Below are 288,358 nucleotides of genomic sequence, written 5' to 3' on the forward strand. Positions count from 1 at the left end.
TTAACTTGGATAGGAAAAACTCTGTATGCAGAAAAATGAACTGTAAATCAATTAATGATGGAGATGAAAAACAAAAAAATGATATTGAAGCAAAGGTGAGAAAAATCTAAGCACGAAATTAAAAGGGAAGAAGTGACTATTTACTTTGAATCTTTGGAGGCAGGAGGTAGCAGACAGGGAAGCCTCTGTTTAAGAGGGCATTAAGGTCAGGTTAAAGAATAGTGATATGTTGATTGAGGTCATTACATTTAGATCACTTAGACAAACAATAAGATAGCTTTTAAAGCAAAATCAGATATGCCTAAATTGGATTTAAATAATAAATTTAGACCTAGTTTTATAGTATAAGACTAAAACAAATAAAGAAATTCTGTGGTTATGAAAGATTTGCCTCCAATTCAAGATTGTCCTTAACCAAACTATTATTTTATAGGCACCAGGGCCAAAGCATATACATATATATGTATTTTACACCTCCCAACTGGTTGGTACAATGAAGGAAAGCTAGCAGCAGAAAATGAAAAAACTGAACCTAGGCTCTATAGGAGTCACTGTACTTGGAAAAGGAGAGCAGGGATGTCTGCTGTAGGCACAGACCATAGGCATGAATGGCTCAGAAGCTGGTGGAACTAGTTGTAGTCTGGGCCATGCACTAATAATCAAGGTAGGTACTATGAAACTCAATCCTCCCACCTTCTCTACTGAAAGATGATATATTACCTATGACTACAGCATACAAACCTTAACCTCCCTAGATTGAAGCAACTCCAATGTGAATACAATTAACAGGGAACTGACGGTAGGGTATGCTGAGCAATGCAATTCAAATGCCAAATGTGGAGAACAAAGATCGTCCTGAAAATTCTGCTAAAATAGTATTTTGCTTAGATCACATGAATCTTATTATAGTGGACCAGGTATTTAACAAAATATAAAGATATCTATTACTTTTTGCAAAGAGCCCAGGACCCACAGGACTACCTCTGGTATCATCAAGGCTCAAATATATCATGTTCTGTGCCTGTATTTCACAAGTTAGGCAGCTAATTAGAGACCTAAAATACAAAACACATGCACAAAAAGCTCATCATCTCTGTCTCCTATATAGAATTTGTTTCACTATGAGGATGCCAGATCAATTTAAAACTTTTGTTGTTTCCTTCCTTCATAAGTCAAATGTCATCAGGTGAAATCTGACACCAAGGAAAGTACAATGTTGACAAAGATAGTAAAATATTGATGCTAGTATCATATTTTTTGATGACTATAAATTTTATACACTTGGGAGCAATATTTTGATAAATTATATATTAAAAAATTTTAAAGCACTATCAGATTTGATAAGCTAGATCAACAAAAAATGTTTAAGCTGCCACGTATTTTTTTCCAGGCACTGAACAGTTTATTGTTCCAAGTCTGTCTGGGAGCCATTGCTTTGGGGTATTCTATACGATTTCAAAGAACCTTCAGAAGCTCACACATGCCTTTGGGCATGCAGAACCAGGAGGCAGCACATCTAAACCACAAATGGAGAATATACTCTGTCTACGTGTGTAAATTAAACCCCATAAAATAACATGGGCATTATAAAATTTGTGTTAAAACTGGTAACAGCTTTACTGATTTACTGACAATGAAAATATATAGCACTTTTTTCTGTCAGAGCATTTATCAACACTTGGCAACCCTGCACTAACTTGACATATAAGATGATCAAAATGGATTATGTAATCTTTCCCATTCATTTCTATTGATTTTAGTTATGATAAAATTCATCAGTGTGCCTGGGAACGCTTAGGCTGAAAGGCTCTGGTAGATTAAAATAAATAAATAAATAAGGAAAGAAAAGGAAAAAAGAATTCAACTGAGCTGTAATAGGATGAATGTAATTGTAGAACAGGATTGCACAAATATAGAAGTCATGCCCTAAAGGCTACAGCAACAAATTAATACAAATAATTCTGGCAGTCTTATAAAATTACATCTATCTCTGTAGATATTTCACTTTTGTGTCATCAAAAATACAGTTTGTAAAAATATTTTCAAACTTTTTTTAAACTTCAACAGTAATCAAAGTTATCTGTCTGACTGCAAGTAACATCAAAATGCTAGCAAATAGACCATTTTAATCAGTTTTATTGATTCATGCTTCCAGTTCTTATTCAGTTAAAAACAAGGCACATTAAATACATCCTCTTATTGCTCTATAAATGCATGCAGCTCATTCTGTATATCAAAAGTAATAAATAATGGCCATAAAACACCAAGACAGTTATAAAAATGACAACCCAGCCTCAAACATAGTATTTAACAGTCCAATCTAGAACAATAACCCAACACAATACATAAAAGTGCCACATATGAAAACATGCAGTGTGTATATCCACTCTAGTACTGAGCTTACACTTGCTATTCTTTAAAAACACAGTAGGGCTTTTTCACTCCTTCAAAAAGGTTGACATGATGCAAACACTGCAAGTTATAGCATCAATGACTTTAATATTACATTCATATGCCAAAAATCTTTACAGATATATAAGAAAGAGAAAAATAACATCAATGATGACTCTTACAGTATATTTAGTAAAAGTGAGAATGAGTTTTTTGTTGTACAAAAGAGGAAGCTACATATTTTGAAACAGACAAAGCAACGCCAGAAACTGAAGCAGAATAGAGGGCATGCATTTAATAGCAGAAATCCTAAAGTTACACTCAGTATAAATTGATTGAAAGCAAGAATATTGCAAACAGCATGATGGATATGAGGCAGACAACCTTGGCTTAACAAATAATCCAGCATTATCATTATTGTTATGACTGTGGTGGGGGCTATTTAAAGGAGTATCCAACTCTCCAACACAGATGGGGGTTCCTTCACCTGAATCCCCTCAAAGGCTCTTGAAATAAATCACTTGATAATAAAAGGCAATCCCTGCATACCCACCCCGACCCCAACAGAATCAACTGATGTCAAGTTTATATGCAAAGGGAAAAAATTTCTTTTGTGCTTGGAATGAATTTTGAAGAAGCTTATTCCCATTTCTTGTCTCCCTTTCTTAAATCAGGTAAAGAAGCTGTACAGGTTTCATTAAGAACTTATACAAAATGCTGGGGTGCTTTATTCACAGTAACGGCTTGAAATCAGTTCATTTCCAAATTGAGTCTCTGGGATTGGTGAAGGACTCTATGTTTTAGAAATTAGCAGATTTAAAGTAAAAGCAGATATGTTCAAAAGAAGAAAAGTGTGCTTTTCTTTGTCCTTAAAGGAACTTCATTCATAGCAAAGCATGCACAAACGAGGCCTGTTTAACAAACACAGATCTGCCCGGACCCTACTGTAACAGAATCAGGGAGGGCACAAGTCATCATTATCTTGATCTAACTAGAAAGAGAAAGAGAAAAACAGAGAGAGAGAGCACAAATGTACCATATTGTGTATATCATCTGGGATATTTTAAAGGACAATTTATCTACCTATTCAGTGTCACTGGGTTCTAAACAATGAAACTTGTTATCTGGATAGCAAAAAACACCAAGTTGTAAAGCCACAAGCTTCAATTACTTTAAAAAAATGAAAAAGCCAGTGTAAAAATTCACACTTTGAAAGAAAGAAGTTCACAGTGATACCTGGGAGCATCACTTGCTCTGTTTTAGGATTTCCCTTAGGAAGTGGCAAGCGTCTAAAACCTCATTTAAAAACAAAATGAGCTAAGATGCTGTCTTTCTCTGCAGTTTCTGTTTGTTTCAGAGGTGGTGGGTGAGTGTGTAGGTGAGTGAACCTCCAGTGTTTACATTGTCACATACAGGCTCAGAATCCACTTGAATAAGGCGTAAAGATACTCTGCAGTATTGACATAAATAAAAATAACGGCAAAAAGTGTTTTATGTGCCAGTTTAAAAAACTAAGACTTCAAGTCTCTGCAATAAAAACCTGCTGTGAAATAAAGTGTTACATCCCCTATTAGATACAGAACCTGATGTTAAAAAAACAACAACAAAATAAGTAGTTAACTTTACAAGAGGAAGTACGATTAATAAATATTCAGATAACTAGTTAAAATGCCACCAAAATGTAGCAAAAGCATCCCAAACTGCATTACTTGTTAAATTCAATACACACTGACTTTTGCTTTGGACTGTGTGTGTGTCGGGATGGGGGTTGGTGATTATTTTTCCATTTTTGTTTTTGGTTTACTGAGAATATTTCCATGGAGTACAGAAGGGGAAAGACTTTAAGCAACTATGATGACCTTGGAAACTGGTTTTGTGCCTTATTTAACATGTAATTATAATTAAAGTTAACTAAAGTCTATTCTATCCTCCTTTACTATGGTTGCAAGTACCCCCCCAAAATATGGTAAGCTAGATTTGACAATACCACATGCTTCAAAATTTAGGCTTGGGAATTGAATCTTTTATCTTATGTGGATATATAAAAACACATTTTTAACTCTTAAATGTATTACTACTGTAATAATTAGATAAATTTGGTCTCATCTTGTTACATCCAAATTGCCATTTAAATGCTGGTTTTAAAGGAATAAGAGCAAGGATCTTCCTGGCAACTATAATAGTCAAGAAAACCAGCAGTGACTGAAGAAAAAAATGAACTGCTGAGATGAAACTATCACTGTAACTCCCAGCAAATGTCAATGCTATCCTTGTCTTATACCTGTGATTCTGGAAGCTTTCAGTTTCTCTTTGAGAGTTGCTCCAGTAACCAGATCTAAACTTCTCCTTCCCTCTCCAGTTAGCCAGTCATGCTCTAGATATAAAAATGTGGAATATTGTTTGCATGAGGAAGGTAGACAAGTTGGAGGAAGATGGGGCTGAGAAATCTCCAGAAACACTATCATTTCAATAGGTAACTCTTTTTAATAACACATGCTATCTGTATGCATGTCACAAAATTTCTCCAGCTTTTTTCAATTTTTGCCAAAATATTCTGTTTTTAGAACTCATTTAGAATAAAGGAATAAACAAAAAGAGAATGTGTCACATCTAACAGGTCACAAAATAGATGCAAAACTAATGTGCATTGAAAATGAGAAAAAGAATAAAATACACTTAAAAGCTAGACTGAATGGCAAATACAAATAAAGTACAGCAAATAAAGCTGGCAAATACACCAACACCCTAAAGTTTTGGAATGTTTTCTAGTGTTAAAAAAGGCAGCTATCCACATTCATTATTTTAGAGTGGTTTCAGTCATCTCTGGTTGTTACATGGTGATTTGTTGTTTCTATGTTTGTTGGCTGTGGATTTACTGCCCAGACTCACAATCCTCCACAACTACGGTCCACTGGAATTGGAACTCTTCTGTCGAGGTTCTCTTCTGCAGTTTTCATTAGTATAGCAAGCCGGCTTCCAGATACCCTTCCTTTTTGAATAGCACTCATCAGCTTAAAGAGAAAATATGCAACAGATTCAGAACGCAGGCCAACTTACTCTCTTCTTCATGGCATTATAATCGTTAGAATTGCAGCAGACAGAGGTAATTAAGTGCTCCATCAAAGACCTTAACAAGTACTACAGCTCAGACAAGAAGAGTCTAATTTTTAAACGTTTCCAAAAGAGGGGAAGAGGCAGGTATTTCACCACTGCTGCAAAAACTACATCCATCTAGTAAATCAGCTTGCCTCTAAAAGCAAATCTTAATGCGTCATTTTTTGTCCTTTAATGTGCTCAAGGCACTTTTTTTTTTTTTAAGCAACTTCAAATATTGGATCTTTAATTCCATTTAAAATCTTAAAAAGGAATCTCAGGGATTGAACAAAGACAAACCATGACCTATATTTATCTACCCTTTTTTTTAATGTTACTGTACTTGACAACTTCAATTCCCCTAAATCCAAATTCCTTAAAGACTTTTTAACATAATTTACATTTAATTCCTTGAAAATGGACCCAGAGACCTACCTTAAGAATTAAAAGCACTCTACAGCCCAGATTTTAGCTAATTCATTTTTATCCAATGGATAAAATCAGAATTAGTCTTGAAATTACATGCAGGCAGCGGGCATAGGCCTTTAATCTGGAAGGCACTTTGCAATTATGAGCATAGGGATTTTTTTCCTTTTCAAGTTTGATGTGGTTTCAACTATTTGCTTTTCTTGATCTCACTTCCCTAATCTTTTTATTTGTTTTAAAAAGAAAAGATTTAGCTATTCATCATATATATATATATATACACACATGCACACACATCATATATATATATACACACACATTTTATATATATATATATGTATATATATATATATATATATATATATGTGATGTATCTATGTATGTATGTAAATTCTCAAAATATTTTTAGGGTTATAGCTTTTAGCCTATAGAGACACATTGCTTAAAAAGAGCTCTGAATGAGTCAGAGACATCTGCCAAGGGGCTGGATCAGAATTTCATGACCTTATTAAAAGCTGTTTCACAAGCTATTGCTTATTAGAGATGGACTCCTACATGCAAAAGTGTCATTAAAACCCAGACTTAGAAATAAAGTCATATAACCATGAGATATCTATAGTGATCCTTCCGTGAAGATTATTCAAAAACCGTATCGACATTCAAAAAATATATTTAATGGGATAAACATGGGCTCTTAGTCTGCAGAAGAGCAAAATATTAAAAAAAAAACTAAAAAAACCCTCCAAATATACTTTGCATCTGAGGAATGATGTAATATAAGGAATGCTGACATCTAAAGATGGAACAATTTATTGTTTATTGCTTTGTCTCTGATTCCAGGAAGACCTGCAAAGTTTATCAGAGCTAACACAACTGACAAAGCTAGAGGTTTTTTAAGCCATAGACAGTATATGATGTGCCAACTTCTAAAAACTCAAAGTTTTCTTTAAACACTACATGTATCTAGAAACCATATTACAAGAAAAAAATAACATTTGGATGTGAATATATTTCATGAGGAATATGGTCAGCATTTTAAAGTTGAAAATTACACTGTGTATTTGTTCTTAGTAGAAGCATGAATAGTCCCTTTCATTTGGAATTGGACAAAAAATACTCAATTATTTAAAAAAAAACTCTACAAGGAAACCTGCAGATAGTTTAAATTATCTCCTGCTTTTAACTCAACTGCATTCAAGAAAATTACTTAAAATCTAAACCACATAGCATATTCATAAAATCAGATTCTTATTGTTTCTAAAGCGCCATGTCTTTCAACCTTAAATTCTGCTGTTTATTTACAACACATGAAATGAAGCACAGGCCATTTCTTTGAAGAAAAGTTTTCTAACATTGTGAGGGCAACAATAAAATATTCTCCAGAAAAACTACACAAAAAATGCATTAAATGGTGTTTTAATTCCCAAGCATAAATTTTAAATTCAATTTAAAATGTGTATTTAGTTAAACAGTAAGCTAAAGAACCAAACATTCTTTTTTGTAATGCTGGACACAACCTGTGAAAATTTTCTGCATTTAGATTCAACAATGCTCTTATCTGCAGCTCATCTCCAGAGAGACAATTACCATTTCCTTTGCCTTGATCTTGTTTGTTTAACTTGACACAGTGAAGAAAGGGCTGACATTGACCAAAATCCCCAGCATTAATTTATTTCATGTTCAGCATTCATCATTGCCATGGTGCAAGCAAGACTTGGCATTCATTTGAAATACCTGCCCAAGAAGCACTACAGAAAAAAACCTAGCTGCTTGGAAACCCAATACATTCTTCATATGATCAGAGTCATATGGACAGCTAGAAATAATGTATGGGTTTGTTGAAATTTCTTTCAAGAAACAATATGTAGCATCCAGTTTGAAGTTAAAGTAACAAAATTTATTTCCTGCATGATCACAAAGATTAAACAACAGAGCCTTGAATAAATTAACAATTGGAAATGGAAATACTTATATGGTCTTGACCCCAAAGTACAAGTTTCCTTCCTTATGTTTTTCTAGTTCTTTATAATGCCAGAATCTAATCACTAAATTCTCAAATGCATATGATTCATTAGTGAATAGAACCATACATTTTAAAAATTTTCTACATAAAAGATTAGAAATCTTGTGTTGCCTCTTATGAAGTAGAGGAAAAGAAAAAGAAAAGTAAGTAAAGAAAAAGGTCCAGCCTTGATATGCCATGGCATATGTCTTTAAAAAGCATGCTTCATATTCAACCCTTTATGATAAATAACTTGGATTTAATCTAAATTGCCCAACATAATGGAATGCTTCTTATACAAAAAAAGGAAAAGAATATGCACCACAGTAGAGCCTTACACTTGAGGGCAGATATATCAACCTCTGCTGGCTTCGAGCTTTCTTCTTCTTCGGAATAATCTGACAATTGTTTTAAATATCCATTCTTGAACATGCATTTATGATCATGACAAACAAAAGATAAAAGCACACCACAACTCACCTGCAAAAATTCATTGAGTTCAACCTGTCCATTTTTATTCAAATCAACTTCATTTAGAATTTCATGGAGTGTATTTTCATCCATTTGGACATTGATACTCTAAGTAAAAGAAAAGCATAGAATAATACAGTTTCATTAAAAATTATGCATATGCTTTGGCTGGGCAAGGAGGTTCACAACTGTAATCCCAGCACTTTGGGAGGCCAAGGCAGGCAGATTAGTTGAGGTCAGGAGTTCGAGACCAGCCTTGCCAACATGGAGAAACCCCATCTCTGCAAAAAATATTTTAAAAATTAGCCGGGCATGGTGGTGCGCACTTGTAGTCCCAGCTACTCTGGAGACTGAGGCAGGAGAATCGCTTGAATCCGGGAGGTGGAGGTTGCAGTGAGCCGAGATCGCGCAACACTGCACTCCAGCCTGGGCAACAGAGTGAGACTCTGTCTCAAAAAAAAAAGAAAAAATTATGCATATGCTTTTACTAATGTTACTAATCTTTTAAAAATTATAACAAAAATATGACTTGTAGAAAACCCTAGATGAGAAAAACATCTAATATCTTTATATTCTTCTAGTATCAGAGGCTGACATCGAACCAAAGAAAATTACCTCTAATACACGCTGAACATCAACAATGGTAATAAAGCCTTTCTGGTCTGCATCGAACTTATGAAATCTCTTCTTATACCTGGAACACAAGATTAAATAATGGAAAAATATACTTACATAGGCCAAAAAAAGAGAGAAAGATAGACACTTATTATAAGTACCTGTCAATGTCTGAAGGCAGTAGGCTAATTTCAGAGCGATCTGTTAACTGTTCTGATCGAGATTTATAGCCCATTTCATAATATAGAAACTTCCTGGCTGTTTCAAGTTGTTCCTAAAACAGAGATACACACAAAGTTCATATATGGAAATAATTATTGATTTTTTTCCTCCTTTTTTTACTGTTGATCTTCATAAACTGAAGTTGATCCTTACTTATCTAACCAGCACAATTTTTTTATTTCTTCCAGTTTCATTGAAGTAAAATTTATATTGAATAAAATGTACCTACTACCATGATTAAGATCTACAGCATCTCTATCACCCTAAAACTTTCCTCATGTCCATTTGCAGCTGATCCCTTCCCATGATCTCTAGCCACAGGCAAACACTGACTGGCTTCTTGTCACCAGAGTTTGCCTTTTCTGGAATTTCTTATAAAAGGTTTCATATAGTATGTAGTCTTTTGTGTTTGACTGCTTTCACATAGGATAATAATTCTGAGATTCATTCATGTTGCTGCATGTTTCAGTATTTTGTTTCTTTTTACTGCTGAGTATTCTTACACAGAAACTGACCGACAAAATCTACAGGATCAAATTCTTGTAGTTGGTGACAAAAAAAAAAAGTAATTAAAGGTGAAGATATCTTGGATTTGAACAACTTGGATTTGTCACTATAATGTGACATGAAGTGCGAAGGTATATCTCATGAGATTAGCTGTGCTGAGATTTTGCCACTGAGATTCTGATACTTAGGTGAAGTTACAGAGTCATGAGAAGAAATAAGCTATCCTCAAGTTACTCTTCCTGTTTTCAATGTCCTCAGTGTCAATACTAGCTGTTGCTGCAAATATTGTCTTTCTTAGTTTTCATCATGTCATTCTCCCATCTAAAAACTTCTGAAATGACTTTATTGTAGCATATATTGTTCACAAATCTCTTTCCTCATATATATATTGTGCTACACACACACACACACACACACATATACACACATATACTTCTCAACTGTACTGATGTGAGTTGGCCATGTGACTTACTTTGGACTGTGGAACACGAATAGGTATGATATATGCTACTTTTGAGTAAAAGCTTTCATGGTAACTTTATAGTTTTGCTTAGCCTCTCTTACTCCTATGCCATAAGAAGGGCACATCTCAGATGAGATCTGAAGCCAGTCTAGAATGTGGAGAAGAGCCACAGCAGCTAACATGCAGCCTTCATGTAATGTGAGGGAAAAAGAAATGCTTGCTGCAATGAACCACTGAGATTTTGAAACTGACCGTTATTGAGTATAACCTAGAACAAGTCTTAAATTCCCCAACTTCCCATCAAAGGATCTTGTGAACTCAATGGTTCCCAAATTCTGGTCTGAAGAACAGTGCCAGTGTGAAGTGAAATGAAGAAAATGAAGCAATGACACATACACTTGCATGAAATGTGTTTATATGTGTTTGGTTATGTTGGTGATAAGACCCCTTATTGATTTTTCTTGAGAAGACAAACTTTTTATTTCCGAGACAGTGTCTTGCTCAGTCGTCCAGACTGGAGTGTAGTAGCACAATCATGGCTCACTGCAGCTTCTACCTTGCAGGCTCAATCCTCCCACTTCAGCCTCCCAAGTGGCTGGGATTACAGGCACATGCCACCATGCCTGGCTAATTTATTATTATTATTATTACTTGTAGAGATGAGGGTTTCCCTATGTTGCCTAGGATGGTCTCGAACTACTGGGCTCCAGTGATTGATTCTCCCACCTCAGCTTTCCAAAGTGCTGGGATTACAGGCATGAAGCACTGTGCCCAGCCATCAGTTGTTTTTTCTGACATGATTCCTTTCCTGCTTTCCTTTTCTTAGGAAATAGATACTAGAAACATTCTTCCTTCATGTTCTTAAATAACAAAATAAAAAATTATCAACATGAAATAATTCTCTCAGCTTAAAAAAATAAATTTAAAATGTGTGTGTTTGTGTGTGTGTATGTGTGCATGTGTATCTCATATACAAAACTTGTCTGTGAAGTCTCCATCTCCAATGGCATTTTTCACTGGCAGATTTTTTCACAAGAAAACCCACCAGTGGTCATAAATAAAATTATTTTGCTGTTCCACCACTTTTACCCGCCATTTTCTACACAACTTGTTCAAAATCCATCTCCTTGGAAATGCCACCTCTGATGCTTCCCTGCAACAACAATTTCTTTCTCGATTTATGGCCCTTCATTGCATGTGTAATTTATCTATACTCCATCAAGCAAGGAATTATGGAATTTCAAAGCTGGAAGATATTTTTTCATAAACGGTACTCAATGTACTTCCTTTACCCCACATTCCCTTTATAACATTCCAAAAATGGAAGAACAAAGCCTTTGTCTAAACAACTCTAGCATTGGGGAGGTAACTTAATACTGCTGAAAGTTGCTTCCAATTATTAGAAGGTTTTACAGTGAGATTAAATCCACCTCCTTGAAATTCTTCCAGTTTTGGGGGGATTAACAAATCTTTCCTACAGTAGAACAAACCTAATGTTTTTTTTTTTTGTATCACAGCTTAATAAGTATTTAAAGATAGTATCATGTGCTTTCCTCCTTAGAGTTTTCTTTTAGTCTAGAACTACTATATAAAACATTATTTCAAATCCCTATACCATGTTGTATAATTTCTTCCAGACCACAACCGGTTTGTCATATAATACAATTATCAGAACAAAATACAACACTGCAACAGAGATCTGGCAAGTACCTAGAAGGGAGTAACTATCAGCATCATCAATCTAGATATATGATTTCTATTAATGCAGCTTAAGATTGCAATTGGATTTGGGGCAGCCATGGTCCACTGTTAATGGCTATGCATTCACAGTTAACTAAAACCATATTTCTTTTTCACATGTGCTATTGTTAAGCCTTGTCAAATCTATCTTGAATGGATGGAGTTGTTTTTCTACCTAATGTAAGGTTTGCCATTTATCTCTATTAAATTATATCTAATGAAATTTCACCCATTGTTTCAATCCATCATCAAACATTCACTCTCCCTCTGGTATCTTGTTATTGGTACATCAAAGATGCATGCCATCAACATTGTAATTTAACCATTTGAATCAAGGTAGACTAGGTCAAGATCTAGGACAAGGTGCTTATGACTTACTACCAGAAACCTCTTCTGAAGCCATTGTCATTTAACTGGTTATAAATCTACCAGTTTTACAGATATCATATGGGGCTTTCTAAAATGCTTTATAGAATCAAAATTCCCTAATCTAGCCATCTGCTTGCTCTATCTAAAAAGGAAATGAGGACTGGGTGTGGTGGCTCATGCCTAAGATCCCAGCACTTTGGGAGGCTAAGGCAGGTGGATCGCATGAGCCCAGGAGTTTGAGACCAGCCTGGACGGCATGGCAAAACCCTGTCTCTACAAAAAATATTTAAAAAATTAGCTGGGCATGGTGGTGTGTGCCTGTAGTCCCAGCTACTTGGGAGGCTGAGGTGGGAGAATCGCCTGAGCCTGGGAATTTGAGGCTGTAGTGAGCCATGATCACATTGCTGCACTCCAGCCTGGGCAACATAGCAAGACCTCGTCTCAAAAAAAAAAAAAAAAAAAAAAGAAAAGAAAATCATATATCTAAAATGATTTTGCCTGAGTGATTCCTTACTAGCTTCCGTGATTACTATTTCTTGATAAATGCTGATAAAATAAACTTAAAATGTCACAATCTAGAAAACTACGCAAGATCAATGCCAAGACCATTAGTTTCTAGGTTGCAAACTATATTTTTCTTTCCTCTCATTTTTGAAATTTGGTATTGCATTTGCCCATTCTGTCTTCTGGTCCCATTCCTATTTGCTACAGTATTTTAAAGTTCAACAGTAAGCTGATCCCAAGCAAGAGAATCTTAACTGCAAATTCTCTGAGTACTCTAAAGTATAATTTTTCTGGACTGGCATAAAACTCATTCAGAGTAGCCTCCTATTTCAATATCTATTCATTCTTACCAACATTTATATTTTGCTCTTTTCACACATAAAAACAGGGAGAGAGAAGGAAAAAGACATTGGTAGTAAATTATAAATTGAATAGTTCTCCTTACTCTCCAGCATTCAAGAATATGATGCCTGCCACCTTAAGCAATGATCTAGATTAGGTCTTATTTGCTTTTTTTTTTTCTTCAATTTTTAAACATTATATTTGGTGCCCTGAGTATTTTTTCCCCAACACTCAAACAATACCTGACACTACTCATATACATCCACATTATTCCTGATACTGCTCCTTTCATTGTTGAGCACTTGGCTTCTATCTGTTTTACATTTGGTATTTATCAGCTTGCTTTAATCAGTCACTCAAAGTCTTCACATGCCTCCCATTTTTCCTCCTCATTGGAATCAATTTTGAAAAAAAATGTATTTTTGTGAGACTCTCAGTCTACTTAAATGTCTTCTCTTTATAGTCTCTGAATGAAAAACGGATCTTTTGTCTGAACATGATCAAATCCACCTTATCAAATCCTATGGGGCAGCATTTCACAAAATATGTTCTAAGTACTAGCCCCCTTCCTACCCAGTTCTCCCAAAAAGTGAGAGTTGGGTCTGTCTCCAAGTAAGTTCCTTTTTGGAAACTGAAAACATGCATAACCATTCTAAAGGTTCTAATTGCAATTGCACTAAAGGAAGTGGTTTTACTTGTTTAACTCAGAATTTCTCACACTCTTTTGACCATGTAGTCATTTTTTCACGTATATTAATTTGTACCCTGCAGAACACCATTTGGCAATGTTTTTTTTTTTCTCTAAATGTTCCTGCCAACTCCTCTAACAATCCCCAACTCCCCGAGACATTGCCTTCTTTCCTAATCAGTTCTTCCAAGTTGGTTGGATTTTGGTCTTGAGTAACAGTTTCTCGAAATATTTCTCCAAATTTTGGAAAATATGTATAAATGCCAGAGCTATACATGTGTTATAACAACCCAATTAGATTTTAAGATCTTAGAACTATGAGCTATTTAGTATTCTCCTAAAATATTTGGTGCAACGTTCAGTATACAAGTCACTCATTAAGTATTGACTGGTAAAAACAAGCACAATTCATCTACAGAGAGTTATTTATCACCTTGTTCCTCTTTCACTTTTGCAGGTTAAATAATCCCAATGCTTTTAACCTTTTCTCAGAAGTCCAACTTTCTAACCTTTTAATTCTTTTTCCCCCCTCCTTTGTTCTCTCTAGACTGTCCATAGCTCTCATTAATACTCCTACATATCAGATACTGAGTAATAGCTTTAGGTCTTTATTTATGTTACTTTGTTAAGGGGGATGGGAGAGCATTTCTGAGCACGTAAATCTGTTCATAAAATATGAACTGAAGTTAAATCTAGCTTCCTTAGTAGGGCCAAACACAACCAGTTTACAGAATTTTCTTCCTCCTTCCTACCTCCTACAGCCTGAATTCCTAGCATAAAATATGTTCCTGCATATTCAAATCATTCCAACCACAATTTTTGGAAGAACACATTATCCCCAATCCTTCTATGTGGTAAAAAGGACTGACAGTAGCACAGGAGTAAGTTTCATTCCTGTGTTGCCTCTGTACGGAGCTTTAGCTAATCAAACTAAAGCTCAAGACTTCAACAGCTATAAACCAGTACAGCTAATGCAGACACAGCAAGACAGGATGGAGAAAGCTTATGCTCTAGGATCAGAATACCTGGTTTCAATCCCTGCTCTACAATTGACTGTTAATATAAACTCGAAAAGAGTCCTACTCTGTGAACCTGTTTTCTCAGCCATAAAATGGGGGTAAATTTTATCCCTGTCAGAGGCATGATCAGGATTAAGGAACTCCTAAAATCAAACCCTTTCCTCCCACATTTCCCAGGTGACTCTGATATGTAATCATCTTTGGAAATCTATACCATAATGAGAATACTTTAAAAACAGGCCATGTGACTAATTCTTTCCTTGCACTGTCAGCACGTATCATAGATGCCCAATAATGTTCATTCACTCATGCCATGTGAGAACACAGCAATACAATGTCTGTCTATAAACTAGGACACAGGCCCCCACCAGATCCCAAATCTACTGATGCCTTGATCTTGGACTTCCCAGCCTCCAGAACCATGAGAAATAAGTGTTTGTTGTTTAAGCCACCCAGTCTATGGTATTTCTGTTATAGCAGCCCAAATTAACTAAGATACACGTTCTTACCTTCTAGGTCAAAATTCCCTCTTGCATCTTCTTACACCTCCTCCAATCTCACTAGCTATTATTTTCTCTTTTTCCTGGATTTTTCCTTATATCCTATGGTTCTAAACTTTGGTGTGCTCCAGTGCTTGGCCTTTGGACTGTTTTTGTCACCTGACTACATTAACTCCCTATATAATCTCATCCAGTCTGATGGCTTAAATATCAACTCAAATTTATATCTCTAGCCCAAGCCTTCCCTTTGAATTTCACACAGACATATCCAATGATCTGGATTTGTATTAATAAACTGAACTCTGAAGTTGTTAAAGAAGGGACACCAGTTAAGGGGAGGGAAGCTATTGCGGTAATCCATGTGACAGATACCGGTGACCTGACTCAGGGTGATGGAAGTTGGATGTGTTAAGAAATGGTTGAATTCACTTCAACACAAGTGTTTGTTTAAAAAAATTAAAAATAAAATAATTTTTTTAAATGAAAGGGTTGAATTCAAACAATTATTTAAACATAAATATGGGATGATTTGCTGATGGATTTAGATAGGGTGTAAGAGAATGCATAAAGTATGATACTAATGTTTAGGCTTGAGTAACTGAAGGATAGCTATTTATGACATGGAAAAGTCTATAGGAGTAGTAGTTTTGGGAAGGTAAAAGGAGATCCAAGAGAGGTGGTGTTCCAGAAAGCAAAATATTGTTCAAGAAGGAAGGGGGAATCAATTGTGTCAAATGCTGCTAATTGGCCAAGTAAAACAAGGACTGCAAGTTAACAAATTTATTGAGTAACATGGAGGTTACTGGTGAGATTGACCAGAGCTAACGCAGCAAAGTGATGGCAAAAGTGCCTAAATGAAATGGGTTCAAGAGATCCTGGGGGAAAGGAACAGAACCCAATGAATATAGAAAGTATTTTATGAATATATAAAAATGCTTCATTACCCTCTGCATATCACAAGAGTTTGGATTAATTAAAAAACATAAGGATCTACTTAGCCTAACCCTGTATGTGTGTTTGTGTGCGTGTATATGTATGTATGTATGTGTTGTGCGTGTGTGTGTGTGTATGCATCTGAGCATCACCAGCTTTTAAAATTTGGAATATAAATATAAAATCTCAAATGACACAAATGATAAGCATTTAGTGCTCAGGCAGAAAAACCACATTTCTTACCAAAGGCACACTAGCAGGAGTGTGCATTTCACTGATTATGTTCCAAGAGTGTTTTCAATGAAAACCAGAAAAGTTTCCATACTACAATCATTATTATCTTTCTTTTTCAGGAATTATGACCACAAATTTATGAGCATTTTCTATAAGAGATTTTCCATAAACAACTAAATTTAAATGGAATATCTTTCCATTTTTCTAAGGCCTAACAATATTAAACACACACACAGAAAAACTGGTAAGAAATCTAAGGTTATCATAAAAAATTATGCTAGCTTCTACTAACAAATTAAGCCATTCCACGTTTACAATAGGAATCATGGTTTTAAAGACTTCTATATAATACCTGCTTCTTATAATCATCCCAATTCAGTTCCCTGCCCATCAGTTCAACAATCCTGGGTAGGGCTTCCTCTGCTGCCTGGACATTTAGAAAGGCCAGGCGAGTACGACGTGAAATCATATCCACAGCAGTGCAGGCATACTCCTTAATCCCATATTTCACCTGAGTTTGAATTAAAGAAAAATTATTAGTTGAGACTCTTCTTTAGAAAATGGGAAATAAAGTTTCACTTAAAAAAAAATGTGTGCTTCAGAAAGGTAATATTTTTCTTTATACTCTCTGGTCCTCCAGTAGGCATGAGACAAATAGTGGCATCACACAAGTTTTCCATCTGCCTGCCAAAGGAGGTTTGGAAAATGGAAAAAATTGGACAAGAGTTAATGCCTTTTTCCTGAATAGAACCTGACATAAACATGCAAACTGCATCACTTCTCATTAACCACCCACAGTCATCACTTACCTCTCTATGCTTATACATAATGTGGATTTTAATTTACATAGCTGACTAGGAAAAGGACAAGTGTCAAAAAGTTATGATCTCACCTCTTTAGTCTGTGTAGTTTTTTGTCTTAGAGTAACCAGAATATAGGAACCCTGAATTCAATCAACAAGTAAATGTTCACTGGACATCGATATTTTAAGGCACAGTGAATTACAAATAAATACAAAGCGTGGTCTCTGATTGCACAAAACTGGAAAGCTTGATGGGAAACAAGACCTAAATCTTTGAGAAACTGTCACAACAAGATATATAGGTAGGACATGAGTGGTACAAACTTAAAGAGCTGCAAATGCACAAAAGGGACAACTGTGAATTAACATGTTTAGAGACAGTTTGATGGAGAAAAAAGAAATCTATATTTTATGTTGTTATTATTACCACTATCAATATCACTTCAGAATTAAGATTAAAATTTTATAAATAAAAGGATCTGTATTGGAAAGACACAGTAGTCATGGTTTTAGCTGACATATGTGCATTAAAACTTAGCTACATATAATTTCTAAAGAAGATGACAAATGAACAGATAAATGGTATCCCATGGCAGACATGAAATTCCTATGTGACCATTCACATACCTCTGCTTCAATATATGGAAATTCTGACACAAGACGTACTCCAACAATAGGCCACCTTTTGCCAGTCACACTTGCCATTTTGGCCACCTCAAAGGCCTTATCACCATAGGTGGCGGCAAGATGCTGTGCCACCTAGAGAAACAAAGCTGCGTTAGGCAGGCACTTTGAATATCAATAGCTTCTAGGCACAAAGCAAAAAGCACACATGCTTATCTTGTCAGTTTTCTTACAGCCTGTAATGAATAGCTCTCAGAGAGTATTAGATTTGGATTTTGTGGGAGGAAACCACTTGGGCTTCAAATGCTTAGGCCAGCACTAACTCTCTTACACATGTATCACTGTATCAATGACTGATGAAGCTTCAGCTTCATTTTGCTCCTGATATCACTTCTGAAGAACAGCCTTCTTCATGCCTGAAACAGAATTTGGGATGCCCCATATACTAGAAACAAACCAAATAAACTCCACTTTTTAATAAAATACATTTCATAAAGTGTACATTGTTTGTTGGGCAAGTAAAGCAAACTAAGATCATCTTTTTTTCCTTCCACAGTAGACTGGCAGAAATGTATTCAGCAAAAGGAAATCACAGTCAGGGAGACCTGATTGCTGCCAGTTCTGTTACTGGCAACAGTGAGAGATTAGGTAAAGAGTCAGATGATGTGGCAATGCACACTCACCTCACTTTCAAGTCCATAATCCTGGACAAGCCTAATGTAGAGTGTGGGGCTCCAATCTTTACCCCCTTGAAGGAAAAGCCCAACTGTTCTACTTGGTCCTGCTTTTAAATTATGAGTTTTGATAGCAGCATTTATGGTATCTTCTGCCATAGACCGATAAGTTGTCCACTTTCCACCTACAAAGAAATTGATAGACAATTCATCAGGTTGCCACCCCTTATTTTTCTTATAATTAACCATTTATCAACTTACCAATAACAGAATTTTCCTGTTGTTTGTAACAAACATGGGATTGTGTAAAACTTTACTCAGAATAAAAAAATGCTTGTTCAATCAAGTTAAAAGAGATTCTGGCAGGACAATTTAAGTCAAACTTATATCTAAAGCACATCCAAATTAAAAGACAGAAAGCCAGATGTAGTGGCTCATGCCTGTAATCCCAACACTTTAGGAGGCTGAGGTGGGAGGATCACCTTAGTCCAGGAGTTCAAGACCCTCCTGGGCAACATGGTGAGACCCTGTCCCTATAACAAAAAAAAAAAAGAAAGAAAAGAAAATAACAAGGTAGTATCTCATACCTGCTATAGTAATAAGCCCACTCTCACTGATATCGACAACATGATTTCGGGAGATAGACTGAGTATCTGCAGATTTGGGGTCTGTAACAAGAGGACGGATTCCACTCCATGCTGCCAGGACGTCCCCTCTTCTCACTGGTAGGAATCAATGCCAAGCGTTATGAACATTGCTCAAAAATATTTTGATAAAAATATTAAACAGTTAATAAAAAGAGTTCGGTGACAGGAATACATGTGTGCACTTTAAAAAGGAGAGAAAGCCTAAAGATGAGAACTAAGTTTGTGGACAGGTGCAAGAAAAACTCATAAAGAATTATTCTGTTACAAAGATAATTTCCGTGAAAAAGGAAGAACTTTGGAAATCACTGACATTGATACCACAGGGGAAGCAAAAGAGGCAAATGTTAGCAGCCTTCCAGCTGAAGCAACCTGGAGCAGTTAGAAAAACAAGAAAGAAAAAAAGCAGAAACAATCAAAACCAATCCTAACAATGCATGAATTGTTAAATTTCCTTCTAGAATACATCTTCCTATCTCTTCTCAGGGAAGACAAAGATCCTTAATAAATTAAACAAACCTGTAACAGGATATTATTTTCTCCCCTCACCAATACCACCCTCTTCCTGAGTGTTTACAGCAGGCCTACCACTGTGCGAAACACTTGACATAGACATCTCATTTAATCTCACAAAGCCCTATAGCATTGGTTATTATTATTCTCACCATACAGATCAGAAAGCAGATGAATGCAAACATTTAACAAACCAAGTTGGGCAACAAACCTGGCCAAGGCAAAAATATCTTATATATGGTAAAACAGCATCAGAACCTTCTTCTTTCTGAGTTTAAGGTCCACATTCTTACCTCTTAAATTGTACTGTCTCTCAACTTCTGACAACTTCCATACTCTGCCTTTTTTCTTTTCTCATTCCATTACTTTTAGCACTGACACAGAAACAGGTATACTGGCTTCTCCCAGTAGGTACATTATACTTGAGTTATATTGTATGGAAGTTCTTTCAATACTCAAGATGCCATGAAAATATCTTTACTATCTCTGTCAAAATACAATGCCCAGCTATACCCAGGCTGATTAAGTTTATCATTAGAATTAGACAGCTGTTGAACAGCACTCATTACTAATCTAAAAATGACTGAAGAGAGAAGGTAAGCTATGGTTCTCGTCTATCAGGTACAAGGGCAAGACCCAAGGGCAGAATTTTTGGAATCTGCCCTTCTTCATGTAGATCAGCTTCAGGAATGCCTTAGCTATGGGAGCTGACTATGGGCACCAGACTGAAGGTTGCCTGATGATATAGACTACTGGGAAAATAATGCTTACCTGGTCCTGCTGCATTTATTGTGGTAAATCAGCTAATCCATCGCTGGATAACAGAAACACGAGTATAATTTTGCTTCAACTGTGACTTGGGGTCATGTGTGCCCTCCTTCTTTATCATACTCCCAGCAATTACCCATATTGATAAAAAATTGACTGTATATAGTCTTGAAAACTTCAAGATAATGGGAAAACTGGATCTCCACATGTGAAAGAATGAAGGTGGACCCTTATCTTATATCATATACAAAAATTTACTCATAATGCCTCAAAGACCTAAACATAAGAGCTAAAACTATAAAACTCAGAAGAAAACATATAAGAAGAGGTTTATGACACTAGATTTGTCAATAATTTCTTGGATGTGACATCAAAAACACAGGCAACAAAAGAAAAAAATAGATAAAACAAATTTAATCAATATTAAAAAGACACTAATAACAGAATGAAGAGGTACCTCATAGAATAGAGAAAATATCTGTAAATCATATACTGATAAGAATATATCATATACGCAGAACATATGAGAAATCCTTAAAATGCAACAACAAAAAGCAAACAACTTGAATTAAAAAATGAAAGAAAGATTTCAATAAATATTTCTCCAAAAAAGATATACAAATGCCCAATAAGCACATTAAAAGATAGTAAACATCACTAATGATTCAGGAAATGCAAATGAAAACCACAATGAGATACCACTTCACACCCATTAAAATGGATATTATCAAACAAAAACAAAACGAAACAGAAAATAACAAATCCTGGTGAAGATGTGGAGAAATTGAACTCCCTGTACACTGCTGGTTAGAAGGTAAAATGGTGCAGATACTATCAAAAATGTATGGCGATTCCTCAAAAATTAAACATTTAGAATTACCATAAGATCTAGCAATTGCACTTCTGAGTATATACTCCAAAGAAATGGAGCAGAGAAAAGTTTTACAACCTTGTTCATAGCATTATTAACAATAGCCAAAAGGTGGAAGCAAACCAAGTGTCCATCAACAGATGAATAAACAAAATGTAACATACACTTACAACGAACTATTATCTAGCCTTAAAAAGGAAGAAAATTCTGACACATGCAACATGGATGAACCTTGAAGACATTGTGCTAAATGAATAAGCCAGTCACAAGAGGACAAATATTGTACAATTGCACTTATATGAGGTACTTGGCGTACTCAAACTCATAGGAGCAGAAAGTAGAATGGTAGTTGCCAAGGGGTTGGGAGAGGGGGAATAAGAGTTAGTATTGAATGGTTACAGAATTTCAGTTGAGGAAGACAAAAATGTTCTGGAGATGGAAGGTGGTGATGGTTGCATGACAATGTGAATGTACGTAATGCCACAGAACTGTACACTTAAAAATGGTTAAAATGGTAAATTTTATGTTCTGCATATTTAACCATAATCTAAAAATCAAGATAAAAGGATAAACTGATATTCTTCAAGTCTCAAATTATGAAAGGGTTAAGGAAATATTTTACATAGAATATGGAAGTATCAGGACCTTTATTAACCCATACCATGTCCATGGTTTAGTTCAAATCCATAAATCCCATTCAGGGATCACAGTTTTGTGAGCAGAGGGCAGGGCTGGATTTCAGTTCCCACTCAACCCTTGGTCATGTGCCTTTGTACAGTAAACATCCTGTATATTTATATACAACACCACCTGAAAAGTAGTTAGGTATATATCTAGCAGACTTTTTGTGTAAAAAGTCACAAAGACTCTTTGAAATGATTGGAATAGTTCTTACTGAAGCAAAACAAAATAAAACAAAACCATGCCTTACCAAGTATAAGCAAAACAAGCTATGTTGGATGACAGATAATTTCTCCATCTTGATCTAAAATGAGTAATAGGTTTCTGCTAAAAATAAATTCAACTCAAGTTAATCTGGCATATTTTACTATAGATTCTTAAAGGCTACACTCTTGACATGACATAACTATAATCTGAAAGAATAGATACCCATCACCTCTACAGGATGTTCAATCAAACCCATAATCCAAACACTGTAACTGAAACACTAACATAATTAACTGGCGAGGAAAGCCTAAGCCTTCTCAGTCTTACTCATTGGAGACAATACAGGATCTCAATGCTGGGATTCCATCTCTAGCTGTGCCCCCTCTGATGTGTGCATTCTCTTAAACAGATTTAATCTGGATGGCTTCTGTGGAATGGGGATTAATTCCTGCTTTACACAATTTTACCAGTCATATAAAACCTCAAAACAAGTTGTAAAAAGTGTTTTAATCGTTACCAAAAACCTAACAAGGAAATTACCAGTATTTTCCATTAGAGTTCGCATCACCCTCTGAGATAAAAATAAAACTTAGCAAACCCACTTACAACGTCATTGTGGTCACCCCACAGTCCCTCTAGTGTCTGTGAAATTCCTTAGGTAGCCACACTGATCAGGAATTTGGTTCCAACTCTTGAAGCTCTCTGACTAATTTTAAAGTTATTTGATGGAAAATTAGGCTTTGCAGAGTAAATTTGAGGCATATGCAAATAATCTGTGGCAAATGCCTTACCTTTTCTGTTATAACAGGCAGAAAAGCACATCTATGAAATTGTATTGTCTGAAACAGAAACATTCAAGTTTTTCATTCATCCAGGAATACTGTGTAAAACATTATCTATATTGATACCATTTTTAATACTCACTCCTGGAGTTGATACTCAAAAATAAAAAAGAGTTAAGAAAACATTCCGAGTCACAAAGAGTTCATAATGTGTTAAGAACTTTAATTTACTTTGCTTGACATCTTAGGGTTCAGCTTTTTAGCCTGAGAATTATATCAGTTGAATGTTGGGAATAAATTTATTAAAAATGATACATTTAAGGACGATCAAATTTCCTTATTTAAAATATGAATTAGTCTTTATGGCCTACAGGATTTATACAGTATTAGACCAGAAGGTGGTTGGATCAGGTTACCTACAACAGTTCCCCTCCCAACCTTGAGATGTAATGGTTTTTATGGATGATTCAAAACTCTATTTGCCACTGAAGTATTAAGAGCTTATACCTCCGCACCACTCATTCAGTAATGACTGCTCAGGACCTTGGGTATAATCCATGTCTATGGGGCACAGCACAGCTAAACATGTGAGACATTAATTCCAACTTCTTGAATAAAAGACAGCAACTGACGAAGCTAAAGGTTCCTCTCCATATCACCCGTTTACTCACAGTGGAAATCTTGTACACTGGTAAACCCTAACGAAAGTTTTTTCAAGAAAGATTTAAGGTAGTAGATGCTAGTCTGAATAAAGTATCATTAGGATATCTATAAATTCTGCATGGTGCTGTTGCAGCCATGAAGCAACCACAGGGGAAACAACCTTAGGATGAAACCAGCTTGGAGGATGGTACAGTGAAGATAAATAAGGGTAATGTATCTTAGACCCTGACAAATCATTATTCACCTCTTGAGGCTTGTATCTGGAGTTCTTGTTTTACAAGATAATGAATTTCTTTATTTTACTTAACAAACAAACAAACCCAAATTCAACGATTCTATTAAATTGAGTATGTCTTTCTCCAAGTGTATATTTAAACACCTCTAGATTCTCAAGATCAGCACTGTCCCATGGACTTTACTGCAGAGATGGAGACATTCTGTACATAGCTCCATGATCCAATTCACTAGCCATTAGCAGCATGTGGTTATTAAGTGCTTGAAATGTGGTTCACCTGACTGAGCAACTGAATTTCAAATTTCAGTTAATTGTAACTAATTTAAATTTAAATGACTACAAGTGGCTAATGGCTATCATATAGCACAGAGCAGCTCTACAGTAAAAAGCCTCCAAGCAGTAGATCTCAGACTTGTCTGGTAGATTAAGCTAGTTATTTCTGCTGGCCACCTTGCCAACATCTCCAATGGAGCATCCTTTCACTGAAATTGGACTGTACTTCCTTTGCTCATGAGAATAAAATAAAATCTGCTGTAATAGCTCCTAAACACTTTGTCATTCATGTCAATATGTACCATTTCAACCTTTCCTCCTCTCTTGCTAATTTCATAAATTCAAACAAATGAAACACATTTTCATTCAATTGAGTACTGCCACCCTCAAGTTCTCACCCAGAAACCAGTTCTGCCATACAGGTTACAGTCAAGATTAATAAGTGACCATCACCCACTTTAACTCTCCATGGTATAACATGTGAAGAAAATAACATAACTCATGGCCTCTATGCTTTACAGCTCAATTTTTTTCTAGTTCTCATACTGCCAGGATAGCTTAACAAAATTTCATTATTGCTTCATCTCTTTCTCACCATGCTGAAAGTCTCCAGCAGTGTCAATTATAATATTTTTCAATGCCCCAAATACTGTATCTAGTAAAGGGTCATATATAGTTCTCAGTAAATATTAAGTGGAATATTAAAGCATTCTCTAAACTTTTTATATCAAACTATAAGAGCTGGTATTACCAAAACCAACAAGAACGCTTGGGCCTCTGAGATAATATGCTAGGCTTCATGTAGGTTTCTAGTGACTATATATATTGAACAACTGGATATTTCCTTCCAAATCACATGAATGCTTTAAATAAAACAAGATGAAATTAAAAAAACTACTATTAAATAAAGTTGAGAAAAATCCGTCATTAAAGACCACTTACTAGACTGGCTCACCTAGAGGGCACCCAGTTAATTTTTTAAGTGACAACTATAAAAGTACTTGGCAATATTAAAGTAAAATACTCTTACCATCATGTTAAAGAATCATTTGTATTACATTCCCAAAAAATAACTCATTCAGGTTTTAGTATATGTAATATGTAAAGGGTAAAATATAAATAGAAAAGTTGAACAGACAATTTTCACAGCTAGTTGAAAAAATTAAGTATGATGTGATTATTTCAAACTATAATTCATATTTTTACTCTTATACTTGGTAAGATAAGTGTTTGTTTTAAAAATTAGTAGAAAATAAAGCTCACAGGAAGTGACAATTAAGAGCTAAATGTGCGGTTTAGCTTCACATTAGTTATTTAGGCATACATTTTGGGGTTTTTTTTTTTCATGTTTGCCACTTTCAAAAAATAATCAATAAAAGGCATGTGAAAATATCTAAATGAACACAAGGGAAATAGTGTCAGAAATCAATACTTCTCTACCAGCATGTTTAACCTGCTGAAATGAAGTGTTAATCACAGAAATAAGATACCATATTACATTTATAAACTAATGAAACTAGAAAAAGCAAAGCGTGTGACACTATAATTAAACAGCTGGAAGACATCCAAGCCTGTGTAAGTTGATAACCCTGGTACAATCTCTGGCAATGAAAAGGCAGGTCTGCAGTGAGTTGATATGGCCAGCTCAGTTGTTAATTGAATAACAGGCAATCTATAAACACTACTAATTGCCTATGTGAAAACCTGTGTACAAGTAGAGAAGCTGCCTAAAGAAGGACTCCAGGAAAAACTACATGGAGAAAGCACTCAGCAAATCTTCTGTCTCTCTCAATCCTGTTAAGTCATAGCTTAGTTGTGTCACTGCATCCTTCTGATTAACCTCTACACAGCAGACTTAATGATACATTTTTCAAAAGATCATTTTTCTTCCTAACTCAATACGAAACGCAGAACTATCAATTACCCATTTCAGAAAAGAACAAACAAGTAATCTAGAAAATTCAGCCTGTGAATGGAAAGCTTTCTAAATTGTAAAAGAAGACATGGTCTTATTCCCAACAGGCAAAATGCTTTTCAGAATTGTTCCGACGCATTTTGCAGAAGTGTGGCAGCTGCTGTGAATAGCATGGAGTGTTAAGATTTGACACTTTTTTTTTCTTGAGGATATAGCCATTTGGGGAGGCTCAGAAACTGTTGTTGGAATTTTACTTACCCATTTAATAAATCCTTTTAGAATGATTATTTCAACCCTGGTGAATGTAAAACATTTCAAAACTATTGCTCTAGGATCTAAATCATACTTTATTTTTTAAATCTGTAAAGAAGACTGGCCCAAGGGATTAGTTATGAGACAGGAAACCTCCTCTAGTTTAACATTCTAATTCAAATAAAGTCAGTGCAGAGCAAAGGTCATTGTCATGCTAAAGGTATCTAGCAGCTTCCATGAAATGAATTGATAAGCTTACCACTCCCTAGTGCACATAGTATCCCATCAGGAAACCCAGAACCAACAATCAGAGTACTGCACAATATTTAAAAGCACAAGTATTAGAGCCAGACTTACTTACACTCAAATTATGGCTCCAATACTAACTAGCTATAGGCAAAAAGCTTAGGCTGGGCGCGGTGGCTCACGCCTGTAATCCCAGCACTTTGGGAGGCCAAGGCGGGTGGATCACGAGGTCAGGAGTTCGAGACCAGCCTGACCAACATGGTGAAACACAGTCTGTACTAAAAATACAAAAATTAGCCGGGTGTGGTAGCACGCACATGTAATCCCAGCTACTCAGGAGGCTGAGGCAGGAGAATTGCTTGAACCCAGGAGGCGGAAGTTGCAGTGAGCCGAGATCACACCACTGCACACCAGCCTGAGCTACAGAGTGAGAGTCCGTCTCAAAAAAAGCTTAATGTCACTGGGCCTCAGTTTCTTCAACTAGAAAGTGGGACTTATTAAATAAATCTCGTAAGGTTGTTAAGGAGGAATCAAAGATCTAACAGGTAACATGCTTGCTTAGCAGTGTCTCACATAAGAAGTGCTCAATAATAGGAAAAGTTTTTTAAAATGAGGCATATAACTATAAATATTAAAATATGTTTAACAGTAGCATGTAATTGAATAACTGAATGGTGGCTAAAGCTGAGGTTCTCTTTCACATTTCATCCACCTAGAAGAGAATAGCAGCTTTCACCAAATTTCCTTGAGAAAAAATATGGATTTGACTGGCCTCACTTTAAGATACAGACATACTTCAGCTAATTGATACTCTTTATTAAGACCAGGCATAATTCCTCAAATATGAATACTTCAGTCAACTAGAAATAAGAATGAAAAGAAGCTATAAAGAGTCACTGTTAATTATTTTTTGAAGAGTAAGTTTATAAGTAGAAAAGTTGTGACAGGTGCTGCACACAGGGAAATCAATAAAGTCTAGGAAAGGGCTGTCATTTCTGCTTTTTACCCTGGAGGACTCTTAATCTCAAGATGTCCCCAGATCACCAGGAGAAAGACCTGATTTGCAATGTTTAGATATTAATTTCAAACACTCTTATCAAACATCAGAATTAACGATAACTGTTTGTTAGTTTTCACCTATTCGCTGACTACAAAATGGTATGTTAATTGAAAAGACTTTTATGGACCAACCAGGTATGCCAAGTCTTCCATGTATTTATAGGTAGAACATAAGTGATCCAGTCTCCGTTAAAGCCCCACGCTCACTTCACGGGTAGCGATCCCCACCCACAATATGGGCACGGCAGCCTTCTGGAACCCACACCTGCTTCCAGCACATCCAGCTTCTTAGCAGGATAAGGAGTTACATTTCTCATCCTTGCTGCATTTGAACTTTAAGATTTTGGAAACTGTCAACATTGAGTTCTCTGCTCTTGAATTAATTTTATATCTTGCTCCAACAATCTAAACTTCCTGATCTTCAGGCCCAGATATAAACCCACTTTCAACAAATATTATATACAGATAAATTACAAATGAAGCAAGATTCATTAACAATAATGAATATGTTAAAATATAATCCAATGTTGAAGCTCCTCCTAGAACACAAAATGAAAAAAAAGTACCAAGCTAAAATTGTAATGCAGTTTCAGTATTTAAACATGGATGTTCAACAAGTCAAACTATTTTTCAAATACCATGTATGAGTGTGTATGTGTGTGAGTATAAACCTTAACCACACATGGATTTCAATGATATGTATTTAGTATACTTTATACAATTATTGTAGATATCCAAAGAGACTCTATTAAGAATGAAATTACATCCATTACTTTAGATTAAAAGCAATTAATACTATACAATATGGATTCGTCAATTAAACTAGGAGTCACCTGAACCATTTTTGAAGCAGTTTGTTTTGTTTACAAATGCAGGATCACATAACCAAAAAAAATCCTTTAGGGAAAAAGGATACACAGATGCTAGTGAGTTGCATTCAGACTAACATAGTGCTTTTCCATGTCCTTCACTGACATCAACATTATAAGATTTCTGATATAAATATATGAAGATTATTTTTAATATAGATTTTCAAATGGCTACCATATCAAAAACCATGAATCCATAACTAGCTTATTTTAATTCAAAACAATCATGAGTAGCATACGAATAAGATGATCAAGATTTGCAGCTAAATACAAATAAAGAATCCTTACCCTCAAGGAGCTTCAAGTGAGAATACATCTTGGACTATTACCTATAATATAATGTTGAGATATACAAACGATATGACCAACATCCCACAGGAATACAAAGAATAGGTGGTTTCTCCAGTATAAAAATTTTGCCAAGATGAAGAGTTGGGGAAAAGGGTGTCCCAGAGCAAAGCTTCAAACTAAATTGACATGAAGGTTCAATCTAATAAGACATGAAACCTAATAAGACAACATTAACCCTAATAAGACATGATTAGACCACAGAATGCAGGGATGGGGAGTAGTTGAATATAAACATGCAAAGACAAGTTGTAAAAAGCCTTATGTTTCGGCCAGGCGCGGTGGCTCACTCCTGTAATCCCAGCACTTTGGGAGGCCGAGGCCGGTGGATCATGAGGTCAGGAGTTTGAGACCAACCTGGCCAACATAGTGAAACCCCGTCTCTACTAAAAAAAAAAAAAAAACAAAAAAAAGTTAGCTGGGCATGGTGGCGGGCACCTGTAATCCCACCTACTTGGGAGGCTGAGGCAGGAGAATCACTTGAACCTGGGAGGCAGAGATTGCAGTGAGCTGAGATCATACCATTGCACTCCAGCCTGGGTGACAGAGTGAGACTCCATCTCAAACAAAACAAAACAAAACAAAAAGCTTTATGTTTCATGCAAGAGAATTTAGCATTTTTCCTAAAGTCAATGAGAAGATATCTAAAGCGTATATTTGTGCAGAGAAGTGATGATCAGAATTGTGTTTTAGAAAGAAAGTTCTGGTAGAGGGATTAGACTGGAGAGGGATAGAGACCTGACCTAAGGAGCCCATTGTGGGGCCAATGCAACTGTTCAAGTGAGAAATGGCACAGATGTGAACCAGAGCAATGAAGTGGCTGAGGGACCTGCCTGGTATTCAGAGTGAGCATAGATTGGCATTAGATTGGATACGGAAAGAGACCGGATACCAAAAATAAGCATACCATTTCTAGTTTGAGTGACTAGATGCATGGTGAGACTCAACTGAGAGAAGAAATATAGAAGCACAATGTTGGGGAACTTCTGAGACTGGCCTGAATGAAAAAAAAAAAAAAAAAAAAAAAAAACAACTACACAAATCACCAAGCAAAATACTCTGACAGTCAAGTTGAAATGCCCCAGTAAGAATAGGAAGGAAGTAAACTTTGGCTTTTTCCATTAAAATAAGTAACTTATCCTTCTTTGCTAAACCCACTGATCAACATTATACTTTCCATGTAGTAACAGACCATTAAGCATCTTACAAATACAGTTCCAGCCTCTCGTTTATTTGCTTAATTATTTCCTATTGATATCCTGCATCTGTAAATTAGACCTTCCTAAGCTGCAGAAATTAAACTGTGAAGTACACATTTCATCCTTTTCTGGAAGCACAGGAGTGTTCAGAGCTAGAGGGGCTACTCTGATCTTACCATTAGAAATTATCAGAAAAGGACTGCATAAGTTTCATGTGGGTATAGAAAGTAGAGGAGAAAAGGCAATTTCTCCCCATTATGTTAAAATTTGGCCCTCATAAATGTTCTAAGAGGCATAGGAGGACAAGTGCGAAGATGAGTCAGACTGGAGACATAGCAGTTATCCAGTGAGAGCTGGAATGGCTTGGAAGATATGGACACAGAGAGACAAACTTAAAGGAATGCTTAGTTACCTTCAACATCACAACTCAGGTAATTACGCACTTCATTCAAAATGAAGTTGATATCTTCTTCTGAAGGAATTGGATGGTGTGTAACATCAGTTGGAGTATCAGTAGTGCCAGCGATTGTCATCTTTTGCCAGGGTAAGAAGAAAATAACTCGCCCATCACTGGTCGCTGGGTCAAGAAGTCCCATGCTCTCTGGGCTGAGGTACAAAGAAGGATTATTTATTTCTGAAAATTTCAGAAGTTTAACATTAATCTGCATTCAAAAAACTATTTATTCATTAATTCTCAAATAAGCAAACAAAAAAGATATGAACTATTACTTGCACTTCCCCTACCCTAATCTAGAAACTCCTAAAAGAAAAAAATAACTTAGGTAACAAAACAATGAAACAAATGTGATGATAATAATATTCCATAGCAGAGCTACCCTTTCCTTCCCCACTTCAACAATGCAAGGCTAATTAAGAAAGTGGGCTTCACCAGGCTTGGTGGCTCACACTTGTAATCCCAGCACTTTGGGAGGCCGAGGCGGGCGGATCACGAGGTCAGGAGATCGAGACCACGGTGAAACCCCGTCTCTACTAAAAATACAAAAAAAGATTAGCTGGGCGTGGTGGCGGACACCTGTAGTCCCAGCTACTCGGAGAGGCTGAGGCAGGAGAATGGCATGAACCCAGGAGGTGGAGCTTGCAGTGAGCCGAGATTGCGCCACTGCACTCCAGCCTGGGCGACAGAGTGAGACTCCATCTCAAAAAAAAAAAAAAAAAAAAAGAAAGTGGGCTTCAACTTCCAACTGTTTGAGTTTCATACTCCTTGGACCATTCACATCAGATAATGTCAGCAGGATAAATGTCTATAATTTCCTTTATAATGGTAAATTAAGGATATGTCTTCAACCTTTTTTCAAGAATAGCCAAAGTATTTTCCTGAGACATTTGACATTTCATTGCTCAGTAGAAATTCTCAGGAGTACATAAGAAAGTGAAGGGTCTACCTTTCTAGAAACTAAAATGTAATCACAAAGTTCTTTACTACTTTATGCCTAGATGAACTTGTGCCACTTCACCAAATATGAGATTTCCTACTTTATTTCGAGGTTACAAAAATCTCAAGAAGTGCATCTAGAAGAAAAGAGCTCCATTTTTTACTATTCCCTAAATAACAACGTCCTAGGATAAGGTCAAACAGGAGAGGAACACTTTAGCAATGAAAATCTTTTACATAAAAGACACTAGTAGTGTACTATGCTAAATCAAGGTACAACGCTGCCTCTACTGAAAGACTATATAAAATCTCCCAAAACTATAGTCAAAAATATTTACTGACATTTACTATTCTAAAATCAAATAATAAAACATATTTGAAAGAAGAGGCAACTGTAAACAAACATTAACAAAACCCATCATTTTGTTTTTAAATCACTAAAAGCTGATGTTTTATTTCATTCCTTAGCCATTCAAAGAAATTTGGAGATGCTGTTAAAAGAGTGAGAGGAATCTTAAAGTGTCCTACTCAAGTAGAACACTACAAATCTTCAGATAGCTGCTTCAATTTGACTGGATTCTTGTATCAAGCCAGTGTTACTGGTATTTTCTATAAATATGTTTTTAGCCTCTATTAACATTATTTTTTAAATAGGAAACATAATTCTATTTGGTTTGAACAAATTTCAAGAAACTCCTCTTACACATAAATTTAAAAAGACGTACAGTCAGATTTTTATCTTTATCATCATTCCCTTAACATTTTTTTTAAAATGATTTATCCCAATGTGTAAAAATGAGAGGCTAACAACTGCGTAAAAAATAATAATAATATTTTATATTAAAAAAGAAACATATAGGCAGCTTAACTTATGCACCTCTTTTATTTAAACCACAACGAGTATGAGTCTTTCTCTTCAAAAAACCCTCGGCCTCATGAAACACTTGCCATGTCTACTCAGCCTTAGCAGAAAGAAGTCACTGTTCACTGCCTATCTGAGACACTCCGGAGAGAGTGGGTAGAAGTTCTTCTACTTAACTAATCCAAAAAGCACCCTGGAAGTCTGCAATCATTTAAACCTCAGCTCAGAGTCCCACCTTCACTCAGGGTTACTTGGAGAAAATAATTTTACTTTTACTCTAATATATTGAAAACTACAAATATCAAGTATTTTTGTTCTCTAAATATGATCATTTTTTCTTTGTATTTATCATAAAACTATCTAAAAATCCCAGAACAAACTAGTCACATGTTTGTAAGTATATTTTTTGATCCTGGATTGATATGCCCTTAGATTACATCAGTCACTTTGAGATTAGAAGATTCAGAGTTCATTCTATTTGATAAACAGAACTATATTGAAACAAAAAAAAAATTCCATATTCTAACAATTGATAAACAAATTATATGCTAACATGTTTTATATGACTATATCAAGGACCAGACATCATATGATGTGTCTAAAATAATAAACCTGATAAATTTAATCATAAAATTATAATATTCATCAACCTAAAAAGGAAATACCATTAGAAATGCACAACTACTGAATCTTTTAAAAACTTTCAATGCAATAAATTAGTTTAAAAGGTGAACATGATGGTTACCAACACACATGTAACTGGAACCTGTAGAGAATCAACTGCTTAAGTGAAGACATATGTGACAAACATAAATTTAACAAGCACAGAGGGAAGACAAAGCTATTAACGAATGGTATAAAAATTTAAGAATCCACTTGGAAATATCTTTCATCAGTTCTAAATTACCTAATTCATACTTTCTCTTAGGGAAAAGTTTGTTTTCTCATGAAGGATTAATTTTGTAAGCTCACACTAAAGTTTGAGAATGGATATCAACTATAGCGATAGTATACACAATGCAACAAGGCATAGGTCTTTTTTCAATATATATGATTCATTTGACATCAGGAGGAAAAGCTTGCTACTAATTTATGTGTGTGTCTAGGATTAAATGTAATGAATATTTTTCTCATGCAGACCATCACTTTCCTGAAGTGCCCTTAGTTAAACTGAAATCAATTTATTGTTAGCTACTTAGCAATCAGTGTTAGAGCTAACAGTATGTACACACATTATAGGAAAAAAATTGACCTCTTGTCAGTAGTAAAAAGCATCAGTAGGCTAAACAGAGATGATTATTTTCATGTATTTCAGTCATTTGGTGTATTACCGTTGCTTTTGGAAGACCATCTAGCCATAACTCTCATGGAAATTCCAGATTTGTTCTTAATATACAGAGCAGCTTTAAAAATAATTTCTGTGTTGTGTTTTCCGAAATTAAAACAATTTTTCCTTCCTCCCCTCTTCCCCCAAAAAGCTGCTATCATGGTGTAAGATAATTCCACAACTGGAACATTAGTTAAGGTTACAACAAAATTAACAAATGCTATAAAGATACTTCTGAAAACAGCCCAAGAAGATACACTGCACATATGGTTCCTTACTCTTCCTTTACCAGCCTACACACAATAAATCAATGCTTACTGAACTCACTGCATTTCCAAATGGATCAGGTTCTAACTGAAACATGGTTGGTCTTAAATTATCATTAGCCAGTGTGGGGCAGCCCCAGAAGCTTTGGTTCATCCCTGAAGACCTAGTCAAAACTGTTGAGTGACAGCTGCTAAGTATGATTGACTGATGATACCACAGAGACATTTCAGTTTGGGATCTCCTAATATCACCCAAGAAAATGACTTGATAGGAAGAGGAAAACCAACCCTTTGGGATGCCAGAAGTACAGTTGCCTCAAGGTCAGTCCTGAATGAGGGAATGAACCCTTAATCTAGGTCACAATTCAAAGAGAAGGGGCTCATCTGCAAGACAGCCTGAATGGGAACTAGGCTGCAGACCATTCCTTCAAAGCTTCCAACAGGATGTGTAGTGGTTATAGCTCACAGTGCTAAAAATGGGGATATTAATTTCTCCCAACATAGAATGAGGTCACTTACTGCATCTTAGCCTGAGACAGACCTAGCTGTAACTAACACCTTCATGCCTCAGGAGACCTAAAGCTAATGCTGAATTTTTAGGATTCAGAATTTTTAAAATATTACTTCTGGGTAATATATACCTTTATTTTTAAAAGACACCAAATCTACTCTGTTACTAAGTGTATAAAGCATAATATAGAACAACATATGCAACATGACCACTTTCACACAACATTTTTAACAGAATCCACATTTGTGCTTGTAAAAACATGATTTTACGGAAGGAATTGGAAGAAGAGGTTATTAATTACCAGAGAAGAACTAGGGGAGGGAACAAAAGGTAGGGGGAATAAGAGTCAGGCTTTCAATTTTCATTTTCATATTTCTATTTTTTTCTATGATGACTGAAATTTCTAGTTATGTACTTACATTATTTATTTATTTTTGTCTACAGGGGTTACCTGGGCAGTAAGTTGAAGAATCATGTTTTATTTTCATATTTTAAATTCTCTACATTAAAAAATCTCATAAATGTTACATTAAAGTTTTAATATAAATAAAGCAACAGTCTCAATGTAAGCAAGTTAACATAAAAAATGTAGTAGGATTCATTCAAAAAATATTTACTGGGCACTATTACGTGCCAGACACTGTACCAATAGCTGGGGATACAGCACTCTATAAAACAGAGAAAAAATAATCCAAGAATCATTGTCAAACATTATACCAGTTAGGTATTATCAATATATAAGGGGCTGGGCATAGTGGCTCACGCCTGTAATCCCGGCACTTTGGGAGGCGAGGCGGGCAGATAACTTGAGGCCAGAAGTTTGAGACCAGCCTGGCCAACATGGTGAAACCCTGTCTCTACTAAAAATATGAAAATTAGCTGGGTGTGGTGGCGGGCCAGCTACTCGGGAGGCTGAGGCAGGAGAATCACTTAAACTCGGGAGGCGAAGGTTGCAGTGGGCCAAGATGGCGCCACTGCACTCCAGCCTAGGTGACACAGCAAAACTTCATCTCAAACAACAACAACAACAACAACAAAAAGATAGAAGGAAACAGAAGCTGAAAGAAGTAGCTTGCCCAGGCCACACAGCCCAAGGAAAAGTGATGAACAAACCCCAGAAGTCCTATAGCAAGGTATCACTTTAATTCTGCGTACAATCTCCTCGTCTCTACACTCTGAAAGAGCAGAATGTTTGCCCATTTTAATGACCGGAAAACTAATGTTCACAAAATAAAATGGCTTGTCCCAAATTATTTAATTATTTAATGAAAGAATTAACATAAGGCCCGTGGGGAATAATATGTGTCTTCTGACATCATGGGATGATAGTGAAGAAAACATAAGGCGCACAACACATGAGAATATGTTGAATCTAGTAAAAGCTAAACAAATATAAGACGTATGATGATTACATCTACACTCCATTCTTAGAGATACTTAAAAACAAACAAACAAAAACTCATAAACTAGCTGGCCTTAGATATTTTTAATCGAACACAAAAGCATATACAATTGCATCTGGAACTAATGTTGAAAACTTCTCTATATACAAGAAACATATGGGACATTTACATATATTTATTTTTCTCCTTTTCATTTGAACTAAGCTTCTGGTTAACAGTTTTAAAAACTCAATTAGGTACCACTGCATACATTTCTATTATCTTATGCAGTGGTGCCTTAAGAGGCACCTTGATGTCTCCAGTCCAAAGTAAAAATCCTAAAGACTATTATTTCTCTCACATACGCATTCTGAAAACACAAAGGAAATCTTGGAAGTTGATGGATAAGAAATTCTCTTTAATGATTTTCTCAGAAGTGTATCTGGTACCAATTAGGTACATCTTGGACTCTTCAGGAAGATTTAGTTACCGGACAACCAACAACTAAAAAGGCAGCATGATCTATAGCATAGCAGGATAGCATTCTAGGAGAATAGAAGTATTAAACAAAATATCATAGGTTCAACACATCTACTTAATCAAATATTAAAAGCTGTATATTCCCTTTATGGAAAATTATTAAAACATGGAAAGAAAGAACTCTCACCCATAATCACATTACCTAGAAATAATCACCATTCACATTTAACATATTTCCTTCCAGTCTTTTTCTATATACATTGTGAGAACCTACAGCACATAAAATATCAAGTCCTATACTCTAAATTAACATTGTATCATTAGTGTTTTCCTAGGGCATTAAAATTGTTTATAATTCTTAATGACTATATAATATGCCCTTGTGTGGTTATGCCATAATTTATTTATTACCCTAAGGTGAGGAACTGAAGTAGCTTCTAATATTTCTCAACTACAAACAATGCCATAATGAATACTGTTGCACATAAGTCATTATTTCATATAGAATTACTACTTTGCCTACTAGGTTCACCACATATGGAAATAAAAACAGTACACATGCCCTATACCCTTAGCATGGCCATATGAATTTTTTCTATAAATACCTTAAAATGTACGTTATGGGTAATTATTTTTTAGCCAGAACCACACAAATGTTTCTTTCGTAATTTATTAAAAATTTCAAACATATATAAAAAGAGTTTAATGACGCTCCATGTACCCATCACCCAGCTTAAATGATTTTCATTTAACAGCTATTCTTATTTTATTTCTACTCTTGCCCATTTCTTCATCCTCAATTATCTTTGTTAATTTGATAGGTTAGATATATCTGGTTTTTGCTTGCTACAATATTTTTTAAAAATGTATTTCAAAAGTTATAGACCTAAGAATACTTGGGTAGCCTACATCTTCAGATTCTTCATAAGCAAATTTGGGTATTCTGCAAAATTCATGTCTTATTGTTTTAACTAAAATACATCCTTTACAAAAAATTTTGCAAAATTAATTTTGCTAATGACTTAAGTAAAAGTTTAATTCAAAAATACGAATGCTTAGAATTCAAAAATACGAATGCTTAGTCTCTGAAGGTGACTACACTGAACAAAGAAAAATAGATCCCAAAGGATTAATCCTTAGAAATGAGTATTGCCATAAGTGGCTAAAACTTCCCAAGTCTGGTTTGTATTTTGTGTTTTGGAAGAGTTCCTTTACTTATTTCTCCTGATTCTGAACAGCAAGTTAGACCATCTATTGTTATGCTAGAAGAAGAAATAAACCAGACAATCTCTCCTGACCCTCTTTCTCGGGTGACAACTGCCACATTGGAAGACAATTACCTGTAATAACCAGGCATCACAATATGGACACCAGCACTTGGCTGGCAGATAGCTGCTGCGTCTTTATCATCCATTTTGCGCACAGAGTCCGTGAAAGGTCCCGTGGCATTGATAACACATTTGGCTCTCACGTCAAATTCCTGCCCTGTGAAAGAAAGTGGCATTAATCACACACCCCATTTGTTTCTCTGTTAACAGATGTTGTGTATTACTAATTCATCTATTAACTTAACCTATGGTGAAGTATACTGCATATCACACTAAGTGACCTGAGCAGCTCAAGTTATTGAAGAGCCAAACAAAAGGCTCTCATCTGAGTGAATTTACCAAAAACAAGTCCGAATTGAAGAAAGAAAAGCATTCCACTTTCTCATTATGGATTTTAGTCGATCTTATAAGTGCCCAGCGTCAAAGCACCAAACATGAAAAAGTAGAATGAGTAAATAAGCCGCTTTCTCCTGAAAACTCAAATGTGTGAGCAGCATTGCTGTGAGAAAATGTACATCATAGAGCTTTTGTTCAAGAAATGATATAATTTGGAAACTGCCTATCTATATGACGCTAGAGCCAGGGCAATAATGAAAATCTAAATAAAGTTAAAGATGATTCACTTTAACAACGTGTAACAATGCCTGTGTCACCCAAATGATACTTTGAAACTTGGCACATTTATTTAATTTTATTAATAACATGTTTTTGTAAAGAAAAAGGCATCCATTCATAGCTATGGGAATTTGGTGGGCATTTTATTATTATCATTATCATTATTACAACTATAATACAAAGGGGAAAAATTGCCAAGTCCCACAAGGGAAATTTTCATGTTAAACCAGTCATTGTTGATAATAACTAATATAATTAATATGACCCTGAAGCATGGCTTAAATGAAAGAGAAGTGACAGAAAAATTATAATTCAGTCATTATATAAGCTAGGCAAGATACCAAGAAATACCTCCCTCCCAGAGACCTGGCATACCTGTGAGGACATCCTTGCACCGTGCGCCGCTCACACGCGCTTTCCCTGTCTGGGGGTCTGTCTTCTTGAGCAAGCTCACTACCTCCATGTAATTGGCTGTGGCAGCCCCATACCTGGCAGCAGTCAGAGCAATGGCAAGGTTCATCCGTGCATCGTTATGTTGTCCTGCAGCAGGGAAAGCATCAGGGGAGGGACAGGAGTCACCTCGAGCCACGGACTGGTGGTACAAAAGTGTGTCACAACAGATATGTCACATCTGTCCCTGTCACCCAGGATATACATGATGGCTGGGCAGCTCGACAGGGCACAATTTAAAAATACATGGTCATTCTCAGCCAGGCATCTACCTGCCACTTCGGCAAGTGCATTTCGTGTACCATAAAAATAGTGAAAATATCTCTTTCCTACAGAGCTGACATCAATTATCTGAAAGTTAAGAAATAAGTAATTATTCTCTCAGTGTTGGAACATATGTATATGTCAGGCTTTTCCTAATACAGACAAATCGTAAGCATGAAAGTGAAGCAATTCAAAACTTTAGAATATTTGACACCCCAACTGGTGTTGATGAACCATTTTTATGAGTATTTTTATGTGTATGTGCTCTATCTAATATTCAAAATCGAGAGCTTAATCTTCCATAGAGCATTTCTCAGTATTCTGTAAAAGGATTTTTCTTGGTTTGAATTTTGATCAGGGCTCCTTAAAATGTAACATTTTTTTTAATCACACATAAAAAGTAAGAAATTAAGCAGTGCAAAATTTAATTACAGAACAATTCCTACCTGTATTGTTAAAGATTTATTGCTGAAAAATCCTAGTTAAAGAAAACTAAGGGGGAGGAGAAGGGGGGAAAGATGATTAATCACTTTAAAATACTGGCATCACTAGAGACTTTTTCTATTTATTATTGCCAGTGGAGTTAACGCTGACCAGGAAGAATTACTCTACATTGCAGGGGCCAGGTTCTCTGTGCCCTGAATAATTAATTATCTAGGGCTAGATGTATTGAAGCAGGGTTCAAATTCCCACACATTGGGATCAGTTCTATCAAGATAATACTGATAAAGGGATGAATTTGTAATGGATATTGTTGTTGATTTATGTTGCCAGCATACCAAACATTTAGTATAAATGGTTTATGTAAAGTTTCTTCCTTGTGATTCAGTCTGTGCAGGGCTAGCAGCACTACAGAAGTAATCTGTTCCAGCTAAAAGGGCAAGGTTATAAAGAGAGAATCAATGAATGAAGATTCTGCTGCCCCTCCCCACAAACGTCTTATTCTAAAACCACTGAACTAATATAATCGGCTAAGAACCGTCCCCCCAAAATTAAATGCTCTATCAAGTGGAGAACATGTTAAACATCAACATGCAAAATAAGGAGTTATTTTGTCTAACAATTAATAGAATGAAAGTAGAAGAAAAAAACAACAATGACAATAGCAGTAGTTGAGCTATAAGTGGGAAGGGTAGCAGTTCCACAGTTTCAACTCAGCATGATCCTAAAGTTGCTTAAAATCATAAGTATATTTGAAGTTTAAGCTTAAGAAATCAATTTTTATTAATGTATGGTTGCTTGCTTAAAATTGGAATACATTTTATAAAACAGTCCAAAGAAACCAAATAAAATTTCCATTATAAATCTTCTCCTTAAATTAAGAAAATAACACAGTACCTATCCCACCCAATCTTTCTGGTTAATTTATATATCTAACAAGGAAACACCCTGCCCCACAAAGGCACACACCTGGTAGTACAGGAAATCTAAGTCATGCTTGCTCTCACCATAGGCAAAGAGAAATGCTCACCCATTCAGGTGTGCCTTGAAGCCTCTGGAAAGCCATGTGTAAATGAAATATTTTAAATCCTAAATGAAGTCACTATTTAAAGGAACCAGGCAGAAATTCCATTTATGAAATGATAGTTCCTTTAGAAAATAGTTACACATTCATCTGACTCTAAGGTGACTTTAAAAAGATAAAATTTTCTTTTAATATGTGTTTAAAATATAAAATCTCATTGGAGCAGTATAGGTTATAGTTCTTCAAGCTCTGCTGCTTCCATACTAACAAATGTTCCCTAATTAGCATCTAAATCTGAATACGACTGCAGGTAAGCAAGGATAACTTCAGTTTAAAATGTGAGGTGGAAACAAGTTCCTATGGTCCTTGTTTTTCTATGTCCACTCCCCGGTTCCCAGAGGCAGCTGTCTTGACTCAAATCTGAGATGTCACTTACACAAAAAGGCCATTCATGATATGATCCTCGTCTGCCATGGTTCATACTACCTAGAATTGTGAAATTATTTGTAGCTCCCTGAACATTCATGTCATTTCCCACCATGCCTTTCCACATACTTATTCTTCTGGCCGGATACCATCCTGGAAATTCTGAGAAACTTCTGTTCATCTCTCATGATCGAGTTCAAATGTCTAGTTCTGCATCTCCTGGAGGGATGCAGAAAGTCTCCCTTTATCTGCATCTTTCCAGGGCAAAATTATTCACTGCTTCCTCTGGGTCAACATTTTATCTTGTATATACCTTTTTAAATAGTCTTTATGATACTAGAATCATCCATGTGTCCATCTACTTACAAAAATGGAAATCCTTTGTTATGACTCAGACACTGTGACAAACGCAAGGAATATAACTGAGAAAGATACAGGGTGATCTCTATCTTCATGAAACTTACCTCTCATTGTAATTACTGTACAATTCCCACATCTCAAGAGAAATCAGAAAGGCTTACTTGTTTGTCTTTGTTTTTTTTCTAGTTATTATCAGGTACAGAATACATTTCCAATTACTGTTAAGTTTAGCCTAATCCCATTCGCTGTGTAAAACAAACAGGTATTGAAATTCTTATATCTCTAACTATGGGATGGAATACTTTCTCTTGTTAAAGAAATTTCAGACTTCAGTAAGTTGGTGGCAAGAAATGTGACAGAGACATAAATGTGTAAAATCTGAATTTAACCCCAAACTAGGCCCTAGATTTATGTTGAATAAGTGGGAGGGAAGCAGAAATAGTTATGAGTGATTCCCTCGGGACTTATCCCAGAAGGTATCCCTTGCTTTGCAGGGAAATGCAAGCGCAGGTATTATTAGCTCCCAAAACTTGAGGAGCAAGTAATCTGATGGTACCCCCAAGCCCTGGGCCTCACAACTCCACCCAGCAATCCTCGTCTTCCCAGACATTCAGCTTAATCCATTTACCTCCTTGGATGCAGGGTAAACCTCCTCCTCCCTTACCCACATGAAATCTACCCCTTACCCTGAGATACCCAGATGCTCACAGTGTATGCTTCCTGAGATATAAGTGATATATTTTCATTATTCCTAACTAATTTCCCCAACCCTCTTTCCTGACATTTTGAAAGGTAACTCTATGCCTCCTGTAATTTTTATTCTGGAGAAAAAAGTTTTTGACAACACTGCATGCCATTGGAATGTGATACAATAATCCCAAACCCCCACCTAACTGATCTGCTTATTAAGTTTAGATTTTCAAAGCTGTTTCTTTAGAGCCAGGCAACATTATACTGTTTTTCACTAATCACCGAATAGCTTTACATTGGCACTTACACAAGGACCCAGACGGGAACTGTGAAAATCTGTTTCCGACTCTGTTCTCTTTTGCACTTGAAATCTTGCATATGTGCAGATACTGAGCTTACAACTCATAGGAGAGGAAGCACACAAGAGGTGGAACTATAACTGTTTTCCCTTGTTTAGAGAAACAAAATATAAAATCTACCCACCAAAAAGAATGAAGGTTGATGGTGGTAGAGAAAACTTTGTCTTAATCCTCAATGACCTTGCACAGAGCAGAATAAGAAATATTTTAAGTGAAAAATGCAGAAGCACACACATTTTAGAATGTAACTGTCTAAAAGATAGGCCTCAAATATAAATATTTTGGAGACAGCAATATTGCTTTCCTCAGAGTCAAAGTTTGGCAACTATGTTAACATGCAAAATAGCTCAAAAAAAGAAAAATAATCACTGATGTATAGAGTATGAAGAATGAGTAAATATGAAAAAAAAACAGGTATAAAACTATCTGGGATTTTCTTGTTTCTTCAGGTCTAAAACTCTGATGCATGACAGTCTACATACAAGCTTCCTTTTAATATAGCATACTTTTAAATGGTATGCTTATCACAGACTTATTGATCTGATATCTACCTACCAGTATAGAAACTCTATTTGTTAGAAAAAGTGGTTCTCAATTAGAATAGCATCTGTCCATAACTTCATCAATTAAAAACTGCCACTGTTGAAATGTTGAGAATATTTCCTTCCATGTCCCTGTGCCCTGACCTGAGTCATGTGCAATCACTTTGACTACTTCAAGAAAGGGGAAAAATGATGCTGGTAAGAAACAATACCTCCCTAAAGCTTTAATCCCATTTATAACTAAATTTATACCACATGCTTCATTGTCTCAGACTGAGAGTGTCAGAGTGACCTCTCTGGCAGCTCCCCCTTAGAGGTCTAGCAAAGATAATTCAAAGGCTAACCTACTAAACTCAAGCTGATTTAATATAACCACTATATTCAAAATGTCCCTTTCTGATTGGAAATACTCAGGTAAAGGCAGGGCAAAATAGGGAATACTATACTATAAATACTCAGGTAAAGGCAGGGCAAAATACTCAGGTAAAGGCAGGGCAAAATAGTGTGTGGTGTGTGTGTGTGTGAATGATTGTGTGTAGGCATGCATGTGTGTGTATGCACGTGTGTGTGCACATGAACACGTACTCACATGCACACACATAAGGGGATTATTTTGCTTTAAGGTATGATGTGTAAACTTAAAAAGGAAAACTCAAAATAAGAACCCACTCTTCATGGTGAATTGTGATAACAATGCAATTTTCAAACATAAACCATTTACAAAAGTGATTGTTTGTGTGAGGAGTGACGGGGTCAGGGAGGCATACGAGGCCGTTTAGGGAGAATGTACCTTAAAAGATATTGTGGAGAATGGCTCTGGGCTTAGAATGATTGAGTTGCAACTTTTTGGTTGTGTCATTAACATGGTGGGGGGAATGTGGGTGATACACTGTACTGCTTTGGGCTTCAGTGTCCTATAAAAGGAGATGAGCCGGGTACCTCTGAAAGTATACAATGCATGCAATAGCTAATAGTTAATAATTACCCATCCCTTTCAAGATCTCACTTCAACCTTTTCCCATCTCTGGTTTCTCTGACTTTCCCCCAGCCTATCAAAAAGAGACTGGGCATCAGTAAAGCCCAAAAGATAAGTGTTTCATGAAGGAAATCAGAAATCATATGCTTCCATTAGATCTATAAACTTTGATTTGATTAGCTTGTATGGGCTATATAATATATTGCAAAAAATTGTCCCAATCCTTCACCCCTCCCTGTAGCCATGCCCTTTGCCTTGAGTCCTCACAGTGCCCCACTCTGACTCTTGACTCACCCCTGTGAAATTGTTTTGGCCAACGGAATGTTGGTAAACGTGACAAAAACAGAGGCTCAAAAGAGCACTTGTATGTTTCTGCTTGTGCCCTTGCCCTCCACCAATGTCATTAAAAGGACATGCCCAGGCTAGCCTAATGGTACCAGGAGGAAGATGACAGCAAATGTTGAGTAGCCCCGAGTTAAAGCCATCCTACTTCAGCTGACAGACAGCCAATACCTCCACAGAGGAATGCAAGTTCAATGGAGAACAGAAAATCACCCTGCCCACCCAGACTATATCAGAAGAGCCACCTGATGAGCATTCCAATGCATGTACAATAAACCCTAATTATTTTTAATTTTTATGCTATTCACGTTTGTGGTTATCTGTATGAAGAATTATAGCAATAGATAACATATAGGCAATGTAGCCAATTTTCTACTAAAGTTAATCCCCATTTACAAACAGGTTCTATCTTCAAAACTGTATGTTTGGAACTCAATTCTTTTTTCTATAGAAATACTATAAATAAAAGGTGATTCATTTGTGCCACAAGAGCTACTTAGTGCATAGGGTACCTGAATAAGCGAATAAATAATGATTCCAACAGCCTCAATGCCCACCATTCAAATATGAATGAATTACAGTTCAGAGGCTGATCAAATAAAGGAAATGTGCTCAAGGCTTAAAGAGTCTAAGAACAGTCCCCAACCCCTCAACCTCCATTCAACTATGGTCATGGGATCAAGGGGGACTATTATCTCTCTACCTAGCTACCAAATAGACAATGGAAATAGAATGTCTTCAACCACAAAATCTTTGGTGAAAACATAGGCAAAGGGAGGAGGCTAGTGATAAAGTTAAGGTAGCAAGCAGGGTTTTTGGTATATGACTAAGATGGTAAATGGCAGATTAACGAATATCTTTAACAAATATTTTTGGGGGTATACATTATGAGCCAGGCATGGTCAAGGTACTAGGGAACCACTGATTTAGGGAGAATAAGATTACCCTGGTCTCTGTCCTACGGAACCTCATTCTAATGAGGAAGACAGATAAAATCAAACAGATTAATAAGAACATTGTTATTGCAATAATGGCAATAAAGGGAAAAACAGAGGACAGGGAGAACAAATCCCTAGGGAAGGGGCTATATTTTGGACAGGCAGTTACAGAAAGTGTTCAAGTTAAGCAAGAATTAGAGAAAATTCATAAAGGAGGCAATTAAGTTCTAACAGAAAGACCACTTACATCACTGCTAATTTACATTACATTCAAAGCTTATATAAAATATAAAGAACTAGAAATGTGACTATGGTATTAATACAACCTCAATGTGTTAAGTGCCTAGCAAAGTTGATTTTTTCTTTCATTTATATTTTAAAATATTCACCTATGTTTTATGTATATTTATCAGGAGCTAAGTTTAAAAATCTTCCTGGGTTGATGTACATTTTGGCAGAAAATGTCTTCTAGTATAGACTGATGAAACTCAAAATAAAATCATAATGTTCCAAGTTTATGAATTGGAGTAATTTGCTGTCACCTATCCATACTACAGTTCTGAAGCAGGGACACCTGTTAGCAGTGAGCATGTAATCATTTTTATTATTAAATACAAAGGTACAATTAAATGCAGGCACAGGATGTGACCTGCATCATAATTCTACAGGCCTTTCCCTTCACAATATCCTTTTCATTATCCTGGGCCTTTTGTTCCTTCATGTTTCTTTTGTCTCACCCTAAGTTCTGAAATAAGCTATTTGCAATCTCAATAATTAGCAATCGGGGTGGATCTGTGGTCTTTGGCCCCATATAAACGAAACATTGTGAAGTTCCTTAACATGATATATTTAAGTACATAAAGTTTCTATACCCTTAGGACTTTCCTCTCTTGAGAAAGTTTTAAATGAATCTAATGAAAAGTAAGTTTTCTCCTTTTAAGGCACTTAGAAGCTATAGCCGAACAAAAATGAAACCACATTTAAACTGCAAGCAACAGCATGCTTTGGGTATTCATTAGCTATTTCTGTACAAAAATGTTCTACACATTAGTTTACAATGAAGATTCCTTGTGCCTTTCCCAGGACAATCCATTCTCTCTCGACCACAGCCAAAAAAAAAAAAAAAAAAAAAACACAGCATTTAATACGTTTAAGGAAGAAAAAGGAAAAAGGAGCAATGTGACAAAATTAATTGAAGTGAAGTTGGAAAGTCAGGAAGCAAGACATGCTATAGAGATCTTTCACAGGCTATCCAGTTATACGGCCTAAAAACCCCTGGTAAGCTTCCTTGTTTGTGAAATGCACTAAATTCATTGATAAACCTTCTTGGAATGCCTGGCTTCGAGGGTAAAGTTCTTTCTTTACTGAGAGCAGCAGTCTAAATTGCATGGCATCTTAAGCCCAGGAACCTGTCCTGAGGATGCTTGAGATTAATTATTTTTGTAAATATTTATTGAACACCCACTATGCACCAGGCACTAAGCTAAGTACTACGGTGGGGAACAGAAATTGAAAGAGATCACAATGGCCTAGCTGTCCTGGAGCAGAGATACAAGAGCAAATTTACAAGTCTAATGTGGAGGAGTCACATGCTCCCAAAAGTCTTTTGATTTTTTAGCACACCTCCTTTCTCCTTCCTCTGCAGTTTTCTTAAAATATTACCAAACAGCATTCTACACATACCTTATTTTCTCTCTTAAGTTAAAGGAAGATTTACAAAGCTTCTTTCACAGGTGTATATGTTTAAGTTCAAGTCCCACATCTATGAACTATGAAATCTCATGCTAGTTGCTTAATCTAAGGTTTGATCTCTCAGCTATGGAAAGAGAATAGTAATGAGATTAACACAGAGTTATTGTGAGGAAGAAGTGAGATAGGTAATGATGCTGTAACAAAATAGTTCTCAATAAATATTAGCTTTTATTATTAAAAGGTAAAAAGGAATTGCTGGAAAGCAAAGACTATAACGACAAGATGTGGTTATTGCCTAAAATAACTTTTAAAAACAAAAGCCCTGAAGATTTCCCAGTTCTAAATGGTTTTATTGCTCATCAATCTGGCAAACTTTCCCTGTAACAACTAACCTCTAATCTCTGCACTTCATGAATACTGTTTGTTCTTCTTTTACTCCTTTTCTCTCTCTCCACTTTTTACCACTGAAAAATAAGATTCTTTTTTCTGTATGTCACGAAGCATAGGAAGATGGGGAATGGTTTTTAATCCAGAGGAAAACAGTGTTGACAGGAAAATGGATTGTTTCAAAATATTAGAATTATTAAATCTTACTACAGAGGACTTCATTTTCTCTTACAAACCACAGAGCCTCTGTCACTTTTCAAAAAGGAAATCTATATTAGCTATAAATTTGGCATCCTGAGAAAATTCAGAAAACTCAAGTTCTAACCTCTTAAATAGCCAACAGTGGGTGTGTTTCCATAGCAGATAACTGTCTCATGTTTTGGTGTGGTTTGGTTTTGTCTACTAGCGTCTAAACCCCTCCTCCTATCTTGTAAGCCTTGCAGAAAGGCATTCTACCATCCCATAGGAGAGGAAGAATGGTCCCCTGGGATACAGGCCTTTAACCTGGCTTTGCCAGTCAGATGCTCTCAACACAGACTTCAGTCTAGAGGTAGTGACCCAAAGAACCTCTAATCCAGAGGCAGATGCAATGATAGCAGTACCATTCCATTTCTAGGGGCAGCAGCAATAGAGATGTCAGCAGTGGTGGCACAGCAAGACGTGACGTGATCAGCAATCAAGTCTTCGGTGCACTGGTTGTGGGTCAGGATTTTGCCTGTGGCTGTGGTTGCTACAAATCATATTTAGTCCCTTATTTTTCAAGCTAGGTCTCTGTCTTCCCAGTATTTCTGCCTGCTGCTCAATGTCCTATCAGAGAATTTCTTTTCTCTTTAAGTCAACCAGATTTTTTTATTTTTCCTGTCTGCAACAAAAACCTGAGCAAGCCCTAACCCCTCATCTCAGTATCCTCATTACTTGGGCCACAAGGTGGAACTTGATCTCCCAGGGCCCTCATGTTATAAACTGCAATTTACAAAATTTCAAATAAGCCAACTGAAAACTCAAGAACCGAATTATATAACAAGTCAAAAGAAGCCCTTTGATATAACTAAACAATCTTTCATAATACGACTGGGAAAAGCAAGTGAATCCTTTCACTTTCACAGAACCATCTTTTCAGTCCTCTTTTCCTCATTTGTGTGTGAGTACATGCACATAACTTTTTACAAAATGCTGGAATGGCTCAACCTGCCCCAGGGGTGATTTCGAGTGTGAGCTACATAATAAACACACGGAACCACGTGCCAGGGACCAGCTGGGGAATTCTAACTGGAGGCAGCCTTTTGAGAGAACCTTTATCTGTTTCATGGTAAGTCTTGTACCTTATCAGATTTCTCTCTTTAATCACAAGAAGATTCCACACCTTATCAAATTGTTATCAAATCAGTCTGACCTGAACCCAACATCCTGATTGTCTGAAAGGAATGTGTACTAGGTCATTTACATGAAAAGCAGGCTAACTCTTGGCCCCCATCGGAGAGCACTGATGCTGGAGACTCCGAATGTGTGAGTTCAGGACCCAGCCTGCCACTAACTCAGGTTCTGGGGACGTCCCTGTCCTCATCAGAGTCTGTTTCATCTATAAAGTAGGTCTAACAACAGCCTCTCTACCAATCCCCTACAGCCGCTGAAATAATCAGATTCCAGCATATGTGAAAGCATTTGTAAAGTGTAAAGCATTATAAGAATGAAGCTAATATTGTTAACAGATTGCCTTCTACTACATTTACCTTCCTTCTCCTTTTGTTAAGATAACCTTTTATTTAATACCTCAATCATAAACATTCCTCAGTTATCAGAATAACATCTCTCAGCAACCCAGATTCAATGTTTATTTGGAAACTTTATATGGGGCTTGAGACTCTGAAAGATGAAATGAAAAAGTCAGAATTTAATTATCTTTTTAACTATAAAAGCAAAATATTCAGACTTGCTTGACAAAGATATTTTTAACACATATTGTTTTTTAAGCTATAGTTTAGACCATTTCACTGCCTCTGCTTGAACTCTATAGTTACTAGGCAAAATCCTGATCTTTTTTTTATTTTTTTGAGATGGAGTCTCACTCCGTTGCACAGGCTGGAGTGCAGTGGTGCGATCTTGGCTCACTGCAAGCTCCGCCTCCTGGGTTCACGCCATTCTCCTGCCTCAGCCTCCTGAGTAGCTGGGACTACAGGCGCCCGCCACCATGCCCAGCTAATTTTTTTGTATTTTTAGTAGAGATGGGGTTTCACCATGTTAGCCAGGATGGTCTCGATCTCCTGACTTCGTGATCCACCCACCTCGGCCTCCCAAAGTGCTGGGATTACAGGTGTGAGCCACCGCACTAGGCCAATCTTGATCTTAATTTGATTATTCAAATAGGTTTGCTCTACTGGATTATTTTTTTTTTAACAGCAATCTGAGTCATCTGTTTTACATGAATGTTTCACTTCTCAAAGGAATGAATAAATTAAGGGCAGGAACTTGGTTCTATCCCCCAACATCATCTCCAAGAGTTTATCTCCTGCAAGGACAACAATGTATGGCATGTAGGAAGGTGTTAAACTATTTGTTGTCTAAAGTAATCAATTCATGATTCAATAGGCTGTGAGTTGGGCTAATGCTAATCATTTACCAGAGCCCGATCACCCTAAGGGAAATAATAAAACAGCTATTCTGAACCTTCACAGGCAAGGTCACATGCTGAGGCAGAAGACTGAGGTGCAAATACTGTGAGAATCAACTTAATTTCACTACCTCCTAACAGCTAGTAGAATATCTGATGTCTCCCACATAAAAAGACATGAAAAGAAAGTTTATACACAATATAGTTATCAATAAAGTAATGTCAAATTGCAACCACATACATCAAGTACTATGCTGGATGCTATTGCCATATTTTTTAAGCCAACAAATGTGTCAATATAAAGCATGTAAACATTTAAAACAAAACTTCCCCTCGGGGGTTTGGGGGAACTACCTACAGATATAATCTCTGCCCTTTGTACTTGAAAAAGACTTTTCTAATATTCTAAACAGTTTGATTCTAATCTGTACTCAATAAATGAGAGTTTCAAAATAAGATAATTCAATAAATAGGCTCTAATCTCATTTCTGACAAACTATTATAAAAATTAAATAGTACCATAATACAGCTCTTTCACCAAAACAGTTTCAATGAATGTCGAAAATATTTCCTTTGTCTCTGAAATGCTGGACAATAGTGACATGTAGTAAGACTCAAATGTGAAAAACAAACAACAGAAGAACCACACCCTCATACTTCTAATCATTTCCTATAATTTTAAAATAATAATAAATTTAGAAATTACACAATGTCACACCAAATTGAAAATGTATTACTTAGTTTTACTTTCAACTATACAAGGCTGGGACATACCATGTCTATTACTAACGTTTTTCCTTCTGTTTTATAATGAATCAAATACTATGCTTTTAGTGAGTAGAGTTTCTTGCCCAGACTCCCAGCAATTTTCAAAGTCTTCCTGGAAATGCTCGCCAGTGGTTATTGTCAAAGAAAGATTCTATTAGCTTCCGAGACAGTCAAGGTGCCCTTGCCCTGTTGTAATCACTGACAGCATTCAACCTGCAGGGTCAGCCTCACGCAGTCCCTGAGTCAATCCTGAGTCAATCCTGGCAGCCCCTAGCATTATACAGGGAGCCCCATCCCTCTGGAAACTGTTATCTGCCCATAAACGGTTATCTGTCTTTAAGGAACCCCTACACAAAGGAATCCCTGTGCTCACCAGTGTGCAGTCTCTCCCACCGTAGACATGAAACAGAAGAGTTCCTGCCCCAATATCTGGTTCTCATTCTGTGCTCCTAGTTGAACTAGAACTCTGCTCACATCTGTTTGCTTAGCCAAAGCTCTGACATTCTGCTTAGCTCTTCCCTCAAGTAATGGCCTCTATCTCTCTTTTCAAGGGGATGACCTACTGTCCTCCATAGACCCCCTCCTCTTCCCAAAGAATCCTGAAGATACTGTCATGCATTTGACTCCATGGATCACTTCACTAAGAAAACTATTAGTCTGCTTAGACCTGTGCTCAGATCCCATGCACTGATGAGGAGTGGGATGGCTATTAAGATTGCCTAGTCAGCAGAGACAGGTGGTTTGGACTGCTGCCACTCCTTGGTTTGTAAGCCTGATCAGACAGGCTAGATCTTGAGCCCTACTTGTTGCTGGTTTACTTCTCTGCCTCTACCTTAGGAGAAGCCCTGACCTCAAATATTGAAGAGTATCCACATTTTAAAGTCAAGAAACCTTTTAGCAGATATAGTCAAGGTTAAGTGCTGTCACGTATAGCTGTAAATAGATTCTGTGAATTTCTTACTGCCTATAGAAAACAAGAAAAAGAGTTACTCATCGACTTTCAATCAATATCATAGCTAAGGATACAAATTCAAAGGCAATTTAACTTTTTGAGTTTTGAATTCATCCAGTCACAAACAATTTACATGTCAACAATGTTGAATTCTAATTAAGAACCAAAGCCTAAGAATCAAAGACTCAGACTAAAACAGTCTACTCACCTTAAGGAGAGGGCAAAATTATAATACATTACTCCATTAAAATACAACTTAAAATACAGCATATTAATCTTCAACTTAATACACATCTCAAAACTTCTGAGGAGCACTACACAAAGATGCTTTTGTAAAACAACCTCACAGCACTTTGATGTGACCGTATGTTCATTAAAAGGAAGTATTACTACTTACATACATAAGGTACATAATGAATTCAGTATGTGTCTAGAGTTGGCTAATGCCATTAAAACACATGCCAAAAGCACAGACTATAAATCAAAATGCGATTTGTCAAAGAGCTTAATATGATACAGGTTAAAAATAAATTAATAAGCCACTAATATCCTGATAGGGGATTGGTGAGGAGAGCTATGCCTAAACTGAGACCAGGTTGCAATTGACATGCCTTTGTTCTATCTATAGCTTTGGCTATTCCTCTCTCTCTTCCACCTGGATAAGTACAAAATTAGCATGCACCAGGCATTCTTCACTCCCCGGAGGGTTTATATCTCTAACACCGCTTTAAAGACTGATATTCTTTCCAAAATGCTGACATAAACCAGTTGGGGAATCACAGATTTTTTAAAGCCCACATTACCGAAGCTTTAAAAGATCTAGATTATTCTTAAAACAGAATTTGGGAACACTTGACATTCATTTATTAATTCACTTCCAAATCAAAGACATAACAAAAGACAAGAAAGAGCGGCTACACAAATAAAGAGGTAAGTCACAAAGACAACTAACAAAAAAAAAAAAAAAAAAAAAAAAAAAGAAAGAAAATCTGGGTAGTAGATGCTGGAGTTGTCCAAGAAATTTAAGCAAGCAGATGGATAATGTCCCATGTAATATGCCTTCTCTTTCCCAGGTCTTTCTTTCTCTCTTTCTTTCTCTCTCTCTCTCTCTCTCCACCCCCCTCTCTTTCCCAGGTCTCTCTCTCTCTCTGTCTCTCCCCCCCCCCCCAGGTCTTTTTCTCTTTCTCTCTCTTTCTTTCTCTCTTCTCTCTCTCTCTCTCTCTTTCCCAGGTCTTTTTCTCTTTCTTTCTCTCTCTTTCTCTCTCCTCTCTCACCTAGGATTCCTTCCCATCAGCATAAAATCTCATCCAATGCCCTCCTATTAATCATTCAGTTTTCTGCACCCTGAGTACCTGTATCAAATGCTGTTCGCATTCACTGGATGCCCATTGCCTAGAGAATTCAAACTAAACTCCTCATCCTGGCATACCTTGTCCTCCATGATTCAGGACCTACGCCACACTACACTCAAGCTCTACACAACTGCTTCCTATAATTCCATGGGCCTGCATGCTTTGGCCAGTGTTCCCTGTCAACTTCCTCCCCGACTGACTTTACCTGGCCATACTACCCTTTCTTAAAATTTAGCAAAGCATTACTAAATTTTCCTTAAAGCTTCCTTAAGGAAGCTTTCCTAGATTCTCCCATACACATACCCATATTAAGTATATGCTTGTCACAGAACTGCTCACAGGCAACCATAAATCAATGGTTTCCTTGTCTGTATCCTCTGTTAAAGAGTTTTTTTTAAGAAAAAGCAACTCATGTTATTCTGTTCATCTCCATTACCTATCACATTAGCTGACTTATAGATGGTATTCATATAATTACTGAATAGATACATAAATAAATGTAAATGCTAGTCATGTGAAAAAACAACTGAGAATATTATCTTACTTAGAAAGCTATAAATCTACAGATTCTCTCAACTTACTATACAAAATACTGCTTCCTTTATAGTCATTCCAATCCCAAGACTAATACATTAAATCTAATCTTGAAGAATAGAGTACAGAAATTAAACAAAAGAAAATCTTACAGAGTATTGATACTCATTTTGATATGGACAGGAGAAAAGGAAATACTGGGTAGAAGAAGGTAGTTCCCTGGCAAAGGCCCACCCTCAAGCCTGGAAACCCATGGCCCTAAATGGGAACAGGCATTCCTGTTTTTGCACCCAAACATTTCCTTTTGGCCTGCCACACCCCCGCATCGTGTACCATTATAAACCCCAAACCCCAGGCTCCTCGAGCAGATGAGCAGACAACAGATAAGCAGAAGAGCAAAGAAGCAGAAGAGTGGCACAGCAGAGAAGGAGAGAAGAGAAAGAGCATTTAAACATCAAGAAGAGTTTGGCTGTGGATGGTCACAGAGGAGATCGGCCACAGGACGGCCAAACTCCAGGCGAAGATCATATTCCCACTCCATCCCCTTTCCAGCTCCCCATCCATCTGCTGAGAGCCACCTCCACCTGGAAATAAAACACCCTGCATTTACCATCCCTCAATTTGTCTGTGACCTGATTCTTCCTGGATACCAGACAAGAACCTGGGTACCAAGAGGGCACTGAGCTAGTTAATGCTTTAGCTTTCTGCAGATGGCAGAGCTAAAGGAGCACTGTGACATGCCCACTGGGGCTTCAGGAGTCACAGACACCCACCCCTAGATGCTACCATGGGCTGGAGCCCAAAAGCGCTCACCCTGGCACCTGCACCTGCCCATCTGTGTGCTCCCCCTCCCATAAGGGGTTTGAGCATGGTGGCCGAACAGATGAGCCACACCCATTGCACGTCCTGCGAGGGGGGGTCAGAGAACTCTCCCATTCCAATTTTAAGAGTTTACATACATGCAGCAACAGTATAATGTATGCCTAGACCTACACTGGGCACACCTCAATTCAGAAGTATCACATATCAACATTCAGTCAACTTCTTCCCAATAATCACACACCATGAAATTCAGCACTGTTGACAGGAAGTTTTCTCTTATCTGGGACTTTCTGCAAATTTCTGGAGGGCAGATTTTTAAAAAACTATCTAGAGCTAATAAGATCTAAACCTGAGGCCTTGCTGACAGAATCAGATTCTTTAATGGACTAAAAGGCTGAATGGTGAGACGCAGGCTGGTCAAGAAGCCCTGCAATTTTGGAAGCTGCAGCTTCAGCAACAGAAACACAAGGGAGAATTCAAACACTGCTGTCAAGGTTTTCTCCAACATTTCTCCAGAACTCATAGATCATGAGTTGATGGAGGAGAAAAAGACTGCTCAGCTTTTCATTATTTCTCTTCAACAGATTAGCCAAATACACATATAGAAACCACCGCAATCTAGCTAAGTGCTCTTCAGGGCTACATGCTATGAAATTTCTGAAGGATGCCTGTTTTACTCTGGACAGAAAGAAAACGACAATGAGAGTGGTCACAACCCACTGCACCGAGAGAAACATCCTGCACTCAGTGACTGCTACTTCCTTCAGCCTTAGGAAACTTCCTTTCTTGTGAAGGGTGAGGAACAATTTGAAAGTCTGGAGTAACTTCATTCTCTCCCACCTCCGACTACCCCTCAGGCCTTTAGGCTTTAGGCCTCACCTGCAGACATAGCTCTTCTAGCAAACAGAGACTCCTTTCTGATGCAGCACTACAGCTCTTCCACAATATAAATTAGAAAAACTTTTATGGCAACTAATCCTTATTTGTGATTCTGTCCAATACTAGACAAATCATGATTTCTATATCAAATGTGGGTCACAGAGGAGGAAATTAGGGAATTTACTTTTTCCCAAGCCCTCTATTACCCAATGTCCTTCTAAATTCCTATAAAGCCTTTGTCAGTTATACTCAGAATTTCTGACTTGGTTTCATCCAGTTTCTGGGTGGCAGTGCCCTCCAGTAACTCCTATTGCCACCAATAGAATAATTTCAATAAAAGAGCTGCTAGGATCAGCCCCTCCTGACGGCTCTAAAATTTCAAGTTCAATATTTGTGAAAAATGGTTAAAATGCCATAATTCAAAGCGAATTTACAGGGGTAAGTTGTCTGAAACCTATTGTTCAAAAAGTGCAGATAACAAGGAAAAAGTACCTCCTTAAAATTTAATGGTGGGGGAGCACATGGGGAGAAGAGAAAAAGTCCAATCATAGATAACCACTTGGCACACAGAAGGCCCTCAGTTATACCTAGATGTAACTAAAGGCTTGTTGAACTGAGATACATAATCACAAAAAGGTAGCAGATAAAACTAAATTAAAATTTGGGGGCTGGATGCAGTGGCTTAAACCTATAATCCCAGTACTTCTGGGAGGCCGAGGTGGGAGGACCACTTGAAGCCAGGTGTTCATCACCAGCCTGGGCAACAAAGCAAGACCTTGTCTCTGCAAAGAGTTATTAAAAAATAAAAACTAGCCAGATGTGTTGGTGTACAACTGTAGTCTTAGCTAGTCAGAGGCTGAGGAGATTTGCTTAAACTCAAGAGGTCAAGACTGCAGTGAGCTGTGATCACTCCACTGTACTCCAGCCTAGCAACTGAACGAGACTTTGTCACTTAAAAAAGTAAAAATAAAAATAAAAATAAAATTACATATACCTATATATTATATATTTATTAACATAAATCTATAACCCCCATCTTTGGACTGCCTCCCCAGCCCTTTTGGTGGAGTAGGCAGGGGCCTGAGAAGTGACAAGATGCGATATTAAAGGCCCAAGTGGGCTCCAGGCATTTCTGGAACCTGTGGCCCTCCATTTGTCCTATGGAGGGAGGGAAAGCACCACAGTGGTCCATGCCCAGGCTGAAGGCCCCATTGTGTTGTGGAGGGCCCTCAGATTACCATTCTGGGACTGAGAAGGGTAGTGCCCTTCCTGGTCAGATGGGAACATTGCAGCTGGCCTCCAGGAGTGAGGTCCGTGGTGCAGACTCAGTGGCCTCAGCCCAGATCCAGTTAATGGACCACTCGTGGCCTCCACATGCAGGTGCCACATTACATCTGTGGCCTCAGCCTGGCTCTTAAGAGAAGGCCCTGCTTTGCTACAGACATCTGGTTTTGCAAATGAGAGACCTCGGTTTTTGTTAGAACCATTTTAAAGTAAATGAAAAGAAATTATCTACTGTCAGCGCCAGTGCTGATGTGCAGAAAATACCCTTGCATCTTCTGGAGAGAAGTGCCACAAAGCCTGGGGTTGCTACAGTTGCCACTTACTCTCCTGTCTGTGTTCTCCTGACCTCAAGGGGTGAGAACATCAAAAGCATCAACCAGCAGTAAGGAACACATGTGGAGTTTCAGCAGAAATCCCCCTTCCCAACAATGACCCCAATATGTGGATTTTAAATATATATATTTTTAAAGGGGGCAGGGGTGAATAAATACTATTCATATTTGGGATGGGATGGGGAGAAGAGAAGACCAAGGTAACATTAAACAGCAAATGTAGCAAATTAAAATAATTTAACTTCAGTGAGTGAAGTGTTTAATTGCATCTAGGTATTTAAGTCACTTTAAATATTACTCTAAATTGTATATGTATTTCATTATGTTTGTGTCAGTAATGTTTATGCTTGGTTTTTTAAAAATAGAGTCTTAAGCAAAGCACCGTGGTGCATGTCCACAGTCCCAGCTACTTGGGAGACTGAGGTGGGAGAATCACTTGAGCCCAGGAGTTCATGTCCAGCCCAGTAAACAAAGTGAGGCACTGTCTCTAAAAACATAAAAAGTAAACAAACAGGGTTGTTTGCTACTTTAAAAAATTGACATAATTGAATGGAGAAATATGTTTCTCTCTCTTTGCTCATACTTAAGGATAATGAAAATACCAATTTTAACAAAATCTGTGATGAGAAAAAGAAATATACAAGTAGAAGGCAGAGGAAAAAGGCAAAAATATACATATCAATCTGGCTTTATATAATAGACATGTTTCAATCTTGTTTCATACAATAGACATGTTTCTTACAATAGACATGTTTCTTACAATTAGCATGGACTATTATCTATTTATTTAAATGCTGTTGGAAGAGGCAACTATTGAAAATAATAAATTGGGTTTATTTTATTCTTTTATTAGAATGAGAGTAGTTTATCTGATTTGTAAATCCTGACTATATTCAGATTAGTTTTTTAATGATAATGTATTTTTACCTTCTTTTTCACTAAAATGGTTCTGAGGTAACTATTGAAGTACAATGCTTTGCACACAGGGAATTATTAAAAGAGAGAACGGCCTGTGAGCCACCTCTCAGTTACCTTTCGGACTTCAACCTTCTTAAGGAAAATAAAACACAAATCACCAAATCCATTCTTTGTAGGATTTCTCGGGTTAAAAACTAAGAAAATTTTAAATTCCTGGGAAATATGAAGTTTCTGGCGTACTGATTTACCTGATCTATCCCAGGTAAATCAGTTACATGTTAATCATCTTTGACATAAAAATATTAAGTACAAATTATTTGATATTGCTTTCAATTTGGTAGTTGCTTTCATTATTATATACTTTTATATTTTATTCTCAAATATTATTCGTCTGAATGGATAGCAAATCATATACTAGTAACACTTTCCAGTGAATGCAAGAGTATATATTTGGTTTTGAACAGAAAAGGAGCAATAGTTATTTAACTTGTGTGGGAGGTTAGTTGCATGTGCCTATATGTTTTTTAATGTGCAAAGACGAGTTAAAAAAAATAGGTGTTGTGTGGTCCATGCTTGTGAGTGGATATAGTGATCTACAGAGGGTTTTACTAATATAACTGTGATATGAGTAAGTATTAATAGTAATAATGAAACTAGTTTGAAAATTCACATTCTAAAATAGTAATCTATTTGGCTCCAGAGAATATAATCTGCACCAAGGTGTTAGTTATATTTATAAAAACTATGTACCGAAGACTTTTTTTCACAGTTTTTTTTTTATTACATTTCCAAGGCTTGGTAGTTGAAACTAAAGTGTGGGGCCTTTTAATTGAAGAGATATTTTTATTACTGCCATTCTTTGTGAGGTTAGATGCTTAATACCAGGCTGGCTTTCCATTACACTAAGAAAGCTGCTGTGTGTCATCTGCAGAATAACTCCAAAATTGATTTAATTATTAATTTTTTACTCTCTTTCTTCCTTTTCCCAAACAGATATCTGGGAAGAGACTCCTGATCCTCTTGAAAAAATGCTAGAAAATATGTGAAGAATGGGTACAGCAGTGAGAAACTAGGGACTATGCCAACAGATACGTGAGGCATTATATTGTCCACACAATAAAGTAGCAAGAAAAATTAGTTCCTGAAGAACAATCCTTACAGCTTCCTGAAGACCAATCATTATGGCCTTTTATTTCCCATTTATTTCCCCATATTGCAATGTCAATTATTTCCTTCTCTCCTTGTTTCCAAATGTGACCTATAAGATTTTGTTTCTGAAGGAGAATTACTCTGAGACGAATTCATTAGATAGTTACTGCAAGCTTCAAAATGCAGTATTTTTAAGCACGGCTTACATTTCTTGGGCATGTGTTCTCCGAATATCTTTGAAACAAAAGCAGAAAGTCCCTCAAACTTTTATATCTTAAACTTAAACTACAATTAATTAGCTTTATCTCTAAATTTTAAAAAATGCACCATTAATATAAAGCAGATCAACACAAATTTTACCAAGAAGTATAATTTCACATATTAGTATAAGACAGACTCATCTATTTAAAAGACTATAATTGACAGAAGCACTTAGTCTGACTAAGCATATTAGCATTCAATGCAAGCAAATGTTATGAACCAGATTTTAGCAAATTTGAACAAATCACAGCATATTTTACATAATGATAATAACAGCATTTGAGATTCTCTGATTAATTTTAAGCTGTCTATACAGATCAGACTAGTGGATGTGTCATTGTTTTGTGGTATCCAAAGAAAGGAAATAAGATTTTATTTTCACTTATAAAAAGAAAAATAATTTGAAAGTGTGGTTTATTGATGGCTAAGGCTGTATGAGCAGGTATATTTTGATCTAAGCAGTTAACATGGCTATGAAATGTAATTCCATAAAAGTTGGTCCCTGCTTTTAAATTCACCTTTTAAAATTTTGTGGCCTCTTATACTTATGGAAAGCAATATCTACTCTATCAGGTGAAAAAAGCAAGGCACTACTACCACCTACAAAATGGTAGGGAGAGCAAAAACAAGTGTACATATAATAAACACATATGCATATATACATTAAAAGAATACACCAAAATCCTAAAAAAAATTTTAAGTTAATTTAAAAGGAGAAGGAGGGAATAGGGTAGAACAAGGGAAGAAGCTAGCCTTGTTTGAATTGTCTTTGTTTACATTTTTTACTTTAAAACCCTTTATTTACATAATTTATAAAACAAAAGCACAGTTAAAAAAATAAATTCCTGGCCAGGCGCAGTGGCTCGCACCTGTAATCCCAGCACTTTGGGAGGCCAAGGAGGGCGGATCATGAGGTCAGGAGATAGCAACCATCCTGGCTAACAAGGTGAAACCCCGTCTCTACTAAAAAAATACAAAAAAATTAGCTGGCCGTGGTGGCGGGTGCCTGTAGTCCCAGCTACTCGGGAGGCTGAGGCAGGAGAATGGCGTGAACCCAGGAGGCGGAGCTTGCAGTGAGCCGAGATGGCGCCACTGCACTCCAGCCTGGGTGACTGAGCGAGACTCCATCTCAAAAAAAAAAATAAATAATAAATAAATAAATTCCTAATCATCTAAAGCAAAATGAAATTATCTGTTGTATTAAATGGTGGCATAACCACATTTATAGGAAATAAACATGTCACGTTAAAACACAGTAATTTGTCTGTATGTCCCCATTCAACAACAAAACTGAAAAATAAACTGTTTTGGAAGTCTGATTGATAAGGTTAAATAAAAATCATGTAATAATAAATTTGAAGTGGAACTGTATCTAAAAACTCATCATGTTTTTCTTCTTCACATAATTTTTCCCGTAATTTTTTCTATTGAAAGGCCTAGAAATAATGACCAACCAGTAGCAATGAACCTTCATCGCAAATAGACTATGGTCCCTAGTTACCATTTTCCACACGAGGGAGTCAAGTGTTACTGAAGAAATGGCTGCTTCCAAAACTAGGGCAGGAAAGTTTCAAGATGAAACTGGGGTATCTTGTCACAGCAAACAGCACAGAAATCATCATAGACCACTGACAGGGTATCAAAAGGGCTCAGGGGCCAACTGGAGGAAGTGCCCCGGGCCAGAGATGGGCAATATGAACATCAATAATTCTAATGGATTGACATGTATCTATCGAATACTTCAAATTCACGAGTTTATGTTGACAATCTTCCCCTCAGAAAAGGATCTCATTACATTTGGAGGATACTAAAAAAGCTAACTCATTATTTTTGAAGACAAATAAATGAAAAGAATCAAGCATTTATCCAGACTTTCCTATATTCAATATACCTTAAGGTAGGCAGATAGCTGATACAGGGAAATTATAAGTAATCCAACTAACCCATAAAGAAGGAAAAATAGAATTATAAAAGTAACATTTTATAACCCCTTAACCTAGGCAATAATTATAATTACTAATTTAAAAAAATAAAAAAGAGGTAAACAGATGTGTGATGGAAATTTATATCACCCATAAAGTATTTTTGACAAAACAATTTCATCTAGCCTTTTTGCTGCTAGTCATCAAAGATGTCCCACCTCTCCTCAGTAAACTATGCCTTCTGCTTTTCTTACTTTTGTAATCCCCTCTCCTTTAAGTTTGGCTGCTTTTGTGATTTACTTTAATTAACAGAATGTGGTGAAAATGCCACTGTGTGATTTCTAAGGCTAGGTCAAAAGAAGCCCTCCGTTTCTGCCTTGGTCTCCTGGTGGGCTCATGGGGTAAGCCAGCCACCACATAAGAAGTCTGTACCCTGTGAAAAAGTCCAAGCTAGCCATACAGAGAAGCCATGGTGAAAGAGGTGCCAGACCAAGTCGTGGCCACCCCAGCCTTCCAAGTCCAGGCACCAAACAGGTAAGTAAAGAAGCCTTTAGAAGACTTCAGCCCCAGCTGCCATCTCACTATCACTATATAGAAGGACCCCAAGTGAGAACCACCCAGCTGAGCCCATCCATCCTCAGAACTATGAGAAATAACCAATCATTGTTTTAAGCCACTGAGCTTAGGTGTTCCTTCTTATGCAGCAACAGATTAATGAGACAAGTCTACCAATTTACATCAAAGGGAAACTGTTATATAAAACCACGAGGAAACAAAAAAAGGGACTGGAAACCTATCAGTTAAAAAAGAATGAATCCACACTGGGGGCTCCAAAATGTGGGAGGGTGGAAAGGGGGTGAGAGTTAAAAAACTACCTATTGAGTATAATGTTCACTATTTGGGTGATGGGTTCACTAGAAGCCCCAAAGTCACCATTAAGCAATAATATATCCATGTAACAAATCTGTACATGTACCCCTGAATCTAAAATATAATAACAACAATAAAAAGAATGAATCAACTTATATGTAAGATTTTGTCTATTTTTTATGAGTTGGTTTTTAAAATCAGGAGCCTAATAAAGTTATGAGATTATAAGGGACATGTGAACATAACCAGACATTTGATATTAAGAAATTATTGTTGGCTGGGTATAGTGGCTCATTCCTGGAATCCCAGCACTTCGGGAGGCCAAGGTGGGAGGATCACTTGAGCCCAGGAGTTCAAGACCAGCCTGGGCAACAGAGCAAGACCCCATCTCCATAAAATTATCTATCTATCTATCTATCTATCTATCTATCTATCTATCTATCCATCCATCCATCTATCTTAAAAAGAAATTATTGTTGAACAATTTAGGTGTGGCTGTGCTTGAAAGAGAGTTCTTAACTTTAAAGATACAGACTAAATATCCATGGATAAAACGTTTGTTATAGTGGGGAGTGGGGGAAGGGGGAAATGAGAGTATAGACTGGCCATGAGTTTATAAGTGTTTGGTCATGAGTTTATAAGTGTTAAAATTGAAAGTTAATTTTATTATTCTCATTACTTTTGCATATATTCGAGTTTTCCCTAATAAAATTGGATAGCCTTTGTTGAACTATTTGGCTACTTTTTAAAAGTGTATAACGAACTTAAAAATCAATGGTAGCTGACATACTGTAGGATTCCAACTACATGACATTCTGGGAAAGGCACAACTCTGGAGACAGTGAAAAAATCATTGGTTGCCAGGGGTTAGGTGAGGGGGAAGGATGACTAGACAGAGCACAGAGGATTTTTAGGCCAGTGAAACTATTCAGTATGATATGGCAGTGGTGGATACATATCATTATATATTTATCAAAGCCGACAGAATGTACACCAAGAGTGAAACTTCATGTAGACTATGGACTCTGGGTGATAATGATGTGTCAATGTAGATTCAGTGATTGTAACGAATGCTTCACTGCGGTGAGGGATGTTGATAGTGGAAGAGTCTAAACATGTGTGGGCGCAGTGGGGAAACAGGAAGTCCCTGTACCTTTGTCTCAATTTTGTTGTGAACCTAAAATTTCTCTAAAAAAGTAAAGTCTTTAAGAAGAAAAAAAAAAATCAATGGTAGTTAAAAGAAGCCATGATGCTATAATCTTCATTTTGTAAAGTCCTTTTTTTAGCTAAAAAATAAAATTATATTCACATCCCCATGTATCTAAAATATCAATATAGATTTTTAGCTATGATTCCTCTTCCTTCCTGTAAAACAGAGATCATAATATCCTATCCCAGCATACATACAAAGTTGGCTCAAAGATAATTTCTGAAAAAAAAAAAAAAAAAGTTTAAAAAACCACACTCTGCTACACAAATGTAAAACATTGCTGGTAGTAGGGACCATGTATTTGGCAAAATATATGGCATATATGCACAATGCCTGGCAAATAGTAGAGGTTCCATAAATATTTTTTGGATGAATGAGTAAATCAAGAGAAGAGTAGACAAAGATTTTTGATACAATAGCTTCTGCCTTTGATCCTGAATCTTTTTAAAATGGGTCAACTGAACCACAGAGTGGGGGAGGTAAATAGCTTACTATGAACCCACTAGAACTCTGTTCAAACAACTTACATACATCGTACTACTGGAGAACTTTTAGCACTGTCTTTAAGCTTTACATACAGAGTACAAATATGGATGACTACTATCTTGGCTTGCTATACCTGATCAAATCTACTTTGGTGGATTTTAATTTTAAAAAAAGCAAGTTATAAGAGAATGAAAGCCTGGTATTTAATACATGCCGGGCAAGTGAGCAATAAACAATTGCAAGTTTCCTGGGGGCTATTTTGCTCTGTCTCATCATCAGGAAGCTAAAACATATGCTGGATGTTAGCCTGGGTGGACACAGTGTGTCCTATTTATTCAAGGTTTCCTTTGAAGCCACCATTTATAAGTTTTGTTTCTTAGGGGTACATGTCAAACTTCATTTAGCATTAGTTGGTATCCAGATACACTGAATAGCAAAAAGGCAGCATCTGGGGGCAAAAAAAATATGCTGCTTTATGAGCAGTGATGTCAGTTTCATTTATGTAACTCACAGAAAACAAGGAGAAATACAACAGGAAAGCTGACAGTAGGAAATCAAGATTAAAACTATTCATTTAATTTAGAAGTGTAAAATTGCATATGAACAAGGAGAAATATTAAAAGCAAGTATGTTTTAAATCAATGTCTACGAGGAGGGAATCTTTAGAGGAAGTTCTAATAAAATGCTATGGTTTTTAATTCTTAAACTTTAAAGATTATACTTACCTGGAGCACGTTCATATGTGCAATATTTTTCCCTTTTATGCTAAGAATGTTTAGCAAATTTTTCTATAAGAATCTTCCAATTTTAAACATACAAGGGGATGCTTGTGGAACTGATGCTTCACTTTGGAATATTTTCACAAAAAGTAGAAATTTGGTGGACTATAGAGTATCCACGAAATGGACCCCCCCCCAAAAATAATATGGGAGTAATGTTTTATACTTATAAATTATTTTGCATTTATTATAGTAGTTCATTTAAATATCAAAACAGCCTATGAACTAGGTGTCATAAGCCTAAATTTATAGATGTGTAACACAGAGCTCAAAGTGCAGTTAAGTTTGTAAACCTAAGTCATCTCCTTCCATATTGCTGATTGATTTAAAGACCCTACAATACTTTGAAAAGTAGCTTTCTAGTATGATTGCAATGTTTACAGTTCCAAAACAATTTATCATGCCATTTTCAACATTATTTTTCTAAGATTCATCTGCGTTGTTCAGTTTATAGTTCACGCACTTTCAACGCTGTGTTTTACTCCATTATGTGAACAGACTGTATATTAAATATTCATTTTCCTCTTGATGGATATTTGCATTACTTCCCTTTTTGAAATTATACCCAGTGCTTCTATGAATTTTTTGTAAATATACCCTGGTAGACACATGCAACAGTTCCCCTAAGGCATATACCTACTAATAAAATTACTAGATCACAAGGTACCCCCAACTTTTCTAGGCATGTCCACCTGCTCTACAAAATTTATATCACCTTAGGTAACCATCATATAATACTTTTACAAAGTTTAAAAATAAAACGGAACAGCCGGGCATGGTGGCTCACGCCTGCAATCCCAGCACTATGAGAGGCTGAGGCAGGCAGACTGCCAGAGCTCAGGTGTTCGAAACCACCCTGGGCAACATGGTGAAACCCCATCTCTAATAAAATACAAAAAAATTAGCTGGGCATGGTGGCACGTGCCTGTAGTCCCAGCTACTCAGGAGACCAAGGTAGGAGAATGGCTAGAGCCTGGGAGGCAGACGTTGCAATAAGCCAAGATCGTGCCACTGGACCCTGCTTGAGCAACAGAGTGAGACTCCATCTCAAAATAAATAAATAAATAAATAACAATAAAAATAATTTTACAAATAAATAAATAAAACTGAACAATACATTACTTTAGAAATACATGTACATGTAATAAGATTATTAAAAAGAAAGACCAGGAACCCTAATAATACAATTTAGCATAGCAGTTATTTCTAGGGAAGATGAGAAAATGAAATGGTGAATAGTCACAGTTGGCTTCAATGTCTTGGTAATATCCTAGTGATATGGACAGGAGGCAGGGAAATACTGGGTAGGAGAGGGCAGTTCCCCGGCAATGGCCCCATCCACAAGCCTGGGCCCATGGCCTTAAATGAGAACTTCACATCCCTGTTTTCCCACCCGAATGTTGTTTTTTCAAAAACCACCCTGACCCACAACACCCCCATCCTGTACCTATAAAAACCCCAAATTCCACTGGCAGAGGAGTGGAGTGGCGTGGCAGAAAATGAGAGAAAAGAAGAGGCAGCTGGATGGTTGGAGAGAGGGAGGTTATCTTCCCACTCCATCCCCTTTCCGGCTTCCCATCCCACTGAGGGCCACCTCCACCACTCAATAAAATCTCTGCATTCACCATCCTCCAAGTCTGTATGACCTGATTCTTCCCAGATGCTGGGCAAGAACCTGGGTACCAAGAGGGCAAGGTGTAAAAGACTGTCACCCTGATTCTCCACTGAGCTGCTTAACACTTAGCCATCTTGGATGGCAACTGCTAAAAGAGCATTAATCATAACACACTCCTAGATGCTGCCATGGGGCCGGAGCCCAAAGGCACTCACCTTGGCCCAGGTACCTGTTTGCCTAGGTGCTCCCCCACCCACAAGGGGTTTGAGCACCCGGCCAGGTAATCAAGCCACATCCCTGTTGCAAGTCCCACGAAGGGTCCAGGCAACTCTCCTATCTCACTAGGTTTTAAGGACAGTTGTGGATCCCACAATCTTAATGACTAACTTTACAACTTACATATGTGCTACACATGTTCTTTTATGTGTATCAATATTTACATAATTTTAAACCTTGGTTGTACAATAATAAGGATACAAAAAGGGTTAGGAGCCCTGGAAATTGTCGGCAAATAGAACTTTACATTTTAAAATAAATGCATTATGTTAAGATGAAAATTTTTTTAAAATACACATTTTTAATGCATCATGCCAATACCTCCTCTTATTCAATAGTTCTTTGTTTTTATGTTTTCAGCCACCTCAATTAAATTTCATAGAAATTAAACACTGGGAGATGAAGAAAGGGATTTAGTTATGTTTACTTTTCCAAAGCAATGTGTCCTCTCACTAAACACATCTATCCTGAAAATATTTAAATAGCCAATTATCAAAGAAATAAAATAATGACAAATTACTAGTGGCCCCCCCAAAAAAAATTAAATTGAGTATTCCAAAAGTAAATATCAGTATATATCTCCAATATGTATATTTATTTATAAATTACATAATGTACATACTACTGTTTTTATAATTATAGACATTTGAACCATTTCAAATTTATAAGGACTTTAACTTTAAAAACATATCTAAGTAGAAGTTCTAATGTGTTCTTCCTATACCCTAGTGGATGGTTGTGTGCACCTCATGAGGTTCACACCCTTCACTTTGGAGATTATGGAGATTACCACTCCAATTCACAAGAATTGCATTAAGAAGCAAGTAGCCCAAACTTGCTTAAAGGACTTGCTATTAATATTCTGTTTGTAAATCCACATTGTTCAGTTATCTGTTCAATCTATTTCTATTGTTTTGAAGAAATTAATATCTGTCTGATTTAAAGTAGATAACACCCAATTCATTCAACAACTCTGTTTACATATAGTGTAAATGAGGATTAAAGACACCATTTTAAGATTTTACTTATGTTCCAGGAACTCAATGAAAAAACAAACAACAAAAAGACCAAAAAAATCACTTTTGTGATACTGGTAATTGATTTTTTTAGCTTTCCAAGTAGATAAAATCAACACCTTAAAAGACTTGTCTTTAACCCGGGCTTTGTTTTATTAAAGTGTGCAATTGCGGGTGCATGCCTAGAGGAGTAATAGCTTGCTCTTAACAAAAGAACCTGGATTCCACAATATGCCTTTTGCCAGAGGCATCGTTCCCCAAAGCATACAGCTAACTGCGTCTCCTGCTGTACCTGTAACAATTTAATTGTATAAGTCAGCCTAGTCAAGCATCTCCAGCTTGTGACTGGGAGATATGAAATTCATTGTCATTATTGTCCCTGTCATTTTGGATCATTATATCCTGCTGCAGAATTTTCCTCACTTCAGTGCATTTTTACCTCCAGGAGCCAGGGATTATAGCTGAGGTTGGGGTGGGGGCAGGACCGTGAACTACATTTACCTCAGGGGAGCCAGAGATTAAATTGGCTTTGCTCTCTCACGAGCTGAATTCATCTATTTGTATGCTGTGAGTTTTAGGCTGGAATAAAAATGAATATTCTAGTGAAACCTGGGCTTTAATTCCCCCTTTGAAACATGGATGTAACCAACTTTTATTTACATGAGGAAAAGGCAATGTAATTTCTTATAGTTGCTATTTTCATATGTGCATAAGGAATACTTAGAAACATCATCGGGTATGAAACAACAGACATCTCTGTCAATGTCTTGACTCTCAGAAAGGAAGAATTTAAAGCTGTAATTTTGTTCTTCAGTTTCATTTTATAATGGCTTAATGGAGGTATTTAATGGTTTTTAATATTTAATGATTTTTAATTATAGCTCATTTTCTGTGTACTAGATTGGATGACTGGAGTCTAACTAAAATAGCCACAGAGATTTATTTTGGGAACAAATAGAGGAAAAAAAAATAAGTTCCTGAGAAAACTGGCTACCCCTAACAGCTGGTTCACATAATCTCACAGCCTGTCAAGTCACCCAAGCATGCCATGCCCTAAACACTTTCTTCTGACTTGAGAAAGTTGGCCTGGTCACCATACTCTCTACTTGATAACTCCCTTCTCAGCAGTAATGGCCAGCTGTGAGTCTCTACTAGGCAAGTTAGAAAATACTAGGACATGTCTCAGTCAGAAAACCAGTGAGTTGACTATATGATTACTCTAACAGAATATAAGAAGGAAATACAACTGGAGAAAAAACTGGCATGTCATTTACTATCCCAACTTTCATTTCATATGGATTTCACTGAGAAATTTGAGATTCTCTCTGTCTGCATTTAAAAAGATGACAGTTATTCCTCCATTTATGTGAATTTGTTTTTCAGTGGTTAACAGTAAAATATGGCACAGATCATACTTATGCCATGCACAGAACAATAACTATAATTACTACATCAAAAAGTATGAAGGGCCAGATGAAGTGGTTCATGCCTGTAATCCCAACACTTTGGGAGGCCAAGGCAGGAGGATCACTTGAGGCCAGGAGTTCAAGACCAGCCTGTCTCTACAAAAAATAAAAATTTAAAAAAATATATAAAATGTTGGAGGGAAAAGTGCATGGAACTTATTTATTACCTTTATGAACTTTTGTGGGAGAACAAACTTTGCCTTCATCATATGCAATGGCCATCAGAATTTAATTAGGATGAACTGTGTTTATGAGAAATTAAAATTTTTATCTTTGTACATTTTGTACTTCAGAGGAAACCTCTTACAGCCCTAACATCTCTGCGTCGAAGATACCTTACAGATCTTCTCAGTGCCTGGTCCACATTAATGGCAACATTTACTAGTTTGTCCCACTATATTTTCACACCATTATATTTCACTTTTCATGAGTGCTGAAGTAAGTGTATAAGTTATTACTAATAACAGTTTTTAGTTAGCAAAACTTCTTGCAGCATTGAAAGTTCACTTGATTATCTGGTCACAGTGGCTCACACCTATAATTCCAACACTTCGGAAGTCCAGGGAGGGAGAATCCCTTGAGCTCTGGAGTTCAAGACTAGCCTAGGCAATACGGGGAGACCTTGTCTCTACCAAAAGTAAAAAACAACTAGCCAGGCATAGTGGCACATGCTAACTGTAATCCCAGCTACTTGGGAGACTGAGGCAGGAGGATTGCTTGAGCCCCGGAGATTAGAGGCTGTGGGAAGCTATGATCATGCTACTGCACTCCAGCCTGGGTGACAGGGCAAGACTCTGTCTCAAAAAACTTAATTAATTAAAATTAAAAGTTCATTTGATTACTTACACCACTTTTTCATCAGATTCAAAATTCTCCCTCGGTGGGAGTTATAAAAATTATTTCTGTTCACTTTAAAATGGCTAATTTTAATTGAATTTTATTGAATTTCACCTCAATACATTATTTTTAAAGTAAATTCAACATTATTTCAAGAAGCCTGAATGCAACTTGAAATCACTTCAGTGACTGTTGTTATATTCTCATCATGGTGATTTATGAAGAGTATGTATTTTCCTTGTTAAGAAAAGCTTATCTTACAAACTACAATGTTTAGACTTGGGTTTGCAATGATAAAAGTTCACATTGAAGTATTTTCCTCTCTGAAATACTTTAGTAGCAGGATGATACTGTAATAACATTTTTCCAGTCAAAGGGAAAAAAGGCATTCATTCCTTTTGTTGAGCATGGATTTACTCATTCAATTCTTTTACCTACATGCTCCTCGTCACCTTATTTCCATGTCAATATTCAATTTGATCATCATACCATATTATGTAAAACAAGAGTTGCCCACATGTAAATATAGTTGTAAAACCACAGAACTACACTGTTGCACATGCTTGTTTTGCCTCACCTCAAGTATGATACAGTTGGGCCTGTACCATTTCAGAACAAGGTCAAAAGACAAATTATTTATATCAAATGAGTAGAATATACTTATTTTTACTCCTTTGGCTCAAGACTTAAGATTTTACAACCAATTTCCAAAGAGCAATTTGAAAATATTTTAAATACTTTTTAAATTTTTCAGGAATTTTTGCTAAGCTCATAATTTTGCAACCTATAACAGGCTATAAAGTTCAATTCTAGATTAAAGAATTCTTTTTCCTCATGATTCTAAGAGAATAATCTTTCTTCTGCCTTGTGTAACAAAGGTTTCCCTTGGCTTCTCCATGTAGAATCAATAAGAATCTATAATTCACAACAATACCAAATAAGAATCCATAATTCACAACAATACCAAACCAATGTAAAACAGGACGTCACAAATTCAGACATGACATTTGCTAATATTTCTTTTCTTCTTCTTCTTCTTCTTTTTTTTTTTTTTTTTTTGAAATAGGGTCTCATGCTGTCGCCCAGGCTGGAGTGTAATGGTGGGATATCAGCTCACTGCGGCCACCTCAGCCCCCCAAGTAGCTGGGAATACAAGTGCATGCCACCACACCTGGCTAATTTTTTTTGTATTTTTAGTAGAGATGAGGATTCGCCATGTTGGTCTCGAACTGGGGTCAAGTGATCTGGCTGCCTTGGCCTCTTAAAGTGCTAGGATTACAGGCGTGAGCCAACATGCCCAGCCCACTAATACTTATTTTTAAAAGATTCAGATATTGACAAGCTTACAAATAAAATTGGTTAGTGCCCAATAGATCACGAAGTATAGAAAATGAGTAAGTATGTGAGAGGGTTTGTGCAGGAGGGATTAGTAATAAGAGGGAAAGGCCACAAACATTTCCATGTCAGGATGGGCAGGATGCTATTTACAGAATGCCTTCATACTCCTCCTGGACCAAAAACCTCTTTACTATAATCACCCAATAAACTACAATGGATTAACATTAAGGGTCTGATGCAGAGAAAGCAAATTCACAGTTAAGGTTGTCCTTTAACATGTAGACTCAATCAAGGGCACCAAAAAAATAGTTAAGTGGCCCCCCTGTGGTGTTCAGATGCTGGGAAGCACTGCAAACTGTGAATTTTCTAGCTTTTAATGTTTGCCTAAGACCCTTAACATTTTTCCAGTATTGTTGATCCTAGGACATTTTCTTGAGTTTGGTCCCCTTTTCCCTCTCTGTACATATACTTTTTGCATTTATATATGAAAGCCTGACAGCTGAATTGGTTCAGAAATGTAACACTGGAAAGAAGAAAAAAACACAGGGATAGCCTTTGGGACATCCAAAGTATTCAGTATAAATATCAAAGTATCCTGAAAAAAATAAAACAACAACAACAAATTCTTCTTGCTAAGAGTTTAGATATCTAATACTAAATTGAAAAGATAATACAATGGGGGTGGGAGGCTCACTGAGGTATCAAATCTAAGATGTCCTCTGCATCACAAAATTTTTAGGACTTTTTGAACATGTATAATTATCTGTGTTCAGCTATTTCCTTATAAATGGACACCCTTGGACTATATTCCAATCTCACACACTCTTTAAAACTACCAGTAAAATTTTACAAATCGCTTTGCCTGTTTTGTTTTATATTGTTTTGTGGTCCATCTGGAGATATATTAAGTGTTCCTTCAAATAAAAGTGTACAAAATTATATTGCACACATGCAAAAAAAAAAAAAGAATGAACATTGAACACATGGCAAATGGCCACTAGGTAATGTCACTATTAGAAAACATCTAACAACAATAAAATAAGCAATAAAAACTCAGAGCAGTTTAACAGACGCAATGTTCATCTACCTTCATCATATAAATTATACATTCAAGAATTGTGTCCTGTGCAAAATACAAACATGTCAATTTCAGCCCACAGGGCATGTTTCCCCCTAGGTTTATAACCCTTGAAAATGGAGGTTTCATTTAGAAAACCTAACATATCCTTAGCCGCTTTCAACATTATAATATATTCATAAGGCAAATATTCACTAGCAAACACATAACAAATTACATGGCGTGAGGGTGGGGAACAAATTCATAATGATGAGAAATGGACCAAACCAACCATGAGACACAAAGTAGAAATCAAAGAAGAAAACAAATATGTAAAATAAACAGTATTAAAGGTAAAATGTTATGGTTAGTTTTTCAGCCACTGTTAGAGAAAATGTTGAATATGTGCATGCACGTGTGTTTGTGTGTTGTGTAAGATTAGTATTTAAAGACGCAAAACTATCTCCTTAAGAATACACTATAAGGGTCATGAGTGAGAGAAAAGCATCTTGTGAGAAAAAAAAATATATCACATACCGTCATAGTAGACAATTGCTCCTACCAGTTTGTCCTTCTGGAGCATTGGGAAATGTTCAAGGGCTCTTGATTTGCTGAGGACATAACTGCTTTTCAGGCAATTGCTTCCTGCAACCAAATCATACAGCTTGATTCCTACCCAGTAGTAAGGTAACTGCCACCACCTACAGCATAAATAGGGGGGAAAGTTCTTTAGAAACAGAGTATAGCATTATAGAATATTACCTTACACTACAAGACACTTTTCATTTAAGAAAAACAAAGCATACCTACAAGTGGACTGCAAAAGAAACAGACTTATGCAACTGTTTTTGACACCAACCTAGCTGAAGTCTATAAGTAAAATAAATCAATGAGGTTTTAAATGAATCTTCTCTGAGGCAGTTGTTCTCAACCTGGCTGAATATTAGAATTCTCTGGAGAACATTAAAAATAAATACTGATGCCTAAGCCTCATACATCCAGAAACTGATTTAACTAGACTAGGGTGGGGACCTGGATGATGACAATGTGCACCCAGGATTAAGAATCACCAGTTCAGGAAGTCCTAAGTGATCTATGATGAAGGATGAACAAAATTATAAAAAATCTGTTTCCAGCCCCCTACAACATTAATGTAGCTAAAAGAGTTACATAATCTATTTGTTCATACTACCTGAATTCCAGCGTAAGGCAACTTCATGGATAGCTCTAACAACATTAGGAAAATTAAGTTTTATAATTTATAATCTGACACTTCCTAACCAAATTTCAGCCTTGGTTAACTCAGACACATAACATGACTCAAAATGGCTTGGGTTTCAAGTGGTACATGGTATGTTTACATTTTACAACAGGATACTTTAGCTCAGCCGTTTACAGTCTGCACATGATCCTCTTATGTTGCTTAATGCAAACGCAGTTGCTCATCTATATACTCTCAGAAACTGGAGTAAGAAACTACTAATTACAAATACAGAATACGACCTCCTTTGCCTTTAAAATCTAGAGATAGGCCAGTAGAGAGTAATTTAAGAAAAGCCATACTTTTAAATACGACAAAGGAAAATACTAGAAAAGGATTAAAGATTAGGACCAATTAAAACCACATTATGAAATATGCATTGGGGGATTATTTCCATTAAAACTGTTGTTCTGTTGACCGCAGAGAAGCAAATGAATACAGGTGATATCAAAAGGCTTACTTGTAAACTGGAAGCATTATAGGCAATGGAGCTGATAAATGGGGAGCAATTTCTAGCAGGTTGGCACGCTCATGAAGGGCTTCTTTTACCATCCTATACTGAAAGGCAAAACAGAGAAAATTAGTTTGGCAGTAACAGATCATAATATTTTCAAATGGCAAATAGACACCCTGCCAACTGATTGATACACAGAAACCTTCTACCTCTGAGTGAGGATAGCTCCCTCCTAATCAAATTTCTAATAATACATCATGCTGTCAACCTCAAAGATTTTTTAGAAACCTTAACTGTATTTGCATAGGAGAAAAACATGCTGTCAGAGTTCCCAGGTGTAAGATATTTTCCTGACTTGAGTTACAAGATTATTGTAGCCATTTATCTTGCATCTTCTGGACTGTCTCCCTTTCTCAGTTCCCCATAATATTTTTTCTTTGTAGGAGATAACAGATTGTTCAAATTCATGCTAAAAGTTTGCATCTTGCCTTCACGAAACCAAGCAATGATGCTTCTTAACAGTTGCACAGTATTTTACAGATTATAAAAAGGCTTTTGTCTTAACTGCTGTAGTCCTCATTATGCCTCTCTAAAAAGCCAGCATTGCTATTATAACACTAATTTTACAAATAAGATAACAGACTCATAGATTTTGAGTAAATAAGCCTGAACACATCACAAGTTAGCTGATTCTAAATCCTATGCTGTTTTCTTTGCATCCATCACAATGCTGAAGAGAAATATAAGGGGACAGATTCAAAACTGACTTGTCAAGAAAAAAAAAAGAGACAGATTCAAAACTTGACAATGTCAAGCCAGTGCCACTGTGTTCTTCATGTACAAAAAGAGATAGGAAGTTCAGCTGATTTTTTTTACCCCTCTGGGAAATGTCATCTTCCACACTGCCTTGGCAGTCTCCAAATGGTGGCAGGCTGGACACAATAAAGTGTGACATAAGAAAAGCATGACTCAGATCATCTTTTCCTTCAGAATATGTCAGTGACAATATAAGCCTATCACTGCAGCTATAGTTAAGAGGATCAATTTCGCACTCCCCCTGCATTACAACATAGCTCCCCTGAAAGTGCTTGCAAAGTAGCAATTTGGTAGCCATGGGCAAAAACCCAATCACAATTGTTAAAAGGCAACACATCCAAAAGTGATTTTGTAAATCTGCTACTTCAACATGCTTGTGAAGAAAAAGCCCCTGATTACCCATAAACATAATGCTACAGGAAAGAACTGACACACCTCTCCTGAAAGATATTCCAGCAGAATACACTAAATAGGTATTTCCAACAGGAAGAAATGCTAAAAGCCATTAAAGAAAAAAAAAAAAACCTGATTTAATTGGGTAGAAAAAAGCATAGTTGCAATTTTTGTTTAACAACCAGCATACACAATTACCTGCTCAATATCCAACTTCATGATGGCCTTCTGCAGGTATCTCACACCACCATGGATCAATTTAGTGCTTCTGCTGCTGGTCCCTGATGAGAAATCGTCTCTTTCTACAAGGGCTGTTTTTAGTCCTGTGTAACCAGAAAACCAAATTAACTTCTTAAATTACACAATTTGTATGTAATTCATTAAAGGCACTTCTCCAGGGTAGAGACAATGACAAGAAAAATTACTCTGAACATGGATAAATTTGTATTCAAAGTGCAGTACACTGTCTATATTATAATGAAGAGATTTTAGGCTCTTCCTGAGGGAAAAGTCAAGCCAGAACTAGAAGCATATTAAGCTGTGAATGAATCACAACTAGAAAATATTACAGTGCAATTTCATGGCAGTAACATACTCTGGTGCACTTAGAAGGTCAAAGGAGAGACTAGCACCCAACTCTGCCCATGTAGAGTTAACTGAATGTTGTTGCAAAGCCTTCTAGAACTCTCGTTCATCTCTCACAACAGTACAGACCTGATGCAGCCCCTCATCTCTGATCTACTCTAATGCATGCATCATGAATAAATCTAGACTAGACTTCCTTCTGTGTGTTGACTTCTGCTGAGAAATGCGTCTGGAGTGGTATTATGGTAGATATACAATGGGGAAAGATAGGAAAGAAAGAAAGAAAGAAAGAAAGAAAGAAAGAAAGAAAGAAAGAAAGAAAGAAAGAAAGAAAGAAAGAAAGAAAGAAAGAAAGAAAGAAAGAAAGAAGAAAGAAAGAAAGAAAGAAAGAAAGAAAGAAAGAAAGAAAGAAAGAAAGAAAGAGAAAGGAAGGGAAAGAAAGAAAGAGATAGAGAATAAGTTCTGATATTGAGGTGTTTATAGTCTAATTTAAAACCTTTGAACATGAAAATATTTTAGAATTACAAAGAAATACAAGCCAGTAAAAATGAACACTGTGCAGAGTAACCATGAGTAAAGAATATATTCTTGCCAGGCGTAGTGGCTTATGCCTGTAATCCCAGCACTTAGAGAGGCGGAGGCAGGCAGATCACTTGAGGTCAGGAGTCCAAGACCAACCTTGCCAACATGTTGAAACCCTGTCTCTACTAAAAATACAAAAACTTAGCTGGGCATGGTGGCATGCACCTGTAATCCCAGCTACTCGGGAGGCTGAGGCAGGAGAATCGCTTGAACCCAGGAGGCAGAGGTTGCAGTGAGCCAAGATCGTGCCACTGCACTCCAGGATGGGTGACAGGGTGAGACTCCATCTCAGGAAAAAAAAAAAAAAAGAAGAAGAAGAACACATTCTTGATAAGGAAAGGCTGAGCAAAAATAGGTTAGTTCTAGAAGTTGCCCATGCCCTCTTTACTTGAGGGCTGTTATAGATCTCCTAGGGGTAACTAGTTTTGTTTTGCTGCAGAGACACCCTGCCTCTTCAGGACTGGAGATGACCATCAGTACTACAGGTGTCACACAGGAGTTGAGAGATGAAAGCCAATACCCCAAAAGACCCAAAATATACATCGACACCAAGCCATGAGGAATTTTCATGGCCTGGAAGACTCTTGGAGGATGAAAGAATGTCATAGAATCCAATTACAATGAGAATACATAACTAGAACAGTTTGGACTCACAAAGTTCATTTAGGAGAACCTGTGCATGTATTCAATTCAAAGCCACTTATTACGTTTAATACCAAAGGGTCGTTTTTATAACTTTTAACAGTTTAAATATCGTACCCAAATGTCATCATAAAATCAGGGCAATTCCCTTGACTCAAAAGGACAAAATATTTAGAAGCTGTGGAGAGAAAAGTAGAGAACTTTGATTCAAGGGCAAAAACTGTTAATGCTTTAACTACCTAGAAAAATAACACAAAAGTTACAGGTATCACAGCCCCAGGTCACTCCTTTTAAGTATATATGCCAGAGAAAGACCTGTAAAATTCTCAGCTATTAAAACCCTAGCAATGCCTAGCAAATTTAGTACTGAATATACTAAGAACACAGAAAAATATTGGTACATATTTTTAAGAATATTGAGAGCCAAAATCCTGATATTAGAAGTGAATTAGGCATGGACTAGGCTGTCAGGTATCTCCCTGCTCAAAGAAAAGCAAGTACACAAAGTGCAGCAGTTTAATAGAGGCCAAGTTTGAAAATCCAGAAGACTCTCATCATACTCCAGGTTACAAGGTAAATTCAGGATATAAACCCAGAAAAATTAAATTTGCAAATCTCTTAAGAATGCACTATCTCAGTGAGCTATATCACCTTTTCTTAGTAAGTCCAACACAGAGTTCTTCTTCTAGCACTAAAATAGACCATTTTTTCTTCAGCTGAAGATCAGACGAGGGAGTTGACTTTCAAATGATATTTAAGAGCCAGATTATTTAAAATATACCTCTCTTTAAACCCTGAAATCACTGTCATGGCATCAAGATGCCCACACCATGAGAGGCAGGGAAACAAGGTTGAGAGAGGACAAGGAACCTCCCCCACAGCCCACAGCTTGCTCACCTGGGCCTATTCTTAGGGATAGCTACCCTAAGGTATCCTACAGGCTATGGTAGACAGACTACTTAGACAGTCTCCAGTAATTCCCAACTGCCTAGTATGTCACCCCCTGCCCTGGAGTGTGGGCTAGACTAGCACCTTTCTTCTAATGAGCAGGTGACATGGCACTACTGTGATTAGGTCATTAAAGACTGGGAAGTGCTCTCTCTCTTTCCAGTATTCTCTATTGCCCTCCTGCTTGCTTGCTCTGGTGAAGCAAGCTGTCATGTTGTGAGTTCAGGAACAAAGGGAGGCTCCTGGTCAACAGGTGGTGAGGAACAGAGACCTCAGTCCAACAACCATGCGAGTTATTAGAAAGCACTGTCCACTATGAGAGATGCAGAGCCACAGTACCCAGCTAAGGCTCACCCAGATTCCTGACCCACTGAAACTGGCTGATGATAATTGTTGTTTTATACCACCAAATTTTGGGGATAGTTTTGTAGTGACACAATTCCCTGTGTGAAGATTAACTATAGCCAAGATGGGAGAGATGGGAGTTTTCCTTGTACTTGGGGATGGAGTCGTCAGGAAAGAAGAGTCTACAGAGAAGTATGTGTTCAGGGCAGGTGGAGTGAAGAAAGGGAAAGATCATTGACAAAACCCAGCTTAAGAAAGACAAGGGGCCGGGCGCGGTGGCTCACGCTTGTAATCCCAGCACTTTGGGAGGCCGAGGCGGGCGGATCACGAGGTCAGGAGATCAAGACCACGGTGAAACCCCGTCTCTACTAAACATACAAAAAATTAGCCGGGCGTGGTGGCGGGCGCCTGTAGTCCCAGCTACTCGGAGAGGCTGAGGCAGGAGAATGGCGTGAACCCGGGAGGCGGAGCTTGCAGTGAGCCGAGATCGCGCCACTGCACTCCAGCCTGGGTGACAGATCGAGACTCTGTCTCAAAAAAAAAAAAAAAAAAAAAAAAAAAAAAAAAGAAAGACAAGGCAAATGCTTGATGTGGCCTAGCTTATCCAGGGGCTGCTTGTTACTCAGGGGCTGGAGTACAGGTACAAAGAATGGGCAAGGCAGATCTCAGAGGGCTCTTCTTACACATTCGGGTATTTGGATCTCGTCCTGTTAACCACTGTTTCTCACAAGTAAGTAATATCTAGATCTCCTCAAAAGGAAAATGCCTCTGAGAACAGAGCTATGTGTCCTGGATCAGTTTAAGAAACAAATGTTTCATCAGAAAAAAACAAGATGTGGCCAGATGCGAGTGGCTCACATCTTTAATCCTAGCACTTTGGAGGCCAAGGCGGGAGGATGATCACTTGATCCCAGGAGTTCAAGACCAGCCTAGACATCATGACAAAACGCTGTATCAACCAAAAAATACAAAAATTAGCCGGGCATAGTGGCATGTGCCTGTATTCTCAGCTACTTGGGAGGCTGAGGAGGGAGAATCGCTTGAGCCCAAAAGACAGAAGTTGCAGTGAGCCAAGATTGCACTGCTGCACTTCAGCCTGAATGACATAATGAGACCCTATCTCAAAAAAAAAAAAAAAAAAAAAAGAAAAGAAAAAGAAAAAGTGGCTCATGACTGTAATCCCAGCACTTTGGGAGGGGTGGGAGGATCACTTGAGGTCAGGAGTTCAAGACCAGGCTGGTCAACCTGGCAAAACCCCATCTCTACTTAAAAAAAAAATACAAAAATTAGTCAGGCACGGTGGTGCATGCCTGTAATCCCAGCTACTCAGGAGGCTGAGGCAGGAGAATCACTTGAACCCAGGAGGTGGAGGTTGCAGTGAGCCGAGATCATGCCATTGCACTCCAGCCTAGGTGATACAGTGAGAATCCGTCTCAAGGGAAAAAAACAAAAAGATGTAGCATGCACAGGCAAGCACTAATATTAGTATTTTTGGTATTTTACACAGTTACAAGGTATCCATTCTGGGGAACCAGGGTGTGCTTGTTAATTTATTATTATAAAAAAGGAGTAACATTTAAATTTTTTCTAGAAGTTCTCAGATACTGTTTTGAGAAATACTATTATGCTGACTGTCAGGAGAACTATCAAGATGTTTTCAGCTGAGAAATCAGATTAAGGTTCAGAAAAGATTTCTCTGACTGAAGGAATGAGGGGCAGAGGTAGGACTGGAGGCAGGAGACCTTTTGGAGGACCAGTGTCATATAACAGGAGTTGGGGCAATGAAGAATCCGGCCTCACAAGGCAGAGATGGTATTGAAGAGTGATATAAAGAGAAAATTTTATGGGCTGTGTTGTCAGGATGGATTTTTTTTTTTTTAATTTCCCAAATTGACAGAGTGTGAGGCAGGGAACTACTCTAGGAATTAGCAAGCCCTCTCAGGAGGATATTTCAGGATATTTAAGTGAGAGCTAACACTTTAAAGCTCTCAAAACTGCTTTTTCCAGTATTGGACATTTTAAAAGTTATCACATGTACTTATGTGAGAAACCCTAGTGAATACCAACAAAAGTTAAAATGGGCCTCTCTGTCAAACCAGGCTTTTTTCTTGTCCCATTATTTCTAGTGTCAAATCATCAAGTTACCCACCAGAATTTCTGGAAAGAAAGGATACTGCTCCTTCCAGAGCAAAAAACTTAAAATTTTAGTTTCCAAAGTTATAGCTAAATTGATATATTAAAATGCCACATAACATAAAAGTATTACTGAAAGTTTTCCAAACCACAAAAAAACTCTAAAAATTTTATTTAATTTTCAACTGCTATTATATGCTAAATGTTTTAAATCTCTCATTTTGTTGAATGAAAAGTAGAAAGGAGGAAAATAAAATCAAGACATTATTAGAAGTCATAGCTGCAACTCAACTATTTCTTAACTAATTAACCAACCAACTGCAATGAAGACAATAACATTTTTAAAAGCCTTTTGAGGTTCTTCTGTGGTTCTGTTATCTAATCTGTCCCTTTCTGTTTCAATTCTCAAAAATCCAAATTGTTTCCTCACCTCAAAAATTACTGAAATCAAATTAAGAGTTCAGTTTTCTGGTATGTTAAGTAAAGGCAAGGAAGTGAAAAGAGGGAGGTGTTTTATCTTCTCAGAGAGTAAATAGTATTAAGTGATATTCAATGCTAGGATTTTGTGTTCTTAGGTAAAATAATTAAGTCTGAAGGGCATAAAAAATAATGCACCCAGGATTCAAGCAACTACTCCTTACTACGGATTTGAGGAGGCTGGGGAGAGATCGTCCTTCAGAGTAGGAAGAGTGACCTCCTTACATTACAGGCAGGGAAGGGCTGGCCTCTCTATGTATTGAAGGTAATTCACTAAATTAGTTCAAGATTTTATAACAAGTTTTTTTTTCTTTTTCTTTTTTCTTGTTAGCAGCTACTTTTTATGGAAGGCAATAAGCTCTATCTCTATTAAGATGAAACAGAACATTTAGTGGGAGTGGTAGTATTATTATTTAAGGCTTTGTTTTTATTATTGATTACTTTTAGTAGGTAGTCTGGGGAATTTTGCGACAGTTATAAAATATTAATATTTGGAGTAAAATTACCTGAAATCTTAGGCAGAATAATAAGATTAGTTAGAGTAGAAGAATAAAGTCAACTTGAAATCTATATTCCATTTACCATCTCATCTGTTAGCAAGCTGAAATTGTATCTTCTAGGTGGGGCAAGGGGTATGAACTAACACAGCTCTTTACAGCTTTGTCTTTTCTGACCTGAGTGAGAATGTCTAATTACTTCCAACTAAACCAATTCATGGATCAAAACAGTTGGATGAATATAGAAGGATAATTACAATCTAAGAGGAAAAATGGCACGACATTTAACTTTCACAACATGAAATAGAACAGAAGTATATTTTAATACCTTTTACTGATTATCTTATTATGCATGAAAACATGCTCAATATAATAAATGCAGAGAAGCAAAGAGAACAAAATAAAACTCTCCTGTAATCACACCACTCAGAGATAACCACAGTTGACATTTGGGTATTTAAACGTTCACATTTTCTATGCATGTATATAATCACATATGTACATTTTTGTAAAAATAGGATCATATGGTATATTTGATTTTTTTCATTTACCACTGTTTATTGTAAACATTTACCCATGTCAATAAATATTTTTCTATAATTTCATTTTTAACATGTGGATAGTATTCTATTAATTTTTATAATTTATTCAATTTCTTATTTTTGAACATTTGGATTATCTCATTGTTTCACTATTACAGATAGTATTGCAAGATTATATTTTCATTTAAACTCCTTGTATCTTTAATTATATCATTAAAATAAATTTTAAGAAATGTCACTATTAAGATATTTCTAAATAGAAAGGTGAGAATAATCACTCTGAAATAAGTATCAGAGACACCAAGACTATAGCACAAAAAATCAAAAAATTTAAGATGCTTTGTATGTTAGCACCATAAGAACAGGTATTAAAGCCACATGCTGCACAAAGGAAAAATTATACAGTTTTTTTTTTTAAAGGTGAGTTTATCTTTCTTTAGAAAAGCTTTGGGCACTTAACTTTGGATTTCAGACAGCCATTGCCATTAATAAGAAAAGGGACTAACCCGAAGGCTGAACATTTTATGGGAAGGATCAATTCCTCTAAAATATCATCCTCTTGTAAAGCTGCAAAGTAATCCTGACTTGTTAATCCTCACGATCAGGATACTATGCTTTGGCCTGGTATTTTCTAAAAGTGAATGTTAGCATTTTACATAAATATATGATATTGAATTGGTTATTTAATATCTATTTCTATGTTTATATTAGAAAACAGATAAATTATATTAGAAAACAGATTAATAGAGATATGATGTTGTTAGAACACATCATTAACATACTTTCTAGTTTGTTAAGTACACACATGATTATGGAGTCACAAAACTGTACTAGGCTGTAACAACTGCAATAACACAATTTTGAGGAATAAGGGAGTTGCTGCTGTTGCTTTTTATTTTTACTTTGGTATTATCAAACATACCCAATGTTCAAAGAGAGGAAGAATATCCAAATAATATAGAAAGGCAAAAAAAGAAAATGATGTAAAAAACTATACTAATGGCCTCCTGGTTTCCTAGTTACAAAATCCACAGATAAACAACGTTAACTATTAAAACTGTCTTATATATTTTATCAGAAACTTTTCTATGCTTACTAAAGAACACAATCTGATACCATCTTGCTTTAAAAATGAATAAAAATTAGCACTCATTCTTCACAACTTGCTTTTTTTAAATTTGTAACACATCTTAGCCATTTTCCCTGTAAAAACTTATACATCTATCTCTTTTCAATAACTGAATATCCAATTTATTAAGCCAGACTCCAATTTTTTGCCATTATAAATATTGTCATAAATAAAATTCTGACCAGTATGACATTGTGAGCTCAGCTTTGAACTCTTCTTTTTCTCTAAACACAGAAAATTATATATGCATATATTTTAAAGGACATAATTGACTCAAAAATAAGATTAAAACTCAATGGACTTGAAATGCAGCAGAAACTCAGAGCAGAATGTTTAGACCAAAAGCTTCTCTCTTGCCAGGTTCAAGGTCTAAAAATGGGCAAAGGCAATCAAGATCTCAGTTCCAAAAGGGTAAGAGGAATATAATTATCCATTACAAGGAAAGGTAAAAAAGCCAGAGGAGCATTTGATTGTCGGGACTGAAGAAAGTCTCTGCCTCTTGTGCAAGGAGGTTGACAAGCTTCTCTTGACCACTCTCTGGGCCCAGGAAGCAGAAAGACAGATACAGCCTTGGCACCAGCACCACAGCCAAGGCACCACTTGTCTCAGCCGCTAGTCTGCAAGGTCCCCAAAATCAACAAGGGCAGGAGTCTTTTGGTTCCACAAAAAGTCTCTGATGGTACTTAAGGATGGTCATTACTATACTTACAGAGTTGAGGGTATGGAAAAACAGCATGAAACAAAACTGATCTAATAAGGGCAGAAAAGGGGGAAAAGAAGCAAAATAAAAAGCATGAAAGATTAAAAAAATACAAAGCAGATGCACATGGCATCAAAGAAATGTAAATGGATTCCATTTACTGATTAAAAGACATAGTCTATTAAGTGTAAAAAGAAATAAATAAATATAATCTAGCTATATACTATTCATCACAGATATAACATAACAAAAGGATTTAGAAAAGTGTAGAATGGCCAGGTACAGAGGCTCATGCCTGTAATCCCAACACTTTGGGAGACCAAGGTGGGAGAACCACTTGATTTCAGGAGTTCTAGACCAGCCTGGCAATGTAGCAAGACCTCATCTCTACAAAAAATTTAAAAACTTATCAGGCCTGGTGGCGCACACTTTTAGATCCAGCTACTCAGGAGGCTGAGGTGGTAGGGTCTCTTGAACCCAGGAGGTTGAGTCTGCAGTGAGCTATGACAGAGCCACTGCACTCCAGCCTGGGCAATAGAGTGAGACTCTGCCTCCAAAAACAAAACAAAACAAAACTTGAAAAAAAAAAAACCTGAGATAAACCCTGTCTGTTTGCTATTTTGTAAATATTTCCCAAATTTCACCTTTTTGCTTTTACATCTTTTGCCATGGATACATCTTAATTTTTATAAAATCAAAAGCAGGCTTTTCCTTTATGGCTTTTTGGTGTCATACTTAAAAACCTTTCCTACCCCATTTTTTAAAAAAATTTACATATACTTGCTTCTAATAGTTTTATGATGTTTTAATGTTACATCCTTGATTCACATGGAGTATGATAAAACAGAATATATATGCATGCATACATATACAGACACACACACACACACACACACACGCATATATATAAATGGGGGGAGTGGATACTCCAACATCATTTATTAAGTAACTAATGATGACAGTTTTGAAATGCTGCCTTTACCATATTCTAAACTTCATGTATTTAAAGTTAGACTAATTTATAGACTCCATGACTGATTCTCTATTCCTTTACCAGATTATTTTAATTACAGTAGTTTTAGAATACGCTTTAGTATCTGATAGGTCTCTACTTCCCTTTTCACTAGTCTTTTTCAAAATCAGTCTAGTAAATCTCACAGGTGTAGTTCTCTTCTTAAAGTTTTAGTTTCTTAAGTCCATTCCCCGACCCTGGCCAAAGGAAAGCACTACATTAATTAAAATTATGTTAAATTTCCAGATTAATTTTAAGAGAAATTTGCAATCTAGTCTAATTAGCTGTGTCCAGCAAAGAGCAAACTTTCACTTCCTGCAATTCTAGCTTCTGAAGTAGAATTTTCTCCCACCTTCATGGTGGAGGGGTGGAGACCATAATTCTCAGAATGCACTGTCTCTAAGGGTCTCCCTTTTCTGCATTTATCCTGCAATGCACACACCTCCTTACTTTCCCAAATGTTTATTTATAGAGAAGAATGTTATTATTATCCTCCATTTATGCCTGAGAAACTTAAGGCTCTCTGTAAGGTTAAGCCACTTGTCGAAGGTCACAGAGGTAGTAAGCAATGAAGCCAAGACACGACCCAAGTTCATTCTAATTCCATAATACGTGTCCTTAATCACTGCACTATACTGCCTTAGGAATTAGAGTGGGAATTCAAGAATTTCTAGCCAAATACCATTTATAAAAGTCTGCATTTGTAAACAAGAGAACTACAATTAATGTTTTCCTCCAGAAAGAGGCAGTCTTCTCTGGAATTTGAACTGAAGACATAAAGGTTAAATTTTACACATCAGATCTTATTTTATTTTATTTTCTACAGGCCCACCAAGAATGCAAATACATCAGATTTTAAACCAAAAATGTACTAGGTAATCCCAGATACATACAGGTAAAGTTACATAAAAGAACATAAAAAGCTAAAGAGAACACCTTGAAGAATCTGTGGGAGTGGATATATTTATCAGATTCTCCTTTTCCAGCTTCCTTTGGGAGCAAAGTACCCACAACTGGACTTTTGGGACATGCTTCTGTCCTAGAACGGGACATAGAGGTGTTAAAGAGTGAAGCAATTTCTATTGATCCTAGAGACCTGCAGGAGAACGTGAGGAGAAGTCTGCATATTGTGTTTATAAAATAATATTCCCAAATGAAACAAATGAAAATTGATTCCCAAGAAAATGCAGATGATAAGAATGCAAATAAATGTTCATTACGAAGACTCCATGACTTTTTGTCTTTCCTCTATAGTCTTTGTTTATCTATTACTAAAACTGCATTTGGGCACAGTACTTTATCAAAAAGCTCATGCAAACATTTTTGTACAAGTCCTTGAACATCTAGTGGTTCCCCCAAAAACTTTGATGTCCTGAAAAATCTAATTATTACTGGTAACTTTAAAAGATCACAGTAATTTATTTTTGTCAAATGTGACTAAAGATTAATGGATACAATCAGGAATAATTTGGTGAAAACATATCAAACGCAGAGAAAGCAAAATTTGTTGTTAAGTGAAGCATCAAATATGATAAAAGAGCAAATTCCATGAATGAACTGCAACAATGCACAATTCATTAACCAAATGCCCATGATTATTTCACACTTCAGAGGGCCACTGATATGATCAGGAATTGTAGTAAAAGGATAAATTTAGATTACCTTCAGCCATCTCTTTATAAATTTTAATTATAAACACTACCCCCAGAGGGCTACCAGCATAATAAAAGAAATACAAGCTAAAGTTTGCCCATCCTTTTTATAAATCATAATTCCACATATATAAAATAAGGCAATTATTTTAAGACCACAATTAATACGTCAAGATATATTAAAAATACATCATTTTCTTAGCTACTACTAACTGTAAAAATTAAAAACCTGATCAACTTTCAGGCTCTGGAAACTCTTAACTATTCAAAATTGTCATCCTTATCATCACCACCACAACTATTATCACCCACAATCACCTGCTAATATACTAGCTAATACCTTGATCACTATGGAATGCCCTTCACTGCCAGAAGAAAAAGTTTATTTGTTCAATAAATAGTAATAAACTGCTAAGTTGTTCCTTGAAATCAAGGCCACATCTTACTAGTCTTACTATTCTCAGAGCTGGTTCAGAACTTGATTGACAAATAGTATTGTTTTAAATAGAAAAAAAAACACCCAAAAACCACCTAAAGAATAATTAATAAGAACATCAATGCAATGAGTTTTTCCATAAAGTTATTAAATGAAAATAAATAAAATGGAATTTTGCCATTAAAAATAATGAATACTATATAAATGTAAAGACTGATATAAACACACTACTATTTGAAAGAAACACACTGCAAAAAATACAATCTTGTCTTTTTTTTAGAAACTATAAATATACAAAGTGCACAGAGGCAAACATAGTAAGACTTTTCAGAAGGTGAAAAAGAGTAAAAGTCACTTAGTGATTGCCTTATTATTACTGCACTTGAAGTCTTGCAATCCGACCTTTAACTCTTGCAGGGAAGTCTGGCTTTGTAACTTCATGACCCTTTATCACCTCCAGGCCTACATTTCAACAATTTCCTCTGCTTTCATAGAATCTTGTCTCATTTTTTCTTTTCATCATTGATATCCAGTCAATTCTCCATTCCAGATTCTATGTGACTGTCTATTTTCCGTACCTCTACTCTCAGTAATACTGGACACACACACACACACATATAAATACACACATACACACATAAATGTCCCATGTGGATAATAAATTTAAATTTTCGAACAGCAAAGAAACCCCTATTTTCCTGTCATATTCTCTGCAATGACACCCCTTACTCCCACCCGTAAGTAGAACATCTCACCTCATATTTGTTTAAGAGTAGCTCTTCATACTCACACAAACTCTTTATGTCTTAGAATTTACCCTTTGTTCATGTGTTTTTTGGCTGCATAAATGTCTTCTTTTGAGAAGTGTCTGTTCATGTCCTCTGCCCACTTTTTGATGGGGTTGTTTGTTTTTTTCTTGTAAATTTGTTTGAGTTCATTGTAGATTCTGGATATTAGCCCTTTGTCAGATGAGTAGGTTGCAAAAATTTTCTCCCATTGTGTAGGTTGCCTGTTCACTCTGATGATAGTTTCTTTTGCTGTGCAGAAGCTCTTTAGTTTAATGAGATCCCATTTGTCGATTTTGGCTTTTGTTGCCATTGCTTTTGGTGTTTTAGACATGAAGTCCTTGCCCACGCCTATGTCCTGAATGGTATTGCCTAGGTTTTCTTGTAGGATTTTAACACTGGCCATCAGAGAAATGCAAATCAAAACCACAGTGAGATACCATCTCACACCAGTTAGAATGGCCATCATTAAAAAATCAGGAAACAACAGGTGCTGGAGAGGATGTGGAGAAATAGGAACACTTTTACACTGTTGGTTGGACTGTAAACTAGTTCAACCATTGTGGAAGTCAGTGTGGCGATTCCTCAGGGATCTAGAACTAGAAATACCATTTGACCCAGCCATCCCATTACTGGGTATATACCCAAAGGACTATAAATCATGCTGCTATAAAGACACATGCACACGTATGTTTATTGCGGCACTATTCACAATAGCAAAGAGTTGGAACCAACCCAAATGTCCAACAATGATAGACTGGATTAAGAAAATGTGGCACATATACACCATGGAATACTATGCAGCCATAAAAAATGATGAGTTCGTGTCCTTTGTAGGGACATGGATGAAACTGGAAAACATCATTCTCAGTAAACTATCGCAAGGACAAAAAACCAAACACCGCATGTTCTCACTCATAGGTGGGAATTGAACAATGAGAACTCATGGACACAGGAAGGGGAACATCACGCTCCGGGGACTGTTGTCGGGTGGGGGGAGGGGGGAGGGACAGCATTAGGAAATACACCTAATGCTAAATGACGAGTTAATGGGTGCAGGAAATCAACATGGCACATGGATACATATGTAACAAACCTGCACATTGTGCACATGTACCCTAAAACCCTAAAGTATAATTAAAAATATATATATATATACCTGTATTAATAACACTAAAAGAAAAAAAAAAAAAAAAGAATTTACCCTTTGTTTCTGTCCCTGAGAAACAAGTCTCTTACCTTCCTGCTAAAATCAAGATACATCTCTGATATCTCTGTCCTTGTATTTTCACAAGACCTTGTTCCTTATATTTCCCTTCTGCTATTAGGTTGGTACATGACATTTAAAAGTAATGAGAAAAGCCGCAATTACTTTTGCACCAACCTAATACTTGCATATTAAGGTTCTTCTCCCCTAGCACTGACTTTTCTCCCCTGAGTCTACAGAAATATTCAGATTACTCCTATCTTTATAAAAAGAAAAGATAAGAGTAAAACTCTTTGAAAAAATTTGAAGTGGAATTGAAAACATTCTTGAAACATACTGTCTCCCTTCTTTATATCCTACTATACCATCGTTACCTCCTTTCTATTTTCTTTTTCTCTTGAAAGCCTATGCTCATGACTCTTCCTTCAGTATCGTGTATCCATTCCCCATCACCAAACCTAAGGCAGTATCTCCCAAGTGGTCTATTCAATAAAGCCCAAAGGCTTTCCCCTAGCATACCAGACCCAGCCCTGCCTTTCCACTCTTCTCTCATGTTCTCTCATATATAGCCTCAATGCTCCAAATTACAACACATGCTGTCTCCCATATACACTGATTCCATGCTGTTCCTCCTGCACATTTTCTCAGACTGGAACACTCTGAGCAAGCAATATTTGCCTGTTAAAATGTTACCTATGCCAAATAGCATGAGTAAAGTTTCCCATTCCTGACCATTCTATGTAGATATGACTACCCTCATCTTTCAGTGTCCATAATGGCCCTGAGCCTTTTAAACGGCTCACATATTCTCTATCACGTAATCTGGTCTGTGCAAACAAGCACTATAGAACTGTGGGCATCCTAACGGTACCAACTCTATCAATCATCTTTGTACGCTCATTGTAGCACCTTGCATATCGCCATGCAGACAGCAGGCACTCAGCATATATTTGTAAAACTAAAATAAAAAGAATGGCTATATATTTTAGTACATAGCATGAAAATGCCTGCAGATACCAAGAAATACACTTTCCTGAATCCTACTGGGGAAATGATCCTCTTTGATATACAAAATTATCACCTAGTAAAGTCTAATTTCTAGGAGGAGTAGTTCCAAACAAGACCTCCATTATGTTGGGAATGTGTCCCCTCTTTCCACCTTCTTTCCCAGGCCTTCAAGGGGAAAAACCTGAATTCAAATTATCTATTCTCAAAAACTATTCTCAAACTGTTCTTCCTTTAGGCCTTAGTGTATCAAGGTTAATCTGGCTCAAATTATATTTCATGGTTGGAGACAGAAAATTTTACGAAAATTGGGGTCAACTTTGTAACAGAGTAGACTTCCTGTGCCTGTATTTTGAACTTGCCATTATTTAGCATTGACAAAAACGACTTAGGCTGTGAGGTCTGCATGGACCAAAATCTGAGTGTGGGTCCTGTGAAATCAGTCATCTAGGGTACTTTTGTGTGTGTGTGTGTGTAGACCTCATTAAATTCTTTTTATTTCCATAAGGGTAGATTCTGCCAGGTACATAAAGTAACTAAATCAAGAGTGGCTGCAGTAGTAATTTAATTGATCTGAGAAGAATTATTCCATCTAATAAATCATTCCCATTCAGTGTTAAAATATAATAAATATTGAACTTTATATAGCAACCAAAATAATCCACAGTCAAAGTTCCTTGCAGCAGTATCCTACCCAATTCGAGACATCTGAGGATACCACAATGGAGTCCTTCTCCAGGACAATTGGTTCTGAAAGTCTTTTACATTCATGTTAGTAATAGCAGCTATAATACTATCTATAATTTACTATCTATATTTCTACTTTGTGTGACAAGCACCGTTCTAAGTCTCTTCATGATTAACATGTAACTCTCACAACAATCATTCAGAGAAGGTATTTTTTCCTCATTTGAAAGACAAGGAACCTTAGACAAATTAAGTGCTTTGCCCCCCGTCCCCCAACACATACACATCTGTTAAAGAAGTTAAGCCAGGATAAGTACCCAGATTTCCCTGACTCCAAATTCCACGCTAATATCCACAGGCAAAACAAACATAGTATTTTATTAAATACAACACATCCAAGAGCATTGGTGTTCTATACTAAAATTTCTTTCATTACATGTCACGTTTCCATTTTCATCATGCCTTTCCACTAATAGAATGACTGAGACAGAACTATAGATTAGCAATATTTTCCATTATTTATTCGCATGAACTAAAGTTTCGCAAACTGCAGTCCATATTTCACTGGAAGAGATGATTTTAAGAGATACATGAACAAAGATAATGATTTTAATAAATTACTTCGGTTTAATAAATTTTTCTACCATTGACTGATATGTGATTTCAAGTGATATAAAAATGTTTTATTTTATATAAATACAAATATGTGCTTTAAAAAAAACCAGAACATCAAATTAATAAACTCATAAAATATAAAGTTTTCTTTTTAAATAAATTCATTAACGTGAAATGAGTTATATTTCATTTTAAAGTTGTGCAGTGCCTATATTTCAAAAACTGTGAAGGTGCTTCATTAAGGATGGAAAATCTGGAAACACAGAGAGAAATGTGTGTGGCCTCACTATTATAGACTGCATATTGTGTATTTACTGGGGAGAAGGGATGAAGTGTTATCCACATCAAGACTTACCTCTGAGCTGAACAATGGGAACACATGGACACATGGAGGGGAACAACACACACTGGGGCCTTTGGGGTGGGGCAGGGGGAGGGAGAGCATCAGGATAAATAGCTAATGCATGCTGAGCTTGTACCTAGGTAATGGGTTGATAGGTGCAGCAAACCACCATGGCACACGCTTACCTATGTAACAAACCTGCACATCCTGCACATGTACCCCAGAACTTAAAATTAAAAAAAAAAAAAAAGACTTACCTCTGGTGACAGCATCTAGCGCACAGCCACTTCCTGTTGCTCCTCCTCCAATAACAAGGATATCAAATTCAGATGTATTTTGCAAAGTCAGTAGCTGAGCTTCTCTGGAAGGAGGCTCCCTGTTAACTGGTTCTGAAATGCAGTCTGCTGCTTTAACATAGGCCAGGTTCATCTGATGTAAAAGCAGATCGCTTTCAGTTGTCCATTTGGAATGTCAATTTAACAAATTTTACAATATACTAAAAGGAGATTTCTAATAGAAATAAGGAATATAAGAGCTAAAGAGAGTCCACAGTCCACATAGAGTTATAGGACCAACTGCCTTGGGGGAAAACAATCCTTAAATTTCTCGGTGTATTTCTTTTCATGAATCACAACTATTTAGCCATAGGACACCTAGTTTCAGATTCAATGTCTCAACTGCTTCATATACAGCCAAGTTCAATTATTCACAACACTGTATAGCAATTCCCAAATACCTTATCTAAGGCAATTTATAAGGGAACATAAGGAGATTTTTTTACCCAGTACTAGCAATTCATTCAGATAACATTAAAGTGGTGAAGGAGGAGGAAAAAGGACTTCATGTCTTTCCACACTTTCTCAGAAGTATACATTCTTCATTCCTCAGTTCTCCTGACAAAACTATATTTTAGAGTTTGGGGGTATATAAGTTAAAGTCAGTACAATTAAAAAGAATTTATTAACAGAAGGTACTAAATAATGAGCTATGTTTAATGAGAATTATATTTTTCAGAAAAATTTAGTCAGACTTCCATATTAAATATTTTAATATACAACTATAGATTTTATATATTGAAAGTAATATAAATATACTATTACAGTTTGTTGGATTTTTTTGATATGGGGCTTCATTCTGTTGCCCAGCCTGGGGTGCGGTGGCACTATCACAGCTTACTGCAACCTCAGCCTCCCCAGGTTCAGGTGATTCTGCCACCTCAGCCTACGGAGTACCTGGGACTACAGGTGTGCGCCACCAAGCCTAGCTAATTTTCGTATTTTTCGCAGAGATGGGGTTTCACCATGTTGCCCAGCGTGGTCTTGAACTCCTAGAATCAAGCAATCCATCTGCCTCGGCCTTCCAAAGTGCTGAGATTACAGGCATGAGCCACTGCACCCAGCCCATTATTACAGTTTTTATGAAACTTCAACAATAATATAATTAAAGGCCCTGACATAGTCCTCCTAAAAAATAATGACCTTCCATATTTCTAGTTTCTTAAAGAATGTAGCTTATCATCCTAAATCAAAAATGATCCTGGACTTTAAAAATAAGTAGTTGCCAGAAGGCAGAGTCAAAAACACAGGAAAATGGTGTCTGGTTTTTTTCCAAAATGCTAATACTAGGTTTGTTCACTATAGCAAACAGTACTGGCCAGCATTGCTCTATTAGTATTCCACAGATATGTGACTTCCATTTTCTTTTCTTCAAATCACAGCATCATTGCAATCCATGATGGTGGTGTTTTTCCCATTCTGCTGCAGAAGCCCCATATGAAGCTCTAGACCAACAGGCCAAAGCATGTGCAAGAGGAGGTAATCTCAGGTGTTACCAAGAGATTATCCTAATCACCCAAAATAAGTGATTTTTAAAATTCATTCAAATAAAGGAAACCCACTTACCCCCTGCAGTTGCATTTAATTATTATCAGGCCAATTGGATTTCTATGAAAGTAAATCTAGAAGCCATTGGGTAAACTGAAAGAAACCCAGATTAGAATCAGAAGATCCCAGCCTGGGATTTAGCACCCAGTTACCAGCAATGTAACTGTTGACTCATTATCTCTGGTTTCTTCACTTGTAAAATGGTGACAAAAACCCCTGTGATTTCTCCTTGTATCTTTGGATTATCCTCAGTCCGAGTGGAATAATAATCTGAAAGTCATTGGTAAATGACAAAGTAACCACCAGAGTTGTTGCTGTTATCACTCTTTTAAATAATTTGATCTTTTAGTCACATATAATTAGGAATTTTCAAAACATGTTTTACTAAATTTCATAAAAACAAAAACTTATTATCAGGCTGCAAATTCTGACACCAAACCACAAAAATCTTATTTTTCATATAGCTTCTTTTAATTATCTGCTAATAATCATGTCCCCATTTTTTACCTTTATGTACATTTAGTTTGTTAACTAAATAAATGTAACCAGTAGGTACTATAAAGAACATATTTCAATTATGGTCTTTGCCTTCCATCTGATGAGAAAAAAAAATAATATGTATACATATACACACACACACACACACACATACATACATATATATAACAAGTACATAGAAAGAATAAATGCCACACTAGAGGGAAAAAAACGCCAGGCTATGGCCATTCAGATGAGGGAGGGAGAGTCTTTCATTTGAGGGTTTCAATTGCGCCAGGACAGATGGGTAGGACTTGGACATGAGACTGACAAGTGACTAAACCGCCAGAGCATTTTCACACATCAAAAAGATTGCTGACATTTTCTGCTTGGTAAGTTTTCGAGAAATACTTGAGAAATAAGTTTAAAGACCATATTATGATATAGTTCATTAGAACTTGGTAATACTAAAAGTCCTCTATTCTACTCTAAATGTGAACGTTAATCTTGATTGAGTTTTCCCTTCATCAAGTTTGCTGGATCTAAAAGGCATCACTAGTGTGTGAGGATTTCATTCCATTAACAACACTGTTTCTCCTATATTCACTCCCTCCCTTGTCCTTCTCATCACCAAGCTCTAACCTATCTCAGTCTCAACGATAATAAACACCTCTTACATATATCTCTAACAATTATCCTAAAAATTCCCGAAAGAACTGCCTCACTCCTTCCTCCTCACACTCACTCTAATCTGAATTTTCACATACACCCAATCACTACCAACAACCACAAAACTGACTAAATGCCAACTATGCCACCAAATCCAATAAATGCACAAATGATTGTTCACTCACCTGGGCATCTGGGGACAACTCTTTCTCTCTCCAGCCTCTTTGAATCACTCTCTCTTAGCTTCCTTTGTATGTCACTCTACTGCCCAAAATTAAACACCAAATTTCCTCTTAGGTCTATCCAATTCACTCTCCTCAAATCACTAAACTCAACAGAGAGAGAGAAAGAGAGAGAGAGAGAATCTTATGTACCCCATATCATCAAATATCCTTTATACCACAATAATTTCTAATTTTGTTCCACCATTCAGGAACCCAGATCTCACACTGCCTACTTGAGACCTCCATTTGGATGTCTTACATATATCTCAAAATTGGCCCAATTACTTTATCTTCTCAAACCTTTTTCTCTGTCAATGTTCCTCATCTCAGTAAGGGTGTCATTATACATGTAGTTGCTGGTGCCAGAAATGTGGAAACAACCTTGAGAGCTCCCAGTCTCTTAAGTCCTGTATCTGCTCAATCACTGAGTTTATCAATTCCACCTTCTAAAAAATTTCCATATCTAGTCACTTCATCTCCACTGCTACCTCTCAAATCAAGGTATCTTCCCTCTCCCCTATACTAACATGATATTCTCCCAAAGGCCTTCACACATTTACCCAGCCTCCTTCCATATCATTTTTCTATATTAAAACTGGAGTGATCATTTAAAAACCCAAATAATGTCATTTCCATGCATAAAACCCTTCAAGAGCTTCCAAATGAGTATATCTTTACTCAGGTTTCCAAGAATCTTCATGGTCTTTTACAATGGATAAAATTTAAAAAAAAAAAAAAAAAAAAAAAAGGCCAGGTGCAGTGGCTCACTCCCAGCACTTTGGGAGGCCGAAGCAGGAGGATCACCTGAGGTCAGGAGTTCAAGACCAGCCTGGCCAATGTGGCAAAACCCATCTCTACTAAAAATACAAAAATTAGTCGGGCATGGTGGCACACGCCTATAGTTCCAGCTACTCAGGAGGCTGAGATAGGAGAATCTCTTGAATCCAGGAGAAGGAGGCTGCAGTGAGCCAAGATCACGCCACTGCACCCCAGCCTAGGTGACAGAGGATATTCTGTCTCAAAAAAAGAAAAAGGTAGGGAGGGCAATACCAAGTGCTGGTGAGGATGCAACACAATTGAAACTCTCTTACACTGCTTATAGAAATGCAAAATTATACAGCTATTTTGGAAAACAGTTTGGGAGTGTCTTTTTTTTTTTTAGATGGAGTCTCACTCTGTTGCTTAGGCTGGAGTGCAGTGGCACAATCTCGGCTCACTCTAACCTCTGCCACCCGGGTTCAAGCGATTCTCCTGCCTCAGCCTCCCGAGTAGCTGGGATTACAGGTGCCTGCCACCATGCCTGGCTAATTTTTGTAGTTTTAGTAGAGACAGGTTTCACTATCTTGGCCAGGCTGGTCTTGAACTCCTGACCTCGTGATCCACCGGCCTCGGCCTCCCAAAGTGCAGGGATTACAGGTGTGAGCCACCGTGCCTGGCCAGGAGTGTCTTATAAAGGTAAACACATACTACACAACCAAGCAATCCCTCTCCTGGATAGTTACCCAAAAGAAATGAAAATCTGTGTTCACACAGAAGCCTGTAGGCAAATATTTACAATGGCTTTATTCATAATTGTCCTCAACTGGAAAAAAAAACTAAAACATCCTTCATCTGGTGAATGACTAAACAAACTGTGTATGCAATGGAATAATAAACGGAAATAAAAGAGAACAAGCTACTGCTACATACAGCAACACAAACGAACCTCAAATGCAATATGCTAAATCAGGGGTCAGCAAATTATGGTCTTCAGCCCAAATCTGGCTGCTCCCTGTTGTCGTAAACAAAGTTTCACTGGAAGATAGCCACATCCAATCATTTATGTGTTGTCCATGACTGTAATAGCAGAGCTGAATAGTTGCATCAGAGACTGTATGGACTGCAAGCCTAAAACATTTACTATCTGGCTCTTTACAGAAAAGTCTACTAATCCCTGCACTAAGCAAAAGAAGCCAGATTCAGAAGTCTACATACTACATGATTCCAGTGCTTCTGTTTATATCATGTTCTGTACAAGCAAAGCACAGAATCTAAAAACAGGGCAGTGGTTGCCAGGGTCTGGGAATGGGGGTACAAGGACTGACTACAAAGGGCATGAAAGAATGGTGAGGCTGATAGGAATGTTCTACAGCTTGATCGCAGTGCTCATTACATAACTGTATGTACTTATCAAAACTCATAGAATTATAAATTATAAAGGGTAAATTTTCCTGCACTTTATACTACAAATTGTATCTCAATACACTTGACTTCAAAAAAAAAATAAGTGAATTACGTAAAGAGCATTTATGTGCCAGACATTATTTTAAGGGTTTTGCTTTTTTTCTACTCATTTAATCCTCACAATAACTATATGAGTTAGGTACTACTAAGATCTGCATTTTACAGAACTATCTGAGACATACAGAAGTTAAGCAATTGGTCCATAAGTACACAGCGAGTTCATGGTAGAGCTGAAAATTGAACTTAGCCTGGCAACAGAGGCTGTTACAGTACTATACCACTCTGACACCACATATAATTTGAGAAAAAAATTTAAAAAGCATACTAAATAGTTATAATAGAGTGAGATATGACCAGCTGCCAAATCTAGAAAGTAGTTTGTTTGGTGTAGTTTTGTTTTGAAGGTTTTACTGAACAGTCCCTCCAAAATATTTTTTTTAAATATACAGCACTATTAAGGGTAATTTATTTACTTTCTGACACTACTTTTTAAAATAACATTTTATTTTTGTTTATTTTTTTCATAAAAGCTGGAAAGTGTTGCAACTGAGAAGCTAAGTACCACGTTTATTTTAGAGGCAGTAAACACAGCCTAAGGCCCTACTTATAATTATGACAGGAAAAAGACTCATTTTGGCTTCATATGGTTTTGAGTCACAAAAATACATCTGCACTCTACCTTTCCTAGAATATGTTGATTGAGGGGAAATAAAAAGGAGAAAAGCAGCAAGAATAAAACAGGTAACAACACGCTTTAAGACAAGAGGGCTTTGGGTTCCAAATCTTCCTAGACCTGCCCTCCCGTTGTTCACCCTCCTTTCTAAGGCAGTTTGATTACACAGGAATTTGGGATACAGATTTTATTGAAGGATTGATCTGGAGGTTCTAGGAGAAGCCTTGGAATGGCCACAGGCCCTATATTAACTGAGAGACCAAAACCTTGTGTCAGGGAGAGGGGCTGGTGGGAGGGAAGAAAGGAGGGGAGGGGAGAGAAGGAAGGAGGGTAGTGAAGGAAGGAGGGGAGGGGAGGGGAGGGAAGGAAGGAAGGGAGGGAAGAGGAAGGGAGGGGAGGGGAAGAAACAGGAAAGAGGGAAGGGAAGGGGAGGGGAGGAAGGAGGGAAGAGGAGGGGGGAGGAGGGAAGGGAGGGAGGAAGGGAGAAAGGGAGGAAGGGAGGAAGGGAGGAAGGAAGGAAGGAAGGAAGGATGGAAGGAAGGAAGGAAGGAAGGAAGGAAGGAAAAAACTCTATGTCCTGAGGAAACCCTGGGCCCACCATCATTTATTCATCAAACTTATTCATCCAATCAGTATTTTGTGGAGGCCTTCGAGGATTCTATAGCCCAGGGAAAAAAAACAAAAAGATAAAGAAGCAATTATAACATTGTTTAAAAAGTGGATATAGGCATAGAAAAGAGGCTACAACAGCCACAGGAGGCACCTCTTATACAGACCCAAGAAGGCTTCTTGGAACATGTAGCTAAATCAAGTAGAGAAAAAGTAATAGGCATTAGCTGGGTGACAAAAACCAGGAAAGGAAGTGGGAAGAGCATGTGTTAAAACTAGAAGTCGCACTAGAATGTTTTCTCTGCTTAGCACACTACTTTCTTAAAAACCAAATCATACATCCAATATTTTTAAATTGCTATATTTCACATCTAAATCAGAATTTCTATCTGAGATAAATCTGCTAAAACTGAGTAGCAGCTGCCATCCTTAGGCAGGGCTTGTGCGCTCTTGTTAGTCCAGGATTCCTGCTCACTGGCTTCTCACTTGTACCTCATCACTGTATCCCCTATAGACACATGAGTTCACCAACCTTGGCTTAAAGACAGGAACAACTCCAGCTCTATCAAATTCAGGATCAATTCCCTAATTCAGCCATTGAAGCCAGAAGAGAGGACAGCCCAACACACAAAACAAGCTGCCTTTTGCCTAGCATAATTCCAACCACAGCTCCCAAACACAAAATTTTTATCTTGGTGGAATTGGGAGAATATCTAATATGTAATAATACTTTGATGTTATTTCTATTATATTTAATTATGGGAGAAGTAGATTTTTTTCAACTTGTTAACCAATTTTCTCTATATTTTAGAAAGATAAAATTCCTTCAGCATTCTGATAGCAAACATACAGGTTTTGTCAAGAGACTCACATGAACACCTACAAAGAACTGAAAGCCAAGTTCACAATCTTTGATAGTTTACATCCCAGAGAACGTTCACCCTGAACAGGATTCAGAATGAGATCAGTTTTACTATGTCTGTATATCATTAGACTTGCAAATTAAAAAAAAAAAATCCTAGACACTTGCAACTTCGGGTGAGACCAAAAACAAGATCTAATAATCAGTGTCTATTTCTGAGAGAAGTGCATATTTAAGACCACAGGCAATTAACAACCAGGTTGTCCTGTAATCATATACAGTAATAATTGGAGTATAAAGTAGGGTCTCATGCAAATCACCTCAGACTGCAACCGTCACTCTCTCCCATAATATATGATTCGATCAATGGAATCGTTAGATTTAAGAGAAACTGCTTCCTGCTTTTTGTCACTAAAAAAACTAACCATATTTATATATTCCTAAAAAGAAAATCCAACAAGCATCTCCTCACAGTGAATCTTAAGATGTTTTAATGGCCTTTATTCACTTCCTGAATCACTTTGTGATTCTAAAAACTGACATTTTTTTTCTTGCACTTACATGAGAGTAAGCAACATTTCTCAGTGTAAACATATTCGGTGAGGGATTCATGATCACTCTGTAGATAGAGTTGCCAATGGTTACACCGTCATCTCCACTGGGGTCCACACAAAAGAAAAAAAGAGGAGCCCATCCTTCTGGGGTAGCTGAGAATGAAGGTCTAGTTCACCTTGAAGGTACTGTCCAGATTTTAAGTGACTGTGATTCCTTTGAGAAATCACACAGAAGTTCTTTTAATAGCAATTAGAAAATATCCAAACACTTAAATTATCAAACTTTTTATAGCTAAAAATTGAGGAAAACCCCTTGGTTCTGTCTGAATATATGTACTTCAAATAAGTTAACAACATAATTGACTATATGAGCTGAGATTTGGGAGATAGGTTTTCAAATATTTTAAAAACAGAATATATGCTTGCTTTTCAACTCTGATGGCTCACTGAAAGTCAGAGGACCTGGAGAGTAAGCCTGAGGTTGGGGTAGATAGAGAAGGAAGAAGAAATAGAACCATTAGTTGCCTAGAAGCTGCCAGCTCACACCCCTAACATTAGCTCCTTAGGTGTCACTCACACTTCCCATAGAAAGGAGGAATCTTTTGACCAGTGAGGAAACCTTTAGTTATCCCTTGAGCAAGTAATTCAAAGAAGCAAAATTTGATCCCAGGTTTGACTCCAAATCTCATGTCCTCAGCTCTGCTAGGTCATCTTTGCCTATATGTATGGGTCACTTGGGCCTCTAGATCTGCCCGCCTTTCTGGCATCAGCAGTGCAGAACTGTTAATAGCAGTTAGTGAGATCAGAAGTCCTAGGGCATCTGCCTCGCCTAAAGCCAACCACATTGGGCAGTTAAGTTGTCACACAGAATTCTATGAAATAGCACTTTTTTCTTTTTTTATTTGAGACATAGTCTCACTGTGTTGCCCAGGCTGGAGTGCAGTGGCACAATCTTAGCTCCAAGGTGCAACTTTCACCTTGCGGGTTTGTGCGATTCTCCTGCCTCAGCCTCCCCAGTAGCTGGGATTACAGGTGCCCCCCACCACACCTGGCTAATTTTTGTATTTTTAGTAGAGGTGGGGTTTCGCCATGTTGGCCAAACTGGTCTCAAGCTCCTGACCTCAGGTGATCTGCCCATCTTGGCATCCTAAAGTGCTGGGATTACAAGCATGAGCCAATGCACCCAGTCAGCACTTTTTCTTAATAATCTCCCCAAAGCATCTGGAAGTAGATCCAGAAGTGAAAAAGGGCTCACTCTTTCCCCATCCCTCTCAGGTGAATAAAATGATGCCCAACTGAGACAACCAGCTGGTTCCAAGCTTTATAATCTAGATGGCCTTCAGCAACACTTTAACCTATGTTCAAAAATAAATTTTGGCCAAATTTATAATGCATACTCATCATTTCTCTGTGAATTATTTCATCAAATATAATTTTTCTAGTTGGTACTCACTATCGTACAATTAGTTTACAGAATTACAAAACAAATAAAGTAAAATTGGAATCGCCTAACTTCTATTTAAATCATCTATTTCTAAAACTACCTAGAAGATGCTTTCCTAGCACAAACATAATTTAACTATTAAGCTGAAGGATGGGGAGTGGGGAGAGGGAAGCTAAAGGACTCTCCCCAAAGCATTTATAGAAAGTTTCCTCCGTCTACAACATCCCTAAAAAGTTTTTAAAAAGGCCTTAAAATGAATAGATAGTTGAAAATGAAATGCAAAGTCAAATCAAAATGAATGTCAATGTTGCTCAGTTAGCAACAGCCTAGCAGCTCACCAGCTGTCAACGTTAATCATAGCTCAGTCGTTGACTCACTGAGTGACCTATAGAAGTACAGTTAACCTCACTGATTTTGTATGCCAGCAACAAAATAGCATCACAAACTCCTCGAAGGCCTGATGTGAGTTATAACTCAAAGATATTGCCATGGCCCCACTTTGGGGGCTAAGTGTTAAATAAAAACCAAAATTATAAGGAAGATGATAGGATGCTCTTCAGAGAACATTTCCAGCTCTGTCTGCATAATTTTAGTGCTTTGATGAAACATGTCTCTGAAAAAACAGTTAACCATATAGAGTAGTTAAGAATAGTTTCAACTGGCCTTATCTAAAATACAGATTATTCAGAATCCTCATCAAGCTTTAGATATCAGACACATTCGCACAAATTTAGTTATATTTCTAAGAGAAAAACAGTTCTTCCAGGAATCCATGCAAAGGGTTCTAAATAAGAGAGGCAAATGAATGATACAGTCTTTGGCATAACCCTAACAATAAAATTCTCATCGAAAGAAATATAGCTTATTTGTCCACCAGATTAGAAACTAAATTCAAGACACATACGTAATGGCTAAATGCTTAACAAAACTTTTTCTCTTCTTCCAGAGAACACTCCCATATAGTGGAGTAGAAATGATCCAGTGGGGTGAGACCCCTATAGCATGGCAGACCCACTAGAATAAAGAGACATAGGTCCCTGGATAATTGCAGGAAATAGGGTCCCCACCTATCCACATTGAACTGTAATGTGAGCAACAAATAATCGTGCATTATGATAAGCCACTGAGCTTTGAGGATTGGTTATCATACCAATTAGCTTACTTCAATTAATACACAAGTTTGAGATGTGCTTAGTTTTACAAACCAATATTTACAATTCGCCTACATTGCATACAGTCCATACACAATAGAGAATGGACTATGAATGGATGAGGCATCATCATTTACAAAATTAAAAATTAGGAAATAAATCCATACAGACAACACCTCAAAAGGACAGATCATCACATGCAAGCCCTAGAAAGCCATGGTGCAGAGACATTTCTACCTTCACATTTGACATAATGCTGATGGCTCTTTGTGCAAACAGGTAGCTTATGACTCAACCATGAGTTCCTTCTTCCACCATCAGAAATGGCCATTTTAGTTGCTTTTAACATTTAGGTGGGAACTACAGTGTTAGATATCCTATGAAGAATGTATTCACAATAGCCAAGATATGGAAACAACCTAAACGCCATTCATCAACAGATGGATGAATAAAGAAATGTAGTATATACATAAAATGGTATGTTTTTCAGCCTTAAAGAAGAAGAAGGAAGTCCTGACATTGCTGACAACATGGATAGCCCTGGAAGACATTATGCTAAGTGAAATAAGCCAGACACTGAAAGACAAATACTGTATGATCTCACTTATAGGTGAGAGTTAAAATAGTCACACTCATAGAAGCAGAGAGTAAAATAGTGGTAAGCAGAGGGTGGGCAGGCGGATGTTGAACAAGGGGTACAGAGTTTCAGTTATGCTAAAGGAAAGAATTGGGTTTTGTTTTTGTTTGTTTGTTTGTTTTGAGATGGAGTCTCACTGTGTTGCCCAGGCTGGAGTGCAATGGTGCGATCTCGGCTCACTGCAGCCTCCACCTCCCAGGTTCAAGCAATTCTCCTGTCTCAGCCTACTGAGTAGCTGGGATTATAGGCATCCACCACCATGTCTGGCTAATTTTTGTATTTTTAGTAGAGATAGGGCTTTGCCATGTTGGCCAAGCTGGTCTCAAACTTCTGACTTCAGGTGATCCACCTGCCTCAGCCTCCCAAAGTGCTGGGATTACAGGCATGAGCCACCACACCCGGCCATCAAGGAAAGAATTTTTAAAAAGCAACATTATTCTGCCATCAACAGGTACAGGAAAAAAACAATAATAAAGACTATTTAGGAACATTCGTTTTATAGCACTGCCTAAGGTTTTTTTAAAGAGAAAGTTTGGGATTGGGCTCATGCCTGTAATCCCAGCTCTTTGGCAGGCCGAGGCGGGTGGATCACCCTAGGTCAGGCGTTCAAGACCAGCCTGGCCAACATGGCGAAACCCCGTCTCTACTAAAAATTACAAAAATTAGCTGGCCATGGTGGCGGGCGACTGTAATCCCAGCTAGTTGGGGGGCTGAGGCAGGAAGAATTGCTTGAACCTGGGAGGCAGAGGTTGCAGTGAGCCGAGATCACGCCACTGCACTCCAGCCTGGGTGAGTGAGACACTGTCTCAAAAAAAAAAGTTGGGGGTGGAGGGGGGTGGAAAGATTGCTTATAAACCTATGCAAAATGCCTCTGCAGATAGAATATTGTCTACTCAGGGAGAACAAGAAAGTCTAGTAGCCTGAATTGACTTACAAAGTTAAAAGCAATCTGATTTAAAAAAAAAAAAAAAAAAAGCAATCAAATGTGTCATGTGATAGTTTCAGCTACAGCTACATCAATGCTCAGGAAGAGTTACACTGATTTCAAACCCACAGATCCTCCTTAGTTCAAGAACCTGAAGAATGTTTCTAATTGAGGTTAAATGATCGAAAATGTTAAGATGTTCAAAAGATAAACAAATTGTTATATTCAAACAAAGAAACTGCTGAAAAGCAATGCTTAAGTGGAATTTTTGTAATTTAAATTGTTTCTTTATTTTCTTTTTTTCCTGCAGATGCCACAAGATTAAATTGTTTCCTAACTGACATCATATCTTAGATACTATGCTTATGATTTTGATTTCTCTTCAACCAATACTCACTTGAACTTCAAGTTTCTCTACCTGTTTATCTGTTTAGTCATCAATATAAGCAAAAGTGTGCCAACCAAAAGTTCAGCTATTATTTTTTAACTCTGATGTTATATCTTTCTTATTATGCCTGACAAGGCTAGGTCTATTTCAAATGTTCATATCCTACCTCAGGGGAAGGGAAAGAAGTAAAGCAGATACTGAAGACCTGCTATGTGCCAGGTACTGTGATTACTGATTTGTATGTATTGACTTAGTGCTTGGCAGAGAAAAAAGCCTGTGAGTAAAGTTACACTATCTTTACGAAGAAATTGGAATTCTGAAATTTTTTATAACCTACACACACAACAACAGGTTCACCAAAACCCAGCTACACTCATATAACAGACACATTCAGGAAGCTAAATGTTGCTTTATTTGGGGTCTATTCAAATAAATCCTAAAGTAGATCTTATTTTGACTAGAGTTGATCATTCTTTTTTGTTATTTTTGTTTTTTTGTTATTGTTGTTGTTTTTTGCTTCTTGTCCAATCTTATCTTTTGCTACTGACTTTAAAACTTCTGAGTCATTGGTACTACTAATCAAAAAGTACTACTTTGTTAGAACTCTTACAAATAAGGTATGGTGAGGGAGAGACTGAAATTACAAGTTAAAACAATGTTCTCAAAATTCCTGCTGATTTTAATTATCCATGCATCACTTTGCCTCTCATTAGCATAAATATTTTTCCTCCTGGGTTTTGCTGACACTAACAAAGGTAGTATAGGCTTACCTGTATTTCAACTCACCTAACACGTCACTGTTATCAGGGTTTTGTTTTTTAATATTCCCTTAATTAACACATATAACAAAGTGAACTATAGTATTTCCTAAGCCACGCACAAGCACAGAGAATTGATGTCTCTTACAAAGTGAGAGGTTATTTTGCAAATCACGAAGATCCTGTCATCAACACCTATTACAATATCAACATGCTTGAACATCACTGACTTTGGGAAAGAAGAAATTAGTTTAATTGCATTCCATTTCAAGCTACAATGATACATAAAAATTCAGATTTATTCCCCCCAAAAAAATTAGAGGTTTTTTCCCTAATATTGCCTGTTTTTAAAGAATGTTTCACCACAGAATTTCAATAAATGGCATTGATATTAATTTATCAAAGGGACTATATTCTTGTAACTTTTTAGCAACATATCAGTTATATAAACCAAGTATGCCATAATTCACATAAGCCTACATAGAAAAAAAGAAAGAAACAGTGGGAAATTCAAGGAACTTATTATAACAGTTAGAGAGGTTAAGTCAACAATTGGGGTTGATATTCTTGCTCATCCTCAGATCAGGAAGCAAGCAGAAAGGAAAACAGAAGAGTGTTGGTACCCCTGTCTTTGAGCCATTCTCCTATAACCTAAAATGAAGGATATACCATTTGCTACTAATCCCAAAAGTTTTAACAAAGTGTCTGTGAATTCAAGGTCTCTAGTGACAAGAGCAACTTGTTTGCTGACTACAATCGCACTTTATATTCATATCTCTTGGGAATCTCATAAGAGGTAACACTTTTTGCAAGATTCCTATGTTCCAGGAACTCTCCCAGGCTTCACTGCTTTTTAATAAACCTGTGCAGGAAGTACCACTGTTATCCCTGTTTTATAGAAGGGAGAAAATGAGGCTGACAGAATTTAAGAAAATCACCTACAGTCACTCAGCTATTAAGATATAGAACTAGCTGTTCACAATAGCCAAGATATGGAATCAACTAAATGTCCATCAACAGATGACTGGATAAAGAAAATGTGGTATATGTATACATGATGGAATACTATTCAGTTATTAAAAAGAACGAAATAGGCCAGACACAATGACTCACGTCTGTGATCCCAGCACTTTGGGAGGCCGAGGTGGGTGAGCTTGAGCTCAGGAGTTCAAGACCAGCCTGAGCAACATGGCGAGACCCTATCTCTATTTAAAAAAAAAAAAGAAAAAGAAAAAGAATGAAATCCTGTCATTTGCAACAACACAGATGAGCCTGGAGGACATTATGTTAAGTGAAATAAGTCAGGCACAGAAAGATAAATACTTCATGTTCTGACTCATATCTAGGAGCTAAAATAAACTGAGCTCATAGAAACAGAGAGTAGAACTGTTGGTATTAAAAGCTGGAAAGAGGAGGGGAGGGGGAAGACAGGGAGAGGTTGGTTAATACACACAAAGTTACAGCTAGATGGAATAAGTTCTAGGGCTTTGTAACACTATATGCTGAATATGGTTAACAATAATTTAGTGTATATTTTCAAAAAGCTAGAAGAGAGGATTTTTAATGTTCACAACACAAAGAAATGATCAATGTTTGAGGTGATGGATATGCTAATTATCCTGATTTGATCGTTACATGTTGTATACATGCACAGAAATATCATTCTGCATTCCATAAATATGTACAATTATAACATGTCAAACAAAAATAAAGGGATAAATACGTAAATAAATAAAGGTAAGGAAACATACCTCAAAAAAGAAAAGTACAGCTAGGCAGTCTGCAGAGACTGCTCTAAAGATCACACTCTTGGCCTTTTTATTCTGATGCTTATGAATGGCACACCAATCAATGAGAATTTCTTACTTCCCTGATTCTAAGAAGATCATTCCTCCCATTAAAAAGAGACCTTGGGAGGAATGATCTTCTTAGAATCAGGGTGCTTGTAATCCCAGCTACTTGGGAGGCTGAGGCAGCAGAATCGCTCAAACCCAGGAGGCAGAGGTTGCAATGAGCTGAGATCATGCCCCTGCACTCCAGCCTGGGCAAGAAGAGTGAAACTCCATCTCAGGAAAAAAAAAAAAAAAGAGAGAGAGATCTTGATTTCCATATTCTGAAGCCCACTCCTTGCCTATTTATGGTGTGGGGGGAAAAAAATTTTCACATCCGGGCTTTGAGAAAGCTCTCAGTGGTTCTCAAGTTTTACCTCGGCTCACAAAGCCTCCACACCTTCAGACCAGGTCATGGAACGAACAAACCTAGAATGTGTTATGTGAGAAAGACCACTCCTCTGACCCGAATAGATTCTTGTCATATCAACCACATCACTGGGGTTAAAGAAAAGCCCACATCATCACATCAATTTTTCCAGTTAGGACCTAGAAGGTTTGAAATAAATGTTAACTTTTAAAAAAAAAGTGTTAAACAGTGCCGTTGGGCTATAATGAAAAGAAAAAAGACTAGGGTAGCCCTGTGTGAAATCCCTGTACTCCTTCCCACTCTATTCTTGTTTCATTCTCCCTGGCCACTCCCATCCCAACCTTCCCATCTTCCTGAGGACTCCTCATGGATCCCTGACTTTAATGCTCTCTACTTCTGTTGCTCAAAAAGGTTTGCTTGTTCTAAAAGTATCCCATGATCCCTTTTCCTAATTTAAATTTCCCTCTTCATCTACTCCATTCTCCCACCAGCCTGGAATTAGAAAAAGGAGACTCCTCTATGAAGTGCTACTTCCTTTCACTAGACCTTAGACTGGATAAGATGACCTCCAAGTTTCATCCAACTAAAAGTGTATTATCAAACCAACCTATACTAAATAGTGAATCACAATCAACTTGATCTAAAAAATTGCTACACCACCACAGAGTGTCTGCTTGCTCCATTCCCAGTGGGGTTGGTTTCTTTGAGTGGTAAAATGCTTATATCGCAGTACTAAGACTCTTGTTCCTTGGCATACAGCTGGTCTGGGGAGAAGAAAACTCAAGCTCCCTTTGTGGAAATTTTGTCACCTGCTTATGGGTGGAAAATAAAGAAAAGGGGACAAGAAAATGAAGAGGAAGCCACTTTAAGACCATGCTAAAACCCCTCAGATGCTTAACTGAGGAAGGCCTGGAAGGTGGACGGTATCTGTGGCCACAAACCTCCTTCCCTGCAGGTGGACACAAGCAAAAGAAGTCAGCCAACCTTCATCTCCTTTCCTCATCAACTTCCTTGATTGGAATTGAAGATTTAGGCTGCCCAGCTCCAAAAGAATAATAATAGTAATAATAATTGCCCTCTCCTTAGGCTATAACAACCCTCGCATTCCTCTATCTCTTCTAAATCTGACCTGTTTCCCTTAGAAAATAAAAATAATAAACCTCTAGAGTTCACTTTGCTCAACAGTGGGCACTATTCATCATTGATAAACCTAAGTAATAGCATTGTTAATAATATGCTTGTATGAAGAAAAGCCATACCATGAAGTAGGGTGAGACAAAAGCATCATTGCTACCACCTCTAACCCCTAACCTGCTCCCAGAAACACCAGTCTCCATGGAGGCCTCTATTCTCCCACTTACAATGGCTCTGATTCAAGCAACTGCATTAAAGGTAAGTGAAACCACGTCTTATTCAATTTCAATCTGTCTTATGTTTAATTAACTTTTAAAGAATATACAATTGTTTTCTTTACAAATATAAGGTAATTTAACTATAGAATTGACTCAAAGGTTTTCAGGAGCTGACCTGGCACCTAAACACTCATAGTACTATCTTATCACCAAACATGTTCTAACAATGTACCAACTTTTATATTCAATCCATTTGTATTTAGAATATAGCCCCTTCTTGTATTTCAGGGAAGAAGCTTTGTCCTGGGAGTATCAAATGGCACAAGCCAGGGGCAAGGAAGACAGAGCATGCAAGAACACAGCAAAATGTGCCAGAACCAAAGTCAATAGGTAGCTCTCTAGGACATCAGGAACTTGGGGTTTCAAAACTAACTTATTCTTAATAAAAGGCAGTTTATCAATTGGAATCTTCTTAGGAAACTAGAAAAAATACAAAAATACAGTAGGTAAATATACCTGTAACAAGCCAATACTTTAAGCATCATTCTGCAGAAAAATGGAGCATACCTAGTCACATTTAAGGCCCCAGCTTCTACAAACAAAAGTGCAGCCAATTAATGTATCTCAAAGGGCAGATTTTTTTTGACTATTGAAGTCAAGAAAACTCCCCCCCTAGAATGGCTCTGATTGGCAGATATTTTCTGAGAGAGGACAGCTGAGTTAATGGAGGCCTGTGGTCATTTTATGTCAATGTCTGGAATAGGTTGTTTCCTCTTCTCATTCTTGCTTTTACTTTTTATTATTATTATTTTTTTGCCAGTCCCTACGGCTACATCACATCTGCTACCCCCCAAATACATGCTAATGGCAGTATCTTAAACGGACAGGAATCACCAGAAAAGAAATGCACATAGTTGGATTTCTTATGCAACTCATTGATTGCATATGCCTGTAGTAATTTTTTTCAACAGAACTTGTCAGGTTAAAATTATAAATGACTTCAAGCTGCTGCTATCCATTTCATTTGGCTATTAGGGTGGTCAGGATGTCTAACTTAGGAAAGATAAAATGACAAAATGTCCCAGGAATCAATAGGTCTTTACTTTGCCTTGATTTTACTGAATAAAATCCACCTATAACTTGACTGCTTGGGGCCAGAGTCTCTTCTGTTTATTCTATTCTTTAAGATCAATTATTAGAGAGAAATCAAACCACAAAAAGGGATAGAACAGTGTTACCTAGGTACAAATTTAAACTATAAACTCTGAAGTAGAACATGCTTACTGTGGTTAAAAGATATAAACCACATATAAATTTAGCAACAACTCATCATATTAGATATCGTGACCTTTGGCATTGGCATTTTTCAGTATCGTTTCAGATAGCACCAGTAAAGATGGCAGAAGTAATCTAATCCCTTAATGCCCATGTCCCAAACAGAAGTGCACTTCTGAAATAGCCTCAGCAGAAGCCACATCTTTTCACACTTGCTTTTAAGGAACGAAGGCAATCTTTTAAAAGAAAAGCATGATCAATGGATGAGGAAGAGTTTCAATACCAAGTCAGTGAATTAATAATACCATTGTACGTATCAAAACTCCACTATGAACCCAATCAATATGTATAATGATTATGTGTCAATTAAAAAAATAAAAACTGCAACATACATGCATTGAGAGTGATGTCCTCACAGTTCAGAAGGCAGAAAAAGACTAACACTAATCAAAAGACTATTACTGATCAAAAGACTATTCGATATCACCCATCTTTAGCAGGAATCACATAAAAATTGGCTTGTTGGGTTTTTTAATGACAGGCCAGCATACTAATTCTTCCTAATATGTGTTTTTATTTATATATTTTATTGATTGATTGAGACAGGGTCTCACTTTGTCACCCAGGCTGAAGTCCAGTGGCATGATCTCAGCTCACTACAGCCTCCACCTTCCAGGCTCAAGCAATCCTCCAACCTCAGCCTCCAGAGTAGCTGGGACTACGGGTGTACACCATCATGCCTGGCTAATTTTTGTATTTCTTTGTAGAGATAGGGTTTCACCATATTGTCCAGGCTGGTCTCAAACTTCTGGGCTCAAGGGATCTGCCTGCCCTGGCCTCCCAAAGTGCTGGGATTACAGGTTTGAGTCAGTGAACCTGGCCATAATAATGTGTTTTTAAAGTGATCCTCATTCAGGATATGGGGTTGCAAGCAATGAACCTGGTCCACCACCTTGTAGCACAAAGAAACAGAAACAAGAAGTATAAGACAAACCATGGCTTAAAGGCAGCCACAAAAATGTGAAAAATGAATCACTCAGTTACAAATTGTTTGCCAAATTCCTTCACCTTCATCTTTGAGAAAGAAATGCACTACACAGCTAGTATCACAAAATGTCCTAATGACATGGGATGGAGGAACAAGAGACTGATACTAACTACTAAGGTGGTTGCCAGCATTTCAAGCCTGAAAAGAACAAAGCCATTCAGCAAAATTATTTCCTGGCATCAATTTGAACTATGGGAAGTCACAGTTGTAAGGTAAAGAAAAAAAAAAAGAAAAGAAACTGAACACTTTATAATATTTGGAAACTTCTTACCAATCTCATTTTCCTGGCTTTCCTTCATTTAAACTTTTACCTGATACAAAGTAATGCTTCATAAGTAACTAAACCTTGAAGAAATAAAACCAGGATTCAGTTGAGCCTTTTCTTTTCCATTTCCTTTCTCAGCTGCCTGCCTTCTAATAAGACAAACTTTTGGCAGGAACATAGAAGGTATCCAGACATTTCGATGAATTAGACAAGGAAAGTCTAAATGAAGAAACCCTGGCACTCATAAATGAAGCAGTCTTTTAAAAACCAAAGAGCCAAAACACAGGCTAAATAATGCTTCCTGAAAAAGAAATTCACTTTTTAAAAAAGGAGATACACACAGTTCTCCAGGATCATTAAGGCACTGTTCTAAATTAGTATCTTTCAGATCAAACTGAGAAACTTCACAAGTAATTTCTAAACAAAACCGTTAGTGCACACATTCCCCATAGACAGCTCTTTAGCAGATTTAAGTTGCATACTGTAATCAACACAAGTACAGTTACTTACTTGTTTCCTTCTGTAATGAGCAAACTGAGAAAGTCCTAAAACAGTTGCAAGAGCACCTCCTCCAACAAGAATCGTCCCTTTCACTGCCTTTTGAAATGCCATTTCTTAGCCTACAAAGAAAAATAAGAAACAATAAGAAGTTAATTGGGATGGTTATCGCATAACCATCCCAATAATAAAAAGACACTGTGTAGATTATGAAACCATGTTAAACTAGAAAAGAAAACATAAAATAAGGAAATTACTAACAAACCAATGTGTATACTGCAACTCAAAATAAATAGCCAAAAAATTCTAGACAAGGGAATTGATTACATAAAAGTTACTTTCTGGTTCGACAGGAATTAAAGAAAGAAAAGCAAATTAAGAGAAAACTGAGGATATTTAAACAGTATAAAGTCAAGAGAACTGTGGAAAGAAATGTTATTGGGTATTTAACAAAACTGCATGCCATACTTGTAAATTTGTTCCATACCTAATCCTCTCCTCAAGGAGAACCAGCAGAAAGAAGTCTTGGGTCACTCAACAAGACAATAAACATCAGCTTGCTTCAGGTTCTTTGGAAAGTGTTTAATTCAAATTGTGGTAAGACTCCCTTCCCAAGTTTTTCCCTTTCTAATGAAGTTTTCACTACAGCCAAAAGCCAGCAGTGTTATATTTCTATTATTGAAAGAGTCAGCTGAGCACGATGGCTCACACTTGTAATCCCAGCACTTTGGGAGGCCGTGGTGGTGGACGCCTGTAATCCCAGCTACTCGGCAGACTGAGGCAGGAGAATCACCTGAACCCAGGAGGCAGAGGTTGCAGTGAGCCGAGATCACGCCACTGCACTCCAACCTGGGTGACAGAGCTAGACTCCGTCTCAAGAAAAAAGAGTATACTTTACAGGTAAGAAGTCAGGGGTATTATGCCTTAATGCTTTCACAAACTGACCCATTTAACCTGCTGTAATTCCTTTCATTAGGGGAACTTAACAAAAAAAGTTTTCTTCTAGCCAGAGTTGCATGACACCAAAATTTTAAGACAAAACCCTCCAGATCAAGCACTCACTGTATATTTGTGCTCTCTGTATTTATATTTTTTTCTTTCTCTCTTTTTGTAGAGACAGAGTCTGGCGCTGTCACCCAGGCCAGAGTGCAGTGGCTCAATCACAGCAAACTATAAAATCAAACTCCTGGGCGAGTGATTCTCCCAAGTAGCTGATACTACCAAGTGCGTGCCGCCATGCATGGCTATTTTTTTTTTCTTTCTTTTTTCTTTTCTTTTTTTTTTTTTTCTGTAGAGACAAGGTCTTGCTATGTTGCCCAAACTGGACTCAAGCAATCTCCTACCTTGGCTTCCCAAAGTGCTAGGATTACAAACATGAGCCACCCCGCACTCGGCTCCACTGAATATTTCTCAAGTTCTGCATTGTGTTAGCTCTTAACTTTCTTTCCTCTCACTTGTTTTCCACTACTGGACTGATAATGGAATTTTCTAAAGTTTTGATGAGGACTTAAAAATTATTCTTTAACTTTTTCAGAAACTAAGAAGATTGCAAAAAAAATGAAAATTCCACCAAAAATCCTTTTGTCCGCTTTCACTGTTAAACGTAAAAAGATAATCTTGTGTGATCAACTAAAAAAAATTCTAGAGTTGAGTAATTTGACCTGCCTAAGACTTTACATTCACAAAAGCAGGGAAACAGAGAAGCCACTACCCTATTTCCTTGTAGGGGTGGAGCACTGGCCTGTCTGGACAACACACATTACATTCTACTGATACCTCACAACTCAAGAAAACAATTTATTATGAAGGTAGTTTCAACTTAGGATACTAAAAAAACAGTATCTCAACATAAATTATGATACAGTTAAATATTTGGGTCCATACTGGATAAACTGTATCTATTATCATACTATCCTAAATAAAGAATTGCAATATAACTATGATTCTATAGAAATATATAACTATGATTCTATAGAAAACTCATTTTAGGATACTATAAATTATATACTGATATGTGGTGGCATTTTTAAATTTTTTTTCTTCTGATCTCATTCTTCCTGACAAATTCCTAAATTCTAAACTTTATCTTTTTAATTAAGATTCTTCCCAGGATTAGAGCCCAGGAGTTTGAGCTTGCAGTGAGCTGCAATTGTGCCACTGCATTCCAGCCTGGGAGACAGAACAAGACCCTGTCTCTAAAAATAATTTTTAAAGATTCTAACCAGGAAAATATTTCACAAGCATATGTACTCTGCTGCTGGAGGTCTCTTCTTTACTGTCCCTTTGCTATATCAACCATCTTCTCTTTCCCAAATTATGCAGGATAGTGGGTGTATGCTGGTTAGGGGCCACCATTCATCATTCAGTCAACCCTAGGCAAAACCTTATATCCTAGGTTGCCGGGATAGTAAAAACCCTAACTTAGCAGGTACCCATTTGTCATAGCTCACTATCACCAATTGATGTACTGTTGCAAATGTTCACATGGGTGTCTATCACACAACAATGGAAGCCCTAGCAGCCAAGAGATAGCATGCCATCTGAAGGCTAACTGGGTTCCTCTGACAACTGGAGACAGAGAATAAAGTCCTAGTTCTATTTGCTATTTACCTTAAACAATCCACATGCCTGACTCATAGCAGTGTGGTGGTCCCTAGGATATGAGTGTTGTGACTGATTGACTTATCACTACTTCTGTCTTGTTGATAATGTCATTGTTGACCTCACAAAGGATACCACACATCAACATGGCCAACTCAGGGATGTTATATACAACACAGTCAATGAAAATGTTTCATTCTCAGAGTTGTTCATTCAGCCAGTTAAGTTTGAAGCTAGTATTTCCAAATGTGTGGGTCCCTGTGTTCCCTGCCTACCTGACAGTATTGTTTTAATTTGATTTGTCAGAGACCAAAACTTGCAAAGGAGGATATGTTCATGCATTTTCCCAATGAGCCACTAATACTATCAAAAAACTACATTCTCATGTCATCTTGCAGAGTTAGCAATAATATCAACTATAATCAGTAAAGAGTTTTCCTTTTTCAATAATTTCAAAAAATAATGTATGCTTGGGGGCTCATTATTTCTACTGTGATCAAATCCTTCTGTATAGTCATCTGGCTAACTCAAAAACAAAGGCAAGAATCAGACAGTTTCACTTGACTGTGCTAAGATTATCATCATGATTGTTGTTATTGTTACGAATGTTACAATAACAATCACTGCCAGGTAACAGGTACTGTGCTTTTAATTCTTTATAAACATCAGCTCATTTCACCCTCACAACATCTAATTTCATAAAAGGGGCAGTGGTAGCTCAGAGGAAATGGAGGATTCCCCCAAAGTCACTGCCTACTAAGTGAGAAAACAAGACTGAGTTTATGTTCTTGAGCCCTGGGTGGTTCTGTCCTGCCTTTGGTCTCAAAAGGCAACTTCTCCCCAAAAGCTATACCATATTTTGTTGTCACTCCCAAAAGAAGGCCCTATTCTCAAACAATCATCCAAATGTTCAGGCCCTTAGCATTTGGGTTAATCTCCAAGGCAATGAAGAAGTCTCTAGCAAAGTATCTACTAGCAATCTTCTGCCAGGTAATGTAAGAACTTTGTTTTAGGGCCGGGCACAGTGGCTCACGTCTGTAATCCCAGCACTTTGGGAGGCCGAGGTGGGTGGATCATTTGAGGTCAGGAGTTCAAGACCAGCCTGGCCAACATGCTGAAACCTTGTCTCTACTAAAAATACAAAAATTAGCCAGGCGGTAGTGGCACGCACCTGTAATCCTAGCTACTCGGGAGCCTGAGGCAAGAGAATCCCTTGAGCCTGGGAGGCGGAGACTGCAGTGAGCCAAGATTGCGCCACTGCACTCCAGTCTGGGTGACAGAGTAAGACCCTGTCTCAAAAAATAAAAAATTTTAAAAAGAACTTTGTTTTAATGCTGAAAGAATGAAATTTAGAACTATATAAACCATATGCTGTGGACAACATGTACCCATTTACCACTGTAAGGAGAAACGTTTTCACAATGATTACAAAAGAAAAAAAAAGATTATTTCCTTCTAAGTAACAGTTTTACTAGAAAACTAGCAAAGAAGGGGACCAAAAATATACACAAATCTTTACTAACTTCTGCAATAAATGTTCAAGGAAACCAGAGGGGAAAAAATATTAAAAAATAGAATTAGCTTATTTATCATAGCTTCAAATCCATGTTTTATAGCCTTTTAATTAAATCACATATATGCTGACTCAGGACTGGCTGCTGCATTGACATAGACCATAGCTAGCTCTAATTCTTGCAAGGAGAACACCAGCTAAGTTGGCAAAACCTAAACAAATGGTGCTCAACTAAATATATCTGTGAGTTTATCAACTAACTGCCCACAAGCAATTAATCTATTTGTAGGATTAAATATCAAAGTGTGTCTTGTAACTCTGAACTCTGTCTTATAACTAGTTGTGCTATACTGAGTGTTATAAATAGTCTGATAGAAAAAAAAAAGCAAGGTGCTATATCATTTTAATGTTGCAAGAAATTGACTCTGACTAAAAGAATTAAAGAAGGCTTCAGTGAAGAGAGGATTTTGGAGAAGGGTCTTGAAGGGGAAAAAAAGAATTTGGAGGGGAGTGAGTAGGGAACGTTATAGAGAAAGACAACTGGAGGAGAAAGGGGAGCATCATGGTATGTTCTAGGCATACAAATAGTTATCTCATTTGGCTGGAGATGATGTGCAGCTAGGAATGGGGTTTAAAAAGAAGTCCAGGGGGAAGAGAGAAGAAGACTGTGTACACGTGAAGTAAGATATTTCTATGATATCCTGTTGGCAATGGGGAGTAGAGGCTGTAGATTAAGGAAGTAAGATGTTTTGTCTAACATTCTGTAAAGACTATTCAAGTAGATTTTTGTGTTGAAGCTTACGAAGGCAGAGAGACCAATTAGAGGGCAATGCAATAGATCCCGTGTGAGAGAAGAGCCTGGTTTAAGGCAATATTAAAGAGTGCAAATCTAGAGACTGATGTTTTGCACAACTCTCTAAGGACAGCACTCAATTAGAGAGCATGACAAGACCTGACAACCAATTACAGGAGGCAGCAGGAAGAGACTGAACACAGTAAGTGGTTTTAGTTCGGGTAGCTGGAAAATGGCCCCAACATTTCCATATTAAGATCTAGAAAGAGAAGCAGGCTTAAGGAAGAAGAGAAGCTCAGCTTGCAACTAAGAAAATTTGAGATCTTGATGGAACATCTACTCACAGAAAACAGCACAGATAGATACTTGGGTCTAAAACTCCCAAGAGTAATAGGTATTTGGGAAACTTTTGCCTAAAACTGACAGATGTAATTGCTGCACAATAAAATGTACTTACTGCTAGCAAACAAAAACTAAATTTGCCACTTCTCAAAGTTTGCTGACCTTTGTTTGTACCTGACTGCTGCAACTTATCTGGCTCAGCTCAATTCTTAGATGTCTTTGTAGGGCTCCTATTATAGACAGTGACTTTTAACAAAGAACAACTCCTCACATCCTATTTCATGTAAGTCCCTGAGTGCACCCACTACTTTTGCCTCCTCCCATTCATAGGCAACGCAACTATGCATAAGCAAATTTATTCCAGAACCAGATCGCACTTCCTGGCCTCTGAAATCTCTTTAAAAAGTACTCACTCTCCTCCTCATCTTCCTGTCTTATCTTCTCTCTTCCAGAAGCCTTACTTAACAAAATACAAACTTAGCACAAGTAAGAATCATGCAAATGGGCTGGGCCAGTGGCTTATACCTGTAATCCCAGCAATTTGGGAGGCCAAGGCAGGAGGATTGTTTGATATCAAGAGTTCAAAACCAGCTTGGACAACAAAGCAAGACTCCATCTCTATTAAAAAAAAAATTTAAAAATTAGCTGGGCATGGTGGCGCATACCTCTAGTTTCAGCTATTCAAGAGGCCAAAGTGGGAGGAATCATGTGTGTCCAGGAGTTCAAGGCTTCAATGAGCCATGATCATACCACTGCACTCCAGCCTGGGCGACAGAGCAAAACCCTGTCTTAAAAAAAAAAAAAATTCAAATGTTGAAAAAAAGATTCCATGCAAATACATTTATCACTCCTCTGTGGAATAAGCCCTGGGTCCCTTTGTCAGAGGCGTGTGAACCAGAGGAACTCCACCTTGAATAGGAGCTGGGTAAAATAAGCCACCCCTTGTTTAGCATATTATCAAGAAAGAACCATAAAAATGGGCAACCAGCAGCCCTGTGTCTATGGAGTAGTCATTCTTTTATTCCTTCACTTTCACTTTATGGACTCACCCGTAACTCTTTCTTGTGTGAGATCCAAGAACCCTCTCTAGGCATCTGGATGGGGACCCCTTTCCTGTAACACCTTTATGTTTACAAAAACTCTCCTATCTTTCTGGTTTCTTATATAGAAACCTCAATTACCTTTCTAATCCCCATGCTCTCCATTAGTTTAGAACTTCTCAGGGTTTTGATTCTTATGCCAGCATAGAAGTAAGCATATTTCTCTCCATCCCTTACAAGCATGACCAGTGGAGGGGCGGAGAGTACAGCTCAAAGATCAATTACAGAAGAGTAATTTCAACAACCAGCCTTGCTGTCCTCAGGGCATGTATTCTCCAGCAAGATATAAAGGCATCCCATATTGCACTCCCATGTTTATTGCAGCACTAGTCACAATAGCCAAGATTTTCAATCAACCTAAGTGTCCATCAACAGACAAATGGATAACAAAAATGTGGTACATATACACAATGAAGTAGTATTCAGCCATAAAAAAGAATGAGATCAGGCCGGGCACAGTGGCTCACGCCTGTAATCCTAGCACTTTGGGATGCCAAGGTGGGCAGATCACTTGAGGTCAGAAGTTCGAAACCAGTCTGGCCAACATGGTGAAACTCCGTCTCTACTAAAAATACAAAAAAATTAGCTAGGCGTGGTGGTGGGCGCCTATAATCCCAGCTACTCAGGAGGCTGAGACAGCAGGAAAATCACGTGAACCTGGGAGGTGGAGGTTGCAGTGAGCTGAGATCACGCCACTGCACTCCAGCCTGGGTGACAGAGTGAGACTCCGTCTCAAAAAAGAAAAGAATGAGATCGTTTCATTTGCAACAACACGGGTAAAACTGGAGGACATCATGTTAAGTGAAATAAGTAAGGCACAGAAAGACAAATTTTGCATATTCTCAATCATTTGTGGAAGCTAAAAATAAAAACAAATGAACTCATGGAGACAGAGAGTCAGAGAGTAGAAGGATGGCTACCAAAGTTTGGAGATGGTACTGAGGTTGGGATGGGGATGGTTAATGAGGATAAAAACATAGTTAGAATGAATAAGGTCTAGTATTTGATAGAACAGGGTGACTGCAGTCAACAATAACTTATTGTACATTTTAAAATAACGAAGAGAGTGTAATTGGAATGTTCGTAACACAAAGAAATAAGAAACGCTTAAGGTAATGGATACCCCATTTACCCTGATATTACTGTTACACATTGCATGCCTGTAGCAAATTATTTCATGTGCCCAAAAATATGTATACATACTATGTACCCAGAAAAGTTAAAAAGAAAAAAGAAATTAAAAATAAATAAAAGCCATCCATGCTCTTCCAATCACCTACACTGAGAAATCCAGATGTACAAGGCATTTCAAACATTAAATAAAAACCCCAAGATGTAACCTAGAGGTAACCCTTTAATTACTAAGCCCTTTACCTAAGGCTTTTGTGGTCCAAAGGTAGCAAATGCTCCTTACACTTCATCTGTGCAGTCACCTGCTTCTGTAGCTGTGCATGCAAAACCCACTCCTTCAACTATTTTGAGTCGTGTCACACTGTCACACCCATGGAAGGCACAACTCAGAGGGCCAGGCCTCACTCTCGCATACAAATCCAGTGACTTATTGAAGAAAAGTGCATGAGTCTTACAAAATAAGCGTATAGAACCTCATCGGAGAAGGTCCTAGCAAAAGCGTCTGTAATCATGGATAGCTTGACAGCAAGTCCACAGTAAAACAGAAGGAGTGAGCTCAAAAGCATCTTCCCTCCCAGCAGCACCCTTTTAACTATAAAAGTCAAGATCTCTGGGTGGCTTGAACTAGATGTGTTTTAGCAAGCACACCTTTTATTATTCCAATTAATGTGATAACAAATGTTTTGTACAATTCCCTTGAAGGAGGTATCTCATAGTTCAGACACACCAAACATATGCTGATAAAGTGCTTACTCAGACAAGTAACAATCAAAGCATACCATGTACTACTCTTTCCCCAAGTTTTACTTTACTGTGGGGATCATGATTAGTACTCTGCCTGCAAACGCATTCCCCCAGCCAAGCAGAGAAGGACTTACACACCTGTATCTTACACATGTGATTCCTACAGAAACGCACAGAGAGCCCTCAAGTGTACTTTTTGAAAGCTGTCAGACCTAATGAACAAAATAATCAAACAGAAGAGGCACATTAGCCTGTTCTCTGGAAACAGAGAGGAGGTCTAGTCTGTAAACTGAAAGTGAATTCTCCTTTTTTGTTGTTGTTGCTTTTAAAAAGGATTTAGGCCAAGACTGGACAGGAAATTGACCCAAGGTTCTTCACAAAAGACAATCCCTATGGAAAGAAGTGAATGTATCAAGTCCTAAGAAAACAGAAGACACTTTTATCCTTCCGTCACCTTCTTTAGCCTTTCCTCTATTATATCAAAAGCAAAGACACACAAACACAATAATAACAACCTATAGTTGTAAAGAATATATACACTGAACAGGACATCAAACAACAAACAAAAAGGCTTTTCCGAAGTCGCTGAGAAAAGCATTATTCTGATAACGCAAGATAAATAAAAAAACCAAGTAAAAGTCAACAGAAATGTGTGAAACATAATCCTCAGGTTCTAAATACACAAAATTCTGGACTGTGGCGGAAGAAGCTAAAGCAACACACTCACACATTGCTGGGAAGGCATCCAGACTCTAGCTTTGTCCCTGACTTCCACACCCTATCAAAAGGCCAGCCTGCTTCCAAGAAGCGCAGGTTCTTTCACTTCCAATCCATTTATTTCCCCAGGCAATTACTGCCAGAAGGGCCCACCCCACCCCAGGAGAAAGTAAACAATTTTAACAGAGGAAGAGTATTTCCATAAAGAAAAATTAGAAAAAAAAATCAGGAAACGAAGAGAAAGTAAAAGAAAATAAACACCATATTTATACCAATTCGCATAGTGTAAAGCTAGAAAATTCTGTGTCTCCCTGGATCACCTTTATGTCAATTATATCATTTTAGAAGCAAACCCACAGCTATGGATGACTGAGAAAGAGGTTGGCCCAGGACCACTTCTCAGCCTCAAAGGAGGGCAGGAGCCTGGAAGCTTGACAGGAGAAGTTGGCTAAGAGACGGGTTGAGCTGGTTTCAGGGGCAGAGTTCAAAAAATGCAAGTAAAAAGTACAAAGAAGGAGAAAATAAGGTCAATAACTATTTAAAGTGAGCCAGTTAGAAGTCTCTGTTTATAAAAAATTTATTGCAAACATTATTACATGGGGATTTCTGATGTGTGATGGGGGGGTTAAGTTTAATATATAATGTCATAACTGTTAATCAAGCATTTATTTCACAAAGTCCTCTAAAACAAAAATGCATTGAAAGGGAGGGAGCCTTAGAGGAACACAAGGATATATGTTTGCACTCTAGTAGGGATGCATTATTTAAGACCCAATTTTTTACAAAATATATGCCATTTCCAAGGCAATTGCCATATAACATACTTATGCTTTCTACCATTTCTAAAATGCACACTGGAACTATAGTCACAAATTTGACCCTTTTTCTTTATTTCATGAGGTTCACTATAGAATTACAAGAAATCAATGAAGCTCATTATATTCATTAAATGCAAATAACCACAGCTTAATTCATAATAGAATAGTTTCTATTATGTTTGCTTTCCATACAATTGCTATAAAAGTCATAAAGAACTATAGTTAGTGCATGCAAGTGAATTTGTATTCCATTTTAAATTCATTTTAAAATCAAAGTTAATATATATTCTGTATCACTCTAGATATATTCACGGATTTGTGTTTAAAGTCGTACAATCCTATCTTTAATATTCCATTAAAATCTATTTCTGCCTTCTTTGCTTACCATATACATAATTGAGGATAACCCTGAGAGCCCCAAAATAAAATGTCCCTCCCAAGTGAAAACTTGAAGCATTCCTTCACAAAAATGCCAACCCCTTGTAAAAACACAAGTCAGGTTAAGGAACTGAGTAGATAACATGCCTAGTAGGGAATTAAACAAACTTGCATTTAAATCAACTAACAAGAAATGGTTGACTTAGCATGAAAAAGAGATAGCACAACAGGGGAAAAAACTTTAAATCTGCCTTGAGGAGGCAGGAATGTTATCAATGAAACACATTCACTGATAACATTCAAAAGAAGTTCATTAGTCAAACAGACCATACTAGTCCTGTGCTTCTTTTAGTCTTTCTGCCCCTTTACTAACCCTTTATTGGGTTAAGATAATGGTTGACATTCCTTTGGCAGCATAAATGCTCTTTTACATTTTACATGCTGTTATAGAATCTACTTCAGTAATCAAAACAAGAAAAAGGCCTGGAGTGGTGGGTGGCTAACATCTATAATCCCAGACTTTGAGAAACCCAGGCAGGAGGATCCCTTGAGGCCAGGAGTTCAAGACCAACCTGGGAAGCGAGACCCTGTCTCTACAAAAAAAATCTTTTTAATTAGCTGGGCATGATGGCACATGCCTATAGTACCACTTACTCAGGAGACTGAAGTGGGTGGATTGTTTGAACCCAGGAATTCAAGGCTGTGGTGAGCTGTGAGGGCACCACTGCACTCCAGCACAGGTGATAGAATGAGATCCTGTCTCTAAAAAAAAAAAAAGAAAGAAAGAAAGAAAAGAAAAAGAAAAAGTCCTTTACCTTGCTATAAAATAAGCTGCAAATCAAAGAGTTTTAAATGTCTGTCTTAAGATTAAAACATATCAAGCCTTCCCTCAAAATTTATTAAAACTAACAAAGCCTTACAGAGTAACGACAATCATGGCTGTTGAATACATACTGTAAAATGTTTCATAAGAAAACAAAGTCTAGGCCAGGCATGGTGGGTTATGCCTGTAATCCCAGCACTTTGGGAGGCCGTTGCGGGTGGATCACTTGAAGTCAGGAGTTCAAGACCAGCCTGGCCAACATGGTGAAGCCCCATCTCTACTAAAACTACAAAAATTAGCCAGGCGTTGTGATGGGTGCCTGTAGTCCCAGCTACTCGGGAGGCTGAGGCAGGAGAATCACTTGAACCCAGGATGTGGAGGCTTTAGTGAGCCAAGATCATGCCACTGCACACTAGCCTGGTCAACAAAGCAAGACTCTGTCTCAAAAAGAAAAAAAGAAAATGTACCAATTCTTTCAAAATTTCCTGTTGAAATTGCATTATATGCCATTAGAAATGTATTTGGGGAAATATCTGTTGAAGATGGTTTAAGAAATCCTGAGCTTATTTTTTTTAACTATGACTGAATTTTTAATAATAATTAGTTATAGCACAATAACTTCAGCTAATTTACTTATACATTGTAAAAGAAAGTTCTCAATTTGAATACAGCTCTATTACAAACATCACTACACATATATTTAATGTATAAGTGGTGACTGAGAGTTACAAGAGATCAAGAAGTGCACTGGGGTGGGAAGACCAGTCACTCTGTTTCCTTGACAGAGAGAAGATCCCTAGGAAACAAAGCTGACTACTTTTTCCATCCTGTAGTCTTTTTCCTCCTGTAACGTGTTGAAATTTACATTTAAAATTTACTCCTCTGTACATCTAATAATCCACAAGTATAAATGGAACTACAACAAAGAGCCAAAGTACAGATACAAAATGCATATATGAAAAAGAAAACCTGAGATGTACTGTAGTGAAAATAATCATGTATTAGAATATTTAGCTTACTGATTACACTTCCTAAAAATGTCTGACTCACAAGGAAATAAGAATCAGAGGAGAGAAACAGATTGAAGTAATTCATACTGCTAACAAAATTCCCATTTAAAGTAAGTGAAAACAATGTATTTCCTAAATGCTCCATCCCCACTCCAAAAAAAGTGAAGAAAATACACTACATTTTCCTTCACCTATGCAAAAATAATGAGGAAAGCTGTATTTCTCTCTCAGTCATTTTGGCTAAAATGGTCTTGGTCATAAGATCTTACTCTCCCCACTTGAATGAGGCATCCTTTCCAAACTAAAGAAAAAGATATTTCTTTTCTTCTTTAAAAGGGCTGGCACACATCCTCATGAGAAGCATTCAAGTACTATAGTCTAGTCATTCTGCATAAGATGCTGGGTATCAACATTACAGAGCTAATACCATAGAGGTGACAGGTCTAAAATTTAAATAGCATAAATAGAGAAAATAAAGGGTTCAACTCAATATTCCTTTTAAAGCTGTCATTTATATTTTTTTTAAAAAGAACTCTATAGTCTTTCCCAAAAATATATAATTCTCTACATTGTATTCCCAAAACTCTAAATTAAAAAAGAAAATCATCAGGGGGTATTCTGGAAGGAAAGACTCCCTTGTAATTCTGTCTCTTCCACTAACTTGCTCTGTGATTTCAGGCAAATCACTTGAACTTGCCGATCCTCACTCCAACTATGTATGAGTTAGCCTTCAAAATGTCCAAAGCTATTTTAACTTTAAAAGTTTATTACTTTATGGTTTTTCTTCATTCAATAGATGCAGAGGGGAAAAACAACCCTCATGCATTAAATGTGGCATTCTCTTAATGTCCTATTTATTTAGCACTGTTAGATAATTAAAACTTGCATTCATGGTTTTATTCAATAATTATTTACTGATCATCCATCATATGTCAGGCACTGAGCAAACAGAGAACACACACAAAAAAATCCCTGCATTCCAAGAGTTTACATCTCAGTGGAGTATACAGTTAAAAAAAAAAATTCTGTATTCTTTTGGATTAAAATACTATATTTCAAAAATGTAAGTCACACTTTGGCTTCTTAAATAAATAATATTAACCATGAATTCAATTTTTGATGACTTACAGCCATCCATATGTACATACTATGATACGGTGATGGCCTCAGGAATAACAGGAGTGACAACACTATTAACCCCTTTACTTTGTGGTCCCAGGTCCCAGTCTGTTCCTGTATGAATTCTTCCTCTCTCTGCTTTATACAATTTTCCTATTTCTTCCAAACTATCAGGCTGATGATAATCTTCCCTGTTTATCTTTGAGCTCTCTTCTTTTTTTTTTAAATACTTTAAGTTCTAGGGTATATGTGCACAACGTGCAGGTTTGTTACGTATGTATACATGTGCCATGTTGGTGTGCTGCACCTATTAACTCGTCATTGTTACCACTGTGGTTAGAAAAGTGAGAGCCAAGTTAGTTTAACTGTGCTTCAAATACAAGTAAATAGCTCTAAGCTACTTACTAGAATTTTTAACACTTGGTTTTCAATGTTCTGGCTCTAACTTTTCAGGGATCTTTTTACCCCCTTCTTTTATGTGTTTCAGGTTAGTGGAGCTTACCAGAAAACATCTGGATTTTGCTATACACGCTGTGAATGAAACAAACTACCCAAGCCTCTTACATAGAGTTAAGAATGTCAGGCTAGGTGCAGTGGCTCATGCCTGTAATCCCAGCACTTTGGGAAGCCAAAGCAGGCAGATCACCTGAGGTCGGGGGTTTGAGACCAGCCTGACCAATATGGAGAAACCCCATCTCTACTAAAAATACAAACAAGAAAAGATTTATCCGGGTTTGGTGGTGCATGCCTGGAATCAGCTACTTGGGAGGCTGAGGCAGGAGAATTGCTTGAACCTGGGAGGCGGAGGTTGCAGTGAGCCAAGATCACGGCACTGGACTCCAGCCTGGGCAACAAGAGCGAAACTCCGTCTCAAACAAGAAAAAAAAAAAAAAAAAAGAATGTCAAACCAGGTACAATGCACAGAGTCTAGGCCTTAGAAAAAGAAAATTCTTATTTCAATTCTATCTCATCTGAACAGATCCACATTATCTTGAAAAAACATGGCAACACTCTCTGCTTCTGTGCTAGAAACAATTAGTATATTTTTCTGTGCTCTCCTGGATTTAAAGAAATGTTTGCAGATAAATGGACCAAAAAAATCCATCTGCTGCTTCTAAAAAACTCGAAAATTCCTTGAGAACTGGCTTATTGAAAACATACCATTAGCAAAGGAAAGATTAAAATTGTAATTTCTTAGAATATAACCAAAGCAAGAATTCCATCAAATACTCAGGAAAGTATCCCTGAAGGACCTACCCAAGTGAAGAAGACAGGAAGAGGAGCATTGGTTCAGGTAACATACATTCAACTGGGATTGACTGAATGCCTGGCAGATCCCCCAGCACTGTTCCAGGGGCTGGGAATTCCTCTACTCTCATGGATTGGAATAGACAAAAATAAATGTGTAAACATACATAAAAATTAAGTATTTTGAACGTGAGAATTACTAGGAAAAAATAAAGATGAAATAATTGGTTAGAGGATAACTGGGATAGGCTGGACATGGTGGCTCATGCCTGTAATCCCAACACTTGGGGAGGCTGAGGTGGGAGGATCGCTTGAGGTCAGGAGTTTGAGACTAGCCTGGATAACATAGTGAGACCCTGTCCCTACAAAAAATAGAAAAAATGAGCTGGGCATGGTAATATGCACCTATAGTCCCAGACACTCAGGAGGCTGAGGCAGGAGGATTGCTTGAGCACAGGAGTTGGAGGCTATAGTGAGCCATGATCACACCAACCTGGGTGACAAAGTGAGACCCTGTCTCAAAAACAAACAAACAAAAAAGTCAGTGGAGGATTTTAATCAGTACAATGATACGATGAAACTTATATTTCAGAAAGAAAGGAAGAAATGCCCTAGCTGCAGTATAGAGGATGCCTTTTAGGGTAATAAAAGTAAAAGTAGAGCCTGTAAGGTCAAGGCTACAGCAAGCTGAGATCCCACCACTGCACTCCACCCTGGGCAACAGAGTGAGACCCTGTCTAAAAAAAAAAAAAAAAGAGAGAGAGAGAGAGATAATGTGATAATTTAGTGCTTGCCTGCAGGAACACAGCTACTCCTATAGGCACAGCCAGGGACCTGTTAGTCATAGGATGCTGTCCTTGGCATATTCAAATGACACCAATGACCCCCAGGTGAGAGAGAGGGTTGCTTTTTCATTAGGATACCATTAGCCATGTTCATAATGAGTAGATGCAAGTATAGAAAAAAGGACACAATGGAAGAGGGGGAAAGAGTTAACAAATTATATGAGAAAACAGGCAAAAATACCAACTGCAATCAACAAGATTCTATAATAGGGAAACAAATACTTTAGGGATAAACTTGAATGTAAATATGTATTGAACTTACATACTTGAAAGACTGTTCATCTCACTCAGTCTAACAGGCTAGTAACAATGAACAGACGGTGTCAACTAAGAGAGCCTCTTAAATGCCAACAGAAGTCTTTTTTATATTTCTATTTCCCCTTGGGCTGGGGTTGTTTGCAGGTGACTTTTCTCACCCCACAACTCTTTATAATTTGCACTGATTTTGGACCCATATTGGAAAAGAACCCTAGGTCACATCTCAAAAGGCTGAGGCACCCAGAACATTTCCCACCAACCACAGGCCAGGAAGTTAAGAGCTGTGTGAAGCTTATTGACCCAGCTGAGTATAGATTTAATAGGCAAGAGAGACTGCATATGATTAATTGCAGTTATTTATATTTATGGGTTTGAATCTTGAGGATGCCTGGCCTATCCCCATTTCATAATTTTCCCCCTGTTGGAGACTGAAGAGCAAAAGTCAATTGCCTGAGTGTTGGCATCACACTGGAAACCAAAGGGCCATGCATTTCAATTCCAGCTCAAGGAACACTCTAGCTGAGCAGATGCAATTCACCAGACCCCAGTGGGCTAGGATCGTACTGTTCTCAGTCAAATCACATAGCTGATGGAATTCAGCAGAGTACATTAGCAATTTATACATTAGCAATTTATACTCAACAGCCTCTCTGCAACCATAAATTTTGAAATAATTTCGAGATAATGTCTGAGATAAAATTGGGATAATATTAAGTAAAACTCAATCCAAAAAATTTAGGCCATAGTTTGAGCCTCTGTTCCTACCATGAAGCAGTCAGGAGGCAAGTGACTAAGTGGCATTTCTAATAGGATTCATGTCAAAACGCCAGGTTCAGTATCAATCCAATGACCTTCAGGCCTGACCTCACCTAGTGCACTTGAGTTTACTCCTTCCGTCATTCGTCTGGCAGCTGCCAGCAACATGGTGTGTTTTTCAGATTATTTTATGTGGCAGCCAAGTGCTCTGCAGAGATCACAGAATGGGCAGTCAGCAACCTGAGGTGTCAGTCTACCCTACGATAGTCTCAGCCTAAACAAAGCCATCAGACTTCCCTGGACTTCAGTGTCCTCACATAAAAGATTGAGATCGTCTACATATTCCCTTTTTCTTTCTTTTTTTTTTTTGAGACAGAGTCTTGCTCTGTCACCAGGCTGGAATGCAGTGGCATGATCTCAGTTAACTGCAACCTCTGACTCCCTGGTTCAAGCGATTCTACTGCATCAGGCTCCTGAATAGCTGGGATTACAGGCATGCGCCACCACGCCCAGCTAATTTTTGTATTTTTAGTCGTTTTTAGTAGGTTTCACCATGTTGGCCAGGATGGTCTGGATCTCCTGACCTCGTGATCTGCCCACCTAGGCCTCCCAAAGTGCTGGGATTACAGGCGTGAGCCACCGCGCCCAGCCTATATTCCCTTTTTCATGGCACTGCTGGACCCATAACCTTTGCCTTTGGCACTCCAAGGCCTTCTGTCATTTTTCCCACCTAAACTGGACAGTAGGGGTAAGTCACTCACCATGCCAAATGACTGCCATCAACATCCCCTTAACCCACTCTGACTTGAAAAAGCAACACTTTCATACTGAAAAGAATCATAATAAAGAAAAGTCTAAAAAAAAAATGGTACCCTTAAATAAGTTAGACATTCTAGAATTTCTTTACCTTGTAGGAATTAATCCTTTCTGGGTTAAGTACACTCTGTATAGAGATGGGGTAACGGACAAGTAGAACATTAATTATGAAGGGAACAAAAGTAAATAAAACAGTATCTCTCTGTGTGTGTAGACATATATATATATATTTCTGTTTTAAAGTATATGTGCATACACACACATACACACTTCACAAGTGAAGGCTAGAAGAATATACCCCAAAATGTTAAAAATCTCATCTTTGAATGGTAGTATTATGAATCATTTTTATTTTCTTCCTTGTGTGCATTATTTTCTAGATGTCTAAAATAAGCATGAATTATTCTTGTAATTAGAAAAAAAATGTGGAATATATGTGTGCATGCATATAAGAGAAAGAGATCTGAAAAAAAAGAATTCCAAAGAGCACCATGCAGATGGATAGCTGACATTTGACCAAATCCCATATCATCTGACCATTACTTGAGTGATTTTCCTGTTATACAACTTTTCTTATCTTTAATGAACTACAGTAAAAGACCCATATAGAAAAAGAAAAAGAATAGTTTGCCTTTACAATTTATTAGGAATCTTTGAGTAAGAACTGGAAAATGTCACAGAATTATCTACCTCATTCTAAAAAAATCTCCACCCTAACTAAAATGAATTTGCCTTGAGCATGGGACACAATAACCATTTAAGCTTGAGTTAAGCTGCACCTAAACTTGCCCTACATTTTTAGTTATTGCACATTACAGCCCCTCGGGGATTTGCAGTTTTAATGCAACACTGGAAATCCCAACAACAAATCAAACCAGAAACTGCAAAGCTGATCAACCTTCCTGGAATTGGGTGTTTCCCAAATTTCAACTCCATAACTACAGAATCTCTTTAGTTAATACACCCAGGGGGCCCCTCCACTGTGCCAGGCCCTAAAGGAAGTCCACACATGCGCAGAGAAGAGACAGACCACCCTAAAATGGGGGCCAACATTCCCTCTCTCTCCCCACCCTGTGATAATTTAGTGCTTGCCTGCAGGAACACAGCTACTCCTATAGGCACAGCCAGGGACCTGCTAGTCATAGGCTGCTGTCCTTGGCATATTCAAATGACACCAATGACACCCAGGAGAAAATTCAGTGCAGGAGGCAGCCAGTGTAGGAGACAGAAGACACAGACAGCCCTGGGTGAATTCCAACTTAGCCACTTACTAGCTGTGTGACTATGAGCTTTAGCTTCCTCATTTATAAAATCTCCTTTGTCACAAGTTATACTGAGAATTCGAGGTAATGTAAATAAAGCATAAAAACACATCTGCTATCCAACAACTCCCACTGCTAATACATAACATTACTGAGCATCTACAATAAGCTCTGGCCTTTTCACACATTGTCCACATTTGCACGTGGAATTGGGATATAGAAGACTATTGTTACGAGAGAGCAAAAGCAACCAACCAATTTCCATCGGGCCACAACCGTGCTTTGGCCTAACCAGCACTTTGTTCTGAACAACCAAGTACACTTAATACTCACAGGTTGGGGAAATAAATCCCATTGTTTCCCTGAAAAGACACAGGCAGGCAGCCTCTTCTGGCATATCTCTAGTATCTTTCCCCCAAATAAACATTCACCCAAATAGAATGGACACTCTTATTTCAGAGTGTTCTATCAAAAATAAATCCATATGAAGCCCAGCATCTAATGCAGATCTATTTCCGAGTCACAGGTTACCTGTTACAGAGGTCAGAAGGAGGCAAGGGGATTTTCACTTCAGGTCAGGCTCTAATCACATGGAGTCCAATGTTCATACCTCTATCTCTAGTAGTCTGTCAATTGGCAGATTAAAAATATTCCCTGTAAGGGCCGGGCGCGGTGGCTCACGCTTGTAATCCCAACACTTTGGGAGGCCGAGGCAGGCGGACCACGAGGTCAGGAGATCGAGACCACAGTGAAACCCCGTCTCTACTAAAAATACAAAAAATTAGCCGGGCGTGGTGGCGGGCGCCTATAGTCCCAGCTACTCGGAGAGGCTGAGGCGGGAGAATGGCGTGAACCCGGGAGGCAGAGCTTGCAGTGAGCCGAGATCGCGCCACTGCACTCCAGCCTGGGTGACACAGCGAGGCTCCGTCTCAAAAAAAAAAAAAAAAAAAAAAAATTCCCTGTAAGAAGCCTGAGCAAAGGTTTGTGGCCTGAGTTAACCCAAGTCATTGGGACAACTTTGACCTATATGAGTAGTTTCTGGTCCTCTATTTAGAATAGTACTTCTTGGTATTTATTTTTATTTCAGAGAAGGTGGGGAGTTGCTTTCTGGCTCTATCACAAACTCTGGACACCATCTAAGTACCTTAGGAAAAAATACTAATAAAAAATTAAAATGCCATGGAAACAGTCTATGAGTCAATTTTTTTAAAAGAAATCAAGCTATTTCTCAAGAATGTGTCCCTTCTAGAATGATACCCTAATCTCAAAATATAAAAGCATACACTGCATCTTTGTTTAACCTTACAATGAGAACTGGGGAACAAGGGTCAGTGACCCCATCTCAAGTGCCAAAATGGGCCTTGCTTGGTCACTCACGCAGAGCATGCTAACCACAGAGCATGCTAACCACTGTGTCGCCCAAACCACCTTTACCCATGCTACGCCATCTCCTTATTGCTCAGACTCTCCCACAGTCCCCAACCCACCTTCACCCTCCCCTTTCCAGCATTCCCTATCCATCTACACTAAAGAGTGATTCACTCCTGCCCCCTCATTTCACATTTGCCCTTCCCACTCTTACTTGATTCATTCTGCTGCCATCTGATTTGCATTATCTTAATTCTTTGGAATACAGAATTAATTAGTTCATGTAGGATAAAGAAGACCAACTTTTTTTTTTTTTTTTTGAGACAGAGTCGCACTCCATCGCCCAGGCTGGAGCGCAGTGGCATGATCTCTGCAACCTCCACCTTCCAAGTTCAAGCAATTCTCCCACCTCAGCCTCCCAAGAAGCTGGGATTACAGTCGTGCGCCACCACATGCAACTAATTTTTGTATTTTTGTAGAGACAAGGTTTTGCCATATTGGCCAGACTGACTGGTCTCAAACTCCTGACCTCAGGTGATCTGCCCACCTCAGGCCTCCCAAAGTGTTAGGGTTATAGATGCGAGCCACCGCACCTAGCCCAAGAAGACCAACATTTGAAGAGACCTAAAGGACTAGACTTTTCACCAATATTCTAGAAGGCTCCATACCCCAATCCTACAATTGTAAGTGGGCACTAGAAAATGCCCAATTAAACAACCAGAAAATCACATTTGTTTGCATTTCTTTGGTGTACCACTGAAAACGTTAATGATTACAATTCACCAAAAAACAATGGCAATGGTGAGCAAAATCACTGGATAAATCAAGCAGTAAAAGTCACTCAGTAGAAGGAAAAGAACACAGGATGAAGTCTGTTTCCCATCCTAAATAACTAAATGGACATCAGTTTTTTTCTGCACTCATCTACTACTTCATCAGAAAAATTTCCTGCACTGTTAAAAAAAAAAAGAAGTAAAAAATATGTAATTTAGATTTCACCAAAGGCAATATGGAAACTCAAATATGCAGTGAGTTTTCATTTACTCAACAAACATTTGTGGGCACCTACTGTATTAGATCATGGGTAAACAAAGATGAATCACTCACTGGTTTCTGCCTTTAAAAAACTAATAGCTTAGAGAGGAGCATTCTAACACAAATACAAATGATAAAAATAAGGACAAGAGGCTAAGGGATTACTTACCCCTGAAGGAAAGAGAAGGCAGGAAGCATCAGGGGAGGTTTCTAGGGAAGGCAATATGTAACTTTAATGGTGAAGGTTTACTATGTCCAGAGTGACTATGAGCAAAGACATAATGGTATAAAACAACACATCATTTTCAAGAACAAGAGGGTGTGGACTGACTAGGGCATAGGGTGGAATGAGTAATCCCAAGTAAGGAGGCAATGAAACTCAATAGAGCAAGGCAGAAAAATCACTGGAAATTTTATATACGAGTCAAAGGAATTTGGACTTTGTCATTAGACAAAGGATTGTCAAGAAGGCTTTTAAGCATATGCTTTGGCTACATACTGTGTTATAAGGACTGTGCCAGTCAATTTATATGTGTTACATTCATCTTCACAACATTCCTAGTAGGATTAGATAGAACCATGTTTGAACTTAAAAGACCATTCTCTCATTCCTAATTTTCCAGAGCAGTCTTGAGAGATAAACTAAAAGAACATGAATCTGGGAGTAAGGAAATCAGAAGACTGGATTCAGGGCAGTCAGGAGACTGGATGCAACTCCTGAGAGTCCATACTAAGACAACGATAGTCATTACAGAGGGGACAGCACAAAGTCCAAATCCATTTTGGAGGGAGAGTTGCTAAGATGAGTGTTCCCTGGGAACGGCAGTCCTTAGTCCTTCAAACAGAAGACCCCTCCCTCTCCCCCAGGGGTTACACCACCATCATGGCTGAGAAGAGGCCATAAGAGCACCTCATGCTGTTGGCCACTGAAGGGCAACTGGTCCCCAAGGAGGCCTTTATACTGCAACTGGCCACTACATCTTCAGGAGATGACCTAGGCTACAGACACACTAAGAAGGCTTTTGCTCACCCCTGGCCACTAAGCAACAGGAGCTGCCACGTGGTCCCTACCCAATTTCCCCCAAGACATCACCAGGACTAACCCTAGCATACTCCACAGCCCTCTTTTCCTCAGTCATCACCAGAAGACCAATCTTCCCCATCTCTCACCTTCCCAGGCCTCCCTCCCTCCCACTCTGCCCTCTGGTACTTAAACTCTATCCCCAGCAAACTGCATTATATTCTCTTCTCTGAGTGTTCCTTTCACCAAACTAAACCTTGAAAACACAAAGAAAGTAAGATTTAACCTGAATTTCAGAGGTTGAACCCTAATAACACTGTTTTCCCAATATCATATAAAGAGAAGCTTGGTTATATTATCACTTTTTTTTTTTTGGTAGAGATAGAGTCTCACTATGTTGCCCTGGCTGGTCTAGAACTCCTGGCCTCAAGTAATCCTCCCATTTGGCCTACCAACGCACTGAGATTACAGGCCTGAGACACCACACATGACCCTATATTCTCATACTTAAGTCTAGTTTCAGCCAGTATAAACAAGGATGGCTATGGCATTTGCTAAAGTATCAAAATACCTCTCAACCAGTTCACAACTAGCTATGATCAAGAGATTAAAGAGTTAATATCTAGCGTCACAAAAGGCCCCCAGAACCCTGCTCCTGATGGAAGACCAACATCAGCTGGTTACCATTTCATATGAGTTGTCAAACACTTTGAGTAACGACTCTGTTCATAACCCCAAGATCCCCTAACCTAGAGGTGGATTAAGTGTCTCTCCAGCTCAACTTCCAATTTCTCTTCTATCCTCTTTCAAAAGTCTTACCTGTCTGAAGTTTATGCCATTAGACTTTACCACCCATTATCCCTTCTCGCTGTCATCTACCCAACTACTGCTATTTCCCCTTATTTGCTGATGACCTTCACACCTATTTCCCTTTCCAAACTCATCTGTCTTCATCATTGCAGTTTTCTTTTTTGTTTTTTGTTTTTGAGACAGAGTCTCGCTCTGTCACCCAGGCTGCAGTGAAGTGGCGTGATCTCAGCTCACTGCAACCTCCACCTCCCAGGTTCAAGCGATTCTCCTGCCTCAGCCTCCCAAGTAGCTGGGATTACAGGCATGTGCCATCATGCCCAGCTAATTTTTGTATTTTTAGTACAGACAGGGTTTTGCCATGTTAGCCAGGCTGGTCTCGAACTCCTGACCTCAGGTGATCCACCCACCTCAGCCTCCCAAAGTGCTGGGATTACAGGCCCGGCCATCATTGCTGTTTTCTACAACTACATGAAGCCTCCAATTCCTCAACCACCTCACCTCTGACGACCTTTGCTTTGACCCTACCTCATTATCATAACCTCTGATTTGGGCATCCCCACTATTTATATCAACTCCGCAGACTCTAGCCTCAAGCACCCCACACTGTAAACACCACCTTCTCTTTCTTCAGTTTATCTATTGTAATCTGGAATTTCCATTCCACCATCTTGGCATTATCTGGCCCTTCAGTCCATTGACCCTACTATTTGCTTCACTATCAGTCACTTCTCCTGCTGTCTAGCTGAGACTTAAATTAGGTCCATCACTGTAATTTCTCCCTTCCAAGCACCCTTAACTCCCTTGCTCCTCTCTTCATGCTTCATTCTTACTTGGCAAATCCCCAAACCAGTTAAACCCAACTATCTGCCTGTTTCACATCTCCACCCAAACAGCTGAAGAAACTGACTGGGAAAAAAAACACGCAACCACAACTGGCCTCAATTTAAGTTCATAGCTGCAAATCATTAACGTGCAATCCACACTGACCCACAATCCTATTACATTTCCCCAGGATGTTTCAAAATAGCCATTTCAAATCTCTTTTTCCAAACCTGTTTCACCCCTCCACACCCCAATATCATCACGCTTCACTGGGAAAGTAGATGCAACTAGGTAAAAATTTCATCTTCCCACCACCCAAATGATGACTTATCCACCTCTGTACTCATTCTCTCTGCAGTCCTTCCTTTTACTAATAAAATGTGCCTGTTTCAAGTAAAAACCAATCATTCTATTTGTACACTAGATCCCCTTCCTTCCTGGCTCTTCAGAAATTTTACTCGTACAATTACCCATCACTCTCTCCTACCTTCATCAGCTCCTCTTCTCTACTTAATCATTTTGTCAGCATAGAAATCCACTGTATTATCCTCTAGTTCTAACAAACCCTCCCTTGACCAGTGTCCTCTTCCAAGAACTTTCCCACTTCTCTGCTTTCCTTCATAATGAAACTTCTTGAAAGAGTTGTCTGTAAGCAGTCTCCACTTCCATAATTCAATCCAATAAACTTTGTCTCAGCCTCTTCTTAAACTATATGTCAAATTGTCAAAATCACAAACGACCTCATTTCACCAAATGTAATCTCTATAATTAACATAGTAGAACCATCTCTTTTTTAATATGTTTTGAACTCTTAGCCTCAGAGACACCATGCTCTTCTGCTTTCCTTCCTATCCCACTGGCAACTCCTCCTTCTCTTCTATATAATAGTTGCTCAATGGCCTGCTTCTCTATATATACATTCTCTGTAGGTAACTCCATCCAGTATCAAATATAACCTATATGCAAATAATTCCTAAGTCTGTATCCTCAGCCAAACCCCTCTCAGAATCTCCAAACCCCATTCACCCAATTGTCTGACATCTCCAAAGGAATATCTAATAATCACTTCAAACTTAGCCAAAGCAGAACACTTTCTATTTTCCGTCAGGTCTGCCTCTCTCCCAGCTCTCCCCTTCTCAGTAAGTGGAACAGCTCTCAAATAGAAAATGCAAGCCTTTGTTTTATTCTTCTTCCTTTCCTCCAAATAATCTAGCAGCCAAGTTCACCCAACTAATTCTACCTCAAAAATATACCCTGAATCTATCCACTTCTTTCTATGCTTTTTCTCTTTGAGACAGAGTCTCACTCTGTCACCCAGGCTGGAGTGCAGTGACACAATCTTGGCTCACTGCAACCTCCACCTCCCAGGTTCAAGGCTCCTGCCTCAGCCTCCCTAGTAGCTGGGATTACAGGCATGTGCCACCATGCCAAGCTTTTTTTTTTCTTTTTTTTCTTTTTTTTTTTTTATATTTAGTAGAGATGGAGTTTCGCCATATTGGCCAGGCTGGTCTCAAACTCCTGGCCTCATGTGATTCACCCACCTCAGCCTCCCAAAGTGCTGGGATTACAGGCATAAGCCACCACGCCCAGCCCACTTTTTTCTATCTTTAATACAATGGTTGTCCATTCAATAATAAGTTCTCAGTTAGGCAACCAAAATAACTAACCCCCACTTCCCATATTCTGTTTACTTGTAGCAGCCAGCATAGTCTTTGATAGCATGTATTCTCAATGAGAGCAATATCACCCACAGTTGCTTCTTGGCAGGTGAAAAAATATTGCATATCACAATTGTTTGTGGCCCTCCAAACTTCAACTCTACCCAACAAAATCTTCTTAGCATTTAAGCAGTACTCTCTTGTTGGGGAGAAATTAAGTTTTTAATTAATTAATTTTAATTTAATTTTTCTTCTTGGAAAGGTACAGTGAGAAGAAATTAAGAAAGACTATTTTATAGCAAAACCACACAGTTTCTCTTGCCTGCATATAATCCTCTAATGGTTTCTAGCACCCTAGAATGAAATCTAAGCATCTCACCTTGCATTATAAAGACCTATAGGATCCAGCCCTTCACTGCAGTAGGTTAAATAATGATGCCCACAACATATCCTTATCTGAATCCCTGGAACCTGTGAATGTTATAAGGAAAAAAAAATTCACCAATGTGATTAAATTAAGACCTTAAGAAGGAAAGGTTATTCTGAATTACCAGGGGGAACCCTAAATGTAATCACTTTACATCTTTGTAAGAAGAAGACAGGGTGATTTGATACAGATGAGAATACAATGATGTGACCACAGAAGTAAAGACTGGAGTGATGCAGCCACAGCCAAGGAATGCCAGAAGCCACCAGAACCTGAAGGAGTTAAGGACCATTTTCACTCCTCAGAAGGGAGCACATCCTGCTAACTCCTTAATTTTGGCACAGTGAAACTGACTTCAGATTTCCAGCCTCCTGAATGATAAAAGAATAAATTTCTGTTGTTTTAAGCCACCAAGTTTGTGGTCATTTGTTACAGCAGCCACAGGACACCAATACAGACACCTCTCACTCTTACCCACTAAGTTCCAGATTTATTTGCCTTCTGATGTCTGTCAGATCAGGATTGCTATTAGTGTTTTGGGGCCAGCTGCCTCTACCTGGACTGCTCTGCTCCTCAACTTTGCATGGCAAGCTCCTTCCAGTCATTCACGACTCAGCTTAAATGTCAAGTCCTCAGAGAGGCCTTCCCAAATGATTCAAATCCAAAGTATGCATACAACTCTTACCTTCTCATGTCTCTCCTTTATTTAAGCATTATTATTTCTTTGTTCCCCACTAAAACGTAATTCTACAAGAACAGAAACTGTGTTTGTTTTGTATACCACTATAATCTTATTTGTAGAAAAATTCCTGACATAGGCCGGGTGCGGTGGCTCACGCCTGTAATCCCATCCCAGCACTTTGGGAGGCCAAGGCGGTGGATCACTAGGTCAGGAGCTCAAGACCAGCCTGGCCAAGATGGCGAAACCCCGTCTCTACTAAAAATACAAAACAATTAGCCAGGCATGGTGGCAGGTGCTTGTAATCCCAGCTACTCGGGAGGCTGAGGCAGAGAATTGCTTGTACCTGGGAGGCGGAGGTTGCAATGAGCCGAGATCGTGCCACTGCACTCCAGCCTGGGCAACAGAGCAAGAGTCAAAAAAAAAAAAAAAAAAAAAGGGGGAGAAAATTGCTGACACATATTAGGTGATTGATAGACCTAACAAACAAATGGATGGATGATGTAGGCAGTGAGAGAAAAGATGATGGCATTTGTCAAAAAGGAAAGAATAGCATGGGAAAGAAGGAAGAAATTATGGGTCCTGACCCAACTGTGGGACATGCAAGTGGAAATGCCTGAGTTCAGCGAATAAGTCTGCCTAAGAATGTTGATTTGGGATTGACTGAAATCAGGGATATTGATGAACTTGGTGCAAAAAGCATCAACAGAGAAAAGAGAGTGAACTAAAGACAGACCCTGGGATTTCCAATATCAAGGCAAAGAACCTGCAAAGAGATCCATAAGGAGTAATCCAAGAGAAGATGTCACAGCAGCCTAGTGAAAACTCAGTTTCACAGAAAAGAGAATGAGAAGAATCATGGAAATTTCAAGTAATAAAATCTCATTGATTTGTCAGTCAAGAGGACACTCACAATCATATCAAGAACAGATTTGGGCCAGGCTCACACCTGTAATCCCGGCACTTTGGGAGGCTAAGGAGAGAGAATCGCTCAAGCCCAAGAGTTTAAGACCAGCCTGGGCCACACGGCAAGGCCCCATTTCTATAAAAAAATGTAAAAATCAATCAGGTATGATGGCCTGAACCTGGGGTCCCAGCCACTCAGGAGGCTGACATAGGAGGATCGCTTGAGCCCCGGAGTTCGAGGCTGCCATGAACTATGACTGTCCTACTGCAATCCAGCTTGAGTGACAGGATAAGACCCTGTCTCAGGAAAAAAAAAAAAAAAGACAGAGAGAGATTTATCTGAGATCGAAGACAGATTCCAACAGTTGTGGAGGGAATGGAAGGTGAAGAAGTAGAAAAATAATGCACAAAAAGTACTTTAAGGAAGAACAGCTTAAAGGAAAGGAGAAAGAGAGCAGGTAGCAAGAGGGCAGAATGGTGCACAGGGGCAATGTTTGTTATTGGTCTTGTTTGTTTTTGTAATGGGAGAATCTTGAGCATTCTTGTAAATGTTTGAAATGCATCTCAGCATCTCCAACACAAACAAACAAATAAATACATGCAGGTAAGCACAGAAAAATTTCATAGAATAAGGCATCTGAAGGGAATGGGGGATCCAGAGTACGGGGGAAAGCATCAACTTTGGATAACCACCTCTAAGTCAAGAATTAACGAGGGGTTGATGGATTCAGATATAAAAATGATGTGGAAAGGAGAAAAATATTAAGATTGGACATGTTATTTCAATTCTCTCAGAATAATAGAAGGCAAAGGCCGGGTGCTGTGGCTCATGCCTGTGATCTCAGCACTTTGGGAGACCAAGGCAGGCAAATCACAAGTTCGACCTGGCCAACATGGTGAAACCTCGTCTCTACTAAAAGTATAAAAATTAGCCAGGCATGATGGCACATACCTGTAATCCCAGCTACTCTGGAGGCTGAGGCTTAAACCCAGGAGGCAGAGGTTGCAGTGAGCCAAGATCGTGCCACTGCATTCCAGCCTGGGTGCCAGAGCCAGACTCCATCTTAAAAAAAAAAAAAAAATGCAAGGACACTGTGAAGGGGACAGCTAAGTCATTATCAAAAATGCATATTCTCTTCTTCCTGGACTTGCAGCTAGACTACATGTGTCAATCTCCCTTTCAGCTAAGTATCACTACACAACAGACTTCCAACCAATGGTATATGAGCAGAACTAATGCATTCATTTCAAGATTATGTGTTTAAGGCCAGGCACAGTGGCTCACACCTGTAATCCCAGCACTTGGAGAGGTTGAGGCAGGCAGATTGCCTGACGTCAGGAGTTCAAGACCAGCCTGGTCAACACGGCAAAACCCCATCTCTACTAAAAATACAAAAATTAGCCAGGCATGGTGGCACATGCCTATAATCCCAGCTACTCGGGAGGCTGAGGCAGGAGAATCACTCGAGCCCAGGAGGCAGAGGTTGCAGTGACCTGAGATCGTGCCACTGCACTCCAACCTGGGCAACAGAGCAAGACTCATCTCAAAAAAAATAAGATTGTGTGTTTAGAAAGTAGATATGCTTCCTGCCTTTCCCTTTCACCATCCACTGGCTGGCTGTAGTTGAAAAGAAAGCCCTAAGGAATTGCTGAGTCATAAAATGGAAGAATCTAGAGTGCCTGAATCATTGAGAGGAAAGTGATCCACCAACAAAGACCATGATATAAGCAAAAATTAAACTTGTGCTTGAGCTTGTATCTATTTTCAGGCCTTTCAGTTATGACGGTTGAGCCTACCCTAACCACTAACCATCATCTTTTAATAAAGAAATGCCTGGGTGACATAAAAGACTCAAAGAAAACGCTGAAAGTTTGAAAAAAACTACAGCAAGAAATAGAAAAGGTATTGTGTAGAAAAAGGTAAAATAACTCTCTCATGACTAAGGCTGGAGAACATACATTTTTATACATCTCCAATACACACAATCATTTTCGTTTTCACAATAACCATCAGAAACCCAAGTACAGGAGTAGAAAAGAAGACTGATACCAAGTTGCACATTGCTTCTACATCCATTAAGACTAAGAAAATTTTAACAACATCGTGGATTCCTACAAGTCAAATAATAGGCAATGTCATTATAGGCATGCTGTGCTATGTATGCAACTATTTAAACAAGTTCAGCATCATTGGTGAAATCTGGTGAACTACAAGGTAAAGTATTAGGAAGTGTAAGTGTTCAATGGCAAAGTTCAATGAGTTGGGCAGTGGAATACAATGTTGCAAAAGTCAGGAAATACATTACAGAAATAGGAATAGGATTATCTCTCGATTCTATTGTTTTTAAAACAGTTTTTAAGGGAGTTTCTGCCATACCAGAAAATAGCTACATGCATGGCTTTAAGTCCCTTAACTTCTCTGTGCCTGTTTGCTCCCTGATATGACAGGGTTCACTGTTGATACATTTAAAAATGTGCACAAAGTACTCAGCACAGTGCCTAGAAAATGGCAACTGCTTAATAAATACTTGTCATTGCTATTTATTATTAATAAGAAAAAGACCACATTAGGTTAAATTGCTAAATTCCTTCCTATTTTAAAATTCTGTGAATCTGGCCAGGCACAGGGGCTCATGCCTGTAATCCCAGCACTTCTGAGGCAAAGGCAGAAGGATCACTTGAGGCCAGGAGTTCAAGACCAGCCTGGGCAACATAGTGAGACACTGTCTCTAAGAATTTTTTTTTAAATTAGCCAGGCATGGTGGCACACACCTGTCATTCTAGCTACTCAGGAGGTTGAGGCAGAAGAATCACGTGAGGTAGGAGTTCAAAGCTGCAGTGAGCTATAAATATGCCACTGCACTCCTGCCTAGGCAGCAGAGCAAGACTCTGTCTTTAAAAATAATAACAAATAAAATTATGTTTGTGTGTGTGTGTGTGTGTGTGTGTATTTGTTTTTGAGACAGTCTTGTTCTGTTGCCCAGGCTGGAGTGCAATGGCGTGGTCTTGGCTCACTGCAACCTCCACCTCCCAGGTTCAAGCAATTCTCATGCCTCAGCCTCCCAAGTAGCTAGGAATACAGGCACCCGCCACCACGCCTAGCTTATTTTGGTATTTTTAGTAGAGACAGGGTTTTGCCATGTTGGCCAGGCTGGTCTCAAATCCCTGGCCTCAAGCAATCCACCTGCCTCGGCCTCCCAAAGTGCTGGGATTACAGGCATGAGCCACTGCCCCCTGCGGAATCTATATTTTTTAGATAAGTATCCCAGCTACTTAATGGTGGGTGGCGATGGGGAAAAGGGGTTAATACTAGCAAACATAATGAAAGAAAAAAGTGAAAATATACTTGTTATGATAGGTCCTATGAGCATAATCCTGAAGAGAGATAAAAGGAATGTGGCAGCCTCTAGATGTGAATGCTATACCTGGAGAGGCTGAGAGCAAGGAAACCCCAAACTCCAGGCAATAAAAGGAAAATCTAGGCCAGGGTCCAGAGGCAAACAGAACCCAGTGGCCATGACTGGCTTCCTTTTAGGCAGGACAAGAGAAATAAACATTTCATGCTCTCCATGGACTTCAAATTCATCCAGTCCAGCCAGCTTATTTGACAGAGGAGAAAAGTGAAAGGTCCAGACACTGACCAAAGCCACACTTGAGTGGCTATAATGTGGCTGCAGGGATGCTCAGAAGTAGGCACTGCCCACTTTTGACCTAGCCCACATAAATGGTCCCCAACGCATTGTCCCCATAGAATCCAACACCTTTGATAAGGGGGACAACGTAATTTTTATGTCATCTTTTTATGAATTCATTTTCCAGATTCTTTCTTAAGAGATTGGATTAGGTGGGTAAGTAGGGGGAAGGGAGAAATTGGTGAAGAGAAGGAAGCCCTGGTGTCCTGACAGAGGTGCTGAGTCCTCAGTGGACATTAAGTGGCCTCCTTATTTGTAGATTCCTCCACTGATTTTCTTCATGGATTCCTTTTATAATGTCACTTCGCCCCTTCCCTCTCCTAAATATCCTTAAGATATTAAACCTCTCAGCACCTTAAGAGAGGGAAAAAAATTTTGAAATAAAAATAAAAAGATTAAAACTGCCAAATATGTAGGGAGGGAGATGCCTAAAAAAAGATAAAGCTTAAAGTATCCAGTTGAATAGATTACCTGAAATACACCTGCCTGTGTGGTATCTGGCATCCAATCACACCCAGCACACTCATCACTTATTGCTTGAATTAGGGATAACTGAATTATTGGGCAACCATTAATGAACAACTACTTACTAGGTGTCACCCACATGAAAGGCACTTGGATTAGGCATGTGAGGTCTATAAAACTGTGTAAGATCCAGCATGATCTTCCATAGGAAAGAAAATTATGCATGTGTGCAAATAATTACAGGAGACAAGCATCTATAAGGGAATTATGAGTAGCATAAAAAGAGTAGCTAAAGGGTTTAGAAAATATACTAGACATTTCTGACTGGGGCTGTGAGGGAAAATGTCATAAAACTAGTAGCCAGGGGTCAGGGCACTCAAGGTTTGTTAGGATTTCAAAAAGTGAAATAGAAGGAAAAACATCAGAATAGGGACAGCAGTAGGAATAATATATATTTAGGGAATTCCAATTAGTCCAATGTGACTGGATCACAGAGAAGATAAGGACAGCACCTTAATATTAGGGTGAGAATGAAGGAATCTCTGAATTAATTCCAAGACATATATTTAGAACGTGATCAAATAGGGCAGAGTAATCCATGGAAGCGTGGAGCAGAGAGAGTGACATGATCAAAGCAGTTTGGGCATTACCACAATGAAATAAAACATCTTTTCTTTTTATTATTTTTTATTTTTTTTATTTTTTTATTTTTTTGAGACAGGGTCTTGCTCTGTTGCCCAAGCTGGAGTGCAGTAATGCAATCATGGCTCACTGCAGCCTCGGCTTCCTGGGCTCAAAGGATCCTCTCGCCTCAGCCTCCTAAGTAGGAGGCATGCACCACCAGACGCAGCTTATTTTTTATTTTTTGTAGAGGCAGGGTCTCACATGTTGCCCAGGCTGGTCTCAAACTCCTGGGCTCAAGTGATCCTCCTACCTTGGCCTCCCAAAGTGCTGGGATTACAGGCATGAGCCAACACTTAGCCAATATCCTTTCTTTCATTCAGTTAAAATTAAAGGAAAACAACTTTTGAGAACCTAGTACTCTGAACTGTATTATTTTCATCACTTTTGAAGTACACTTAGAAGCTTATTTTATGTTTTCTTGAAATCTTGACCAAAGTTTTTCCTAATAAGTTTACCTTGAACATAAACTTTTGTTCCACGTATGTATATGGCTATCTAAAGTTTCTACTTGGCCTTGGTGGTCATCAGCAGATACAAGTAGCAAAGTATTCTAAGCATGTCACCCAGTAATACTCAGAGGTTATCTCATTTGACAGTAGCAGCTTCTAGAAATCTTGATTTCAGAAAACAGTCTCTCTGTCATAGCTTGTCAGGTTTGTTGTTCCCACTATATTAAACCCTTTTATAGAAGGATATATGTGGACAATCAAATATGAGATTCCACAGAGGACATATTAGTATTCAAAAAATATAAGGCTTGAAAAATCTAAATCAAACAATCATTGTTCTAAAGTACCCAGATTTTGACAGTATCTCACTGTCAAAAATACAGTACATAAGTAATTCTTTCATTTTGCCTGAAAAATTAAAAGATGTCCCCAATAATGTCTTTAAGTTTTGTCAATACATATGTAAAGAAAAATTATTCCTCTAGTCACAATACTTCTGACACCAAATGTATGGGTTTTCCACACCAAGAAACTATCTAGGGACACCAGCTGAATGTTTTACCATTTAACTCAATCTCACACTAACTGCCCAGAGTTTGTGCAGACGCCACAGGGTAAGAGCTCAGTCCTGTGAGACTGCCCTCCACTTCAGATGCCAGTCAAAAATAGTGGGCCCCGGGATATCCACACTTCTGTTAGACTTAGCTACAAATCAGGGGTTCCTACAACCCCATCCTTAGATTTGATAATTTGCTATAATGGCTAACAGAACTTTACTTACTTTTTTTTGTTCTTTTTTTTTTTGAGACAAGGTCTCACTCTGTCACTCAGGCTGGAGCGTAGTGGCACTAACGCAGCTCACTGCAGCCTTTACCTCCTGGCCCCAAGAGATCTTCTTGCCTCAGCCTCCAGAGTAGCGAGGACTACAAGCATGGACCACCACACCTGGCTAGTTGTTTTTTTGTTTGTTTGTTTGTTTTTTAATTTTTTGTAGAGACAGGGTCTCTCCACGTGACCCAGGCTGATCTCAAACACCTGAGCTCAAGTTATCCTCCTGTCTTGGCCTCCCAAAGTACTGGGCTTACAGGTGTGAGCCACCACAACAGGCCTACTTACATATACCAGTTTATTACAAAAGGTATTAAAAAAGACACAAATCAACAGCCAGATGAAGAAGTACACAGGGCAAGAAATGCGAGAAGGGGTGCCCTCTCTGGGCATGCCTTCCTTCCAGCACTTCCATGTATTCACCAACTCAGAAGCTTTCCAAAATTTAAGGTTTTTATGAAGGCTCCATGATGTGGGCATGATTGATTAAATTATTGTCCACTGGTGACTGACTGGATTTCCAGCCCCTCTCCTCTCCCCAGAGGTCTGGAGTGAGGCTGAAATTCTAACCCTCTAATTACGTAGTTGGTTCCTCTGGCACCAGCTCCCATCCCCATCCTGAAGCTATCTAGGCTTCTACCAAGAGTCACCTGTCATCTCAGCAGTGTAGAAAAAGACACTCATCATTCCAGAGATTCAAAGGGTCTTAAAAGTTCTTTAGTCAGAACTGGGGACAAGTATCTTTCTTACTATATCACAATATGTCACAATACATTTGTACTTGAGAAGGAGAGACATCTATTAACCAATTTTTCCCACTAATTTTGTGAACTAATTGAACCGAAGCAATCATGTTTTTGCTGCATGAATCAGAAATCTGGTTTTGAAAGAACATAAAATTCTCTACTGAGAAATAGGAAATAAGAGCACAGAAATGATATAGAAAGAAATACACAACTCAAAGAACTAGTAAGAGCCTCTAAGGAGAGATCAAATCCCAGAACACAAGCCAAAGGGAAAACAAAAACAAACAAACAAACCAACATGGTCACATTCACATCAGGACACAAATTAGAATTCTGGATACATTCTGACCACAATCGTTATCTAAACATCCTCAGGTATTCAAACCATCAACATCTCTTCCTTTCCTTTTCTTAAATGTTCCTGAGATCACTCCCTGGTCATATATTACAGGAAGAAGTCTATTCTAAAATTGTTAGAGATTTCCTGGCTTGCAGTCACATTGGCCCTTGTCTTTCTCACTTGGAGTTGAGTTTGATCTTCCTCATACATTTCTTTCACGCATCATGTCAACAATTCTAAAACACAGAAAAGTAAAACACACTTTATTAGTTTCCTCTTCCCCTAACATACCACTTCCAAGTTTTCTTCTTATCTCAAAAGTCTTAAGACATGATGGAATTATTTAAGTATTTTGATGAGCAACTAAAACTTACTTAATAATATCTTCTTAGTTTAGTTCCATTCAGTTCTTCTCTATCTCCCAAGTAACAATTTTGAATTTAGCGGGTTGAAAGGGGTCTCAACCCTGATGACTAATAATTTTCTCCTTATACTCCAAGTAAAAAATATATAAAATATACCCCATTGTCAAAACTGAATAGAGTAACTGGCAGGCCATCTGACACTTTTATTTATTTATTTTTATTTTTTATTTTTTTATTTTTATTTTATTTTTTGAGACAGAGTCTCCTTCTGTCACCCAGGCTGGAGTGCAATGGCACAATCTTGACTCACTTCAACCTCTGCCTCCTGGGTTCAGGCAATTCTCCTGCTGGGATTACAGGTGCCCACGATCATGCCCGGCTAATTTTTGTATTTTTAGTAAAGAAAGGGTTTTGCCATGTTGGCCAGGCTGGTCTCCAATTCCTGACCTCAGGTGATCTGCCTGCCTAGGCCTCCCAGCCCAAAGTGCTGGGATTATAGGTGTGAGCCACTGTGTCTGACTGGCTTGCTTTTTTTTTTTTTTTTTTTTTCTGAGACAGCCTCAAGCAATTCTCATGTTTCGGCCTCCTGAGTAGCTGGGACTACAGGCACGTGCCACCATGCCTCGTTAATTTTTGTATTTTTTGTAAAGATGAGGTTTCCATGTTGTCCAGGCTGGTCTCAAACTCCTGGGCTCAAGTGATCCGCCTACCTTGGCCTCCCAAAGCAAAGTCCTGGGATTACAGGTGTGATCCATTGCACCTGGCCTATCTGACACATTTTTAAGCAAGTGTGTTAAAGGTGGACAAGAATGAAGAGTTACCATTTTAACGCCAATCCTTAGCTTTAAACTTCAGCCATAGTGACAAGTATTCATTTCTTGCATATGCAAAATTTTACTGAAGATTTCCCATATAATTTTCAACAGAAAGATCATTTTTGAAAGTACACGATTATGTTGGCTTTTTCGTACAATGAAGTACACAATAGCAAACATTCCTAAAACAAAGGTGATCTTTTCCATAGTCTTCAGGAAATGTTAAGTCTCTCTGTTACTGAAGGGGCATTCCCTTCACCAGGAAGCTGTCTCCAACCACTTGAGCCAATATTAACCTTTTCCTTCATAATCACATCAGTTCTGGCCAACATCCTACCACTGGAAAAATGATGGTACAAGGTCTTATGTTGGTCTCCAACTGTTTTCCATCTATGTTTTACCTTGTTAAACAACTGTAAGCTTCTCAAAAGAGGATAACTATTTTTTTATTTAGCACTTATTACACAATATAATGCTGCACAAGAATACAGAAAATTCCGTTTAAGAAGACTAGTGTTCATATATTTGATTTCTAGTCCTCTTTCTGAAGTGTTGTTTCTGCACTTAGGATAGCCCCCATGAGTCCAGGTGTTGACAAACAGAAAGAATCAAGCTTTGGAAAACCTAAACAGAAACATCATCACATTCAAAAACTAAAACTGAGAAATTAGATACTGATCTGAAAATTGCTTCCCTTCTCTAATAACCATAGCTACCACTAACTCGCCTCTCCTCTCCCCATCCCAACACACTAAACTAACCGAAAAAAGTGTACGGATAATTCATGCACAACATGCAAGAATTCTTTGCCCAAATTTTCAAGCTAACTATATTCTTTGCCCATATTTTCCTACTTGAGTATAAGAAGGAAAAATGTAGGATGGAAGCTAGTCTTTTGAAGTCTACTACTTGCCAGGTACATTGCTAGCAATTTTACACACGTCACAGCATTTATTATCCATATTTTGCCAATGAGACAATTGAGGCTGAGTTTTAAAAGATGACCTAAGGCCAAAAGTCTTTGGCTCCCCGCTCCGCAACTACCCTCAGCTGCAGTTTGTTCCACAGTTCAGTCGCTCATTGAGAAAACATTTATTGAGGGTGTATTACAAGCTAGTCACCCCTCCAGGCATTGGAGGTCACTCATTGAGAAAACATTTATTGAGGGTGTATTACAAGCTAGTCACCACTCCAGGCATTAGAGTTTTGAAGGTATGCAAGACAGAACAAGCCCTGCTACTCTCATAGAACTTACATGCTAGAGATGAAAGAAAACAACCAAACAGGATAAGTTCAGAGTTATAATAGTTTGCCAACGAGTTATGCACAATAATCATCAAATCTTTTAAAATATCTACAATGAGATTAAATAGTTACAAAAAAAACTAAAAGGGGGTGGTAACACTCACTAACAATTGGTAACACTGTGGCCCTTTTGTCAATTCCTGAACCAAGCCATTGCATCTTTGAATGAATCACGAGGGAGAGAGAAGGAAGCAGAGCTCTAATCCTGCTTAGAATTTCTTTATAAAATAAAGTGACTCTATAAACTATGAGAATGGACTGTTGCAATGAATCCAGTGTTGGTTCTCAAACCCAAAAGCCCGTATTTATCCATTTATTCATTAAGATATTGCTGTATTATTTGACGAGTTGATTTGCAAAAGTCAAGGGAGTGTTGTAATTTGACATAACACCCCTGTGAGAAACAGAGGGGGGTTTCAACATCCACATCACAAGGTTCCCCAGGCTGCACACGGTCTCCATTGGGCAATGGCATCCAGATGTCATGTGGTGGCCAGCAAGAACTGTAGGACTGGGACTAGAGTGGTCAGTAGCTACCAAGAAGTGCCTGGGCCCAGTGTGACAGCTGCCAGCACCCTCCACACGCCAAAAAGAAACTTCATATCTCTTTAAACTTGGAACACATGCAAAATACTAACAGTTTTGTTTTAGCAATAAAGACTCCCTGTCACTTACTAACTTCCTTCCCTCACCTATTTATACAAGTATAAGTTGACTAGCTGCTATTTCTATAGCTGCCTCCTATGATATTTATAATGTGTTGTGTGATTTGGGTTGCCCATGTCACTAACACTTTGCAAGAATTTGTGTTTGTAAATTACTCTGGAACTCTTCTGGGAGTGAATATTCCACTGCACAAGGTGGAAGCCAGACTAGAGACCATCTGCTAAGAGCAGCACTTCATTCACCCAGCTACACCTTCCTGCCAAAGCACTCTTTGCAAATCTATTTTTGCTGGTAGAAGTTACTACATAGGGAGTGGAGGCTGTTTTAAGTTATCAGTGTGCACCTTCCATTTCCTCCTAGGACGGTCACACGCCAGCAGCTGAGTTTCTCAAAGAAGCCTCAGCCCTCCTCCAGACTCGTTCTCACTCTTGCTTCGGAAGGGAGCAACAATCCTTATCAGACTAGCCGCATCTATAAGCTAAAAGTTTGCATGAACTTTCAATGGGGTACCAACCCTCGCCCCAAAAGTCCTGCCACTTTACTATTTTACAAATGCCGCCTCCAAAATATAAACAACAAAACCCTAGAGAAGAGCGAATCCATCTTCTGCTAGTGGGAAGAAATTCTAAATCTTTCCCGTTTCCCGCCACCACCTACCGCAAGACTGGAGTCCCAGAACACTCGCCCGGGTCAGAAAGGGACCACTCTCCGCTAGAATCCTAGGGGCGGGGGAAGGGGTCTCCCAGGAAGCACACACCTGAGATAGATCCTCACGCGCGAGGGGCCAGCGGGAAGGAGCACCCAGTTCCTCCAGCCAGGGTGGAGTCGGCCTCCCCCCAGAATCAGAGCCTCGGCCCGGGTGCTTGCAGCGAGGCGGGCTGGGCGGGTGTAACTCGAGCGCCTGGCGGGCCGCGCCCCCGCCTTCCCTCTTCCCGACTTCCTCCTCCCGCTCCCGCGCCAGCTCCCTCCCGGAGGGCTGGCCAGGGCGGCGAGGCCGCCACCGCCTGCCCTGATACCTCGGGCCCAGGCTCCTCCGGCCCAGCGGGGAAACGCGGAAGTGCGGGCGGGAACCGGGGCCGGGGTTGGCGCGGGTGTGGGAGGGAAAAGCGCTGCGAACAGCGGGCGGCGAGCGAGGAGGTCTCCGCGGCCCAATGAACGTGACTAGACGGGGACGCGGGTCCTGCCGCCGGGTGGGGTCGCGCAGCGCCACACGCAAGGGCCCTCGCCCCTGGCTGCAGTTCCTGCTTTGTGCCTCGGCGGTGCCGGACTCCAGACCTCCGCCCCGCCTTGCCAGCGGGCTGGCGAACTGGAAAGCCTGAGCTAGGCCAGGCTGGGGAAGACGCTGGCGGTGTCCGATTTCCTGTGCCCTCGCCCATGCGGGCCGCCCTGGCCATCTGCCTGCGGGAGAGGAGACACTCGTCCGCCGGCACGCTGGCGGGGCTGGCTTACCTGATGACTTCTCGTTGTCCGCCCCGGGATCTGGCTTCTCCTACTCTGTACCTCCCGGCCGGCAGGCTTCCCTAGGCCTACAGACGTGTCCAGGAGGCGGGCGACCCTGCGACCCCGCCGTCAGAGCCCAGAACCCTCGCCCGGCTCCCCTGGCGGGCTCTGGAGGCGCGCCAGGCCTCCTGGCTCCCCGCCTGAATGTCAGCGCAGGGACCCGCAGGGAAGACCAAGCCCAAGCTCCAGGGGGTGGAATGCTGAGCACAGGTTCCCCAGACCCAGCCTCATACAGGTGGGGGGAGGCGGAGAGCCCCGGCGCAGGCTTCCCACTTGCAACCCCCCGCCACCCAAAAAAAAAAAACGACCCTGCCCACTGAGCATGCCCAGCTCACTTGTTGGAACTACTAGGGCTAGACAAGCCCAAGGGGACCTAAGGAAGGCAGAGTTGGGGCTCAGATGGACCCCACTTCTTTAAGAGCTTTGCTCCGAAGACCCCTGGGTGCTGTACTAATAACCTTTCTATCGTGGTATTGGAAAATATCCAGGAGATGGACGGAAATGCCTTTCCAAAAGAAGGAAGAAAATTAGTGTGAACCAAAAACGCAGTGGTATTTTTTTAAATAAAGTATTAAGTCACTCATTTAATGTCCTTAAATACCGCAGAATTCCTGTAGCTGACCCAGAGGAATGCATATATTTATTAAATCCCCAACTCAGTAACTTCAGGGAACCATCCATAGTCCACAGAGGAGCAATGATTCTCACCCTTGGACACATTAAAATTGGGGGGAGGGGGCGGGGAGGGGTGGAATGCCAGATTTCCATCCCCAAGTCCAATGAATCAGTCTGGACGTGGGATCTGCAAGCCCTTGTATTTTAAAACTGGCTCTAAAAGTGTAGTCACTGGAGCCCGCAGCATGAGCATCACCTGAGAACTTGATAGAAACTGTACTCCAGTGACCTGATTCATAGACTCTGGGGCTGGGGCTGAGCTACCCAGATTTAACAAGCCCTTGGGGTAGTTCTGATGCACATTAAAGTTTGAGAACCACGGTTTAAAAGCTCCCCCCAGTTGAATCTAATGAGCAACCAGAAAAAAGAAATTGTAATTGAGAAAAGAAAAATAGTTCAGAGCATTTGAGCAATGTGAGGTATGCAAAATTTATCAGGCCCAGAGAGACCTCGAGTATGGGACATAAGTTGCACCCCCACACTCATGCTCAGGGGCGATTGTTTAAAGGCATTTTGTTCATGACTGACTACCCAACCATATCTTCATGTTCCTGGAATTCGTGATACGAAGAACAATCTATAGGCAATCAATAGTTTGTTGTTTTTATGTAAATTATTGGTAAACAGCTTGGAAACCGCCTCTTCTTTTCCTTTAAAAACTTTCATGTGGCCAGGCGGGCGCAGTGGCTCGCGCCTGTAATCTCAGCACTTTGGGAGGCTGAGGTGGGCAAATCACAAGGTCAAGAGTTCGAGACCAGCCGGGCGCGGTGGCTCACGCTTGTAATCCCAGCACTTTGGGAGGCCGAGGCGGGCGGATCACGAGGTCAGGAGATCGAGACCATCCTGGCTAACATGGTGAAACCCCGTCTCTACTAAAAATACAAAAAAAATTAGCCGGGCGTGGTGGTGGGCGCCTGTAGTCCCAGCTACTCGGAGAGGCTGAGGCAGGAGAATGGCGTGAACCCGGGAGGCGGAGCTTGCAGTGAGCCGAGATCGCGCCACTGCACTCCAGCCTGGGCGACAGAGCGAGACTCCGTCTCAAAAAAAAAAAAAAAAAAAAAAAAAAAAAAAGAGTTCGAGACCAGCCTAACCAATATGGTGAAACCCTATCTCTACTAAAAATACAAAAATTAGCCGGGCGTGGTGGCGAACGCCTGTAATCCCAGCTACTCAGGAAGCTGAGGCAGGAGAATCACTTGAACCCGGGAGGCGGAGGTTACAGTGAGCTGAGATGGCACCACTGAACTCCAGCCTGGGCGACAGAGCGAGACTCCATCTCAAAAAAATAAATAAATAAATAAAAACTTACTTGTGACTGGGCAACATCATGAGACTGGTTATATTAAGTATGCCTCAGTTTTTTCTTTAGTTTGACAAATCAAACCAATATTTTTATCATTTTTTTTCAAACCCTAATCATTTATCTAGAAATGCAACATGTTACCCAGAAAAGGAATAATCTGGTTGAATTGGGTGCCAGTCCTGGATTTCCTTCCCACCGATTATCCCAGATCAGTTCAGTGCTTGGGAAATGGGACCATCAGTTACTCACTTTTGTACTCTAGTGCCTAGCATAGTGCCTGAATATAACCGATGTTTAAGTGTTTCTTGATTTGAAAAGAATGCTTAGGTGAGCCATCTGGTCTAATCCATACTATGTCAGCTGATTATTTTCCCCACTAGTCCTAGTCACGCTGCTAGCTAATGTAACCGCCCAAGGGGTTCACCTTGCCTGCTGCCTAGACAGAGTCGATTCATCAAGACAAGGGAATTCCAAGAGTAATTTGTGCAAAGCCAGCTGTGCAGGAGACCAGAGTTTTATTATTACTCAAATCAGACTCCGGAGCATTCGTGGAGCAGATTTTTTAAGGACATTTTGGTAGGTTGGGGGAAGCCCCTGAGCCAGGAGTGCTGATTGGTCAGGGATGAAATCACAAGGAGCTGGAGTTGTCTTCTTGCACTAAGTCAGTTCCTGGGTGGAGGGCCACAAGGTCAGAGGAGTCAGTTTATTGATCTAGGTGGTACCAGCTGATCCGTCAAGTGCAAGGTCTGCAAAATATCTCAAGCACTGATCTTAGGAGCAGTTTAGGGAGGGTCAGAATGACTCCTTAACCATAGTTTCTAATCTTTTATGGCTGTTAGTCTTACAAAGGCAATCTAGTCCCCAGGCAAGAGGGAGGTCTGCTTTGGGAAGGGCTGTTACCATCTTTGTTAAAACTATAAGCTGTAAACTAAGTTTTTCCCAAAGTTAGTTCAGCCTACGCCCAGGAATGAACAAAGACAGTTTGTAGGTTAGAAACAAGTTGGAGTCGGTTAAGTTAGATCTCTTTCACTGTCTAGGTCATAATTTTGCAAAGGCGGCTTCACTAACAAGCCAAGAACTGATATAAGATTCAGTTCTTATATCAATAACACATGACCATCAGCCCCTGGGTCTGATTTGGATACAGGGGGAGGTAGAGAATAGGAGGTAGGACATAGTTGGAGATAGAGAAAAGTCAGGAGCACTGGACATGATTCCTCTTGCCAAATTTGGGGCTCAGAACAACCAAAGGACAGCAGAAGGATGTTGGCATCTGGTGGGATTCAGGAAGGACACAGAAGGAAAAAGGTGTGCATGGGAGTGGGGTCAATGGGCACAGACAAGGAAGGAAGCTTCACCTGATCAGCATACAATTTACTCTGAATCTTCTTTTTCAAGACTGTGCACCTCTGCTCTATAGTTCCCACTCTCCCACTCTTCATACACACATCTAATCTCAACTATTGACTTGAATAAAATAAATAGGAAACTGTTGTATAGTAGATAATTTTCTCCAATAAAACATTGCTGACTTGCAATTAGAGCATAAGTTATTTAGAGCATATTTTCAAAGTTGTTAATTCTTAAAAATGCATAGCCCTAAAAAAGAACAAAATCACTTTGTAGCAACATGGATGCAGCTGCAGCATATGGATGCAGCTGCAGGCCGTTACCCTAAGCAAACTAATGTAGGAACAGAAAACCAAGTATCACATGTTCTCACTTGTAAGTGTGAGCTAAATCATGGTTTCACTCAGACATATAGATGGGAATAGGCACTGGGGAATCCAAAAAGAGGGAGGGGGACAGGGGCTGAAAAACTTCCAGCTGGGTACTACATTCAGTATGTGGGTGATGGTATCAGTAGAAGTCCAAACCTCAGCACCACACAATCTACCCTTGAAACAAACCTACACATGTAGCCCCTGAATCTAAAATAAAAATGGAAATTTAAAAATTTTTAATGAACATTAATTTCAAAATGTAGAGGTTTATGATCATTCTTTTAAGATTTTACAGATACTGGCCGGGCACGTTGGCTCACGCCTGTAATCCCAGCACTTTGGGAGGCCAAGGCAGGAGGATCACCTGAGGTCAGGAGTTCAAGACCATCTGGGCCAACATGGTGAAACCTCATCTCTACTAAAAAATACAAAAATTAGCCGGGTCTGGTGGCACACGCCTATAGTCCCAGCTACTCGGGAGGCTGAGGTGGGAGAATTGCTTGAACCCGGGAGGCAGAGGTTGCAGTGAGCTGAGATTTCACTCCAGCCTGGGCAACAGAGCGAGACTCTATCTCCAAAAAAAAAAAAAAAAAAAAAAACAGATTTCACAGACACTTATAAAATAAAACACTATGCCCTATTTATTCCATGAATCTTTTCTAAAGAGAATAAAATATAATAACAAATTTTTCTTTCTAGCCTAATACATAACACTTTAAAGCCTTTTTGACAATTCTTTTTATGAGTATCTAAGTAGCTTTCTGCCTCCCTATCTCTAGCCCTGTGTCTTTCTCCTAATATAACAAGAATTCCACTGAAAGGGTTTGGTTGCTGATTAGACAATGTAACAGAAACACAATTTCCTATATGCCTAAGCATTTTCTTTTCATTATTAAGATACTTTCATGGGGAAGTGGGAGATAATCATTAATTTAGGAATTGCTCTCAATAATTACTATGCTAGCTCCACAGACAATATTAAAAAAAAAACAACAAAAACCTTCCCTTCTCAACAAACACTTGCTACTGCTTCCTTTTTGCTTATAGTATTAAAACCAAATCAAACAAATAAAGAGATTTAAAACTAAAAGTGTAGGAAGACTAAGTGGGGGTATGAGAAAGGAAACAATGACCATAACCAAATCTTAAAACATGAAGTAATTATTTCAGCAGAAGGCAATCTAGTGAAGACTAAGGCCTCAGGGAAGTGAGTCTTAAGTGTTTCTCTTCTTCCCCATAAGAATGACTCAGCATTTGGAATGAAACTATGTTTACTGTCTTTCAGATTTTTGGTGTCAAATAACTTTGGTGCCACCTAACTCCTTTCTCCTGTGCCTAAGAAAACTCAAGGACAGTCATGGGTTTTCATCCTCATATGGCCACAAAAATCTGAAACGCTTTCCCTTTTTCACCCATTCCTGTATTACAGAAGCCTAAGTTGGTCCACCATTCATTTATCTTGTTTTTGTTGTGTTGTCAGACAAATTTAGGTTGTCACCTATATCCTAGTGTAACAAAATGAGCAAGAAGTTTTTTCCTTCCCAAACTTGGAGAGTAGGCTACTTGCTACTAAGACATCTTAAACGCAGCTTCTGGGATTGACATTTTCCTACTATGTGGGCACCTTCCAGTGATGAGTCTACCATGTACTTTTAATGACCACCACATGTCTAGAGCCAATTATTTTAGCCCTTACCCACTTCTAGAGAAAAACAAATTTTCCCCATAGCCAGGTAAGTGTTCATTGGTTACCAAAGCTCAAAGTAAAATGTATGGAATACTAGAATTGAACTGGGCTATTAATGTTAACCCCACACTTTCATTTTCTAAAAAACGAAACCAAAGCTCAGCGGTATTACAACATTAGCTAAACATGAAACCAAGACTAAAATGAGAAACTGCTTGGTATAGAGAACACTGTGTGAGCTCAAGTCATCTCTTATAAGTTCTTCAGCCATGGTCTGGTTCTCTAGCTTTCCAGAACCTCGGTATCCTTATCAGTGAAGGATGTTAATATCAAACATTCATATGGTGTTTACTTTATCTCAGGCACTAGTCTTAACAAGGTGATGTAATCCTTAATCCTCAGCATAGCTATGTAAGTATTTTGTTTTTCTGGGTTTCTTTTTGTTTTGTTTCATTCCACCAAATGGGGAAATTAAGGTACAAAACTATTAAGTAATATGCTGAAGACACCACACCTACCAGATGGCCAAACTGGGATTGAGTGGGATAATATTTGTAAAATGCCTAGTATATAAGTTGTCAATAGAACTATTACCAATGTCAGTTTTCCTCCCTAAATCACAAGCATATCCTGCCAAAACACTTTGTTCTGAGCTTTGTATGTTCACATATATTTTTCATTATATTCTTTAATTTGGGTAAAGTTTAAGTAGTTTACGTGAATTAGAAAGTTATGTTATATATGCATCTAACATAATCGTATCCATTGTTAACAATAGTTGCAAACACGAAGAAGTTAACCAAAAATTAAAGACTACAAGTTTATTACTTACCAATAAACAAAACGAATATAGAGTATCTGAAAGATTAGCAGTGCTGTCCAAGAAAATCTTAAATCCTTGAGCAGGATCAGACCAATCACTTTAGGATCTTAAGATAAGAACAGCTCATTTGGTAGATCTCCACCTACTTGATACATGAATTATTAACAGCAGAGTTATAGACATCTAAAAATATCCAACAGAAAATCTTTCCATGTCAGTGATTCTGAAAGAGTTAGGATCAAGAATGAAGTGAAAATATATGATCCTTGAAAAGATGAAATAAAAATACTAAATATATTTTTAAATGGGTACTTTAAGTTTTATTTCTGCTTTATAAGAACTGGGAATGTATTCTTAAAATAAATGTCTAAAGCATCAATATAAAGTGGCACCAAGAAACTTACTTAGATTTAAAGGTTCTGAGGGTAAAGGAAATGTGTATTCCTTCCCTAAACAGGAATCCACTTTGTCCCTGGGACAGGGCAGCACTGAAAACTAGCTTTTATAAATTTTGATGATGTAAACTCAATAATGTTGTCTCTGGAACATAGCCTCCTACTTAATAACAGCAGGAAAGTGTGGGTAAGCAGAAATGTCCCAAGAAACTCTTGCAGAGAGCATGAATAAGTATTAAATTCTGATGTGGGAGCTGAAACAAAATAGAGAATTGAGCTTTTCAGAGTAAAGCTTAGTTATCATCCTAGTGAAAGAGGTAACTGAACCAACGGTAAATAACCCAAGAAGCTGGAGATTTGTTCAGTCCCACATCTGAATACATTTTATATAACCTGGAAATGGTTTAAATCTCAGCAGTAAATGCTTAAAATAAACTTCACCACTGTTTATAATGTTATAATATGATTTTAAAAAAAGAAAATGAATGAATTTAAATAGCAAAAACAGCATAACAATAGCAACAGACAGGATTTATGTCTGTACATGATTAGCTTTAAAGTGAGGATGTTGTATCTTACCCTTGAAACAGGTAGGCATTGACCTAATTTCTGCTAAGCCAAGAGGAGAGTATTTTACACACACGGAGCATAGGCCAGAGGGTAACAGGTGTTGTTCCTCAGCCTGAAAAGCAAATCTCCTTCATTCCTCCTCTATCAGCAAAATCATCATATAAAGCCTGAAAATAGAAGACAAGAAAGTAGAGAATCTTTGTTCTGTTATCCTTCAGTTACAAATTAAAGTTCATTTTTGAAAGAGCTCTTTAGGGAAGCATAAAGTAGAAGGAGAGAATGGTTAAATGTAACATCCATCAAGGAGAAATTTTACAATTTAATGGGAAGTGTATTATTTAAAAATTCTCTAGACCACACTATAAATAAATAATCCTGTTCCCTTCCTGCCTAACTCTTAGCCAAGTTTCTGAGAATGAGACAACTTGACATATGAGAGATAGCTAGAAACTGGTGTCAGGGCATCTAGAAACTTTTTTATTCTAGTAAATCTAGAGTAATGTGTATTCTAAAAAATATCTTTCCATAGTCAAATGTGGTACAAGGCAATTTTTATTGTGTTCTTCACTGTCAACCTGGTGCTCTTATAGTATTGAAATACAGCAAAAGTCCTGCCCTCACAAAGGTGGCCTTCCTAAAGTGGGTCTCAAAATGCTGGAGGTTGAAATTCTAGTTTTTTCACCATGAGGCCTACCCTGGACATAGGGTATCCTTTCACTTTACATAGGGTGTCCTTTTGGTTCCTGCTGTTGCAGTAGGTAGAAAGCAAATAGTCTGCAGCCTAATGAGAGCTAAAGCAAAGACTGAGAAGCTACACTGTGGTAGACTGAATAATGGCCTCCCCAAAGTTATTCAAATTCCGATCACTGGAACCTGTCAATTTTACCTTACATGGCCCAGCAGTGGGGAGAAGGGGGGGAGTTGCAGATGTGATTAAGTATCTTGAAATGGAGAGATTACCCTGAATTATGGGTGTGGGCCCTAAATGCAATCATACATATCCTTAAAAGAGAAAAGTAATAGGAAGACTGTATGCACACAGCAGAATAGAAGACAGAGTGACCATGAATACAGAGATTGGAGTAATGCAGACACAAGCCAAGAAAGGCCTGCAGCCACCAGAAACTGGAAGAAACACAGAATGGATTCTCCCTAGAGTCTCCAGAAGGAGTGCAGCCCTGCTGACCCCTTGATTTCAGCCTAGGGATGCTGATTTTCAAATTCTGGCCTCCAGAACTCTCAACCAATAAATTCCCATTGCTTTAACAACCAAGTTTGTGGCAATTTGTTATAACAGCAATAGGAAACTAATACAGCTTTCTCCATTTATTTCCCTTTGGCACTAATGCCAATCTATCTTTCTAGAGCAAGATCTTCAGTACATCACTGACATTTGTAGGATGTTTTTAATTCAGAATGCCAAAGCAATTTACAACCATGTAAATGGGCTCAATTTTGTATCCTGTGGGACATTCAAGCAATACCAGAGCCTTGTAAAATTTGAGAGATACCTGGACCATTTTGTTTTGTACTTTTTGAGATTCCTAACAAACAAATACTAAAACAAGGTTGAAAAAAATTACAGTATAATTTGAGTATTTACAATCAGTCAACTAATTCTTAGCAAAAGAATACTTCGGTAACTATTTCCACAGCCTCATTTAGAGATAAGAGTAGAATTTTAAATGTGGGGTCCGAGGCAGACAGATGGCTATACCACTCAGTTCCTCTTTCAAGCAGAACTTATATCTCCAGCTCCTGGAAGCATCTTCAGTAAGTGGCTTTCAGCAGCCAGCTCCTTCAGAATTTGTCTGGACTGCTGAAAGCTGCCTCAGTCAAGGTCATTCCTTTGCTGAGTTAGTTCTTATCCTTGACTGAATGAGGCTGGGATGTAGAGACTCAGCCAGATAATTGGAAAATAACTCTGATGGGCCATATATGCTCTAGAACTCCCTCAGGGGTTGATTGAGATTGCATCACAATCCAATTTCTCCCTCTGCCCAATTCTGCTTCTGCCCTCTTCCTTTCAGAAGTATTAATCCTAATAAATCACCTGCATGTCATATTCCATCTCAATATCTGCTCTGGAAAGCCCAATCTGCATTGGGCCATTCATAACAAAAACCTTTGACTGCCACAGAATCTTAAATTTATTCTTCCTCTTTTTTAAAAAAAATTTCTCCACTGGGATTGTACCTTCCTTTCCAGTTCAAAGAAAAAAATCATTCCCTAGAGCTGGCAGCCTCTCCAGTTTGCTCTCTCTATATAAGGACAAAAGGCTTCTCTGAGCTACATGTAGTTCAGGAACATGGGTTGCAAAATCTTCCACACATCCTGTTTCCTTCCAGGTGTTTCTAATTTAGATGGTTCTAACATCAGTCTTTCAATGGGTATTTGTTGAGCACCACTTGTGTACCAGGCACTATTCTATTGTTCTAGGGATACAGGAGTGATATGGTTAAGCTTTGTGTCCCTACCCAAATCTCATTTTGAATTATAATTCCCATGTGATAAGGGAGAAACCAGGCGAAGGTAATTGAATCATGTGGGCAGTTTCCCCCATGCTGTTCTCACGACAGTGAGTGAGCTCTCATGAGATCTGGTGGTTTTATAAAGGACTCTTACCTCTTTGCTGGGCACTTCTTCCTGCTGCCTTGTGAAGAAGGTGTCTTGCTTCCTCTTCACCTTCTGCCGTGATTGTAAGTTTCCTGAGGCCTCCCTGGCCATGCTGAACAGTGAGTCAATTAAACCTCTTTCTTTTATAAAGTACCCAGACTCAGGCAGTTCTTTACACTAGTATGAAAACGAACTAATACAAGGAGTATATACTTTTATCACACACCCAGACTATAGTATTCACTGTCAGATTTCACATATGCCTCCCAGGCAAGGTAAAGTGAGTTCATTAGGCTATTGTAAAACAAATAAGGAGTGGTGGGGTCTGTGGCAAATTGGAGAAATCATGCCACATCCACAGGGGTTGGCTCTCAACCTTAACCTGGTATCAAACTTTTTGTGACCAGCTAGGAAAACCAGAAATTACCCACCTCTTTATGTGATGTAATATGAAGTCTGCACCATCACTTCTAGATGATTTTTGCCCCAAATACTTAACCTGAGTTAATTAACCCGTTAGGTATAAATTCTAGTCAACAAAACAACTGATTCCTCTTCAACGACATTGTCACAGAAGAAAAGAAAAGGGAGAGAGGGTCTGATCTGGGGTAAAACTGACTTAAGTGACATAATCAAATACAAAGTATGTGTTTTAATTGAATAATGGCTTGAAAAGAAGATAAATGCAGGTCAGGCATAGTGGCTCTTTCCTGTAACCCCAGCACTTTGGGAGATCAAAGCAAGATGATCCTGAGCAACACAGTGAAACTCTGTCTCTACAAAATGTAAAATAAAAAAATTAGCCAAGTCTGGTGGTATGCACCTGTAATCCCAGCTCCACAGGAGGCTGAGGCTGGAGGATCACTTGAGCCCAGGAGTTTGAGGTTACAGCGAGGCAGGATTACACCACTGCACTCCAGACTGAGTGACAGGCAAGAGCCTATCTCCAGAAAAACAAAAACAAAAACAAAAAATGAATATAAGAGACATTTTAGGAACAATGGGGAAATTTGAATATGAACTGAGTAAACATGGCATTAGGAAATTACAGTTTTTTTTCAGTGTGTTAATATCGGTGTTATGTAGGAAACTGTTCTTAATAAATATGGCAGTGTATTAAGTTATTGAATTTAGAGGTAAATGAATAGATATTTTTCTTTCTAATTTACAATAAGCTTTAAGATGTTCATAATCAAAATTTTTAGCATAAATAAAAGTAGCAGCCTCTACAAAGCTTTTGTCCATTGTTGTCATGAGAGAATTAAGTCCGGTGTTACTAAATACTCTGAATTCTCAAAATAAACTGGAAATCTGGGATTTTTGTGTAAGATACTTTTTTGACTTTAAGAAATTATTAGCAGTCAAACCTTAAAAAGGCAACAAAACAAGAACAAAAAACAGTGCAATTTTGATATAATGCATTTGGATGCTAAAGCTCACATCTAGTCTTCAAATTTACCATCTGTGATCTAAGTCCTTTCATTTTAATCTGTTTCCTTAGCTCTATGACCCTTTATCCTTGATTTTCTTCTTCCTTTCTCTCTTTTTTTTTGAGACGGAGTCTCTCTCTGTCACCCAGACTGGAGTGCAGTGGCATGATCTTGGCTCACTGCAAGCTCCGCCTCCCGGGTTCACGCCATTCTCCTGCCTCAGCCTCCTGAGTAGCTGGGACTACAGGCACCCGCCACCACGCCCGGCTAATTTTTTTGTATTTTTAGTAGAGACGGGGTTTCACCATGTTGGCGAGGATGATCTTGAACTCCTGACCTCGTGATCCGCCCGCCTCGGCCTCCCAAAGTGCTGGGATTACAGGCTTGAGCCACCGTGCCCGGCCTTCCTCTCTCTCTTTTCCTGACTGGCCTCTACCACTTTAAGGTGTCCTTGAGCAGTTGCAGGATAATATGAGAAATAACCAAGCTATGGATTTGTCTGGAGTATCAGATGATTTAACAAACTGAGAATTGTTTAATAATTATCCTAGAACACTAAACGTTATCCTGATGATCTAAAATAGTTATTAAACCTCCTCACTTAAGATTATTAAATTGCAACATCTGTCTTCAGGAAACATTACTATTGCATGTAATATTTGCAAAACATTTACAACTGCTTTTACTTATATCTCATATTCTATGATAGGCTTATAGTTTTTTTTTTTTCCCCTTATTTAATGGCTGCAAAGTCCTGAAGGTAACCTGAGTCCTTCGTATGAGAAGGTATTAGACATAGGCGAGCTTCCTGGATGATGGGCTGCTGCTTATCCAACTGTGCCACGTTCTCTCCCGCCCTTGTTTGCTTTATTAGCTAATTATCAAGCTGCATATTCAACCTGGGTTCCAACTATATTAAGGGCTATTTACTGGCTAAAATCAATACCCTTTCGATTAGCCACCTGGCGTGGCTTTTGGTAACTAAGCATTATTTGGGCTTCACTGCTTTTACTCCATTGGAGAGATAGGAAAGTGCTTTGTTTTGATTTTTTACACTTACTGGCTATTTTACACTTACTGGCTACTGCTCTTAGCGGTAGGAGATAAAGGGCAGTGGAGATCGGCTCTGCCTTGGCGGAACCTGGGAACAAACACAAAATATTTTACTGCACGAGGAATGGGGCAAAGAAAAATGGAATGACAAACACTGATTTTACTATTTTAAGATTCTTTTTCAATTAAATAAATCTTTTTGGATATATATCTGATGCTCCAGGCATTGTATTAGCCCTAAAAATACAGAGATAAATAAAATATATTCTCCAACTTAGTCAAGTTGGAGAGAACAGCATTGAAACAATAATTACCATAAGAGAGTAAAAAGAGCAGAAAATAGATGTGGAACAGTGTTTTGAGATAGCATGGCAAGGAAATGATTCATTCTTTCCAGAAAGAAAAATCCCATAAATGTCTTTTTGTCAGTGGTGGTGAAACTAACCAAAAATGCTCTTTTTAATGGAGGTATTTTATTACAGAAAGAACTCATGTTCATTTTGGAAACATGAAAATATATATACAAAAGAGGAAAAAAGAAACCCAGCCCCTATAATCTGATCACTTAGGTCACAATTAACCAGCGTTATTACTTTTAATGGCAAAAACTGCAATTACTTTTGCACCAACCTAATAACTTGCTATAGACATTTTATGCACAACTTATAAAAATAATAGAAAACAAAAATACGTGAAAACATGGGCTTTGAATCAGATCATTCAAAACCAAATCTTGTCACTTACTACCTTTATGACCTTAGGCAATCTGCCTAATCTCTCTGAGCATCAGTCTCCTCATCTATAATATATGGGTAATGGGACCTACCTCCGTGGAGTACTGTAAAGATAAATTAGAAGATAAAAATACAGTTCTTAAAACAATCCCTGGGGCATATAAAGCAATCAATATATTCATTCACCTAACAAATATTTATTGGGCTCTCCATTCTAAGCACTTAGACCGCATCAGTGAACTAAATATGGTATTTATTTTTAATATTAGAATTATTATTAATATAATGTCCTATAAATCCTCTTTCAACAAAATATTGAGAACACCTTTCAGTGACAAGAAATGTGAACCTATATCTTTATTTTTACTGCCTGCATAGTTTTTTGTTTGTTTGTTTTCTTCTGAGTCTCGATCTGTCCACTACAGGTGCCCACTACCATGCCCCGCTAATTTTTTGTATTTTTAGTAGAGACGGGGTTTCACCATGTTAGCCAGGATGGTCTCGATCTCCTGACCTCATGATTCACCCACCTCAGCCTCCAAAAGTGCTGGGATTACAGGCGTGAGCCACTGTCCCCAGCCTGCCTGCATAGTATTTTAATGGAAAGGTATATGCTAATTTATTCTGCTTACTGCCTATTCAACAACCTACAAAGACAATTTCCAATCTGTATTATAGATAACATTACTTTGAATATCTTTGTTTCCTTGTCCAGTTGATTCTTTTTTAACATCAGATGGGTAATGTGCCAACATCATGACAAGGTTTGAGGGAGGGGCATCACACACAACAGCATAAAAACCCAATCATCACACTTATGAACTATAAAAAGTTAACTTGTCAAATTGATTCTTAAGGATATATCCTTTAAGTGAAATTGAGTCAAAGTTGATGAACATTTTAAATACTTTCCTCACTCTGTCATCCAGGCTAGAGTGCAGTGGCCCAATCATAGCTAACTATAGACTCAAACTCCTGTACTCAAGCAATCCTCCCACCTCCACCTCCCAAGTAGCTGGGACCACAGGCATGCACCACCATGCCTGGCTAATTTTTTATTGTTGCTGTAGAGGTGGGTTCTCACTATGTTGCCCAGGCTGGTCTTAAACTCCAGGGCTCAAGCCTTCCTCCCTCTTCAGAGTATCAAAGTGCTGGGATTACAGGCATGAGCCCATGCACCTGACTTAAATACTTTTTAATACTTTTTAGCACTCTTAAGGAAAATCAGGTGAAGGGGATACCAGAGCTGGGTATTGAAGGATAAGCAGAAGAGAGGCAGAAAGAAAAGTGAGAGAAAAACATCAAGAGGAAGAAGTTCATTGCCTTTAAGTTGATCTTACATCATACTCTAAGGCAAGACATACTTTGGGTTAGTAGATTATAAAGATGAGTAGTTTCAAAAGAGAACTTCGGGGATAATCTAAGATAAAAGATTGAAGGATAAGAGTTGAGGATTTTTTTTTTTTCATTCAACTCTTTAGCAGACTCTAAAGAGTTGGAGCACCTAAAATGTTAACATGCACATTTTCATGATCCACATACCAGACAGAATTTTCAAGTAAGCCAAACAACTATTACCTTTTATCCTACTCTTCTAATATCTGCTCAACCTCTTTCTGCCCCCAGGAAAAGTACAGAACTGCAAGCTACTTAACGCAAAGTTGTCATCATTTTTAATTTAGAGTATGGAAAAATAACCTGCAATGATTATATAAAAGACTTATTCCTAGGAGTAAAGAGTAGGTACACAGATTTCAGCTCTGTAAAAACAGTTTGGGGACAGAGGATCTGCATTCTAATGAGCACCTCAGCTAATTCAGATGTAGGTAGTCCTCAGACTACAGCATATTGAACAACCTATTCTAGATCTTTGCTACTCAAAGGGTGGTTCCTGTATTAGTGATAAAAGCTTCACCTGGGAACTTATTTGAAATGTAGAATCTCAGACCTTACCACAGACCTACTGTATAGAATCTGCAGTTTAAGAAGTTTCCTGGATGATTTGCATGCACATTAATTGTGAATAAACTCTATTCTTTAGGCTGTCAATAAAGAATCTGTGAGTAGATTCAACAAGGAAAAAACATTCCATGAAAAATACATGTCCCATCCATTTGTTTTTTGGAGCATTATTTGGGCTTCACTGCTTTTATAGTGAATATGCAGCAAGGAGCCTTGTTTCTTAAATTCTTTCTAGCATCCTGTGGCATATAAAACTCATTCACTAACATTCCAGGAGATGTAATGAGAAAAAAATGAGATCTAAATGATGTCTTAGTAGTTCTCTAGGTATCTCCTTCTTATATACCAATTTCTATTTTCAATGTGTAAATGACTTTATAGGAGGTTGCAGCAAAAAAGATTTAAACAGCTCAAAGTATGATCAATAGATGCCAAATGAAATAAAATTAGTTTTGGTTTTATATCATGTTAGTTTCTATTGACCAACCTTTTAAATTGTAAAATTATGCAGCTGAAACCAAAACAGGAGAAATTATGGCACTTTTATTTAACATTATCTAGTCGATATTTTAAGAGATGCAAAATAGGTAGAAATACATTTGATGGGCCAGGAGCGGTGGCTTATGCCTGTAATCCCAGCACTTTGGGAGGTCAAGGCGAGCTGATCACAAGGTCAGGAGATTGAGATCATCCTGGCTAACACAGTGAAACCCTGTCTCTACTAAAAAAACAAAAAATTAGCCGGGCCTGGTGGCACGCACCTGTAGTCCCAGCTACTTAGGAGGCTGAGGCAGAAGAATCGCTTGAACTGGGGAGGCAGAGGTTGCAGTGAGTTGAGATCATGCCACTGCACTCCACAGAGTGAGACTTCGCCTCAAAAAGAAAAAAAAGGAAACAAATACATCTGATAGAGATGTATTTCATTGTATTAGTCTCTTAAAAGAATCTGACTAGAGATAACCACCTTGCAATAAAATCTGAGCAATTGTTAGGATGCCAAACATTTCATTAAATAGTTAAATAATTTTTTCAGATAGGTATAGTAGGATTTGGAATAAACCCAAAGGGAAAAATACATTTTGGACCAAGTGACATTTGTGTATTCTACAATTTTCTTTATTCCAAATATACTTAGAGAGCTAAGTTTCAAAGTTTTTTTTTTTTTTTTTGAGACGGAGTCTCGCTCTGTCGCCCAGGCTGGAGTGCAGTGGCGCGATCTTGGCTCACTGCAAGCTCCGCCTCCCGGGTTCACGCCATTCTCCTGCCTCAGCCTCTCCGAGTAGCTGGGACTACAGGCGCCCGCCACCACGCCCGGCTAATTTTTTGTCTTTTTTAGTAGAGACGGGGTTTCACTGTGGTCTCGATCTCCTGACCTCGTGATCCGCCCGCCTCGGCCTCCCAAAGTGCTGGGATTACAAGCGTGAGCCACCGCGCCCGGCCTCAAAGTTTGTTAGACCTTAAAAATGCTCTGTAACTTTAGTCAGCATCACCTTTTGTTTTAAATAAGAAAATGGTTTTGGTTAAGAAAAACAGGATTAGCCACAGAGCACTTACAAGTTTTTGATTGGTACCTAAAATTATATGTTTTGATAATCATTTCACTATAAAAACACTTAGGTGAAAATTTAAGGAGATGGTAGAAGACCAGTCTCGTCTACTTATAAATGCAAACTCAACCACATTCTGTCTCTTCAACCTTGTTCTTGTTGATGGTAAGGAGGATGATGATTATGAAAGAAAACAAAAGAGGCTAAGAAAAGAAGAAAACCAGAAGAGAAAATGCGGGGAGTGGAAGAGATCCCGATGAGACCTATCAGTAAGGAGGCTTTATGCCATTCAGACAGATAAATGTAAAGCCGCCAGAAACAACACCAACAACAAAAGAAGAACTGGAATGTTGAAGCTTTTCTCCTTAAAACTAAAAATAAATGCCATTTCTTTATAAAACTAAGCTTCATTATTAGTGATCATACTTCACAGTTGTTGGAGTTTAGAAAACCGTACTCCGGGCTGGGCGCGGTGGCTCACGCCTGTAATCCCAGCACTTGGGGAGGCCTAGGTGGGCCGATCACCTGAGGTTGGGAGTTCGAGACCAGCCTGACTGACATGGAGAACCTCGTCTCTTCTAAAAATACAAAATCAGCCGGGCGTGGTGGTGCATGCTTGTAATCCCAGCTGCTCGGGAGGCTGAGGCAGGAGAATCTCGTGAACCCGGTAGGCGGAGGTCGCGATAAGCTGAGATTGCGCCATTGCACTCCAGCCTGGGCAACGAGTGAAACTCCATCCCCCCCCCTCAAAAAAAAAAAAAAAAAAGAAGGAAAGAAAACAGTACCCCGAAATATGGCATGTTGACATGCTGAATTGAAGAAGCCTCCGGGCCTCCCTGACCTCCCCCTACTTCACACCCCAGTCTCTCCCTAAGCCTTTATCCGCCTACAATCCAGATCCATCTAAAGGAATAATTGTTTTTTCTTTCCCTCCCTGTAAGGCCAAGAATGAACCCACACCTGAATAGAACCTTTTACAAGACAATGTACAAATTAATCTGTTCTCCCATCCACTCATTCTCCCTAATAATGCCCTCAACAGAATTCCCTTTCTTCCCCCTCCCATAACATACACCAGGATGGTATGAAAGCTTCGGAATCACAGTGCTTGGGTAATCACTGTGATTCTCCCCGTGTAAACATGTTAAATAAATCTGAATGCCTTTTCTCCTATTAATCTGCCTTATGTCAGTGATTTTCAGTGAACCTTCAGACAGCCCAGGGGAAACTTTCACCTTGGCCCGTACACAGTCCATTTGGCTGGTCAGGGAAAATGGGTAGAAGTCCCATGGTTGCTATCGCATAATTCATGGTATATTATTTCTCAAACTTGTAACATTTATACATACCTCTCACTATTTTTGGACCTTTTTTTATTATTAATGTAACATTTTTCTTTTTCTCTCTCTCTCTTTTTTTTTTTTGAAACGTTATCTCGTTCTGTCGCCCAGGCTGGAGTGTAGTGGCGCGATCTTGGCTCACTGCAACCTCCGCCTCCCAGGTTCAAGCAATTCTCCTGCCTCAGCCGAGTAGCTGGGATTACAGGCGCCCACCACCACGTCCGGCTAATTTTTGTGGGGTTTTTTTTTTCCTTTTGAGACGGGTCTCGCTCTGTCACTCAGGCTAGAGTGCAGTGGCTCTATCTCGGCGCATTGCAACCTCTTCCTCCCGAGTTCAAGCAATTCTCCTGCCTCAGCCTCCCAAGTAGCTGGGACTACAGGCACGTGCCACCATGCCCAGCTAATTATTGTATTTTTAGTAGAGATGGGGTTTCACCATATTGGCCAGGCTGGTCTCGAACTCCTGACCTCGTGATCCGCCCACCTCAGCCTCCCAAAGTGTTCAGATTAGAGGCATGAGCCACGGCACCCAGCCTAATGTAACATTTTTCTTCAAATCAATTTACTTGTTATTCTTTATTTTTTTATTTATTTATTTTTTTTTTTTTATTATACTTTAGGGTTTTAGGGTACATGTGCACAATGTGCAGGTTTGTTACATATGTATCCATGTGCCATGTTGATTTCCTGCACCCATTAATTCGTCATTTAGCATTAGGTGTATCTCCTAATGCTGTCCCTCCCCCCTCCCCCCACCCCACAACAGTCCCTGGAGCGTGATGTTCCTCTTCCTGTGTCCATGAGTTCTCATTGTTCAATTCCCACCTATGAGTGAGAACATGCGGTGTTTGGTTTTTTGTCCTTGTGATAGTTTACTGAGAATGATGTTTTCCAGTTTCATCCATGTCCCTACAAAGGACACGAACTCATCATTTTTTATGGCTGCATAGTATTCCATGGTGTATATGTGCCACATTTTCTTAATCCAGTCTATCGTTGTTGGACATTTGGGTTGGTTCCAACTCTTTGCTATTGTGAATAGTGCCGCAATAAGCATACGTGTGCATGTGTCTTTATAGCAGCATGATTTATAGTCCTTTGGGTATATACCCAGTAATGGGATGGCTGGGTCAAATGGTATTTCTAGTTCTAGATCCCTGAGGAATCGCCACACTGACTTCCACAATGGTTGAACTAGTTTACAGTCCCACCAACAGTGTAAAAGTGTTCCTATTTCTCCACATCCTCTCCAGCACCTGTTGTTTCCTGATTTTTTAATGATGGCCATTCTAACTGGTGTGAGATGGTATCTCACTGTGGTTTTGATTTGCATTTCTCTGATGGCCAGTGATGAGGAGCATTTCTTCATGTGTTTTTTGGCTGCATAAATGTCTTCTTTTGAGAAGTGTCTGTTCATGTCCTCTGCCCACTTTTTGATGGGGTTGTTTGTTTTTTTCTTGTAAATTTGTTTGAGTTCATTGTAGATTCTGGATATTAGCCCTTTGTTAGATGAGTAGGTTGCAAAAATTTTCTCCCATTGTGTAGGTTCCCTGTTCACTCTGATGATAGTTTCTTTTGCTGTGCAGAAGCTCTTTAGTTTAATGAGATCCCATTTGTCGATTTTGGCTTTTGTTGCCATTGCTTTTGGTGTTTTAGACATGAAGTCCTTGCCCACGCCTATGTCCTGAATGGTATTGCCTAGGTTTTCTTGTAGGATTTTAATGGTTTTAGGTCTAACATATAAGTCTTTAATCCATCTTGAATTAATTTTTGTATAAGGTGTAAGGAAGGGATCCAGTTGCAGCTTTCTACATATGGCTAGCCAGTTTTCCCAGCACCATTTATTAAATAGGGAATCCTTTCCCCATTTCTTGTTTTTGTCAGGTTTGTCAAAGATCAGATAGTTGTAGCTATGCGGCATCATTTCTGAGGGCTCTGTTCTGTTCCATTGATCTATGTCTCTGTTGTGGTACCAGTACCATGCTGTTTTGGTTACTGTAGCCTTGTAGTATAGTTTAAAGTCAGGTAGCGTGATGCCTCCAGCTTTGTTCTTTTGGCTTAGGATTGACTTGGCGATGCGGGCTCTTTTTTGGTTCCATATGAACTTTAAAGTAGTTTTTTCCAATTCTGTGAAGAAAGTCATTGGTAGCTTGATGGGGATGGCATTGAATCTATAAATTACCTTGGGCAGTATGGCCATTTTCACGATATTGATTCTTCCAACCCATGAGCATGGAATGTTCTTCCATTTGTTTGTATCCTCTTTTATTTCATTGAGCAGTGGTTTGTAGTTCTCCTTGAAGAGGTCCTTCACATCCCTGGTAAGTTGGATTCCTAGGTATTTTATTCTCTTTGAAGCAATTGTGAATGGGAGTTCACTCATGATTTGGCTCTCTGTTTGTCTGTTATTGGTGTACAAGAATGCTTGTGATTTTTGTACATTAATTTTGTATCCTGAGACTTTGCTGAAGTTGCTAATCAGCTTAAGGAGATTTTGGGCTGAGACAATGGGGTTTTCTAGATATACAATCATGTCATCTGCAAACAGGGACAATTTGACTTCCTCTTTTCCTAATTGAATACCCTTTATTTCCTTCTCCTGCCTGATTGCTCTGGCCAGAACTTCCAGCAGTATGTTGAATAGTAGCGGTGAGAGAGGGCATCCCTGTCTTGTGCCAGTTTTCAGAGGGAATGCTTCCAGTTTTTGCCCATTCAGTATGATATTGGCTGTGGGTTTGTTGTAGATAGCTCTTATTATTTTGAGATACGTCCCATCAATACCTAATTTATTGAGAGTTTTTAGCATGAAGGGTTGTTGAATTTTGTCAAAGGCCTTTTCTGCATCTATTGAGATAATCATGTGGTTTTTGTCTTTGGTTCTGTTTATATGCTGGATTACATTTATTGATTTGCGTATGTTGAACCAGCCTTGCATCCCAGGGATGAAGCCCACTTGATCATGGTGGATAAGCTTTTTGATGTGCTGCTGGATTCGGTTTGCCAGTATTTTATTGAGGATTTTTGCATCAATGTTCATCAAGGATATTGGTCTGAAATTCTCTTTTTTGGTTATGTCTCTGCCAGGTTTTGGTATCAGGACGATGCTGGCTTCGTAAAATGTGTTAGGGAGGATTCCCTCTTTTTCTATCGATTGGAATAGTTTCAGAAGGAATGGTACCAGTTCCTCCTTGTACCTCTGGTAGAATTCAGCTGTGAATCCATCAGGTCCTGGACTCTTTTTGGTTGGTAAGCTATTGATTATTGCCACAATTTCAGAACCTGTTATTGGTCTATTCAGAGATTCAACTTCTTCCTGGTTTAGTCTTGGGAGGGTGTATTTGTCGAGGAATTTATCCATTTCTTCCAGATTTTCTAGTTTATTTGCATAGAGGTGTTTGTAGTATTCTCTGATGGTAGATTGTATTTCTGTGGGATCGGTGGTGATATCCCCTTTTTCGTTTTTTATTGCATCTATTTGATTCTTCTCTCTTTTCTTCTTTATTAGTCTTGCTAGCGGTCCATCAATTTTGTTGATCTTTTCAAAAAACCAGCTCCTAGATTCATTAATTTTTTGAAGGGTTTTTTGTGTCTCTATTTCCTTCAGTTCTGCTCTGATTTTAGTTATTTCTAGCCTTCTGCTAGCTTTTGAATGTGTTTGCTCTTGCTTTTCTAGTTCTTTTAATTGTGATGTTAGGGTGTCAATTTTGGATCTTTCCTGCTTTCTCTTGTGGGCATTTAGTGCTATAAATTTCCCTCTACACACTGCTTTGAATGTGTCCCAGAGATTCTGGTATGTTGTGTCTTTGTTCTCGTTGGTTTCAAAGAACATCTTTATTTCTGCCTTCATTTCATTATGTACCCAATAGTCATTCAGGAGCAGGTTGTTCAGTTTCCATGTAGTTGAGCGGTTTTGACTGAGTTTCTTAATCCTGAGTTCTAGTTTGATTGCACTGTGGTCTGAGAGACAGTTTGTTATAATCTCTGTTCTTTTACATTTGCTGAGAAGAGCTTTACTTCCAACTATGTGGTCAATTTTGGAATAGGTGTGGTGTGGTGCTGAAAAAAATGTATATTCTGTTGATTTGGGGTGGAGAGTTCTGTAGATGTCTATTAGGTCCACTTTATGTAGAGCTGAGTTCAATTCCTGGATATCCTTGTTAACTTTCTGTCTCGTTGATCTGTCTAATGCTGACAGTGGGGTGTTAAAATCTCCCATTATTATTGTGTGGGAGTTTAAGTCCCTTTGTAGGTCACTGAGGACTTGCTTTATGAATCTGGGTGCTCCTGTGTTGGGTGCATATATATTTAGGATAGTTAGCTCTTCTTGTTGAATTGATCCCTTTACCATTATGTAATGGCCTTCTTTGTCTCTTTTGATCTTTGTTGGTTTAAAGTCTATTTTATCAGAGACTAGGATTGCAACCCCTGCCTTTTTTTGTTTTCCAGTTGCTTGATAGATCTTCCTCCATCCCTTTATTTTGAGTCTATGTGTGTCTCTGCACGTGAGATGGGTTTCCTGAATACAGCACACTGATGGGTCCTGACTCCTTATCCAGTTTGCCAGTCTGTGTCTTTTGATTGGAGCATTTAGCCCATTTACATTTAACGTGAATATTGTTATGTGTGAATCTGATCCTGTCATTATGATGTTAGTTGGTTATTTTGCTCGTTAGTTGCTATAGTTTCTTCCTAGCCTCGATGGTCTTTACAATTTGGCATGTTTTTGCAGGGGCTGGTACCGGTTGTTCCTTTCCATGTTTAGTGCTTCCTTCAGGAGCTCTTTTAGGGCAGGCCTGGTGGTGACAAAATCACTCAGCGTTTGCTTGTCTGTAAAGTATTTTATTTCTCCTTCACTTATGAAGCTTAGTTTGGCGGGATAGGAAATTCTGGGTTGAAAATTCTTTTCTTTAAGAATGTTGAATATCGGTCCCCACTCTCTTCTGGCTTGTAGAGTTTCTGCTGAGAGATCAGCTGTTAGTCTGATGGGCTTCCCTTTGTGGGTAACCCGACCTTTCTCTCTGGCTGCCCTTAACATTTTTTCCTTCATTTCCACTTTGGTGAATCTGACAATTATGTGTCTTGGAGTTGCCCTTCTCGAGGAGTATCTTTGTGGCGTTCTCTGTATTTCCTGAATCTGAATGCTGGCCTGCCTTGCTAGATTGGGGAAGTTCTCCTGGATAATATCTTGCAGAGTGTTTTCCAACTTGGTTCCATTCTCCCCATCATTTTCAGGTACACCAATCAGACGTAGGTTTGGTCTTTTCACATAGTCCCAAATTTCTTGGAGGCTTTGTTCATTTCTTTTTATTCTTTTTTCTCTAAACTTCCCTTCTCTCTTCATTTCATTCATTTCATCTTCTATCAGCGATACCCTTTCTTCCAGTTGATCGCATCTGCTACTGAGGCTTCTGCATTCTTCGCGTAGTTCTCGAAACTTGGCTTTCAGCTCCATCATCTCCTTTAAGCCCTTCTCTCCATTGGTTATTCTAGTTATCCATTCTTCTAATTTTTTTTCAAAGTTTTTAACTTCTTTGCTATTGTTTTGAATTTCCTCTCGTAGCTCAGAGTAGTTTGATCGTCTGAAGCCTTCTTCTCTCAACTCATCAAAGTCATCCTCCATCCAGTTTTGTTCCGTTGCTGGTGAGGAACTGCGTTCCTTTGGAGGAGGAGAGGTGCTCTGTTTTTTAGAGTTTCCAGTTTTTGTGCTCTGTTTTTTCCCCATCTTTGTGGTTTTGTCTACTTTTTGTCTTCGATGATGATGATGTACAGATGGGTTTTTGGTGTGGATGTCCTTTCTGTTTGTTAATTTTCCTTCTACCAGACAAGACCCTCAGCTGCAGGTCTGTTGGAGTTTTCTAGAGGTCCACTCCAGACCCTGTTTGGCTGGGTGTCAGCAGCGGTGGCTGCAGAACAGCGGATTTTCGTGAGACCACAAATTCAGCTGTCTGATAGTTCCTCTGAAAGTTTTGTCTCAGAGGAGTACCCGGTTGAATGAGGTGTCAGACTGTCCCACTGGGGGGGTGCCTCCCAGTTAGGCTGCTCAGGGGTGAGGGACCCACTTTAGGAGGCAGTCTGTCTGTTCTCAGATCTCCAGCTGCGTGCTGGGAGAACCACTACTCTCTTCAAAGCTGTCAGTCAGACAGGGACATTTAAGGCTGTGGAGGTTCTTGCTGAGTTTTTGTTTGTCTGTACCCTGCCCCCAGAGGTGGAGCCTACAGAGGCAGGCGGGCCTCCTTGAGCTGTGGTGGGCTCCACCCAGTTCGAGCTTCCTGGCTGCTTTGTTTACCTAAGCAAGCCTGGGCAATGGCGGGCGCCCCTCCCCCAGCCTCGTTGCCGCCTTGCAGCGTGATCTCAGACTGCTGTGCTAGCAATCAGCAAGACTCTGTGGGCATAGGACCCTCCGAGCCAGGTGCGGGACACAATCTCCTAGTGTGCCGTTTTCCAGGCCCGTTGGAAAAGCGCAGTATTAGGACGGGACTGACCCGATATTCCAGGTGCCGTCTGTTTTCCCTTTCTTTGACTAGGAAAGGGAACTCCCTGACCCCTTGCGCTTCCCGAGTGAGGCAATGCCTCACCCTGCTTCGGCTGGCGCACAGTGCGCTTCACCGACTGTCCTGCACCCACTGTTAGGCACTCCCTAGTGAGATGAAACCGGTACCTCAAGCAGAAATGCAGAAATCACCCGTCTTCTGTGTCGCTGGGGCTGGGAGCTGGAGACCGGAGCTGTTCCTATTCGGCCATCTTGGCTCCACCCCGTTATTCTTTATTTTTATTTTTAGAGATGGGGTCTCTGTTGCCCAGGCTGAAGAGTAGTGATACAATCATAGCTCACTGCAACCTGGAACTCCTGGGCTCAAGCAATCCTCCTACCTCAGCCTCCCAAGTAGCTGAGACTACAGGCATGTGCCAATATGCCTGACTAGGAAATCAACTTACTTTTCATAAAATATAACTTTTTCCTAGGAAAAAGTTTCCATGAATTACCCTTGAATATATGTAAAATAAAGAAAAATTGTAAAATGCCCATATGCCACCAAAAGCATCTCACGAACTAACAGTGTTTGGAAAATCCAAACATAATAGGTGCTCAATAAATATGTGGTAAATTAAGGAATAAATTGACTTATTTTTAGTAGCTTGTTCAGGAACTGGAATACACAAGATACAAATAAGAAATCATTGCCTATTAAGACTTTGCCTCTCCTGGCATATGTTTAATTGTAATAATCAAAGTCTCAGGGTTTACCTAATGACTGGTATTAATCAAATAAAATTTGGTAACTTTTCAGTGATCCTTTTTTATTGATCACTCACCTTGCAAAGAATGAGATCAAAGACAAAGCAGAAAGTGGTCCCAAACAGATTCTTCTGAATAAAATTGATCAAATCACTTTTCAACGAACACCTACAATATGAGAGACACTGTGCTAGCTTCTGAAAATGCAAAGATAAATAATCCTTAATCCTGAACTAAACTGCTGTAGTTCAGTTTAGTTTAATTTAATGAGGAAACCAGACAGTTAAATAAATGCAATGCAGAGTGGTAAGTATGACAGGTATGTTTCAGTGCCACAGGATTACAAAGGAATAACCGACCAAAAGTGCCTGAGTAAAGCCAAGGTGAGGTTTCAGCAGAGTCAGGTAGCAGCTAACATCCAGGTGCTGTAACCTTAATAGCATTCAAGAATCTTTTTTTAAGTACATGAATAAAGACAGTCATGCCACTGCATTCCAGTCTGGGTGACAGAGTGAGACTGCAATCTTAAGAAAGCCAAAAACCAAAAAACATGAATAAGTGAAGGAATCAAGTCTGATGTTAACCATTTTGATAAACAGGAAAAAAATCAAATTTTACCTTTCCTGTATGCCAGGCAAGTGAGTTTGAACTTTAGGATAAAGTAATATAAACTATAAGGAGACTTTGAAATAGTTTCATTTAGTTTTAAATCATGCATCCTGATACATTCACTTAAGTAATATTTTTCATTTTCCATTGTGATTTCAGAGGACGAATTATGTCAGCTTTTATACAGGTAAGATTATTGGGGAAGATATGATTGGGTGGAAGACCTGCAATCTATTGCCAGCTCTGCCAATAATAACAGGCTGCATTGGTCAAGTCATAGCCTCTCTGGTCCTAAATTCTTCTCAGCTTTGGATATCTACTTGCAAAATATATTCAGTCTAAACACCTCTCACTATCAGCACTCCTACCATCATGGTCCCAGCCTCCATCTTTTGCATGGATTATTGAAATAACTTCTTAATTTACCTCATTGCTTTCTTCTTTGCCCCAGTTCACTCTGTTTTCTACTCAGCAGCCAGAGTATACTTGTGAAGTAAAATTAGGCCATTTCTCTGGTCATCTTCCAATGGCTTCTCATATTATTCCGAGCAAAAGCCAACATCCTTTCCATGGCCGCCAGTGGATTCTTGTTGCTCACTGCACAGAAAAGCCAATACACTGAGACAGTGGTGTTGCAGCAAAGATTTGATTATTGTAAGGCAGCCAAGTGAAATGATGGGAGAGATTTTTCAAGGCTACCTCCTGGAGAGCTTTGAGGCTAGGGTTTTTAAAGTATAATTTGGCAGGCAGAGGCTTAGGAATGGATGCTGCTGACTGGTTGGAGATGAAATCATAGGCATGTCGGAACTGTCTTCGTATGCTGAGTCAGTTTCTGGATGGGGTCACAGGACCAGTTGAGTCAGTTTGTTGGTATGAGTCACAGGTCTGAGAAGCCTCAGTCTGTTTACCAGTAACAAATATCACAGGTGGGTCACAGTGGCTCACACCTGTAATGCCAGCACTTTGGGAGGCCAAGGTGGGAGGATCACTTGAGGTCAGGAATTTGAGACCAGCCTGGCCAACATGGTGAAACCACATCTCTACTAACAATACAAAAATTAGCCAGGTGTGGTGGCAGACACCTGTAATCCCAGCTACTTGGGAGGCCAAGGCAGGAGAATTGCTTGAACCTGGGAGGCAGTGGTTGCAGTGAGCAGAGATCATGCTACTGAACTCCAGCCTGGGCGATAGAGAGAGGCTCAGTCTCAAAAACTAACTAAATAAAAAATATCACAAAGACCACTCCTTGGTTTTATAACAGTGATGTTATCTATAGGAACAATTGGGGAAGTTACACATCTTGTGACCTGCAGCTACATGACTCCTGAGCACTAAACAAGATAGGGAACAATGGCTAGTTATCTCTTAACTATGCTTATGGCTTAGCAGAATTCAGGACCTCCGATAATTCTAACCTTGGGGCCTTTCTTTAGTTTTACAAAGATGAGTTCAGTCCCCAAACAACTAGGGCGTTAGTTTTGGGAAGGGACTATTATCATCCTTGCTTTGTAGTTAAACTTTAAATTCCTCCTATACTATGCCCAGGAAAGAGCAAGGACAGGACAGTTAGCTTGTGAGGTTAGAAGCAAGATAGAGTCAGTTATGATAGATTTCTCTCACTGTTACAGTTTTTGCAAACATGGTTTCACCACCTACCAACCTATCTCCCTAACCTCATCTCCTATCACTTACCCCCTGCTTTACTTCATTTCAACCACAGGGCCTTGCTATTTCTTTAAAAATCACCTTTTACCTCAAGGACGTTGAACTTTGCACCTGATATTCTCTCTGCTTAGAATACTCTTCACCCCTTTGCAGGTTTCACTAAAATGTCACTTACTCAGTGAGGCCTTCTCTTACCACTCTATTTAAATGTTTTTTTTTTTTTATTTTATTTTAGAGAGAGTCTCACTCTGTCACCTAGGCTGCAGTGCAGCAGCACAATCATAGCTCACTGCGACCTCAACCTCCTGGGCTCAACTGATCCTCCCACCTCAGCCTCCCGAGTAGCTGGAATTACAGGAGTGTGCCACCTTGCTGGCAATTTTTTTTTTTCTTTTGAGACGGAGTCTCACTCTGTCACTCAGCCTAGAGTGCAGTGGCTCTATCTCGGCTCACTGTAACCTCTTCCTCCTGGGTTCAAGCAATTCTCCTGCCTCAGCCTCCCAAATAGCTGGGATTACAGGCATGTGCCACCACACCCAGTTAATTTTTGTATTTTTAGTAGAGATAGGGTTTCACCATGTTAGTCAGGCTGGTCTCAAACTTCTGACCTCAGGCAATCCACCTACCTCGGCCTCCCAAAGTGCTGGGATTATGGGTGTGAGCCACCGTGCCAGGCCTGCATGGCAATTTTTAAAAATTTTTGCAGAGACAGAATCTCACCATGTTGCCCAGGCTGGTTTTGAACTCCTGGCCTCAAGCAATCTTCCTGCCCTGGCCTCCTGCAGTGCTAGGATTATAGGCATGAGCCTTCACCACCCTTCCTCACCAAAATTTTCTAACCTCTTATTTGTTTTGTTTTTTATCCACAGCACTTATCATGATTTAGCATACTATATATTTTGTCTTATTTATTGTGTCTATTGCCAGTCACCCCATATTAGAATGTGAGTGTCACAAGGGCAGGGATATTTGTCTATTTTGTTCACTGATGTATCATCAGTGTCTGAAAGAGTGACACATGAAAGTTCTAAATGAAATATTTAAAAGGTGGACAAAGCTCACACCTATAATCCCAGCACTTTGGGAGGCCAAGGTGGGAGCAGTGCTTGAGCCCAGGAGTTTGAGGCCAGCCTGGGCAACATAGTGAAACCCCGTCTCCATAAAAAAAAAGAAAAAAAAAAAAAAACTAGCTGGGCATGATAACTCATGCCTGTAGTCCTAGCTTCTCAGGAGGCTGAGGCAAGGGGATACCTGGAGCCTGAGAAGTCAAGGTTACAGTGATCTGTGATCCCACCACTGCACTCTGGCCTGAGTGACAAGGTGAGATGTGGTCTCAAAAAAAGAAAAGAAATATTTAAAAATAACCTAAATAGTTAATGAAAAGTAAAGAGTTTGGATTAGACTTCCCTTCTTCTACTCTTCCACAGTTTAATAAAAACACATGCTGTCTGCAGTTGCAAAATCATGGAACCAACCCAAATGCCCATCAACCAATGAGTGGATAAAGAACTGTGGTATATACATATATGATAGAATACTACTCAAGATAAAAAGGAATGAATTAACTGCATTTGCAGAGACCTGGATGAGACTAGAGGCTATTTTTTTGTTTTATTTTATTTTATTTTATTTATTTATTTTTTTGGAGACAGAGTTTTGCTATTGTTGCCCAGGCTGGAATGCAATGGCACAATCTTGGCTCACCGCAACCTCCATCTCCTGAGTTCAAGTGATTCTCCTGCCTCAGCCTCCTGAGTAGCTGGGATTACAGGCATGTGCCACCACACCCAGCTAATTTTGTATTTTTAGTAGAGACAGGGTTTTTCCACGTTGGTCAGGCTGGTCTCAAACTCCCGACCTCAGGTAATCCACCTGTCTTGGCCTCCCAAAGTGCTAGGATTATAGGCATGAGCCACAGTGCCTGGCCCTGGAGGCTATTATTCAAAGTGAAGTAACTCAGGAATGGAAAACCAAACCTTGTATGTTTTCACTGATATGTGGGAGCTAAGCTATGAGGACACAAAGGCATAAGAATGATACAACGGCTGGGCGCGGTGGCTCATGCCTGTAATCCCAGCACTTTGGAAGGCCGAGGTGGGCGGATCACGAGGTCAAGAGATCGAGACCATCCTGGCCAACATGGTGAAACCCCGTCTCTACTAAAAATACGAAAAAATAGCCAGGCGTGGTGGCTGGCGCGTGTAATCCCAGCTACTCAGGAGGCTGAGGCAGGAGAATGGCGTGAACCTGGGAGGTGGAGCTTGCAGTGAGCAGAGATCGTGCCACTGCCCTCCAGCCTGGGCCACTGAGCAGGACTCCGTCTCAAAAAAAAAAAAAGAATGATACAATGGACTTTGGGGATTTGGGGGAAAAGGGTGGGAGGGAGTGAGGGATAAAAGACTACAAATATGGTGCAGTGTATACTGCTTGGGTGATGGGTGCACCAGAATCTCAGAAATCACCACTAAAGAACTTACGTAACCCCAATAACCTATGGAAAAAAAAAAAACATGTTGTCGTTATATTGTCTGAAAGAGGAAATAGGAGCCCATTAACTCATCATATAATTTCTGAATCTAGTTATATATTATATGATATTTTATATCCTTATTTAACAATATATATTAAAGGTCTATGTATCCCTTTTAGAGCTGTTATTGTTATTTAGAATATTTATGGAATAATTGATGACATCTCCATTTGAAAAATGTAAATGGGAATGATATAATAATCATTGTAAAGGCAAGTTTTTGTTAAAGTAATGCTAGTCCCAATAACATTTGAAAATATATTTAGAACTCATCCACTTTGAATGTAAAAAGTTTATTTCTTTTTTAATAACATTCACTAATATTAATAATATGCTGCAAAAGCCATTGAAGTGTCACAGAGTTACAGAGCTAGAAAGTAACTTAGATCATTTGATTCACATCTTTTCCATAAAGCATGTAAATATCTAAGCTACTCAGGATTCAAATATTTCTTAGTACAAAAACACATTTAGATATATCTATAAGAAGCATTATGAATCCTTTCAGATAATAGACCTATTCTTTAAATTTTAATGTGAACATTTGACCTCACATTGATTCTCTCCCCTTGTGCTTCACATCAATTATCACAGAACTGTTGGGTTTAACCTGCAGTTTATATACAATTTAAAGAATGGAGAAACATAGGTTGATAGTCACTTATACGTTATTTATGTTCAACAACAATACTCTGCTTTAAAACATCAATTCTGAAAGCAATATTCTAATTTCACTTAGAATATTGAAATAAGAATACATTGATGACATTTGTTCTTTATTTATATTCCAATTTTTAAATGAAAAAGTGAGAATAACATCAAGACCCTATTCTTTAATAATAAGGAAAATCAAACTTTGTCCCCAAGTGATATGTGCATTTGCATCAACTCTTCTTAATTTAACCTTAAAGTTATTTAAGCAGAAGTGACTGAATTTTTGAAGCAAACTAAATTCAATTGAATACTTCTGCTTATTCATTAATTATATTGAGCATATAAATCACTTTATCCGTATTTTCCACACTCCCACGGAAAAAGATTCAGGAATTATTTATTTATTTATTTGAGATGGAGTTTCACTCTTGTTGCCCAGGCTGGAGGTCAATGGCACTATCTTGGCTCACTGCAACCTCTGCCTCCTGGGTTCAAGCAATTCTCCTGCCTCAGCCTCCCAAGTAGTTGGGATTACAGGCATGTGCCACCATGCCCGGCTAATTTTGTATTTTTAGTAGAGACAGGGTCTCACCTTGTTGGCCAGGCTGGTCTTGGACTCCCAACCTCAGGTGATCCGCCCACCTCTGCCTCCCAAAGTGCTGGGATTATAGGTGTGAGCCACCGGGCCAGGCCTTATTTTTTTTTATTTTTATTTATTTATTTATTTTTTGTGGTGGAGTCTCACTCTGTCACACCCAGGCTGGAGTCCAGTGGCACGATCTCCGATCACTGCAACCTCTGCCTCCTGGGTTCAAGTGATTCTCCTGCCTCAGCCCCCCAAGTAGCTGGCACTACAGGCACGAACCACCACACCTGGCTAATTTTTTTGTATTTTTAGTAGAGATGGGATTTCGTCATGTTTGCCAGGCTGGTCTCAAACTCCTGACCTCAGGTGATCCACCTGCCTCGGCCTCCTAAAGTGCTGGAATTGCAGGCATGAGCCACCTCGCCTGGCTGATTATTACTTTCAATATCACCCCCACCAAGATAGCTCTAAAAAGAATAAGCAAAGGTTATGGAATATTGATGAAATAAAGAGTTGCCATTTTTACAAGCTCAGGGAAAATATATTTTGGCTCTATGCAGTTTCTTCTCTCAGTTTTATAATTGCTTGTCCTCTTAACACGTTGCTCATCTTTTCCCCCAACCCCACCCACCCTCAGACAGTGTCTTGCTCTGTCACCCAGGCTGGAGTGTAGTGGCATGATTACAGCTTACTGCAGCCTCAACCTCCAGGGCTCATGTGATCCTCCTGCCTCAGCCTCCCAAGTAGCTGGGACTGCAGGCACACACCATCATGCCAGACTAATTTTTGTATTTTTTGTAGAGATGGGGTTTCGCTATGTTGCCCAGGCTGATCTCAAACTCCTGAGTTTAATTGATCCACCTGTCTCAGCCTCTCAGAGTGCTGAGATTACAAGCATGAGCCACTCACTGCTCCTGGCGTCATGGTTTTAAAAGGTATAATTTTCTGCTTACTGTTTTTTCTTTAGGATAATCCAAAGCCAAATGTTGCTCATCTCTATACTGGTTAGAAGCAGGTTTTACAATATTGGTTCTCATTTGTTACATGTAGCTAATATTTATTGAGCTAAACTTATTATGTGCCAGACACTGTGGAAGAGCTTTATGTGCATTAGCCCATTTAATTCTCACAGCAACCCTATGAGATACATACAATTGTATGCCCTTTTTACCAAGAAGAAAACTGAGACAGAGGGACTAAATGCCCGCATCAAAATTACAGAACTAGTAAAACATGGAGATGGAATTGAAACCTTGGCAGTCTGACCAAATCCTGTATTTTTTTTTTTTCAGCCAAAGTCTCGCTCTGTGCCAGGCTGGAGTGCAGTGGCACGATCTCGGCTCACTGCAACCTCTGCCTCCCGGGTTCAAGCAATTCTCCTGCCTCAACCTTCCGAGTAGCTGGGACTACAGGCATGCACCACCATGCCAGGCTAATTTTTTTGTATTTTTAGTAGAGACAGGGTTTCCCCATGTTGACCAGGCTAGTCTCAAACTCCTGACCTCAAATGATCCACCCACCTTGGCCTCCCAAAGTGGCGTGAGCCACCACTCCTGGCCAAATCCTATACTCCTAAGGATTGTACAATGCGGCAAGTTTTTCATACAGTTGTCTGCAGATATTTTTAAAGGCTGACTAATAAATCCTACATCTTTGCGACTAATACTACTAAGAGAAGCTTTGCATGGTTTCAGTGTTTTCAAATGACGTGGCCAAGCACTTTTGCTCCAGATGGTAAACTGAAACAAAGAAGTGACTTCGTATCTGAGTGAGGTTGGTTTTCCTGGCTAGGCATATATTCCTAAAGCCCATGAAAGATTCTGTAGGAAGAATTCTTATCAATGATTCAAACATTTTAAATGCTATTTTTATAGTTTGTATTGATTCTGTAATACAGGATCTTAAATTCAGATAATGACCATTATTTATTGGAATTCCTTACCCTTCTGAAGAACAACTTTAGGTTTAACGACCCTTAAGGTCATAGCAGAAAACATTTTATTAGTTCAATGTCTTTCAGCTACTGGGTGCTAATGGAAAAATTGCTAGAAATTTTCATTGCTGCTTTGTTTAATATACAGAATTTATGGGCAGGCACAGTGGCTCACGCCTGTAATCCCAGCCCTTTGGGAGGCCGAGGCAGGTGGATCACATGAGGTCAGGAGTTTAAGATAAGCCTGGCCAACATTGTAAAACCCTGTCTCTACTAAAAATACAAAAATTAGCTGGGCAGGGTGGTGGGTGCCTGTAATACCAGCTACTTGGGAGGCTGAGGCAAGAGAATTGCTTAAATCCAGGAGGTGGAGGTTGCAGTGAGCCAAGATCACACCATTGCACTCTGGCCTGGGTGACAAGAGTGAAACTCCATCTCAAAAAACTTTAAAAATAAAAAGAGAGAGAGAGAGAGAGAACTTACGTGACTGGAAAGTTATAGAAATGAAGTACACAGACAATCTGTTATGGAGCCCAGACAAGTTGTCAAGAATATAAGCTCTAGAGTCAGAATTCCAGCCCTCTACTTACTTTTTGAAGGATTTTAAATAAGCTACTTACTCCCTTGTTTTTTCATCTGTTAACTAGAAGTATTCTAGTTTATGGTAATTATTTTGCTGTTCAAGTTAGACAACATCTAGTTTCTTATAACACTATATGTAGTATTATTTATTTTCACTAAGCCTATTATTTTTCTCCCATAACATAAAATTTGTCTTAGAAGTGGGGAAAAAAATCATGTTAAAGTGGAAGTAATTTGTCTATGTTAGACATTCTGTTAATTGACCAAATGGAGTGTTCCTTTTACCAGTGCAATATCCTTTTGTGGCAAACACTGTATATATATATATATATATATATGAAATTGAGGAAAGGGGAAAAGTGAAGAGGTCTCCAAGTAACTAACAGCAGTATTTATCTTTAAAGCATAAAATCTAGATAAGGTAGTCATTAATTCTAAGGAGCAAAACAGAGTCAAATGGTATATGACTTTGTAATGCAGCACTTTGCCATACATGAGCAAAACTAAAAAATAAAGACAAATGTGTTAATTGTTCAACCAAAGTTAAGCCTGGAAGCTCCTATCAGGGTATCTTATTTAGGTGAGATGGGAGGGTTGCTTGAGCCTAGGAGTTCAAGATCAACCCAGGCAATACAGCAAGACCCCGTCTCTAGAAAAAAATACAGTTATCTTTTTTAAAAAGAGCAAATCAGAAAATTCACAAAGCTAAGATGATTAGTAAAAATATTATGTGCCAAAACAAATATATAGATTTTGCAATGATATTTATAGGATTGAATGTGAAAATAAAAGTATGTTATTGCCTCCCTGAGGTTTTGTGTCCTCCTTGCTTTGTGTTATGCCTGTGTCTGCAACTCTTCACAATCATTAATTACATTTAATGCTTCTAGCTCCTAAAATAGTCATGAAAATAGAACTACAAACCTTTAGACTAGGAATTATTCTAGAAACTCATTCAGATCCTTCTGTAGTTTATAAGCATGATGACTGAGTATTCACCCACATGTGTGAGATGTGCTGCCCTTAAACTTTGTTATGGTGTCACACACTCCCCATCTGAAATGGAAGAAAAATACATAAATAAAAGCAAAAAGTTAATTTTTAAAAAGTGGCTGTCAATTACTTTTATCATCTATAAGCCTTCCTTTTTTCTTCTTTTTGGGATGGGATATTGCTCTGTTGCCCAGGCTGGAGTGCAGTGGCACAATCATAGCTCACTGTAGCCTCAAATTCCTGGGTTCAAGGGATCCTCTGCCTCAACACGCCTGGCTAATTTTTTTATTAGCTGGTGTCTCACTGTGTTGACCCAAGCTGGTGTCAAACTCCTGGCCTCAAGGGATCCTCCTGCCTCAACCTCCCAAAATGTCGGGATTACAGGCATGAACCACCACACCTGGTCCAGGATGTTAACTTTGGCGAATAGTTTATTTATGGAATATAGGTCCTCTCTCCTAACTATGCTGAATTGTTCCTTGACTTTCTAGGTTTTTTGTTTTTGTTTTTTAAAGATGGAATCTCCCTCTGTCATTCAGTTTGGAGTACAGTGGTGCAATCATAGCTCACTGCAACCTCAAACTCCCAGGCTCAAGTGATCCTCCCACCTCAGCCTCTTGAGTAGCTAGGATTACAGGCATGCACCACCACGCCTGGCTAATTATTTTTTTATTTTTTGTGGAGTTGGGGGTCTGCCTATGTTGGCCAGGCTGGTCTTGAACACCTGGCCCTGAAAAATCCTCCCATCTCAGCTTCCCAGAGAACTGGGATTATGATGTCAGCCACCACACTCAGCAGACTTTCTACTATTATTGTTGTATTTAGCTTTGTGTTGCTTAAATTGTCAAGAACTAATATTAAGAATGAAGTTAATGGTATTACTGCACAAATATACTGGTCTCTGCCAAGTCAAAAATGTAAGACTATAGTATCCTAACTGCTGAGTTACTTCTTGATAACCTAATGCATTAGTTTGCTAGAGCTGCCAATAACAAGTATCAGCAACTGTGTGGCTTAGAAATTTATTGTCTCAGTTTTGGATGCCACACATCCAAGATCAAGGTGTTGGCAGAAATGATTTTTTCTGTGGGCAGAGAGGGAAAATCTGCTGCATATCTCTTTCTGGCTTCTGGTGATTTGTTTCTTAGTTTATAGAAGCATCAACCTGAACCACAGTCTTCATCTTCAGATGGTGTGCATGTTTCTCTGTCCAAACTTTCCCTTTTATAAGGACACCAGTCCTATTGGATTAGGGTCCACCCTAATGACCTCATCTTTACTTGATCACCTGCAAAGACCTTATTTCCAAATAAGGTCACATTTCGAGGGGTTAGGACTTCAACATGCAAATTTTTGGGCAGCACAATTTAACTCATAACACAATAGCCTACCTGGCCTCACCCAAACTTCACCCAGCAGCCAAGATCCTTCAGGAACTGGCTGCATTTGCCTTTCTTGTCTTTTTTTTTTTTTTTTTTTTTTTTTTTTTTTTTTTTTTTTTTTTTAGCAGATGCAGTGGGGCAATCACAGCTCACTGCAGCCTCAACCTTCTGGGCTCAAGAGATTCTCCCACCTCAGCCTCCCCTGTAGCTGGGACTACAGAGGTTCACGCCACCATGCCTGGCTAGTGTTTTTATTTTTTGTAGAGATGATCGGCGGGGGGTGGTCTCCCTATGTTGCCCAGACTGGTCTCAAACTCCTGGGCTCAAGCCATGCACCCAGCTTGGCCTCCCAAAGTGCTGGGATCACAGGCCAGAGCCACTGCACCCATCCTGTAGTCGGCATTTCTAACCAGTTCCCAGGTGATGCTTTCAAGACCTCTTTTAGCACTACCTGTTTTCAGCTTAATCAAACTTATTTATTTTCTCCTCAACTGCAAACTTTTCATATTTCAAAACAATGTAAAAAGTTCACAGACTATTAATGCTGAGAAGAATCTTGATAATTTAGAACACTACCTTTGGCCAGGCTTGATGTCTCATGCCTGTAATCCTAGCAGTTTGGGAGGCCAAGGTGGGCAGATTACTGGAGCCCAGGAGTTCGAGACCCGCCTGGGCAACTAAGCAAAACCCCATGTCTACAAAAAATACAAAAATTAGCCGGTGTGGTGGCGCATGCCTGTAGTCTCAGCTCCTCGGGAGACGGAGGTGGGAGGATCATCTGAGCCTGGGGACCTCAAGGCAACAGTGAGCTGTGATTGCACCCCTACACTCCAGACTGGGTGACAGAGCAAGACCCTATCTCAAAAAAAAAAAAAAAAAATTACAACATGGAGACAGCAGAAGATTAAATAAATGCAAAGATCCACTAATGTTTGGGAGCAAAAGAGTAATATAATAAATGCAATGATTAAGAAAAATAGACATTTTTGGAGAGTAATTTTGAAGTATTTAAAATGTACTCACCCTTTGATTTAGCAATTTTTCTCCCAGGAATTTATCCTGCAGGTGTTCTCATACATGAACAAAATGGCATTCATTCAAGGCATTCACTGTAGCATTGTTCCTACTAGCAAAAGATTAGAAACAGTCTAAATGTCCTCTGCTAAAGAACTGGCTCAGGTAATTATGGTACCTCCATGCCATGGACTTGCTCACTGTCTTCATGCATCTTACAATTACAGCTAGATTCTTTTTTTCCATGCTTTGATTCTAATCCTTAGGAAACTTGGCCTTGGGGTACTGCTTGTTATTGTGAGATAGAAAAAATAATGTTTTAATTCCTAGTCCATAAAAGACAGTTTAAAAAATGAACATGGAGCCACTAAAAAGATAAAGTTAGCTCTATGTTCTCTAAGGATAATATTCCAAGATGTATATTTCTGGGGGGAGAAAAGGATATGAGCATAACAGTATGTATAGTATGTACCATTTGTGCTTAAAAATAAATTGCATGTCTCTCAAAAAAAGATTAAAAAAATTTTTTAATAAAAGTTGCAATGTTTATATCCACATAGAAATATTTGTGAAGGGAAACACAGGACACTGGTAACAATGGTTTCCTCTAGGAAAGGAAACCTGGGATCTGTTGCCGAGGCTGGAGTGCAGTGGTGTAATCTCAGCTCACTGCAACCTCCGCCTCCCGGGTTCAAGAGATTCTCCTGCCTCAGCCTTCCGAGTAGCTGGGATTACAGGCATGAGCCACCATGCCTGGCTAATTTTTGTATTTTTTAGTAGAGACAGGGTTTCACCATGTTAGCCAGGCTGGTCTCAAACTCGTGACCTCAGGTGATCCGCCCGTCTTGGCCTCCCAAAGTGCTGGGATTACAGGCTGAGCTACTGTGCCAGGCCAGGCATACTTTTCAATGAATACTCTCTCATACCTTTTGAATTTTGCACCATACATGTGGGTTTCTTATGAAAAAACATATATTTTAAAAGACCCAAATAACTTGGGAAGAAGAAGAAGAGAGAGCTTTAGGAAGGGAAGTGAAAGCTATTTCTGCCAAGCGGCACAGCTCTGAAGTATTTGAATAAATGCTTCACCCAGAGATGAGAGTCGAGAAAGCTAAAGAATTCCCACTCACATTTCCCCCACCATGAGGACTCTGTATGGATTTAAAATTAATTCAGTTTTGGAATAAAGAAATGACTGAATTTTCCAAAATTAAGGAAGAAAGAAAGAAAAGGAGGGAGAGAGAGAAGAAGTAGGGGAGGGAAAGGAAAAAATGCAATTGGTAGCAGCATGCAGGATGGCAGAGGAAATCTGAGGTTTCCTGGGTAGCCCAGGGAGTGAACTGATAATTGTCTGCACTGTGTAGGAGAGATTGGCATGAGGAGGGAGAACAAGAGTCAATGCCATTTTAAAAGGAGAAATCAGACTTGTTGACTAATTGGACATGCTTGAGGACTAGGAATGAGCATATTGTGAGCAGGATGATTTTGCAGTGACAGCTTTCCAGGAAAAATTGCTGCATTCTCAACATCTGCATGCATCTGAGAATTACACCTGGATTCTTCATTTCCATGCCTTGATTTTAATCCTTAGGAAAGTAGGCCTTAGGGTACTACTTGTGATTCTAAAATGGAATAAGTAATGATTTAATTCCCAGCCAGTAAAGGGCAATCCAAATGACTGGCTCCACCATTTCCCTAGGGCTAGTTTGTAACCTGGGACAGAAATAAGCTGTGTGTATTAAATCAATACAATCACTCACAGGTGAAAAAAAAAAAAAAAAGAAAGGCATTGCTTTGGTGACTTTGTATTGTATGAACTATTTCTGTTTCTGAACGGTTTACTTTCTTCAGATGATATAAGCCTGGCCACTTTTCTATGATGAGCTAACACCAGCTAGGAACTTGGTACCTTGAGCAAGTGCTCCAAGGTGCTATGATGCAACTTACAAGCCTCTGCCTGTCACACTGGGTGTCACAATGGCCAGGGTTGCCTAAAAGAGAAGATTGTGTAACACTTCACGGTGCTCAAGTGCTTTCTTTCTCTCTACCAGCTTCAGTGGGAGCCTCTTATCTGAGCATGGGAACAGAGCAGACCAGGGGAAGTGTTAGTGTGTACCACCCAGAAGGCACTGTTGGCCATCCTCTGATCTCTTCAAGCTTGACCACGCAGATAATGAAATCACTGCCTACTACAGCATTCCCAATGTGAAACAGGATTACTACACAGTATATCTATGAAACACTCTGACATATGTGTTTGTCATGTTGTATTATTCAGAATTAGCAAAAGAAGTGGGGGTCTGCCTGCCTCCACAGATGCCACTGTCCTGCTTCTCCAACTTTGGCTCCTAAATTCCTGTTATTCCCTAAGGCTGCATCCTTAGCACTCTTTTCTCTGTGTGATATTCTCCATTTCCACATTTTTGCATTTCACCTCTCAGGTGATTGACTTCCAAATCCACTTCTGTAGGCCTGATTTCTCCCGGGGTTGATCTAACCACCTAGTAGGCACTTCTTCCTATTTACTTCAAAGTCAGAATTTCCAAAAATGAGTGCTTTACCCCACCTCTTTCCTCCCAGTATTTTCTCTTCCTTACTTTTCTGCACTACAACACAAGTCTACCAATCATGTAAGGTAGATTCCTAGATTAATTTTTCTTCCTCTTTCTGTCTTGCCACAAACCTCATGCTAGAGCCTTCACCTTGGTTCAAGACCTCACCACCTCTCTACTCCTAACTACCTCCTGAATGGATTTCTCTATTTTTAGTTTCTCCTCTTTCTACTTCTCTGTCACACTGTTGCCTGAATATTCCTTCAAATGCTCCGAACCTTCTTTGCAACAGAATTTACCTTATTCCAACAAGCTAGGAATGTGTCCTAAAAATTTTCTCATGGTTTTTGTTGTCTCCTTGTAGTGTTATCATTGACTAATTTCTCTAAATTTTTCTTTTCCTTTTTTTTTTTTTGGAGATGGAGTCTCACTCTGTTTCCTAGGCTGGAGTGCAATGGCACAATCTTGGCTCACCACAATCTCTGCCTCCTGGGTTCAAGGGATTCTCCTGCCTCAGCCTCCTGAATAGTGGGATTACAGCCGCACCACCATGCCCACCTTTTTTTTTTTTTTTTTGTATTTTTATTTTATTTATTTATTTATTTATTTGTTGTATTTTTAGTAGAGACGGGGTTTCACCGTGGTCTCGATCTCCTGACCTCGTGATCCGCCCCCCTCGGCCTCCCAAAGTGCTGGGATTACAAGCATGAGCCACCGTGCCCGGCCTTTTTTTGTATTTTTAATAGAGACGGGGTTTCACACATTGGCCAGGCTGGTCTTGAACTTCTGACCCCAGGTGATCCACTCACCTCGGCCTCCCAAAGTGCTGGGATTACAGGGATGAGGCACCATGCTTGGCCTAAATTTTTCTTAAACTTTAATATTATTAGTCTATATCACACCCTGGGTAATGAGTTCTCTAAGTTTACCATGTTTGGGGTAAAAGTGTTTCTCAATTTGTGTTAAGATTCTAGCAAAATACTGCTCAAACTAACTTTAAAGGCTAATTTTGTTGTTGTTGTATGTTTTTTTAGAGACAGGGTCTTGCTCTGTTGCAAAGGTTCAAGTGCAGTGGCACAGTTATAGCTCACTGCAGCCAGCCTCAAACTCCCAGGCTCGAGCAACCCTCCAACCTTAGTCTCCCAAGTAGCTGGAACTACAGGTGTGTACCACCACACCTGGGTAATTTACTTTTTTATTTTTTATTTTTTGTAGAGACAAGGTCTCACTATGTTGCCCAGGCTGTTGTCAAACTCTTGGCCTCAGGTGATCCTTCTGTCTCAGCCTCTCAAAGTGCTAGGATTACTGGTGTGAATTACTACACTTAGGCCACCACTTATTGTTTAAGGGCAATTTACTGACTCATATAAACACAAAATCCAGAATTTTTTCTAGTCAGGCATGGCTGCTTCTAGTGGCTCAATATCATATTAGGAATATGTTTGTCTCTTTCTTCTGGACAACCCAAACTATACACTCAAGCTGTCTGAACAACCCAGCAAAAAGACAGTTTTTACTTAAAACTTCTGCAAGAGAGTTTTGGCAAGGACTTTTCATTGTCCCAGATTTAGTCACATACCCATCTCTAAAAAAGTACAGTGCCAAGGGAAAATATTTAATGAGACCTGTTTTACACACCTGCTATTGTGACAGAGAAATACAGAAAAAGAGGCAAGTTAACCTAACCCACATCTCAAAGTATTGATTATCTATAGAACAGAAGGTTTCTTGTACCAGAAGGAGTTGGATGGACTGCTGGATGCACACACGTGCAGGCACACACACACACACACACACACACACACACACCCCTTGAATGCTTTTGGCTACATGTAACAAAATGCTCAACTCAAACGTACTTAAACAATGGAGGACTTTACCTAACCAAAAGTCTACATAAAAAAAATTTCAGGATGGTGTAGAGCCTTTTTCTATTTTCCTGCCGGATCACCCTCTGTCTCCCTTCAAGTCATAGGATGGTTGGGGCAGCTCCAAGCATTACACCCTCATACAAGGAGAAAGGGTAAGAGAGATCTTCCATATCATCTTTCCCAGAAACTCCTAGCTGACTATTCTTGCCCTCATTGGCAGGGATTCAGTGAAAAGCACACCTCAGATCAATTTGGAAAGAAAAATGAGATAATTGGCTTAGAGCACCACATTTGTCCCTTGGGCTAGGTAAACTAGAATGGACTTCTAGCAAGAAAAAATAAATAAAAAGGCTTTTAGGTAGGCCACTAGTAATGTTTTACATAAGACTTTTTTCCTTGTGTTCTGAGGGTTTTTTTTTTTTTTTTTTTTTTTTGAGACAGGGGCTCACTTTGTCGCCCAGGCTGGAGTGCAGTGGCACGATCTTGGCTCTCTGGAGCTTCGACCTCAGGCCTCCCACTTGAGCTTCACCATTGGCTGGTGAGGCCTCATTTTTATTGCCCTGCTCCCTCAGTTCCACCAGCTCATTTTTAAATGCCCTATTTATTTGCCTTTGTTTGTTAGGTTACACGTTCAAAATAAAAACTTCGAGAAGGCCTGAACTAAATAATTTAAGATTCTTTAGATTTCTGAAGTTAGGATTCAAAATTAAAAACAGTATTTAAGAATCTCGGGGGCCAGGCACAATGGCTTACCCCTGTAATCCCAACACTTTGGGAGACAGAGCAGGGAGGATTGCCTGAGCTCAAGAGTTTGAAGCCAGCCTGGCTAACATAGCGAGACACCTCTCCCTTCTCTCCAAAAAATAAATATCTATCTATCTATCTATCTATCTATCTATCTATCTATCTATCTATCTATCTATATAAAATTAGCCATGCATAGTGGTGCACACCTGTAGTCCCCGCCATGAAAGTGAGGCCTTACCAGCCAATGGCCCTGAAGCACTTCTGGAAAGGTACATCACTTCAGAATGGGATTTTAAAACCCCATTTCTCCCCCATTTCTTTCATTTTAAAGAATTAACTAAAGTTAGAAGAAGTAAAATGAGTTGACCTTGTTCTTCCACAGGTTATTTAGGATTATAATCTGATTCTCTAATTCCCTAATCCCTTCATATCTTTTATGTCTTTATAATTCTGTATTTGTCTTCAGATTTTGCTCTTTACCCACACACTAAGAAGTCCTTAAAGATGAATCTTAATGGAGAAGTCACTACCTTATTTCAGTAGCCTTTTATGATCTTTCTCTAACACCATTTGATTATTCTTAATATATAATGTCCTAAACTACATGCAGCATTTGAGTTTCAATACACAGTGACCTATTCTGTTGTAGGCTGAACGGGCAGTACTAACTAAGCACTCCAACACTGAACATAATACTGTGTGTTCCAATCTTGCCTCTACGAGCCTCAGCTTCCTACCTCACGGGGTTGAAGTCCGTGTGTAGTGTACTTACATAGCCTGGCACACAGTTACTGCTATGTGTTAGCTGTTATTTTCTCATAACTTTTCCCCAAATTCTTCTTGACCAAAGATTCTGGAAATTGTTAGGTATTTCCCTCCCAGAGATAAAAAGCCAATGTTGCCTATATCCACAGCCTTTTATCTCGTATTTAGAATAATTTCCATAAATTCATTTCCTTCACTTTATTTTTTTCCCCTCCTATATCTTTTGTTGTATCATTCACAATTTCACTTTCCTTGGAAACTAAGGGTGAAGGATCAGACTCATACTATTAGAGTTAAAAAGGGTCTTAAATGACGGAAGGGGCAGCTTAGAGAATTCAGGTCACTTGGCTTGAATCATCAATATTTCAAGTTCCCTATGCAAATCACATAGTTTCAATTTACCAATTTCCAAATTATAAATTTGGGTCAGTGTTCAAATTTCTGTTCCCTGTTTCTTTGCCTCTGTTCCCAATTTCTAACAAATCTCCATTATGTATTTGTCTGAATAGGTAAAATAATAAAAGAAAAAAATGGCAGGGGGTTGGAGGGAGAGTTGTTATAAATTATCTAAGTGTCTGAAGATAGGCTAGGTGATTGTGTAATCCTGTGCATATATAACAAAATCTTCATTTGCCTCCTTCACCAGAGAGTTTCAGAAGAAAGAATCTCATAAAGTTCTAAAGAAGTTAGTATAATGAAAATTTTTGTAAATATTAATGTTTTTCTAATATTTTATGATAATTATGTGATTAAAAATTTGATTGCTTTCTGTTTTTGAATACACAAATACACGATTGTTTAGAGTAGAATTACCAGGGTGTAAATCTCTTCTAGTAAAGAATAGAAAACACCTTATGTTATAAGCATTGGTGGTTCAGTGGTAGAATTCTCGCCTGCCACGCGGGAGGCCCGGGTTCGATTCCCGGCCAATGCAGACGTTGACTTTTAGTTCGCTGATTTTTTTCAGCCCTCCTTTTATATTGTTTTTGGGCGGCCTAGATGTGAGCAAAATGTATGTACAAGTAATGGGGTAAGTGTTCTAAGATATCAACAGGAAAGGAGGAAAAGGAAAAAAACGCAAACACTGGCTGTTTTGGAGATGCCGGGGATTGAACCCGGGACCTCACACATGCGAAGCGCGCGCTCTACCACTGAGCTACATCCCCCAGCCGATAGGTTGCTTCTGGTATCCATACTCATTCAGTCTGTTACCTCTAGTCAAATTATTGTATTAAGATCTTTATTTTTAAGAATTTATATTGGTGAGTGCTTCTGAAATGTGTTTCTTCTTTTCCCATACTCACCCTAAGTTGTTTCCCCTGTGCATTCAGACCTCGCGCAACGAGCTGGCCAACGAAACGCTCAGCTGGGACCAATGAGGTCTCACTCCAGAGCACTTCTGCTGGACGTCCGGATAGATCCGGTGCCCTGCGCGGCCAGAGCGGTGGGACTCCTCGGTGCCCAGTGCCTGCCGGAGCTGACGCCGCCCCAGGCTTATTGCGCAGGCGCCGCAGATCCAGGAGGTCGTTGTGTGTCCGGCCTCTGGCTTTGCTGCCGGGTAGAACCCCGGTCCAAACCTCGAGCCCGGGCCCAGCGCTCGGGCCGTGCCGCGAGCGTCGCGTCTGCTACCCATGGAGGCTGGTTCATGGAGCAGAAAGGTGGAGACCTTCTCTTCGCACACGAAAACATTATGGATTTACCTGAACACTCTTCACCCCCGAAAATAAATGCACATCTCAGGAAAACCACGTGTTCACGCCAAATCCCCATATCTTGCTTATGTAGGGGTTACAGCCAGATGACCCCTTGCAGATAAAAATGATTTGCAGCTTGCTCTTCATTTTCATGAGGCTCAAACTGAAAGAAAGAATATGATACCACCACCCTCGGTGTAGCTTAATCATATATAAACTATGATAATATCGGGGCAGGGGACTTGCTCCAGGTAGATTTTTTTTTTCTCCTTTTGATATTCACACCCTGGGCCAGTCTTAACGGATTGGTAAGTGGTGATCGTAGTGTAAGTCACTGAACATCTCCTTTAATGTCCTCTGAACCCTGTCTAACCACTAATGGTACCCAAGCTCCAAATTAAAAGACCTACCCTGAGTCCTGTTCCCTCTGAAATTGCCTCTCCAGTTGGCTGAGTGCTAGGTAAATCGATGTGCTGACTTGCAGTATAGTGAGATGAGGTGTGTTTGACTTTTTCAGGTACAGTTTAAGCTGATACCACCCCAGCCTGGTGAAAGCTGAGTGGTGGAAGCCTCAGACACTCCGATGGGAGCAGGGTAGAGATCTGGTGTCGAGGTAGCTGGGTCACCGTCACTTCCAGCTGACCTGTAAGGCTGGCCCCAACAGGTAGCACCGTGAGGGCCTAGAATTTCCACTTCCTTCAGTTGCAGAGCACTCTCGATAAATGACCATTTGGTCAGCAAGCCGAGAACCAGAGCAGAAAACAGAGATTTCAAAATCACTCTGAGCAAACCACAAGTTTCACAATCAACTTCTGAATTAAAAATAAATAAACCATTGTGTTTGCTTACAGTAATTTAAGCAAATAATGGCTCATAATTGAATTTCGGTTTAAACTAGAACAGGACACAGGCTGATCTAATTCAAATATAATACAGAATGTCCAAGAGGACAGTCATTGAAGAGCTCTGCTCTACCAAGCCTGAACATGTCCAAATCACCCTCTGCATTCCACCCTCAGGCACTAGAACATGAGCATCTTCAATTGATTCTGAATCAGGAAATGGGGACAGCCATTTCTCCACCCAATGCAAATTTAAACTATACCATTCAGTTCACTATGAGGGAAATATGGCCTCTGGCGTCTTCAACTTTATCATCTTTTTGGGGGATCCTCTTCCTCATGTTATGGTTATTTCTCCATCACCTGAGGCCTTCCATTTTGGGGGCTTTTTTTTCTCAAGCAATTCGGAAATTTCAGAGCCCAGAGGAGATCCCTCTTAAATGTTCACTCCTCCCATTTCAAGAGTTCAGGCTATGTAGGTGCATCTGATAAAGCAAATGAGGCTGATCTCTAAAACCAACATAGGACGTAAAGTTGATTTAGAGCTCTAAAGCCAGCAGGGGATGTGAAATTGCTTTACTGGCTTACCTTAATCAAAAAGGCTCTCACTTAGTGGGTTTTTTCAGCCACTATGGCTGATGGGAGAGGTGAAGCAGCGGGTGCATTTCTGGATTGGGGGCCTTTTCAGGAAACCTTGTTGGATCCAGCTCTGCTCAAATATGTAAAGAGGATGACCAAATGATATGGTTTGGATCTGTGTCCTCACCCAAATCTCATGTCCAGTTGTAATCTCCAGTGTTGGAATGGGGCCTTGTGGGAGGTGATCAGGTCACAGGGTGCTTTCTCATGATGGTTTAGTACCATCCTCTTGGTACTGTCTTCAGCGATAGTGAATGAGTTCTCGTGAGATCTGTTTAAAAGTGTGTGGCACCTTCCCCCACACTCTCTTGTTGCTGCTCTGACCATGTGAAGTGCCTGCTCCTGCTTTGCCTTTCACCATGAATGTTGGTTTCCTGAGGCCCATCCCCAGAAGCTGAGCAGATGCCAGCATCATGCTTCCTGTACAGCCTGCATAACCGTAAGCCAATCAAACCTCTTTTCTTTAAAAATTACCGTCTCTGGCCAGGCGAGGTGGCTCATGCCTGTAATCCCAGCATTTTAGGAGGCTGAGGAGGGTGGATCACCTGAGGTCAGGAGTTCAAGATCAGCCTGGCCAACATGGTGAAGCCCCATCTCTACTAAAAATACAAAAATTAGCGGTGTGTGTTGGTGCGCGCCCGTAATCCCAGCTACTCAGAAGGCTGAGGCAAGAAAATCACTTGAGCCCAGGAGGCAGAGGTTGCAGTGAGCAGGGATGGCGCCACTGCACTCCAGCCTGGGCGACAGAGCAAGACTCCATCTCAAAAAAATAAAAATAAAAATAAAACAACAACAACAACAAATACCGTCTGTCAGGTATTTCTTTATAGCAATGCAAGAATAGCCTAATACACCAAATGTCGAAAATTAGGAATATTTAAAATCCAGTTCTATCATCTATGCTCCCCACATCTCTCTTGGTTAGAGACAGTCCCCTATTCTCAGTCTGTGTCACACACATATAATTCACAAGGTGTGATGATTAATATTAGGTGTCAACTTGATTGGACTGAAGGATGCCTAGATAGCTGGTAAAGTATTGTTTCTGGGTGTGTCTGTGAGGGTGTTGCCAGAGGAGATTAACATTTGAGTCAGTGAACTGAGAGAGGGAGACCCACTCTCAATGTGGTTGAGCACCTTCCAGTTGGTGGAAGAAGGTGGGATAAGCTGGCTTGCTGAGTCTTCTGGCTTTCGTCTTTCTCTCATGCTGGATTGGACTTCAGACTCCAGGTTCTTCGGCCTATGGACTCTTGGACTTACATCAGTGGTTTGCTGGTGGCTATCGGGTCTTCAGTCACAGACTGAAGGCTACACTGTCAGCTTCCCTGCTTTTGAGGCTTTTAGACTTGGACTGAGCCACTGCTGGCTTCTTTCTTCCTCAGCTTGCACACAGCCTATTGTGGGACTTTGCTTTGTGATTGGTGTGAGTCAATACTCCTTAATACACTTCTATATATATATAGGATATATATATAGGATATATATATATAGGATATAGGATATATATATATAGGATATATATATAGGATATAGGATATATATAGGATATATATAGGATATAGGATATATATAGGATATATATATAGGATATATATAGGATATATATAGGATATATATATAGGATATATATATAGGATATATATAGGATATATATAGGATATATATATAGGACATATATAGAGGATATATATATAGGACATATATAGGATATATATAGGACATATACACATAGGATATATATATAGGACATATACACATAGGATATATATATAGGACATATACACATAGGATATATATATAGGACATATACACATAGGATATATATATAGGACATATACATAGGATATATATAGGACATATACATATAGGACATATATAGGACATATACATATAGGACATATATATAGGACATATACATATAGGACATATATATAGGACATATATATAGGACATATATATAGGACACATATATATAGGACACACATATATAGGACATATATATAGGACACACATATATAGGACACATATATAGGACATATATATAGGACATATATATAGGACACACATATATATAGGACATATATATAGGACACACTATATATAGGACATATATATAGGACATATATAGGACATATATATAGGACATATATATAGGAGATATATATAGGACGTATATATAGGATATATATAGGACGTATATATAGGATATATATAGGACGTGTATATAGGATATATATATAGGACGTGTATATAGGATATATATAGGATGTATATATAGGATATATATGTAGGATATATATATCTATATATAGGATATATAGATCGAGTATATATATAGGATATATATATATAGATCGAGTATACATATATAGGATATATATATAGATCGAGTATATATATAGGATATATATATATAGATCGAGTATATATATAGGATATATATATATATAGATCGAGTATATATATATAGGAGATATATAGATCGAGTATATATATGTATAGGAGATATATAGATCGAGTATATATATATAGGAGATATATATATATATATATATATATATATATATATCCTATTTGTTCTGTCCCTCTGGAAAACCCTGACCAATACACAAGGATTGACCTTAAACCCCCTTTTGAAGCAGGTGACATCTACCTCTGGCACTCTTCACATTTCTTGCTTCAGCTCCTGGCACTTTTTGTCCAGGAGGTGTTGAGCATCCTTCCCTCAGAGCTGGGTACAAGCCAAAATGTTTTTTCCCAGTCCAGTGGTGGTTTTTACTCTGACTGTACATTAGACTCACTGAGGAAGGCTTTGAAAAATGCCGATACTTGCTTGAGCCTAAACCAAGACCAATTAGATCAGGATCTCTAGGGGTGAGTCCAGGCATCAGCATCTTTTTAAATATATATATATATATATATATGTATACATAATTGACAAATATTTAATGCATTCAGGTGTTCAAAATGATGATTTGATATATGTGTTCACCGTGTAATGATTACCACAATCAAGTTAACACATCCATCACCACCTATGCTATACACTAAGTCCCAGAACTTGTTCGTCTTATAACTGAAAGTTTGTACCCTTTGACCAACATTTCCCCATTTCCCCCACATCAATAGTTTTTAAACCCTCAGGTGATTCCAATGTGCAGCTAAGATTGAGAGCCACTGCCTGAGAGCTGTTAGCATGTCCACATAAGAAACTTATTATTAAGCCAGTGCGTCTCAGCCTTGGCTGCACATTGGAGGTAGCTGGCAAGCTTTAAAAAAAATACTGATGCCTAGCTCCCACCTGCAAATATACTTACTTAATTGGTAGCTGTTTTGAAAGGCTACCCAGGTGATTCTAATATGCAGACAAGGTACAGAATCACTGCATTTGAGCACATCCTTTCTCAAGTTCTTCATTGAATGCATGAGCATTCGAGGCTGCCATAATTCTGAAAGTGGAAGACTTCTGCCCAGAGCTCTTTGCACTCAGGAATTTGCAGTGCTAGAGGGTGAAAGAAGCTTACTCACTCCAACTTCTCCTCTCTCTCTCTTTTTTTTTTTCCACATAAAATGAAACTGGTGGAGGCAGGTGTTCAAGTGCTAAAAACAAGTATTTCTTAACCTCATGCATTCTGTCTCCCCCACCCCATAATCACATTACATGAATGAGTTCCTCAAGTAGTCTCTCCCTGATGATTTTCTGGCCATTAAAAAGGCTCAAGAAGAGGCCAGGCATGGTGGCTTATGCCTGTAATCCCAGCACTTTGAGAGGCCAAGGTGGGCTGATCACCTGAGGTCAGGAGTTCAAGACCAGCCTGGCCAATATAACAAACCCCGTCTCTACTGAAAAACAAAACAAAACAAAACAAAAAAAACCCTGGTATGGTGCTGGGTGCTTGTAGTTTCAGCTACTTGGGAGGCTGAGGCAGAAGAATCACTTGAACCCAGGAAGTAGAGGTTGCAGTGAGCCAAAATCGTACCACTGCACTCCAGCCTGGGTGACAGAGTGAGACTCCATCTCAAAAATAAAAAAATTAAAAAAAAAAGGCGGGGGGGCGGGGCTCAAGAAGAAAGAAGGAGATGGGTGGGGAGGAGAGTCATCTACACCTGGTCTCAGGGAATTCCAGTACTTGTGGCTTGCTGAATGAAAAAGGACTGGATTGCTTTACTCATTACCTATAGGAACAAGTAGCTTTTTGAAATACATTATTTTGCTCCTCAGGGCCATAACTTAATAATTCTTCATAATCACAGCTAATAATCATTAATACCAACCCGAAGGCCAAAACGCTACTGGTTACATTTAATTCAGAGAAAGTTAATAAACATTACTCTTTTCAGAAAGTACCCCAATGTGAAAAATTATAGTGATCATAATTTGCTTTTAGAAGTATTGATTGAGTAGTAAGTTAGAGTCTACTTGGAAATACGCAAATTCCATAATTTAGATGCTGTTTACAGATAGATGGAAACTGAAGGAGGTACATATTTGCTATAGCTTGAGTATGTCCCCCAAAAGTTCGTATGTTGGGAACTTAGTTGCCATTGTGACAGGATTAAGAGGCAAAGCCCCATCTCTACGAAAAATACAAAAATTACACAGGAGTGATGGCATGCACCTGTAGTCCCAGATACTTGGGAGGCTGAGGTAGGAGGATTCACTAAACCTGGGAGGTCAAGGCTGCAGTGAGCCAAGATCGCACCACTGCACTTCAACCTGAGTGAAGAATGAGACCTTGTCTCAAAAAAAAAAAAAAGTGTTTTAAAACTGGAAAGAGAAAAAAAATAGCTACCTTTATGAGGCAGGAAAGATTTTTCAAGATTTAGGTGATCTGCTCAACTATAGGAGTTTCTGGAGTCTAATGGTACTACCCTATTCACAAAAGCCAAGAATAGGATATGTATTTTCTTATGGTGATCGCTGACTGAGGTCTCGTTTTATCAACTAGCTATACTCCGCTGAGATTAGCTATTGTATTTTATTCTGTGAATTCCTCATAGCACTAAGTATTCACTGGGTTCTCAATAATCATGCTGGCTCACAATTTCATGTGGGAGATTGGTTAAAAGGGTGTTTAAGGGTAAATGGGCAAAAGGAATTCTACTGTGGTAATGATGATATTCTAAAACTGGATTATGGTGATGTTTGTACAATTCAATAAACTTACTATCACTTAATTGTACAGTTAAAATGGGTACATTACCCCGTCTCTACTAAAAATACAAAAATTAGCGTGGTGGAGCACGCCTGTAATTCCAGCTACTCAAGAGGCTGAGGCCGGAGAATCGCCTGAACCCGGGAGGCGGAGTTTGCAGTGAGCCGAGATTGCGCCACTGCACTCCAGCCTGGGCGACAGAGCGAGACTCTGTCTCAAAAAAAAAAAAAAAAGCGGGGGGTCGGGGGGACATTTTATAATATGTAAATTATAACAAGTAAAAGAGGGGGGATATGGAAAGGAACGTGTTAACAATGGGATGGGATTCATGTGACTGAGAGGTTACTTGTCCAGAGTGTGTAACTCAGGGGTCTCTGACCCCCCCCCCAGGCCGCAGGAACCCGGCTGCATAACAGGAGGTGAGCGGCGGGCAAGCCAGCGTTACTGCCTGAGCCCCGCCCCCTGTCAGATCAGCGGTAGCAACAGATTCTCTAATAGGTTTTCTAATAGGTATCTTATTGTCAACCGCCCACGCTAAGGATCTAGGATCTAGGTTGCCGGCTCCTTATGGGAATCTAATGCCTGATAATCTGAGGTGGAACAGTTTCATCCAGAAACCATACCAGTCCCTGCCCCTGCCCGCGTCCCCACCCCTTTCGCGCCCCCACCCCCTTCCCGCCCCGGCCCGTGGAAACATTGTCTTCCACGAAACCAATCCCTGGGGCTGAAAGGTTTGGGACCACTGGTGTAACTGATGTGAAAAAGGATCAAAGACAATGGTTTCTTCTGAATGTATAGGGAAAGGAGAAAGCTGTTATAGAGGTGGGGGAACAACTACTAAGTAAAAGCCCGTAACTATTAACAGGGAGTGCTATGTGTAGGGTGATGAACCAAGCAGAGGCGAACACAAAGATAAACTGCAGTACAACATGACGAACTCTATAGTGTGGAGCTTTGCATAGAGTATTAAAGGAAGAAACAAACACTCGAAAACATTGTGACTTGCCCAGGTTCACACAAGTAGAGACGTTCAAAGCAGAAATCAAACCAAGGTTATCTCACCCTTAAATTTGTACCCCAGGGCTGCATCATTAGAGTTAAGTCTGAAGAAATGCTAAGGCTGTGTTAAAGACTGCTACTTGTCTCCAATATCTGTTCTACCTTTTATTGTAGTAACACATTTGCTCCAAAGAATTAAAAAAAGAAAAAGACATTTTTTGTTTGTTTTTGTTTTGAGACGGAGTCTCGCTTTGTCATCCAGGCTGGAGTACAGTGGTGTGATCTCCGCTCATTGCAACCTCTACCTTCCCGGCTCAAGTGATTTTCCCACCTCAGCCACCCGAGTAGCTGGAACTGCAAGCATGGGCCACCAAGCCTGGCTAATGTTTTTTTTTTTTTTGAGACACGATCTTCCTCTGTCACCCAGGCTGAAGTGCAGTGGCCCTCTCGGCTCACTGAAACCTCTGCCTCCCAGGTTCCAGTGATTCTCCTGCCTCAGCCTCCCAAATAGCTGGGATTACAAGCATGCGCCACCACGCTCAGCTAATTTTTGTATTTTTTCGGTAGAGACGGGGTTTCACCATGTTGTCCAGGCCGGTCTCCAACTACTGACCTCAAGTGATCCGCCTGCCTCAGCCTCCCAAAGTGCTGGGATTACAGGCATGAGCCACCACGCCGGCCACATTTTTGTATTCTTTGTAGAGACGGGGTGTTGCCATGTTGCCCAGGCTGGTCTCGAACTTCTGGGCTCAAGTGATCCACCCATCTTTGCCTCCCAACGTGCTGAGATTACAACTCAGGCGTGAACCATTGAGCCTAGCCCACATCTCGTTCCTTAGGGACACATCCCGGAAGTTGTGAGCCTTATTTCCCCTCAGATCCCATTAGCCAGAACTTAGTCTAGTGATTCAATCTAGCTGCAAAGTGAGGGATGAAACTCAAAAAGGAAGGACACATCTGGGCAGGTGGTGGCAACTTGGGTGGTAGACAGCTGTGGAGCCACCATGCCAGCACTGAGCTGTCTGCATCTGGACTTCTATGAGAGAGAAATAAACTTTCTTCATGTTTAAGTCACTTGATTTGGGATCTCAATTTCCCACAACAGAACCTAAATTCTAATTATTAAAAAGAATAATTCTCTCTGGGACAAAAATAAGCATATAGACATATGTTGCCCTTGTGACCCAAACAGACATACTTTGATGAGAAGCAGTGTTGTCAGAGTTATCACACTAGTTGAGGGCTCTCTCGCTTTGAGTAACACTCACCTTTAAAGGCTGAGAAAGAAGAGTGAACAGGTACAGCCAAATTGAGAAAAAAGAAAAAGCAGAACAGTTTCAGGAATCCCAACGGGAAAAGTCTGGCACTTGAGAAGTCAGGTTAGATACCCAAGATTTAAAATTCCTATTAGACTGAGTGACATGGAACTCATCAGTTACCTTTAATAAGTTATTTTGCTACAAAATTGAATGTTAATTCTTCTAATGTATGCTGTGCAATTCAGTCACTCTCTTTGGCAAGATTTCTTGTCTTTGCTTATCTTGTCTATTTCATGCTCTTTACCATTTCAAACCTACCTTAAGCTATTTTTTTAAAGGAAATTTATTTGGAAATTTATGAGATCCAAGAAATCAAGAAATAACAAGAGACACACATACTTTTAAATCAAAGAAAATTTGCAAATCAGAAAAGTTCCCTTTCTTCTTTTCTGGTCCTGAAAAATAAGACATTTATTCATTTACTCAGTGAACATCTATTGAAAACCTACTGTGTGCTAGGCATTATGCTTGGGACTGGGGATAAAAAAGTTACAAAGTTAGAGCTGTCCCTGCCCTCACTATACTTAGGGTCAAGCGGGGAGGCAACCAAATATAAAGAAAGTATCAATGGTGTGACAAAGCCTAGCATGGTAGCTCATGCCTGTAGTCCCAACATTTTGGGAGGCTGAACAGGAAGATTGCCTGAGGCCAGGAGTTAGAGACCAGCCCGGCCAACATAGTGAGATCCCATCTCTAAAAAAAAAAAGTGTTGATAAAGGATATGGCAGAAGGAGTTAAGAGTTCCATGTGAGCACACAGAAAGAATACTTAAAACAGACCTAGGGGATCAGAGAAGGTTTCTGAGGAGAGTTGAAGTATGAGCAGCAGTTAGCCTATTGAGGATGAACAGAGATAAGAGGGATGAAGAGAAGAATTCTAAATAGAAGCAACAGAATATGCAATGACCCAGAATACAAAAAGATCATAATGGTTTTAAAAAGCAAAAATAAATTGTGTGTGTGCATGTGCTATGTTGTGGACTATGAAAAGGAAGAGATGAAGCTGGAAGGTAGACAAGGTTCAGTTTATGCAGATCCTTGTAAATACCATAAGAGCTCACAGAACTGTGAGAAACATGCTGAGTTCTATGGAGGAAAACAACATGAAATTTTATTTTTAGCAAAATCATTCTGGCTGTAGTATGTAAAATATATAAGGGGCGCCCTTATAAGGGTCTATGTTGTAGAACATCTAAGGGGGGGCCCCAACAAGAAGCAAGGAGACCACTGGAAGCTTCCTCCTGGCATCCCATAAAGTTATGATGGATATGGGTAAGAGATGATGATGTCCAGTATGGTGTCCACTAGCAACAAATATCTATTAAAATATGACTAATTCAAACTGAAGATGTAAAATATCTCACTAATATTTTTTAGACATGTTAAAATGACTATATATGTTAAAAATATATTTTATGTTATATAAAATTATATACATGTTAAAATATATACATATAGTTTATATATATTTATATATACATGTATATATAAATATATATACATGTTAAAATATACATATATTTTATGACATGTTAAAATGACTATAGTCATTTTATAGTCTTGGCTATAAATGTCTTGGCTCACTGCAACCTCTGTCTCCTGGGTTCAAGAGATTCTCCTGCCTCAGCCTCCCGAGTAATTGGGATTACAGGCGTGCACCACCATATCCATCTCATTTTTCTATTTTTAGTAGAGACAGGGCTTCACCATGTTGGCCAGGCTGGTCTCAAACTCCTGACCTCAGGTGATCTGCCCACCTCAGCCTCTTGCAGTGCTGGGATTACAGGCATGTGCCACCGTGCCTGGCCTAAAATGACAATTTTTTTTTTTTTTTTTGAGACGGAGTCTCACTGTCGCCCAGGCTGGAGTGCAGTGGCGCGATTTGGGCTCACAGCAGGCTCCGCCCCCCAGGGTTCACGCCATTGTCCTGCCTCAGCCTCCGGAGTAGGGTAAAATATACATAACATAAAATTTATCATCTGAAACATTTTTAAGTGTGCAGTTCAGTGATATTAAGTACATTCATAATGTTGTGCAACCATCGCCACCATCCATCTCCAGAACTCAGAACTCTTTTCATCTTGTAAAACTGAAAATCTATACCCATTAAACAATAATTCCCAATTTTCCCCTTCCTTCAGCCCCTGAAACTACCATTCTACTTTCTGTGTCTATGCATTTGATTACTCTAGGTACCTCGTATAAGTGGGATCAACAGTATTTGTCTTTTCATGACTAGCTTATTTCGTTTAGCATAATGCCCTCAAATTTCATCCATATTGTAGCATGTAAAATGATAATATGTTTGACATATTGGATTAAATAAAATATATTGTTAAAATTAATCTTAGGGTTTCTTTTTATTTTTTGTGGCTCCTAAAACATTAAAAGATTTTACATAAATGTATTTCTGGTATTTTCCATTAAAAAAGAAAACAATTTACATATGTGATTCACTATATATATATAATTTTTATTTTTTTGAGACAGAGTCTTGCTCCATCATCCAGGCTGGAGTGCAGTGATGTAATCTCAGCTCACTGGAACCTCTGCCGTCTGAGTTCGAGTGATTCTCCTGCCTCAGCCTCCTGAGTAGCTAGGATTACAGGCACACGCCACCATGCCCAGATAATTTTTGTATTTTTAGTACAGATGGAGTTTCACCAAGTTGGCCAGGCTGGTCTCGAACTCCTGACCTCAAGTGATCCACCCACCTCGGCCTCCCAAAGTGCTAGGATTACAGGCATGAGCCACTGTGCCTGGCCCTCACATTATATTTTTATTGGACAGCACAGATTTAGAGCCTTTGCATTAGAAAATAGAGAAAAATGCATGAATAAAGAGATACTGAGGCGATGGATTTGATAGAACTTGTTTATCAGTTGCATATAAAGGATAAAAAAGAGGGAAGAATAAATAATGATTCCTAAGCTGCTAACTTGAGCAACTAAATAAAAGGATAATAGATTCTGGAAAGCTTGAGGAAAGAAAGGTTTTTTTTGTTTGTTTGTTTTTTGAGACGGAGTCTCGCTCTGTCACCCAGGCTGGAGTGCAGTGGTGCAGTCTCGGCTCACTGCAAGCTCCGCCTCCCGGGTTCACGCCATTCTCCTGCCTCAGCCTCTCCAAGTAGCTGGGACTACAGGCGCCCGCCACCATGCCCGGCTAATTTTTTTGTATTTTTAGTAGAGACGGTGTTTCACCATGGTCTCGATCTCCTGACCTCGTGATCCGCCCACCTCGGCTTCCCAAAGTGCTGGGATTACAAGCGTGAGCCACCGCGCCCGGCCAAGAAAGGTTTTTTTATTGTTTTCTTTTTATTTTAAGACAGAAGAGGATTCAGTATGTTTAAAAGAAAATATGAAGGAATCACAGAGAGGAAGACAATAAAGATATGTGAAAAGTACTTTGTCTCCCTTAAGCAGAAGGGAGACACATATATCTCAATGTAGAAAAAGAAAAGCAGGAGCAGCTGGGTTCTGGTATACAGTTAATTTTATAGATTTATAGATAGTAAATTGAAACTTTCCCCCCAAAAAAGGCTTCTGGCTGGGCACAGTGGCTCACACCTTTAATCCCAACACTTTGGGAGGCCGAGGCGGGTGGATCACCTGATGTCAGGAGTTTGAGACTAGCCTGGCCAACATTGTGAAACCCCGTCCCTACTAAAAATACAAAAGTTACTCAAGTGTGGTTGTGCATGTTCGTAGTCCCAGCTACTTGGGAGGCTGAGGCAGGAGAATTGCTTAAACCCAGGAGGTGGAGGTTGCTGGGAGCTGAGATTGTGCCACTGCACTCCAGCCTGGGCGACAGAGCAAGACTCTATTTCAAAAAAAAAAAAAAAAATGCTCACTGGCCTTAAGGTCAGCTTATTGTGTTGAAAGACCTCAAGAAAGTGGAAAAACTCTAAAGACTGTAAGGGTTTCTAGGCAGCATTGAGACTCCATGAGGCTCGAGGGAGGACTGTGGAGAACCACCAGCCCTGGAAGTAGGCACAGAGGAAGGAGATCACAAGGTTGCCTGGGCAGAGATTCTTTCAGGTGTTTGTGGAAAAAGGACAATGGTGCCAGGAGGTTTGGGAATTGACAAGAGTATTAATTAAGAGAAGAACATAGAATCTAAGAGTTTCTTGAAAGAAGGATAGAGAAAAATGGGTTGGAGAATTCCTTGAAGTCATATTAGAGAGCTGTGGCCAGTGGGATATTTAGAATAAATATTTCAAAGATGGGGAAGCTCAGGGTGATGACGTGGTCCAGAGTGGATACCTAAAGTGGAATGGAGGTGAAGGTTAATAAAGATGAGATCAAGGAATTGAGAGGCCTGCGATATTGAGAAGGACATTTAATTCACCTCACGAGAATGGAGAGATCTGAGCGGAGCAGGCAGTGAGCCAGATGCCTATATCTTCAAGAAATTGGGGAAGAGTTTGGTGACAGGAGGAAAGTAGATTTACAGCACAGCAGTTATCCAGTAAATGTTAGTTGTATTTAACAGTTCACATACACAAAGAGATACAATATGTCTCTCTCTGTCTCTCAATATACACACACACACTCACATATGCTCTTCCCTACTGATATACAAGAATCCAGTTTTTTACACAAGCATGTCACAGAGAATTTGGGGTAAATGTGTCAAATTGTGCCTTTTCTTTTTGTGTTGCAGATAGAAAAAAAAAGATGTGCAATTTGTTAGCACCATTAACAACAGAACTTTACAAATGTGCTCAAACAATAGCTTCTAAAGGTTAGGGGCAGACCATGCTGGTACATGCTGAAAAAGCATTTTTAAAGGCAGATTTTTATAGCGAAGAGTGCTGAACTATGTGTCAGAAGAACTGGTTTCCAAACCAATTGTTCAATTATCACTTGGGTATTTTGAGGCAAAACAGTTAACCTTGGTGAATCCATCTTCCCATCTGTAGAAGATGGGTGGTTTTTACAGCTCTTACAACTCTACAAGGTCTTTGTGAAGATTCAGTAAGAAAATGTTCACAAAATTTATTTGCAGTCTGTTAAGTGCTCATATTAATTATTATCTGAGAAGACTCCTGACCTGGCGCTAGTGAAAAATTTTTTATCATGGTTCCTATTATCCTGGTAATATTCACATTCATAATGGAAAAAAATGGGAATTAGAGCAAATTATGATTTCTGAAGGATTTTTTTTACATTGATTATTCTACACTTTTGTGGAGTTTGTTTAGTTGCTTTAGGGGACATACCAAAATAAATCATCTTTTTTTTATTTCCTTAAAAGTGTGGATAATCTCATTAGAATCACCAGAGATGTTTGTTTAAAATATAGTTGCCTGTACCCAGTGACTAGAGATTCTGTCCTTTGACCTGAGACTCACGAACCTGTATTTTAAACAAGCATCCGAGTTGACTACACACACTAAAAAATTTTTATAACAACGTTGTTGAGATAGAATTCACATACTATGCAATTCACCCATTTAAAGTATAAAATTCAGTGGTTTTTAGTATACCCACAAAGTTCTGCAACCATCACCATAACATTTGAAATCTACTGGTTTAGTAAAAGTTTTATGGAGGCTGAGGTTGCTCTCTGATCACTGCATAAAGAATTTCCTACCTCAACCCCAAGTACAAATGTAGATAGAAGACAAAATCTTGCAAGCCATGCAGCTCGTCTGTTTCCTAAGCACTGGTGGCCTTTTTCTAAACAAATTTTCTTCATTTTACAAAAGGGTTAGGAAGTACTGTAAGAGAATATAAGGGCCACATGGCCAGAAGAGTGTGAGATTTTCTTCCTCCCTGAAAATCTGGCAAGACTTACTCTTCTTTTGCCAGCCAATGGATCAGAAAGAGTTTGTAAAAGTAAAGAATCATGATTAGGCTAATGTTCCTTTGCTCCTCCTAAGGCCTATTTTTTAATCTAAAGGTCTTTTTCTCTTCTTAAGAATTCAGGATCAATGCAATTTCATAATAGCTTTGGACAGAGCATGTCTTTTGACAGCTTATCGACATTTTAGTTTGTCAGCATCCGGAAATCCATTGTTGACTCAACTTCCACCTCCGTTTAATTAGAGGGGGAACACTTTTAAAGAAAAACACTTTTTTCCCCATAAATGGTAAGATGTGAGTCAGAAACAGCAAAGCTTTAGAAAGAGTTACAACTATTTAGGTTGATGTTTTAGATATTTTACAAAGTGCTTTTCTTACTTTCATGGGGAGAAAAATGTTTTGGAGAGAGCATGTTGGGAAAACTAGACAAGTTTCTTTCCTAGTTTTTTATTTTATAGGGATGAGGTTTCACCATGCTACCCAGGCTGGTCTTGAACTCCTGGGCTCAAGTGCTCCTCCCAAAGTGGTGGGATTACTGGAGTGAGCCACTACACCCAGCCCTTTTCTAGTTTTCAGAGAGGGTTTCTTATTTTGTTTACAGTGTGGTAAATTTCTCAAGCACCGTATTCATTTGTGAGTATAATTTCTATAAGTATATATGTTAGTATTGTGGTTGTGTCTGATACACACACACACACACACACACACACCTCTAGGCTCCTCTTCTATTGGAACTAATAGCCAATCTAGAAAATATCAACATCTCAGTTTGATTACAAGGGAGGGTTAAAAAAAAGCTTCATAAACTCTTATAGACAGTTTAGACCAATCCTTCCTTTCTACAAATGAGAAAACTAAGGCCCAGAGAGGTTTGGTAACCTTAAAATAGAACACACTTTCCTGCCTGACTTAGAGTACGTGGTCACACCTTTAGACAAAGTTATCTTTGATTAAAATTAAGTACTGAATTAAATATGATTTTCAGGGAGAGACACTAAAGCTACAACAAAGTTACTCCTTTGTTAATAGATAGGGATTATATTTTCAAGACCGTAACATTAAATGAGAGCAGAGTGCAACTTATATTTTAAAACTGGTTCTTTTCCATGATGCAAAAATAAAAGTAGAGTATAAGTTATGTTTTAAAGTTGATTATTTTTCCCTGCTGTATAAAAAGATTGTCAATTCAGTATACAGCTCAAACTATCTGTTAATGGTTTCCAAAGAGAGAGCTCTGTCTGACATTGTTCAAACCACTGGTAATATCACCACATATAGATCCTATGTTGGTTTAAAGCACATGCCCCCACAACATGACCCTTGTTTATATGTCTTGAAGCAGCCCCTAGTTCCAGGAAATACTTTGTCATCATGCACTTGACAATTTTTGGTTGCCATCAACCACGTCACAAACTTAACACTCAGCTTTCCCAGTCAGTCTTTCCAGGGACCCAACTCACCTCTTTCTGTTTGGGTTTCCATGCTGACATTTAGAAAAACAACAGTCACTCGACTCATAAAGCCCTTTCTCTATGTTCCGTACTAATTTTAATATTGACTTTCTCCTAAAAGCTCCAAAATATTTTAAGGAATTTTTTTCCATTTTTGCAAGATTGAGCTTCCAAGCTTGTATTTTTTAAGTGCTTCCAATTTTTTTTCTTAACATATGTTGCACGAAGTCTGTCCTATTAACAGAACCTACTCCTTTTCCAAATAGTATGAAAATCCAAAGATTTAGCCTTTCAGAGAGCATTTCTAGGTTATACAATTAATTTGAGCTTTGTGTTTAGCTCAAATGATTTTGTTTAGATTAGGTTCTCCCATGTCTGTTATCTATAATTATCAAAGATTTTGAATTCAAATCCATTTCTGGAACATCCAATTTAGTGTGTATCTGGGTGGTGACACATTTCTTTGTACCCATGAGGACGGTAAAAGATTTTTTTTTAAAATGAACACAGCAGTATAACATTTGATTCTTGCATTTTTTTTAGCAGTTCTCCCTTGCTTCCCCCTCCCAGTCGAAACTCTATTTAAAATCATAGGATTTCATAAATATGTGTAGCAAATTAAGAATTTTAATTTGCTACATTACTGTATGTAATTAAGCACTTCGATGCTGGAATCAGACTGCCTGGGATTGGATCTTGGTTATGCTACTTCCTACCTGTGCAACCTTGAGAAAGTTATTTTTTTCTTCGTGCCTTAGTTTTTAAATAGAAATAACAAAAGGTAAATGGAGATTGAGTAGTAAATATACACAAATCACTTAGAATAATAGTGCCTGATACATAGAAATAATAAATATTAGCTATTTCTAAACTGCATTAAATAGACTATATAGATCAGTTACCAGGAATATATAGATATCATAGAGCTTAGAAGCTTACATACATGAGATCCCCAGGATATATAGGTAGGATAATTTTGAAGGAATTTGAGATAAGTGCCTTATTTTTTTTTACTTATTGCCTTGAATTTTTACTATATTTTATTGTTTTATTTATTTTATTTGTTGGCTTGAAGAATTTTACTTCTTGCCTTGAATTTCAATTTGCATCATAAAGAAATAATTCTACAATGAGAGGTATTTAAAAATTCTTCTGTGGCTGATAGTTGTGATGATATATAGTTTTGATATCCATGTCATGATGGTTTTGGGATTTGAATGAAAACTTTTCTGAATGATTTTGACTAATCTGAGCCATCATGATCCTGGAATTCTATCAGACAAAGGTACCAGAAAATATTGGAATAGTTTGCCAGTGAACAATGTGAGAGAGGGCAAGAGTATTGCTTCTACTCACCATTAAGACCATTCATCAACTCTAACCAGATCTGTCACAGACAAGTGGCAAGGCCAGAAGCTGAAACATACATCCAGAGTGAAACTCAAGATAATGAATTCTTGATTTACCTTGTTTTGATGAGAAAAAGAAGTTCCATTCTATTGGCCATGACCCAGCAATAATAATAAGAGAAGTTTCTGCTTATGAGTGCACTTGACAGTTGTTGAAATATTTAACTTACTGACAGGACTTTACCTGTTCATTAAAGGAATGGTCAGGAGGACAATTTAAAAATTCTCCATTGGAGAATGAAGATGAAATAGATTTAATTTAAATGGGAGTAAACTATAGTGCAATTTACTATGTATATATGTGTGTGTATATATATGTGTGTGTGTATATATGTGTGTGTGTGTATATATATATATATATATATATGAGGCTATGGAGATAATAGTGGTGTCCCTAAACATTTCAGAGCCTATTTCAGTCAGTACTGAGACTCCCTTGGGTTACATATGAGACCAAATTCCTTATGTTCTGTGCAAAAATTTAGCAATTAATTGTTTGATGTGTTATGTTGTTCTCTAGTCCTGCCATCGAGGCAAATCTCTTCCTGGGCAGGTTTCAGGACTTGCATTCCTTTCTCACCTCCTGCAACATTCTCACTGTATTCACTGTTGATTCAACTGCACTACAGCTTCACAACAGGGATCCTCTCCCTGACCTCAAACTCTCAAGATTTTGTCAAATAATGCTGTTGACAGTACCATTCCTCAATTAATCTGCATGGGTGCTGTGGCCAACAGGTCTCCCAAAGGCAAATATCCTGTGTATGTTCAATTCCAACCCATTGCCTCCAGATGGGAAGTTCATAATTAAAACCAGAGGTTAAACTGCCTGATACAGGAGACCCAGAGGAGCGTAGAGTGATGGGGGTTGGGTTGTTGTGACTCCTTTCTTAAATACAGGTTTGTTATAAATACACACCACCCACATTTTGCCCCCACTCAGCTCCTTGCAAGTTTATTGTTGGGCTTGGCTTTTCAAATATAGAAATGAATAATATCTGGCCCTACAAAAATGACACCCTGAGACAACGGGTTAGAAATACACAAAACGATGCTTGTAATTTGAATAGAGAATTTATCTAAAGTGAAAAAGTAAAGTGAAAAATTAAAATGATAATTAAATCTATGAAAGTTTTTTTTTTTGCCTCCAAAATGACCAAGTCAGACTATAACAATGTACACTCTGTAATAAAAGCTAAAGCTCTACATATATGTTAGCGCCTACAAAGAGGGTAAACACTAGCCTTTATGGCTTTGATATTCTGAAATAGGAAGGTGAAAGTAGTTATATAGATTCACATAGATTTTAAAGTAAGAAATTTCCAGACAATTAAGTTATCCTGCTTATTACAGAATTTTAATTTATAATCCCAGTTGTGGACCCACAGAAAATCTGATTTAAAACTTAAGACAGCTTTTAATTAGGACAGATAATTAAGCAGGACTATATTTGATTCCAAGAGTTCTTGATTGTAACATTATTCCTTATTTTACCCTAATCTCAGAAATGTGTCAATACATGTATCTGTTAGAGCAATTTTGCTGTTATTTTTAGACTATTAATAGCATCGAGCTCAAATTGTCTACATTTATGGTTTCAAAACCTACAAGATAAAAGAAAAAAAGTCTCAGAAACATACAAAACAGGCTGTTAGGAACAAAAATCAAACTGGCCTCACAGTTCTACACAATACCTTCCCAAGACAATGGAGAAACATCTAAAGACCTCGAGAAAAAACTTTAAAAAATGTATAGTTGAACAAACAGTCTTTCTTTCGGGTAGAAGGGCAAAAAGAAAACACTCTCAGAAAAACATTGTCTGAGAAAATAGTACGTCCTGGAGTTATAATCTGGATAACTCAGAGGTGATTAAAAATTAGAATTCAAAAATGCAGAAGTAGTGATACGAATGAACTTGCATAGCATTTCTCATTTACCGTGAACCCCCTTGTTAATCCAGTTGAAAACGTGATAGATGAATTCTGCAGCTTTGAAAAATTCTTAATCTGCAATGCTTCCCTAATCTGTTCTTTCTTCTTCTTCTTTTTTTTTGAGATGGAGACTTGCTCTGTCACCAGGCTGGAGTGCAGTGGCACGATCTCGGCTCACTGCAACCTCCACCTCCCGGGTTCAAGCAATTCTCCTGCCTCAGCCTCCCGAGTAACTGGGACTACAGGCGAGTGCCACCGCGCCCAGCTAATTTTTTGCATTTTTAGTAGAGACAGGGTTTCACCATGTTGGCCAGGATGGTCAATAGTCTTGATCTCTTGACCTTGTGATCCGCCTGCCTCGACTTCCCAAAGTGCTGGGATTACAGGCATAAGCCACTGCGCCTAGCCTCTTCTTTTTTATTTTTTACTTTACTTGTTTACTTTTGCAATTGCTAAACATATATGTTTGTTTGCAAATCTGTACCTCTCAATTTATATGGAAGCTTTCTCTGGGTTTAGTGACAACTGAAAATAATATCTGTTGTTCTCTGGTTTTATCACTGTTAAAAAATGCTAACTTCTGGTTAATGATCACATTAGTTCATCTCTGATCCAGAAATACCAGTAAAATAAAAATAAAGGAATAAAATAAAGTATAAAACCACTAAGGGGAAAAATAATGTGAGAATAAATTATAGGAGGGGTCTAATTTGTGGAAAGATGGAAAACAGATGGATGAATCCTAGAAGGTTCAGGCTCACCAGGAATCTAAAAAGGTGGGAGTGTTGGCTGGAATTGAAAATGGAAGGATTATTCAAATGTCTAAATGTCTGAAAAGGGAGCTGTTAGCCTCCAGCAGCCTCTTATCCCACACTACCCAGCCCAGCAGCTACCCATACAGCATGAGTACCCCTCATGCCAACTCTTGGGAACTATCAGATCACCTTCTAAAGCAGATTTCAAGCTTCTGGTTGGATTTCTTTTTATCTCTGGAAAGAGCCAAATTCATTTTCTAGATAAATTAAACCATAGAGAATCCACACTTGGAGAAACAACACACATCAGAGAAACAGAAGTGAGCCCCCACAGAAAACAGGGAATGTATGAAATTCCCACAAAATATTGAAACATCTCAGCTCTATACCCTGCTCTGCTCCTAGAAGAGATCATCAGACAGGAGATTTTACTGTGTGATAGGCAGAAGGGTGACCCCTTAAAGACGTCCACATCCCAATCCCCCAAACCTGTGAATATGTTATGTTACATGGCAAGTGGGAGTCAGGGTTGTAGAAGAAATTAAGTTTGCTAATCAGCTGATGTAAAAATAAGACGATTATCCTGGATTATCTAAGTGACTCAATGTAGTCATAGAGACTCTTAAATGTGGAAGAAGGAGGCAGAAATGTTAGTGTCAGAGGAATGAGATGTGAGACAGACTCCACAGCCGTTGCTGGCTTTGAAACTGGAGGGAGCCATGAGTGAAAGAATGTGGTCAGCCTCTGACCACTAGAAAAACAAGAAAACAGATTCTCTTACATACTCTCTGCAAAGGAAACAGAGTCATGCCCACACTTTCATTTTAGCCTAGTGAGATCCATTGTTGGACTTGAACTATGCAACTGTAAGACACATTCGTGTTGGTTTAAACCACTGAGTTTGTGGTAATTTGTTATAGAAAACTAGTACAAAAAGACTGGCTGAAACAAAAGGCCAGCAAATACTGAGACTGCACAACCAGGTGCCTTTCCTTTCACCCTACTGTAGTAAAGCCTCAAGTCAGCAAACCTCCCTCTCACTTCAAATTCCCTCCCCCGCCTCCCCTTTCCATGAGTGTGCTCATGCACACATAGCCTCTAATCAGCATCCAGAGCTTCTATCTTGAATGTGAACAGACTGCCAAATAGCCCAGGAATGTGAGTGAAACCTCCAAAATAGAAACTAGAAAAAAAAGATTTAAAAAGAGATAAGATTGAATGCAGAAGAAACAAAAATGGCAGGGTAGGGGGAGTTAAATTTAAGTTAAATTTAGTTTAAAAGAAAATTGTGTTTTAAAAAACTATAATTAATATAATCAGAAATCTAAGAGATCTATCTGTAAATCAAGAACAATATGCTATTAAAGAAAAAGAAGTGGAGAAGAAAAGGGAAAAAATCAGTTTCTAGAAATTAAAAAATATGTCAGCAGAAATTTTAAAGATTAATAGAATGTTTGGAATATGAAGTTGGGGAAATCACCCAGAGAAAATACTAGCAAAGGCAAAAAGGCCAGCCACAGGAGAGGAAAAATAAGATAATCAGTTATGCTAACAAAAGAGGTTGAAAATCAGATCAATAAGACTTCCAGAGTAGAGGAAGAAAAAATGGATAGGAAAAATGACAAAAGAAATAATATAAGAAAATATTGTTACCAAAGAACACATTCTCACGAGTTCTTGGTACAATGGATAAAAAGAGACCAACATCAAAGCACATGATAACATTTTAGAACACCTGTGATAAAAGTAAGTGGAAGCAGATATCATATTCAAAGAATATATCCAAACTCAGGATGCCGGAAGAGTGAAAAAATGTTTTTAATGATCCAAGAGAAAATAATGTTTAGCCTTGAATTATTTACCCACCCACATATCAATTGAGTATAAGTAAAAATTGAAAAACTGATCAGATAAGGAACTTCTCAAGAAAAAAAAAAAGCCCTCCAATGTATGATTTGTTTTACAAAAGTGAAGGAGTACATCAAAAAAGGAGAAGTCTTAGGTCTAGAAAATAGTCAACATAGAGTGTTGCAAGTGGAATTCCCAAGACAACAGCTATGCAGAAGGTCTAGAAAGTAGTTGGTCTTTGATACTGCAACGATGGGGTTGAAGTGATATCACTAAAAAAAAAAACAAAAAAACAAAAAAAACAAATCGACCAAACCAAAAAGAAATAGGAACTTGATATATTTGACTCTATTGATACATTTCTCCTGTCAGTGGGGTAGTTGATTTTAAACTATCAATGTAAAGATTTTTGGAGGAATTCTGAACATCAGCCTTGGGAACTAATTTATAACTAAGTCCTCAAAAGCAACTGCAACGAAACAAAAATTGACAAGTGGGACCTAACTAAATTAAAGAGCTTCTGCACAGCAAGAAAAAGGAAAAAACTATCAACTGAGTAAACAGACAATCTACAGAATGGAAGAAAATATTCAGAAACTATGCATCCAGTAAAGGTCTAATATCCAGAATCTACAGGGAACTTAACTGAACAAACAAAAAACAAATAACCCCACTAAAAAATGGGCAAAGAATATGAACAGACACTTATCAAAAGAAGACATACAAATAGCCAACACACATTTGAAAAAATGCTCAACATGCCTAATCATTAGAGAAATGCAAATCAAACCCACAGTAAGATACCATCTCACACCAGTCAGAATGGCTGTTATTAAAATGTCAAAGAAACAGCAGATGCTGTTGAGGTTGTGAATAAAAGGGAATGCTTATACACTGTTGGTGGGAATGTGAATTAGTTTAGCCACTGTGGAAAGCAGTTTGGAGATTTCCCAAAGAACTGAGAACTACCATTTGACCTAGCAATCCCATTACTGTGTATATATCCAAAAGAAAATAAATTGTTCTACCAAAAAGACACATGCACTTGTATGGTCATGGAAGCACTATTCACAAAAGCAAAGACATGGAATCAACCTAGGTGCTCATCAATGGTGGACTGAATAAAAAAAAGTGGGTACATATACACCGTGGAATACTACACAGCCATAAACAAGAATGAAATAATGTTCTTTGCAGCAACATAGATGCCCCTGGAGGTGATTATCGTAGGTGAATTAACACAGGAACAGAAAACCAAATACTGCATGTTGTCACCTGTAAGTGGGAGCTAAACATTGGATACTCATGAACATAAAAATGTCTACGGGGGGACTATTGGAGCAGGGAGGGAGGCAAGGGGGCAAGAGTTGAAAAACTACTGGGTACTATGCTCAGTACCTGGGTGATGGGATCATTCACACCCCAAACCTCAATGTCACACAATATACCAAGATAACAAACTTGCATGTGTACCCCATGAATCTAAAATAAAAGTTGAAATTATTTTGAAAAAAGATTTTTGGAGGGTGAATAATATTAGATATAAAGAAAGTAAAGCAAACATAACTATAATAACAAGAAGAATAAACAATAATTAGCTCAAGAAATCAAAGTCATAGAAGAAAGGAAATGTAAATCATAATAAATTACATACTGATTTATAAATAATGTTTATGTGGTAAGTTGTAGCAATATAAACAAATTTGTATTCATTTAACCAAAAATTGGTGGTAGAAGAATGCTAGATCTTTATCTTTCAGATTTAGGATGTGAAAGGTTAAGTCTCAAATCAGTACCTCTATAAATGGCATTAAATTGGTCAAGAGCTATGACAGTAGTCTTTTTTCTTTTTTGAGAGAGGGTCTCACTCTTTTGCCCAGGCTAAAGTACAGTGGCATGATTCATAGCTCACTGCAGCCTCCATCTCCCAGGCACAAGTGATCCTTCCACCTCAGCCTCCTGAGTAGTTAGGACTACAGGCATGGGCCTCCACACCCACCTAAGACAGTAGAGTCTAGAAGAGATAGCTAAAAGAATGGAAAGTGTTTATCTCTGGGGAAATGAACTAAGAACTACTAGGAGAGGTAGAATGGAGGACTTCTGTGTTTGCATTTGTTTTTTTAAAATTGTATGGTCTCTTAGTTTATTTGGGCTGCTATAACAGAGTACCATAAACTGGATGGCTTATAAATGACAGAAATGTATTTCTCAGAGTTCTGGAGGCTGAGAAGTCCAAGATCAAGCCCGCAGCAGATTCAGTGTCTGCAGATTCAGACCAGCACCACCAGTTGTATCCTCACAGGTGGAAGGGGCAATGAGCTCCCCAGGGCCTCTTTTATAAGGAGACTAATATCATCCATTGAGACCTCCACTCTCATGACCCAATCCCTTCCAAAGCCTCCACTCCCTAATATTGTCACCTTGTGGGGTAGGATTTCACCATATAAATTTAGAGGACACAAACATTTAGGGCATAACATATACATGTACTACTTTGATAAAATTCTAAAATAAAGGCCAAACTATTTACAAATTTGTGAGCCACACTCCAAGAATTATTATAGTCTCTTTCTTCCATTCTAGAAAATAGATCTACATAAAGCAATATAGTGATCATTTTTATTGCTAAGAAACTTGAATTATAAGTTCCCACATCTTTAAACTTCATATTGATTAACTGAGTCATTTTTTTAATTGGGAAAGACTAATAAACCATCCAGTGGTAGATATTATCTGTCATCTAAGACAAATGAATGTTTGTTAATTATGCTTAAAACACAAGTATAAATAACTTTTCCTCAACTACATAAAACAAATATTTGATGCATACTGAAAAACAGAGATGATATCTCAATAAGATTTCTATATTCCTTCCCTCCCTCCTTTCTTCTTTTCTTCCTCCCTCCCTCTTTCCCTTTCTCATTTCCTTTCTTTTTTGTTTCACATGTCTAAATTTTCCTATTTTTAAAAGTTGACTGGATATTTCCCTTATAATAAAGAAACATCTATTAGTTTAAAACTTGATTTAAAATAAAATATAGGAGGGAGTGGTTCCAAGATGGCTGAATAGGAGCAGCTCCAGTCTACAGCTCCCAGTGTGAGTGATGCAGAAGATGGGTGATTTCTGCATTTCCAACTGAGGTACCGGGTTCATCTCACTGGGGCTTGTCAGACAGTGGGTGCAGCCCACGGAGTGTGAGCTGAAGCAGGGCGGGGCATCGCCTCACCCGAGAAGCACAAGGGGTCAGGAAATTCCCTTTCCTAGCCAAGAGAAGCTGTGACAGACAGTACCTGGCAAATTGGGACACTCCCACCCTAATACTGTGCTTTTCCAATGGTCTTAGCAAATGGCACACCAAGAGATTATATCCCGTGCCTAGCTCAGAGGGTCCCATGCCCACAGAACCTCACTGACTGCTAGCACAGCAGTCTGAGATTGAACTGCAAAGCAGCAGCAAGGCTGGGGTAGGGGCGTCTGCCATTGCTGAGGCTTGAGTAGGTAAACAAAGCCACCAGGAAGCTCGAACTGGGTGGAGCCCACCACACCTCAAGGAGGCCTGCCTGCCTCTGTAGATTCCACCTCTAGGGGCAGGGCATAGCTGAACAAAAGGCAGCAGAAACTTCTGCAGACTTAAACGTCCCTGTCTGACAGCTTTGAAGAGAGTAGTGGTTCTCGCAGCACGGAGTTTGACATCTGAGAATGGACAGACTGCTTCCACAAGTGGGTCCCTGACCCCCAAGTAGCCTACTGGGAGACATCTCCCAGTAGGGGCTGACTGACACCTCATACAGCCAGGTGCCTCTCTGAGACGAAGCTTCCAGAGGAAGGGTCAGGCAGCAACATTTGCCGTTCTGCAATATTTGCTGTTCTATAGCCTCCGCTGGTGATAACCCTGGCAAACAGGGTCTGGAGTGGAACTCCAGCAAACTCCAACAGACATGCAGCTGACGGTCCTGACTGTTAGAAGGAAAACTAACAAACAGAAAGGACATCCACACCAAAACCCCATCTGTACGTCACCATCATCAAAGACCAAAGGTAGATAAAACCACAAAGATGGGGAGAAACCAGAGCAGAAAAGCTGAAAATTCTAAAAATCAGACTGCCTGTTCTCCTCCAAAGGAATGCAGCTCCTTGCCAGCAATGGAACAAAGTTGGACAGAGAATGACTTTGATGAGTTGGGAGAAGAAGGCTTCAGATGATTGGTAACAACAAACTTCTCCAAGCTAAAGGAGGATGTTCGAACCCTTCGCAAAGAAGCTAAAAACCTTGAAAAAAGATTAAATGAATGGCTAACTAGAATAAACAGCATAGAGAAGACTTTAAATGACCTGATGGAGCTGAAAACCATGGCATGAGAAATATGTGACACATGCACAAGCTTCAGTAGCCGATTCGATCAAGTGGAAGAAAGGGTATCAGTGATTGAAGATCAAATGAATGAAATGAAGCAAGAATAGAAGTTTGGAGAAAAAAGAATAAAAAGAAATGAACAAAGCCTCCAAGAAATATGGGACCATGTGAAAAGACCAAATCTACGTCTGATTGGTGTACCTGAAAGTGACAGGGAGAATGGAACCAAGTTGGAAAACACTCTGCAGGATATTATCCAGGAGAACTTCCCCAACTTAGCAAGGCAGGCCAAAATTCAAATTCAGGAAATACAGAGAACACTACAAAGATACTCCACAAGAAGAGCAACTCCAAGACACATAATTGTCAGATTCACCAACGTTAAAATGAAAGAAAAAATGTTAAGGGCAGCCAGAGAGAAAGGTGGGTTACCCACAAAGGGAAGCCCATCAGATTAACAGCTGATCTCTCGGCAGAAACTCCACAAGCCAGAAGAGAGTGGGGGCCAATATTCAACATTCTTAAAGAAAAGAATTTTCAACCCAGAATTTCATATCCAGCCAAACTAGGCTTCATAAGTGAAGGAGAAATAAAATCCTTTACAGACAAGCAAATGCTGAGAGATATTGTCATCACCAGGCCTACCTTACAAGAGTTCCTGAAGGAAGCACTAAACATGGAAAGGAACAACCGGTACCAGCCACTGCAAAAACATGCCAAATTGTAAAGACCATCAATACTAGGAAGAAGCTGCATCAACTAATGAGCAAAATAACCAGCTAACTTCATAATGACAGAATCAAACTCACACATAACAATATTAACCTTAAATGTAAATGGGCTAAATGCTCCAATTAAAAGACACAGACTGGCAAATTGGATAAAGAGTCAAGACCCATCAGTGTGCTGTATTCGGGAGACCCATCTCATGTGCAGAGACACACATAGGCTCAAAATAAAGGGATGGAGGAAGATCTACCAAGCAAATGGAAAACAAAAAAAAAGTAGGTGTTGCAATCCTAGTCTCTGCTAAAACAAACTTTAAAACAACAAAGATAAAAAAAAAGAGACAAAGAATGCCATTACATAATGGTAAAGGGATCAATTCAACAAGAAGAGCTAACTATCCTAAATATATATACACCCAATACAGAAGCACCCAGATTCATAAAGCAAGTCCTTAGAGACATACAAAGAGACTTAGACTCCTACACAATAACAATGAGAGACGTTAACACCCCACTGTCAACATTAGACATATCAATGAGACAGAAAGTTAACAAGGATATCCAGGAATTGAACTCAGCTCTGCACCACGTGGACCTAATAGACATCTACAGAACTCTCCACCCCAAATCAACAGAATATACATTCTTCTCAGCACCACATCACACTTATTCCCAAATTGACCACATACTTGGAAGTAAAGCACACCTCACCAAATGTAAAAGAACAGAAATTATAACAAACTGTCTCTCAGACCACAGTGCAATCAAACTAGAATTCAGAATTAAGAAACTCACTCAAAACCACTCAATTACATGGAAACTGAAGAACCTGCTCCTGAATGACTACTGGGTACATAATGAAATGAAGGCAAAAATAAAGATGTTCTTTGAAACCAATGAGAACAAAGACACAACATACTAAAATCTCTGGGACACATTTAAAGTAGTGTGTAGAGGGAAATTTATAGCACTAAATGCCCACAAGAGAAAGCAGGAAAGATCTAAAATTGACCCTAACAACACAATCAAAAGAATTAGAGAAGCAAGAGCAAACACATTCGAAAACTAGCAGAAGGCAAGAAATAACTATGATCCAAGCAGAACTGAAGGAGATAGAGACATAAAAAAACCCTTCAAAAAATCAATGAATCCAGGAGCTGGTTTTTTGAAAAGATCAACAAAACTGATAGACTGCTAGCAAGACTAATAAAGAAGAAAAGAGAGAAGAATAATATAGATGCAATAAAAAATGATAAAGGGGATATCACCACCGATCCCACAGAAATACAAACTACCATCAGAGAATACTATAAACACTTCTATGTAAATAAACCAGAAAATCTAGAAGAAATGGATAAATTCCTGGACACATATACCTTCCCAACACTAAACCACGAAGAAGTTGAATCCCTGAATAGACCAATAACAGGCTCTGAAACTGAGGCAATAAAAGTCCAGGACCAGACAGATTCATAGCCGAATTCTACCAGAGGAACAAACAGGAGCTGGTACCATTCCTTCTGAAACTATTCCAATCAATAGAAAACAGGGAATCCTTCCTAACTCATTTTATGAGGCCAGCATCATCCTGATACCAAAGCGTGGCAGAGACACAACAAAAAAGGAGAATTTTAGACCAATATCCCTGATGAACATTGATGGAAAAATCCTCAATAAAATACTGGCAAACTGAATCCAGCAGCACATCCACATCAAAAAGCTTATCCACCATGATCAAATTGGCTTCACCCCTGGGATGCAAGGCTGGTTCAACATATGCAAATCAATAAACATAATCCAACATATAAACAGAACTAAAGACAAAAGCCACATGATTATCTCAAAAGATGCCAAAAAGGCCTTCAACAAAATTCAACAGCCCTTTTTGCTAAAAACTCTCAAAAAACTAGGTATTGATGGGATGTACCTCAAAATAATAAGAGGTATTTATGACAAACCCACAGCCAATATCATACTGAATGGGCAAAAATTGGAAGCATTCTCTTTGAAAACTGGCACAAGACAGGGACACCCTCTCACCACTCCTATTCAACATAATGTTGGAAGTTCTGGCCAGGGCAATCGGGCAGGAGAAAGAAATAAAGAGCATTCAATTAGGAAAAAAGGAAGTCAAATTGTCCCTGTTTCCAGATGACATGATTGTATAATTAGAAAACCCCAGCATCTCAGCCCACAATCTCCTTAAGCTGATAAGCAACTTCAGCAAAGTCTCAGGATACAAAATCAATGTGCAAAAAACACAAGCATTCCTATACACCAAGAACAGACAAAGAGAGAGCCAAATCATGAGTGAACGCCCATTCATAATTGCTTCAAAGAGAATAAAATACCTAGGAATCAAACTTACAAAGGATGTGAAGGACCTCTTCAAGCAGAACTACAAACCACTGCTCAACGAAATAAAAGAGGACACAAACAAATGGAAGAACATTCCATGCACATGGGTAGGAAGAACCAATATCATGAAAATGGCCATACTGCCCAAGGTAATTTATAGATTCAATGCCATCCCCATCAAGCTACCAATGACTTTCTTCACAGAATTGGAAAAAACTACTTTAAAGTTCATACGGAACCAAAAAAGAGCCCGCATTGCCAAGACAATCCTAAGCCAAAATAACAAACCTGGAGGCATCAGGCTACCTGACCTCAAACTACACTACAAGGTTATAGTAACCAAAACAGCATGGTACTGGTATCAAAACAGAGACATAGATCAATGGAACAGAACAGAGCCATCAGAAATAATACCACACATCCACAACCATCTGATCTTTGACAAACCTGACAAAAACAAGCAATGGGGAAAGGATTCCCTATTTAATAAATGGTCCTGGGAAAACTGGCTAGCCATATGTAGAAAGCTGAAACTGGATCCCTTCCTTACATCTTATACAAAAATTAATTCAAGATGGATTAAAGACTTAAATGTTAGACCTAAAACCATGAAAACCCTAGAAGAAAACCTAGGCAATATCATTGAGGACACTGGCATGGGCAAGGACTTCATGACTAAAACACCAAAAGCAATGGCAACAAAAGCCAAAATTGACAAATGGGATCTAACTAAACAGAAGAGCTTCTGCACAGCAAGCAAAAGAAACTACCATCAGAGTGAAAAGGCAACCTACAGAATGGGAGAAAATTTTTACAATCTACCCATCTGACAAAGGGCTAATATCCAGAATCTACAAAGAACTTAAACAAATTTACAAGAAAAAAACAACCCCATCAAAAAGTGGGCAAAGGATACGAACAGACACTTCTCAAAAGAAGACATTTATGCAGCCAAAAGACACATGAAAAAATGCTCACCATCACTGGCCATCAGAGAAATGCAAATCAAAACCACAATGAGATACTATCTCACACCAGTTAGAATGGCAATCATTAAGAAGTCAGGAAACAACAGGTGCTGGAGAGGATGTGGAGAAATAGAAACACTTTTACACTGTTGGTGGGACTGTAAACTATTTCAACCATTGTGGAAGACAATGTGGTGATTCCTCAGGGATCTAGAACTAGAAATACCATTTGACCCAGCCATCCCATTATTGGGTATACACCCAAAGGATTATAAATCATGCTGCTATAAAGACACATGCACACGTATGTTTATTGTGGCACTATTCACAATAGCAAAGACTTGGAACTAACCCTAATGTCCATCAATGATAGACTGGATTAAGAAAATGTGGCACATATACACCATGGAGTACTATGCAGCCATAAAAAAAGGATGAGTTCATGTCCTTTGTAGGGACATGGATGAAGCTGGAAACCATCATTCTCAGCAAACTATCGCAAGGACAGAAAACCAAACACCATGTTCTCACTCATTGGTGGGAATTGAACAATGAGAACACTTGGACACAGGGTGGGGAACAACACACTCCAGGGCCTGTCATGGGGTTGGGGGAGGGAGGAGGGATAGCATTAGGAGAAACGCCTAATGTAAATGACGAGTTAATGGGTGCAGCACACCAACGTGGCACATGTATACATATGTAACAACCTGTATATTGTGCACATGTACCCTAGAACTTAAAGTATAATAAATAAATAAAATAAAATATAAACATATGCAATTTTATATGTAACATAACATACATGCACACAATGCAAAGAAGACAAGAATATATTAAATTTTAATAATCATTTACCCTTTCTGGTGGAATAAGAGGCTTCTTCCCCTTCTAATTTTCTTTATTCTTTCCTTTTCTTTTATTATTTATCCATTTATTCAATTTTTTGTGGAGACAAAGCCTTGCTATGTTGCCCAAGTCTCAAACTCCTGGCCTCAAGCAGTCTTCTGCCTTGGCCTCCTAACGCGTAGGGACTGCAGGTGTAAGCCACTACACCCAGCCATTCTGCTTCTAATTTTCTATATTTTTCAAACATCAGTAACAAATTTTTAGTATTTCTATGCATTAAGTGCTGGCAGCTTCTTTAAATGTAACCCAAATTACTTTATGACAGGCAGTAAAAATATGTGAAGGGGCTGCTGTATGCAGGTAGTCCATAGTAAGTATATTTGGGAATAAGTCTAGGAAGGGAATTGTGGCAATTCCTACAACTTAAATTCTTTTAAGCCCTACAGTTTTGATGGTGTTTACAGCATCTCCAGCTTCAGGAATGAGTCCTGGTGTGTTAAATTGTTTAGGGTAATCCTATTTCCTTTAGCACCTTGATTGGTTGAGAAGTAGACTGATCCAGGGTTGAGCCAATCAGTGCATGACCTCCCTGGCCAAACTCATTGGTCGGGAGTGGTCCAATCTCCTTAGGGCTGGAATTTTGTTCCTGGTTTAGCGAAAAGCATCCTGTCTCACTCTGTGCATCCTGGAGGCTACCTTGAGAAAATAGACCAGAGGCAAATACAAAACATAGTGGAGGGTACAACAGAAAGAAATATAGAAAAGCAGAGTCCTGTTTGAACAAGAATGGACGCCAATCACAATGTCAAGACGTTTCACTTACCTGAAACAATAAATCATCCTATCATTTGAGTAACAAGAGTCAAACCAAAGTATTTTACCTGATAACACAGAGAACATATTTGGTGTTTCTTATGTACCAGCCGTATTATACATGTTATTTCCTATAATCTACACAAAATAATGCTGTTAGGTTTTACTACTTTTTTTTTTTTTTTTTTTTTTTTTTTTTTTTTTGTGAAACGGAGTTTTTCTCTTGTTACCCAGGCTAGAGTGCAATGGCGCGATCTCGGCTCACTGCAACCTCCGCCTCCCGGGTTCAAGTGATTCTCCTGCCTCAGCCTCCGGAGTAGCTGGGATTACAGGTGCTTGCCACCACGCCAGGCTACTTTTTATATTTTTAGTAGAGACAGGGTTTTACCATGTTAGGCCAGGCTAGTCTCCAGCTCCTGACCTTAGGCGATCCACCTGCCTTGGCTTCCCAAAGTGCTCGCATTACAGGTGTGAGCCACTGCGCCCAGCCAGGTTATTTTAAAATCAGGAACTAGTGACGGTGATGTTGGTGAACCATCCAAGGTCATAGACCTAGCAATAGTTTTGCTAATTTTTATTTTGCTAAGTAAGAACATTAAAAAAAAACCTCATCATGTTTTGTCATAACAATTTCATAAAAGGAAGAATATTATAATAAAAAATTAAGATGACCTTAGTCCAAGAATAAAAGACGGCTCTCAAGAAAGGACTTTTGCCATCATCATGGATATTTTCCTCTGGACAGGAAAAAGTTCATCATTTGTGGGTGCCAGGCCAGCTGCATAAAAAGTCATATTTTGATTCGGCAGGAATTGAGCAAGTTCTGGAAATGTGTTTTTTGAAATGAACTGCAGGTAATTCTGACAGGAAGCCAGGATGGGGAACTACTATTCTGGGAGACATAAAGTGTGCTTCCACTGGAACAGGTCCCTTTGCCTGCTTTCTCCAGAAGTTTCTTTCCTGTTCTCCAATCTGCTTCTATTTGCATTTCAGGCTGTATTCCTCACCTTGGCAGATCCATGAATCCTGTGTCTTCCGGTCTGCAGTTCTGTTAACTAAACATTACTTTTCTTTATCTTGTTGCATCAGTGATTACATTCAAGTTTGACTATTGTTTTCTTATTCAGAACTACCCAGGGAAGAAAAGACTTCTCTCCGAGCCATTAACCATAAACTCAAAGAGGAAACAGTGGCATGACTATTTCCAAAGACCTCAACCTGAGACTTCTCTGGAAGGTGGGGAGTAATTCAACCTGATAAATAATTTACGATTGTAACCTTTGTCAACAATTTTATTTGAATACATTATATTCCTTGGGAGAATATTAGATTGCATTTTGGGAATAGATTTAATGATTCCTATGAGCTGATGATAATCATGATAATATGGTCCATGTCACTAAAGAATTGTCTGAGAGTTGATTGACACTTTCTGTGTTCTTTTTTCCTCCTCACTTTCCAATAGCCAGAGACTTATTATGTTAATTTCCAGAGCCCAGCTGTTGTTCACTTTCCCCTTTTCTTTTTCTCTCTAGCTCTTTCCCTCTGCCCTCTCTCCTCCCTCCTCTGCACCTTGCTTCTGCTACTGACATTTCTAGCATCCATCTCTCATTCAGTTTCCCTTCTCAAGGTGAGGAGATCTAATTTTGTTGGTTTGTCATTACCCAATATGGTGAGTTCTTATGGGGACAAATTTGGGTTCAGGTACTGGTTTCTTGGCCTGATCAACAATGATTAGGGTAGCAGGACTAGTTTCACTGCAAGCATTCAGCCTGTTTTCTCGAAAGGTTTTAGTGGGCGAAGTGTAGCTGAAAAATCTTCTGGGGCTCTATAACCCATTGAGTACAATCTAGCTTAGCAAAATGCAGAAAACTCCCCAGGGAAGGTTTAGCTAAGGGGAGAGAGAGAGAGAGAGCACGTGCGCACAAGCACAAAAAGACATCTAAGTAATGACTGCTCTCTCCTTTTTCTTTAATATAGAGAAATGTCTGGATTTTCTCAGTCATGTATGGCGGGAAAGCCCAGACAGATATTTATTTGCTCCTTTAGCAATTTCAGAATGAATGCCCAAAGGTATGAGGACTTGACTCCCTGCTTCCATGTTGTCTTTATGGCACGAGGTCTGCTGACCTCTGCAGTCATCTCTCACTAATCTACATGTACAGAATGCCCAGCTGTAATGAACTATTTGCCTCTGATTGCTCAATACACTTGCAGAAGCAGCTCTCTCTCTCTGCCTTTTCAACCTTTCTCAACTTTATTACCTGTCAGCTTCTGTTGAATTCAACATAAGCATGATCTCCTCCATGAAACCTCATGAGTGTGGTTGTTAGCCTGCTGTGGCAGGCTCTATTCCTTGCCATCACAAAAACCATTCCCCTATCCACTCTTTCAAGTGGAGCCCCCATTTGTTCAGAAATCAGGCAAGGATTTTAGTTCTCAGGAAAGGTAGCTTCAGCAGCTGGTCTAGGAACTGTCATGGGACAAATTGAGAGGCAATAAGATGTAAAGGGAAGTTTGTTGGAGGAGTTTGTTGGAGGATAAATGTTTTTATCTCCTTGATAAGAGAATATCAGCACAAAGAGAAACTCACCTGTCCACACCACCTCCTGCTTCTAGCACACCTGTCCTAGCAAAAGCACACTTGCTAGGACAGGTGTGCTAGGACACTTTTGCACTGCAGCCATCATTCGACTTTGACAGGAAGGTCAATGGAATTGCAGAGATGGCACTCCTTATGTCATTGAGCCACTGAGCCCCAATTTGTTGAAGCACTGCTAATTATTTTGTTGCTTACAACTGAAAGCATTCCTAACTGTTAACCTCCTCTGTGTGCATAAATGCAATCACTGAAGTACCCCTGTTGTGTCCTCAGAATCAGTTTTGCCTGAGAGTGAAAACGTCTTTACTCTTAAACAGTACCATATTACTGACAACAGGAAAACATCTATAATTGGTGTATATTTGGACACATAGTTACTATGCCAATAAAAATAAGACAGCTACACTGGCAAAAGGATCTCATCCTATCTTTGAGTTGTAGAGTTTAGTATAAACCCATATTGACCAAGCAAATTGTCTTTGCAGTATGCCTGCATACAGAAATACTAGGAGGAAAACTTCTTTCAGCTGAGTAAAAATAAAAATAATTTCTGATCTAATGATTTTCATAGTCTCCCAATAAGAAGACCAAACCTCACATTATGAGAGCCAAAAATCATCCATCATCAGCTATATATGTTTCTTGGTCTACATTATTTCTGTCCCAGACACTGGAAGTCTGGACTTCTCCCAGAGAAGAGAACTGTCATCCTGTCACATGATTGCAATTGGCAAGTCTTACCAAGAAAGTTTGGCAGATCCTTAGAACAGGACTAACATATGTTTTATATATGTGTGGGTAGGTGTATATATAGCCATCCATCTACATACATATATGTATACTTATTTATTTATAAGCTCTAGTTAAAGTTAGAAAAATTAATTTAGATGCATATGGATAAGTCACACAAATTAGCACTAGTTTAAAAGGAATTAGTATAATCCTAAAAGAAATCATTTTGATTTTGTTAAAGTAAAAATACCAATGCAAATTTTAAAAGCGGAACATCATGTTAATAACTTTTATCTTTAGATTATTGCTCATTTAGAGCAATGATTCACTCACTCATGCAACAAGTGTTTATTAAACACCAACTATAAAGACTTATAAGACACAAAGTCCTTGCCCTGGTGAATCCTATGGTCTAGTTGTAGACACACACACACACACACACACACACACACACAGAGTCATTCATTCATTCATTCGTTCATTCACTCAAAGATTATTATTGAGGACTTTCTTCGCCTATCATGTATGCTGAGATTACAGACGTGAAAAGACAGAAGTCACTAATATGGGGGGAGGTGGAGAAAAACAGTAAACAAACATTAACATATATACACATAAGAGAGTGATAAATGCAATGTAGAGACTTCAAATTGAATAATATGATAAAAAGTAACTGAGCTGCTACTTTTAAATGGGTGGACAAGGAAGACCCCTCTGGGAAAACATTTAAGCTGAGACACAGGAGACCACTGGAAGAGGATGGAAGGTGAAGTGAGGGTCTTTATGCTGCTCTTTTTGCTATTATTATTGTTTTAATTGCCAGTGTGTGTGTGTGTGTGTGTGTGTGTGTAAGAAAGGAATTATTAGAACTGGTATATGACAGTGGGAGTGATTGAGGAAAGAAGTGATGATTCAGGGAAGAATGAGCAGAGAATTGAGAAACAAAACCTTTAATAAGGTGAGGGGGGCATGAATTCCAGAGTAAAACCAGAGGGTGTACCAGTGACAGCAGCAGAGACAGTTGCTCTACAATAAATTGAGCAGGCAGAAAATAGGTATAGAGTGAGGAGGATAGATAATATTTGATTGGAAAGGTGAGGGAATTCTTGTCAAGCTACTTCTATTTTCTCAACGATTTATGAAGCAATGTTATAAGCTGAGAGTATGAACAGTAAAATGGGTCAGGAGATTTAAGGAGTTAAGACATGAGGTGAAATTATCATTTTGGAAAGTGGGAATGCAAAAGTCCTACAGGTTTAATAATATTGCTCTTGACTACCCACTTGAGATTTATAGCCAGAATTTAAAGTGATGCTAACAAGCATAATTTTTTGTCTTCACCAGTGTTCAGTTGTGTTGTTGCATGGGGACCATTGGGTATAAGAGGGCTGCAGCTCAGCTAAGGTGAAGGAGGGTGGCAGAGGCAAGGGAGTGAAGGGTGTTATCAAACAGTGGCTTAATAATGTATTATAGAGTCTAAGGTGAGTGAATAAGGAAGGGAGTAACTGAAAAGGACAGATTGATAGTGATTCAGTCATAGACTCACCAGATTAGAAAGTCTTAATAAAGGCAAGATATTGTTTGTATAGATATTCTTGGTTTAGTGAGCTTTTAGGATAGAAGACAATAGTCAAAGAATGGGACGCTTGTACTAGAGATATTGGAGATGATGGACTTATTGATGATTACAAGGTCAGAAGTATGACCTTAGACAGGAGTGGATAGCTGATGGTGGGTGAAGAATAATATCATTCTATTGTAATGTGGGAGGATCTGGAAACTGGAGTCTAAGGTATTAGATGTATTATTTGAGTGGGCATTGAAATCAGAAAGAAGGAAGTGAGTGAGAATAACATCAGAATAATAATGAAAAAAGCCCCAACGAGCCAGGTGCTAAATTTATCAAAGAATGAATTAACTGAATTCTCTAGATGACAGCAACAAGGAAGGGGAATAGGTACCAAAGTCTGATGGCACAGGGCCAGGTGTGATGGCTCATGTCTGTAATCTCAGTACTTTGAGAGTCCAAGGCAGGAGGATTGCTTGAGCCCAGGAGTTCAAGACCAGCCTGGACAACATAGTGAGATCTCATCTTTACAGAAACCCAAAAAACTCTGGTGGCACAACTTTAACAGATCCTGGGGTTTGGAAGGATGTAGGAAGACAATAGGTCTGAAAATGGCACTGGAGAACAAGAAAAGCACTCACCCCAGAGCTGGGTCTGGTTAGGTAGGATGCAAAAGAAGAACAGATTCCACCGCATATGACTGCAACAGAATTGATTTCAACAGCGCACAGCCAGGTTTTACCTAGAGCAAGAAAGGAAAGGGAACATTCAAGATGATGTTGAGGATGCAGTCACACATGTTGATGATGGATTGTCAGCTGTAGATGGCTGAGTGGAAGGGGTTGGGATGGCAGATGTGAAAGAGTAGGTCAGATGAGTAGATATACATAGTAGTGCAAGAATGAATATCTAGGCTAGGGGTCAGTATATTGTTTAAATAAAGGGACAGATAGTAAATATTTTAAGCTTTGTGGGTCACATGGCCTCCATTTCAAGTACTCAACTCTGCCTTTTACTTTACAAATTTTTATTTATTAATTAATTTTTTAAAGAGTCAGTAAGCATCTGTGGGTCTTGGACCCCAGCAGGGAGATTGGACAGATGGAGAGTCTAGCATGAGGAGGGTCTAACTGCTTGAGCTAAAGCCAACCCTCTGCGTTTTTAGAGTGAAAGCAGCCATAGACGATATGTAAAGAAGTGGATATAGTTGTGTTCCAGTAAAACTTTATTTACAAAAATGGGGAGTGGATTCAATTTGGCTGATTTGACTCTGTAATAAACAGAGCTGGTAATAGAGTTTGGGCTTGTGATGATCAGTGAGGGAAAAAGCAGAAACATGGTTAAAATGGGAGTATTTGATACTCTCCTGGAGAAGGAGGATTGCCCATTTAAGAAAGAAGCTGTGAAGCTACCAAATATATGCTGCTCCCAGATGTCGTAGCCAGGGATAAAAAAAGACCTTGACATGGAACTGCTGTGACTTCTTGACCAGGAGCAGAAATTTTGGTGAGAATATCTGCTTTTGAGAGGCCCCAGTGTAACACAAGATGTGGCTCTCATCTAGAGGCTTGGGACCATCTCTTTCCCAGGATGCCCAGTATTGTTGACTCCAATCAGTTGACTACAATTAAGAGGGAAAGGGCAAGGTACAAACACTTGGAGTTTCTAAAGAAGCAAAACACAAGCACTGGTAAATATGGAAACAGGAAAGATTTTCTTACTCAGTCCATGTCTATATCCTAAAATGCAGTCGCTAAGGAGGTTAATTTGGCTTTCTCTAATATTTAAAAATGATTATACAGCTTTCAATCAAGCGACTTTTAGATTTTGTGAGACATCAAATTGTCCCTTTGAGAGACTGGTGTTTTGCACCAGACAAACTTAGAGTCACTAGTCCGTCATTATGACAGAGGCTTGAACTCAACCTGTATTAACAGTTTTAAAAGATCCCTGGATTGAATTTACCTCAAATGCTAAGTTAGCTTTGCACTTGAAGATGGCTTCTTGGACGCCCATTTTTAATGATTCCTAAATAACAGGTATTCACCCCCATTTCTGAAAGATTTTTAACTCCCACGTCATTAATTATCCCCTACCAAATTGGTCCACACTTTTGGTCCAATTTGATATTTTGTTGATATTATTAAAACAGCTTAATAGTAAGCTGTTGATATTATAAAAACTGCTGTTTAATGATATTGTTTTATTGATATTATTAAAACAGCTTCTTCAAATGTTTAAATTATTTCCCGATAATAAGCAAGGTTGTAACTTATAGGAAGACATGAAGTCTTTTAGACCCCTGGGGTACAATTTGGCACACTTTACTAGTAATCTGAAGGTATCTAATATTCTTCTTGATAGTAAATTAGGCCCTAGGATACTGGTTTATTGCTTATGACTTGTGAGATTTCTGCTACAGAGATGACAAAAGAAATGGACCCATCTTTCAAGAGAATACTTCATTTGATTTTAACTGAAGAAAAACACAAGACTGGTTTAATACAACTGAAGTACATTAGTGTGCAAATCTTTTTTCTTTGTTGGAGCTATTTCTGCTTTATAGGAAATATGTATTCTATTAAACACATTTCATGGTGATTGAATAAAACTCTACATTGATTTAGCAATGATTATATACAAAGTCGGTGCTACACACTGTTTGGAAAACAAAGCTGAATAAAGCTTGATGCTTTACATATCCTTGGTTTACTTAGGTTTACATTTCCTTTGTATAGGGTGCAAGTATTCCTATATGTAAATGTATGTGACCTATATTTGAGACCAATAAAAAGCAATGTTTCAATTATACAAATGTTTGAATTATATAATTTCAATTACATAAATAATCATAGCAGTTCATAGTTATTGGACCCTTCATATTACTTAACATTAATGAATTTATTTCTCACAACAACCCAATGAAGTGGGTACCACTGTCCCATCTCAGAGGTAAGTAAATCATCACTGACAGCCAGTAAGGGATAGAGTTTAGTTTCAAAACTACGTCTGTCTGACTGCAAAGCCCTTGATCTTAATCTCTATCTCATTATGCTTCAGAAACACATTTTAAGCTGGGTAGAATCAATAAGTAAAAGCCAGTTATTGTAAAATATGGATTTTTGCCATTCTTGACAGACAGAAAGATGTGACATTTTGACTGCTAACAATAGGTCTTCAAGAGTTCTTCTTAAAAATGCAAATCTATATTCCTAAAAGGAAAACATATTTTAAAAAGTAAATACTTTTAGCCTCTTAACTTGTGTGCCCTTGCAAAATCTTAAAAGAATGGGATAAAGAACAGGGAAGTTTTGATAAGGTTAAGGAGTAACAGGTATGGAATAAGGGAGAGGCAAACTTGAGTAGGAGGTGGGTAGGGAGTAATACCTTCAAGAAACAGGCAGCACAAAAGAACTGAGTATCTGTGGTGGGAACTCCAAAACGGAGACAAGATGAAAAAAAGCTAAGACAAGATTTTATAGCTATATAATTTTGCATAAGGCCAATATTGCTGCCTCTAAAAAAAATCCAATGGTATACCATTAGCAAGTGCAATCACATAAACTTGTATGAATTTAAAAGTGTAGTAGCTTTCCTAAGCAGGGACTGAGATGTAATATCTATTGTCAAAGAGTTTATAATCAAGGAAGCATTTTTTCTCTCCTTCACACCTATTTGTTCCACCATTCTTTACATAATGTTAGATTTTACCCATGATCACCTGTAACACGGCTCTGAATTAGCATTATACCCAGAACAGGGCTGCTAATATAATCAATTACTAATTAGTTCTGTTGCTCCTTTTCATTGCAATCACATTCTTAAGAGTATAATAGTTATCAATATATGACTCATTCATAAAACATGAATGCAATTTTAGTTAAATGCTTAGTTGCCATCATTGTAACGCTAATAATTGTAGGAAAGATGAAGATATAATAATAAACCTAAATGGTTTTAGGATTAAAGATGAGTTTAAAAATGGTATCTTCATGATCTGCGTTTATCCTACCTCAATAATTTTGCATGAAATTTGTTCAATTTACATATCAAAAATAGATTTTTCTGTCAGCAAAGTAAGATCAGTCTTGTATCTGAAAATCAAGCACAGCTTGTACATCATCATTAACCATAAAGACTCTGAAATCAGAACTTAGCTGCCAATTTTGTTGATGATGCATAAGACGAAATCGAGTACAGCTGGCTCTTCTGTCCTGTGCTAGCTCTGCAGTACTGACATTAGTGAAAAATCTGTTTGTTTTTTGTTTCAGGAAATTAAATAGCTATGACTAAAATGAAGCAGAGAGAACAGATATATCTGGGTAATAACCAGGTGCCATTTTATTTTTATTTTTTTCTTGCAGGTTCATTTGATTATTGCAACACTACTTGAGTTTGACCAATTGTAATGATCTCAAATAACACATTTTTCAAAATGACCTCCTAGAGGAGTCCTTTTTTAATAAGTGGGGACCAAACAATCCAAATCATTTATCTTTTTTTAATTAATTTTTTTGAGACAGAGTCTTGCTCTGTTGCTCGTGTTGGGGTGCAGTGATGCTCAGTGCACCACTGTGGCTCACTGCAGCCTTGACCTCCTGGGCTCAAGCAATTCTCCCACCTCAGCCTCCTGAGTAGCTGGGACTACAGGCAAAACCCACCACATTTGGCTAATTTTTAAATTTTTTTTTGTAGAGACAGGGTTTCTGTAGGTTGCCCAAGCTAGTCTTGAACTCCTGACCTCAAGCCATCTTCCCACCTTGGCCTCCCAAAGTGTTCGGATTATAGGCATGAACCCCTTGCATGGCCCTCCTTTATAATTTAAAGTCCATCATAAGTAACTACAATTTTCTCAGTGATTCCTTCTAGTAGAGTATCTATAAGCAAATTTTACATTAAAAAATAGATTTAACTTCTGACATGTCAATTGGCTTTTCAGGATGGTACTTTATATGATTTAAGGCCGAAGTTTAAAGTCTTCCTTGTAGAGAAACAAGCCAATTTCTAGATATTGCCTTCAGATGAGGAAATGAGAAAATTTTCAATAAGGCAACATTAAGTTAATGGCATAAAACTAAATTCTAAATCCTTAAATCTATTGGAAGTTTGTTGAATCAAGAAGATCCTTACCTCTTTTCCCACCAAGCATGTACTATGCTATACCAGCTCAGTTAGAGTGAGGATTGCACAATATTCACCACCACCACTTCGGGAAATTCTGTTAAAGCAACCTTGAAATTTTTTTTGAAGACACAAAAAGATGAGAGCAAGAGGAGATAACAGCAACAGAGTTTTGAAAACTGAAAAGGAGATGAATGAAACCTGACTGCCTTTGCAGACCCCAGACAGTGGAAACCAAGTTGATAATGGCGAAAGCTGAGAAGCATCTCCATTAATACAAGAGAATCCTCAAAAGTTTCAAGAAATCGTAAGACAAGATAATTCTGGAACTGAAAATGTAGCAAGGATGACCACTGCTAAAATAGGAAGGAGTAGGTGAAAGCTGACTCAGATGTAGTCATCTCCTTATTGTCTTTCCCAGCTCCATGCCACTAGGAGATTAACTCTCCCAGTTTGGTCATAAGTCTGTGGTTTTATTTTCTGGAGAAGTGTACAGTACTGCTTCTGGAGTGAGGAAGGATACAAATGTCTGAAGACCTGAATATTCTATTGAAAACATTCTCTTATTCCCCTTTCCACACTCGGAACCCAGGACACTCCATGTCTAGAGCGGGATCTCTACCCTTGAGGGAGGAGATAGGCAGATTTTTCTTTGGTAAACTGAACAGACTGTGGAAAGACATCAACGTACTGTTAACAAGGATACCCAACAGTCTTCCCAGTTCATCTTGCAGTAAAGCTCAAGGTTACTGAGCCTCATAGGCTTGCAGAACTCCCAATCAGATTTTTAGTTTTCATTATGAAGAGCAGAAAATCAAGAATTACAAGAAATCTGATAAAAACTTCTAACATGGAAAGGGAGACCAAAGTAAACAATCAAATGCAACTTGAGGAAATGGCTACCATGCAGAGAAAAATAGATTTTAAAAGTGTGCACATACATATTTTAATATACATATATATGTACATACATACCATTCATATCCTTAGAGAACTAAGAAAAGATATTACAGCTTTGATAAAAGAAAAAAAGTATAAAAATGGAACACAGAACAAGAGAACTCTCAAAAAACAAAAATGTATACAATAGTACAAATAAAACTATGATACATCAATGTTAATTGCAGCATTATTTACAATAGCCAAAACGCAGAAGCAACCCAAGGATCTATCAACAAATGAATTAATAAAAAAACGTGATACAGTTATCCCTTGGTATCCATGGGGGAATTGGTTACCAGGGATCTCTCAAGGATTCCAAAGTCCATGGATTCCCAAGCCCTTTATATAAAATGGTGTAAGTCAAATGCAGTGGTACACACCTGTAGCTACAGCTACTTGGACTGGAGGCCGAGGCTGGAGGATCACTTGAGCCTAAGAGTTAAGGCTATAGTAAACTTTTTTTTTTTTTTTTGAGACTGAGTCTCATTCTGTCTCCCAGGCTGGAGTGCAGTGGTACGATCTCGGCTCACTGCAACCTCCACTTCCCTGGTTCAGGCAATTCCCCTGCCTCAGCCTCCAGAGTAGCTGGGATTATAGGCACATGCCACCACGCCCGGCTATTTCTTTTTTATTTTTTTATTTTTAGTAGAGACGGGGTTTCACCATGTTGGCCAGACTGCTCTCGAACTTCTGACCTTAGGCAATCTGCCCGCCTCCCAAACTGCTGGGATTACAGGCTTGAGCCACTGCGCCTGGCCTATAGTAAACTATTAATATGATTGTTTCACTGTGCTCCAGCCTGGGCAACAGAGAGGGACCTCGTTTCTAAATAAATAAATAAATAAATAAAAATTAAAATAAAAAATAAAATGGCATAGTATTTGCATATAAACTACACAATCTTCCAATATACTTTAAACAACTTCTAGATTACTTTTAATACCTAATACAATGTAAATGTGATGTAATTCATTGCTATACTGTATTGTTTAGGGAACAGAGACAAGAAGAAAAGTCTTTACGTATTCAGTACAGATGTCATTGTTCTTTGAGTATTTTTTATGTGGGGTTGGTTGAATCTAGTTGTGGAACCCACAGATATGGAAGCCCAACTGTACACACAGTGGAATATTATTCATCCTTTAAAAAGGGAGAAAATTCTGACACATGCTACAACATCGATGCATCTTAAAGACATTATGCTAAATGAAATGAGCCAGTCACAGGAGGGTAAAAGGTGTATGATTTCACTTACATGAGTTACATACAGTAGTAATCAAATTCATAAAGGCAGAACATGTTGGTTGCCAGGGGCTGAGGAAGAGGGGAATTTGAAGTTTTTGTTCAACTGGTAGAGAGTTTCAGGTTGGGAAGATTTAAAGGTTCTGGAGATGCATGGTAGTGATAGTTGCACAACAATGTGAGTATACTTAATAAGCCACTGAATCAAAAATGATTAAAATGGTAAATTTTATGTGTATTTTGCCACATTAAAAATAAATAAATAAAATTTTGAATATATAAGAATGTAAGTTGGAAAATAAAATTGAGAAAATTTCTCAGCAAAAACAAAATGAGATGAAAAAGAATAGAGAAGAAACAGAAAAACTGGAGACCCAGTCCAGGAGGTCCATCATTTAAAAAAAGAAAAAAAAAAAACGAATTTCAGAAAGGGAAAAAAAAAAAATATACAGACACTGGGGACAAAGAGAAGATCGTGAAATTTTCCAGAGAGAAAAAAAATTGAGTCAGAAATCACAATGAGGGCCAGCCAGGGTGGCTCACATCTGTAATGCCAGCATTCTGGGAGGCTGAGGTGGTCGGATCACTTGAGGTCAGGCGTTCAAGACCAGCCTGGGCAACATGGAGAAACCTTCTCTCTTACAAAAAATGCAAAAAATTGCCGAGCCTGGTGATGCAGGCCTGCAGTCACAGCTACCCAGAGGGCTGATGTAGGAGCATTGCTTGATCCCAGGAGGTCAAGATTGCAATGAGCCATGATCATGCCACTGCACTCCAGCCTGGGTGACAAACTGAAAAAAAAAAAAGAAGATCATGGATCACAATGTCATTGGATTTGACAGGAAGACGGGAGTAATGCCTATAAATTTCCCACCTAGAACTCTTATTATTGGCCAAATTATTAATCAGATGGCAGTTGGGAGGTGGGAGTTGTAGGTTGGGAGAATAAAGAGATTTTCAGCAACACAAGATCTCAAAAAATGTACTTCCCAGACACTCTTGCTTACTTTGAGGTTATTGGAAGATATATTCTGAGAGTGAGAATGCATGTAAGGGGGTGTAGGGAGACAAAGAGCCAGAAAGAACATTAAGAAAAAGAGGGTTACATGGGTTGGAGGAAACAAGATATCCCGCACAAGAGAAAGGGGAAGGGAATGCTTAGAGGAAGGTTAGGATTACAGGGCGCCTGTTCTTCACCAGGCATACAGGAGAAAATCTAGATTGGATCTTGTCAGAAATTTTGGGGCTAAGTACAGTGGAGGGCTATTTTTCTACAACTCCCTTTCCTCCACACAGAACAGATGTGTATAGAGAAAATTGGTGGAATTTATTTTATCACATTAAATGATGATGACACATGAGGCAATAAGAGTATATTTCTGTCTTAAGTGGTTACAATGAAGCATTTCAGCCAGCAACTTGGGAATAACCTTCTGATTTTTGTAGACTGCAATATAGAAGAAAACACAAATTTGCACAAATTAAATTATCCTATATGAACTTTCATGTGTGCAAATGGGCATATGTGTAAGCTTGTGTGTGTGTGTGTGTGTATGTGTGTGTATAAAATCTCTGCAAGGATATAGATGAAGTGGCAACATATTTGTTCCTGGGGAAAGGAAAAGTGTAGTTGGGCAAAGGGAGTATGAGGAAGACTGATTTTTCCAAATTTTATCCTTTCCTCTCTTTGAATTTTCAAAATCACAGTTAAAAAGGAATAAATTACATTTCTTAAAAATGACGATAATACCTTTAATAAAAATATTTTACTTCTAAGAAGGTATTCCAAAGAAATACCTACCCATAAGCAAAGTGATATAGGTGCAAGGATACCTTTGTCCTAGCAAAATATTGGAAACAACTTAAGTGTCCATCTACTTGGTACTGAAATAAATTATGTACATTCTTGCAGTGGAATAGTATGTAACCACAAAAAAATTTAAAAGCTCTTCTTCTGCACAGCTAAAGAAACTACCATCAGAGTGAACAGGCAACCTACAGAATGGGAGAAAATTTTTGCAACCTACTCATCTGACAAAGGGCTAATATCCAGAATCTACAATGAACTCAAACAAATTTACAAGAAAAAAACAAACAACCCCATCAAAAAGTGGGCCAAGGACATGAACAGACACTTCTCTAAAGAAGACATTTATGCAGCCAAAAAACACATGAAAAAATGGTCATCATCACTGGCCATCAGAGAGATGCAAATCAAAACCACAGTGAGATACCATCTCACACCAGTTAGAATGGCCATCATTAAAAAGTCAGGAAACAACAGGTGCTGGAGAGGATGTGGAGAAATAGGAACACTTTTACACTGTTGGTGGGACTGTAAACTAGTTCAACCATTGTGGAAGTCAGTGTGGTGATTCCTCAGGGATCTAGAACTAGAAATACCATTTGACCCAGCCATCCCATTACTGGGTATATACTCAAAGGACTATAAATCATGCTGCTATAAAGACACATGCACACGTATGTTTATTGTGGCACTATTCACAATAGCAAAGACTTGGAACCAACCCAAATGTCCAACAACGATAGACTGGATTAAGAAAATGTGGCACATATACATCATGGAATACTATGCAGCTATAAAAAATGATGAGTTCATGTCCTTTGTAGGGACATGGATGAAACTGGAAAACATCATTCTCAGTAAACTATCGCAAGGACAAAAAACCAAACACCGCATGTTCTCACTCATAGGTGGGAATTGAACAATGAGAGCTCATGGACACAGGAAGGGGAATATCACACTCCGGGGACTGTTGTGGGGTGGGGGGAGTGGGGAGGAACAGCATTAGGAGATATACCTAATGCTAAATGACGAGTTAATGGGTGCAGCAAACCAACACGGCACATGTATACCTATGTAACAAATCTGCACATTGTGCACATGTACCCTAAAACCTAAAGTATAATAAAAAAAAAATTTTAAAGCTCTTTATGTGCTCATACTATCCCCAAAAGAAGTTGTTTAAAGAAAATAGACAAGATACATACTCAAACATATATGTGCTTCTATATACATAGACTATCTCTGTGAGAAAATACAAACATTTTATAACATTGGTTTAGACTGGAAAGAGCTGGATGGCAGGGGAACAAAGATACCATAGAAATTACTCTCTGTATAAAATTTTGTATCATTTGAATTTTGAGCATTTGAATATGTTGCCTTTGAAAATCAAATTCAGTTACAATTTTGAAAATGTGGGGCATTTTTAAATAGCCTAGATTATTTTCATCTCAATTCTTTCTTTTTTCTCTATTGCAAAGCCAGTATGAGGATCTTTCATCTAATAATAACACTCTGGTCGTAGTTCTGCAATGCTTAAGAAATAAAATCTGTTACTCCTGCTGGGATCAGAACAGTTGTTAGCATATGTGGGCATCAGTGGGTGAAGAGCTCTTGAATGTAAGGCATGTAAACTAAATACCAAAGTTGAATGTATTAAAAGTCATTGTTGATATAGGAGAAATCTTATATCAATGATATTTATGAAGACATGAAGACATCTGTCATGTAGTTCTCTATGATACAGATGAGGACAAGACTCTATATACCAGCCTTATGCTATCCATTCGATCAACATAGACCAGAGATATGAAAAGAGAGGGGTAATAGGAATTCCAATTAGATTTCAAAGCTATATCTGGGTCCCTTTACAATGGCATGGTTACAGGGGGATGTTGTTAGGTTCTTCATTTCTCTTCTATGTATTTATAACTCTGCCCATTATGTGTATTAGAAATTCAGGCATAAACTTAACTTCATAGGAGATTTTTGAAAATGCCATAAATAACTACTTTTCAGAAAATTAAGTGGGCTGTGTGTGCCATAAAGACCGTGATGTAACTATGATGATATGGTACAGAGATGAAGAGTCCTGCCTATGAATTCTACAACTAATGTGTCAAGACAAATCCATTTGTATCCAAAATTTGCATTCATGAACCTCACCATGCTCTCTATCAGATGCCATATTACCATCTCTCCTCACCCAGATTCATCTAGGACCAGAAATATCTGACAGAATTATAGAATTATTAAAGATGCATATCCTACAACCCTTATTGATCACTATATGAACATTTTCTTTCCCAAACAAAATTAACAGCTTTTCAAGGACATCATTGCTTTTACTGTGGTACCATCTGTCTCAATACTGAAAACCTGGGTAATCTTTAAATGGGTAAATCTTTAAATGGAATCCTCTTAGCATGACAAATGACTTTAAGGGCACTTCTTAATTGAACAAAATAACACATCTTTAATGGTTCTACAAAAGGCCTAATTTACTAGCTTTGAATACCTAAATCTTCAAATGAGAGGAGCAGCTTTCAATGGAAATCCTGAGGCCAATAAACAGGCAGAAAGGTTTTTACAGGTGTATTAGCAGAACACTGGGAAGGGAAATGAGCCAGGGCTCTTTGTTTTTGTGTTGTTTTGTTTTGTTTTTGAGACAAGGTCTTGCTCTGTTGCTCAGGCTGGAGTGCAGTGGTGAGATCATGGCTGACTGCAGCCTCGACCTCCCCGGCTCAAGCAATCCTCCTACATCAGCATGTAGCTGGGACTACAGGCACAGGCCATCACACCCAGCTAATTTTTGTATTTTTTGTAGCGATGGGGGTTTCTCCATGTTGCCCAGGCTGATCTAGAATTCCTTGCTCAAGCGATCTGCCCTCTTAAGCCCCTCAAACTGCTGGGATTTATAGGTGTGAGCCACTGCAACTGTCCTCAGGGCTCTTTAGAAAGACAACCATAAAGAAGGTGTTCAGCAGGCACAGGCCAGAGCAAGGAGGGAGAGACTGATGATAAGAGGCAACATAGGCATTGTTGCCAAAGTCCAGGTAAGAAACAATGAAAGTTAAAGGAAGAGGAAAGAAACAGCCACTTTTTTTTCCCTTTGGCAGAAGTGGCAGGTGTGGGTGGTGTTTAAAGGTAGAATTGACAGGAAGCTCTGATACCCTTGAGAACAAACTTGTTTTTTTTTTTTTCTTGTTTTGTTTTCCCCGCCTGCTCCTGAGTTATCTGAGCATCCACAGCTCAATTATAGTCCACATTTTCCTCCATGCTCCTCTGCAGGCTGCTGTACATTTCCCTGCTACTCGCCAGAATTCTCCCCAGTAGGACATTGGGGTCACAACATTGTGCAGAAGATTACACTTCCCTATGTTGGTAAAAACTGTCCACTAAGTTTCCCTCAGGAAACCTAATCATTCTGTCTCTCTCCCCTTGTATGTGCCCATGGGAATCCTTTTAACAGTTTCAGAAAAATATTTTCCCCTTTGAAGCTTCTTCCAGATACTTTGGATTATTTTTCTTAAGAATTTAGGATTAAAAAAAAAAAAGAATTTAGGATTTTATAAAACAAAGCCAGAAATATTCATAGATCATTTTTGTTTGCATTTCCTTTTACCTCTTCTTGGGACAATGAACACCCAGTAGGAGATCTGCTTACAGGGGTGGAGAGGGAGGAGAGAAGCAATAGCAGAAAATACAGGGAGAAGAAAAATACAGACATGATGTAGATTTCAAAATATTATTCCAAGGAATCACATATATAATAAGGTTTCAAATTAGTAATGTAGGTGTTTTCTTCTTTCTCTCTCTCCTTCTCTCGTTTAAGATCTGAGGAGGCGGAGACCATTGGCAAACAAGCTAGTGAATGAGTAGGCCTCACAAATGTGTGATGTAAATTAAGCCTTGACAGGTATTATATGCCACCCTTCTTATTGGCGTGGAATTTATGTCTCAGCCTCAGCTATGTATTTGCCCTGTTCTGACTTACGTGAAGTTAATATTTTGTGTTTATAATTTTTAATATTATGCCCATGGGAAATTGATTTTTTAAAGTGTATTAGGTTTTATCCTGCTTTTCTGAGGACTGAACACTTTATTAGCACTTCTAAGTAGCACATTTTAAAAAAGAATTCCTAGCAAAAGAAATTCAAGGAATAATTGAATTTTCCGTGTATACGGTCCAGTAATTCCTCTCAAAGGGATATATGGATTCAGGCTCCAACTACGAAAACAGAAACTGCTCTGAGTATTTAACATAGGGAGAATTTAATTCAATAAAATTTGTAAAACAGGTGAGAAGAGAGCTAAGAAACCAAAAAAGGGACAGTTATTTTTCAAAAGGATGAAGCCACTATGACTCCAAAATGGAAGAATAAAGGCTGTGATACCGGGGCACAGGGTCAGAGGTCATGGGTCACTTGGCCGAAGCTGGAGTGTGGCGGTGTGGTGGGGAACACCCTAGCTTTTCCTACCCTCCAGTTCTCCACTGTCCTCCTCCAGCTTCCCATTCAAACCCAGCTGGCAACCAGCTCACAAGGAAGCTTGGAAATGCAGCTTGCAGGGATTAGTGTCCCTGTGATATGGACCAGAGGAGGGGAAAGAAGAACCAGGAATGAACCCAAGGGCAAACAAGTCTAGGACCCTAAACCCACACAAAGGATTTTAAAAAATTCATAGTTAACAAATCCTGGTTGGGGGTTGATAATTTATACTAGAACAACAAAGTTGTTTGCAGTGGCTCCCATCAATGGGATACCGAAGTCTGGGCAGCTTGAGGCATTACCCATTAAAATCAGGACAGCCTCATCAGAAGGGCCGGTTATGTGTGTATATGTCCACATTTTTAACTGATGTTGGGAGCCCTATAATTTTCCTAAATTTAGTCACCCTTATTTTTAAGACACTGTCTGCCTGAATTTCTTGGCCTTTTAAATGAAGAAGGCTCCTACCTCTAAATCTGAGTTGTCCCTTTTCTTTCATTTGGAATACTGAGAATCCCTCATCACTTTTCTTGTTAACCTTCTATTTATCCATTGAAGGTTGCTGAGATTTGCTTATACTATAACTTCAGTGATATTTTCCAAGATGAATTTTCATTTCAATCACCAAAACTCTACTGCACAGGATATGGTAAATATTTGTGCTCATTCCTTTGAAGCCTCAACCTGGCTGGCACCACTCTCTAAATATAGATCAGGATTAACTGAGTAATAAGGCAAGAGTTCACTGTAGTTTCTCTAATAAATTCTTCAATACTGTTGCTGTAGAGGAGTCTTTCAAAGGATTTAACCTCAGGTAGACAGAAACTTCAGAAGATTGGGAAATGTTCACATTCTAAAACATTCACTATGTTTGAAAAATTGTAACAAGCTTTATGTTATCAATGAGATCCAGATAAAATATTTTCCATATTTTCAGTCCCCTATTTCACGAATTTCGTTATGTTTTTTTATTTTTGTTAGTTTTGAGGAAACTGGTTGTTTTACTGTATTTCTACTGGTTCTAAAGCTAATCTTGTTTCCTCCCTCCCCTCTAAAATCGGGCATGTTTCAAATTTCGCCAATATATGCTAGTTCTCATCCTATTAAATTTTTAAGGGCAAGGATAATGGAAAATGGAACTCATCACGTTAAAAAGGGATAAGAAGTAAGCAAAGGGCTTTAATTTAAAATTATGAGAGAAGCTCAGTGTTTCAGGAAAATAGCAGTGAAAGAAAAATACCTCTTTATAAGGAGCAGAAGAAAGAACCTTAATGCTAAGTTAAATTAGACACATCAAACATTTTATGGGAAAGAGAGACAGATGTGCTTTTGGAACTGGAAAAATATTGGTTAACTTTTAGTTGTGATCACACTTTGGCGGTGTCTATATGAAGCAAACGTTTTGGCTCTAAACTTGTTTTGCCACTTTTATGTTTTCTGATTCACCAACCTGAAGAAAGAAGAATAAAGTATGTTCTGACTGGTAAGGTAAATCAGAAAACTTTCCCTTGTCTCAATAACACCACTTAGTGATAAACAATTCAGTGTCTTTCAACGGAAACATTCCTTTTAAAAACCACACAAACCAGAAATGGGAGCAAAATTGGAGAAAGTGATCTCATTGCATTTTGCTACCCATAATCCATTTGCTCACATGAGAAAACGTGGTGTTGAAAAGGGCCTGTGACATCATTAGACTGTAAATATGTCTGCTGTCCTGTAAATGAGGCAGACTGTGACAACTGTTTTTTCCTCTTAAAATAGTTTTAATGGTATATTTTAATTCATTATTTTCCTGAAGTGGTCCTAATATATTTTAAGATGTACAAAATTTTAAAATGTCGGAAGACCAAATTAATCTACATTTGTTACCTGTCTCCCATGAGACATTGGGTGCTTACGTTTATTTGATAACACTTTATCCCTGGACACAACAATATCCTTTAACATCCTAGAATGTTAGGGTAGAAAAGGAACTATCAGTCCTTAATGAAGAATATTTGATAACACTTTATCCCTGGACACAACAATATCCTTTAACATCCTAGAATGTTAGGGTAGAAAAGGAACTATCAGTCCTTAATGAAGAAAGTGCGGCAGAGAAAGGCCGTGGTTTCTGCAAGGTGGCACAGAAAAGTACAGTGAAGACATAATTAAAATTCAAATTTCTTTATCTTCTAAACCCCAGCTCAGAGAACCTTCTACTATACCACTTTGCCTCACTAGTGAACTAAGAACCATTTCCCCCAACACTAGTAACTCACTCTACCCATGCCAAGTCACCTTGCTTGCATCTGCAAATTTATATCTACATCTACACCAGCACCTCAGAAAACATGTTCACAGCTGAGACATTTTGCTCAAGACGAAATACAGTTTTATGGTCTATTAATTGATGGTCCCAAGAAAACAGACTACCTCCAGTTGTATGTGGGTACCTTAATGAGTGACAAGTGTCAGGGTGTGTGACAGAATTGCCTGAGTATGGAAGGTAGCAATGAGAGTCTCCACAAAAATATTAATACTTTCCTATAAAGCCCCTTTTAAGTGGGAGCCTTTATTAAAGTCCAAAGTTAAAAAGTAATCTCTTTAACGTTGAGATTATAGACTTTTAGAAAGTTCATTTATGCCATGTTTCAGGCCTACGCTAAGTTCTACGGCAAAAAGACCTGTAAATGCGCCGGAGCTGACAGACTGGGTCCTGGAACCCTTGACCACGCTGCTACTACGGGGCACCCTTTCTATAATACAACCCCCCGAATGAAAACACTAATACAAGCCTGGCCCCACAAAAACCCAGATAATGCTTACGTTGAAGACGACAGGTTTTTCGCTTTTGTTTTCGGTTGAGGACTTAACTACCACAAAAACGCATCCGACCTGTACTAGAATAGGTGTGTGAGGGAGCGGGAAAAGCTCGAGACATTTTAACTGGACTAGAAAGGAATACAGCGATCCCCTCGCTAAACTTGCCACCAAGTTCCCTCCTCGCCATCCCGGGGTGCGGGGAAAACCCCCTCCAGCCCCGGGGCCCCGGCAGCACTCGGGGACGCCGGCACGCCTGGCTCCTTCCCACCCGCGAACGGCGCTCCCCGCAGGGCGCGCCGGGGCGGGGCGGTGAAAGAGGAGCGCGGCGCGAAGGGCCGCGGGCGGCCCAGGAAGGGAGGAGGGAAGCTTGGGAGGCTGGCGGGCGGTTTTATTGTTTCCTTTCGCCCTCCTCCTCCCGCGCCTCGGCCCCAGCGTCACTGGAAAGCCGCCCAGGCCGCCCGGCGGCAGGTTATTTATAGCGCGGGCTGCGCGCGCGTCACGGAGCCCGGCCCGGCTGACGGGGCCGCTGACGCGCTTGGCCGCGGGGCCGAGTCCGCGGGGCTGCGCGCCGGGCGCCGGTGACAATGGGCTTCTGTGTGTGCAGCTGCCGCCGCCGCCGCCGCCGCCGCCGCCGCCGCCGCCGGGGGCCGGGGGCCGGGGGAGGGGGGAGGGGGGCGGGCGACTCCCCGGCTCCTTTCCCTGTCGGCCGCGACCCCCCGAAAGGTAACAGGCCTATTTCGCCCCCGGCCAGGACATGGGCCCTGTGGGCTTTTTTTTTTTTTCTATTTTATCAGTAAGTTCCCCTTGCCCCAGCCTCCGCTTTCACTTCCCGCGTTCCCTCTACCCCAAAAACCGCCCCAACATGTTGAGAGAGGGGCATCTACCCAGCCGGGGGCGGCCACTTTGTGAGCCCCGGGGAGCGGGACCCGTACCAGGCGCGCCAAGCGGGGGATGCGGTGACCGAGGGGCCGGGAGCGCCGGGCAGGTAACGTATCCTGGACCTAGAGTCGGGTGACTTTGTTTGAGGCGGGAGGAGCGGAGCAGGGGTGGGTGTGAACGCCGGCCGGCCCTTCCCCGACTCCTGTCCCCCCTCCTTCGCCCCCCTCGCCTGCGCGCTGGAAGCCAATCTGGGTGTGTAGCGCGGAGAGCGAAAGAGAAACTTCTGCGTGACTGACTAGATGAGGCTCCTCCCGAGAAGCCGAGATAATAGAGGCCCCTCTCCCGCCGCCCGCCTGTTTCTCCTCCCCCGGCCGCTCCCTCCTGTCGCCCCACCCCTCGAAGGCTGCGGACCAGCCCCCCACACTTCCCCCTACACCTCTGGCGGGTTCGCGCAGTGGACGCCCCCGCCCTGCGGGAGGAGGGGCTGGCGCGGATTTTAGGGACTTCCTGGGATGCGGAGACCGGCTCTGAACCATCCCCTTTCTGCTGCCGGGAGCTGGGGAAGCTCGCTGTGGAGCGTCTCGCACGTGGCAGGCAGGCAGAGAACTTGCTGCACCTTTTAGGAAATTGCAATCGATTTGTAATGTACTTTCGCTAATTGGGAGTTCAAAATTAAACTTTAATAAAGCATTTGTGTCGTCTCGTCTAATTGTGAAAGCTTCCATCCGTCCTGGTAGATAGACTCTAAGTCTCAAGTTAATGGCGCTAAGCTAGATCCCCCCCCCCGCCCAAGTACAATTCCGTCAGCCGTCGTCGGCGCAGCTGGATTTCCGTAAGGTACAGATGTTGCTAATGACAGCTTAAGCACGGATGGGCAGATAGCATACGGAATGCAACATGTTGCCATATGGTTCCTTTAGCCTTTCACCTCCAGGGATATCAATCACATATATTCTGGGAGGAACTTAATGACTCTCTGAACAGCAAAATGAATTACCTGGTACAATTTATATCCCTTGACCTGATACGTTATAACAACAGGAAGATAGCATCTCGCAATTTCTGTGGTATAAATTGAGCTACAGAGCTACATTTCAAATTCTACAACATCTATTTGTAGTTTAAGGGGCCTTGTCATATTCTGGCTGTAAAATCTGTTTCTGTATTGCCCATCTCCTTCCCCCTCCTACCTCTGGAGGAAGCAAAATTTATAAAGTTTAGCAAAACTGTGGTGTCGGAAATTGCCAGTCAACTGATTAATAGATGAAGTATGGAGAAATGGAAAATATGACTTCCAGAGCTAGTTACTTCAACAAGAATTAGCCATCTTTAGGAACACCATACTTTAAGCGTACAAAATTAAAGGACTCCGGAAAATGTATTTTCTGCTAGTTGTTTCAGTATAGCTCCTAAATCTATTCATTAACTATTTGAAATTCTCCATTTATTTTCAAACTTCAACCATTCCTACACTTTGGAAATTACAGAAGACAGTTCTCAGAAATATGAAATACAGGAAATGTAAGTAGCACCTCCTCAGCGAACCAGTTTCTGTACCCACAACCCCATGCACTCATGATTTATGTAGCTTAATTTGAATCATGTACATGGTGGTACTGGTAGTTTGCTTTTTCCTCCCAACATATCAGTGACAGCATACTTAAGTTGCTGCTTCTCTCCTAGTGGACTGATTCTGCAATATTTCACAGGTCTCATTTTTAAATATCCTGGTGACTAATAAAATGTTTTAATTGATTGCCTTTAATTTCAGATTATAAACGTGGTCGTCTTACTGTATCCTTTATTTTCTGTTCACTAATACAGATAGATCACACGGGAAGACAATAAGGGCAAAAAGTAAAATAATTTACTAGAATTTCTAAACTTTATGTTTACTTTTACCTACTAAGGGATATCAGAAAGGTAGAGACATACTTTTAAAACTTTTTGCTTCTAGCTCTATGTAAACATTAATTCATGTAAACTAATGACTAGCAGAATGCCCAAGATGGACATGAACAGTCTGAAAAAGTATTTACTTTCAGTCATGTCAAGTTTCAGAAAGTGTTAACATTTTAAAAGTTTGTCTATATATCATGTCCTTTCAGAATTATTGTGAAATTATAAGACGATGCTTCTCCTTTTTTTTTTCCTTTGTAGTGGCTGATTTGTTACCTAGTGCTTGAGTTAGTTCGATAATTTTGATAATTATTATCAAATAAGATCTTTTGTGTGTGTATACAGGAGAAAATCTTATACAGAACACATTAAGATATACATAAGTTATGGCAATCTTGTTTTCTGGGGCTGTTTTTTAAATCTTTTGATGGCTGAGGTTTTATTTCTCTTTGTAGCACCAGCACTCGATGTGTTTTAAATATGATCAGTAGTGATGGTGAGCTTGTCAATAATGACTCCATCTCCATGACTTGTGAATAGGCGGTGAGTGTGTCCTTTAATCGGTCACACAGAACTTGCTTTATAAAGCTGTTATTGTCATGAACAGATATTGCAGTCTTTTGTCAGGCCCAGTGATTATTAAAGTGTTCCTTCTTCAAAAGCCAGGCCAAAAGTCCTGCTGTGCTTCATTTCAGAATTGAAGTCCATTAGTAAATAAAATCCCAAGCCTCACGATTTGCTTTTCCTCAAGTTGCAGGCTTACATATATTTCATTAATAATCTTGGGCCCTTTTGTAGACATAAGTAGGTATATTTTTGGTATATATATATGGCAGCAAAAATAAAATATGTATCTTGCAGCATGACTTTTATTTTAAATGAAGATTTGATGGATGTCCATTGTTACTCTAAATGAGGTGGCTGGCTGCCAAGGGAAACCCTATAGTCAGAAAGTACTAGAATTGTTACTGTCTACAGGGAATCACTTTCTATTTTTTGAGTTCTCAACTTCACCTCCTCCTTTCAATAGTGCCCCTCCATATTGCTAATCTGAGAATTAGTCTGAATATGAAAACTTTTGAAAATATATTTGTGTTGTCCAAGAAAAATTTCACCAGTGTTTCTGGTTGCCTGCTGGTTTTCAGTCTTTATCTTGAGTGGGCATGTTTATTCTAACTGAATGAAGAAAGACTATTGAATTAGGTATATTCCCCATGCTAAGTAATTTTAACTGTGATGTAATCCTAGCTGCTTTCTTATTTTTACTCCCGAATAAATTTAAAATATTTAAGATTGGCCAGGTGTCTGTTTTTCTCAAGGTAACATGGGACAGCTATGGATAGGCATTAGGCCTCTCATAGAACTCTTCATTCAAGTGAGTGTGGCTGAGAGGAACAACCAGGAAAGAGTATAGTGCCCCATTGCACTTGCCCTGTTGGCTTTTCAAATGCAAAATCCACGTTGTTGCATTTGGAAACTTGTTTCTCTGTTTTATGGTATTTCATTTAAGAATTTTTTTTTAACTACCAGTCTGTAAATATTTAACCAGCCAAGCAGGAAACAGCCTTTTATTCTCGACTGTATACAGCTTTTGTTTTCATCTGGGTTAGCATGGTTGCCATGTAAATACCATATAAAATTTGACTTTGGTTGCCTTTACTTTGAAGATTGAGAGGGGCTTCTTTCATTAATCTTGTTTTCTTTCATGTTCTGTATTAAGATATTGAAATACAGTATTGTATACATTTATGGGATTGTGTTTGCATTTATTTAATTTATGTTTCTTTTTTTGAAGCATGTAGCCTTGAATGTTTGTTCTGCCTTTTTTTTTTTTTTCACATCATTACTCTGGTGCTGCTTGATGTAACTTGATTAGCTCCCTCCCCAGTCATGATTGGTAATTAAAATAGGCATTAAAATTAGTCACTTAGCAATTTTGCTGTTCAATTGGCAATTAAATTACTTAATTGCAATTAAAGTCCTAATTTTAATTGGCAAAATGATAGATGTAGATTTAAGATAATATGTATAAATACTTTAATAAGTGTCTATATAAGGATTACTTAATTACTCAACTTCAAGTTTATGCTGTTAACTTTAGAACTTTTAAGTGAGCAATGAAATTTATATTACATCTATTCAAAGGATATGGTAATTAGATTTATTACTTATCACTATAAGGGTCCTTGCTTTAAGTTACTTTTGTAGTGTTAAAATTGTAGGCTTGATAATTGCAGAATTCTGATGAGGAAAAGGGCATATATGTCTTTGTTGCAATATTATCAATACCTTCATTTTTTAAATTAAATTGAGACATTCCATCCACCAATTAGTCTGAGGAAAAAATCAAAAGTGGTTATTTTATCATTAAAGATAGAACAAAAACTAGCCAGCTTGTGATTTACATATAAAAACTTGCAAAATGTATGTATTTTATCTAAATTTAAATAAATGCTATCTAATACTGGTAGTGTTACTAATGTTATTAACTACTTTTAGAATTTGCAGATATTTGATATTTTCTTAGCATGTAGCAACTTATTTTCAGAATCTTTAAACTGTCTTTTAGGACTTTGTACATTTTAGTGATACCCATGTTTACTAAAATTAGCAATGAAATCTAAAACCAAAGTTATTCTTCTTTGCCTAATAAAAAATAGTTCTTAAATAAGAAAATATTAAGTGGTTAATTTAAAAGCAAGTATTTAGGAGATGGTTACTGTGTGTCAAGTATTAACGAAAAAAGAAGGATTTTTATTATGCAAAATACTTTTTGAGTGGCATGAGGTTTTACCATATGTTCAGTTTTATAATTTTAATTTACAAGAAGATGCTTCTAGAAAAAAGAATGCTCTTTTTTTTCTGCACATCTTTACACATTTCTAGTACTGAGTTCTGTATCAAAGAAAAATAATTTTAAAAGTATTTGCGTTAAGTGGTTTTTGGTAAAAATTGGCTGAGAAATACTGAATAAAAGCTACAACTACCCAAAATGTGAATATTAACAAAGCAATTGACTTGTTCTTTAATCATCCTATGAGAAAGGAACAAACAATTTGGTCAATTAATATCCTGTCAATGCAAATGAAATGGCAAAAGCAAAACAACAAAAAAAACTTTCAGAAGTAAAAACTAATTTTGTATTTTCAGAAACAGATTTTTTTCAAAGTGAAAATTTATTTCTTCTATCAGTAATGTGACTTACTGCCCAATGGCAACAAATGCTGTGAATTAGTTTGTCCAAATGTAATTTAAAATATATATCTTTTAATGCTAAAAATAGGTTCTACAAAGTAATTTTATTATGAAAAATCTTAAAGTTGCCTCAACTCTTACAGCATAACAGATATGTCTGTCTCACTATATCTGCATTGTAAGGTCTATTCTGAATTCATTTGGGAAGAATGGTGAAATAAATCCCTAAAGGCCTCTTTCCCATGCATTAAAATAGAAAATCCTATGGGATTACATTCATGTTTGCTTTCTAAATTATGCCAAAAGCTCAATTTTATTAAGTATAATTTGCCTAGCCATGCATAAAATAAAATACTTTGGTTTTGATGTGAGTATATGTATTATTTATGTTGATTTTTAATGAAAATATGTTTACATGTACCAATATGTTCTGCTTAATATTGGTTAATGTCATAAAAGATAATATAGTAACATTACCTTCCTAAATGTTTTTCTGTGGTCATCCAATAGTGTTTCTTAATAGTAATGCTTTTTAACTTATTTCAATTGGTTTCAAAAGAGAATAGGAGCAATTTTTACTCCCATTTTAAAAATCGTTAAGAAAATAGACCTTCATTGTGGGGTAACTTTACACATTTATACATGGCAATAGTTTGAAGTTATATCAGCTGTGGGGGCCTGAAAAAGCCATTATTGTCATTTTAATTGAGTTATAAAATACTTTATTTGAACTATTTATGTTCAAGAATCTTGAAGGGTTGCAGTCATATAAATGCAGAATTTCAGTTTCTTTTAGCCTAAAGCATCGTTTTAACATTTTCTGAAAGGTTGTTCAATTCTACATTTTGATTCCATATGTGTAATTAAATCTGTATGCACAAAAGCATTCTCTTATGTACTAGCAAATATACCCACAGGAATCTCCTTCTAAACTATAATTTATTTAAACATGTAATCATAGGATTTTAAAACATGCTTTCATTTTTCCAAACTGTATGCCAATTTGAACTTCTTGGTGATAAAATGAGAGATTTTATTACCAGTTTGATTGTTTCCTTCTGTGACCTAACAGTGAGTTAAGCATGAGCAGGAGGAAATAAAGAAAATCTTTTGTGAACCTAATCCCATGTGTTAAAACTGTTTCCCTTTTGGAGAAAACAGAATAGAATCAAAAATTTTTAGTTATTTATGAATTCCAGCACAATATGAATATTTGGGCCTGCAGCATTCTCTTTGGTTTAACTTAGGTAGTAAATAGCGTGTGTGTGTGTGTGTGTGTGTGTGTGTGTGTGTGTGATTCTCTTGAACGTTGTAGAGTCAGGCCCCCTACTGACTGGATCAGTCAATTACACACACATTGGCGGTGCTACTGAGACATCGTCCCATCACAATCTGGTGAGGAAAACTAGTCTGGGGTTTTGAGCGTGGCCTTTTTTTTTTTTTTTTTTTTTTTTTTTTTTTTTTTTTAAAAAAAAACACTTTCTGATCTATATGCTGAATCCTTTCCAACCCAGCTCATCCGGGCCCTACAGAAACCCCAGCCTAAGATGCAGCTTATTCAAAATTGGTTTAAACGAGTTTAACAGTCTTACATCCGGCGTGTCTTCCTAAGAAACAGTAAAAGCTTCCCAGAAACCAGAATAGGACTTTGAAGAGGAGAGAACTCTTACACAGATGATAGAATAGATGAGAAAGCTCTCCCCTTTCTCTCAATTTATATTTAATTTATATTTAATTTTATACTTAATCATTCTATTCCCAGTTGTTAATAATTGTTATAATAAGCTGCTGTGAAAACGACCCTTCATTCTTGGTTGCATTAAGACTTGGACAAAGGCTGTTATCAGGAAGCCGCACTCGACAGGTTGCTATTAAAGAATAAGGCATCATATTACAATGTTTGGCTTCCTTGGAGCTCACTTTAAGAACTCCAGGACACTTTTCAGCTCTCTGGGGAGGCATTTTCAAATTGTCCCAGGTTCAACCTAACCTAAACTGAATGTGTTTTTAATGGCAATGAGGGAGGGGGAAGCGTGCAGAGTGAATGTATCTCCTTAAACGGGAGTATGTGTATGGAGGCTGGTGGTTACAACCTTAAAGTTCTACCGGCCCCCGTTTTCCTAGGACTATATTAAAAAATAATAACTGCCATCCCGGCGTGCCTGTGCTTGAGTTTCCGACTGCCTGAAAATAGTGGCCGGGAGCCTCGCCCACCGCGGGGATCAAGGAAAGCTTCCCGTGGCCGCACCCTGCTCCCTCGCGGAAGGGGAAGGGAACCCGGGAGGGCGCCTCTGAGCTGGAGTTGCTGCTATTTTGGGCCCAGCCTGGCCGGTGCGTCAATGCCTGCGCCCCTGCGTCACCGCCACCCCCACCCCCTTCCTTCTCCCCAGCTCTCCAAACTCTCACTTTTTCCCTTTCGTTCGCATGGAATCGCTTCTGCCCACGGGGCGCTGACGCTACCGAACTCATGCTAATATGCTATTCTTCGCCCTCCCCTCCTCATACCCCTGCTCACACACCCTCACCCGCCACCACAACCCGCCCCCCCCACCCACTTCCTGGTTTTATTTTTTTTCTCGCGCCCGCTAGGGCATCGCCGAGCGGCGGCAGCGGCGGCAGCAGCAGCGGCAGCCGCAACATCTGGGGGAAACTTAAGGTGGTCACGTAGGTTTCCCCGAGGCTGCGGCGCAGAAGAGCCCGCGGCTTCCTGGGGCAGCCGCAGGGCATCTGATGGCAACGCCTCCCCAGCCGCCGGCGAGCTGGGGGCAGCAGGGAGTAGGCAAAGGCGGGGCTGCAGATTAGGGTTGAGCAGCCCGGGATCCTGAATAGTTCCACGGAGCCATCAGCCGGTACTGAGAATACAAGTAGGGGGGCAAGTTGCAAAAGGGTCCCGGCGGCCTGGAAGCGAGCCACACCGAGAAAGGAGGGGCTGCTGGGACGCTCTGCGCCAGTAGAAAAGCGGGGGCGGCTCCGAACTCTCCCTCCCAAGGCCCGGCCGCTGGAAGCCCCGCTGGAGAAGCCCTGGGAAGCCCTCCCAGCTCCGGCGGGGAGACGGGGAGGGGGCTTGCCCTCCGGAGCTGTGGCGTTGCCTTTGCTAGAAAGCTCCCTGCGCCCTCGGCGTGGCGAGGGGAAATGACTTGCAAAGCAGAATCGGCGGCGACTCGGACGGCTGCGGGGGTGGGACACGCTCCCACAGCCAGCTCGGGGCCCCTCTCCCGGCTGGGCTGTAGGCTCACACCTTACGCTTTGCGGAGACGCTGCCCCCAATCCCCACCCGCTTCGCTTTTCTTGTCCAGTCTTTCTGGGCTCTAAGATTGAGGCTGTGATAGACCTTGTGTTTCAAATGAAGGTCGATTTATTTCCCTAAAACTCGTGGAAGGGGTACAAGTTGGTGGGCACCGAGGAGTATCGAAAGAGAGTTTGCAGAAGGTGGGAATCAGAGTACCTTTCTGCAGAAGGCGCACCTGTTGCCTGCTGCTCGGCTGCATTGCCTGCGAAAGGAAAAGGGGCGACGCTTCACTCTGACTTTTGGGGTTTCTAAAGAGCTGGGTCACGGTCACTGTCTACCCTCTCCCCTTCCTCACCCCTCCCACGCACCACGTCCTCCATCGAACGTGGGCACTGCATGGAAATAAGGAAACAGAAAAATAGGCCCTACCCCCACTCCCATTCCCTTTCAGATGGGAGTGTGCGGGGTGGGGGTGGGGGGGGAGAGAGAGAGAGATAATGAGAATGAATATATGCCAGAAGAGGAGAAGGCCTGGGACAGGAAAAGGGAGTAAAAGGGGATGAACCGGGTAGGGAAATCCCACCCGAACTGCGTGAGCCCTCTGAGCGTCTCGTGTCATGGGACATCTGTAAGCTCTTCCGCTAAGGGGGTGACGAAGGTGGGTGGGAGAGGTTAGGGCGCTGCAAGGCACATCCCATTCCGTGCGGCTCCAGGTGCGTGCTACCTGGCCCACGCCGGCCTTCCCTTCCGCCGGTGCTTTTGTTGCACCCTCCCCACATGTGAGCGGCCGAGCCGCTGCGAGGGCGCAGGGGCTTCGGGGAAAGTGAAGTGTCGCGGTGCTGCGGGCTGCGCGGACCTGGGAGAGGTCACACCTCTTTCGGAAAAAAAAAGAAAAGAAAAAAAGAAAACACCAAAAACCACCCAAGTTGGCTACCAAGGTGAACGCAGAGCGGTTCCCACCTTAAAATCGGCCCTGCTCGTGACGTCAGGTCGGAAATATACCAAAGCAAGCGCGGGCCAGGAGTCCAGGGAGCGCGGCAGCGCGGCGATTGGGCGGCGGGCCGCTGACGCGCGCTGACGCGCGGAGACTTTAGGTGCATGTTGGCAGCGGCAGCGCGAGCCACATAAACAAAGGCACATTGGCGGTCAGGGCCAGTCCGCCTGGCGGCTCGCGCACGGCTCCGCGGTCCCGTTTGCTTGTCCAGCCGGCCGCCTGTCCCTGCTCCCTCCCTCCGTGAGGTGTCCGGGCTCCCTTCGCCCAGCTCGCCCACCCCTCCCCGACCCCGGCGCCCGGGCTCCCAGAGGGAACTGCACTTCGGCGGAGTTGAATGAATGAAGAGAGACGCGGAGAACTCCTAAGTGAGTAGATGCAGCCCATGCAGTTCGCCTTCTTTTATGCTTTTTCCTTCTTTTGCACGTCTCTTCTTTCCACTTGTGTGGGACAGGTTCTCTGGAAGTGGGAGCCAGAGGCTTCTAGTGAGAGTGGGACCGAAGGATGGGGAGTGCGTGCGCGCAGTTACCGGGGGCATTTGTTCGAACTTCGGCTTTGGCACTAGTGGGGAGTTGGCTCTCGACAGAGGCTTCCAGGCTCCTCATTGGTAGACGTGGAAGGGAGACTCCACAGTTTGGGAGCTGAGGACTAGCCCGCGGAAATGTGCGCAAAGTTTGCTGTTAGTGAGGAATTGATTGTGGCCTGTGAACACGGAGACTCCAAGTCCTATGTATACGAGGGAAGCTGCCCACAAACTGACAGGGAGAGAAAGTTCTTCAGTTTATGCGTTGCTTGGGAACTGTGTCTCCGCGGCTGGCCAGCGCGCGATGTTTCCCTGGTATTGTTGAGTAAGGGTGGTGTTGGTAGCGTGTCCTGTTACTAAGTTGCCTGAAATTTCTGGTTTTGACATATGCTGTCCTTGGGTTTGCGAATGTGTCAGAGAGAGAGAGAATATGAATGTGTAAAGAGTACAGTTATGAAACTGTGGAGCTACCAGGGGGTTAATATCCAACACAGGAATATCTCTAAGGGCTGTGGGGTTCGAGTCTCCTTTCTGCTTTTTCTGGGTAATCTCCCACCCACCCCCACCACCACTATGAAGCAAGATTGTGGGGGAGGGGAAAGAATAAAAAGAGAGGATACTGGCTTTCTTTTTTCATTAGTAATAAGATTGACTGTGCTCTAGAATGCCTTCCAAGTGGGAACATCTGAAAATTACTAGGACACAAGAATGCCTTGTTCCAGAAAGGCAGATCGTGGAAGGCATTATGGGGAAGGTGTTCATCTTGCTGTGCTGGGAAACACTTCTAATATTGGTGCCAATACCATATAAGCAGTATGTCCCCCCTCTGCAATTGACCTAAGAAGCTCCTGGAAAAGTAGATCCCCTCTTCCCACCTTGTGACCATCAAGCCTGGTGACCATTAAAGATGCTGAATGACAAGTTTTCTGGAAAAGTGAACGTCAATTTATCTGTAGCTCCAATCCCAGTGCTCTGTCAAAAGCACTTTAGAAGTAAGGATGCTTCCACTCAAATTGCCTTCTCAGTCAAGGCCTTTCTAACATTTTGTAAGGGGGAAGATTGTTTTCTCATTTTATATTCTTGACTTCTACTTTCTTCCCCTCTACCAAAAGAAAAGGCAATTTCACCACAGAAAAAAAAAAAAATGCAAGAGAAGGTTCCAATGCTGTATTTTCAGACTCTAGTCTTCATACTGAGGTCCTGAATTAACCTAAGATGGAAATGACCTCTCCACCTACACTATAGCAAAGGGGCCAGTTCATTACATCATAAATGTTAAATGAGTTCATGGACTAGCTTTCCTCTTGCAGGATCCTCTCTCTGCAAGGATTTACACAGTGCAATGGGTGGTATTTTCTGTTGTTTCAAGTCATTTCTTTTATACATTCATTTTAAGTGCTGTGTTTGGTAAAGGCTTCCCACTCATTTCCAATGAGACAAACAGGGAAGGCATGGAAGGGCCTGCCTGGTGAGTCTACATATGCCCAGCTGAATCTCTGTCGGGAAGAAACCCTGAAGCTTCCTGTGTCTGTATTTCAGGGAGGAGATTGGACAGGCTGGACTCCCCATTGCTTTTCTAAAAATCTTGGAAACTTTGTCCTTCATTGAATTACGACACTGTCCACCTTTAATTTCCTCGAAAACGCCTGTAACTCGGCTGAAGGTTAGTGCAACTTCATTTCTTTCCTTTAGTCTTCGGAGTTCCCCAAACATCAAGAAACAGGACAAGGCAAACCCTGTAACTTAAGGTTTGCCCGACCCATCGCCTTCGGGAACAACTTTCTCATTGTGAAATTCAACTGCATTTCTAGATGGTCATTTCTAGAAAGAGACTGCTGAATCTGAGCTTCAGAGAAGAGGCTCATCTGAGTGGGATGAGTGGGGGGCATGGGGGAGATGTTTGGAAATACCCAGGAGTGTAGACCCTCAGTAGCTTTTTAGCTCTGGGTCTTTATTTGGTTAGTCTTTCCACGCCCTACACTGTTGTTCTGCAGCATTCTCTCTCTCCTGCCCTTCCTCTTGCGCCCCTACATGCTCTCTGACTGCCGCGGGCTGCCGGTGTAGCTCCAGGTGTACCCGAGCCCGGGAGAAAGTGTTCAGTTGACCAGGCTGAGTGTGTTATCACCCTGTTTCATTTCCAGCCATGCCTTGTGTTCAGGCGCAGTATGGGTCCTCGCCTCAAGGAGCCAGCCCCGCTTCTCAGAGCTACAGTTACCACTCTTCGGGAGAATACAGCTCCGATTTCTTAACTCCAGAGTTTGTCAAGTTTAGCATGGACCTCACCAACACTGAAATCACTGCCACCACTTCTCTCCCCAGCTTCAGTACCTTTATGGACAACTACAGCACAGGCTACGACGTCAAGCCACCTTGCTTGTACCAAATGCCCCTGTCCGGACAGCAGTCCTCCATTAAGGTAGAAGACATTCAGATGCACAACTACCAGCAACACAGCCACCTGCCCCCCCAGTCTGAGGAGATGATGCCGCACTCCGGGTCGGTTTACTACAAGCCCTCCTCGCCCCCGACGCCCACCACCCCGGGCTTCCAGGTGCAGCACAGCCCCATGTGGGACGACCCGGGGTCTCTCCACAACTTCCACCAGAACTACGTGGCCACTACGCACATGATCGAGCAGAGGAAAACGCCAGTCTCCCGCCTCTCCCTCTTCTCCTTTAAGCAATCGCCCCCTGGCACCCCGGTGTCTAGTTGCCAAATGCGCTTCGACGGGCCCCTGCACGTCCCCATGAACCCGGAGCCCGCCGGCAGCCACCACGTGGTGGACGGGCAGACCTTCGCTGTGCCCAACCCCATTCGCAAACCCGCGTCCATGGGCTTCCCTGGCCTGCAGATCGGCCACGCGTCGCAGCTTCTCGACACGCAGGTGCCCTCACCGCCGTCGCGGGGCTCCCCCTCCAACGAGGGGTTGTGCGCTGTGTGTGGGGACAACGCGGCCTGCCAACACTACGGCGTGCGCACCTGTGAGGGCTGCAAAGGCTTCTTTAAGGTGAGCACTGGCGGGAGCGGAGTAGGCAGGTAGGGAGCCCCTAATGCCCGGGACCCCGGAGTGTGCCCTCCGCCTAGGTGCCAGCAGCCCAGCCCCAGCTCTCCGGGGACTGCCCAGCTCCCCGGGGTCCGCCGAAGCTGCCCTGCAGGAGACCACGGGCTGCGGTGGGGACTTCCGGGTGTCTGAGAAAGGGAAGCAGAAAGACTGGGAGGCCAGGGTCGCATCCCTCTCGCACTCAGCCGACCCCACCCGAAGTTGCTGGAGCCGGAGTTGGAAGAGGGTCATTTGCATGTGCTAGGAGCTGTCTTCCCTGTTCAGAATGAAATTGGTTAGGACAGAGAACCGTGTCTGAGCTAACCAAGTGGAACAGAATTCCCTATGGTCAAATTAAGTGATCTCTTTATTTCGCCATCCTGATTGAATAATCTTATCATTTTAAATAGAGAAGGTCTCCAAGGAATGTAAATAATATGAATGCCCACGGATTTGTATTTACTGAGCGTCTCCTTCTCCTTCTCTTGGCATATAAAACACAGCAAGGAGCGGCAAGGTTAGCTCAAATGTTAACGCTATCAATTTTCTTCTGTTAAATGCCCTGGGGGAGGAAAAAAGAAAAGAAAGAAAAGGAAGAGAAAAAAATAAAATGGAATTATGTGTATGTGTTTGTTTGTGGGGAGGAATCATAGACCCCAGCCACATAATAGAAATTTTCTCCGAGTTGCCTGATTTTCAAAAGAAGAAAAAAAAGTTGGTCTATATTGTCTCCTTTTGCAGCGCACAGTGCAAAAAAATGCAAAATACGTGTGTTTAGCAAATAAAAACTGCCCAGTGGACAAGCGTCGCCGGAATCGCTGTCAGTACTGCCGATTTCAGAAGTGTCTGGCTGTTGGGATGGTCAAAGAAGGTAGGTTGGGGGGAGCTGCCGACCCTCCAGTTTGCGCCCTTAGGAAACCACTGCTCATACTCCAGCATCATGTTCCACTTCCCGGTGCTGGGGATCTCCGACACCCCCTCAGTCTGGCCTCCAGGACCCTGCAGCTGCCTGCTTGCCCGGCCTCCCCTAGAGAAAGCCGCCAGGCCCTTCTCTCCTTTAACTATACGACCCATTTGGAGGAAGACATAAAATAACCCCGCATTTTTTAATGCTTCTAGTCAGTAAAGGCTTTACAAGCACTGGGGCCCTGAGCTGCTCAGCCTGGTGCCCCGCGGCTGCGGCCTTCCCCGGGGAGGGACCGAGGCAGCAGCTGGGCCTGGGCTCGGAAAAGCGGCGCTAACAGGGCTCTTCCTTTGCAGTGGTTCGCACAGACAGTTTAAAAGGCCGGAGAGGTCGTTTGCCCTCGAAACCGAAGAGCCCACAGGAGCCCTCTCCCCCTTCGCCCCCGGTGAGTCTGATCAGTGCCCTCGTCAGGGCCCATGTCGACTCCAACCCGGCTATGACCAGCCTGGACTATTCCAGGGTAAGAAGCTGGCGGGGGGGATATCATGTGGACAAACCGACAGATGGGCAGGACCCCTCCCCACATCCACCATTAACTCTCAGATTCAATGGGGGTAAAGTAGGCAAGCAAGGCTGTATATGCCTCGCAGCTCTGGCCAGGGCCTCAGGATTCAGACCTTCAGACAATCCATGTAGCTGGGGGCATAGACATGAGGACAGGACAGAGGAAGGAGGAGAGGGACACGCCACAGGGTTTGAAGCTGTGTGAATTCCCACTACCCCATCACCCCTCCTCTTTCATATACACCAGTGCCTCTACCATGAAATCCAGGGGCTGTACAAACTCTCCCCCTTCCCAATCTACTTTATTCCCAGTCCTCCGTAGAGATAGCTGCTTTAATCCTCATCCTTCCTGGCATTGTGCTGGGGAAGGATGTGGGGCCTGTCTGGGGGTCAGGGAAGAGAAGGAGAGGGTGTAAAGAATGGCAGTGGGGTGGGGGATCAAGTGGTCAGATCCTTTTTACTCCAGCTGTGAAAAATATGTGGGCTTTAATTGGAGGAAGTATGTTGAGCAAACCTGGTAGCGACTGCAATTTTATTAAGATTTGCAAAAGGGCGTCTCAGCTCGAGGCCCACTCTGGGACTAGCATGAATACTAACGTGTCAATTGTTTTGTGGAGATAAGAGTGAACGTTTCCCAGGGCTGGATGGCACTGTATTTAGTCTGTATGGAAATGGTAATTTACATATTTAAAGCAGCGACCTCGTGGCACCATCCCTAATTGAATTAATTGCCCCGGAACATCTAATTTCCTTACTGGTCAGAGAGAGGTTTAATTGTTATAAAAACCTGGCTCCCCTACTAGAAACGGGGTTAGCAATTTCACGGGTTATATATTTTAGAGAACCTCATTAAGTGCTTTTTAAAATGAAATTCCAGTTCCAGGCGAACCCTGACTATCAGATGAGTGGAGATGACACCCAGCATATCCAGCAATTCTATGATCTCCTGACTGGCTCCATGGAGATCATCCGGGGCTGGGCGGAGAAGATCCCTGGCTTCGCAGACCTGCCCAAAGCCGACCAAGACCTGCTTTTTGAATCAGCTTTCTTAGAACTGTTTGTCCTTCGATTAGCATACAGGTAATGAGGGAGGGAGGAGACAATCCAGGGAGGTTGTGAGAGAAATCGAGAAAGGAAAAGAAAGGGAGGAAGGGAAACCAGAGGGTGGGGTAGAGAAACAGACAGAACAGGAAATGAAAGTCGGAGAAAGGAAGAAAAAGAAAGAAAACAAAAAAAGACAAGGGAAGGAGCGAGCCCAGAAGCCTTGGATGAATGGAATGGAGGTGGGATAGGGGGCGTTCTTGATTGTTATGAAATTAAACCCTTTCAAGGTCCACTGGTCTACATTTTATTAACTCTTCAGTAATTAGGTGCCTCTTAAATCCCTCATTTATTGCTCTTCAAGTAATTAGTTGTTTAGCTTTTCTCTCTCTCTTTTTCTCCCCTCTCTCTCTTTGGTATTAATTGCAGGTCCAACCCAGTGGAGGGTAAACTCATCTTTTGCAATGGGGTGGTCTTGCACAGGTTGCAATGCGTTCGTGGCTTTGGGGAATGGATTGATTCCATTGTTGAATTCTCCTCCAACTTGCAGAATATGAACATCGACATTTCTGCCTTCTCCTGCATTGCTGCCCTGGCTATGGTCACAGGTCAGTACTGCAGGCGCAGGGCGCTTCCCCTCCAGAACTGCCTAGCAGGATTTGTCCTGAGTTTCCCTTGTCACAGATTCTCCTTGGTTTTGCCAACTAGCTAACTGTCTTGTACATTCTTCTTTTGTTTCTGATTATGTTTTCTGCAGAGAGACACGGGCTCAAGGAACCCAAGAGAGTGGAAGAGCTGCAAAACAAGATTGTAAATTGTCTCAAAGACCACGTGACTTTCAACAATGGGGGGTTGAACCGCCCCAATTATTTGTCCAAACTGTTGGGGAAGCTCCCAGAACTTCGTACCCTTTGCACACAGGGGCTACAGCGCATTTTCTACCTGAAATTGGAAGACTTGGTGCCACCGCCAGCAATAATTGACAAACTTTTCCTGGACACTTTACCTTTCTAAGACCTCCTCCCAAGCACTTCAAAGGAACTGGAAAGATAACGGAAACTGTCCAGAGGGGGCAAGTCACATGGGCAGAGATAGCCGTGTGAGCTGTCTCAGCTCAAGCTGCCCCCCATTTCTGTAACCCTCCCAGCCCCCTTGATCCCTAAAGAAAACAAACAAACAAACAAAAACTGTTGCTATTTCCTAACCTGCAGGCAGAACCTGAAAGGGCATTTTGGCTCCGGGGCATCCTGGATTTAGAACATGGACTACACACAATACAGTGGTATAAACTTTTTATTCTCAGTTTAAAAATCAGTTTGTTGTTCAGAAGAAAGATTGCTATAATGTATAATGGGAAATGTTTGGCCATGCTTGGTTGTTGCAGTTCAGACAAATGTAACACACATACACATACACACACACACACACACACACAGACACACACAGACACATCTTAAGGGGACCCACAAGTATTGCCCTTTAACAAGACTTCAAAGTTTTCTGCTGTAAAGAAAGCTGTAATATATAGTAAAACTAAATGTTGCGTGGGTGGCATGAGTTGAAGAAGGCAAAGGCTTGTAAATTTACCCAATGCAGTTTGGCTTTTTAAATTATTTTGTGCCTATTTATGAATAAATATTACAAATTCTAAAAGATAAGTGTGTTTGCAAAAAAAAAAAGAAAATAAATACATAAAAAAGGGACAAGCATGTTGATTCTAGGTTGAAAATGTTATAGGCACTTGCTACTTCAGTAATGTCTATATTATATAAATAGTATTTCAGACACTATGTAGTCTGTTAGATTTTATAAAGATTGGTAGTTATCTGAGCTTAAACATTTTCTCAATTGTAAAATAGGTGGGCACAAGTATTACACATCAGAAAATCCTGACAAAAGGGACACATAGTGTTTGTAACACCGTCCAACATTCCTTGTTTGTAAGTGTTGTATGTACCGTTGATGTTGATAAAAAGAAAGTTTATATCTTGATTATTTTGTTGTCTAAAGCTAAACAAAACTTGCATGCAGCAGCTTTTGACTGTTTCCAGAGTGCTTATAATATACATAACTCCCTGGAAATTACTGAGCACTTTGAATTTTTTTATGTCTAAAATTGTCAGTTAATTTATTATTTTGTTTGAGTAAGAATTTTAATATTGCCATATTCTGTAGTATTTTTCTTTGTATATTTCTAGTATGGCACATGATATGAGTCACTGCCTTTTTTTCTATGGTGTATGAAAGTTAGAGACGCTGATTTTTTTTTCTGATAAATTCTTTCTTTGAGAAAGACAATTTTAATGTTTACAACAATAAACCATGTAAATGAACAGAATTTTGTCTTCTTTTTGGGTCAGGAAAAAATAATGACTAAACAGCAACATAACATACACAGTTGGAGATTAATTTGGAATAGGTCACTTATTCAATATCTGAATTTTAAACTGACAGCCTAAATCTATTCTGGCAAAAGAAATCAGGTGAACCAGAATAATTATCCAGATAATTCAGTAAAATATTTTTTCTTAACCAGAATTTTCCAGTCTGGTGACCAATATTTATTAGAATCAATTTAGAATATCTCAATTCTTTTGTTAACTTTGCAAGTAAGTGTAGCTTTCAGGAGAGAAGTTCTGGAGACCCAAAAGCTTTTGAACTTGAACAAGGTCGGAGTCTTGTCAAGTATTTGTCTTGCACAGTGATTAGGAAGTATCTTTTTAAGACTCAAGAAGTCAACATGGATTTGAGGAGTGTTGTGTGTAATCTCCGATTTTCCAATTTCTCAATTTACAACTGTTGGGTCATGGAGAAAGGGCAAAGCAGTTCAGGCCCTTTGAGCCTTGGTTCACTTTGGCACAGAGCAGAGCTCAGTAGAGGTATTTCTTACAACTCTTTATTTTCCTCATTCAGTGGATGGTGATGAGGTGCAATTTGTAGTTTTAGAATATAATTTCTCCCCTGTAAGTTTCTCAGGTACATGATAAAATATCTGTGTGTTGGGTCTTGGGCCTAGTATAAGCATGTTGTAGCCGGGCCTCTAGGATTCCACCCAGCACCAACTTTCAAAAAAGAAAGGAAACTGATGCTGTAGAAGCTGCTTCCGCTCAGAACCCTTGTCGCTGGGCAGATGAGGTCCAATGAGTTTCACCTTAGGGCAGCCATGAATTCATAGAGAGCATAAGATGCGGACAGTCTCCTTCGCTGACCCTAGTGAATTACAGATGGCCTTTGGGTCACTGAAATTTACGAAGAGTGTTATTGTTTTTAATATGCAGAGTTAGAACTGTAAATTGTCATGAGAGCGCTCAGGTTTTCTTTTGCTTGTTTCCCCTCTTTTTAAAAGACACGTTTTGCTGGTCAGCAAAAAGAGAATGCAGGTCTCGGTGGTAATATAAGGTTATTTTTACGAGATGCGTTTTTCTCCGGGCAACTGAGGGACAAATAGGGTGGCCACATTAAGAGATTAAATAATAACGAAATGTTCAATTTCTTGACTTTCTTGAAAGGATGAGACTAGCCCTATCATTTTGTTTTCACATCTTATGCCCAAGTAAAGCCACAAAGCAGTAAGTAAAGAGAAAGAGAAAAGCTCTTTAGAAATGCTGGGAATCTGCAGAGCCTTCAGCACTCATCTCCCTCGCAGGTGTCTGCAGCACCGAGACAATGACATTCCGTCACACAATCCCCGAGAGTTGAACCCAGAAACTAACTCTGTGACTGGTTCTCCCTTAAGGAAGCGGCGGCGCAACACCCAAGGCCAAAGGGGTGTCGGGTAGTTCGCCTCCCGGGAATTTGGGGTCAAAGTAGGCAGAGATGACGCTCCACCACGTCCGCGTGCCGACTGCACCAGCTCGCTGAACATTCAGTTGTGATTCTTAAGTTGCAAATTGGCTAGTGCCTTTTCTGTTTCACAGAGTCGCTGTCAAACTCCCGGCCGCGCACCGAGTTGCTCGGGTAAAGAGCGTCGCATGCATTGCCCCTGCATCTTTTCAGATGCAGCTGAGGACTTTTCTTGTCCTAATGTTTCTAGGAGTAAAGTGAGGAAAAACAACAAACACGCTACATTGCCAAAAGCCAGACGTTGCATGACCTTCTTCAGAAAGAGATTAAACTTTGTAATGAGGGCTTCATACCGCCCTGGTATTCCCACGTCCTCTTAAGCATTTCAGTTATTGTGCATCGTTCCAGCAATGGAAAATATATGATCATTGTTCCGAAGACATGACCATACAGTTCTCAGCTCTGAGGGAAGGTCTAATTTTAAGTCTTTGCTATCTAGCCCCATTTTGAGTTTATGGAAAGATGCCCTTAATTCAAAGCTCGAGTGAGCAGTGAGCAGCGCTGGTCGCCTGCTCCTTTCTGAGGTCTGCCTTTCTGCGGTCCAGGCGACCGCCACAATTTCTTTGGGTGCCCTGCTGGCCTTCCGCTGTGGATGGGTGGATGTGTGTGTGTGTGAGAGAGACAGAGAGAGAGTGTATTTGGGGTACCGATTCTCACAAGAGACGTATGTAAGGCCCAGGGAGCCGATGGCGCCCTGCAGTGACAGCGGCACCCAACGACCTTATCTTGTGTATTTCTTTCTGGCGCTGAACTCCATTCCTAGATAGTTTAGGTGCCTCCTCCCCTAAAAAACACCGGTCATAAGTCTTACGGGGCCACTGGTTCTCTGCATGCAAGGAGCACAACAAGGAGATATAGATACTCTTGAAAACTTAAGAATGTCATTTGAAGGTTCATTTTCACTTTGCTTGGAGAATCTCTTGGCTTTCTCGGTGTCAGTGCGTCAACGAGAATATCAAATTATCTAATTGTATTTTAAACCTAGGCGACAGCATTGCAGAAATGTTTCCAAGATACAAACAGACCTGTGAGGGAAAAGTTTAATTTCATTGCAATATTTTGATCACAGAGTTTTCCAGTACAGGATACATTTCCATCTCGCCAGGTTCTATACAGGGGAGTGACACCAGAGCACTTCTAGGCATTGCGCGTGTTGCGCATCTTCGAGCCACCAGCTCCCCGCCTCGCGTCGCACGCTCGTCCATTTCCTTTTGTATCCGCCGCGCGGCAGCGCCGAGGTGCCGAGAGTAAAGGCTGAGGGGCTCCCCGCCTGGGCCTCGCCTCTCTCTGTGGAAGACTCGCTTGTCTCAAGCCCCGATGCTCTCAAATCCAGGTCAAAAATGGAGACAGGTTCCCTCAAGGTGGAAGGGGAAAGGAGAGTATCTATTCTTGGAAATTTTAAAACTTTTTCTCAGTATTATTTTGACTATTGAATAGAGGCCTGGAAGTTAGTTTCTCGTACATTCTTCTGCAAAGGAGATTGTAAGGTCCCCTCCCCACTTGTCCCGGCTGTCAGAATAGGAACGCTTGCATCGTGGCCGCACCCTGGAATTTGTCAGGATTCCAAGCTTCCCAGGCAACTATGGGCTGGGACTGACTCAATTTTGGAGTCTCATGGAGGAGGAAGAGGGTTTGGGGTCTCAGCCGACGCCCAGTTAACCCTTCTTCCCCATAGGGCTCAGCCACGACTTAAAAAAAAAAGCGCACCCAATTCCAAGTCTTCGAGAAAGTTCTGCTTAGATCGGTGCATCCGACAGAACTCGAACCCGAGCAATCACGTTTCGCACCCCTGCATTTATTGTGTTCAGTCGATACTGGCTGACTTTGCTGGTAAAGCAAGATATGAATTCCAAACAGGTCATCACTTTTTAGTAATTCGTTTTTAATAATAAAATGAACATACGGAAATCCCCATTTTACTTTTAAATTTTGCTAGAAACCAAAATATTGCTCATGACTATTTAGGATGGCAAGACTGTCATTTAAAGTCATTTTCCTTTAGTATGTTCCCCGAGACCATTAGGAGCGACAGCTGGGGCCGCAAGAAAGATCTTTCCTCCGACTTTTAATTTGCCTTTCCTTAAGAAAAGTCCAGCTTCCGTCGGAGGGCGCCTGGTGGAGCGGTCCTGGCGCGGGAAAGCAGGGCCCCACCCCACGCTGGGGGCGCTCGAAGAGAGCGGCAATTTTGGTCCCTAGCCGCGACGTGCGCTCTGGGCCCTGCAGACAGTGGCGGGAGAATTCTGGAAAGCAGGGTTCTTGCCGCGTACTCCCCACCCCCACCCCCACGCCTTCTTATTAGTCACCCCCCAACCCCTCCTCCCAGCATAGTCTTATTTCGAGGCTTCGGAATTACTGGAGAGGACTTGTGTCCGAGATCCGCCCTGAGGCGAAAATGGAGACACAAGCCCTCCTGCTCTGCCCACTGCGTTTTGGAGACGTAGTTTGACTTTGCTGCTTGCAGTCGTAGACTTTGCGGAGAGAACCCTGGAGTAATTAGACGCATTCACTTGGGTGAACTTTGTTTCCTCGGTGTCCCTCCCTTTCCTCCTCGGCTGCTCCCTGCGTCTTTCTCAGCTGTTCTACATCCCCCCGCCCCCCACCCTCAGGGCGAAGGCCGCAACAGGCTGCAGTCGGCTCTAGGTCGGGTCTGGTGCGCTAGGGCACGAGCACAGGAGGCGGAGCGCGTCTGCTGCTTCTCCCTGCACCCATCGATTCCCGGTCAGTCTCTGGTCTCTTGGAACGCTGAGCTGGGCTGGGGCGACCTCCCACGCGACCCTGAGGAAAACTCTTTTTCTAGTGGTGAGGGCGCACAAAAGGGCGGGGCAGAGGCGCGTCCGCACCTCGTGGAGGTCTAGGAGAGGGGCCAGACGCCCATGCCACAACCGTGCTCCACACGTGTGCTCACGACCCAAAGCTCTGAAGATCGATTGCGCGTCCCCGCCCCGCTTTCAGGTCTCCTCGCAACGCTTGTAAGGAGCCCTAGGCCTGCGAGCGCTGGAGCGAGCGTCTAGTCAAGTGGCCAGATCAGGGCTGCGCCTGTGTGGGCCTTGGGGCCGCCTGTACGCTTATCTTCCCGCGGCTGGGAGCGCTCCTTCTTCTCTTCAAGATGCTGACTGCGGGCCGCTCGCTGCCCCCTTCTTGGCTTAGCTGAACCCTGTCGCGCCCAGTTTAACTGGACACAGCGCCGAGCCAGCACCTGGATCCTAGGAGAGCTCAACTTCAACGCTTTTCTCCTCATTTCTTATTCCCACACTTAATCTTTCTCACTCCCATTTTTTCTTATTTCTATCTCAACCTGTGTTTAGATAAACTAGGATTTCCAGGACATGTGTCACCCGTTCTAGCAGATACAATGCCCAAGTTTCTGCTAGAGACGTCCCTGGTACAGTAGAGGGCGGCTGCTGCGAGTGTGAGAAGTCTTTCATCGGGTACTAGAGGGACTTCCAGAGGGATTGAGTCTACCACGATTTCTTGGCTCTGGAAGCTTGGACGAGAGGATTGTTTTGACAAACTCAAATTAAATTGGGATTTTGAGAAGGGTAAGGACAGAGAGAGGACTCCTCAATAAGCTGCAAGTAGGCCAGTGTTTTTCAAACTGAGGGTCCTGACCCATTAGTGGTTTTCAAAGATACTATATTGGGTTGCCATCAGAATTTTCTTCTAAAGAAATGAAAGAATAACAGAATAGAAATTATGAGGGCTTTGCAGGATAGCAAAAATATAAGACGTCTAAGCATTGTTTGCTGCAATTTTTCTTGGGTGACACTATGAAATATATTTATGGGGGGGTCTCAGTTAAAAAGGTTGATAGTGTCACTACTGAGGACCACATTGTACAGGAAGTGAGAGAAAGGGCTGCCTTTATTGACAGATACTGATAAGGGAATCTCAGCACTGTGGTTCCTTTTCTTTTTCTTTTCTTTTCTTTTCTTTCTCTCTTTTTTTTTTTTTTTTTTTTTTGAGATTGAGATGGAGTCCTCGCTGTGTCGCCCAGGCTGGAGTGCAATGGTGCGTTCTCAGCTCACTGCAGCCTCCGTCTCCCTAACAGGTGCGGGCACCCCACCCAGCTTCTTCTTTTTTTTTTTTTTTGTATTTCTAGTAGAAATGGGGTTTCACAATGTTGGCCAGGCTGGTCTCAAACCCCTGACCTCAGGTGATTCACCTGCCTTGGTCTCCCGAAGTGCTAGGCTTACAGGTGTGAGCCACCATGCCTGGCCTACTACTGTGGTTTTCTGGCCAGTCCTCTTTCTTCACTCTGGTTTGTTCGTTTTTGGTCACCACTCCAATGGACTTCTGTATCTCTTTATCCTCTGGCCTGTTATCTGCTTGAAGCCAGGTGGGTGTCATAAGGAAGGTCCAGGGGGACAAGCACATAAGCACATGTAGCCACCCCCTTTTCATCTTCCTCAGCAACCTGGTACCTGGGAAGAGAGTGAACAGCAAAAACGGCATAGAGGAAAGCTAGAGAAAAGGGACCGTAGTGCATGTCCCATTGTCCATGTCACAGGCCTTCTCATTTATATGCTATTGCCAAACACGAAGGAGGAAGCAAAAGATTTTGGGGGAAATGGGTAGAGATAGGGATGGATGAAGATAATGAACCATACTGTGAATGATCTGGTGAGCAGGGACTGAGAAGTTGGAAGAGGAGGAGGCAATTTAGAGAATTTATTTAATCAGAGTCCTAGAGTTGAAGGCAGAGATGAGAAGGAGAGGACTAAAATGGCCAGGGTGCCAACAATAATGTAAATGAGTTTAAAGTAAGAAGAGATCTGTGGAAGTGAATAAAAAGGGCACATGGAGGATGCTGGGTGTTGGGCAGGCAGGTAGGTATAAGGTGAAAGTTGGATATAGAGGCCATAGCAGGACTATGTTAGGAGAGTGTGGCTCTAAGTATGGGAAGCTCTGGGCTAATGAGGACCACACAGATTTTTCAAGGTATGTCATAAAGGAGTCAAAAGGAACAAAATCATTAGCATGGAAACTTGCATTTCCTATCATTCCATTCTAGTCAGAGAGCTTGTTTCCTAAGTGGTGCTGCAATCTTTAGGCAGGGGTGATGTGGACTCCTTCAAAGATTTGGGCCATTGTGAAGGGCAGAAGCAAGTGGCAGACAGAGGACACATTCCATGGTTTCTGACATTCCTCCACTACAATAACTCTGTCTACTACATGTTGCAAAGCCAGATCTCATATCATATAATCCTCTCAACTCCAAATATGACGTTGGCATTGTTATTTCCATTTTACAAATGAAAAGATGAGGTTCAGAGCTATCGTTTAGTATCTTGGCCTATAAGTACATGGAAGAGTTGGAATTCGAACTGAGAGCCAGGATATGAACTTACAAGTGCCTTGCCTAGCACTGCCTGTCCCAGAAGGATTGTAACTTTCTGCTTCTCCAGAAACTAACTAAAGATTTTCTCACCTGCTGAGAGTTGAGGATGTTGCTTCAGGCATGTTCAGACTTCTGGAGGGGAGCATTGACATGACACCACAGTGGGGTAAGTGATAATAGCATAATGTTCTTCTCGCTGAAATTTTAAAGAAGGGATTATTTTCATTGCTTTTCGTAATTTATGGGTGAAGAAGTTCTGAGTTGCTTGCTTTGCTGCCCAAGAAAAGAGTGGGAATGATTGCTGCATGTGTTTATGCCATTGAGAAAGTCATATTAAAAGTAGTAAAAAAGAAAACTGTTTTTCGTCCTCAAGCTGTTTGAATTTCCTTATATTAATCATTTGAGTTTTCAGCAAGCTTCTAGGTTTCCTATCAGGAAAACCAAATTGCATATTAGTTAGTTCACAGTCCTGAGCAGGCCACTTTGTAAAAATGAAAAGCTGGCTATGCACAAACCTTTTATTCTTTCTTCTACTTCTTCTATGTTTGTGGTAGACAGTGTTTAGCTGTTATTAACATTTTCTTAAGAGCTACTCTCACAGTCTAACAAATGGTATAAATAGATTTTGCTGAAACAGTCAAGCAGAGAGTAGTATTTATTCAGAAGACTGTCTGCATCTAACTTGGTGTGGTCAAAGGGTGGCAAAAATAGTCTTATTATATTATAAAATTTATTAGAATATACACACTTGACAAACAAAATATAGTGGACTTAGGTCAGCTGTTTGCTTATACAATAGATTTTGTTCATCTTTTGACATTTAATTTAAGCTTCACTTATCTGAAGGCTGGAAGTAGGATAAGTATGTTCTGCATGTGTTATGCTTCTTGTTTTATAAGACTTACTTGTCTGCAGTAATCCGGAAATAATTCATAATCAGTGATTTAGGGACAAGGAAGCCTTGTGACATGTTCTCAAAGTGTCTTTCTGAAATGAAGTTCTGAAAAGTTGAATTATGGAGACCCTAACAGGGGTTTCTATTTTTGAGGAATGAAGATAGCTACATTTGCTTTCTTGGTCTTTTGACTAATTATCCTCCCTGCATACTGAATTGATACAGTTAAAAACAAGCTTCTAACAAATCCATAATGAATCTATTCGGTGCCAGGAGTCTGTGTTCTGTGTAATTGTCCTACTCTCAGAAATGCTGGGCAGAATTCTCTACATGGGTCACATGTGTGGAAATGACATAGAAAACATTTGACAAATCAGTGACTTATTTTTAATATATCTGAGAAAAATAAAGTCCGCTGCTGTAAAATCTGCACTTGTAGATGTGTGAGCCCTAAATAACCTTTAAAATTGGTCGTGGTGTGGTGGGAGATGTTGGTATTCATGAGTGTTTTGACATGTTTGACATTTTATGTATGGTGCACTGCTCTGTCTGTCTTGCATTTTTTCCCCAATAGTGCATATTTTCTTACTAAAATGCAGCTTTTGGTGTTTATATTTGGGGTTTCCAAGTCTGCTTATTAGATGAATGATTTGCTTGTTACTTATGCAAATAATGTTTTAATGAATTAGGTTATTATTGATTTTTATACTATAAGCATAAAAGAGGAATTCATAAAAAGATATTTTTGATTTTAAAAGAAGCAATATATGATAAAATATATTCGATAAATGCCACATATCTCCAACTTGCAGTGGTCCTGGGTTAGTAAATAAGGAAAAGCAATTCTATGGAGTGATTATGCTGTCTGGAGTCAAGGAATTTGTGCACCTGAATCTTGGGTAATGAATATAGATTTTAAAAATCAGTCTGAGCAGCATGTAAATTTGTCCTCCATTTATATTTGGAAGGGATAAAAGGGTCCCTTGTAAAGAATTGCCAATTGAACTGAAAATCTGGGTGGCCTTGAGGTAAATATAATGTAAAAAACCACATACCTAAGTATATGTAGAATCAGATGTCAATAGTGTTCACTGAATAGGATATATGTTTGATACTGTGGTCATCTCCTTTCGTATCATCTTCTATATTAATTCTCTAGGTAGAATTCAATAAGTGAGTTTAAAACTAATCCTTGGTGAAGCATTTTTCAAATTTATGACTACGATGCTACTTTTTTTTGAGTATTAGAAAAGGCAAAATTTTTGATTGAAAAGCTTTAACTATCACGTTTTTACCTTTGTGATAAAACCGAATGCTATACAGTCTATTCTAATCTCTATTCTAACTTGACTAATGATAGATTTGGCTGAAAGTTTCATAATTCAGAATTAAGATGTTGCTAATTACCTTTTTCCTCTTTAAAGCCCATGTTACTAATAATGTGGCTTCCCTTTAAATGTTATTCTCTTTAAGACTGTAAGCGACTCTAAGGCTTTGACATTTTTTTGTCCCAGATATTTCTCCTGTTTTTAATCTTCACTTGTTGTCACATGCCAGGACAGCACTGTACCTTCAGGTGGGAGGACAGAGGGGCAACTTTCCTTGTCCAGGGTGTCAGGGCTCTTTTCCTCTGGAGCGGAAGTTTTATGTGCACTTTCCTTTGTACCCTCTCCCTGGAGACTAACACATCACCTCCATGACACATGTAGCAGTTGTGGCCTGGGGTTTGACCAGGATAGCATAAGTTTACTTTCAGTAAGCAGAAGTATTTAATGTTGCTTCTTACAATTCAAATGGTATCAAGAGACCAACTTGCATGCACTATCTAAGAGTACCTTCTCATGTTCTGTTCTTGACTAACAAAGCCTCGATGTCTCTCACATCCCTTTGAGGATCTTCTTGAGTAAAATTTCATTCATAAAACACAAAACAACATAAAACTTTAACATTGAAAGTGCAGTGTTGTTCTTTAAAAAATATTATTTTGATTTGTAGAGCAATGTGAATGATTATAGTCTGACACTAACAAGATTGTGAATCTCATTTTCAATGTTATGAGTTAGGAAAAATGCAAGGCTTTTCTTGAATGTGCAGTGTTTTGTATGCTCAACATTGCTTTCATCAAAATATGTACTGTTGATTCATTCATTACATTCCTTGTCTGTACTTAACTGAAAAGCAAGAAAAAGAAAATCAAGTGCTTGTTTTTCCTTGAGTTAATTTCTCTTAACATGTATTCAAAATAAGCATTCCAATGTAGCATCATGTAAAATAGTTATAGAATTTGATGATTATAGGAAAGTTGGTGTGGTGAGAAATGCATCATTCATTAGATTGCAAGTAGCAATGTATGAGAGAAAGGCAGGTACTATAAACAAGTGGCTGTAAATAAGCACTTTTCTTCGTTTCTGTTACTTGAATACAAATACTTGTATTATGTGGACATATTCATAAATTTTGATGATAACTTAGTGAAACAGGACCATAAATATGGAAACTAGGCATATTATTAAATGTATATGATTTTACAATGAATGCTTATTATTTTTAAAAGTCTGTGTTCCTATGGCTTTTACTTAGAGAAATCAATCTTCTGGTACTATGAATAGCCTAATCATTTTTTTTCCTTTAGCTAATAACAGTAACTTCCAAAATGGAAGACTGAACCACAGCAGTCAAACTTAACAACCTTTTGATCAAAATTGGTAACTAAAAGGAATATGAAACCTGTGATACAGTTTCAGAAAACCTTATTTCAAATCTTATTCATATTAACATGGCCACTGTCACATGTGCTGAAAATTGGTTGAGAGACCATAAATAAAATGAACTGTTATTCTGCAATAAGCTGACTTGTGTGGAGTGATTCAGTGGGGGTGCTGTTATAAGGTTTTTATTTAACCTTATTATTAATAACCCTTATAATGGGCAAAGATCATATTAATTACACTCATAAATGGAATTGAATCGAGATCTTGGTGACGCTGGAGAAATACAGTGGCACAAAGAAAGGTCAGGCATACATGGAAAAAATAAAGCATTTCTCAGCTGAGAAAGATGAAAACAAATATATCTAATACACATCTCAGCACAAATTTGAAATACAAAGTATGTGTTCAAGAGAAATATTTGTAAAATGCTAATGCTTGGAATGAAGGCTAGAGAAAAAAATTAGCTGGAAATATTTTGTATAAACTTATAGCAAAAAAAATCTTATATGCTTTTGAAGCTGCATGCCCAGAGACTTCTCACCAAGAGAACAAGAGAGGTGATCATCTTTTTTCTGTATAAAGCATTGATGAGGCAGTACCAGAATCTTGCATGCAGTTCTGAATGTCCCAGCACCAGAAGGATGTTGACAAATTGGACAGATTTCAGAGAAGCACAACAAAAATGATTAAGGGGCTGGTGCAATTGACTTATGAGGACAGATTAAAAGAACCAATTATGTATTGCTTACCCAAACAAGACGGGCAGCAGAGTGAGGATGAGAGACAAGAAAACCATGTATGATTACTTGAAGAGTGTAAATACCAAGGTAGGAGATGAATTGTTTAGATTGGTCCAAAGTGGCAATAACTTTGAGGTACAGGGAAAGAAATAAGTAAAGAATAATTTGGTAGATTATGAAAACATAATTTGCAGTGATGTTACTTATAAAATAATGGAAGCAATTTTGAGGAATTGGTAAACTGCATTGGTTTATTATTCTGTTTTTCAAAATGCAAAAAGAAACTGCTTATTCACTACTGGGAAAACTTTTAGATGAGGAGGAAAAGAAAGAAAAACCCAATAGTTTACTTCAATTTAGAATGTGAGGAGCTTCATATGTAGTTTAAATTAAATATGACACATTCCAATAAAGGTCAGAGTGAATGTTAAATGAAGCTGTCCTAAAAATAGGACCATTCCTGCTTTCACAGCTCTTCTTAGCATTACATGTACTGTCAACCATATATTCTATAGTAGGGTAATCTTAGCTTGGTCAGTGTAATAAAAGGATTCTAATGTTTTCTTTTAATAAAATATTCCTCTCATGAAACGATTGTCCTCATAATGATGTTGATGGGACAATCTTCACTATCAAATTGATAAAAGAAGTAAGAAGTGTTCTATTTGTCCTTGATTACTATTTTTCCTGTCTTGTTCTGAAACATGGCTCAACTAGGAAGGAAAAAGAATCAATGAAATGAAGTGGCCACTTTAAGTCATATAAGCATAAAAGTGAGGGAAAGGATATTACAAAGCATCCTATCTTAGAAGCCAAGCATAGGAAAAGATTTCTTCTAGTGTCAAGGAGGAACATAAATGCCTTAAAAAACATTAAGGGTAGAAAAAGAAAAAATGTAAGTGAACTGAAGGCCCATAAGGATCTCCTGCTTTCTCTGTCTTAATAGGAGAGTGATTTTCCTGTGCTAGAAGATGCAGTATGTGAGGTAGAGAGATGCAGAAGGAGAATCTCATTAACATGAGCTCTCTCCATTTCTCCATGCAATTGGAAACTGCCTGCTGTCAGGCTGCTGAGAAGCCAACATATGCAGGCTTCCAGGGTGTGCATGCTGCAGAAGGCTGAGTGTAATTATTTCTGGATAGGATCCTGTGTATGATTCCATGATAATACTGACTTATAGTCTGTCTTTATTTCAACTGATATTTCCTGTACTTATAATTTAAGCTTCTAACAGTGAGGTATCATTTTGGAGGTGCACATAGATATTTTCTCTTAAGTTAGGTAGTGAACGTTGAATTCTGGTGCATTTACTGTACTGATTGGAAGAAAAAAAGAAAAAAAATCCCAGCATTTGTTTTTATTTTTTTTAAAGGATTGTTGTTGTTGTGTTAGCCAGTACATATGTGACAGTTTGTGGTCAGTTATATCTAACTGGTTCTATTTGTACTATCTTTAAATTTCTATTAGGTGTGTTTTATATCAAAACTTTCCGCATAATTTTAGTTTCAAGATGACAAAATGTTACATGGTACCTTTTTACTCTGCTGCAAGAGATCCCAAGTGTTTTTATTTATTATTATTATCTGTTAAAAAATAATCAGTTTTAAAAACTCCATTGTCCTAATAAAAGTCAATGAATGATATTTACTAGACAGTTTAAGTGGAGAAGATGCTGTAAGATTTCAGTATGTATTTTCTTCATTTTGTAAATGGTTATAATTTCTGTTTTTATTTTAGCAAACTCTTCAGCCCAGAGATTTAATTTAATCATTTCTGTCTTAAAAAGTGATAAAGAAGAGATTACACAGGTAGACTATGCTGTAAGCAAACGTTTATAATTGTTAAACTGCTTTACTTGTGCTACTGTTTTAGTGATTCGATAGAAAAATGACCTTACTTTTGCACAAAAAATTAATCAAAGAAAGCTGCAATCATTGACTTTTTCTTGTAAGACTAATTATAAACTTTCTAACACGAAACGTTTCTGCTGTAACTATTTGCGAATTTAAAACTTCCAATGTGGAGAGACGAGGGGGTTGATTTTTGTTTCCAGTTTTATAATTGAGAACATTGTTATTATTATTATCATTGTGCAATATTTATAATGTCTATTTTGTGAATTTTATTCATTTTTGAGGCAGTTAACATTTGTTATCTTCTTAGAAAGATAAGCACTTGTTTGTTTCTTGAATTGCAAAATGATAAAGCTTGAAGTGATCTCACCAGGTTGACTAAGGCTATCTTTTTTCTCTTGCCCAATATTGTCTTGCTTCCCTTGGATGCCAAAGACAGTGTTCCATTTTAACTCCAACTAAACAAAGGGTAACCTGTCAAGGGATAGGAATTTGAAAAAAATTTTTATGAGCACTTGAATATTTAGATGCTGACTACTTTGAATATTCCATTAAAAGGAATGAAAGATTTATCTTTTGATAAGTTTCTGGGGCTCAGTGGAAATTCTTAGGCACTCCAGTGTTTTACCCTGTAGTGCATTAACACATTTATATTCCAGATAAACGTCTCAGAAATGACTGTTTTTAGGCCCACTCTAGGAAGGGCATATTTTGCATATAAAATATTATGATACAGTGACAGAATATTATAGCATTTAGTGAATGATTTAGTGAATACTCTCCCAAGTGTTTTTAGGATGCCAAGTGTAGCTAAATTACATTATGTACATTTGGCTTACTTATACAAAATGTATTTATTTATAGAAAAAGTAGTTTTTTGAGATGATTCTTTAACATATGTGAATAACTTCCACTGATTTTTTTCCAAGGAATAAGAAATACTTAAGTTGATATGAATGTGAGAGTTTTTGACAATGGTGAGCTTTGTTGCTTAACACTTTCTTGGTGGATTTATAAATAATGACATGTTCTAAAGTTGCACACAATGCAGAAAAAATGCTTGAGGCAGTCAACATATATTATTACATATACAGATACTAAATTGCTCTGACACTAATTGGGGCATAAATAATGGTATACCTAACCAAGGACAAGCAAAACATTTGTTTCATAATTAAACTAAAACTTTCTTTGCAGGTTCAGAGTTCATCTGCTTAAAACAGGCCAGGTCAGAGAGATAAAACATAAGCAAGTAGACAGAGCCACAGTGCCCAGCTTTGCATCATTCTGAGGACTTTGAACTCCCATTGAGGGTCCAGGGTCTTGAGGCATGTGGAAATAGGAATTGGCATGTTCAGTAGGGTGAACTCTTGTCTTTGAGCTTTTTATTTTCCATAAGTGTATACCAGACTCTGTTTACATATCTTCCTCCCTTTTGTCTTGATCAGTTTGGAGTTTTCAAGGGAAGGGTCAGCCTAGTTTGTGTTCATATTAGGAGCACTTTGGGAATTTAATTAGTCACCTTGCTGAAAATTACATATTTTATTTTAATTGCAAAGAATGAAAGAAATAGCCTCCAGTGGAATGGTAGCTTTAGAATCTTTTAGGAGTACTAGGGGAACAGTTCCAAAGATTTGGATATGAATGTGAAGGTTGACCAATTGCAAAATAGTAGTTACTGTATAACTCAGTAATGCAATGCATTGTATCACCTGTAAGATAGGTTGGGATTTTTGGCACTTCGTATGAGCATTGAAGTAAAACTAGGTATCATTGGTGACATGGTTTAGCTCCGTGTCCCAACCCAAATATTGTGTTGAACCCAGTGTTGAAGAGGGCCCTGGTGGGAGGTGATTGAATCATGGGGGTGGACTTCTCCCTTGCTGTTCTTATGATAGAATTCTCATGAGATCTGGTTGTTTGAAAGTGTGTTGTAGCACTTCCCTCTTCTCTCCCCCTTCCCTGTTCCTCCCTGTGAAGAAGGTGCTTGCTTTTACTTCTCCCTTCTGCCATGATTTTAATTTTCCTGGAGCCTCCCCAACCATGCTTCCTGTACAGTCTGTGAAACTGTGAGTAATTTAAACCTATTTTCTTCATAAATTACCCAGTCTTAGATAGTGTGACAATGGACTAATACAATTGGTAAATGACCAAACATCCATGTTTATTGAGCATTGCCACTTACTAGCTGTTACCATGGGCAATTTTCCTATCCTATCTATGCTTCAGTTTCTTCATCAGTAAATGAAATAAAAATATGATCTTCTCTTAGGGTAGTTGCGAGGTTTAAATGTATAAAATGCTTAGAACAATGCCTGATTAGTGATTAATTCCTGGTAAGCTATTATTACTTTGATTACTGCAATCTTATTGAGCTCTGAGAATACAATTACTTTCTATTTCAATTCTGCTTTTCCTCCTTATTGATTCTCCTGTTGTACTTCGTGGTTTGTACTGCTATTCTATGTAAAGATCCTCTTTTGGATTCATGTATTTGATCAATTTTGTGGCAAATTCTCTATGTGTGAGAGGGTGGGGATACTGGGAAGACAAATAAAATCCGTGGTCACTTATCTGAGCCATTTTACAACCTTGTAAGGGAGACATACATGAAAACAAACACTTTCAACACAATATGTGAAGAACTCTAATGGAGGCCTATGAGCCATATGTTGGATGTAGTAAGGGTAGGAGTTTGGTTCTTAGATAAGAAGGAAATGAAATATTGAAGGCATAAAGATATGAGATCTGGGATTTTTCTGGGAAATGCTGGTGTATATAAAACTCAGGAGGTATTAATGGAAAATGAAGTTGGACTGATAAAAAGAATCTAGATTCTGTGAGCCATTTGTTGCAGATTAAATGTGTTCCCCAAAAGTCTATGTGTGGAAACTGAATTCAATGCAGCTGTGTTGAGAGAAGGGACATTTAAGAGTTGATTAGGCCATGAGAATTCTGCCTTCATGAAGGGATTAATGCTGTTACCTGAGGAGTGAATTGTTTAACTTGGAAGTGTGTTCCTGATAAAAAGGATGAGTTTGGCTCCGTTTTCTCTCTCTGTCTCTCTTGACAGGTTACCATGTAGTGCCTTCCATTACAGGATGACTCTTGCCAGTGCCGTTCTCTTGGACTTCCTAACCTCCAGAACCATGAGCCAAAATAAACTTCTATTTTTCATAAATAACCCAGTCTCTGGTACCTTATTATAACAGCAGAAAATAAACTAAGACGCCATATAAAGGAGTTTATTTTATATTTTGACAAATAGGCAATAGGAAGCAATTTATGAAACTAGAATTGGGAAATAAAACATTATATTTTTATAAAAATCACTCTGGCTACACAGGTTTGAGCATTAGGATGGTGGCAATAGACGCTATGGAGACAGACCAATTATTAGAAACTCTAAATACCTCATCTTGGTTTTTTTCATCTGTGTGCTGCACCAGGCAATGTAAGAACGTCAAGAACCTAAGAACCTTTCCCTACTCCTGTTACAATACATACAGTATATACTTTTCTCCTAATATAGAAATTAATTTTTAATTAAAGCAGTATATTTATATGATTTAAAGAAAGTAAATCATTTGTAAAGGCTTATAAGTACAGGAGTCTCTTGACATTACCTCTCCCCATTTCCTAGTCTCTCTTCCTAGAAGGAATCACTTTCAGTGGTTTTTCTAAACATATTGATTACATTTTTATTTCTTGATTTCTCAGTTTTGGACATTATTTATTGACTTCTCATTATGACAGTTGAGAAATGGGCTGTCTTCCAAGCTATTTCTACTGTCCCCTGCTTCTTTTCATTTCAATTTCCTCCATCCTTTCAATGTAGCTCACCTTCCCCTCCCCTCCCCTCCCCTCCCCTCCCCTTCCCTCCCCTCCCCTCCCCTCCCTTCTCCTCCTTTCCCCTCCTCTCTTCTCCTCTCTTCCCTCTCCTCTCCTCTCCTCTCCTCTCCTCTCCTCTCCTCTCCTCTCTTCTCTTCTCTTCCCTTCTCTTCTATTCTCTTCCCTTCTCCCTCTCCCTCTCCCTCTCCTCTCCTTTTTTTCTTTTCTTTTCAACATGATTTTGCTTTGCCACCCAGGCTAGAGTACAGTACTTCCATCATAGCTCACTGCAGACTTCTGGGCTCAAGTAATTCTTCTGCCCCAGCTTCCCAAGCAGCTGGGACTACAGTTGTGTGCCACTGTGCCAGCTACAGCTGAACCATTTTGATTTCTCACCTATAGTGTACAAGGTTTCAATTTCTCCACATCCTTGCCAACATTTCTCTTGTTTATCTTTGATAATAGCTATCCTAATAGGTGTGAGGCTATTGGATTTCATTGTGGTTTTCATTTGCATTTCTCTGATGATTAGTACCTTGAATATCTTTTCTGTAGGCCATCTGTATGTCTTCTTTGGAATGTCTATTCAAGTCTTCAGCTCATTTTTAATTGGGTTATCAGTCTTTTTTTTCTTTTGCTATTGCATTGTAAGAGTTCCTTATATATTTTGGAAATTAACCCTGTATCAGGTATATGAGGTATATGTTTGCAAATATTTTCTCTTGTTCTGTGGGTTGCCTTTTCACTCTGTTGGTTTTTTGCTTTGCTGTATAGAAGCTTTTTAGTTTGATTTAGTCCCATTTGTCTGTCTTCACTTTTGTTGCCTGTGGTTTTGGGGTCATATTCATGAAAAAATTGCCAAGATCAGTATCATGAAGCTTTTCCTCTAAATTTTTTCCTAGAAGTTTTATACTTTCAGGTCTTATGTTGAAATATTTAATCCATTTATAGTTGACTTTTGTGTACAGTGTAAGATAAGGGTCCAATTTTTGCATGTGGAGATCTAGTTTTCCTAACACTATTTGTTGAAGAGACTGTCCTTTTACTACTGAGTATTCTTGGCACCCTTGTGGAAGATGAGTTGTATATATGTATATGTAGATTTGTTTCTGGGATCTCTATTCTGTTCCATTTGTCTATATATCTGTCTTTATGCCAGTACTATACTACTTTTGTTTGTTTTTTATTTTTGAGATGGAGTCTTACTCTGCTGCCCAGATTGGAGTGCAGTGATGCAATCTCGGCTCACTGCAACCTCAGCCTCCAGGGTTCAAGCGATTCTCGTGCCTCAGCTTCCTGAGTAGATGGGACTGCAGGCATGCATCACCAGGCACAGCTAATTTTTGTATTTTTAGTAGAGATGGGGTTTCCCCATATTGGCCAGGATGGTCTCAAACTTCTGATCTCCTCAGGTGATCTACTTGCCTCGGCCTCCCAAAGTGCTGGGATTACAGTTGTGATCCACTGTGCCTGGCCAAGCCACAATCCCTGGCCATATACTACTTTAATTACTATAGCTTTGCAATATATTTTGAAATCATGAATTGTGATGTCTCCAGCTTTCTCTTCTCTTCTCTTCTCCTCTTTGTCTCCTTTCTCAACAAAATTTTTTTTTTGGCTATTCAAGGCCTTTTGTGGTTCCATGTGAAATTTAGAATGTGTTTTATTTTTTGTTGTTTATTTATTTATTTTTTGAGATAGAGTCTGGCTCTGTCACCCCAGCTGGAGTGAAATGGTGCAATCTTGGCTCACTGCAACCTCCACCTCCCGGGTTCAAGCAATTTCTCCTGCCTCAGCCTCCCAAGTAGCTGGGATTACAGGCGCCTGCCACCGTGCCTGGCCTATAATTATGTTTTATATTTCTGTAAGAAATGGTATTGGGATTTTAATAGGGATTGCATTGAATCTAGAGATAGCTTTGATACTCATCCCTTATTTTAATCCTGTGGCTTCTGAATATTTTCTACCATTGTAATCTATATTTTAAAAATTATGATCATCCTAGCATGAGAATCGGTTTTATAATCATGCAACAAGCAACATTTTATTTCTGAGTGTTTTATAATGTATTAATTGAAAACCTATTTGTCACTTACTATTTTCTAACATGTTTTGCCTTTCTTGAAGAATGCATCAAGTACAGAGTATAAAGAAAATCTATCAAGATTGGTTCAACAGCCTTTGGCTATGAAAGTCTCAAGGAATGACTAATAATCAGTTTTGATTAGTGAGAAGAGAGAAGCAGGAATAAATCAGCTACCATACATGTGACTCAACCTAGGATCAAGAGTTCCAGTTTTTCCCATGTGAATGACTTAGTTTTTTTTTTAATGCTATTGTGGAAGAATAAATAGTATATGAAGACTTTAAATTTTTTAAATCCTTGAAAACTTTATAAAATGGAGAAAAGTTTGCTCATATAAAGAGGAATTATATTGAAACTAAAAATATGTACTGCTGTAAAGAATGCAAACTTGTTCAATAATGGTTCATGTAAAAAAAAACAAAAAACAAAAAAAACAAACAACCTGTGCATAACTGACCTGTGTTGAGAAGACAAGGGTTTTAAAGGATTTTGATATTCTTTTCTGTCATCACAAATTGGTAGCTGATAACATTCGGTTCTTTGAAAATATCCTTATGTTGCCTGGTTTCTTTCTTTCTTTCTTTTTTTTTTACTTTAAGTTCTGGGATACAGGTGCAGAGCACGCAGGGTGCAGGTTTGTTACATAGGTTATACATGTGCCATGGTGGTTTGCTGCAGCTATCACCCTGTCATCTAGGTTTTAAGCCCCGCATGAATTAGGTATTTGTCCTAATGCTCCCCCTCCCCTTGTCCCCCACCCCCTGATAGGCCCCAGTATGTGATGTTCCCCTCCCCGTGTCTATGTGTTGTCATTGTTTAACTCCCACTTACGAGTGAGAACATGTGATGTTTGCTTTTCTTTTCCTGTGTTAATTTGCTGAGAATGATGGCTTCCAGCTTCATCCATGTCCCTGCAGAGGACATGAACTCATCCTTTTTTATGGTTGTGTAGCATTCCATGGTGTATTTGTGCCACATTTTCTTTATCCAGTCTATCATTGATGGACATTTGGGTTGGTTCCAAGTTTTTGCTATTGTAAATAGTGCTTCAATAAACGTATGTGTGCATGTGTCTTTATAGTAGAATGATTTATAATCCTTTGGGTATATATCCAGTAATGGGATTGCTGGGTTAAATGGTATTTCTGGCTCTGGAACCTTGCAGAATCGCCACACTGTCTTCCAAAATGTTGATCTAATTTACACTCTCACCAACAGTGTAAAAGCGTTCCTATTTCTCCACAGCCTCGCCAGCATTTATTGTTTCCTGACTTTAATAATTGCCATTCTAACTGGTATGAGATAGTATCTCATTGTCATTTTGATTTGCATTTCTCTAATGACCAGTGATGATGAGCTTTTTTTCCTATGTTTGTTGGCCACAGAAATGTCTTTTTTTGAGAAGTTTATGTTCATATCCTTCACCTACTTTTTGATGTTTTTTTTTTTTTTCTTGTAAATTTGTTTAAGTTCCTTGTAGATTCCAAGTATTAGATCTTTGTCAGATGGGTATATTGCAAAAATTTTCTCTCTAGTTTCTTTATGAAGAGATCCATTTGGGGTTCTCTGTATCACCTGTTAGTTTCAGATTCTTTTTTTTTTTTTTTTTTTTTGAGACAGAGTCTCGCTCTGTCGCCCGGGCTGGAGTGCAGTGGCGCAATCTCGGCTCATTGCAAGCTCCGCCTCCCGGGTTCACGCCATTCTCCTGCCTCAGCCTCCGAGTAGCTGGGACTACAGGCGCCCGCCACCGCGCCCGGCTAATTTTTTGTATTTTTTAGTAGAGACGTGGTTTCACTGTGGTCTCGATCTCCTGACCTCGTGATCCGCCCGCCTCGGCCTCCCAAAGTGCTGGGATTACAAGCGTGAGCCACCGCGCCCGGCCGGCAGTTTCAGATTCTTAAGTTCAGACTCAGATTCGTCATGTATTTTGCTGCTGGCAAATCTTGTGCAAAAGATAACCTGGAGCCACAAAGTGTTACTGTGTTCCAATTTTATTTTATTTTATTTTATTTTATTTTATTTTTGAGACGGAGTCTTGCTCTGCCTCCCAGGCTGGAGTGCCTTGGTGCGATCTGCAACTTTCGCCTCCCACGTTTAAGCAATTCTCGTGCCTCAGACTCCAGAGTAGCTGGGACTACAGGCGTGTGCCACCACCCCCGGCCAATTTTTTGTATTTTTAGTAGAGACAGGGTTTCATCGGTTAGCCAGGATAGTCTCGATCTCCTGACCTCATGATCCGCCTGCCTCGGCCTCCCAAAGTGCTGGGATTACAGGTGTGAGTCACTGCGCCCGGTCTGTATTCTGTTTTAAAGGCAGCTTTTGTGTGTCTGGGTCACATTTCAGAGCATCAGATTGCATGGTCCACTTGAAGGCTATGAATTTTTCCGTAGGCAGATGTTTGTAGAATGTGACTTTATTATTATTATTATTTTTGTATGTCA

The 288,358-nt window shown here is 39.2% G+C and overlaps 2 protein-coding genes and 4 non-coding genes across 11 annotated transcripts; 3 read left to right on the top strand and 3 right to left on the bottom strand.

The window, feature by feature from the left end:
• Positions 1–2,118: 2,118 nt before the first annotated feature.
• Positions 2,119–149,420, bottom strand: GPD2 (glycerol-3-phosphate dehydrogenase 2). Of its 3 annotated transcripts, none has more exons than XM_055292077.2 (17): positions 149,303–149,420; positions 111,303–111,412; positions 91,434–91,605; positions 75,053–75,177; positions 73,652–73,749; positions 72,468–72,631; positions 38,684–38,848; positions 37,706–37,850; positions 30,557–30,750; positions 19,207–19,341; positions 18,629–18,804; positions 17,949–18,080; positions 16,872–17,030; positions 9,160–9,272; positions 8,999–9,077; positions 8,393–8,491; positions 2,119–5,402 (listed from the first exon to the last, which is right to left on the bottom strand). In XM_055292077.2, the coding sequence occupies exons 2-17, from the start codon at positions 111,402–111,404 to the stop codon at positions 5,277–5,279; spliced, it is 2,184 nt and encodes a 727-aa protein (XP_055148052.1). In that variant the 5' UTR covers positions 111,405–111,412; positions 149,303–149,420; the 3' UTR covers positions 2,119–5,276. The 3 variants fall into 3 exon arrangements, with proteins under 3 accessions (XP_055148052.1, XP_055148051.1, XP_055148054.1); XM_055292076.2 differs by lacking the exon at positions 149,303–149,420 and adding an exon at positions 117,205–117,327; XM_055292079.2 differs by lacking the exons at positions 111,303–111,412; positions 149,303–149,420 and adding an exon at positions 94,391–94,528.
• Positions 149,421–163,885: 14,465 nt separating this feature from the next.
• LOC129490926 (small nucleolar RNA U13) lies at positions 163,886–163,989 on the bottom strand. Its single transcript, XR_008660395.1, has one exon. It is a non-coding gene; the product is annotated as a small nucleolar RNA U13 (small nucleolar RNA).
• Positions 163,990–184,759: 20,770 nt separating this feature from the next.
• LOC129490932 (small nucleolar RNA U13) lies at positions 184,760–184,862 on the top strand. Its single transcript, XR_008660399.1, has one exon. It is a non-coding gene; the product is annotated as a small nucleolar RNA U13 (small nucleolar RNA).
• Positions 184,863–193,987: 9,125 nt separating this feature from the next.
• Positions 193,988–194,058, top strand: TRNAG-GCC (transfer RNA glycine (anticodon GCC)). Its single transcript has one exon. It is a non-coding gene; the product is annotated as a tRNA-Gly (tRNA).
• A 160-nt stretch (positions 194,059–194,218) lies between these two features.
• TRNAA-CGC (transfer RNA alanine (anticodon CGC)) lies at positions 194,219–194,290 on the bottom strand. Its single transcript has one exon. It is a non-coding gene; the product is annotated as a tRNA-Ala (tRNA).
• A 54,601-nt stretch (positions 194,291–248,891) lies between these two features.
• On the top strand, positions 248,892–266,953 carry NR4A2 (nuclear receptor subfamily 4 group A member 2). 4 transcript variants are annotated; one of them, XM_055292080.2, is made up of 8 exons: positions 248,892–249,340; positions 260,611–260,734; positions 261,213–262,078; positions 262,853–262,982; positions 263,372–263,535; positions 264,457–264,659; positions 265,050–265,228; positions 265,378–266,953. In XM_055292080.2, exons 3-8 carry the CDS (start codon positions 261,215–261,217, stop codon positions 265,632–265,634), a joined length of 1,797 nt encoding a protein of 598 aa, XP_055148055.1. In that variant the 5' UTR covers positions 248,892–249,340; positions 260,611–260,734; positions 261,213–261,214; the 3' UTR covers positions 265,635–266,953. The 4 variants fall into 4 exon arrangements, with proteins under 4 accessions (XP_055148055.1, XP_063465558.1, XP_063465557.1 ...); XM_063609488.1 differs by having other exon boundaries at positions 261,391–262,078; XM_055292083.2 differs by lacking the exon at positions 248,892–249,340 and adding an exon at positions 258,898–258,916 and having other exon boundaries at positions 261,391–262,078.
• Positions 266,954–288,358: the final 21,405 nt, after the last annotated feature.

This window comes from Symphalangus syndactylus, chromosome 9, assembly GCF_028878055.3.
Source record: "Symphalangus syndactylus isolate Jambi chromosome 9, NHGRI_mSymSyn1-v2.1_pri, whole genome shotgun sequence".
NCBI lineage: Eukaryota > Metazoa > Chordata > Mammalia > Primates > Hylobatidae > Symphalangus > Symphalangus syndactylus.

What these genes read in the sequence shown, in the direction of transcription:
- GPD2 (XM_055292077.2), bottom strand. Translation starts at nt 111,404, where the DNA reads ATGGCATTTCAAAAGGCAGTGAAAGGGACGATTCTTGTTGGAGGAGGT. An exon ending in GTGATGCCTGGTTATTACAG is followed by an intron (nt 30,751 to 37,705) that starts GTAATTGTCTTC and finishes TTTGTACCTCAG; the next exon opens with CCCAGAGAGCATGGGACTTC. An exon ending in TGGGCTTATTACTATAGCAG is followed by an intron (nt 18,805 to 19,206) that starts GTATGAGATACT and finishes ATTTCTTTGTAG; the next exon opens with GTGGAAAGTGGACAACTTAT.
- NR4A2 (XM_063609487.1), top strand. Translation starts at nt 258,886, where the DNA reads ATGAATGAAGAGAGACGCGGAGAACTCCTAA. An exon ending in GAGACGCGGAGAACTCCTAA is followed by an intron (nt 258,917 to 261,212) that starts GTGAGTAGATGC and finishes TTTCATTTCCAG; the next exon opens with CCATGCCTTGTGTTCAGGCG. An exon ending in GCTGCAAAGGCTTCTTTAAG is followed by an intron (nt 262,079 to 262,852) that starts GTGAGCACTGGC and finishes CTCCTTTTGCAG; the next exon opens with CGCACAGTGCAAAAAAATGC.